This window comes from Equus caballus, chromosome 22, assembly GCF_041296265.1.
Source record: "Equus caballus isolate H_3958 breed thoroughbred chromosome 22, TB-T2T, whole genome shotgun sequence".
NCBI lineage: Eukaryota > Metazoa > Chordata > Mammalia > Perissodactyla > Equidae > Equus > Equus caballus.
In genome coordinates, this window is record NC_091705.1 from 33885311 (window position 1) to 34170876 (window position 285566).

General features: G+C 47.5%; 5 protein-coding genes, 2 long non-coding RNA genes and 1 pseudogene across 22 annotated transcripts; 4 read left to right on the top strand and 4 right to left on the bottom strand.

Moving 5' to 3' along the window:
• Positions 1-98411: 98411 nt before the first annotated feature.
• Positions 98412-100160, bottom strand: LOC138920266 (L-lactate dehydrogenase B chain pseudogene; annotated as a pseudogene).
• Positions 99841-106764, top strand: SRSF6 (serine and arginine rich splicing factor 6). Its single transcript, XM_023626595.2, has 6 exons — positions 99841-101108; positions 101335-101483; positions 102790-102914; positions 103061-103269; positions 103553-103636; positions 103739-106764. Exons 1-6 carry the CDS (start codon positions 101002-101004, stop codon positions 104097-104099), a joined length of 1035 nt encoding a protein of 344 aa, XP_023482363.1. The 5' UTR covers positions 99841-101001; the 3' UTR covers positions 104100-106764.
• A 12003-nt stretch (positions 106765-118767) lies between these two features.
• On the top strand, positions 118768-186898 carry LOC100070683 (L3MBTL1, histone methyl-lysine binding protein). 14 transcript variants are annotated; one of them, XM_070247565.1, is made up of 34 exons: positions 118768-118915; positions 124105-124264; positions 124893-125038; positions 125208-125434; positions 125907-126048; positions 126301-126451; positions 126609-126744; positions 127413-127497; positions 136242-136330; positions 136838-136942; positions 137883-138018; positions 138351-138442; positions 139551-139702; positions 140137-140213; positions 140805-140890; positions 141079-141189; positions 141682-141796; positions 142663-142762; positions 142944-143141; positions 143232-143281; positions 147761-147918; positions 148374-148436; positions 170247-170306; positions 170851-170900; positions 171445-171502; positions 171692-171775; positions 172725-172856; positions 174240-174352; positions 174659-174695; positions 175735-175821; positions 177966-178061; positions 179001-179156; positions 181189-181278; positions 184250-186898. In XM_070247565.1, the coding sequence occupies exons 3-34, from the start codon at positions 124903-124905 to the stop codon at positions 184412-184414; spliced, it is 3537 nt and encodes a 1178-aa protein (XP_070103666.1). In that variant the 5' UTR covers positions 118768-118915; positions 124105-124264; positions 124893-124902; the 3' UTR covers positions 184415-186898. The 14 variants fall into 14 exon arrangements, with proteins under 14 accessions (XP_070103666.1, XP_023482365.1, XP_070103667.1 ...); XM_023626597.2 differs by having other exon boundaries at positions 142944-143281; XM_070247566.1 differs by lacking the exon at positions 142944-143141.
• On the bottom strand, positions 120289-125313 carry LOC111770012 (uncharacterized). The gene is made up of 2 exons (XR_002802907.2): positions 125175-125313; positions 120289-120453 (listed from the first exon to the last, which is right to left on the bottom strand). It is a non-coding gene; the product is annotated as an uncharacterized lncRNA (long non-coding RNA).
• A 1252-nt stretch (positions 186899-188150) lies between the features above and the next one.
• Positions 188151-220534, top strand: IFT52 (intraflagellar transport 52). Of its 3 annotated transcripts, none has more exons than XM_001502899.6 (14): positions 188151-188560; positions 190689-190813; positions 191468-191555; positions 194752-194881; positions 195178-195253; positions 196355-196426; positions 199773-199899; positions 203302-203388; positions 204788-204856; positions 208845-208999; positions 214088-214175; positions 215148-215256; positions 217748-217893; positions 220262-220534. In XM_001502899.6, exons 1-14 carry the CDS (start codon positions 188540-188542, stop codon positions 220307-220309), a joined length of 1341 nt encoding a protein of 446 aa, XP_001502949.2. In that variant the 5' UTR covers positions 188151-188539; the 3' UTR covers positions 220310-220534. The 3 variants fall into 3 exon arrangements, with proteins under 3 accessions (XP_001502949.2, XP_070103676.1, XP_014590651.1); XM_070247575.1 differs by having other exon boundaries at positions 188372-188560; positions 200496-203388; XM_014735165.3 differs by lacking the exon at positions 203302-203388 and having other exon boundaries at positions 188390-188560.
• On the bottom strand, positions 207733-222644 carry LOC111770011 (uncharacterized). Its single transcript, XR_002802906.2, has 3 exons — positions 222308-222644; positions 209008-209066; positions 207733-208388 (listed from the first exon to the last, which is right to left on the bottom strand). It is a non-coding gene; the product is annotated as an uncharacterized lncRNA (long non-coding RNA).
• Positions 222645-228118: 5474 nt separating this feature from the next.
• Positions 228119-267447, top strand: MYBL2 (MYB proto-oncogene like 2). Its single transcript, XM_023626603.2, has 14 exons — positions 228119-228340; positions 231898-231991; positions 242074-242145; positions 243359-243451; positions 243689-243909; positions 246596-246758; positions 250390-250677; positions 253529-253942; positions 256111-256250; positions 261458-261557; positions 263032-263145; positions 264500-264604; positions 266130-266279; positions 266922-267447. The coding sequence occupies exons 1-14, from the start codon at positions 228321-228323 to the stop codon at positions 267048-267050; spliced, it is 2103 nt and encodes a 700-aa protein (XP_023482371.1). The 5' UTR covers positions 228119-228320; the 3' UTR covers positions 267051-267447.
• A 12368-nt stretch (positions 267448-279815) lies between these two features.
• On the bottom strand, positions 279816-280716 carry GTSF1L (gametocyte specific factor 1 like). Its single transcript, XM_005604638.4, has one exon. It carries the CDS (start codon positions 280391-280393, stop codon positions 279869-279871), a length of 525 nt encoding a protein of 174 aa, XP_005604695.2. The 5' UTR covers positions 280394-280716; the 3' UTR covers positions 279816-279868.
• Between the last annotated feature and the right edge of the window lie 4850 nt (positions 280717-285566).

Consider the following 285566-nt stretch of genomic DNA (forward strand, 5'->3'; position numbering starts at 1 on the left):
TGGGTAGCTGTAAATATAGGTAAAGCTCTTAGAAATCTTACAGGCACATGGTAAGTGCATGGTAAATGTGAGCAAATATTATTACTATTACTCCCACAAACACTCACTAGGTGAAGAAGACAGCAGCAGGACCTGGGAGGCCTAGGCAACGTGGACAGCTCTAACACTCCTCTGAAGACTCTGACTGTCCTGTATAGCCTCACGTATTGATATTCTCTACCCTGATTTCTCCCAATGATCCTGACACTGATGGCTCACGCGTCTAATCCCAAACATCATGTAACCCAAGTATGGATGCGGACCAGGTGGTCCAGTCTCAACACAGTGTTATATTGAAATAAACAGTCCAGCAACCAAAAATTAATTTAAAGTACTTCAAATATTTACTCAACCTCTCAAAGAGAGAAGCACCTTCTTGATATACAACAAACATCTTAAAAACTTCCCCTCTTGCTGCTGCTTTCAATATCCTATGCATAGCATTTGCCTTAAACTCTCTCTCTCCTTCACTCGCTCTCAACCTCCAGACCACGCAGCTTTTCTATTTCTCATCTGCGCCCAGTTCCCACAGTAGTTCTTCACTGGGTAGACCAGCTTAACCTTCTGGTGATTTTAGCACTTTGTCTCCATTTCATATTTTAACTGCATTCTGTACAATGAAGATGAGCTCAGGAGCTGACCAAATAAGCCAGAATTCTTCCCTGTAGAATCAGGGAGAATGCTAAAAATACTCATGTACAATTGTTGTCCCTGCTACACCAAGGTCTCTGATATCTCCATGCCTTTGCTAAAGCTATTTCCTCTGCCTACAATGCACCTCACTTCTTTTGGTTGGACTGGCATCTCTGATCTGAGAACTGGGAGTGAGGCTGGGATGGAGAAAGGGAGACAGAGGGCTGGAAATGTGAGATCTAGCTTAGGCAGTCTGACTCACCTCCGATGTGGTTGGGAAATGCCGAGCGTGTTCCCACGTAGACTGGGTGGCCACTGGCCTAGCTTGTGGTCTAGAGGACATAATGGCCAGCAAAGAGTTGGACTAACTGACCAGAAAAACTCAGATTCTGTGGCAATTAGGACAAAGGAACTCAATGAGGGATGAAAATACAGGTCAATGTTCAACCTAAATAGCCATAGCCACCAAATGCCAACCTCTGGTCTCTACAAGGTTAAAACTTCAGATATGGAAGGTAGTACAAAGTCCTCCAGACCAGTAGGTCCATGGCGGCTTCTCTGCATCCTTCTTCCACCCACTAACGTAGGGCTCGGAACCCCTAGACCAGACCTTTGAGAAAACACCTTAGGAATCTCACCTTGTACACAGCACTTTACAGCTTTCAACGGACTTTTACCTATGTCCTCACAACCTCATGAGACCAACAGGAGCAGAATCCCCGCTCTGACAGTAGCTCCATGGGACTTTGTGCATGTCACGTCCCCTCTCTGGGGCTCAGTTTCCTTACCTGCAAAATAGGAATGTGTTAGGATAAACTAAGCTACATAACAAACAAGCTCAAAATGGATGCCTTTACCATATAAAAATGTATTTCTTTCTCATAATAAACATCGAAAGTGAGCCTGTGGGGGGCTCTGCTCTACACGGACACTGCCATCTTGGAGCTACTCTGTCTAGAACATAGGACTCCATATTCACACGGCAAGGGAAGAACTAATTAGAATGGACTTTTAACTATCTCAGAAGTGACACACAGGACTCCCACCCATATTTTATTGGCCAGAAGCAATCAGCTGGCCCTGCCTAACTCCAAGGGAGGCAAGAGAACAAATGGAATACTTGGTGAGTACCATTGTCTCTGCCACAAGCTATAATAAGAATACCTCCCTTACTATAAGGATTAGATGGACAATTATATTTCAATATTCAAACCTCAGTAAAATGTTGATTGTGCAGCTTCTATCTGCCATGCCCTGTGCTTAGGGCCGAGAATACCATGGTGAACCTATCCTCATGGAGTTCATAGTCTAGTACATGAGGCAGACAAAAATCAGACAACGAGAGTGTAATGAAACACTGAGACAGACGCACTGAAAGAGAGATGCATGGTGACATAATAGGGAGCCTGGACTCATCGGGGGGCCCAAGAGGACTTCTCTAAGGAGCTCATTCTTAAGATCTGAAGGATGAGCAGGTATTAAGTAGATGAGAAGTTAAAGAGAAGGTGAAACAAAAAGCATTGATGGCAAAGGAAACAGTACGGACAAAGGCCCTGTGGCAGGAAGATCCCAGCATGTTTGAGGGACTGAGAAAAAGTCCAAGAGGCTCAAGTACTGAGACCAAATGGCAGCCTAGCATGAGAGCATCTTTGAGTTCAGTGGGGGCCAAAGCTTGAAGGCTGAGGTGACGATTTAATTGTCCTTTATCACCAGAGAAAACTGTTGTAACAGTTATCATGGTCATCATTCTCACTTTGCAGAAGTAGAACTTGATGCTCAGAGAGGCCAGGAGACCCATTTAGAGCTCCACAGCCATCACAGGAGGAGGCAGAATCTTGTTTCAAGCCCTAACCACTGTGTGACCATGCTCAAAAGCCTCAGAGCAATTCAAGACTAGAAACATTCTCCCCCATCATGAGAAAACCATTTCTTTCCTGTGGCATGTTCCGCCTCCCAGCCAGTGACGTGCACAGACTATAGCTCTTGCCTGGGTTAGGCCAGCCTCATGGGTTGGAGCTAAGACAAATTGAGGCCAAGAGCTGGGAAAGGAGTTTACAGAGACCCCAGGCACTTCCTTTCCATCTCAGCTGAGCCATTGTTTTACCATGTATCTTTGGGATAGTGATGTCCCCTTTCCAGCCCTCAGTTTCCCCATGTCTGAAATGAACCAGATGGTCTCTGAAGTCCTTTCTGGCAACAGGAGTCTGAGGTGTGTTTTCTGGCTGAGTAATGAAGGGGGAAGTGAGTAGACTCCAAACCAGTCTTTATCTGGAGAACCGCAATTTGCCAAACAAGAAAATCAAAGGGAAATTGCAAAGATGATGAGGGATGGACCTTTTTTAGGAACAACAACCTAATCACAAGTCACTGCCGGAGAAGAAATGTCACAAAAACCTTGATTTGCAGCTTTAGGGAGCGACGTGCCATGGGAGATAGGCAATTAACAACGTGAGAAGCTTCACGGAAACACAGATGAATCATGGAAGGCGGCGTCTGCGGGCTGGAAAGGATGCCAGGAGCATGTGATCAAAATCCCAGTCTGATCCATGAAGCCCTGGGGAGCTGCCCCACCTAGAAGTCAGTCTGCGTCTTCCTGGACCCCTCTTGTGATGGGGAGTTTCATACCCATTCCTCTTTCGGACAGTGGCCAGCAGTGCGTAGTACACAGCAAGAGCTCAACACACATTTTTGAATGAACGAATGAATGAGTGAATGAATGAATAGCTCTGATGCTGCTTCAAGAATTCTCCTGATACATTTACCCCTGGGTCCTAGTGATACTCTCTGGAGCACCCTTGGTCTTATGACTGCCTGTCTTAGGAAGGGATCCCCAAAAGCAGATCTGATTTTGGAGGTTCTTTTAGGAACCCCCAGCTGGGAAATGAGGAACTCAGTCAGGGGAAGGAAGGAAGCCAATTTGGGAGCATTAATGAGTGTGGTTCTACTGTGGGCGTTGCAGCCTAATCCCTCTGGGGAACCTCGGGGAGATGGTATAGAACTTTGCTGGCCCATATAACAGCCACCAGCCGCGCGGAGCCATTGAGGGCTTGAATGATGCTTAGTCCACATTGAGATGTAGAGTAAGTATAACATACACACCAGATTTTGAAGAGACTTCGTATAAAAAAAAAAGTAAAATATCTCACTAATGATTGTTATATTGATTACATATTGAAATGACAATATTTTTGATATATTGGGTTAAAATATAGTATTATAATTTATTTCACCTGTTTCTTTTTGCCTTAATTTGAAAGTATATATCTGGCTCACCTCTATGGCTAACATTGTACTTCTGTGGTTCAATGCTGGTAGAACAGACCTGCGAGTTATCCCACCCAAGGGGCGAGGAAGCTGGGGCTCTGCCCACCAATTTCCAAGCAGCATTGGTTGAGTCTTGCTCCCAGGGGTGTAAATTCCCCAGCATTGCAACCTGCCACATGCACCTGCAAGCTTCCGCAGCCAGAGAAAACCTTTAGGCCGAGCTTCGGGAACTTGCCATAGGAAGCCATCAGTGTGCTCAAGAGCGTCGAGTGTTGGGAATGTGGCAGACCACCAATAGCATCTCCTGCTCTGCCCAGAAATCTGATGACCACATTTGGGCCCTACCCTTATGGCCCAACCTCTCACCTCCAAACCAAACAGCCCAGTTTCTCTCATATATCTCATATGTCCTCATAAAACCTGCTCCCTGTCCCCTCAGCTTCTGAGTTGCCTTCTCTAAACATATGCCAGTTGGCCCTTGTCCTTTTCAGAGGATGTGGATTGAGATTTTCTATCATTCACAAGCCTCTTAGCCTTCCTGCATTGAGGACCCCTTTGAGATTTTGGTAACTTTATGGAATTCTTCCTCTGGAGAAAAAAAAAAGGCATGGTCACCATACTCACAAAATTTTGCATTGCACTTCCAAGGAGTTCACAACCCAGTGTCCAGACATCGATCCCTCCAAAGGTCCATGGGCCTGGGGATGAAAACCCCAGATGTGATGCTCGCCTGCCCGACTCCTCTTTTCCTCCACTACGTGTATTCAAAGCTCCCTTCCTGAGTCCTTTCAATTTTCTCACCAGAAGAGGACAGGAATTCCTACAGCTGTAGGTGGAGGCAGGCTCTCCCAGAGAGATCTGCAGACACCTGGGCGCTTGAGGCCCACCACCCCTACCCCACCGCCACTCTATCCCCAGTGATTCTCTGATTCCTGGTAAACAGTGAGTTTTGTGAAGATGAGCATTGCAGGCAACCAGCTATCAAGGGCCTCGGGGCACAGAATATTAAGGCCGGAAGACGCCGAGGCCATCAGTATATCTAAACCAGCAGTTTAGAGCTTACACATCACCTCATTTTGATCCTTGGGACAACTCAGTGAAGTAAACAAGCTGTGCTCTTGATTCTGCAGATAGAGAAGGTGAAGCTCAGAGGTGAAAGGTGTTTGTCCAAGAGTGTAAAGGGGGAAGCCAGGTCTTGAACCCATATCTTCTGGCTCCCAGTCCCGTGTCCCTTCATCTCCGTCAAGTTGCTCCCTGTGAGGAGACCACTAGCTGTCCACCCAAGTCCATTCTCCCTTTGTTCCACAGTTGTTGTGACTGCAACATGGCCATCTGGCTAGGTACTGCATTTCCCAGCTTCCCTGGAGGCAAGGGATGGCTATGTGCCCATTCCAGTGATGGAATATGAGTGAATGTGACATGTGCCATTTCTGTCTCACTTGTTTACAAAGAATTTATGGCCCTGACATCCCTGGATTTGCATACTTTTTCCCCTCCTACTGGCTGGGTGGAGATAACCAAAGTGACCTTGGGAGCCACATGAAGATGGCAGAGGCATCATCAGCCTGGATTCCTGAATAACTGCGTGGAGCAGAGCTACCTGCTGACCTAGAATGTCACCTCTGACTATTGCATGGGAGACAAACAACTTCTTTGTTCTTTAAACCATGTCATTTGGGGTCTTTTCTTTTTTTTTTAAAGATTTTATTTTCCCTTCTCCTCAAAGCCCCCCAGTACATAGTTGTATATTTATTTAGTTGTGGGTCCTTCTAGTTGTAGCATATGGGATGCCGCCTCAGCACGGCTTGATGAGTGGTATGTAGGTCCCTGCCTGGGATCCAAACTGGCAAAACCCTGGACCACCAAAGCAGAGCACGTGAACTTAACCACTCAGCCATGGGGCTGGCCCTTGGGGTCTTTTTTTTATAGCAGCTGTGCCTTTTATGTTAACTAATACACACCCCTAGGGAACATCAAGCCAAAGTCCCTTATTGCACAGAGTCAGTTCTCCCTCTTGCTCATTAAGTCATTTATTCACCTAGAAAGGAAGCATCTGAACTAGGGGGATGCTGGGCACACGAAGCGCCTTCAAGGAGAGAAGAGGAGGAGGACTTGTGGATTGCTGGCAGAGCTCACAAGGTGCTGAGCCTGGTACCCTAGATCAAAGGAAGGAGCAGAGAACGACCTCAGAGAGGAGAGCATGAAGGTACCCAGGCTTGACCCTGAATGGTGCCCTCCTACCCAGGGGAATTTGGTCTGAGCAACTCAAAGGTCTAATTGAATTAAACCGAGGCATCAGTTCCACTCTCCAGAGAGCCAGCCTAACGTGACAGCTGTCAGGCACAGCTGGGGAGAGTCTGTTTTAACCACCTCCTGTTTGCCTCATTGGTAAGGAAAGGATTCCTGCCCTAGGGTTATGGGGATGGCCTAATGCACAACACCCAACCCTGGATGGATACAATCGACAGCAGTTTGTTGATCGCATACACTCAGAGCCCGGGTGAGGAGGACGCTGCACGTCACACAAGGCCACAGAGACACTACTCCAGAACAGAGGGAACAACCAGGGGCTGTGGGAGGCAGGCCTTGTCGTATCAAGAGGGCGGGGTGACCCCTCGTTCCTGTGAGAGGATTGTTCGAACAATTCCCGGATCTGGTGGGGAACTGAAACCTGCTCCAAGAACTACACCCAGTCCCCTTGAGGAGGAGGGTTGTCTGACAAGGGGCCTCAGCTGTGGGAGCCGAGCGGGGACGGGCCCTTGCAGTTAGGCCATTCCAGGCCTCAGCTTCCCCAGATATCAAGGCAGCGCATCCAACTGCGTCTTAGTTTGAGGCCTTACACCACAGAACGCTGCCCAGGGATCACACCATCAGCAGCCATAGAATTCGTCTGGTCAGCAACACCAGCTCAGGCAGCCCCAACAGGCACAGGATCTCAGCTCAGAGGTTCCAGAATCTCAGAACCCAGCTCATTAACGCTCGATGCTGCCCAGGGTGGGCTCCGAGCTGAGCTTCAGCCTGAGAGGGGCAAGTGGCAGAGACATTTTGATACTTGCACATTCCTGACCCTCCCCCCTTGTAACTCACCCTGCCTCAGCTAGGTCAAAAATCCCCATGCCCAGCTGTTTGAATCCCTCACTTCCCTTCCTAGCTCCCACATTTGACACTGACATTAATACATCTGCCCTTTGTTCCTGTAAGAAAACAGGCTCTGTAACCAAGACAACTAGTGTTGGCCTATAGTACTGAACACAGAAGGCAGCTGGCTGTCGGTGGTAAGGGTCCATGCTGGGACCCTCCCTTCTAGACCCCTGCCTCCCATCCTTCTGTCTCGTTTGCTCCTGGGGCCCTAGCTCAGCCAGAGGGCTGTGTTTGCTCTCTGCACTGACCTTTCTCAGCTTCTATAATCAACTCCTGGCTTGAGATGCCATCCAGGCTGAACCCACAGAAAGAGATGAGCTTCACTCTGCTTTTAAGGTAGCTGGGGCATCCAGAGGACCCTGCATCCTGCAGAAGTGATCCCCATGAAGGCACGTGAGACCCTACATGGCTACTCTGCCAGGGTGGGAACTTCAAGCTGCCAAGGCTTGACAACCCACTTTGGCTCCATCCTTCCAGCTCCATTCTGGAGATCAGGCTCCATCCAGACCCTCAGGCCACTGTCCAGTGCAATGAGGAGTGATGTGTGGGAAGCATCACCTCATCTACTGGACCCCAAACATCTGGAAGCATCCTTAGCGCACGGCCAAATCCAGGTTGTTTACCAGAATGTCCCTGCCAGTAGCCTTTAAATCCACTTTCCATTAGAAATGAGAAGATGAGTCAGAGCGGCCACTTCGGGCACCCAGGGACAATAACCCCACAGTCCGGGGCAGGTCAAGAGAATCCACTAACAAGCCATTAAAATCAGGATTCAGTGTCCTGGAGAAGCAAGGGATGCTTCGAAAGCTCTGCCGTGAGTTACCCCGTGGGCAGCCTGCTGGGAACTTAAGTCATGTTTTTGCTTTTTGTTTCTTTCTGCTTCTGCCAGAAGTCACCTTCTGTATCTTTGCCCAGTGGGCGGTGGGGATCGTGTAGGGAGTGACTCCTCTGGAAAGGAGAGAAGGAAGACAGGCCAGTGGGGAGGTTCTGATGGCTAGGACCCTATGCTAGTTCTCTGGGGCCGCCACAGACTGAGGGCCTTCAACAGCAGAAATTTATTTTCTCACAGTTCTGGAGGCGAGAAGTCCAAGGTCAAGGTGTGGGCAGGGTTCGTTTCTTCTGAGGCCTCTCTCCTTGGCTTGTAGATGGCCGTCTTCTCCTGTGCAATCACAGGGCCTTCCCTCCACGTGTGTGCATCTCTGTGTCCCCATCTCTTCTTGTAATGACACCAGTCATATGGGATTAGCACCCCCCATATGACCTCATTTTATCCCAATTTCCTTTTTAAAGGCCCTGTCTCCAAATACAGTCACATTCTGAGGTACTGGGGGTTAGGACTTCAACACATAAATTTTGGGGGTGACACAAGTCAGCTCACAGTGACCCCTTCCATTTCAGAGAGGGTCAGCAAGCTCCGTGGGCCTCTAGGGCGGAGCTTTGCTTTCCAGGAGATCAACAAGCCCCGCCATAAGAGTAGAGAATCAGAAGAAGGGCTTCCGTGTGAGATGGCCTAACGGAGGATGGGGCAGCGCTCTGAGAAAGGGACTGGGTAGAGAGGAAGAGGAGGGGCATTGAGATGGAGGAAGGAGATCTGGTCACCAGGTTCTAACAGGGAAGTGAATACGTTCATCATGCCTAGGGAGGATGGACCAGCCGTAAAGCAGCTTACAAGATAATAGAGAACATTTAGCTTTAAGAAGAAGGAACAAGGGCTGACCTAGTGGCATAGCAGTTAAGTTCATGTGCTCTGCATCAGTGGCCTGTGGTTCGCTGGTTCAGATCCCGGGCGTGGACCTATACACAGCTTATCAAGCCATGCTGTGGCAGACGTCTCACATACACAATAGAGGAAGATAGGCACAGATGTTAGCTCAGGGCCAATCTTCCTCAGCAAAAAAAATGAGGATGAGGATTGGTGGTGGATGTTAGCTAGTCTTCCTCAAAAAAAAAAAAGAAGAAGAAGAAAAAGAAGGAACAGGATCTCTGAGTTTAGCTCCCTGCAGAAGGGTAATCAGTGTGCCCCAGAGGACAGAGCCAGGACCTGTGAGTATAAACCAAAGAAAGGCTTGTTTTAACCATAGGAAAATAAAAACGTTCTAGGCATTGAAATATTCAACCTCGGGTTAATCTGCTGTGACAGGTAGTGAGCTCCCTTCACTCAAAGTATTTCAAAGCTGGAAGATCATCAGGGTGAAGCTTTCCTGCAATTCTCAAATTCTGTGATGTATCAAAGAAGAGAGGTGGACTAAATAATTTAGCTCAAAGCCTGCCCTCGTGGTCCTTTAGTCTCTATAACACTTACCAGTGTCTCTCTTTCCAGACTAGATGAGTTGTAAGGAGAGCTGCTAATGACGCATAATTCTGGCATGGAATTCAAGACGTCCATCCAGACCGTCCAAGCTGTTTTATATTTACAGCAGCTGCTACTATAAATCAATGGATCTTCATAAACACACACACACACAATAGCAGAAGGATAGTTTATCTAAAAAGTGTAAAGGAAATTCTACACCCTGGTGAAAAACTAAGCTTTTTGGAAGGATTTGGCTCTGCATCTATTGGGTCAGGAATTCAACATTCTAGAAGGGTGTGGTAGGCAGAATAATGTTCTCCCCGCTCCCAAATGATGTCCACATCCTGAACCCCAGCACCTGTGAATATGGTTTTTTATTGAGGTGAAATTCACATCACATAAAATTCACCATTTTAAAGTGTGCCATTTGGTGGCATTTCGTGCATTCTCCATCTTGCGTTACCGCCTCCTCCATCTAGTTCCAGAACTGCTGTCATCCCAAAAGGAAGCCCCATACCCGTTAAGCAGTCGTTCCCCCTTCTTCCCTGTCCCCAGCCCCTGGCAACCACTAATCTACTTTCTTTCTGTCTCTATGGATTTACCTATTCTGGATATTTCACATAAACGGAATCACATGATAGGTGACCTTTTGCGTCGGGCTTCTTTTGCTTAGCATAACGTTTTTGAAGTTCATCCGTGTTGTAGCATGGGTCAGTACTTCATTCCTTTATAGGGCTGAATAATATTCCATTGTACTTAAATTTTTAATGAGATGCTTGTTGTCACTTTGCCCTAGGCTGTGCAATCATGAAGCTGGTCTTACTGGTATGCATGGGGTGTGGGAGTTGGTCACACTCAGTAGGACCATTCCCTGCCTCTTCTCTCTGCATGCACCCTCCACTATGCAGCCAAAATGACCTCCCTCCGGTGAAGCCTGATGATGCCATCTCCCTGCTTAACATCGGCCCGTGACTAGCACAGATCCACCCTCACTCCCTCCGTGTCTCAGCCGCTTGGCCACAGGCTTCAGCTCTCTGAAGGAGCCAGGCTCTGGTGACCCTCCATGCATTCATCCAGGCTCTCTCTCAGCCAGGAAGCCCCTCCCTCCACTGCCCCCACCTCCTCTCTCAAACTGATTTGAATACTGTACCTCTGAGATCCTAAGGTCCTCCTGCTCAAAAAGGAGGCGAAAGTGGTGGCAGGGCTTTGTGACTGGTGGTGACAAAGATGCAATTTGCTTCAAGGCTGACCTTCCAGGAAGACGGGCTGAGAAATTGATGAGTCCATTTAAGCTTTCACGCTGACACTTTTGGGGACCATAGAACTTACTTACGAGGGAACTTATGTAACCAATGAGATATAAATAAGCACATTAACGTATTCCTGCTACAGTCCAGCTTAATGGCCAAGAAACTAATTGTCAGAATTGGAGAGAGTCTGAAATAAATATGGCTGGAGTGGCACTTGCTATCACGTAAGGAACCTGGCCAAAGGAGTTGGAATAAACGCAGGGATGCTGAAAGGATGCTTCCAGACATCCAGTGGGCACTTTTTCATTTTGGTCATTACGTTTTCCACTTTCTCATATCGACCATCACTAAACAGTAGCCAGCATCACCTTGATTCTACTTCCTCCCAAAAGTAAGAAGGGTGAGTTGGTGGAGAGACACTGGAAACCCTGGGGTCCAGAGCTCACCTATCTGGCTTGTCCTCTGAGTGGCCAATGCCTCTATGGTCAAGGGCCTCTGACATCAGAACCTCAGCTGTGAACAGAGGAGTCCCAGGTCAGCATTTGTGGCTGGGCTCGCACTGTAGACTGGGTCCCCAGCTGTCAAAGCCAACACCTGCCCCCTCAGTCCTCCCCTTCTCCCTCATTTGGCCCTGGGTCACCACCTCCAAGGTCTTGCTCCGCTGGGGCGACCCTCTCCTATCTCAATCTCTCCCCCTCCACAGAGTCCTTCGTGCCACCCTTCAAATGTGCTCATCTCCCCATCTGGACAAAAGCCCCCTGCCTTGGCTCTGCCTCTCTCCCGAGACACTATCTCCTCTCACTCCTCCCACTTACCACCAAACGTCCATGTCTGCTGTCCAACCTTCCTCACCTCCCCACCGCCATCTCCCAGCCTCCAGCCTCATATCATACATCCTCCACAGAAACATCTTTCTGGAGCATAATGGAGCCCAACACCCCCTGCCTAAACCTTCTAACAGCCTTTTAACCCCCCAAAGGGAGGCCAAGGCTCAAGCTGGGCATGCAAGGACGGTCTTGGCCTGGCCCCCTCCCCCTCATCACTCATCTACCACTCACCCTGCACCTCCTTCCATCTATCCCTGGCCCCAGGCCTACTCACTCGCCCCCAAATATATCCCTCTCTCATTCATGACCCTCTCCCCTATTTCCTTCTTTCCACGTCCATGAGTCTTGGCTTCCCCATCTACAAAAGGATGGGTTTGGACCAGCTAATCCCTGAGGTTCCTCCCTCCTGGTTCTAAAAGAAAAATGCAGCACACACACCACTTAGCTTTTGTTCTGAGCGTCTAAGTGCTTTCCATGGAAAACTCAGGAACAGCCAGGGAGGATCCCAGCGGAAGCAGCGGGCATGTTCTCGCTCACACTTTTTTTTTCTCTCGCTACTTTCAATGTATTTCACCATCTCACAAACTAAAATAGCCTGGTTTGATTCCCTAAGGAAGAAACAGAAAGAAAGCTGAGAGTCAAATTAGTGTCCGCTCTCAGAAAATCAAAAGGAAAAATAAAGAGAAGAGAAAAAACAAAACAAAATATGAGAGACGTCAGACCCACAGATCCACCGGAGAACTTAGCTCCCCGTGGCTGGGGATCCAGATGGAGCCAGAGAGACAGGGGAAGTCGAGGCAGAAAGAAAGATTTGCCCAAGGTTCCCTATTGGGATGCTGTTCATGGGTATCATGAACCACATATTTTTTAGGCAACACTGACACATGTCAGTTTAGACATATAACCATTCCTTTCTCACTTGGTTATCAGTTAGGAGGCAGAGTTCATCTGCCAATGGGCAGGCTCATCCCCAAAAGGTAAAGTGTATGATTCTTCATATGTGGGGAAGTGGTCAGCTTGTCTTTTTCTCTTCTTTGGTCCTCAAAGCAGCACTGATTTATGTCTGGCCTTGTAGGGAAGAGGAAGAGGGATGGAGAAGTGTGTCTTGAGATCCCTAAGGACTGGGACCCCACGTGGCACCTCTGGGTAGTGGGCTAGCAGGGTGGGCAATGAGGAAAGGGACTTTCACTTCTGTACTTTTGTCACATCTTAATTATTTGATTCTTCATCAGTCAACACACCCTGTAGTTGGCTTGGGGGTTTTGTCTTTTTAATGTGCACAGGGATGATAGGAGAATTTTTGCTCCCCAGGTTGCTCAGGGAAACAAATCAACTGTGAAAGGCCGAATTACCCTGTTGGTCACCTCCAGCGTCTTAAGCCGTTGTCTATCACATGGTCTGCAAACTTCGACACACAAGCCAAACCCAGCCTGCCGTCTGATTTTGTAAGGCCCGCAAGCTTAGAACGCTTTTCAGATTTTAAAGCGATTTCTTTTAACCAAAAGAAGAAGACTAGTGACATGTGAAAATTATATGAAATTCAAATTTCAGCGTTCATAAATAAAGTTTTATTGCAACACAGCCATGCGCACCCATTTACATATTGCCAATGGCTGCTTTTGCACTGTATGGCCCGCAAAGCCAAAACTGTTTACTACACGGCCCTTCGCAGAGTTTGTCAATCCCAACTTTGCACTAGCACATCCTGTTGTCTTGAGCCTTAAAAAGTTAAGAATATATTAAAAACTGACATCTTAATCAAACATTTGTGGAAGCTTGAGTATATTCTCGAGGATCACTATCTGAAAATGTACTTAAGGAATTGGCAAATGTGGGTTTTTTTCTCGTTTTCTCTTTAAATTTTTCATTATGGGAAATTATAAACATATTCAACAGTACACAGAACTGTATAAAGAGCCCCATGTACCCGCCACCAGCTTCAACTATCAATTTACGGCCAATCTGGTTTCAACCATGCCCACCCCTTCCCTCTGCTGCATTATTTGGAAGCAAATCCTAAACAGCATACAATTTCATCTGTAAATATTTTTTAGCATACACTGTTTTAAAATAAAATTTTACAACCAGGGGAGACTGATGACAAGCTGTGTGTAATAAGGAGTTTGCTGCTAAACAGTCACAAGCCTGTAGGGTGGGGGGAGACACATGTTATAGCTGATTGAGAAACGCATGTCACTACCTCATCTTCCATCTGCATGGAACACTTGGTTGGGTGACGGTCACCAGCCATCGCCATAGGGAAGCCCCTCTCTCCTCCATTTATTGTGATCAAGGAAAAGAAGTTAGACAGAACAAGAAACAAGGAAAGGGTGCTGGTTACTGTAATTTAAGACTGGGAAGGATACAGACACACTTTCACCTTAATGAGTTTCCAAAACCTGTGTGAGTAGTGGCATAAGATTCACCCCGGCAGTGGGTGATGTCTGTCTGGTTTTTCTTTCTCTTTAATAGCCAGGGTCAGCGGGAAAAAAGGAGAAGCAAGCTACCCTCATGTATGCAGATCCCCTCTTTGGTCTTCCCCTGCTCTGCCACCCCAAGAGCCCAAAAGACAACCTCCCAATTCCCCTGCCCACGGGAGAAATAAGAAAGAGATAGCCATTTCAGAGGTCAGGGATGGAGGAGAGGGGACGACCTAAGAGGAGAGGCAGAGGTGTGAGAGGAGGAAGGAAGCTCCCTGGAGGTCAGAGCCAGCCAGCCGGTGCAGCCCGCGCGCATGGGGACAAGTTAGCTAGATGAGGGATGTCATGCTCTGATGCCCAGCTTTATTTGCCAGCTTGGCCCGGCTGTAGGACCCAGTTTATTCAGTCCAACACTGGTCTGGGTGTTGCAGCGGAGGTCTCTTGCAGATGTGGTTAACATCTGCACTCAGTTGACTTTAAGTAAAGGAGCTGTTCTCCAGGATGTGGGTGGGTCTCATCCAATCAGTCGAAGGGCCTTAAGAGCAAAACGGAGGTTTCCCTCAGCAAAAAAAAACTCTGCCTCAAGACAGCAGCATCAGCTCCTGCTTGACAGCTTCAGCCTGCCCTGCAGATCTCAGACTTGCCAGCCCCACAGGCACACGAGCCAGTTCCCTGAAATAAACTTGTGTGTATAAATATATAGATAAAGTCAGATAACTTTAGATATAGAGACAGAGAGGTATACGTAAAAACACAGATACAGAGACATAGATTATAGATAGAGATCCTGCAGTTCTGTTTCTCTGGAGAACCCTGACTGATACACATGCTTAATATTTCTACCCGCCCCCCGACTCTACACATCTGTGCTGATAATAATTCACAATAACCTCTAAAGTTTATGGAGTACTTACTCTGTCCCGGGCACTGTTTTGTGTGCTTTACCTATGTTAACTCACTTAATCCTCACAACAGCCCCAAGAGGGTAGGTACTGTTTTTGCTCCCCTTCTACAGATGAGGAAACTGAGGCACAGAGAGGTTCGGATCGCTGTGAGCCTGTAGCAATTTGCCAATGGGGCCTAGGAGCAAAGGCGAGGAAGACGTTTGTTCCTTCCTTGCAGGCTTCCCTGAGCCACAGAGCCCTGTTCACGCCACTCGAGGCAAGAAGACACCTCCTCAGAAAGAGGGTGGACCGGAAGAAACACACAGAAAGCCCAACAGATTGTGCTCAGTCTTTCTGGTTCTACCGTAGCAGCGTCAACAAAGCACAAGGTAATCTCAATAAATCATCTCATCACATGTCATGATGTCACAGTGAACATTTTAATACAGTAAATCTTTCCATCTTCTCATTCACACTTTCTCTCTGATTTTATCTTATTTATGTTGTGCTTGAGGAGCTACTAATCCAATCAAAGATACCTGAATCCAGCCGTGTCGCTGGGGCAGAGGGAGAGAGGAGATGCTGAAGACATTTCCAGAAGCAAGCGGATATTCCGTGATGCCAAAGGAACCTTTGCTGGAGGAACCACACCAGGCAGGGCCCTGAGAACCGGTGGTCTCTCACCAGCCTGTCATCCAGACTGTTTCTCAGCTCCAGCTCCAATCTGGAGACCCAGCCATGCCTGTGGCTGTATCCCAAGAAGTCTCTGCTGGGGCGGGGGGGATCCTTTTCCCCTTTCTCCCTTGAAAACATATTTGACTGCTCTGCGGTCCAAAGCCAAACAGCTTGACAATGTGCTGAGGTGCCCTGAAATGCAGGGAGCTGAGACACGGAGAGATTCAGCGGAAAGATGGCTGTAACCTGGCCAGCCACTGGGAAGAAGCCGCCGGGGGTCTCTGAATAACAGGGCCTGCCTGCTGGAGACCCTCTGGAATAACTTCTAGCTTTCCAGAAATTAGAAGAGCTGAACTCTTTGGGAGAGTAGAACCTTTTCTGAAGTGGAAGCCTCACACAGACATACGACGTTTTAGCTGGTGAGAAAAGCCCACAGTTTGGGGAAGCTGGGGGACCCCCACACAACGTGAGCCGAGGTGAACACTGGGAAGGAGCCCAACAAGCAAAGGGTTCTACTGTTTGAGAGCTCACATGTGGGAGTGAGCTTCCATGAGCTTTCTGTGCCTCCCCACTAAATCCTCACATCATCCCCAAGCCGGTAGGACCTAAGAATAGCCTGGGAAAAAAATGCCATCCTTCCCACTCCTGGACCACCCCCAAGCCCTCTCTTCAGCTCCCTAATTGCCTCTAACCTCTCCCCACCATCCGTTTCAACCATCCCCTCTCGTCCATTCCACCCAGGACCCCCCTTTGACTCTCTCAAGTAGCCCTCTGGCTGTGTCCCCATCAGTTATGCCAGACTACATCACAGAGGCCTGGTGGCAGGAGGCTGTCCCCATGGAACCGAGAGCTCCCTAAGGGGGAGCCCAACCCAGGGAAGCTCTGTCTGATGAGAGTCAGTCCCGTCTCACCAGTGACGCTCCCCCCCCCCTTCCTCTTCACCCTTCACCCTTCCCAACACTCACAGAGAGTTCATCCTATGCCAGGTCCTGCTCTGGATGCTGGAGAAACAGGAATGAATAAGACGGTCCTGGTCCACGCCCTTCTGGACAGTCCATTCCATTCCTTTGTTCACACGACAAATACTGATCGAGCACCTGCTGTGTGCCAGGCACTGTTCCAGGTGTTGGGGAGGCAGAAGGGAACAAACAGAACAAGAATCCTTGCCTCCATGGAGCTTACATTCTAAGTAGACACTAAATAAAACATTACACAGATTATTAACTACAAATGTGTAGCTGCAGCAACAGAAGAGTTGCAGATGTTAAGAAAGCTTACAACAGAAAAAAAATCTCACCTGGTCACCCCCTAGAACTGCACTAACTGAGCCCGCATCGAAGAAAAGGAATCAGCTAGGAGAAGGGCGGGGGTAAGGAGAAGCATTCCTGGCAGAGATTGCTGATACAGAAGAGAGGCTAATTCAGAACAGAAATAAGACCACTGTGAGGGAACATAGGAAGAGAAGCATCAGGCCATAAAGCTGAGGGACAGTCGACTATGGAGGGCCTTGTGATCAAGTATCTGAGTCTTTATCCCAAAAGTCACAGGGAGCCATAGAAGAGTTTAGAGCAGGGGAGAGACACCATCAGATATGTGTTTATAAAACATGACACTGGCGGCCAGGGAGAAAAAAAAAGACAGGGGGTCAGAGCGAAAGCAGAAAGGCAAATTAGGAGCTACAGCAGGAGTCCAGGGAGATGATGGAGGTTTCGGTTACAATGAAGGCTGTGAAGATGGAGAGAAAAGATGGACTGAGAGAAATTTGGGGGGTAGGCTCCATTGGAGAGGAGACTGACTGTATGAGTTTGCTAGGTCTGCCATAACAAAGTACCGTGGACTGGGTGGTTCAAACAACTGAAATCCATCATCTCACAGTTCTGGAGGCTGGAAGTCCAAAATCAAGATGGTGGCAGGGTTGGTTGCTTCTGAGACTGTGAGGAAAGGATCTGTTCCAGGCCTCTCAGCTTGCCTTGGCTTGTGATGGCTGTCTTATGTTCACGTGACTTTCTCCCTGCGTGCCTGTCTGTCTGTCTCCAAATGCCCCCTTCTTTATAAGGACACCAGTCATACTGGGTTAGGGCCCACCCTAAAGACCTCATTTTAACTGGATCACCTCTGTCAAGACCCTATCCCAAATAAGGCCACATTCTGAGGTACTGGGCTTAGGACTTCAACTTGAATTTTAGGAGAACACAATTCAGCCCACACCACTTTCTAAGAAAAGTTCGCTGGGGAGTCAGCAGAAGATTTAATGGACTTTTCCGTTTTTAGAGAGACTCCAGTTAAAGCAACTCCTCTTGCATCCCTTTCAACTGACTAGCCTCTGTCTGATGGTTTACTCATTTGAGGCGGCGCCTTACAGAGAGGACCACACGAGATTCCCAATTTTCAGTGATGAAAATCCAACTCCAACAGACATTCCTGCTGGATACTTGAGCCAGAGGAGGAACAGAAGGCCGGGGCTAGCTACAAAGCACAGGGCCAGCGAAATCCAAGGAGGGCCGTGGGGAAGTCTGAGAAGAAGCACAGTGGGTTGTCCATTTTCCTGCCCCTCTCCAAAAGCATCTGGAACTTTACCTACAATATTACTGTCTCCTCTCAGAGGTCCCCAAATCTGACTCACAATCTCTTGGGGTTCCTGTTAAAATACAGATTCCTAGGCCCCGGCCTTGAAGATTCTGGGGCAAGACCCCAGAATCGTATTTTTACCACATGCCCCAGGTGGCTCTGGTCTCCAGTGGCATTTGGAAGCTGCTGCTCCACAGGCCTTTTCTTCCTCTGGGCTTAGTGACAAACACTTGCTCAGGGCTCTGCGAAGCCCCACGGTTTTGATCTGGGGGGAACTGGCACAATTCCTAGCCTTTGATTATCCCAGTAAATTGTCTCAAGGCGGATTCTGATTTCCATTTCTATTCCTGCCTCTCAGTTCTGATTACTTCAGCAAGTGCTTTTCAATTGCCCCATTCTTTTCTTAAAGAAATGTCTCTAACATCAATTTTTAAAAATATATGTATCAGCTTTTTGCCATGTTCTGGAAGCTTTGTACATCCTAGCTCAGGGAGGGGTTTCAGAAAAGATTTTATTTTTCCTTCTTTTGATTCCTTTAAGTCAACAGCGACAGCCCTATATGACATCTTGATCCAATCTTTTTAGTGTAGGTGGAGATGGCCACTGATGAGTTACTCAAGTACCAATTTGATTGGCCCCTTGGTTCTCTCGATGCTGCTGGTTCTCTGCCCATGGACCTTCCACAGATGGAAGGCTGCCTAGGGCAAAACTTGCAACTCACCCCTTGGTCTGTGGGTGCAGGTGGGGCCAGTGTGCAGGGCAAACTGGAAGTCCCAAGGGGTTCATGCCCCCAGAAGGAGCCCTCAACCAATTGACAGACCAGGAATTGGCGGATAAATGCCCCAGCTTTTTTTTTCTCAATTGGGATAACTCCAAGGTATGTTTTACGGTGGGTCCCAGAGTTCCTCAGCTGAACAGAGCTCTGGCTGCCCACAGGGCTAACCTGCTTGATGACACACCACTTACTGGCTTCCTTCCCTTCCTTGTCTCACTTCCTCCATTCCTTAACAGGTGTTTCCTGGGATCCTTGGGACTTGAACTCAGATCCTTGTCTCAGCATCTCATCAAAGGGAACTCAAAGCAAGAGAGGCACTATTCTAGACTGTTCTTCTTGTGTTAGATCACAGCTCTTACTCAAGTACTCAAATCCAGCACTTTAGCATATTTTGAATTTTATTACAGGATATTTAAGGTGCAACATCATAGACTATAGATGGTCTTTTCTGGCCATGCTAAATCCAATCCTGTAATTCAATCTGAGTGTTCCACCAACTTTAGACCAAATTGGGCTTGAAGCTCTAATAAATTGTCAGCATCTGCAAACCTGTTTCAACCAAAAAAAAGCAAAAGAGTTTCTGGATGTAGGATTGTAAAATGGTGCAGCCACTTTGCAAAATAGTCTGGCAGTTCCTCCAAATGTTAAACATAGAGTTACCGCATGACGGCAGTTCCGTACCCGGGAGAACTGAAAACATACATCCGCACAAAAATTTGTACATGAATGTGCACAGCAGCGGGATTCAGAACAGCCGAAAAATGGAAACAACTCCAACATCCACCAACTCAACTGATAAATGGATAAACAACACGTGGTATGTCCAAACAACGGAATATCATTCATTCATAAAAGGAATGAAATATTAATGCATGCTACAACATGGATGAACCTTGAAAACGTTATGCTAAGTGAAAGAAGCCAGTTACAAAAAGCCACATGTTGCATGATTCCATTTTTATGAAGGATCCAGAAAAGGCAGAGTCACAAAGACAGAAAGTAAATTAGTGGTTGCCAGGGATGTATGAGGAGTGACTGCTAACAGGTATGGGGTTTCTTTGGGAGGTGATGAAAATGTTCTAAAATCAGATGGTGGTGATGGTTGCAGAGCAAGTCTGTGAACACACTGAAAACCGTTGGATTGTATTCTTTTACCCAGTGAATTTTGTTGTATGTGAATTATATCTCAATAAAGCTGTTCTTTAAGGGAAACAGTGTGTGAATGTGCATGTGTGTGTTTGTGTTTCTGAAGTCCCCTGTGAACCCATACCTCTAAGTGTTACACAACTTTTTAATTTTCCTGAAATAGCTTTTTTTGAGGGGGCGGGGGGGGGAGTCCATGGGTCTTCTTTTCTTTTGTATTTCAAATATCGAAAAACTGAAATATCTTCTTAAAGCCATGTTACGACCTCAGAAGATAGTGAAACTGAAAGTCTGGCTGTGGGTCTTGGCGATGGTAAAGCTGAATTCTGAGCAGAGGCTGGGCTTTGAGCATCAGCGGGCACAGCAGGAAGGATGTGAGCAGATCTGGCTCCGGATCCCAGTGCAGCCACCTGACAGTTCGGTGACCTCAGCAGGCTGTGTCTGGGTACAAGGTCTTAAAAACACTAAATGAGATACATCTGTATGAAAATCTGTCTCAGCCAGGCAGAAATAAGTCTTCTTCAAGCAACATTTGAGGGAGGTTTGCTCACAAGGCACCTGATTCTTGACAGCAATGGACCAGCTGGTTCAGATGTCCCTCTGTAACAAGCCAGAGGGACTCTTTAACCCAGGAACTCTTAAGGTCACAAAAGAATTTATTCAAAAGGACTGAGGTCATTCCCTGGGGTGAGGGCCGAACACAGTTCAGCCTGCAATTAATTTCAGCATCTACATTATCATTAACCAACTACAAAGGTCCTGAACAAAGTCTGTAAAGTCACGCCCATTTTACAGAAGAGAAATAGAGTATCATAGAAATCAAATGAGTGACTCCAGGTCACACAAGGAGAACTCAGTGTTGCTGGGGCTTGGACTCACGTCTCCAGCCATACGCCATGTATATAGGCAGAAGTCAGGCAGGGCCAGGGGTTGGGTGGGATCAGGCTAGAGAATTCAAGGGAGCAATGATGGGGAGAGAGCAAGGGCCCCATCCAGAGCAGCTTCCTACTCCAGGGAGGCAATGAGCATGACCATCTGAGATGACCCTTACAGGGAAGCCTAGAATGACCAACTGTTTAGATTGGGACCAAAGAGCTGGGTGCTTTCTTGTAGAATCTACACAATAGCCCTGTTCCGTGGAGATCACAAGGTAAGTGTGTGCAGATGAGGAAACAAGACTAGAAGAGGTGATTGACTCTCCCAAGCACACAGCTAGTACACTGGGGAGGCGGAATTCGAACCCAGGCCTAAACGACTCCAAGTCCTATGCTCTTTACCCCTTGGGACCCATTGGTTGACAACTCAAAATAGAAAGTTACCCTTAAATATCTTTTTGTTGAACTTAGATGTGGGTGGGAAGGACTGGAGCATGGCCCCAAAAGTAGTACTTACTCCTTAACTTGCAACTTACTTGTTTTTAGCTATAAAATGGAAGTAAAATCTATGCCATTGTGCTGCTGTGAGGAGTAATGAGTTGATTGACATAAAACACCTAGGGGTTGCCTGGCACACAGTAGGTAGTCTAAATGTTGACTCCTTTCTCTCAATAGGAAGGCTGGTGGTCCGAGGTCAACAGCGTGCTCCTCAGTGCAGATAAAAGGACAGAGAGGCACAGTTGTAGTGCACAGCATTACAAGATGGAGTGGGCAGGGCCTTGGGGGGCATCCAATCCTGTCCAATAGATGACAGCTTGAGACACTGAGGCTCAGAGAGAGGTAGCAACTTGCCCACGATCATCCAGCAAGACGGCATGGTCATTCAGAGAAAGTTATTCCATATTCCCAAGCTTTTCCCCTAAACACTGAAGAGCAAAAAGAATTTCTCCTCCAGTAATCCTTGATAACTCTTAATAAAGACATTTCTGTGGCATAAATGCTAAAATTGCCTAAACATGGCTAACTCTTGGATAATGCTGGTTAATCCCGGCTAATGTTTGACTCTCTAAAGCATCCTTTCCCATCAATAAACTTTTTTTGTGGGAAACTCTCATTTGCCTTGTGTTTCTTATGGAAATGTGATTTGTACATACATCCTCCCTGCATAAATATTTAGCTCATCATTGTGCAGCACAAATTCCCTGCAAATTAGGTGGAAATCAGCCTCAGCTGACAGAGCATCTATCCTCATCCAGGGGAAAATCATTATTATTTAGAACTTATTAAGGCCCGACAGTAAGTACTGGATGGACCGGGGAACTTCAATAAATATTGAATGCAAATGTAAGCCAAAAGCATGAGCTAAGATTACTCCTGTAATTCCTACCTGCCAGGAGGCAGCAAATGGTTGAGGAAAGAAAATGGGTTTAAACTTGGCTCTACCTGTTGCAAACTATATCAACAAGAGCAAATCACTGAGTCCTTCATCATGTACAAAATGGGTCTAACTATACCCATCACATAGGGTAGGAAGATTAGCCCTGAGCTAACATCCGCTGCCCATCCTCCTCTTTTTGCTGAGGAAGATTGGCCTTGAGCTAACATCTGTGCCCATCTTTCTCTGTTTTATATGTAGGATGCCTGCCATGGCATGGCTTGATAAGCAGTGTATAGATCCGCGCCTGGGATCCGAAATGGCAAACTCCAGGCCGCCAAAGAACAACGTGCAAACTTAATCACTACACCACCAGGCCGGCCTCATAGGGTATTATTTCAGAGATTACATGAGATAATATGTGCAAAGTACCCAGCACGAGGCCTGGCACATAGATGTTCAATAAATGATCATTTTTAGCAAACTAATGAACCCTAAGTGGGTGAGATTTGGAATCACTAGCTTATAGGTTGGTTACATTTTTATCCTACGCCCTGTACCATGAACATAATTTCCTCCACACTCAGTTCAGTTTTATTTGAAGGTTGCGGTTAATGCTTCAATGTGACACACAACTAAATAGAAGAAAATTTCTAGATAGCTTGGGATTAATATCTAGATGTTATACAAATTGCATTATTAGGCTTTGTAGACCATGCTGTCCATGTCCTATTCATACTCCTTGGATGTTTCATTGTGCCCCAGCAACTTCTGTCTGTCAGTTTCTGTATCTCTGTGCCTGAGGCTCTTCCAGGAACTGTGGAAAGCTGCCCTGCCAGCAGGTGGCAGACCAGATGTGCCAGGGAATGCACACTCCCAGGAGCTGCCCTCGATGCCCACACCCAAGGAGTAGGGCAGTTGGTATATAAATACCCCAGCTCCCTCACCTCTTGCATAAGGTTGTTCTGAGGCATGTATTTCCCCACAGGACTAAACTCCAGGCCACCATCACAGTTGCTGGCTCAGTAACACTCTTCATTGACTCCTGTCCTTCCTTCTCCCATTTGCCCACTTGTGTGATCTCCACCTCCCAAGGAAGTTCCTTCACTTGAATCTCGTTTCAGAGTCTGGGAGGGCTCTGAAGGAGCTCAGGACATCCACCCCAAAATATGCCACTTTGGTAAATTGATTCTTTTGTGCTGGAGGCACTTGAGAAACTACAGACACAGGGAGGGCTCACTGACCTCCCATATTCACCTAAAAACAGGCCATAAAATTTCCCATCAGAAAGATGCCCTCCCTGTACCTGGAAGAAAATATCCTTATCACCAGAAATTTTGGAGTGATGCTGAAATGGGTCTGTACAGACAAACTTACTAAAATAACTCTTATCTTCTGCTAGTTCCTCCTCCAATACATCTCCTAGTCATTTTGCCACAATTTACTGCCCCTAACCCAAATCCCCTTTCTTGTCATTTCTTCATGAATTTATCATTTCTTTGTCTGAAAGGTATAAAAGCTTTCTGCTCTGGTCACTTCTTCAGGTCTTCATTCCCTTGTGAAGGCCCCCATGTACATGTAAAAATGTGATAAAATGTATATGCTTTTCTCCTGTTATTCTGTCTCATGTAGGTTTCATTCTTAGGCCCAGCCTGAGCCCCTACGTGGATAGAGCAGAATTTCTCCTCCCCTACAACCTAAACTAAGTCACATATGTGCCAGGTTCTCAGTGCGGTGCCTGAAGCTCAGGATCAAACCAAGTGTGATGTGAGAATGAAAATAGCTCCCATTCCACGAAGGCTGGCCCTTCAGAGCTCCAACCCCATTCACCCAAGAGTGCAGTGGACAGCCACACTTGCTCTTTAATTCAATCAGGAAAAGTTATCTCCCCATCTGCCCCCCACACACATGTTCCTCCTGCACCTGGGAACAGCTTCATCATCTACTCATTCTCATCTACTCATTTGACTTCCTAAATCTCTCCTGGAATCAATCACTTCTCTCCATCCCGATAACCATTGATCCAAGCAAGACAGCCATCATCTCTGGCCCGGGCCATCACAGTAGCATCCCAGCTGTTGTCCCATATCCACCTTGGCTGCCCACAATCCTCTCTCTATAGAACAGCCAGAATAATTGTTCTTTTAAACTGCAAATAATAATAGCAACAATTAATACTTTGTGAATGCTTATTTTGTGCAAGGCGCTGCTCTGAACCCACGACTCCCCAGCTTAAATTCTTCCATTTCTTCCAGCTCCTTCTCTAGCTATTTTCCCTGCTGGACTGAATCCCAAAAGGCCTCTATTTGAACAATTGTATGGGACAGTTTTCTGCTTTTATTTTTCTGTGGAGAACAGATGTCAAAGATAAACACAGCCAGACACTAGTTAAAGCAATGAAAACAGGTTTTGTTCAGTGACTGCTGACAGTAGGGGAGCACTGAGCTCTATTCTGATTTGTGCAGAGGAGACCGGACATTTTAAAGGGAGGATGAGGGAGGGGTGGGAGGAATGGCCAGAGTTTGAGCAGAGCCAGAGAAGGGAAAAATTACAAAAAGTGGGAAGAGGGATTGGTCCATCTGAAACTCATCTGGGTTTGCTGACTGGAGCCTTTTGAAGTTAGGCTCCTACCCTCCCACAGAGCCTGGGAGACAGGGGCCCTATCTTCAGGCATTGGCTGGAACAAACAGTGAATTCTTTTGGCAGCCTTGAGCTTTCTCAGGCAGACACTTTAAGGAGGGCTGGGATCATCCTCCGGATGTGGCCCTGAGCTGTTATAAACCATGTTAGCGTTTGTTCCAATCTTTACAGGCTGAGGTTGAGGCGTAGTCGAGAAAGGGCTGAGAAGAGCCAGGCTAGAGTTTGGTGAAGGAGAGAATCGCTGTCACTGACTTAGAATGTGCATTAGTGTCAACTCCCCATCCTCACCCCAACTCCCCATCCCCACCCCAACTCCCCATCCTCACCCCAACTCCTCATCCTCACCCCAACTCCCCATCCCCACCCCAACTCCCCATCCTCACCCCAACTCCTCATCCTCACCCCAACTCCCCATCCCCACCCCAACTCCCCATCCTCACCCCAACTCCTCATCCTCACCCCAACTCCCCATGCCCACCCCAACTCCTCATCCCCACCCCAACTCTCCCTCCTCACCCAAACTCTCCATCCCCACCCCAACTCCCCATCCCCACCCCAACTCCCCATCCTTACCCCAACTCCCCCATCATCTTCCCAAGCCCTACTGGAAAGCCAAGCCATCTCCAACAGAAGGAAGCCTCCTCCGGGCTCTCACTGGGACACCTGGGGTGAGTATGAGATTAAGGATGGTTCCGTTTATCCCCTTTAATCCTCCGTAGGTTCTATAGAGCAAGAACTTACCCCCACCTCCTACAGGGCCTGGCGCAGGACCCAACACACAGTAGGTGCTCAATAAATGTTTGCTGAGTTAATTAATGAAGCCATCCAGTCTTAATCACAAATGTTTGGGATGCTTCCTTCAAACCGCCTTCCCCTAGGACCTGCGGTTGATTGGACAATTACTCCAGCGCTGGAACAAATCACCCTCAGGCGCTCAATAAAACTATTCAATGAACGCCGCTGACAAAGGAGCTGATTGCACTGCTTTGACCCTGAAAGTAATTACATGCGCCAGCATCCATCTGCCTATGGGGTGGCCTGGAAGGGGGTCCTCACCTCGATGCAGCTTTGTCTTCTAAATAAACTCAAAAGAGCATACTTGTCGTTTCCCCCAGGATCGTCGCGTGTTAGAAATCAAACAGAGAGCATGTAAGAGGTGTGATCTGCATGCGTAAGCACTCCCCAGGCTCCAGCAGCATTCCCTTGATCATCTCCATCTCAGACACCAAACACTGTGAGCCCCCAAACCCCTGGGAAGTCAGGAGGACAGCCTGGTCAAACGACTGTTCCCTCTGCCCTCAGCCCATCACTGTCACTTCCACACCTCAGCCACTACTGGCGCCACTACGTTCTTTCTCCCACATTGAAAAAGGAAGTCATCCTTGATGCTTCCATGTCTTCATCCATGCGTCCATTCATTCATTCTTTCCACGAGCACTTATCGAGCACCAATTAGAAGCAAGTGGCGCTGCGTTGATACTAATAAACAAGACAGACATGATCCCTGCCCTCATGGAGCTGACAGTCTAATAACAGGGGAATGGAGACTAACCAAATGGACATACAAATGTTCATTTTACAGTGAAAACACCTATTATCTGCTGGGTTCTTTGCCAGGCCCTGTAGGGGAGGAATGTAGCATAGGTGGGAGGTCACTGACCAAGACAGCTTTAACATTCCTCTCAGCTTGACTAAACTTTAGACAGTTTCTTCCTGACTATAGGCCCCTGAACTCCCTTTTCTAAGAGCATTTACTTTAGAAAATATGTACATTCATGCACCACATAATGACGTTTCGGTCAACAATGGGTCGCATATATGTCAGTGGTCCCATAAGATTAGTACCATATAGCCCAGGTGTGTAGTAGGCTATAACATCTAGGTTAGTGTAAGTGCGCTCTATGATGTTTGCACAGCAATAAAATCATCTAACAATGCATTTCTCAGAACATATCCTGCCATTAAGAGATGCATGACTGTAATTATAAATTATTTCTCTGCCTCTTTGAGACTTAAATCTTCTCCCAGCTTCTTGCCAGTTTTACAACCCAGAAATGTCTTTCTCAAAGACCTGGGAGCCATCCCTTTACTGATATAATCATCGGTAAAGATAGTGCCCTGTCTCGCAGGCTCTGCGGGAAGGTATGAGCCTAATTTTGAGAAGCACCAACAGCAAACACGGATGGCCTAACCGCGTAGACTGACGTCCTCCATGATTTTTCCGTTAGCTTACCCCAGAGCTTAAAAACCCGCCTGCCTTTTGTTTCAGTGGAGTTGAGTTAAATCTCTCTCCCCTGTTGCCATAGTCTTAAACAAAGTCTTCCCCGCCTGCTTCACTCGGTCCAGTGCAATTTTTTCTCAGCATCATAGAGAAATGAATAAAACATGGATCCTGCCCCCAGAGGATTTAAGATCTGATTAGGAAGACAAATTAAAACTTTCAAAACTCCAGTGATTGCTATGAAAGAAAAGCAGAGGAAGCGATGGGAGGATGTAACAAGAGAAACAAATTTAGATGAGCAGGACATCAAAGAAGAGCTCCCTGAGAAGCGATACTTAAGCTGGGACAAATGTTCTAGGCAGGGGGACGAGTACACATAAAGGCCTTTAGACCAAGTGTTTGGCTTTGGATATACATTAAGCCCCTGTCCCCACATCAACTTCTGTTATATTTGCACACGTGTCTCCTCTTTCACTTACCAAAGCACAGCTGTGACTGTGTGTGCCCTCAGCTCAATAACCTCCCAGGAACCCCGATGCCCCTGACTGAAGCCCATAGCTCTTGACCTCCTCAGCCTCAAGTCAAGACTGTGTTTCATCTGCCTCCTTTGACCTCTCCAACCACATGGAGAGAAAGTGTCTCCGTGAAACACAAGTCATGTGGAGTATGACAGGGGAGGGAGCCGCTTGCAGAGGGAACCAGAAGCCAACCTAGGAAGCATGAATGCAAGCGCTCACATAATTGAGAGTCAATTCATACTGTCAAAGTACTAATAGGAGAAAAACTATTCTTTCCCAGTGGAACAAAAATCCAGTTATTTTGCCCTATTCTGTGACACAAGGACCTTAAGCAATCAGGAAACACAAGATCAGTCTTCGGCGAGTTTATTTCCCAGGTAAAAGATGTGCCTGGCGCACGGCTGTCCCTGGGACCGCACTAGCCCTGGAGCCCTCTCTGTCCCCAACAGACACATCCCGACAGCTCCCGCAGCTCCTCTCGCTCTCCTCATGGGCAAGGAGTGTCAAGGTCACTCTTATGTCGGGATAGAAGTGGGATCTTGATGCTACTACATTTGGACACCCAAGAATGCCTAACTCTGCCTCCCTGCAGGATTCTTTGGGGAGCCCTCCTCAGAGAAGAGTCACCAAACAGGAAACGCCATGTTCTGCTGTGATGAGCTGGGCCCACACCCAGTCCACACAGCACAGAACTCCAAGGACCCGAGGCTGGAGCAGGACCAGTGGAGCTTCTGCCTCCCTTGAAGCTCCAGTGACAATAGGCTGGCAGGGAGGGCACGCCGGCCTGAGAGCTCTCCTCAGGAAGGAAGCAGTGATTTACACGCACAGCCCACTGCAGCCTTGCCCACAGCTCCCCACGGTTCAATCACCCTCTTGGACTGTGACTATCAGATGGTCACCCCCTCCTCCTCCCTGGGAAAGAACCTCTCCATCAACTCTGACCAGTCTTTTCCAGCTTTCTGGCCCTGAGCACAGGACTGTCTCAGTCTGACCTTCTTCCTGGGTCATGCTCTCCATCCAGGGCCAAGGCCTTTCTCTCTTCATCCCCGAAACACCCTCATTTCTTCACTACTAGTCCTGGCACCTGCTTATGCCTCTGAGCTCTGGGCAGGGACCCACACACTCAGCAACTTCCTTGTCTGGGTCAGGAGCTCCCTAAAGCAAGGCCTGCAGCCCAGAAACTCTCTTGGCCTTGACTCTTGCTTCTGTGATGAGCTCTATCTGCATCCTGTCAAGGGCAATGAGTTACCGTGGAGATAGGGGCAGGACTTTTTTTCTTTAATTCAATTAAGGCACATGCTGACTCTGATCCTTTCTCCACTATCTAAGGCAGCAGGTGCCTTTGCAATTACTTCCCCTCTGCTGAGGCTGCACGTCAGCCAGGGGTCTCCAGGTTGTGGAATCACAAGGGCAATGCGATGGGGGAAGGGGCAGGCCAGGGAGACAGGAGGACTGACCAGCAAGCACTGAGAGAAAGATCAGCCAGGAATGCAGCAGCACGAGGTGGCCCAGGGCAAACCACAGCTGGGAACCAGCTGAGATGTGACTTCCAGCTGCTTCCTAGGGCCTCAGAAGGGAGGGGCATGTCTTAATTTGGATTCCCCCAAAAGCAGATCTGGAGACAAGGGTTGGGTGCAGGAGTCTATTTGGGAGGTGATCCGATGAAGCACAGGGAAGGAGTGGGGGAGTACGAGGGAGCCAGGGCAGGCAGGAAAGGGTGCATTACTGAGCAGGTCCGTCATGGGTGGGCCAGGCTCAATCGCCCTTGGAACTCTCCAGGAGGCTATGTAGAGACACCTGAGAAGTGTCCCCCAATGATGAGGAAGCCAGGTGTTCATTCACTGGAGTGGATGAAGGGTAGCCCTCAAAACGATACGTCCATGTCCTAAGCCCTGGAACCTCTGAATGTCACCTTAATTGGAAAAGAGGTCATTGTCAATATAATTAAGGATCTTGAGATGAGATCATCCTAGATTACCCAGGTGGGACCTAAATCCAATGTCAAGTGTCCTCGTCATTATCAAGAGACACAAAGAGAGAAAAGGAAAAGGCATGTGAAGTCAGAGGCAGAGATTGGAGTGACGCAGCCACAGGCCAAGGAGCACCAGGAGCCACGAGAAGCTGCTTCCAACTTCCTCTTCATCTGGAAGGATTCTCCCCTGGAGCCTCCATTGGGATCACAGCCCTGCCGACACCTTGACTTCAGACTTCTGGCCTCAAGAACTTTGAGAGAAGAAATTTCTGTTGTTTGAAGCCACCCAGTTTGTGGTAATTTTTTACAGCAGCCACAAGACACCGATACATCCACCGACTCCCATCCTTTCTGGGTTAAGAGTTACTCCTGGGGTCAACCTCCCAACCTTCCCAGTCTGGGCTGCTAGGGGCTGAGCCACTACTCCTGCAGCCAGAGAAAGAGCTCAGGCAGAGAGACACCTGTGCTTTGGTAGGAAGGCATCATTGTGCACAGGATCTGCCCAGTGAAACTGCAGGTGACCTCTGAGAGAGAGGGGGCTGGGGAGGAGGAGGAAGACACAAACAGCACCTGCTACAGGATGGCTGGAATTAGATCAGGGCCACCTTCTGCTCCACCTGTGTTTTCCAAGGGGACCCCAATCAGGGAGCAGGCTCCCCCTTGGAATCAGACCTTCAGGTAGGAAGAGAAACTCACAAGGATGTACCAGCTGTGGGCCCACATGCACATCCCTTCACACACATCCTTTCAATGCCCCTGTGAGATATGCAGGATGTGGTGAGCAAAATAATGGCCCCGCAAAGACGTCCATGTTCTAATCTCCAGAACCTTCGAATATGTGACCTTACACGGCAAGAGGGACTTTGCAGATGTGACTAAGTTGAGGATTGTGCAATAAGATTATCCTGGATTGTCCAGGTGAGCCCAGTGTACTCACAAGGGTCCTTATAAATGAAAGAGGGAGGCAGGCGGGTGAGGGAGTCAGAATCAGAGAGATGAGGATGCTATCCTGCTGGCGTTGAAGATAGAGGAAGGGGCCACGAGCCAAAGAACACAGGCAGCCTCTAGAAACAGGAAAAGGCAAGAGAAGAGATTCTCCCCTGGAGCCTCCGGAAGGAACACAGCCTGGCTGACACCTCGATTTTAGCCCAGTGAGACCCATCTCAGACTCCTGACCTGCAGAACTGGAAGAGAATAAATGTGCACTGTTATGAGTCACTGAGTTGTGATCATTCGTTACAGCAGCCTAGTACAATAATACATTTATGGACTTGAAAAGAAAATGGAGAGTAGCTCATGGGCTGTGAGGAATGGAAGGGAAGCTTTTATCAGAAGCTTCTCTGGATTCCACAGGATGGCATTTCTGAGATATTAACGGATGTTTTATTTTCACTCCTCGAGGTTCACTCTTTTGCTTTCTCCACTTCCTTCTCCTACCCCAGTTCAGGCCACCAAGCCTCTGAGCTCATTGCCTGAGACAGGGCAGCTCACGGCCTGGGGGGAAGCAGAAACAGAGACACTGCCTGGTTTGGGTCTCCACAGGCCTGGGCCCTTGGGGACATAAACAAGATGTTTGAGAGGAGCCCAGCCAAGTGTCCTTCTCCACCTCACCGTCCATGATAATCTTCCCCCGCAACTGAGAAGAAGGAGAACTGGAGACATCCAATGGGAAAAGGGTCCTGCCCCGCAGACAGGCAGCAGCGGCCTGGAAAGGGAAGGCTGGGTGAGGCCAGGCAGGGGGCGCCCAGAACCCACACTGCCGGGCACCGCATGTGTGATGTGGTATTTAAGATACAAGTTGCCAGACTTTAGGGCAGATGCCAGGTGTCCTTGTGACTGTTGTCAGAGCTGGGGGCCAGATCAAACCCATGTGAGTGTAAGAAGGATTTCCCCCTGAAGGGCATAGGTGTCTCCGCCACCATCCCAGGGCAGGAAATAAAGGGGTCTTAGACTGGGCCACCAACAGCCTTCTCTCCCTCTAAGGCCAAGGCTGAGATTACAAGCCACATGGACGCCTGCAGGTGCCACCTGCTGGGGGCTGACCTGACCCTGCCCTGTGGGGCCAGGCAGAAGCTCCTTGGGATCTCCGAGGTGGCATTGGGTCTGTGAGGAGGACGGCTTCTCATGGTAACCTCAGCCCCTCCACCCCATCCAGGAAGCAAGGGGGAGTGGGCCCCAGGGAGCCAACAAGGGGGACTAGTGGTCATCATGACAAAGACATCCCTACCCCCAGAGCAGGCTTCTCCTGAGGGTCCCTAGCAGCCGTGCAGCCACAGCAAGAGAGTCCTGCCATACCCCTCCCACACACACAAGATGGCAGCAGAGAAGCCCCCTGAAACAGCTGAGGGGAACACTTTAGAGGGGCTTTATTACCAGCGGGAGGCCCAAAAAGGGCTAATCCCGAAACAGTTGAATTGTGGGCAGGGTGGGTGATTTCTTTTTGCAGCGCTGGAGAGAGGCTGCCAGGTTACATTTGTAATAAAACACTTTATGGGGAAGAAACAAAATGGGGGTAAATTTGAATGTAAGAATAAGCCATGTTTTAGAGCCTTGTATCATTAGCAGAATTAGATCAATTAAAAACATAAACAGGAATTTTAAGCCATCTCTCTCCAGCTCAACCTGCGCATTAAATGAGATATTGTGTAGAAAGGACCCATCAGAGCCAGTTATACGGTCAGTATAACTGCATAAGAGAGGACCATTTTTTAACACCTGTCCCCACTCGATGGCAAAATTATTTCCAATAATAATCATGGAATGATCAGTAATAATCTTTACTTTCCTGATTCATTCTTTAGTTTTAAAACCACTAACAATTATCAATTATAAAGGAGTAATTTCAGGGTTACATATATTACTCAGATTCAATAAAATATTTACTGTAGGAACTGAAATTTGCATTTACCAAACAAAAATGTTCCAGCTCCTCATACACGCCCCATTTCACCATTCTAAATTGTAAGCACAAATAAAAACTCCAAGTGGTCATAGAGAATGACAGAATTGAAGCCGCTCACATTAGAGTTCTTCATCATTTAATTACTGGGCTATCATTTCTGATCTTCCACAAGCCGTTTAAATGCAGGAATATGCATACCGCAGGCATCGGAGACGTGAACTGTGCCAAAAGCGAGCTTGAGTGATTCTAAATCATTAGGAACTTACCTCCAAAACGAACATGTGTAGCTGAGCCCATGTATGTAGAGGAATGACTGTATAACAGGGAATTCTTTGAATTAACGTCCATGTAAAATACAATATTTATTAAAGCATAAATGATTGAAATATGCTAATTTGAAGCTTACATGTATATTAAAACTCGACAGTAACCACAGTAATTTAGATCATAGATCAACTGAATATTTCGGGGTGAAGGAGAGTTTTATCATTGCTGTGGTTTAGAATTGCCTGTGTATCCTGATAATAAAAAACAGACTGGCTCCGTTGGTTTTGTCACTGTTTTTAAATTCTCTACAGATAATGCTCCCTATTACTGGCTGCAACCAGGGCAGGGCCCCATCCTCATAGGCTGCTAGTGACTTGGAACCCCTTCCATTCTTTGGGGGAAAATCATTCCTACTTCAAAAAGTGACAATAGTTCACATTTATTGAGTGTCTGCCATTGTTCAAAGAGCTTCATAGGTATTAACTCATTTAATTCTCAGGACAAGTCCACATTGGCAGTTACCGTCATCACTCCCATTCTACAGATGAGGATGCTGATGCACCTGGAGGCTGACATGCAGGTGGAGTACTTTATACCCTGAAGGTGCGATACAATTATTACCAGAGTTGGCAGTCATAATAGCGAAGATTTCATGTATTTGGTCACAACAGTGGACCAGAAATATCAGGAAGCAAAAGGAGGGTAGATGTTTATGAGGCTGTTAACAACTTGGACAAAACACCACAGCCAAACTCAACAGCGCCAACATTCTGTTACCAGAATGGAGCCTGTGGAGACAGCCAAATGGTGTGACCACGTTTCCCAGTGCCGGGCAGCCAGCTGCCAGAGCAGCGATTCAGCTCACAGTTGCAGCAACCGTGTGGCTGCAGAGAAATGGCCTCGGTGCTCCCCAGGCTCCTGGAAACCAGCAGCCCCCAGCCCTACCCCAGAGCCAAGTTACACAAGGAGTGCTGGCTCTGTAGCATATTCAGAGGAGAGACCTGTGAGAGGCAAGCGACCACACAGCTGCCCACACAGAGATGCCCACCGTGACCCATCGGCTAAGTATGGGGTGATCTGGAAAACCCATGAACCCCTCGATAGAGGCAGATAAAAAGAATAAAGCTGCTCTTTACAAAAGCACATTTAGGGAACACATGGGGTTTGGGCTGGATACTTCCATCTTTTCCCTTGTTGTCTTTGATTTATTTAATACATGGACCCTAAACCTACTCTTTTCTACCCACTAATGAGTAATGTGTAGTCACACAGTCACTTAGCTGGAATGGGGTGCACAGAGAGGATATCACAAAGGGGACCAGAGCTAGAGGCCCCAGGCTACCTACAGCTGACCCCCAGAGCATCTTGACGATCCTAGAAGAGATTCATCCTGGAAGGTCACGCAGGCCACTCTTCCATACAGGACTAGGATGCTTTCGGAGCATCTGCTTCCCGCATGCCTCCAAGGATAGGGCACTCATTGCTGCTTGAAACAGCTTGTGGAGGCATCTCAGACGGTGAGAAAAGGCAGACTATTGCCTGAGCACTCCATCCCGCCCCTGTCTCCATGTGCAAGCCACACCTGTGGCTGGGAAGGTCTTTCACAGACTGTCCTCAGTGAAGCACCATGCCACCCACCACAGGCATGTTAAATTAATCCCCCAGTCAAATTAATCCCCCTCTTCCATGTTGCCCAGCCCTTGTTTACAACATGCACAGCCGTCTGTGTTTCAGCCTACTTTATAGCTTACCGGTCTCCCCCATCTGACTGTGAGCTCTTTGAAGGCATAAATTGAGTTTTCTCCTTGATTCCTGACCCAAACAGATGCTTAAAAGTCTTTTTGTTAAAATGCAATTCTTTTCAACATCCACCAAGCTCTCTAGGCTCGCCCTCCCTCCCTCTCTCTCTCATCCTCTCTCTCTCTCTCTCTCTCACTCTCTCGGCCACATGCAGAAACCAGAGCCCTCACTTCTGTGCTAGACACATCCCACAGGGCATCAGTCACCTCTCCCCTCCCACACTCTCACCCCAAATGCAATTCCCAGCTTCACTCCACCCCTAGAGAAGGGAGCTCAAAGCAACGGCTCTGGGCTCTCAGGCCAGCATTCTAATCCAATACTCCGTGCCTGGTTCTCAAACTTGATCATGCATCAGAATCCTCTGGAAGGCTTGTTAAGGCACAGATGACTGGATCCCAACCTCAGAGTTTCTCATTCAGTGGATCTGGGGTGGGACTCAAGAGTTTGCACTTCTAACAAGTTCCCAGGCGATGCTGACGCTGCTGGTCCAGGGATCACACTTGGAGAACCATGCTAGCACAGTGCTTCACTGAGCACCATCCCTGAAGGACACTCCCAGCTACAGAAATGCCTTGCATTTGGGGACAGTAGAGGCATTGAGGGCTTGGGAAATTTCCTGCCTTTTCTCACCATCCAAGTCGTCCACAAGCTGTTTCAAGCAGCACTGAGCACCTTGGAGGCATGCAAGCAGAGGCTATGAGCTATATCACACACACAGCATCTCCACTCGTGCTTTATCTAACCTCTGTTGTATACCTCCAGCAACAAGATGCTCACTACTTGTCAAAGAACTACTTCAGTTATTTCTTATGTTGAGTGACTTGTCACCTCCTACCTAAGGTTGCCAAGTAACATATAGGATGCCTAGTTAAATTTGAATCTCAGATAAACAGTGGGTAATTTTTCAGTATAACTGTCTCATACAAGTATAGTTATCTTTATTTGCTAAATCTAGCAACCCTGCACGCCAACCATCAAGTCTCCAGGTGTGTGAGCCAAATTCCTACCAATCCTGAAGCAGCCAGGTGAGCTCAATCCAGGTGAATACTTCCTCTATTTCACAGAAACCGTTTAAGTCAAAGCCAAGAACAGACAGGGTCAGCCTCAGGAAATACACTTGGCCAAAGCTGCACCTGGAGCCCGGGGTTGTACAGCTGGTCCAGGGCTTGGCTGCTGTCAGGAGATGACCTTCCACCTTGGCTCCCTGGTGTGGGCCTCCTTGCCCTCAAAGCAGGTAGACCTTTATGCCAGAGCCTTACCAGATGTCAACCCCTGACATCCATCCACAACTGCACTGTAAATAAGTGTTAGCACCTAGACTACAATCTGCTTCTGCTGATTCCCATGCTGCAGACTTTTTACTAATTCGAGCATCATTTACTAGGAGGTGACCCCAGGATCCAACAGGTGCTGAGTGGTGGAGGAACCGTCCTGTGCAAGTCTTGTCATTTCAAGATTCCAAATACCATGGATCAGAAGAGTCCTACCCACGCTGTGATGTCCCCTTTAGAGACCATCGGCCCAACCATCTCAAAGAAGACCAGAGAGGGGAAGGGACTTGACCAAGCTCAAATTCAAGTGGACAGCAGAGCTGGATAAGAATCTAAGTCTGCTGACCTCACCTCAGACCTCATCCCACCTTACCACGGCCTCTTCCAACCAAAAGGAGCTACTGGTAAATTAAAATGGCAGAGGTGTACCATTTTTCTCCCATGGAACCAGCAACAGTAAAAAATTCTGACAATATCAAGCGTTGGAGAGGATGGGAAGAAAATTGTATTCTCCTTTGCTGCCAGTGGGAAAGTAAATCGTTACAGACTTTGGAGAGCAATTGGCAATACCTAGTAAAATTGAAAGTGCACGCACTGTGTGACATAATGACTCCACTCCTCACAACATGCCCCCAAAGAAACTCTCCCACACGCACCCAGTGAGATCCAGGGCTGGGATGCTTATTACAGCACTGTTTGTTACAGTGAAAAATTGGAAACAATCTAATTATGCGACAAGATGGAAACGAGAAACAAACGACGGCCTACCCACATGACAGATACCTCGCATCATCAGAATGAATGGATTAGAACTGAATTTATCAATAAGAATAGAGGTCAAAAGTGGTCTTATGTGAAAAAGCAAGGTATAAAGAGACCCAGAGCAAATATATGTAAATATTGAAATGCACTCCCACAAAACAATACCATGTACCTATTATTTATAATACATTATATGTGTACACGAAAATACAAAAATCTCAACGCAATTTATTTAAACAGACTTGCCCAGAAGGAAACACAGCTCTTCATGAGAGTCACGATAGTGGGTGATTCTGGGTGCTTCTGGGAAAGAGATAAACTTTCAAATTTGAGGGTGTTGATCGAAGAGTACTTGAACTCTGTAATGTTTTACCTCTTTTATTAAAAATACACTTGAAGTAAATACAAGATCTTCACGGTTATCGTCTCAGCAGTGCGCATGCCGATTCACTACTTTCGTATTTTGCTTGTGTTCTAACTTCTCAAAGGAAAATAAATCGGCTGTTCTGAGGTGTGCTCTCTGGGGTCCCCGGAGCCTACGTGACTGACCAAATGCGCATTTCTCAGATTTCAATAATTCATCACCCGAACACGGGCATGAGTGTGGGAGCGGCTCCATCCTTAAGGGAGTACAGAGGAACACCTCCGGTCCAGGCTAAATCCTCCCTCCCTGCATCCTGACTAGAGATGACCTTGGGTTTGAAGGAAAAGAGAAAGGGTTTAATGCACTGGACGCTTCTCCTAATCTACTTCAGAGAGATGGAAGGGAACTCACCTGGCTCAATAATTTATCAGAACCCAAGCCTATCAACCTTTATCAACCTATGACGGGATGAAGAACCCTCCACAGGCCTGGGCTGTGAGGCCAGCAACAACTCCCCATGACCACTCTTGGGTTGGTTTGAGGTGAGGGGCTCATCCCAGCTCCAGGATAGTAAGGGGGACATGATCCCCATGAACGAGAGGGATGAAACGCTAATGTGCACACAAATCGCATGGGGATCTTGTTAAAATGTAGATCCTGATCCAGTGGGTCTCTGGGGAGGGAAGACAGGGGTGAGGGGAGCACTGGAATGTTGCGTTTCTATCAAGATCCCAGGCGTTGTTGGTGGGGCTGTTCCACGGACCACACTGTGAGCAGTAGGTCTCTACAGTTCCCGCTGTCAATGGCCACTTGCCCCTTCTGCTTCATCATCCTACGTACAAATAAGAGCACGAGCATTAATGGTATGTGAGAGTATTGGGGTCAAGAGAACCAGGAACACCTAATCCTGCCTGTCGGGCTGAAGAGAGACGGCGTCTGGGGGACCTGGTTACACGCCATGGGTTCTGTGAAGCAGAGGAAGGGACCTAGGTTGCAGCACAAAGCTTGGCTGGGTAGCCAACTGTCCTAGTTTGCCTGGGCTGGGACAGAGGGGCTTCCAAGGACACAGGATTTTTGGTGCTAAAACCAGAAAAGTCCCAGGCAAATGAGAACGTTTTGGTCACCCTAACAGAACCCAGCTTGGAAGACCAATTTGTGGTGATAGAAATGAGAAAGTGGTTTTCTCCAGGAAGGGGAGAAGGTGGGAAATTGACTAGAAAGCAAAGCGGAGGAACTTTCTGGATTGATAGAAACGTTTTATATCTTGGTCAGAGAGGTGTGCAAAATTGTCAAAAACTCATTGAACTTAAGATTTGTGCATTTTATCATATGTAAGTTCTACCTCAGTAAAACGATCTAAAAGAAACAAAAGTGGCATGGTCCACCAACTCCCCCTAAAGCCTTGGCATCTTGCCTCCCATTTGCTGGCCCAGAAGAGGCAGCCCCCAGGAACCCACCCAACTGTGAGGAGGAAGAGCATGAGCAGCAGCTCCCGGGTGCACACCCCTTCCACACACAGAGGCTCCCCCACTAATGACCATGCCCCCTCCCTGGGACCCTGAATTTGCCCCATTTCCTTCTTTGGAGGAAGCACCTAGAAACGAGGAGGGCAGAGATGTGGACGACAGGTGAAGTTTTTCTTCTCCTCCCACAGAGGTCACCTTAAAATTTCAATGTGCCACCAAGAGGTTGTGTGCCCAAGGGAAGTGTCACCAAAGTCCTTCCTTGTTACTGTCTCCTTCCTGTCTTTCCAGTGCCCCTGCCCAAGCTTTGCCCCAGCCTCTCTCCCCTCTGGGCATCATCCAGCTCAAGTCCAAGTTAACTGTCTCTCCCCAGCTCTGCTTCCTCTGCACCCCCGGCCCCAGCCTTCTGCAAACAGTAGACCAGCGGCTTTCAAGCCCTAGCGCACAATACAATGACCTGGAGAGCTTGTTAAAGCAAGACAGCTAGGCCCCTCCCCCTGAGTTTCTGATTCTGTAGGGGTAAGGAGGACCAGAATCTGCATTTCTAACAAGTTCCCAGGTGATGTTGATGCTGCTGGTCCAGGGTCTGCACTTTGGGAACCATCGCGTCAGACTTTCAACAAATATTTGCTAACTGGATAAATAATCAGCAGTAGAAGGAGAGTCAGGCTGGGGCTCCCGTCGTGGTTCTGCAGCTCTCTCAGTGGGAGACACTTTCTAGGCAAAACTTTCTTCCTTTCTAATACTCCACTTACCCACTTGTAAAATAAGGCTAATAATACTGACCTCATAGGATTACACTGTGGATCCAATGAGATGACGTGTTCCTGAGAACGCTGTTGTGGCCTACCTCTGCCTGGACGCCCTCCTTGACCCCCTAAGTCCATGAGGATTTAGTTTTCTCTGGACTCCTTGAGCCATAACCACTCAAGGGACATTTACAGCAAACTGCCCTACATGGGAGGGTATACGCATTTCTTCCAGACATTTCTGTATTCAGACTTTGTGCAGCTTTCTAGGGCTGCAGAGATGGGGGAGACAGTTGTTCCGAGGCTGGTGGGGAGACAGATACGGAACGATGCATTTGACCCACACGTGGCCAGGGCAGGGACAGAGCACAGGGCAAGGCCTGACAAAATGACGCAGTGCCGGGTCACCAACTCTGCTGGAGAAGAGTGCAGAAGGCTTCCTCTTGGAGTGATGCGTGAGCCAAGGACTGAAGGATGAGCAGGAGTCTGCCCATCTCCCTCTTCCTTGAGTGGCCCATAAGCGGTTCAGCCCAGGGACTCGCCCTGACTCTCAGAGCACACATCCGTGTCAGAACAGAGACTCAGCAACGCGCCATCATTGGCTTCAGAGGCAGGGCCCCTGCAATGCCTCCAGGGAACAATGCTTGTCTGACGTGGCCTGAGAAACCAAAAGAGACCATTCAATAGACCCCCTGCTCTGATGAAACTGATGTTAAACAAACTGATAGGCAATCATTTCCTAAGTGCAAAGGGTGAATTCTCCAGTTAAAACAGAATCAAAGGGACAAAGGCTCCCCCATTCATGTCAACGTTTTGCCTCCAGCTCAGCCACCATCCGGCTACTCTCTGCTCCCACTCAGGTCACCCCAGGCCTTTAGGCCACAGTCATTGGCTCCTTGACGTCTGGGTCCCAGACAGCTCTTATGTTATTCCTACCTAAAAAAACTCCTGAACCCTCCTCCAGCACCCAGCTCCAGAAGGAAGCGGGAAGATGTGAGGGAAGGAGAATCTTTCCTGGAATAGGGTAGGCCACGTGACCAGAGGCCAGTTAATTCACCCAGTGGGTCTCAGCTTCCTCATCTGTGAATGAGGGTAAAAATCCCCACCCTCAAGAGTGTGGTGAAGACTAAAGGAGATCATATGAGAAAGAGTTGGGCTTCCAGAGGGACAAGCCCATGGTCCCTGCCCCTGGAGCCCTCATCCCGCAGGATGCGGGGGCAGAGGGAACCGTCTGTGAGCAATAGCACCGGCTCAGCAGGCCTCTCCTTCAGCTTCCATCTCTGCACTTTCGCCGCCCTTCTGCAGCAAGTAGAAGTGTGAAGACCCAAATCCTCTCGGCTGTTCTCTTGTGACTCAGCCTCGGGCAGGAAGCTGTGAAATATCACAGGCAGAGCCTGTTCTGGTGACATTTCAAATCAGGAGCATCTTCCCTTCCCCTCCCAGGCTGTGGCTGGTCAGCATCCACTGCTCAGAAACTTCATGGGGCCTTTCTGTCTCCTTTTCAAGAGTCCTTGTTTACTGTACTTCACATGGGGACAGCACTTTACGGCTTATAGAGCACTGTCACATGCCTAATCTTTTTTAGTCCTCCCAGCAACCCTGCCAAGGAGGAAACTAATGCTCAAAAAGGCCAGATCAGCTGCCCAAGATTACCCAGCATGTATGCAGCAGAGTCTGGATTTGAACCCAGGACCACCTGGCTCACAAGCCTCGATTTTTATACAAACTCATTCATGATGCAAACAGGGACAAGATAAGGCCATTGTTCCCCTCGCCCTTCCGACCTGTCCTCAGCACCGGAAAAGAGCTGGGCCAGACAGTGGACAAGGGCCTGGAACTCTCCAGCACCCACTCACCTGCCCACAGACGTGCAGTCCAGCTGGTGGGGCCAGGAGCCCAGAACACCCCACCCAGATCCCCCTCCTGGGGCAAGGCAGCTGGAAATCCTCTGGACAAGTACTCAACAGAGCCTGACATCAGAACCAGGGGCACCAATGGTATGGCCCCTCTGGTCACTGCCACTTCTGACACCTTCATCCCACCAGGTTCAGCCTCAGGGTTAATTAATACACAGGCCTGGATTTATATCCTAGTCCAACCTCCAGCATAAAGGAAACTGCTAAGGGGCCAAGAATTTAGCTGACCACACCTGTCCCTGCATCCATGGTCTCCCCCACGCTGCTCCTGGCTTTCTCTAGCCTGACCCACCTTCCGTCACTCCCTCCCTCCCAGATCTTCTCCAGTGCCTTCAGAAATCCCTCTTTCAAGTAAACAAACTCACCCCAAGCTTAACCACCTCACCAAATGCTCAGTAAGCACACAATCTGTCTCAGCTGAAGTTCTCTGTCCCCCAGAACCCCATTTTCCCTGCAGCCTCTCCAGCTCCCCCTCCCCCGACACACACACCTGAAAGTCCAAATCTGCTCCTCGCTGTCGCTCCAGGCCACAGCTTTCTCACCCCAGGTAAAGCTGTCTCTTGGAGCTCTCTTCCCCCCTCCTCATCGCCATTCTTCCTCCTGAAGCCCTTCCTCCTACTTCAGACTCAGTCCCCCCTCCACCCCAAGTCCGGCATTTCTAGGGCAGGGTTCCTCAACCTCAGCACTACTGACATTTGAGCTGGACAATTCTTTATTGTGGGGGCCATGCTGTGCATCGTAGGATGTGGCCTCCACCCACTAGACACCTGTAGCACATACCCCCAGCTGTAACAACCAAGAATGTCTCCAGATGTTGTCCAATGTCCTCCAGGAGGACAAAATCATCCCCAAGTGAGAATCACTGGTCTAGAGCAACATTAGCATTTGGACCCCAGGTCCAGTGCCCTTGACTGCTCCAGTTCCAGCGACATTCACTTCTCTCTGCTTCATCTCTCTCCCGGGACAGCCACCTGCCTTCCCCACTGCCCAGGGCCCCCCAGGAAGAAGGTGGAAGCCTGAGGACTGAATCCATCTGGACCAGCTCCAGGGGCCAAGCTTGAACCACCAGGATGCCTCCCCCGACCTGTAATTGAACTGTCATTTGTTGTGTAGGGGAGAAAGACATTTCCTCTACTCACTGTGGGTTCTTCTGGCTGGAGAACAACTTAAATTCACATGAGACAGAATAGCAGGAGAAAATTAAACAGAACTTTCTAACGTGTATACATGGGAGAGGCTCAGGCAAGCTGAGCAACTCGCCAAAATGGCTGAAGTCCCCACCTTAAATATCATCTTCAGCTAACGACAAAGGAGGATGTTGGGGGTGGGGGTGAGTCGATCATAGAAGATTACCACACAAGTACAGTAAACAAATGCAGATTTAAGTCCTTGCCTTTGGCATTGATTAAGAGTTTCTAGAGATAAAGTCATCCCCCCTTCTACCTGGTACAGAGAGGGAGACAACTTTACTGATGGAGATTTCCTTTACAATGTAAATGTTTCCCAACAAAGGGCAAGCAAACTCCGCTCCTCAGAGTTGCTTTTATTAAAAGTAACCAGCCCCAAACAATCCTCATGCCAAAGAGACATATCTTGGGGGGGACAATTCCAAGCCACCACAGTTGCTATTGCTTCCCTTTGCCCATTGTCTTCTCTGCCTCTTCCAGTGGGATACAAACTCCTTGAGAGCAGGAACTTAACTGTTTCTTCACTGTTCTGTCCCTTGCACTAGCAGAGTGCCTGACACAGAAAACATTTATGGAAGGACCGTGGGGAGGAAGAAAGGAAGGAAAAATTTTTAAGAGGAAAGAGGACACATCTGCAGAGGAGTGAGATATTGATCAGATGAAACAAGGAGCCAAACATAACAGCTGTGCCTTGAACGAATCTGTACCTAATACAAGGGATAATGCATCTCGATCTTCACTGACATGGAAATATCCCAAAAAAGCTAATTATACGCCCAAAGAAATATCTGAAAGAGTGCTCACCAAAAGGTTGAAGATTTTTATCTCTGAGTGGTGAGATTTCAGGGGGAGTTTTCCTCTCATTTATTTCAATTTCCTACAGTACAAATGTACTATCCTTCCAAGCAGAAAATTTTATAAATCCTGTTTTCAAAGACTGTATATTAAGATGAGAAAAGCCTTAGGATAAAATGTTATACAGAGAAGATGCTTACTATACACAAGATATAGCCCAATTAAAACAACTTTTAAATTTAATATGGAAAGTACTTAAAAAAAAAGATGAGGAGGAAATCTAATAGTGACTCTGAGGGGTGAGGTGGCAGAGAGAAAATCCCTTTATCATTTCTCCTTTACACATGTCTGTAGTGTCCAAATTCTCAAGAGCAGTGCTGTCGAATATGGTAGCAAGTAGCCACTGACACTTGAAATGTGTCATGTGTGATATGACTGAGGACTTGCATTTTTTATTTGAATTTATTAATTGAAATGTAAATTTAAACAGCCTCCCATGCCTCGTGGCTACTAGATTTTAGAGCAGAGCTTTAGCATGAGCCAATATTTTTATACTCAGAAAAAGAGCACTAGAGGTGATTTTTAAATTAATAAATAAAAACTCACAACAGAAAATGCAAAAGCTGCCCCCTACGTCTGGCCCTGCTCCAGCCCCACGCTGCGTTCGGCAGCTGTTTGTTATCAAATCTGAATGCCCCACCCCGACTTTCCTGGCAGATGGACTATTTGTGACACTTTTTAAAAAACGAAAGGATGATTTCTTCCCTTCTTCTTCAGTTTTTGAAAGTGAGGCAGAGTCAATGAACTCACACATATTCCAGAAACTGACTTCCCCAGACCTTAACAGAAGGTACTTAAGTGCACAGATGTTTGCTGGTTTTCAAAGGCGGCCTTGCTGCGTATGAAAAAACATTCTCCCTAATTTTTTGCTCAATTCGTTTTAAGTCGGTAATGAAATCTGTGAATCTGTGCTGCCTTTCTTCGGGAAAAATGGAATTTTGATCTCTTTTAAAAATCAGCACGCAACAGGATAATGGAGAAATCAGCCTCAATAGCACATTTCAGGTTCGTTTCAGAGCTGTAATATAAACATGATGATGTGGCGCTTCTGGGGTCTTGGAGATTTTTGCCACACGCACAGCAGCTCAGGTGGATTACTGCCTAATGCAAGCTTCTTTGGTAGATTTTCGTCAACAAATTGCATGTCTGCTTGTCTGAAATAAAATCATGAAGCTGTTGACGGTCTTTGCACAAAGACCGCTCCATTCTGTTTACCCGGGGGAAGAAGACTTTGTGCTAATCACCCCATTCTCCCCTCAAGTAAAGAGCTGAGGGAGGGACCGAAAACCCACATGAGTTGCACTCCTACAGCGTGCCAACCAGTCACACACGTAAGAGGTTTGAATAGCTCCTCATGGACCGGGAGCCAGAGGAGAGAACAGAGAGGGCACTGCACGGCCTTTGGCTTCACAAAAAAAATAATAATAAAATAAAACACTGAACAATTGTGTTATATTGAGCACCTTAACACATGCACTTTGTAGATTTTGCATGCAAAAATGCAAAACGGGGGGCTGGCCCGGTGGCGTAGTGGTTAAGTGCACAGGCTCTGCTTTGGATCGCAGATTTGGATCCCAGGCGCAGACCTAGCACCACTCATCGAGCCATGCTGTGGCGGCATCCCACATAAAACAGAGGAAGACTGGCACAGATGTTAGCTCAGCAACAATCTTCCTCAAGCAAAAAGAGGTAGATTGGCCACAGATGTTAGCTCAGGACCAATCTTCCTCACCAAAAAAAAAATGCAAAACAGACTAATGGAAAAAAAAAAGTTCCCCCAAATCTCACCACTCAGAGACAAAAATCAGCCACTGTTGGAGAGCCTTCTTCCTCATCTCTCCCTATTCCAGTGTTTCTCAAGTCAGGGCAATTTTATCCCCCACGGGACATGTGGCAATGTCTGGAGACATATTTGATTGTCACAACTGGGAGGGGGTGCTACTGGCATCTAGTGGGTAGAGGCCAGGGATGCTGCTAAACCTCCTACAGTGTACGGGGCAGCCCCCCACACAGAATCATCCAGCCTAAATGTCAGCAGTGACAGGCTGAGAAACTCAGCTGTACACATATGGATGTTCAACTCTGTGACAATTGCATTTTCGAGTTCTCACTAAGCCAGCTGTTTGTCATCCTGCAAGAACATGTATTGCTTGGCTGCTGTGGTCAAGCACTGCCCCTTCCCTCAAGAGGGGCTCATTTAATTTTTACCAGAACTCTGCAGGAGGAGGAAACATTACAGATTTTACGCTGGAGAGACTAAGGCTCAGAGAGGTGAAGTGTCTTGCCCAAGGTTGCAGAGCAGTTAGTCATGGTGCTGAGCCTCAAGTCCAAGTCTGAGGGATTCCAAACCCTGCCTTTCCCACTATATTCAGATTTGCTCTCCTTCACGCTAGGATCCAGTTTACAAAGGGCAATTAGGGACCTGGGAGTAAGACCCCTGAGTGGCCTTCCAGAACCTGAGGGAGGTGGGGCTTTGGTCTTCCACTTCATCATTCAAGTGATTCTGTTATTTAAATCCTCTCTATAGTCTAATTTATATTTTTGTCAATATGATCTAACAAGAATTAAAAGAATATTTTCAAGTTCATCATTAATTGTTTTTCTCGATTTCTTGCTGCATGTCCAACATTTTTTCTGTCTATATTTATAAGCTACACTACGTTCATAAACTGTTCCATCTTGGTTGTGGATTAACCCCTCCATCAATTTAAGTGACTTTCTCAGCCTCATTGAATAATGTCAACCCTGAATCCACCTTCCTCTGACAGTGGTACCATGACCCCTGCCTTCTCCCTGTGTGCATTTGGCTGGTGCATCCGCGACTATTCCGCCTTAATTATTCAATTTCAGGTGTGTGCTCTGAAGTGCCATATGGTTAGGTTTGGGTTGAATTTACCCAAACTGAGTCTTTTTTTTTTTTTTTTTTTTTTTTTTTGCTGAGGAAGATTAGCCCTGAGCTTACATCTGTGCCAATCTTCTTCCACTTTATATGTGGGTCACCGCCACACCATAGTTGATGAATGGTGTAGGTCTGTGCCCAGGATCCAAACCCATGAACCCTGGCTGCCAAAGCAGAGTGCACGAACTTAACCACTACACCACAGGGCTGGCCCCATGAGAGTCTATATGTACTTTCATAACAGATATCTTGATCTTAATTCCATTTTCTTGTTTTATAGTTTTTATGCTTTTATTCTATTTTCTGATTTTTCCTACCTTCTGCTAGTTTGGTAAACAGACCATTCCACTGGTGATTATTTTTATATCTTTAAATAACATGCTTTAACTTACATGTCTGAAGTTGTCAAATTCAGAAATTAAAAAGTAGCAGTTGGCTCCCTCTATGGAAGATAAGAAAATCCATCCCTCACTCTCCTCATCCCATCTTCTGATTTTCAGTGGTATGCTCTGGGTATTTGGTCTCAGTCTTTTACAGTAAAATTATGAAGTTATTTTGTTTTAAGAATGATAATAGCTACATTCTGTTTCATAATTTTTCCATGGTTATTTAATTTTATAAAGCACACACCATACAACCACTTTCCTTTCCAGGAATTCTAGATGCTCTTCTCTTGCGTTCTCTGTTTCAACTCCTCTTGGTTGATGGAAGCACATTTTCAGGCATTTCCTTCCCACTCCCTTCCCTCAGGAAGAATGTATGGATTACACAGGTCCTAAATCCATGCATATTTGAATCACATGTAAATATCCACTCTAGGCATAAAATTTTGGATGCCATCCTTTTTCCTTCAATTGTCTTCATCACTTCATTTTCTTCTGGAACCTAATGTCAGAATCGAAAAGCTGAGACCATATGATTTTTATTTTCTTGGAAGACAACCTGCTTCTTCTGCCTGAATTTTCATCAGAGTCTTTATCCTTGCAATGTAATAGTTTCATCAGAGTATATGTCTCACTATTAGTTTTTTTACCCCCATTAAATTTACTTGGTAACTCTTTTCGAGCTGAAAATACCTTTCTCCCTTCACCTTGGAAATCTTTTCTTCTCTTTCCTCTTTGCATATTGTCTCTGTTACATTTCTTCTAGTTCTTACTCTGCAACAGCACAAATTATTCCTACCTCAGTTCCAGGTTTCCTTCTTCTCCATATCTCAGTGTATCGGTCAGATCTGGTCAAGAGACAAAAAACACAGTTATTTTACAGAAATAATTTAATGTAAATAATTGGTATAAAAGCGTTAACTAGGTACTGAAAAGGCAAAAAGAGAACACTGAGATATTATAGAAGTAGTAACTGCAGGCAGCGACTACCACCTGAGGGCCGGAGAAACAAAATGAAGAAGTCAGTACAGTATTACCAGATGGTAAATTTTTATGTTACATGTATTTTAACACGATAAAGAAAACTAAGGGAAAAAACTCAGAAGCTTAGAGGAAGGGCTGCAAAGCTGAAAATCAGACCACTCTGCTGGACAGGCATCTCTGAGCTCACAGATGGGGCCTCTTGAGGCTGCCACCAAGCCTTACGGTTCCCATGTTCCAAGCTAAGCATTTAACACAAGGCCTGCAACAGTGACAGGTCCTACACAGAGCTACTTCTAGGCCAGTGACTCTCAGCCTTGGCTGCACGTTGAAATCACCCTGGGAATATTAAAAAGTACTGATACATGGATCCCATCCCTTGATCTGGGGTGCTGCCTCAGCACTGAGAGATTTAAAAGCTCCCCAGATGATTCTAATATGTAGCCAAGGTGAGGATGACTGGCCTAGAATTCTCTCTGTGGGATCCGGTACTACTCTGAGAATAAGGAAAAGATTTGCATTCACAGCCCTGGTTTTCTAGTATCACGATAATCTCCTAAGAAAGCTTTTTTAAACTGGTGATGCGCCTCCTCCCCCCCCCAGCGGTCCTGAGTTAATTCTTTTGAGTTGGGGTCAACATTGGGATATTTAAATCCTAGAGAGTTCTAATGTACAGCTGAGGTTTAGGCAGAGGAAAGACTCATAATGCATATTTCTCCCATCAGGAGGTTTCGATGAGACATCAGGAGGCAAAAATTTCTAACATGATGTCCGCGTCAAGAAGACCAGGCTGGTCGGAGAAGTCTGACAGTTAGATGACTTGAATAGGGAGCCTCTTCACTAAGAGATGTCGGAAGTGGAGATAAACTCAGAGGGCCACACAAACACATTCGTTTGCTTTACAGTGGAGAGGACAGCATTAGGAGAAAATTACATGAGTTGAAAAGATGTTTCGATTTCTTTTAATATAGCTGTCAGTTAGCTTTGGCCCTCATTGCCCTAGGGCAGTGGTCGCTGGACCAGCAGCATCAGCATCACCTGGTATCTTGTTAGAAATGCAAATTCTTGGGTCCCATCCCAGACCTATGGAATCAGAAACTCTGGAGATGGGACCTGGCCATCTCCTTTTTAACAAGCCTTCCAGGTGATTCTGATACTCACTCAAATTTGAGATCCACTTCCCAAAGCCATGACATCTGGAAAAGTCATACCAGAAAATAACAAAACACTAAAAGGCCTGTGTCTCCCTATGTCCCAGGAACCCCTTCAGTAGACAACTGTAGAGAGTAGCCCCGCTCCCTCTGGCAGACCAGCTGCATCACCATAGCAACACAGACGCTACTGGTAGGTCTCAGACATTCACCATGAGAAGATCTTTTCTTAATAAATTGAGGAATTTATAAGTAAAATCAGACTCCTGTGCCCTTTGTCCTTTCACCTGTCTGTGACAACTAGTACCATCTCTTTGCCTTTGCCTTTGGCATCCTGAGAACTTATTTTTGTCTAATTCCACTTTATCCTCTCAAATCAGTGCGAAGTCCTCCCAGATTTTGACAACAGATCATCTGATGGTCCTAGCTTTTGTCTACTGTTGTGAATTTTGTTCCTGTAACAATGCTTTCATTAATGCCTCTGATGTATTCGCTTTTTGGAGGGCCAATCACACTGTTGACGCCAATTGAGCTCAAAATAAGCTAAAGCCCCTGATTTATTTTCCACGAGGGATGCTAAGCCGTATCTCCATCTTGCATCTCAGCTGTTGGTATTTTGGACCCAGTATACAATCTCATAACATGTCATGAGATTTTAGCATGTCATTGTTTCTTGATTCAGTTGTGCCCTGGTGCCTGGGTGACCAACTGTCCTGGGTTGCCTGGGACTAAGGGGTTTCCCAGGAAACAGAACTTTCGGGACTAAAACAAGGAAACCCCCTAGGAGCAGTTTTCAACCAGTAGAAACGTGATCTGGTGGATAAACCAACAACCTTGCCCCTTGGCAGGTGTGACAGGCAGCCTCCAAGATGGCCTCCAATGATCCCAATTCCCGGTATTCATGCCCTTTGTGTGATTTCCTCCCCTTGAGGGTAGGCTGGACATACTGACCCATTCTAACACAATAAAAGTGATGAGATATCACTCTTGAGATTAGGTTACAAAAAGACTGAGACTTCCAACTTGCTGGCTTTCTCTCTCATTTTCTCCTTTGCTGGCTCTGAGAGAAGCCAGTTGCCATGTTGAGAGGTACCCTATAAACAGGTCCACACAGCAAGGAACTTATGTTTTTAGACAACTGTTATAAGGTTGAATTGTGTCCCCTGAAAAGATATGTTGAAATCCTAACTCCCAATACCCCAGAATGTGACTTTATTTGGAAATAGGGTCACTGCAGATATAATTAGTTAAGATGAGGTCATACTGCAGTAAGGTGGGCCCTTAATCCAATATGACTGGTGTCCTTATAAAAAGAGAAAGGACACAAAGGCACAGACACAAAAGGGGAGAATGACATGTGATGACAGAGGCAGAGACTGAACCACAGCAGCTGCAAACCAAGAAAAGCCATGGATTCCCAACCATCCCCAGAAGCATTACCGGGCTACCTTGAATATATCGTGATTTTTTTAACCCTCTTGGGGCCTTTGCACAAGCTATTCCCTCTAACTGATGTGTCTTCTCCATCATCCCCATTTTCCAGTTAATTCTCCAGTCTCCCCTAGGGTGACCAACCATCCAGGTTGGAATATGAATGAGGAGTTTTCTGGGACATGGAACTTTCAGTCTTAAAACCAGGAAAATCCCAGGCAACCTGGGCTGAGTTGGTCACCCTAGCTGGATGACATTTTTTCCACGACAACTGCTTAGAAACCAAGGACAACAGCCAAATATTGTCCCGAGGAAGGCTCTTGCCTATTCCACCCCTGCAGGTCCCTCTGCACTTTGTACCTCATCAGCTAGTCACTGAGAGCTACTGTTAATTAGCCATATATTTAGGCCAGAACTAATTGCAATAAATATTTTATTAATTTTCAAACAAAAGGTTGCCTTTAATTAACCAAGTGTGAAAAATTTGATTATGGTGGTTTGCACATATGCCCATAGTTACCATCGCCAATTAGCAAGCTCGTGCCCCAAAAGCCCTCATTAGCGCACGCATTTATAACATAGAAACAAAAACTAAAAGCTATGGTGTTGTGGCATCGTTTTTCAAAATTCCACCAAGGACGGGGAGGGAAATGGTACTATTCAGGCAGAATTGTAAAAGTAATCATTACACGTTACCACGTAAAACCCAACCACATTTTAAAGTGTTTGCCAAACGTGTGATCTCCTACAGGAGAAGTGCCTTGCATGGAAATGCCACCAGGTTTTGCATGTAGTTGGTGCATAATAAATGTTTGTTGACTAAAGTTGTTGAATGTTACAGCTACAAGATTCTAGGAAGTAATTCCTTGTGATCATAAGGCTCCGCAAAATGAAGTGACTTTGCCAGGATGGCACAGCTGTGAAGCAGAGCTAGGACCACAGCCTCATTTTAGAACAGGGTTTCTCAGCCTCGGCACCCCTGACCTTTGGGGTTGGAGAATTCTTTGTTGCAGTGGGCTGTCCTGGGCATTGTAGGATGTTTAGCATCCCTGGCCTCAACCCATTAGATGTTAATAGCAGCCCCCCACCCAATCATGACAATCAAAAATATCTCCAGACACTGCAAATGTGCCCTGGTGGACGTGAGGGTGGGAAGAGAAGGGGGACAGACTCGCCATCGTTTGAGAATCCCTGTACACGTAGACCTGTGGTTCTCAAAGTCTGATCCCCAGACCAGCAGCGTCAGCATCACTGGGAGCTTGTTAACAATGCAGATTTGGGGGGCCCCACTCTAGACCCATTGAATCAGAAACTCTGGGGGTGGGTCCCAGCAATAAGGCTTCCAGGTGGTTCTGAGGCACCTTCAAGTTTGAGAACCAGTGGTGTTGACTGTGTCTAACCCTCACAAGGTGAATGCTTTTGTCCCTATTTCAGAGACAGGGAAACTGATGCTCAGAGAGGCCACACGCCTTGCCCAAGTTCTGATTTGGGAACAGCACTGCTAGGACTTGAAACTAACTCAAGATGCTACCAGAGACCAGCTCTTTCTACTCCACCTTGTCTCCTTGCAGACAGGCAGCAGGGATGAGGGAAGCCTGCATGGGGACACAGCCTGTCTCTCCCAGACCATGAGCCCCACAAAGGCCAGGCCCCCAGCACCAGACCCCTTTGGGGTTGCTGTGGCCCTTTAGGGTCTGAGGTAATGAAGAGAAGTGTCCGAGCCTGGAGAGGCTTATTAAACCTGACCAGATGTACTAACGTCAAACTGAGCATCTTGGGAGCAAAAACCCTGGTGTCTCTGGACTCTCTTCCAAGTGATCATTCTGGGAACCTTCACCCCCACCCCCATGGTTACTACAGAAGCAGCCATTTCATATATTGTGACCTCCTCACCTGCCCACAGCTGGTTGGCTTGGAGAGGGTACTTGACCTAAGTTGAACTCTTCCCTGGGATTTTGGACTTCAGACAAAGTGAGAATTGAACTCATCGCTCTCTGGTGGTTGGAACTGTGATATTTCAAATCCTGGAACTATTGGCCTCCATTGTCGTTCTGCCACCCCTACCAGCATGTAAGTTTCTTTTACTTACAACCAAAGAGACCTAACTCAAACAAGCAAGACTTCAATAAGAAAGAGAAAGGCCCTTTCACCTCCATAACCAACCTAGAGGTGAGGGCAACATTGTTTATAACATTCAGGGGACAAGTGGGGAATGTCCCACTGCAACCCTCACCTGTAACTCAGACAAGTTCGTTCCGGGAAGTCCCCTCCCATCTTCTCCATGACCTGTGGCCTATGAAGATCATTCTGATCTTCCCTGAAAAACCAGAGCCATACCAGACCCCGGGGCCTCAAAAGTTCTTCTTGGATCTCCCCATCATGACCAGCAACAATACCTCAGATTGATAGCAAAATTTTACATAGGAAGGAGAAAGGGAGAATATTAGCAGCCAAAGGGACTGCAGGTTACTAAAGGATGGATACTGGTTCAGTAGATGAGGAAATGCAGGAGTTACGGAGAAATCAGAGGAGAACTATTTACTGGAACAGCTGTGAGTCCAGACCCTCCCTGCTTCAATGTGGAGCCCGTATTTACTCCCACGATATTCACCTTTGTATAGCCAACAACAAAAATTGTCTGGGGCAGACACAGCATCTATGCTTTTTGCTAGATGGAGGGAGGAAGAGAGGGATGAATGGATGGATGGACGGATGGATGGATGGACGGACAAACACTCAATGAGAGGCAGAATTAGGAGCACCTGGCTGAGGTGAGTGGCCAGGGCTTTTGGTTGATCCTGGCAACAGCTTTGGCTGGCAGATCTCTTAGGTGAGTGGGACAAGGGCCTGTGAAGGATGTAGACAAAATACTGACCAGGGAGACAAAATCCTGCCTTCCCACTGAACTGCAGTGTGACTCTGAGCCACATCCTTCACTTCTCTGATCCTGTTTCCTCATCCCCACAAATCTAGGGCTGTCCTAGCCCTCCCTCTCTCTGGTCCCTTCCATCTCCCAGATCCGAGGAAGCTTCATTGGGTTGGGGTGCCCTCAAACTGTTAAACAGTCATGTTCCAGGCCCTCTGCAGAGTGGGTCTCACCACCCATCTACCAGTCCTGTTTACAGAGCGACACCAGGACGGGTGGGCAGTTGGGAGGTCTCCAACTCCTCTGAGAACATCTCTGCAGATGCTTCTGAAAAGGGTGAGACGTGGGCCTTGTGGTGAGTGAGAAGTTTGGAGAGCTGCCACTCCGTCCTGCCTGTCCCCACGCTCCCCAGACAGGCACCATCCCCCGAATGCAAAGCACTGATAACTACCCAGGGGGATCTGGGTCCTTCCATGAGATGATGGGGACTCTGTCAGAGAAGGCACCCTCCCTACCCTGCCCAGGTGTCAAAAGATAAATTCCTGGAACCAGTGAGATGATGGTGATGATGATGGTGGTGGAAATGATGCAACCCTCCAGCCACCTTTAGGGGTATCCGTTTGTCCCAATTTACTCCACTTTTTGCTCCTCATTGTCCAGGGCACTGTCAAGTCTCTTTTACGAAGATGTTCCTCAGTCCCCAGAGACTTGGTTGATGCAAATGTACACAAGTGAGGAGCTCTCAACTCTATAGACCAAACTCCTCTTAAACCAAATCATTAACATTATTATTAACAAATCATTAACATTATTATTAGCAAATCATTAACAAATAATTTCCTTCCTTTGAGCCCTCACTATGTCCTAGGGGCTCTACCCGGCTTCTTTCCTTTCATTCTCATGACAGCTCTGTGCAGGAGGTAGTCTATCCCCAGTATCATACTGAGGAGTAAACTGAGGCTCAGAAAGGCTGTTACCTTGCCCAAGGCCACATAGTGACCAGGTGGCAGCACTGAGATGGGAATTTTGGTCTGTCCATGGCAGAGCTTGTGCCCTAACCCCCGGGATGCACTGCTCCCCAGCACAGTCCAGATCTTAAACCCAAAGGCTCTCCCACCCTGGACACACCAGCCCCACACTTGCCTGCCCTGTGGCTGCAGCCTCACTACACCATTTGGAGTTCCCCGTCTGGCCAGTGCTTCCACACTTCTGCTCACACTGTTGGCTCCCCCCAAAATGCTCCAGACTCTGCTCATGGGTCCCCTCCTCCGTGAAGATTTTCTGACCCTTCCATGTCCCCAAGGTGGAAAGAACCCATCTCTCCTTCATGCCCCCATTGACTCTGCAGGTGCGTCTGTCACAGGGAACATTTCCACCATTATTTCTGTGTTGATCTCAGTCCTCTGTCTTCCAGGTTTCTGGGAAATACAGTCTGTGCCTTATCCATTTCTGTTTGCCCAGGATCTAGCACAGATCTAGGCACACGGAAGCTCAGAGTAAACAGTGAATGAAGAACCGAGTGAACTGAAACTTCATCAGAAATCAATTTCAAGGGCCGGCCCCATGGTCAAGGGGTTAAGTTTGTGCGCTCCACTTCGGCGGCCAGGATGTCGCTGGTTCAGATCCCGGGCACAGACATGGCACCGCTCATCAGGCCGTACTTAGGCAGCATCCCACATCGCACAACCAGGAGGACCCACAACTAGAATATACAACTGTGTACTGGGGGGCTTTGAGGAGAAGGAGAAGAAGAAGAAAAAAAAGATTGGCAGCAGATGTCAGCTCAGGGTCAATCTTTAAAAAAAAAAAGAAGTTAGTGTTTAAAAAAAAGAAAAGAAATCAGTTTCAAGCTACCCAAGACAGCAAGTGCATGGAGCAGGGATGCTGGCGCACAGCATGGACTTGCTCATGAATGAAAGAACGAATGAATGATGAACACAGCTGAACATGAGCACACTTACTTCTCTTGACTCTTCCCAGGTTACCTAGAGGTTTGGTTTTAGATGTAATCTTAGGGTTTGAAAATGGAAACATCAGGTTCTTTCTGGTAAATTGATCACTAACTGTAAGATCTCTGTTATGGACTAAATGATTGTGTCTCCCCAAAATTCATATGTTGAAACCCCAATCCCAGTGTGATGGTATTTGGAGGTGGGGCTTTTAGGAGGTGATTAGGTCATGAGAGTGGAGCCCCCATAATGGGATTAGTGCCCTTATAAGAGGAGGCCAGATTGCTGGCTAGCTCTTTCTCCACCACGTGAGGATACAAGAAGAAAATGGCAATCTGCAAGCCAGAAGAGGGTCCGTGCCAGAACCCAACCATGCCGGCGCCCTCATCTCAGGATGCCAGCCTCCAGGACTGCAGGAAATAAATTTCTGTTGTTTAGAAGCCAATCAGTCTATGGCACTTTGTTATAGCACCCCGAATTGACTAAACAGTCTCAAAGTAACTTTTTAAAGTTTAAAGCATCCTTCTGAGACAACAGACCTTCAAAATGCAATAAGAAAATAAGCCCTCAATTCAAAACCTTGACAATAAAAGGGTATCAGTCACTCCACATTGCAAACAGCCTTGGCCGAATTCTGGAGGGCTCGTGAGATCCTCGAAACAAATGTTTAATATATCAAGGCCTTTTAGAGTTGGGTTCTCCCGGAAGCAGACGCTGAGACAAGGGTTCGAGGGCAAGTGGTTTATCTGGGAGATGTTGGGAGATGACCCCATGAAACACCAGCGCTGGAGGGTGGGGGTGGGGGTGGCTAGACAGGGAAGAGGTGAAAGCCAATTGATAACATGTTATCAGTCCAGCTAGCACTGTGGGCAACTGGAGCTCCATCCTCTTGGGGACTCTGGCAGACAGTGTAGACTCGCCTCCGAATTGACCCACCCAAGGCGAAAGGAGCTAGGTAATTATTCTCCAACTGCCATCTGCCAAGTCTGCTCCGGGGGTGCTAACTCCTCAGTATTTCCAGCCTGCCCTGCACCCAGGGCAGAGAGATGGCCCTCGAGTGGAGGGTGGCCGGTGTGCGTAGTGGGACACCCTCAGCATTTTCAGGACTGGGAGTGCCCAGTGGGTGTGAACGAGTCATTGACAGCGCCTGCTACAAAGCCCAAGGGAAAAGTGTGCGACAAAAACATTGGTCTTCAACTAACGAACTAATAGGTGTCAGCACCTGATGTAAACCAAGAAAGAAAGTGGGGGTCTGAGACAAAAGGAATCTCTGGGCAGAGGAGAAGCTAGACCCTTCCAGCTGCCTTCCAGCTCCTTCACTTCCAAGTGTGTACGTCTGAGTTTCACCTTCTCTCCCTCCCCAACCTGGAATCTATTTTCTTCTCCGTCTGAGTCTTTCTTCCTCTTCCCCCTCAGTATCCTCCACCCACCCCTGCCGTCCTTATTTTTCCCCGTCTCTTAAGAGCCCGTAACACAAAAGCGAAGCATCTTGCTTAATATTTGTTTACTTAAGAACAGTGGGTTTTATGTACACTGTTCTTAATTAAAATCTCAGCGAGTTCCTATTTGTGGATAGAGAGGCATTCTGCCCAAGAAAGGGGGCTTTAGAATCCTGGCACCTTCTTACCAACGCACCCCCAGCGCTTGGAAGGAACGCTTGAGATTCAGTCTTGCATTTGGGGCCCAGGAAGCTACCCACGTTCGCAGCAACGCCAATTATTGGCAATTTCACGGCGAGGGAGGTGGATTCCCTTCCAGACACGCCGTAGTGGCACTTCAGGAGTGGGGACTCGCTGCTTCATTCGTGTGGGTGGCCCAATGGATAAATGCTCCTGCAAAGCGTCACGCAGGGTATCCACAGTGAAGCAACTGGTCTCCAGCCAAACTGCAGTCTGGAGTAACTGCTCTCCCCTGTCCTTTTTGGGGCGTCCCTTCTAAATGGCTGAATCAAGAAAGAAAGCTTGTCACTGTCTTCCAGACTCTCCTCTCCCCCTCCAATTCATTCTCTACATGGCTTTCCTCAAGATCACCCAAATGTCACCTCCGCCAAGAAGCCCTCCCTGGCTGCCTCAAGCTGGCAGGCACCCTCTCCTCTGCGCTCCCTGAACTTGGGACCACCTGCTTTTGTGGCGTGCCCCAGACTGTGCTGTCTGCTCACGGGGCTGTGGGCCCATAGAGGACAGAGTCCTCATCCTGGTCAACTCATCTCACTGGCGGTTCAGCATAGAGTACAAACTTGGTAAGTGTTAGATGAATGAATTAAGGAAATGAACGCTGGGACTTATTCGAACCTCAGAGGAATCGGTAGGAACTCTCGGGCTGACGACCACCACTGAGAGATGCAAGGAAGCCAGAGGTCAGGCAGCCCAGCGTCTTTCACCCTGGGGTGGCTCTGGGCGCCAGGGCACTAAGCCTCTTCCACGCGGAACCAGGATGCTGTACTCCTGTTGATTTTACATATCGGGGTTCTGGAAATGGAGCACCTCTTCCTCAAAAAGCTAGAACACTATTATTCTACAGTTCCAACTGCTGCATTGTTTAGAGGGAGCTCAACTTACTCAAAGGAGGCTTGTCTGGGACCCAGGTTTACTGACTCCTGGACTCCTGGTCCAGTGCTCTCAGCTCAATACCACAGCCAAGCCCACCCAGAGATGTGGGTCTGCCTCCCAATGAGGGCCTTGCACCTGGAGGCCCAGCCAGAATGGACATCCGCTCAGCCCTGAGAGGGGAGTCTGGGGTGAAGAGATGGGGGACAGGCAGAAGTGGGGGTGTGGGAGCTGGAGCAAGTTCTCCAGGTGTGGGAGGAGGCCAGAAGAGATGGGATAGAGTCCCCAACACCAGGGTGGAGCTCAGGAGCCTAGACTGGGTTCAGTAGGACAGGGCGCAAGGCCAAGACAGGGCCATGCTCTGAGCCTAGGCAGGTGGAGGTGGGGGGGGGGGGGGGGGGGGTGCGGCTACAGCCCTGAGGGATGCAGGTCAGGAGCTGCCTGGAACACGCACTGGAAAGGGCAAATTCCCGCTTCATCCCGGTCTCCCTCCCCGCACCCCGCCCTGTATGCAAAAGCAGAATCCTGGCTTCTGGGAGGCTGGGGGGCTTCCCAGAGGCTCGGAGCCCGGGGCAGCAGCTGACAGAGAGGCGGCGGCGCCACCTCCTGGCGTCTTTGGGAAGTGCAGCTCACGCCCCGTCAACCAGGGGCCTCAGGTCGCCGTGAGGTGAGGGGTGAGGGGTGAGGGGTGAGGGGCCCGGTAGAGCAGAGCGGAGCAGCTATTTACTTTTCCTTTTTCTACCTGTTATCATGGAAAACGTCAATCGTATACAAAAGTAGCGAGCATTGTAGTCCTGAACTCCCAGATACCCATCACCTCGCTTCGCTGGATATTAGTTCATGGCTAATATGGCTTCCTCTTTATCCCCCACTGCTTCCGCCTTCCAAATTATTTCAGAGCAAACCCCAGGCATCGTATCGTTAGACCTCTAGATGTTTCCGTACGTCTCTCTAAAGTATTTCTACCGTGTAACCGCAATACCATTCTCTCACAAAAAATAGCGTAATTCCTTAATATCATCCAATATCCAATTGTCTCATGAATTCATAAATGTTTTTCTACAGTTTACTCATCTGAATCCTAATAAAGTCTGCATGTTGCAACTGGTTCAATGTCCTTTGAGTCTTTTTTAATCTATGGATCGCCCCTTCATTTTTGTTTGTTTGTTTGTTTTACTTGCAATTCGTTCCTTGAAAGAAACTGGTCGTTTGTCTTGACATTTCCCACAGTCTGGATTTTGTTGGTTTCCCCCTGTGGTATCATTTAAGGTGTTCCTCAGATTTTCTGAGTTGTAATTTCTGTCAGCTGGAGCTGAGTCTAGAGGTTTATTCAGATTCTGTTTTGATCCTTTGTCACGTCTGCTTCAGAGGGGCTGGTGTCTCTTCTTGTGATGCCAGCAATGGATGATGGTGACCCAGCTCAGTTATTTCATTGGGGAGTGCAAAACGCAGACATTCTAATTCCACCATTAGCTGTTTACTTTTAAATCCAAGATTCATTATTGATTCAGAATTCACTTCCCACAACAAAAACAGCCCCATAGGAGACAATCCTCTCTTGGACCCTGGGACAAGTGTTCTCCCTTTTCTGGAACTGGGTTATCCAACAAGGTAGCCACTCCCCACATGTGGTCTTGAACACCGAAAACTTTGAGATGTAACGTCCAAATTTGAGATGTAATGTACATGTAGAATATATTTCCAATTTCAAAGTCTTGGTATAAAAAAGTAATGTAAAATATCTCATTCATAATGTTTATATCATTTGCATGTTGAAATAATATTTTGAATAGATTTGGTTGAGCGAAATATATTATTAAAATTAATTTTACCTGTTTCTTTTTTGTTTTTGAATGTGGCTTCTAGAAAATTTTCAATGAAATACGCAGCTCACATTTGTGACTCACGTTCTGTTTCCGTTGGGCAGCACTGGTCTAGGATCAAGTTGTCTCAATGAATTCATTAGCTCTTCTTGAGCTCTACCTGTGTAGTGGGCACTGATCAGAGAATGCGGCTGTGCACACAATAGACAAAGCTCCAGCCCTCGTGGGGCTTACATTCTACAAGGAAGAGACATACAGTTAGCAGATCTTGAGTGTATCAAGTGGTGATAAAGCATTGGGGAGGGGAAGAGGTTAAGGAGGACCCCTCTGATCAGGAGACCTTTGATAGGAATCCAAGGGGGTAAAGAGTGATCTCCGTGCATATCTGGGGGAAGAAGTCCAGACAGACCTTCGGGGAGGGGGGAGATCTTGAAAAACCAATGTAAAGTCTTTGGTAGGATTTCCTCCTTCTTTTTTTTAAGTGAGATACAATTTATATATGGGAAAATTCACCTTTCTTAAGTACACAGTTCTGTGAATTTTGACAAATGTATTCAATCATGAAACCACCACCATAATCAAGACAGAATATCTCCATCATCCAAAAATATTTCTTGCCACTTTCTAGTCAACCTCTTCCTCCCACCCCAGCCCCTAATAACCACTTATCTGTTTTCTGTCCTTCTAATTTTGTCTTTTCAGGAAAGTCATCTAAATGGAAACATATAATATGTAGCCTTTTGAGTCTGGTTTCTTTCACTTAGTGTAATGCTTTGAAGAGTTATCCATATTGTTGCACTTATCGGTAATCTGTTCCTTTTTTTATTGCTGAGTAGTGTTCCATTGTATGAATGTGGCACAGTTTGTTTATTCATTCACCAGTTGATGGACAAGAGAAAAATTGAAATCAATAAAGGAGAAAAAGAGAAATAAAAGGAAAGTACAATAAATGGAAAATAGGAAGTAAGATAGCAAAAAAGAAGGCATTTATAACATATATAATTATTATAAATGACAGCATTTATAATAAAGATAAACGGGTTGAAGTCATTAATCAAAAGATAGAGAATCTAAGATTAGATGAGCAAAACAAGATACAGTAGTGTGCTATTTACAAGCGAACACTTAAGGCAAAAGGACATAGAGAGATTGAAGAAAAGGATTTTAAAAAGATATATCAGACAAATATGAACCAAAAGAAAGCTGTGGTGATCATCCTAGTATCTGAGAAAACATAATCCAATGAAACAATAGCGTCATAAGAAAGAACAGATTTTTAAGTAGCCACTCCTAAGCATGTATTTTCACTAAAAATATATCGCTTCAAAATGCGTTCAATTGTATGGAGGAAAAACAAGTCAACAATTGTCTTTGGAGAATTTACTTCGTCTCTCCTAGAAACTGATCAAGCAGACAAATATTTCAATCAGCGAGCTAATACACATACACAGAACTCTAAAGCTTACAACCAGCCAACTTTTTTTTCAAGCAAGGAACCTTTATCAAAATTGACCATTAAAATACACCAAGGTGAATTTCAAAAGATCAACATCAGTTAGGCTCTTCTCTAGCCATATGCAACAAAATCAACAAAAAGACAAATTCTCATATCTGGAAACTAACTAATATACTCCTGAGTAACCTAGGGACCAATGAAGAAATTATAAGAACTAAGCAACTAAGTACTACATGTCAAAATTTGAGAGAGTAGGCTAAAGCAATACCTGGAGGAAAATATATAGTTTGAAAAGTATTTATCTTTATGTTAAATGACCAGAAAGATTTAATGCTAACAAGCTAAATGTTTAATAAAGAAATTAGAAGAGAGCAAGAGAGACGATGGCATCTTGAACTATAGTAGTGGAGATGGAGAAAGATTTGGGATTTTTTTTGAAGACTGAATCAGTAGGATGGATGGATGAGTCTGGAACTCAGTGGAAAGGTCATAACTAGAAAAATAAATGTGGGAGTCATGAGCATACTGGTGGTATTAAAAGCCATAGTTAGTTAGAGAGCAAGTGCAGATAGAGAAGAGTACAGGGCCTCGGGGAGCTCCTCGGAGCCTCAATTCTGAGCCTAAACTAGTCAAATCTTGTTGGGGGTCCCAGGATATGTAGGGGCAGAGATTCTGCCTCAGATCAACAAAGCTCCCAGAGCCTGGTGCATAAACCAGAGCACCCAAGGAACGTAATTGTCTGGTAGACCAGACGTCGTCATCATCACCATCTTCTTCACCATCACCATCAGCAGCAGCAGCCATTCACTCATTTATTCCACGTCTCATGCAGATGGTATTCTTATCCCTGTCATACAAAATGGGAAATTGAGGTTCAGCGAGATTTAGTAATATCGTCCACAACAGCGGGAGGATTCTGTCCTAGACACTTCATTCCAGCACAAGGATGCTCACTGCCACATTGTTTACAACAGCAAAAAACTGAAACGATGAAGGTTGCCATCAGTAAGGGAGTGTCCCAACCATTATAGGTACGGCGGATGGACGGATACCATACAAGATCTATTCCAAACTTCAGTGATAGATGTGGCAGCAGGAGCCCTGCACAGGCAGTCCACCACTGGGGCTCAAGCCTTCCTCCACTGCAGGTGTGTGACCTCTGGCAGGTCACATCACTTCTCTGAGCCTCAGCTCCCTCATCTACTCATGGCGGGTGAGACTCCCTTTCCTAGTGACCCCACAGGTCTGCGGTGAGAGTCAAATAGAAGCAGATGTGAGAGCCTTCCATTCAGTTGACGGCTGTGCAAGCATGAGGGGTGATGGCTGCCGTTTCCAGAACTCCAAACAGGCCTGGCTCCACTCAGGTGACTCCTACAACTCTGGGAGGCCCAGTCCTGCTGGCAGTGTGACAGGGTCAGATTTCGAGACCCCCATGCCTCTCTATTTGCGCCCACACGAAGAGAATCACCCTTAGATCTGCGACCAGGACTTCCCGCCTTTGCCCCTACTGTAAACGGCCCTTCTCTGGCCTCCGGATGACCAGTGCTCCTCCCCACAGGGTGAGCCATCTGAAGGTCCAAGAGGATGTGCCCACCAGTAGCCCCTCCCCTTCCTAGAAGATGCTGCCCTCCTCAGGATCCCTGCCTAAGTGGTTCTGAGCCTGTTTCCGGGACCTGCACCATCCTTCTTTGGGCCCTTTCTCCTAAGGATGGACTGTCCTCAGTGTGTGCTCCTCTCTTCTCAAAGGGCCAAGAGAAGAGTATCTGCAGGCGGGTGAAGGAGGTGGAGAGGAATGGGAAATGCAGAGTGCAGCGACCATATGCACGTAGGGAAACCCTTGGTGCAGGACAAAGCTGAGGACAGGAAGAGAAGAGGATGAGGTCCAGGCCAGAGCCCCCATTTTTACACTTGCCCTCAACCTCTCAAATATTGGGGTTGCACACAAACATCATACCGCTGATCACACCCCTCCCCTTCCCCTGTGAGGCTGGTGATAAAACACAGGGAGCAAAAGCAATCATTGCTGGAGGCCTAATTATGGCGAGCAGCCTGGCAGTGCTGTATATAGACTCTGCTTTGGGGGAAATGTGCTGATTTATGCAGTTCCCAACATTTAAAGGTGGAGACCAGACTGTGGCTGAATCTGATCAGATCGTTCTCTGGGACAAATTGCAACCTGAGCTGCAGAGCAAAAGTTTGTAAAGGACTGTCTGTCCCTCCTTCCCCCTACCTGCTGCTGCCTTCCCCTTGGGCTCTCTGGTCATTCCTTCGGGTCAAAGGCCCAAGTTGGCCCCATGGGTATTGAAGCAGAAGCGAATAGTTACTGCATACCTGCTCTGTGCCAGGCTCTGGGGAAACTGAGGCATCTCAAACAAAGGCCTCCAGGAGCTCACAACCTGGTGAGCTCAAACAGACTCTCTCGGCATGAAGGCTGTCCAGCTATGGAAGATTGCAAAAATGGCACCGAATCCCCCTACATTCCACTTCTGCACCCTCTTGCTGTGTTACCTTGAATGCCCTCCCATTCTGACTCTGGGCTCATTCAGGTGACTTGTCTTGGCCAATAGGTGGATAGCAAACGTGATGCAAGCAAGGTCTGCAAAGCTCTCAGGTGGGGGCTTGTCCTCTTCTGCAGCTCTTGAAATCCACACGTGAAGAAATCTGGGCTAGCCTGCTGGAGGATGAGACACCACGGAACCCTGTGCAGAGAGCTCCCTGTCCATCATCTCAGACGTCCCACATGAGGCTGACAACCCTCCAGCACACTGCAGACCCATGAGTGAGACCAGCGTAGTCCAGCAGAACCACCCAGCTGAGCCCAGCCCAGATGGCCAGGCTACAGAATCGTGAGTTAAATAGACGGTCACTGTTTTCGGCCCTCCACAGCGAAGGAGAGGCCTGAGGCAGACCTACAAGGATGAGTGGGATTTACCAGGCAGACAATTGAGGAAAGGTAAACCAGGCAGAGGGAACAGCATGTGCAAAGGCATGTGGGCATGGAGAACTCTGCTTCCGGAGAATTATAAGGCTCCCAAGACGACTAGATCACAGGGCCTCTGTGGGGGGACAAGGCTGGCGAGTTAGGCAAGGGCCTTGCCACAGGATCTCAGTGCCCAATGTGGGAGTTTGGACTTTATCCAGAAATCAGTGGGGAGCCATGGGAGGAATCTGAGCAGGAGCGGGCCAAGGGGAGATGTGTATTTTGCCCACACAGAATGGGAAGGGGCAGCATGTGCTTCGTGCCCAAAATCAAACTTCTGTCAGTGGAGCCTCAATAAGCTTCCACGGCAGTTACATCCGTCCCGCCACACGTCATCTCCAGGACCCCCTCTCTGGATAAGGTGGGGTTTTGTACATCCTTCTATTATAGCTTAATCGCAATTCTTTTCCTACATGACAGGATTATTGAAAAACAGGTCCTGGAGCAAATTCACCTTTGTCCCTTCCCGACTCCAGCGCGGCACAAGGTCTGGGATAGAGTGGTAACTCATCAAATGTCTGCTGGGTGAACCAGCCTCTTTCCTGACACAGTAAGGCCTACTGGATGGGATGTACTGAGCAAGGCAGCCCAGGACCAAGCGTGTGGGCTCAGGAGCCAGACTGCTTGGGTTCAAGGCCCTATTTTCACCAGCTTCCCAAACTGTGTGCCAAGACGCCCCTGGGCTCGGCAGCAAATACACAGGGGCACCATGGGTTCTCTTGAATGTTCAAGAGAAACACAGCGATATCCACCGGCCACCGCTAACTGCAGCTCACGGTTGTCACAGTTTCAACATTAATTCGTGTTCAACGTTAATTTGTGTTACATTCCTTCTGCTGACTTCATTTCTGTGCAAAGCTGGGTTACAGTGATAAAAAACAAGTACCATGTGAAAATCGATGTAGAGAACAAGAAAGGAGGGTGGCAGTGGGCCATCTGAGTCTAAGTTTTGAGAAGTTGGGCAGTGCTCAACAGGCACACACATCCCATGACTACGTAATTCTGGTTATTTAAGATGAAATAATTTTTTCTTTCCATTTATGTGAGTTATTTTTCCAAATGACTGCTAAGCTGTTAGGACATAAATAATCATAAGTTGTTTGGAGCTAACTATTTAATAAACAAAGCTTCTAGGTGTTTCTTTTGGCCTTGGGACACTGAAAAAATTAGTGAGATACCAAGGGTACTGGGAACCGAGAAATTGTGGGAATCTCTGTTTCAGGCATTTTACTCCACCTCCCTGGGCCTCAGTTTTCCTAAGTATGTTGGGATTAGACTAATAGAAGGTTGTTGAGAGGATTAATGAAGATTTATGCAGTGTCTGGGGTAGCGCCTGGGACATAGTAACTGTTGTCACGTGTTGTTATTATCACACAGAGAGACCAAGTCTGTACCTGGCAAGATTATAGGGGAAATGTCTAAAACACAGCAGAGAGCCAGGCCTGATGGCCTAGTGGTTACAGTTCGGCACCCTCCGCTTTGGCAGCCCAGGTTTGGTTCCCAGGTGCAGAACCACACCACCCGTCTGTCAGTAGCCACACTGTGGTGGTGGCTCACACGGAAGAGCTAGAAGGACTTACAACTAGAATATGCAACTATATCCTGGGGATTTGGGGAGGAAAAAAAATAAAATAAAAACACAGCAGAGAACCATTTTGTAGCATCTCTTCTTTTATTGATAACATAACTGTCATATGCCGAGTGCTTTGACCTACATCACAAAGAGCAATGGACCGGGAGTCCCAAGGAGATGCATTCTAGCCACAGTTCAGCTCTGAAACCTCGAGCAAGGCACGCCCCTCCCTAAGCCTCAGTTGCCACATCTGGACGTGGGACGTGCCGTGGGGACCACGGAGCTGCGAGGGGGGAGTTCAGACTCTTCGGTAGCTGTGTCAACACCAACAGGGACCAGTCCACAGAAAGGAAAAGAAGGGAAAGCGCCTCCTGTACCGTAAACAGTGCAAACACCCGGAAGTGGCTGATTAATATTGACCAGTTGATACACTAATTACAAACCGTCTGTATCAGCTTGTTGCTGGGAGCTCCCCCCAGCTCCCGAGGTCACAATCGGAAAGAATGAGTCTCTCCGCTTAGTCTGAGACGAAGGTAATTAACAAGTCAGAGTTACAAAACCACAAGCTTCAAACTGCTTCAGCCCTTTCACAAAATCAGACCGGTCTCGGAACGTGTCTGAATAGTGAGGTTTTGCCAGCCGTATAATCAGTTCCGTATTCAATTCCTTAAATAGAGATTTGTTGATAAACCAACCTACTGTTTTAAAATACAGTTTTGTCTTCGAAAAATAATAATAAAGCTTTCCTTTTAAAAAGATCTCGGTTTTCATCAGATCCAATTTCTTTTGCCTTTTGCCTCTAGGGTTTCCAGGAATTCTAATTTTTTTTTCATGCTGAGTTATTCCTTTATCAGACAGTCATTGAAATCGACTTCATCCCCACAGAGGGGTGATTATGGACACAGAAAATGCATTCGCTCCTTTCACAAGGCTGGTGGCTGACAGAAGTGATTCTGCGGGGAGCTTCAATGGAAATGCTGCGTTTCATGAAACAAGCGCCGGGATGGTGATAAAACTGATTTGGACACGTTTTCCTAAATTTAAAAAAAAATGGAAATGGAAAAACGGTTTCTCTCAGACGAAGGGCTCTGCCTGCACATTCGAGGTCTAGCCCCCCCACCCACCAGCTGCCAGCTACTGAGAGGAGATGGGTGTCTCTGCCTGACCTCACCCCCTAGTCCCCAGGCCACCCACGTCTGTCTCCGAGTCTCGGGCAGAAAGCAGAGCTCCCCACGGTCCCCAGATCCTCCCTGTGGGCACACAGCACTTACACGTCGTGACCTAAGAATGTTTAGCCTCAACAAAACAAACGATTATCTTATTGGCTTTTAAAAAATCACCTTACCCCATTCTTAAGACTGACCCCAGGACCTCACAGACACCTCTGGCAGAAGGGAAGGCCTCCCCCCCCTTAGAGAGGTGGAGTCAGGACCAAGAGCATCCTTCCCACAAAGTTGCTACAGCCAGATGGCCCAGGTTCAAATCCTGACTCTGCCACTTAGTAGCTGTGTGACTATGAACAAGTCACTTAATCTCTCTGTGTTTTGCATTTCTTATCTGCCAAGGGGAAGTAATTGAGAATCAAATGACTTAAGATTTCTAAAGCACCTGGAATAGGCAGGCATACATTTTTTGATGAAAGCAAGCTCCTGCACACCTGCACCTCAGCATGGTTGATTTCCCCGGTGAGCTCACTGCTCGGTCTCGAACGTCTGGTCACTCCTGCCTTCCACTCCAGGCAAAAGTCTGTCAGGCCTTGACATGGCCCAACAACCCTCTGATTGGTCCTATGCTGTCCTCTTGCCTTCTCTGTGGAGACGTTCAGACCTGCCTCTCCCACCAAACCTCTGACCCTCACTCTCAGCCCATCTCTCCCTCTTCAGAGTGAAAATAATGTCATCTCATAACCCTATCAACCTCCTTCCATACTCCTCACTCTGTCCTGCTCCCAGACACATGCCTTCACTCCCTCAGCCTCCTTTCTGCCTGACTGGACAAGGTTCCACCACTTTGCGTCTGTGGCTGGTTCTTATCCCTGGTGGGGCCTGCCAGTGCAGTTGTGCAGGTTGTGCACTGCACAAGAGCACCTAGCCAAGGTGCCAGGAGGAACTGAAATCCAACCCATTTCTGCTTTGCAAGCCCTACACCCTGGCATGAGATGCCCAGACATATATGCCTTTTCTAATGCATCCACCCACAGTGGCTCATTTTTCAAATTTCAACAAAAGTATCTTATAGGAAAGTGGAAACCCTGGCCCCTGAGCTCAAACTTCAGACACCCTTGCTCTCTCAGAGCCCTTTCTTGCTCAGTCACTTCTTTTTTCTGTCATGAGGAAGATTGTCAGTGAGCTAACATCTGTACCAATCTTCCTCTATTTTTTATGTGGGACGTTGCTACAGCATGGCTTAATGAGCAGTGTGTAGGTCCATGCCCGGGATCTGAACCGGCCAACCCCAGGCCGCCACAGTAGAGTGCGTGAACTTAACCGTTATGCCCCTGGGCTGGCCCCTTGGCCGCCTCTTTATTAGCCTCTCTTTCTCTACCAGATTCTACCATCAGTCCAGAGCTGTCTGGGGCAGAGGACAGTTAAGGAAAGGAAAGTTAAGGAAAACTGGCCAACACTCGGGAATGAGGCAAAGAAATTGCTGTGTTCCTTCAGGGTTGAGTGTTGCCAAGCAGTGGTCCCATCCCCCATCATCTGATTCTCTAGGAACCATGCTGTTCAATGTGGTAGCCGTGAGCCGCACGTCCGAACCGAGATGCACTATAACTGCAAAACACAGACTGGATCTCAAGGACTTAGTAAGAAAAAAAGAGTGTCAGAGATTAATTAATCATCTCTATATTACATGTTGTATCAGTTTCCCAGGGCTGCCATAACAAAGTACCACAGTTGGGCAGCTTTAAACAATAGAAATTCACCGTCTCACAGTTTTGGAGACTAGAAGTGAAAAATCAAGGTGTCGGCAGACCCACGCTCCTCTGAAACCCACAGGGGAGAACCATTCCTTGCCTCTTCCTGGTATAGTGGGGGCCGACAATCGCTGGCATTCCTTGGTTTGCAGCTATGTCACTCCAGTCTCTGTCTCCGTCATCACATGGCATTCTCCGCTCTACTAAGGACATCGGTCATATGGAATTAATTGACTACTACTTCAGTATGATGTCATCTTAACTAACTCCATCAGCAAGGAAACTATTTCCAAGACAGGTCACATACTGAGTAGCAGGGGTTAGAACCTTAACATATCATTTGCAGGAGACACAATTCAACCCATAACACATGTTTAAATAATACTATTTTGAGTACTGGAGTTAAAGTAAATAACACAAGTAATTGCATATGTGGCTTGCTTTGGGGGCTCACGGTTCTATTTCTGTTGCACAGCATTTCTCCATGGGTGTACATTGCATCTACTATTGATTAGGTTACTTTACAACTCTGAAAGCATAGCTGTTACCCTAGAAAAACCAACAGTGACCAATGAACTTTATTCTGTAAAGAGATAAATGAAAAGATTATAACCCAAAGCTTACAGATTTCTCTTATACGTACTTTAGCAATCGTATTCCAACATTCTTCCTTTTAAGTGACTATAAATATTTCTGCCTCTCATACTTTTTTGAACTCTCCTTACCATCTTGCTGTTCCCTCATTAAGGAGTTAGTTAAATCTCTGACACATGCTCACTTTAGGGAAAGTGAAGTTTTCAGCATTTTGGAAATTATACTTTGACATGGGGATTCTGAAGACAATGGAGCCTGGATGGACTTCCTTTTCTTCCCATCCCCATTTGAGGCTGTTGCCTTTTCTCAGCGGGAGCTAGTTCCTGAAGAAATCACGACTGTGGGGCTCCCTCTCTCCTAGACAATCATTTTGTGAGTGGTGCAGAGGTTAGAGCCAAAAGTGGCACTCCAGGGAAAACCTGGGCTGTCAGGATCCATAGACCCTGCATGAACTGCTGAGCCTTCATGACCTTTAAAAGACCAGGAAGTTGCTGACATTGGCTGAGGTACCCACCCTCAAGTCTGGGAGAGTTCAAAGAGAACAGGGAGCAAAGAAGCCTCTTTTGGATGCGTTGGCATGGGACTGACCACATGAACCACAGGTCCCAGGACCGGAGACCCTTTCCCTCTGCCCGTCTTTAAGGATACTCAGCCAGATCTAAACCCCTAGGAGCAGACAGCAAAAGATAACAGCCCAAGAGAGGGACGTCAGAGGAGGATGAAGTAGGACAACCAGATGACGTGGTCACTAAATACAATTGCAGCTGGAGGAGACCAATTACCACCTGAATTTTAAAAATGGTAGCAGGCTATAAGAAGAGCCAAACCTATCACAAAAAGAACTTGGGAAGCTTAAAAACAAGACCTTCGAGCTTAAAAAAACAAAAAAACAAAAAAAACCTAGTCAATGAATTAAAGGAAAGGATGTCATTGTTGAGCCCTGAATCAGAAACCTGGGAGATCAAGTGTGAGAAACATCTTAAAGTTTAGAGAAGAAAGACAATGAGATAAAAGTCAGGAGGGAAAAGATAAAAGATTTAGAGGAAAGATCGAGGAATCCTAACAAGCGAAAAATAGAAGTTCCAGATGGAGATAAAATAAGAGTAGGAAGAGAGGCAATAATCAAACTCAGATCAGAAGAAAATCTCCCTGAACTGAGGAAAGATCTGAATAGCCTGTTCCGTCCACGGAGACAAAAGGACTGCCTGCCTAAGAAATTATTCACATGATAGGATGGAGGAAAGACTCTCAAGGATATGCAAGAACTCAAAAGTGAGCCAGCAGATAGAGGACAAGTTGTGTGAGCTACAAAATGGCTGCTGCCTCGCTTCTGCCCTTCAAATCTCCCACAAGAACCTCTCTTTTGTGGCCCACCCTAACGAGATGAATGTAGGTAAGGAAATTTGTGGAATGTACTTCAGCCTAGCCAAGTTCACACATTTCAAAGCCACCACAACCAGCTAAGGTTAAAAGAACTGAACAGATACAATTAGCCCCAACTTCTCTGGGAGGTTTCCAGTCAATGACTGGGCAAGGCAGTGTTGTAAGGGCTTAGCCATTTCTGGCAAATGGGGGATTCCTTTAATGGGCCATTGTTGCTTCAGAGCTCCCCATCAAGCTAGTAGAGACAGTATTAAGTATACATCATGATGTGATGGTTTCCCTTGCCCAGTCATGCTTCCTCCCCTACCTTTCACAGGTGTAACTTCCCAATAAATCTTTTGTACTGCTAATTCTGTCTCAGTATCTGCATCTCAGAAGTTCTATCCCGCATAAAATAATTTTAAAGCAGCTATTACAAATATGCTCAAGGACTTAAAAGAAAATATGCTTCAAATAAAAGAACAAATAGGAAATTTCAACAGATGAGCAGAAACTAGAGAAAACAACCAAGTGAACATTCTAGAACTAAAAATTACAATATCTGGGATTTTTTTTTAAGTTCACTGGATGGATTTAACAAGAGATGGAAGGTGACAGAATCAATAACTTGAAGGTAGTTAGAAGTCATCCAATCTGAAGAACAGGAAGAAAAAGACTAAAATAATTTTAACAAAACCTCAGTGATCTGTGGAACAATATCAAAAGGTTTAGCATACGTGAAGGTTGAGTCCCAGAAGGCAAGGAGAGAATGGACAAAAAAAAGTTTTTTGAAGATATAATGGCCAAAAATTTCCCATTTTGGTGAAAGTTATACATTTACAGATTCAAGAATCTCAACAAACCTCAAGCAGGAAAAAAATACAAAGAAAACCACCTACAGATACATTATAGCAAACTGAAAAGCAAGGACGAAGAAAACACCATGAAAGCAACCAGAGAAAAAGTACACATTGCATCCTGGGCAACAAGGATGTGCACAGCTTATGGTTTCATGTCTGAAATAACGGAGGGCAAAAGACAATAGACTAACATCTTTAGAGCAATAAAAGAAAAAATGTCAGTGCAGAATTCTAAATGCACTAAAATATACTTCAAAAATGAATTATTGCTGCATAAGAAATTACTATAAACTTAGTGGCTTTAAAACAACACACATTTATCATCTCACAGTGGATCAGAAATCAGAGGATGGCTCACCTGGATCCTCTGTCAGGCTACAACCAAGGTGTGGGCTAGTGCTCGGTTCTCATTTGGAAGCACAACTAACAACAAGGAATCCTCTTTCAAGCTCACTCAGCTTGGTGGCAGAATTCACTTCTTTGAGTCTGTAAGACTGAGCCCATCCTCAACAACTAGATGCTGCCTGCAATTTCTTGCCCTGGGGGCTCCTACTACTTCATGGCAGCTTGCTTTTTCAGAACCAACAAGTAAAAGAGAAACTCTAGAGTCAGCTAGCAACACAGAGTCTCTTATAACATAACATAATCATGGGAGCACCATTCCCTCACTTTTGCCATATTCTGTTGGTTAGAAGCAAGCCACAGGTTCCACTCACACTCAAGGGGAAAGATTATATAAAGGCAAGAATATCAGAAGATGGAGATCATTGGGAATCACCTCAGAGTCTGTTCACTACAATTAAGGGGAAATAAAAACATTTTCATATGAATGAGAATTCATTGCCAATAGACCCGGACTGCAAGGAATACTAAGTGAAGTTCATCAAGTGAAGGAAAATGACGTAGATAGAAACTCACATCTCCAAGAAGGAATGAAAATCCCTGGAAATGTGTAATATGTAGGTAAATACAAAATATTGTATCTTCTTAATTTCTAAGAAGAATGCATCAAACTATTTAAAGTAAAAGCCATAACATTAATTGTAAAGTTTATAACATATGCAGATATAACATATACAATAAGTATAGCATAAAAGTTGAGGGGGTAAATGGACCCATACGGTTGCAATTCTCTTAAATTTTATGTGAAATGGTAAAATATTAAGTCTAAGTAGAATGTGAGAAAAGTTAAGAACAAATAGTGTTATCACTAAGCAACCACTTTAAAAAACAAGAAGAGGTATAGCTGAAAAATTCAATTAATAAATTAAAATGGAGTTCTAAAAATTATTTATTTAACCCAAAAGAAGACAGAAAAGGGGGCCGGCCCGGTGGCGCAGCGGTTAAGTTCGCACGTTCCGCTTCTCGGCGGCCCGGGGTTCGCTGGTTCGGATCCCAGGTGCGGACATGGCACTGCTTGGCAGCCATGCTGTGGTAGGCGTCCCACATATAAAGTAGAGGAAGATGGGCACGGATGTTAGCTCAGAGCCAGGCTTCCTCAGCAAAAAGAGGAGGACTGGCAGTAGTTAGCTGAGGGCTAATCTTCCTCCAAAAAAAAAAAATAAAATAAAAAGACAGAAAAGGAAACAACAAGTGTTAGAGAGGATGTAGAGAGAAGGGAACCCTCATACACCGCTGGTGGGAGCGCAAACTGGTGCAACCACTATGGAAAGCAGTATGGAGTATCCTCAGAAAATTAAGAATAGATTTACCATATGATCCAGCTATCCCACTGCTGGGTATTTGTCCAAAGAACATGAAAACACAAATGCATAAAGATACATGCACCCCTATGTTCATTGCAGCATTATTCACAATAGCCAAGACTTGGAAGCAACCTAGGTGTCCATCAAGGGACGAATGGATAAAGAAGATGTGGTATTTATACACGATGGACTACTACTCAGCCATAAGAAATGATAAAATCCAGCCATTTGTGACAACGTGGATGGACCTTGAGGGTATTATGCTGAGTGAAATAAGTCAGAGGAGAAAGTCAAATACCGTACAATCTCACTCATAAGTAGAAGATAAAAACAATGACAAACAAACACATAGCAACGAAGAATGGATCGGTGGTTACCATAGGTGAAGGGGGTGAGAGGGCAAAAGGGGTGATGAGGCTCACATGTGAGGGGATGGACTATAATTAGTTTTTGGGTGGTGAACATGATGTAATCTATACAGAATTTGAAATATATTATGATGTACATCCAAAAGCTACATAATGTTATAACTGAATGTTACTGCAATTAAAAAGAAAGAAAGAAAGAAAAGGAAAAAAAAGAGGGAGAAAGTCAAATACCATATCATCTCACTCATATGTAGAAGATAAAAACAACAACAAACAAACACTTAGCAACAGAGATTGGATGGTGGTTACCATAGGGGAAGGGCGGAGGGAGGGCAAAGGGTGATTAGGCTCACATGTGTGGTGAATCATTAGAATTGGTTTTTGGGTGGTGAACATGATGTAAACTACACAGAATTTGAAATATATTATTATGTACACCTGAAAATTACATAATGTTAAAATCCAATGTTACTGCAATTAAAAATTAAAATTAAAAGAAAGAAGAAAGAAAAGGGAAAACAGAGAAACAAAATATATATATATGACAGACAAATAATAATAAATAGACCTATATCAAATCATATCCATAATTACATTATCTGTAAATGAGCTAAACACTCCAACTAAAAGGCAGAGAATGTCAAAATGGATTTAAAAAAAGAAGAAGAGTCCCCATTCTGACTACGAGGCACACTTTAAATATAAGGATACAGATAGGTGAAGGGAAATGGATGAGAAAATATACATCATACAACATACACTCAGTGCACAAGAAGGCTGGAAGGAGGGCTATGTTAATTTCAAACAAAGGAGACTTCAAGACAAAGAGTATTATTAGAGAGAAAAAGGGACATTTCATGATGGTAAAATGGTCTATTTTCATCAAGAAGACATAAAAATTAAAATTACACCTAATGATAGAGCTTCAAAATGCATGAAACAGAAATTGATAAAATCTAACACTCATCTCTCAGCAATTGATAGAGCAACTAGGTTTTTTAAATCAATAAAAATGTAGAAGACTTGAACAGTGCCATCTACCACCTTGATCTAGTTTCTATTTATAGAACACTATACCCAACAGGAGCAGAATATGCATTTTATTCAAATGCTCATGGTATCCATTCACCAATATAAACCATATCTTGGGCCGTAAAACAAGTCTCAATAAAATTAAATTGAAGTAATAGAGTGTATTTTCTGACCATGATGGAATTAAATTTAAAATCATAAGCAATTAGATATACAGAAAAAATAAATATGTGGATATTAAGCAACAAACTTATGAACAATTGTTGGATCAATGAAGTAATCACAAGGGAAATTTTTAAACATTTTTATATGAATAATGAAAATACAATATGTCAAAATTTGCAGGATGCAGCTAAAGTAGTGCTTGGAGGGATCTTTGTAATTTAAATATTTATGTTAGAAAATGAAATATATGTAAGATAAATGACCTAAGTTTCCTCCTTAAGAAGTTAGAAAAAGAAGAGCAAAGCAAACTCAAAATTAGTAGAAATGAGAATTATTTTAAAAAAGAGAAGGGATTCCGGCCCCATGGCCAAGTGGTTAAGTTCACACGCTGCACTTCAGTGGCCCAGGGCTCACCAGTTCAGATCCCAGGCACAGACCTACACACTGCTCACTAAGCCATGCTGTGGCAGTGTCCCACATAGAAGGACTAGAATGACCTACAACTAGGATATACAACTATGCACTGGGGCTTTGGGGAGAAAAAAAAAAGAGGAAGATTGGTAACAGATGTTAGCTCAGGGCCAATCTCACCAAAAAAAATGATTCTGGCAATGAAAGAGTACAAAAAAAAAGGAAGAGGAGGGCCAGCCCCAGCGGCTTAGTGGTTAAGTTTGAAGGGCTCCACTTTGGCAGCCCAGGTTCAGATCCCAGGTGCGCACCTGCACCACCTGTCTGTTAGCAGCCATGCTGTGGTGGGGGCTCACAGGAAAAAAAAAAGAAAAAAGAGGAAGATTGTCCACAGATTTATCTCAGGTCAAATCTTCCTCAGCAAAAAAAAAGAGAGAGAGAGAGAGAACAGAAATAAACAAAATAGAAAATAAACAGTAGAGGAATATTAACAAAGCCAAAAGCCAGTTCTTTGAAAAGATCAATGAAATTAATAAATCCCTAGCTTGATTGACCATGAGAAGAATAGAAAGATCACAAACTATCAATACTCCAGAAGTGAAAGAGGAGACAACCTTACAAATCCTACAGATATGGAAAGAATAAAAGAATATTATAAATAACTTTACACTACAAATTATTTAGACAATCTAGACAGAATAGACAAATTCCTTGAAAAACACAACTTACTAAAATTGATAGGAAATAAAATAGAAAATCTAAATAATCATAGATCTAATAAAAAATTGAATCCATAATTTAAAACCTTTCCACACACCCACACAAAAAAACCTGCCCGCAAAAAAAAACTTCATGTGATTTCACCAGCAAGTTTTATTAAGGAGGAATTAAATCCTATCTCAGGAAAATCAGAAAATGGAAAAGAATACTTCCCAATTCCTTTTATGAGACCAATATATCCCTGATGAAAAACATGAAAAAGAAATTAAAACAAAAAAATCCAGACCAATATCCTTTATGAACATAGACACAAAAATCCTTCACAAGTATTAGCAAATAGAACCCAAAACATACAAAAAGTAAAATGCATCATGACCAAATTGGGAATCCAAGCTCGGTTTAACTTATGCAAAGCCAATCAACGTAATCAACAGTATTAACAGACTAAAGAGAAAAATCAAATATTCATTCAAATAGATGCAGGAAAATCATTTGAAAAGATAAATCAACAGCCATTCATTAAAAAAGAAAAGAAAACTTTCAGCAAAGCAGAATTAAAGGAAACTTCAATCTAATTAATGCCATCTTCAAAAAACCTCAGTTGGCATCATACTTGATAGTTACTATTGGATAGTTAACTGTTCCCCCTAAGATTGAGGGAATATATGCAACACTGCACCAGAGGTCCTAGCCTGTGAAGGAAAGCAAGATAAAAGGTAAGAGGCAGATTGAAAAGGAAGATATAAAACTGTCTTTATTCACAGATGACATGATTGTCTACACAGAAAATCTTAAGGAATCTACAAAACATCTAATTAGCAAACTTGTAGATACAAGGACAATACACGAAAATCGATTGTGTTTTTATATTCTAGCAGTGAAAATAGAAAAACAATTTCATTTACTGGATTGTCAAAAAACGTGAAATACTAAGAAAAAAATTTAACAAAAGACATTACCTCTGCATTAAAAACCTCTGTTTTAACAACTTCTACATTAAAAACCACAAAACATTACTGAGAGAAATTAAAGATCTAAATAAATGGAGAAATATACCAAACTTATTGATTGGAATACTCAGTGTTTTTAAGATGTCAGTTGTCTATACACTCAATGCAATCTCAACCATAAACCAATCAGTCCATTTTGTAGAATTTGGCAAACTGATTCTAAAATTTATATAAAAATGCAAAGGACCTAGAAATATCCAAAGCAATCTTGAAAAAGGACAACTTTGGAGGACTAACACAACCTGACTTAAGACTTACTACAAAGCTACGGTAAGCAAGGCATTGGAGCATCAGGATAGACAGATGCATCAATGGAACAGAATAGGGAGCTCAGAAATACATCCTCACTTACAGGGTCAGTTGATTTTTGATGAAGATACCAAAGGAATCCAATGAAGAAAGGAAATGTTTTCAATAAATTTTTCTGGGACAACTATGGGTAGCCAATATGGAAAAAAGTGACCCTCGCCCCTTGCCTCCTCACACCATGTACAAAACTTAAATCAAGATGGACCACAGACCTGTTGGGGCCCTGCGCGGGCCACCCCAAAATACCCCACAATAGCATATTGATTATTTTGAATGAAAGTTACTTGAGAAGCAAAGAGGGCCTTCTGACCCTCCTGTCTCTGTTCCCCTGAAAGCAGGAAATAAGTTTCCCATGTGAGAGGTGCTCCCCTTGCATCCTTATCCCCAGAGCTGGGGGTTCCGGGCCGGGAAGTCTATATAAACGAACCTTACTCATTTGCTACCTTAAGCCTAAACTCTGCCTAAATTCCTCACTAATTACATATCTCAGACCTAAGTTTCTTTGTCCTATCTTTCCTCACAAATTTGTTTCTTTGTGTAAAATATACATATACTGCCTGCTTTGTTCACTCTCTGAGCATCATTTCCCTATGACCTCCAATACGTACATAATAAACTGAGTATTCTCCTGTTAATCTGGTCTTGTGTCAATTTTACTATTAGTCCAGCCAAAGATACAAGAAGGGTAGAAGGGGGGAATTTCCTCCTCCCCAACAGACCTAAACATTGAAGCTAAAACTACAAAACTTCTAGAAGAAAATGTAGGTGACTTTCTTCTCACATTAGAGACTAGACTCCTTCAGCAGGTTTTTTATGCAGGACTTAGAAAGCAATAACCATAAAAAAGTCATAAAAGAATAATCATAAAAGCAATAATCATAAAAGAAAAAAATTATAAATTAGACTTATAAAAATTTAAAATGTCTACTCATCAAAAGACACCTTTAAGAAAATGAATATGCAATTCTCAGGCTGGGAAAAAAATGCATAAAATGTATAGATGTGACAAATAGCCAGTATTCAGAGTATATATATTTTTTTAAATTCCTATGACTCAATAATTTTTTTAAATGCCTATTAAAAAATGGTGAAAGGTTTTTTTTCCAAAGATTAGCACCCAAGCTAACATCTGTTGCCAATCTTCTTTTTCTTTTTTTTCTTCTTCTTCTTCTCCTTCTTCTCCCCAAAGCCCCCCAGTACGTAGCTGTATATTCTAGCTGTGAGTGCCTCTGCCTGTGCTATGTGCGACGCCGCCTCAGCAGGGCCTGATGAGTGGTGCCATGTCCACACCCAGCGTCGGAACCAGTGAAACCCTGAGCCGCTGAAGCAGAGCGCTCGAACTTAACCACTCGGCCACGGGCCAGCCCCTACTGAAAGATTTTAGCAAACACTTCACAAGAGAAAATACATGCACATGAAAATATGATCAACGTCATTCGTCATCAGGAGAAAGTAAAGGGAAATCACAGGAGATACCTGGACCTATTTGCCAAAATGGCTGCATTGAAAGACTAACGACGTCAACCGACGTTAAGAATGTAGCATAACTTGAACTCACACCTTGTTGAGGGGAGTGTGTATGGTACAATAACTTTGGAAAAATATCTCTCAGTGTCTTACGAAGCTAAATACACACTACCTATGAGCAGCAATCTCACTCCTAGGAGTTTACTCAAGAGAAAGGAAAGCGTATATCTATTACAAAAAAACTGTGCACGAATGTTCACAGCAGCATTATTCATAATAATCAAAAGTTGAAACCAGCTCGGGAGAATGGACAAACACACTGGGATATATTCATAAAATTGAATACTACTGAGCAATGAAAAAGTACAAACAACAATATAAATAAATCTCAAAAATATTATGCAGAGTCAAAGAAGCCTTACTAAAAAAAAATTTATACTGTACGATTTCATTTACATGAAATTCTAGAACATGCAAAACTAATATAGCATGAAAAATCAGAACAGTGTTTTTTACTGAGGGGTGGAGCTGAATTGACTCGGGAGGGACACAGGAGAACTTCCTGGGGCTGATGGTGGCGTTCCATAAGTTAATTGGGATTTGGGATACATAGGTGTACGTAATCGTCAGAACTTGATGAAAGGTACACAAGATTTGTGCAATTCACTGCATATAAGTTACATCTGAAAAAATCTGTAAACAAATACTAAAGTAAATGCTATGCATGCTAAAGTGATTAGTGGTGGAGTGGAGTGATGTCTACAACTTTGAAATGTGCCAAAGGTAAGAGGAATTGATAAATGAAAAGAGGAATGAGTAGATGATAGATAGGCAACTACAGCAAAAGATTCATTGTAAATATAGGTGATGGGTATATCAGTGTTAGATGTATAATTCAATTTTTCTATATATTTGAAATTTTCTATAATAAAATTTCAGCAAAAAAAAACACTCTTCAACCCAGCAATTTCACTCCTGGAAATCTATCCCATAGAGATAAAAGTCCTAGTCTACTAGAACATATATATGAGAATGGTTATTGTGGTGTTGTTCCTAGTGACCAAGAACTGGAAGCAAAGTGAATATCCATCGGGAGTTCACCTGAATAAAACGTGGCACAGCCATGCACATTACGTGGATTGAAAGGAACAAATCAGAGCTCCTCCAGATAGTTGAAAGGAATTTCACTGAGGTATTGCTGAGGGGAGGAGCAAGTGTGAATATGATCCTGTTTTTATAAAACAATCACACATACACACACCCTGTAGGGGATTGTATATGTAAAGAGAAAAATATGAGAACATCTATTAAGTTATTAACACAGCTTATGGGGAAGGGCTAAGACAAGGGATTGAGTGCTGATGTGGTGTTGGGGGGCAAATCCTAATAAAAGCAGCAAGTATATCATCCCATTCAAGATAAAGTTTCTATACATTGCAATGTGTGGTACCTGGAAAGATGCATAGAAGGCTGGGCACCAAAATGTTAATAATGGTCATCCCACGGTAGCATTCAAGGTGACTCTTATTTCCTTCTTTTTATTAGGAGGAAGTAAGGAAGAAAAGGAGAGGGGTGGGGGGAAAGGAGTTGTCCACAGTTTCTATATCCTCACCTCCCATTCACTCCTCGACCCTCTCCAACCCCTACTTTTGCCAAGTCCTTATTTTATTTGACCTCTCCCCACATTTCACATTGTTGATCCTGTCTCCTTGAAATACTCTTTTTCATCACCTTCCATAACACCCCACTCCTTCCTCTCTGGCCATCACCTTTCAGTCAACTTTGTGAAATCATCTTCCTCTTTCCATCCTTCCCACCCTCCTCCTCTGGATTTTGTCCTCAGACCTTTCCCTTTCTCAATTTAATTACCATCTATGTGCTAATGTCTCCCAAACATCCTTCTTGAACTCCGACCAGACATCTCTGTTTGGATGTCCAACAGGTTCATCAGACTCAGCATGGCCAAAACTGACCTCATCATCTTTCCCCCCAAACCTACTGCTTCTCCTCCTGAAGTCCAGTCTCAGGAAACTGCAGACATCACTGCCCACCCAGGTGCTCAAGCCACAGCTTGGGTATCCTTTCTCTCTCACCCTCACATCCAATCAATCACCAAGTGCTATTGATTCAGTATCCTGGTCTCTACCAAATCCATCCTATTGTCTGCCCCTTCACTACCACTACCTTGGTTTGGGCACCATATTTCTCTTCTAAATGACTAAATCAGCCCATTAACTCATCTTTCTATCCACTGCTTCCCACTCACTCCCCATAGAAGCCAGAGAGATCTTTCTAAACTACAAATCTGACCACATCAATTCTCTGCTTAAAACTCTTTGAGGGTTTCCCATTGCTCTTAAGACCAAGAACAAACTCTTACTTAGGATATATTGCTTTAAGGAGATGCTCAGTCTCCCCCAACACACATCACCTCCAGTCCCTTGCCTCTATCTTCACCCCATACCTAAGGAGGGAGAATACTGTGTGGGCCAGCTCAAGGCCTCGGGCAGTAAGATAGTATATGGGACAGATTGAAGAGCTCAGCACTTGGCAGAGGTGAGGATGTCTGCCCCTCCTCAGAAAACTACTTGCCAGGTGGCTGAAGAAATAGGAAGAAGGAGGCTGCTTCTCCTAGCACGACAGCTTGTCCTCTCACTCGTCCCTTTGACTCTGTCACTCTCAAGAAGTTGGAGATTGGGCTGGTTAGAGGCTACTGACCACAGGGAAGAAAAGCCTGGAGTGAGGATGAAGCCCACTTTTCTTTAGCTTTAGGGAGAAGGTTCGGCTCTGGCCTTCTTAACGTCCTCCATTTTAATTCCTGACACCTCAGTATGGGAGCTCGGGACCGAGCCCAGAGGGCTCCTTTGCTAGTGACCATCCTCTACACATACACCGCACAGCCTGGGCACAATCACTGCTTAATTAAATCTCATTAACGGGGCATACAGTACACCTTTCCCCTCAGCTCCCGAGCCAGAAGACGAGCCTCAATAGGCTGAAAAAAACTGAAGAGAGGAGAAGGGAGGGTGTGAGGCTGCAGGCTGGTCAGATGGGTCTCCTCCTCTCAGAAGTACCCCATAAAGTGGCAGTGCTGCCTTTGGGGTCCACCTGTGTCTTTAAGTGCTGGCCCTGCATGTCACTCACTGTGTGACCTTGGTCTCAGTCTCCTCAAGGGTGAAGACAAGGAGACACACCGTGAGCCTGGTGGAGGGCGGTGGGGAGTACAGGACCTTGTGTACTCAGGGCTCTGGAGGCTGATGCGCGCTTTCCAGAAGGGTCCCAACTGGAAGGCTTACTGAAGAACACTGGCTGACTCTCTTTCTTCAGTAACTTCCACATTTACATATAAATTGCCACCTAATGGCTCTGCCCTCTTTTATCTCAGCTCCAGGTTCTAATGAGCTGGAAAAACGGTCCTGTGCCAAGGAATAATGAAGCTTCCAGGCTGAGGACAGTGTGGTTCTCCCCTCACTGTGCCACCGGGAAGGCAAGGAGGGAGGAGGCGGGCAACACGATGCCCCCACCCCACTGGGACCCATGTCCCAACGTCCCAAAGGAAAGGGGAAAAAAAAAACATTTTTGTAACAGTTTGAAACATGGTGGAAAATCAAGCATGAAAACTATGTGAAATCCACTACACAATTTGTGAAAAGTGAGTCATAATTCTATTTGTTCTGCCTTGGTGTACATGTCGCAAATTTTTCACCCAGACAGAAACTAAAAATAAAGATGAACCAGGAGCGCCATCTGGGGTGAGATCTGTCACTATCTCTGCCACTCAAATTCAGAGATCTCTGCAGACACGTGGAGACGGGGAGACGTGTTATTAAGCCTCTCCCCCCAACACACACACACACACACACACACACACACCCCACTGGGTGCCAGGCCTCTCTTAAAGCACTTTAACTACATTGTTATATTTAATTTCCACAACCCATGAGGTTCAGACTCCCACTTAGAGATTGAGGAAATGAAGACCCGCCCCGCTGAGTAACCAGCAGGCTGGGGATTCAAGTTCAGGTCTGTCTGATTCTAAGGCCCAGGTTCGCTGACACTTTACCGCCCACCAAATGTGTCCACCAGAGCAGAGGTTCTTAACTGAGGTCCATGGATGGAACTCAGGGGGTGTGTGGATGAAAAAAATACATCTTTATTTTCTCCTACTTCTAACTGAAGTTTAGCGTTTCCTTCAGTTCTGAATGTGGGCAACAAACCAGGACCTGTGACTTTGTCACCAATAGAAATCACGGATATTTTCATATCGTATTACTGTTGTTGCTGATATCTCAAAATGCCATGGATGTTCATCGTTCTTTGAAAATGTCAGTAGTTATTACACCCATCACAAGATCTTGTCATTTAATGTGTTAATAAAGGTGGTACCATTTAATGTGGTAGCCAGGTGGTTCCTGAAAATAAAGCTCTGCTGTGTAGCATCTGCCAATTCCCGTGGTGTAAATACTCCTACCGTTGCCAGTTTCAAGGTGGGCTATGTTTAACAACTGATTTGCAAATTTCCTGAAACTTTTATGTCAGTCCTTGGAAGCAGGGACCAGATGGCTCCCGCTCACCATCAGCACAGGATTGGATTTTCCTGGGCCTGCCTGCCTCCCTCCCTATATGCACCTCTCTTTCCTGAAACTCCTTGTGGCCTTTGGTATAATGATGTTAATAAGGACAATAATAGATTTTAAATATATATATATTAAATCTTTACTCTATGCCGGGCATAATAATAAGCACTTGACATGACCTACATCATTTAACCTACCAAGGATCCTGTAAGGTAGATATTGTTGGAGTGGTTCTCAATGGGGGGGTGTGGGGAGGCATGTGATTTTACCCCTTGGGGACATTTGGCAATGTCTAGAGACATCTTTGATTGTCATAACTGGGTTTGCTACTGGCATCTAGTGGATAGATGCTGCTAAACATCCTCCAATGCACAGGACACACATGCCGCTCAACAAAGAACTATCTAGCCCCAAATGTCAATAGTGCTCAGGTTGAGAAATCCTGTATTTCTGTTAGTCCCATTTTAGCGATGGGAAAACTGCAGCCCATAGAGATTAATCTGCCCGAGTTCACAGAGCTATCACATGGTAAGTTCTCAGTGAAGACTAGTTCCCACTCCTTGACTTCCCCTCACCAGATGTAGGGAGAAGAGCTTACTAGGAAGAAAGCAGCCAGCTGGGGTTCATTTTGGCGATGCATGTCTCAAGGAGCCTCAGGCATTACACCCTGGAGGGTCCAACCCCTGCTGCCTTTAAAGAGGGAGAGGGAGACTTGGCCCCAGAAATGATTCCAAGTTGGGTCAACCAGATGGCCCATCAGGCTGCCTGCAAAATTCATTTAAGATAATAAAATGGCAAGGGGAAGTGAGGATCACCCCTCTACAAAGATTTATTAAGCACCTACTGTGTGCCAGCACTACCTAGATGCAGGAGATAGCACAGGGAACAAAACAAAAATGGCTCTTACCCTCGTAGAGTGGGCAATCTGGTGGAGGGGACAGAAAAGCATATTTAAAGATGGGTTAAGGGGCTGGCCACATGGCCAAGTGGTTAAGTTTGCGCACTGTTCTTTGGCAGCCCAGGGTTTCGCCGGTTCGGATCCTAGGCGCGGACATGGCACCACTCTGGCCATGCTGAGGCAGCATCCCACAGCACAACCAGAGGCACCCACAACTAGAATATACAACTATGTGCTGGGGGACTTTGGGGAGAAGAAGAAGGAAAAAGTAAAAATATATATGCAAAAAAAAAAAAGAAGATTGACAACAGTTGTTAGCTCAGGTGCCAATCTTTTAAAAAAAAAAAAAGGGTTAAAATAATCAAAATAGTTGCTGTGAAAGAAGCAAGTGAGGTACCGTGATAAGTAATTTTAGGGGGATTTTCTCTAGATAGAGTAGTCAGGGAAGACTTCCCTGAAGAGGTGACTCGTGCACTGAAGGATGAGAAGCCAGCCATGGGAAGAGAGCGGGAAGGAGCACCAACAGAGGGACTAGAAGGGCAGGTGACGGGGCTCTGAGGAAGGAAAGAGGCTGATGTGTTCTGGTCATCAAAAGGAGGTCATGGTGACTGGGGCACAGAGGACAGAGGGGAGACAAAATTCAAGACCTGAGAGTCAAGAGATCAACAGGGGCAATTCCACACTGGGCTTTGTAGGACTACGTCCCCCCCGCTCAGAATAGGTATGACACAAAGTAAGACCCGGGCTATGAGGGCTGGACAGTGCATAGACCTGGCGGGGAGGAGGTTGGAGGAGGGACTGTAGGTACCTAGATGGACTTCTGTCCTCTCTCCTGCTCCCCTACCCACCTCCCTTAACCCAACACCTCTGCAGACCCGAGATTCCCAGACGCCAGGACTCAGGACTCAAAACACAGGAATCTGTGTGAGTGTGTGTATGTGTACAATAATGATGATGATCAAATAATCATATGGTATCGGGGAAATCTTCAGCTCCAAGGTCAATCATAGCACTGGAGAACCAACACGCCTGGCTCTTTGCTGAGAAAGTTGCATTAACAATGAGTCAGCCCGCTCATGCCCAATCACTGCACTGTTCAACAGCAGCGGGGTGGCCTGGTACTGGGGGCTGGGTTAGCCTTGTTGAGCAGGTTAACAAGTCCAGGACTAAGCTCTGTTTCCAGAAGCCAAGAATTCTGGAACAGGGAAGCTCAACCCAGAGAGCAGGGGATGGCAGGAGGTTGAGGAGGTGGAGAAGTGGAGAAGGACAGGAGGAAACAGACACCAGGGGAGCGCTCGGTCAGTGCCAGCTGCTGTGGGAAGCTTCGCTGTACACCCACTATCTCGTTTAACCCTTCTAACAACCCATGCAGGGGGCACTATCGTCCCCATTTTACACTCAGGGACTTTAGACCCAGGCAGGTCTGGGATTAGAATCCTGGTCTCCCTTTTTTTCACTGAAATGCCCACCCAAAGTTTGGATTTCACCACCAGTGATTCAAGGAGATTCTGTATCCACTCAGAACTTAAATAAGTTAGCAAAGGAGCCATCTGTATGCCCAAGACAAATATGGCCCTGACGTGGGAGGTGATGCTAAACAGGAGAACTTGCGGGAACTCTCCAGAAATAGTGAATGCCCAGGAGGTCAGCAAAGGTATTGGGAACTGGGGACCCACTTGACTACGTAAAGGAGATAATTTTTTGAAACTATCAGACGCGTCCATCTATTTTGCATCCCTATGAATCACGATGCTCTGTGTCCCTTCACCCCACCACACCCTCCCCTTGAATCAAGGACATTTATTACTGTAAGAGGAGTGCAGACACCCCCTGAAATAAAGAGGTCATAGTTTGACTTTGAGTCTGTCTAGAGACAGTAGTTAAAACCTGGCCTTGGGAGGGGGAAAAAAGAGAAAGTTTCTTAATTCCAGAACTTTCCCTTTACATATCAAGGGCCATGCTTGGAGGTTTGAGTCTGGAGTTTATTACAAGCAGTTGTAAGAGGGGGTTTAGGAAATGAGGTCAGGAAAGTGCCCACCCCACTACAAGAAGGTCATCTCTTCCAGGCCTGGAGGTGGAACCAAGGAAGTAGAGAGACGCAGAGAGACTATAAATAAGAGAAAGACATTTCTCAGGTCTCAGGAACCCAGTGCCCCAATTTCCCTCAGCCTCGGACACAAAGTGGGAGAGTAAGAAAATAGCAATCCAAGTAGGTGAGGGGATAAAGAAAGATCAGAGCGGATTTTGCTTCCCTGAGGCTCCAAGAGGAGTCTGTGCCTCGGGTTACCCCCCAAGCCCACTCGGAGCAGCCAAGATGGTGGAGAACTGGCAGCAGACTTGGGGTATTTTTTAGGATTTAGTCACAAAAAAAGAGCCTCTGTAAGAACTATGGGAGTAAGGTATCTCATAGTGGAAGGAGAACTTACATGGATGTGGGAGGACTTGAGGAAGGGAAGGAAGGAAGAAGGCCAGAGAAACAGCCAGTAGTGTGCGTGCTAGAAGCACTGATGAGAGTGGACACGTCAGAGCTTGTAGGGAAATCCAAGAAGGTATTCCTGTCTGCCAAGAAGACCATGAATGGGGACCTCTCTCTTGGAAGAGTCATGGCAATGAGATGGAGAAAAGAGGACAGACTTGAGAGATGCTTGGAGGTAGGCCCGAAAGATCAGTGACAGCACAGCTGGGGAGGGGGAGGGAAGGAGGGGAGCCATGGGGACCCCAGACTTCTGGCTTGAGCAGCTGATGGACTGAGTGCAATCTACCAAGATGGCGGAAGATGGGGAGAGAGGAGCAGAGCGAGGACTAGGGTGGGACTAGTGCGGTACTTGCCTCGGGCACCAAATACACGGGCATGCCAAAAAATTCAGTAATCAAGATAAATAATGTGTTAATGCAATAGTATTTTTAAAACGAAGAATGAATGCCAAAAAAAGATCCATGATGAACATAATCAGTGTCACTGATTTTTCCTTTCGCCTCAGGCTTCAATATGGCTTGGCTTGGCACTGTTACTGATTCTCTCTTGATTTAAAATTCCGATAGTTTGTTCATCGTGAATTTTATGCATTCACTTTTTTTAAAATATTGCATTAAAATATTGTTGGATTGCTGTGGTTTTTAGTGCCCCCTTAAATGTTGCACCTGGCACCAGGGCTTTACTCACCTCACCCTCGTCCCCGGGGAGAAGGTCCGGAGAGAGAAGGTTAACTAAGATTCAGTTCTGGATATACACAGAGGTTAAGTGAGATCGCAGATCTTAAGTGCCTGGACCAGAGTAGGCCTTCAGTACATGTTGCAGCGGACTCAGTGGGTACCTTGCTCAAATCCCCCAGGCCTTACCATTTCAGGGCATGCCAGCTACCAACACCTGCATCTCCTGCCTGAGGACTATCTTGGCCACCAAGTGAGACAGGCTGGAAGTGCTGGGTAATTAACACCCCTGCAGCAGCCCTCAACCAGTGATCTACAGGAGTCAGCGTATAAATACCCCAGCTCCCTCACCCTCGGATGGGGCAATTTCAGATGTATGTGTTACACTGCTTCCCAGATCCCCAGGTGAGACTAAGCTCCATCACCCACAGAGTAACTGGCTTGATGATACACCTCTAAACTCTGTCCCTTCCCCACCTCCCTTCCTTACCCTCCTTCTGGTATTTCCCAGGATCACCTCCCAAGTAAACTTCATGTACTCGAATCTTTTTCTCAGCGCCTGCTTCTAGAGCAACTAAACCAAGATACATGTGTGTCCCTCCTTCCCTTACTCCTCTGTGGAAATGTGGAATGTTCCACACACAGTTGGAAGTCTGAGCGTGCCCTTGAAGGAGAGGCCCCTGACTCTTGGACTCTCCTGGGAAGGAAGTCAGTAAGAGGTTAATTGTCAGCCAGCTCTGGGAGGCCTGGATCTGAAATAAGCTCAGCTGTGTTGCTGTAATCTGTGCACCTTGAGTTGAAAAATAATTGGCAGACACCTTTCCTGGCCGTTAATTCTTTACAGCCAACATTGAGCCCTTCGGGCAAAAACTGATTGTCTGCAGTTACTGCCAGCCTGGCCCTGAATTCAGAACAGGAAGCAGGACTCCCGCCTCACTCTCTTAGGGACAGCCACCCCTCTCCCCTAGCGCCATCCCCCTTCCACCCTCAGTACCCAAGATGGGCCAGAGGAGGCTGTTTGCACAGACTGCAGGAGACAAGAAATGGTCCTCAGTCCAGAGCAACTAAGGGTTGAAGGCCATGGGTTAAAAATCACGGAAGGTGGAGCCTTTATTCATGCTTTCTAGAAAATATTTTTTCAGCATCCACTCTTCTTCCCACAATCTCCATTAACACTTGCCACAACCTTACGCAGTAGGTATTATTATTACTATGCCCGTTTTACAGGCAAAGAGGCTCAGAGAGGGAAGTGTCTCAGCTTAGGTCACAGACTCTCCATGACCAAACAGTACTTAGCCTTCTCTGAACTCTCCGCCAACCAGGCTCTGACTTTGGGGCTTCCATGTGTGTCTCTGCTAATACATACGATTGTAGCAAGAATCCCACTAAGATGGTTTAGCCAGAATCCCCACCCCTGGTATCTGATCATCCTCAATATCTGATCAAGCCCCCATCATCCCCCAGGTGATATCTGATCACCCTGACCTACATTGAGCAAGGATCCTGTTAGGTTGATTTAAGCAGAATTCTCTCTTATTCCCAATATTTCCCCTTAGTCAATTTCCACCCACTGACCACCCACTTGCCGCTCTTTAGCTATAAATTACACTTTTCCTTGTTGTATGTGGAGTTGCGCTCAATCTTCTCCCCTCCTGCAAAACCCCATTGCAGTCGTCCTGTACGTATCTTGATAGGTCCCCTGAATAGTCTGCCTTATCATTATTTAACAAGCGTTACGAACAATTTTTTCTTTAACACAGGTTACGTGGAGAATAAGTCAATCTGGACCCAGGTCTGTTTGACTCCAAAGGCCATTCTCTTCCCTATCTCATGCTGTTTTTCTTCCTTTAGTAAACATTTCCTGACCACCTACTACATGCCAGGCCCCATGCTGAGCCCAAAGGAGGACACAAGGATGGGTAAGAAACATTTCTTCCTTCTAAGAGGGAGAAATAAAATCCTCCCCATCCTGCCCATTCTCTACCCCAGGGGTCAGCACCTGTTTTTATAACATTTACCTATAGCCTGAGGGGCTTCAGCATTACGAGGCCAGATTTGAGTAGGTGCAACAGAGACCATCTGGCCCACAAAGTCAAAGTATTGACTGCCTGGCCCTTTGCAGAAACAGTTTGCCAACCGCTGGTCTACACCATGCCAGGCACTGAAGACTCACCATCTCATTTACCTCTCAGCTCCGCTCTGTGGGGATCATCCTATTATTACGTCCATTTTACAGCTGAGGAACAAGGCTCAGAGGCGTGAGATGACTTGGCACCCTGCTGGAAAGGCGTAAAGTTGGATAACTCTTTGAGATGGCCCTCCACAGCTCCAAGACACACCCAAAATGTTGGTGGCCAAAGTTTTGAAACATTGACATTCACACTTGAAACAGCCCACAGTCCCTGCCAGGAGTGGGCCACGGGGCCACTAGACATCTGCCAGGCTGATCTTAGAGCTGAAGTCAGTCTGGTCCCCAACCCCTTAGGGGTGTTTTTCTATAGCAGGCATCAAAAGGTCTTTCACGTGGTAAACAGGCATTCCTGTGCTAATCTGCAATCTGAGGAAGGGTCCTTATTTTCTCTCAGCTTTCTTGTTGGACCTTTGTGGGAAGGGCGGAGCAACAGACAACCACAGGGGCTGGCATGTCAAGCAGGAGCTGGTGAAGGCAGGGTAGATGATGGGGGCACCTGCTGGAGTGGTCCAGGCCCATTCACCAGAAGCCAGGCATCCATACACTCTGATCAGGGAAGATACCATCAAAACAGAATTGCAAGGGGAGACGAGCCGACATGCCTGTGGCAGATGCTGAGCTGCTCCCGTGGTCTCAACACTCACCTCCACCAGTCCAAGTCAGCTTGCTGGAACACCAGCACCTCTCTGCCCCAGGGCTTGATTTCTGACTGTGGGAGACACTCCACACCCCAGATGAGCAGGAAGTGCCAGAGAGTGAATGCTCCTGGAATCAGCGCTCAACCAACACAGCCCCCTGGTTGATGTACAAATGCCCCAGCTTCCTCACCCCTCCATTGGGAGACGGCCATTTTCACTGCATCTGAGGTGGGCTCTGCACTGACTCCCAGAGTCCCCAGAGGAATTAAGTTCCAGTTGCCCACCATTGTCATCAATCTAATAATATACCCTTTACTGGCTTTCTTCCCTTCCCTGTCCCATACCTTCTCTCTCCTAGTGATGTTCCCTGGGATCACCTCCCAAATAAACTACTTGCACTTGCATCCCATCTCAGGCCCTGTTTCCAAACCAAGGAATCCAAACCAAGACCAGACCAAGAGCGCCACATGCCATCTCACCTGATCTCCACCACAGCCCTGGGAGCCAGGATCATCCCCATTTTTCAGAGGTGGAGACTGAGGACCTCATAGAGTTGAAGCAACCAGAATCCCAACCTGTCAGGGATCAGAAAGGGCCACATGCTCAGGAAAGGTTCCTGGGGAGAGGGGATTTGAGCCTGTCTTCTTGACCACAGAGTGAAACTGGCCCAGACCCAGGCTGAGCCCCACCCTTACTGGAGGAGCTCTGCTCCATCTCCAGCTCCCACCTCCCAAGTGGCCATTCCTTGGGAATCCTCCATCAGTGAAACAGCTGGAATAGGATTAGAGACTGCTTCTAGTATCAGCCTGTCATAAAAAATGGAGAACTAAGAGTTCTTAGCTTGTAACAAGTCCATAAAAATGATATTCATGGCTACATTGAGGGTAAAAAATGGCGTACATGAAATCCACACTTATTAAATAATAATAACCAATATTTATGTGATGCCTACTATGTATAGGCAATGTCCTAAATGCTTTACAATAATATGACTTTTAAAAATTCTGACACAGCTCTTCCAGACAAGTACTATCACTTTTTCTGTTTTACAGACAAGGAAACTGAGGCACAGAGAGTAGGCAAAATTTGTCTAAGGTCACACAGGTAGCAGATGATAGAGCTGGAAACAGAATCCAAGCAATCTGGCTCCAGAGATAGGTTCTTAATCTTTGTTAAAAGATAAACTGAGGCATACTAAAATTTTGAGTTTACTTGAGCAAAAATTGATTCAAATCATGTAGGGACACACCAGGAGTGGTTAGGCACAGCAATGGCTTCTCATTGGCTGAGCTGTGGCATTTCTCATTGGCTGAGCTGCAGTGTCTCTCATTGGCTGAGCTGTGGCGTTTCTCATTGGCTGAGCTGCAGTGTCTCTCATTGGCTGAGCTGTGGCATTTCTCATTGGCTGAGCTGCAGTGTCTCTCATTGGCTGGGCTGTGGCATTTTTCATTGGCTGGGCTGTTGCTGGGTGGGGAAAGAAATCTCCCTTCAGTAGCAAAGTAGTTTTACTTCCTGTCCAAGATACAAGCTGTTAGTCTCTTCCTGTTTGGTGTAATTGATGAGGTGTGATGGGGATGAGAGTGCCCCCTACAGGCCTTCCTGACTCCAATTTAGTTAAGGTTTCTTTTATTAATTTCCACAGTTTCGATTTCTTAACCTTGAGGCATTTACAGGCTTAGGTTTTGGTTTGCTCACATAGGCCACCATAGCATCAGAGCCACTTCAGTCTGAGGACCTTCTTGTTGAATTAACTTAACACCCTCTTTACCACACTCAGCCTGTAGCTGAAAGCGAGGTTCTCCTGGTGGACCGTGAGAGTGAGACACTGTGGGTCACAGCACCTCCTTCGTGCCTGGAGGGTCAGGTTTCATTTTTGGTCAGATGAGTAGGAAGTTTAGCTATGGGGGCGATGGACGGGAGGCTTAACCAAGGCTCTCCGGGAAGAAAAAAGATGGCCCAAAGCTCTTGATGGTCTTGGTTTTGTTGGTTTTTTAAATCTTTTTTACTAGTATAATTTACATACAGTAAAATTCACCCATTTTGAGTACGCAGTTCAATGAGTTTCAGTAAATGTATACGTTTGTGTAAACACCATCACAATCATGATATGGAACGTGTCCCTCACTCTGGAAGGTTCCTTCCTGCCTCTTTGTAGTCAGTCCTCTCCTCCAACCATCAGCCTCTGCAACACTAATCTGTTTTCCGTTCCCTTAGGTCTTCCTCTTCTAGAACATCAGATAAATGGACTCACCTTGCTTGTAGCTTTTCGGGTCAGGCTCCTTCCACTTAGTACAATGCACTGGCATCCATATTGTTGTATGTTGTTCCTTTTTATTGCTGAGCAGTATTCCATTTTTTGAATATGCCGCCTTTTGTTTATCCATTCACCTGCGATGGACATTTAGGCTGTTCCCAGTTTGGGGCCATTATGGAGAGAGCTGCTCTGAACGTTCCTGTACAAGATTTTCCTGGTTTATGCCAAGTTTTTCATTAATTTATTTTTAATTACCAAGTAATACATGAATATATTCGTTCTCTTATCAAAACAACACAGAAGCAGGGTAAAAAGCTCCCTTGGACCTTGCACTGGCAATGCTTCCCAAACTTTAACCTGCACACACATCCTCCTGGGAATCAGCTTAAAATGCCCATTATGATTCAGTAGGGGTGGGGTGGAGCCTGAAATTCTGCATGTCTAACCAGTTCTGAGGGGATGCTGACGGGGGGAGGAGAGGTCCACAGACCATGCTCTGAGTAGTGAGGCCCCAGGCCGGTATTTCTCAAACCACGGTCACCTGACCCTCTGCTTCACAGTCACGCAGAAGGATGTTGAACATGCAGATTCCCAGGCGCTGCCCCACACCCAGTGACTCCAACTCTGAGGGATGGGGCCCACATATCTTCGTGTTTAAATGGTGCTTGCCAACATCTGAGGACCGCTGCTCTCTGGAGGGCCTGACTGGGTCTGTCTTGTCCCTGGTTATGTCCCCTGAGTCTAGCACAGTGCCTGGGCCATGCAAGGTACCAAAAAAAGACTTTCCCTCACTCTGCTGGAGGTGGGTTCTGCACCCTGGGCACACCCTGGGATGCTGCCTGCATGTTGCCATTCTGCTCGGCTTCTCGGTCCTGTGATATTAGAGGGCCACCATTTGACGCAGCTTTTGCTGCCAGAATAAGAGCTGTAGTGATAAACATGAGCACTTACAGGCATTCAGGAATATGCTTCAGCTTAAATTTGTCCAAATAACAGCATATGGAACTAATGATGCAAAATGTCTGTGAGCCACAGCTCAGTGCCAGGTGGAAGAACAGAAACCAACATGCTCCAGCTTTGGGGGACGTCTGGGAGGGGCCCAGCATTGCCTCTCAAGGGACTCTGACAGGCTTGGAGACCACAGTACTCCCTGAAGCATGCTGGGGTTCTGCAGTAATCGTCTTCAGATTTTGTACATGGCCTCATGCTCTTCACCTGACACAGGGCCAACTAAGATTTTCCTCATCAGCACTTCTGTCTCCCAGCTGCCCCAGGAATTGGAGCAATGATCCTGAGCCGACCTGCCAATAACACTGGATTTCCATTCTGCTGCCCAGCTTGCTTCCATTCTCAAGACAAACATTGTTTGCCACAGTGGGCTAGACCAGGAGCTTCTCCATCGCAGTTTGGTTCCACGCAGCAAAAGAGGTAGGGCTGAGTGAGAAATTAGACAGCAGCCACCACCAGCTATGCCAACAGCAGCCACAGCTCTTAACTGGCCTGGAGGATAATGGGGCCACAGAAGCAACAGGCATGTCCAGAGAAGTCCAGGGAGCGAGATCAGCTCTGAGGGCCACACCCGAGGAGGGCCACACCTGAAGAGGGCCACAGATGAGAGGTCAGCAGCCAGGATGATGAACGCACTTGAAAGCAGACCCCAGGAGGGATGTCTGGGGGACTGTGGACACTTAGCCAAGAGAGAGGACATGGACAGAGGGTCTGTGTGCTGCCCCCAAACATCTGAAAGGCCTACATGTGGGAAACGGATGTGGTTATTTGAACAGCCTCAGGGGCACAACCAGGACCAGTGGGTAGACAATTCGAGGCAGCAATTTTTTACTTTCTATACAGAATTTACTCACAGTGAGAGATGTCCAAGAATGGATGTGGCTGGCTGATTCAGTAGTGAACTCTCCATCAGGGGAGGTGTTCAAGTGACGGCCAGAAAACCTCTGGGTGAATTAGGGCTTGACAGTTAGAAGATTTGGATTCAGGGACCTTCAAAGACCTTCTATTTCTCAGCTTCGTTCAGCAAGGATGAGACAACCGGTGGAATTTGTCTACCGCTGTAATCACACTAATAGCCACCAGGTGGCGACAGAGCCGCATCTTCCCAGCCACGGAGCGGTTCCGAGCCTATAGAAACCTAATTGGAAACCAAAACCAAAAAAAAAAACACCCCCAAAACAATCATAAACAACTGTTTCAGACAAGTCGACGTTCGTGGGCAAAGACTATGAATCAAGTCCTCAGTGGAGCTTTAGTCCCCAGCACGACCCGGAGGGCTCCAGGTCAAGTAAGTTAAAATATTTTTAAGAGAGATTTAATACCCTTTTTACTTTCCCGTTGAAGTACAACACATATACAGCAAAGTGCACAAGTCGTAAGTGTACAGCTCAACGAATTCTCACAAACAGAGCACACTCGCGTAGCTAGCGCCCAGCTCAAGAAACAAAACATGACCAGAGCTCCAGAAGACCCCTTTCCAGTCACTCTGCCCCCAAGCCTGACTTCTAATACCATGGACCACTTTTGCTTGTTTTTTGGTTTTACATCCATGGAATCATACAGTGTGGATCCTTTGTGTCTTGCCTGGATAGTCACATCGTTGTGAGATCATTGATTTTGAAGTGTATCATTGTAGTCCACGCTCTTTGCTGTGTATTGTGTGGTGTGAATAAACCACAACCGATGTGTCCATTCAGCTGACGTGCATCTGAGTGGTTTCCAGTTTGGAGGCTACTACACATAATGCTGCCATGAATTTCCAGCACACTGAGAGCATTTGCACACATTTCTGTTGGGTGTGGAATTGCTGGGTCATCGGGTGGATGCTAGCAGCTTTTATCTCAAGCAGACAGCTTTAGTAGATGCTACCACACGGTTCACAGTTTTCCAAAGTGACTGTGCCAGTTTACACTCCCACTGACAATGGAGGAAAATTCCGGTGGCTCCAGAGCCACACCAGACTCCTCTGTCTGGATGAGGTTTGGTAGAGGAAGGGGGGGATCTGCAGCGAGCATGCCCGCACCCCTTGGAGTGCTCAGAGGGTCTGAGTATCTGGGCAGCCCGCGTGGGTGGGCACGAGCCAGAAGGAGGAGGATTCCATCCCGCCAGCACATCCTCTTGAGCCCTTCAGCACACTGAGATCTGCTGAATGGAGACCCTCACCTCTCATGCTCTGAACAATTACCAGATGACCCTGCCTTCCCTGAGTGCTTACTGTGTGCCTGGTGCTTTCCTCAGTGCTGGGAATATAACAGAAAACAGTCAGACAACATCCCTGCTCTAATGAAGTTTGTCTTCTAGGCAGGTGGGGGAGACAGTATACAAATGTATGTCAAGTGATGAAAGTTCTATAAAGAAAAATGAAACAGGGAAGGAGATATGGAACACAGGGAGCGAGGCTATTGTACAATGGGTGGTTACAGCGAGATCTCACCTTGCACCTGTTAGAACGGCTGTTATCAAAAAGACAAGAGACAAGTGTGGGCGAGGATGTGGAGAAAAGGGAACCCTCGGGCATTGATGGCAGGAATGCAAACTGGTGCAGCCACTATGGAAAACAGTGTGGAGGTTCCTCAAGAAATAAAAAACAGACCTATCATGAGATCCAGCAATCCCACTTCCAGGTATTTATCCAAAGGAAATGCAAGCACTATCTCAAAGAGGTATCTGTACTCCCATGTTCACTGCAGCTTTATTCACAATAGCCAAGACAGGGAAATAACTTATGTGTCCATCAACGGAAAAATGGATAAAGAAAATGCAGTGTGCGTATATATTATTCAGCCATAAAAAAGAAGGAAATCTCGCCTTTTGCAACAACACAGCTAGACCTCGAGGGCATTATGCCGAGTGAAATAAGTCAGACAGAGAAAGACAAATACTGTATGTTCTCACTTACATACAGAATCTTAAAAAGCTGAACTCACAGAAACAGAGTAGAATAGTGGTTGCCAGGGGATAGGGATTCGGGGAAATGGGGAGATATTGGTCAAAGGGTACAAACTCCCAGCTGTAAGATGAATATCTTCTGGGGATCTAATGTATATAGCATGGTGACCATAATTAATGATACTGTATTAACAACTCAAAAGTTGTTAAGAGAGTACATCTTAAATGTTACTACCACACACACACAAAAAAGGGTTATTATGTGATGGGATGGAGGTAACTACCCTCATTGTGGTAATCATTTTGCATTATATACATGTATCTCTAGATAATCATCACATTGTACACTTTAAACTTGCATATGTGATATGTCCATAATATCTCCATAAAGCTTGGAAAAATAAAATAAAATGAGGGGTCAGAGGAGTAATAAGGTAACCTTGAGCAGAAACCAGAAGTGACAGAATAGACCATAGGAAAACAGAGTTCCAGATACAGGGAGAGGTTCAGTGCAAAGACCCTGTGGTGGGTATGAGTTTGGTACATTTGAAGCACAATAAGAAGGTGGGAGAAGGAGGGGTGAGGAATGCAAGGAGAGAGTTGGTGGGGACACAATTGTGTAGGATCTACCCCCACTGATGTTCAAAGACAACCACAAACCCAACCCAATACACACATATACAGTCACATGATGTGTGACAACATTTGGGTCAGCAATGGACCACATATACGACGGTGGCCCCATAAGATTAGTACTAGATGGCCTAGGTGTGTAGTAGGCTATATCATCTAGGTTTGTATAAGTACACTCTACGATGTTCACATAGCATCGAAACCACCTAACAACGCATGTCTCAGAGTGTATCTCCATTGTTAAGTGATGCGTGACCATACCGTGTACTCACATGAAGCACTGGGGCTTGGAGGTTTGGGGTGCTTGCTGTTTACAAAAATGGCATCATGCGTATATTAAAACTGGCCTTTCTCACTTACCATAACACAGGCATTTTTACAAGTCAATAACATAGATTAGGGGTAGGCAAACTTTTTCTGCAAAGAGCCAGTTAACAAACATTTTAGGCTTTGCAGGCTGGGCAGTCGCTGTTGCAACTACTCAACCCCACTGATGTGGCTTGAGTCCTGCAGAGACAACAGGTAAGTGAGTGGGCGTGGCCATGTTCCGATAGAACTTTCTTTACAAAACAGGTGACAGGCCAGATTCGGCCTGGGGCCTGCAGACTCCGACACACAGCTCCAGTGTTATATTTCCAATGCCAAGAGCAGCGGCTGGCACACAGTAGGCACACAATAAATATTTGTTAAATGAATGAATCTAACTTATTCTTTTTAATAGTCGTGGAGTATTCCATTGCAAGAACAGCAACCTGGAGCCTATAGTTTTACAAATTGGTCCTCTTGTTTGTCAAATCGATTTCTAGGAGTGAGGTGGTTGGGTCAAAGGCTCGTGAACTTTGTTTGTCAATGGACCACTGCCTCCTTGAAACCCTTTCCTCTCTTGGCATCTCTGACACCATACGTTCTTAGTTTCTTTCCCTCTTCCTTAGCCACTCCTTCCCAGTCTCCTTTCCTGCTAAATTTCAGAGTCTCTGGGGCAGGCAGAATAACACTTCCTCCCATAGATATCCACATCCCAATCCTCAGAATCTGCTAAGATGTTACCTTACATGGCAAAAGGGACTTTGCAGATGTGATTAAGTCAAGGCTCTTGAGATGGGGAGATGATTCTGGATTATCCAGGTGGGCCCAATGTAATCACAAGGGTCCTTATAAGAGGGAGGCAGGAGACTCAGCATCAGAGAAAGGAGATGTGACAGAAGCAGGGGTCAGAGTGATTGGATGTAAGAAGGTCTCAACCAAAGTTAATGGCTTTGAAGATGGAGGAAGGGGCCACAAGCCGAAGAATGCAGACAGTCTCTAGAAGCTGGAAAATGAAAGGGAATGGACCCTCCTCTAGAGCCTCCAGAAGGAACATAGCCCTGTGGACGCTGATTTCAACCCAGTGAGCCACTTGACTTCAGAACTATGAAATAATAAATTGGCACTGCTTTAAGCCACTCGGTAGAATTTGTTACAGCAGCCATAGGAATTACATACAGGGATTAATAGAGTCCCCCGGAGTGCAGTTCTGAATTTTCTTCTCCTCTCCATCTAAATTTACTCTTTTGGAGTTTTCATCTAGTTTGTGACAAACTCACAAATTTCTATCTCTGGTCCACTCTGTGTACTTTTTCCACTTGATACTAACAGATTTTATTTGTTCCTAAATTCTTAACCCAAGTACTTTAGGAGGCATGTGCTTGGATCCTGTGGGCCCAAATTCATGTACTCAGTAAGAAAAAAAATTGCATATTCACAGCTAATCATACTCTAATCATTACATTTCCTCGGCATGTTGCTGAGATAATACCAGATATTTAAACAGTTCAGTATACCCTCCCTCTTCTTGAGTGGTGAAACCTCGTTATCCTTCCACTTCTGCTTAAAAACTCTGGTTAATCCTTGAACACTTAGAACACGAGAGAAGCCATTCACAGCATCATACATCCCCTCGTTGTCAAAAGCAATACATCAGGGGACAATTCTGTGCCTCAGCAGACATGTGTCAACCTGTGAAGACACTTTTTGACTGTCACAACTGCGGGGAGGGAAACGGCTACTGGCATCTAGTGGGTAGATGCCAACCAGGGATGCCGCAAAACACCCTACAGTCCACAGGACAGGTCCCACGACAAAGCACCATCTGGCCCCAAAGGTCAATAATGCTGCGGTTGAGAGATGCTGTCTAGATGAATCCTGTACAGATGTTTTTCAATAAGGGTTTGAATTCGCTCGGCCACATTTAAGCCCATATCCCAGTTGGAATGCACTTGTAGTGTGATGGCCTGCGAGCCTCTTCCAATCATCAGATTCACATTCATTTCAAACTCTGCCACTGACAATTTCCATTTTGGAATTCCGTTTCTGGAGCGACCCCTGATATATTCACTACACTCCATGTAAACATACCTGAGTCGCCATGTTCTTCCAAAACCCATTCAAGATGACAGCTTCTGGAATGCTAAATTTTTCAGACATAAGACAGCAAAACCTATCAGAATCCAGTTTACACCCACTTCGAATCACATGGTGCTTGGGAAATTCTTTTGGTTTCCAGCTAACATATATAAGAATATCCACTGGATTGAAATCCACAACTGTGCACTCTAGACTGTCCTTTACAATCTGAATAATTACGAATTCGAAGTTATTAACTCTCCTCTGGATCAGATTGAAGCAACTCTCCCTTTCTTGCTGACAGACTCCTGCAGTTACCTCCACAATTTTAGAATGAGCAGTGGATCACTCACAATTTCTGCCACAATTGTAGGTGTCTACAGAAACGCGCTCTCATACCGTACACCCATCATTTCTCCTTTGAGTTGTTCTTACAAGACATCACCAGAGGTGAGTTAGATTATCAGCAAGACTCCACAGAATACTGATGGCCCAACACTCTTTTCAATAATTATATTTGAGACTGGTTACTCTTCTGTAGTCGATGCTATTGGGCTTTTTTGCTAAGAGTAACCATTGGGCTCTGGGGAAACAGAGGTGAGAGGAAGTGGAGGACGATATCAGCTGCACCTTCCTCTTTGGGCAAATGAGTTGTGAGGAGAGAGGAGGCAACACGCCACTCCCTATATGCATCTGTTAATAAGTACTACCCTATTACCCTCCCAAAAGGAATGTTCAGTCCCACCAACACCCTATGAGTGCCCTTTCTTGGTTCACCTCTTGCCAATAACGAATTTGAACAAATTCTTAAATATTGACAACTTGATGAGTAAAAAAAATGTTATCACACTGTTGAATTCTCCTTTCCCTAATCACTATATTCCACGATTTTTTAAAAGAGATCTACCAAAAAATAATAAAATAAAAATAAAAAAAGATCTACCAATATATTTGATTTATCTAACTTTAAGCACAGACAGTATAGCCTCTACCACTAGATGCCAGTATTAACACTCGTCCTCTCCCAGTCGCGACAACCAACAAGCCTCCAGACTTTGCCAAATGTCCTCTGAGAGGCAAAATCGCCCCCCCTCAACGAGAAGTTGAAGAATATCAAGGTTGCACAGCTCAGGAGGAGCCGGAAGGCGTATACGGAAATATCTCAACAGCCAGTGTTACCTCAGTGATACCCCTCCCTGTCTTAGGTTCTGTGACACCAGGCTCTTTTCGCCACCTCTCTAGTCACTCCTTCCCAGTCTCCTTTTCCGTACTTAGGTTTCAGGGTACTCCAAGGTCTTCTGCTCTCCACTTAAACTTACTCCTTTGGGGTTTTCATCTACTTCTCCAGCTTTAAATGGCTCTCTAGTGACAAAGTCAAAAATGTGTATTTCTGCCACATAGACAAGGTGCTTTCCAAACACTGAGGGAAGAGATGGCATTCGGTCAACGGACTCTCCACATGGAGGAGAAAAGAGCGCACCTCTGTAGGAGGGCTGCCAGGTCTTGCTCAACCTTCCCGGGCCAGAGGCCTGAGCCATGCTTCCTTTATGAGCACCGACAGGGCGCGTGGGATTGCCATGCACACACCAGTCTACAGGCGACTCCAGCTGCCAGTGCTCCAAGAAAGACCCACGAAGGGAAAGCGGGACGTGCAGGCAGGCGGTGAAGGTTGATGATGGCGTGAGACCGCGAGGGACACAAGCCAGCAGGGCTGTGCGCTCGCAGCGCGATGGCAGCCGGGTCACCAGGACCTCCGAGCGCAAACCTTGGATTCCGCGAAATGGGCTAGTCAACTGGGCCCCCTACCCCTCCGCCGCCGGCGCGGGCAGAGTGTGAGCCGATTGGTGGAGGAAATTCGCAGTTTAATCTTAAGAGACCAATCAGAGACCACGCAGATCTATTATGACAACCTCGAGAACCAATGAAAAGCGAGGGTTCTCCTAGCCGGCCTCCCAAGCGCCAGTCCCTGAGACCACGCAAAGGAAGTTTTCTAGAAGGTACAAATTAGACGACAAGGCCGCGGAGGAACGACGGTATAGACATTCACAAAGATGAGCGGAGCAAAGTTCTGGGAGCGAGTAAAACTGCATCTCCCTGAAACCCGGCGGGCGGTGGACCTGCAAGCGACCCTCCAGCCCAGGGCTCCAGCGCGGGAGGCTACGTGCTGCGCGCTGACGTCACGCGTCGGGCCCCGCCCCCGGCCGCCCGCCCTTATAGGGTAGCCCTGGCGCGCGCGCACCATTGTGTGGCTGGACTCGGCCGCCGCTGCGGTGTGAGGCGCGTGTTCCGGCTTCCGCCGTCCCCGCACCCGCACCGCGGCTCCTGCCCTGTGGTCAGCCGTTCGGCAGCCAGCCCTCGGGCCCCCCGCCCGCCACGGACATGCCGCGCGTCTACATAGGACGCCTTAGCTACAACGTCCGGGAGAAGGACATTCAGCGCTTTTTCAGTGGCTATGGCCGTCTCCTCGAAATAGATCTCAAAAATGGGTGAGTCGGGCCTGTGCGCCCACGTCGGCCTGCAGCGTCCCGGGCCTGGCGGCGGCAAGCCCCACCGGAGGGAAGAGGCGGCCAAGGCCGCGGCGCCGCGTGGCAGGGCCTCCAAGATGGCGTCGGCGCGGGGCCGCGGGAGCGCGCGGGGGGCGGCGGGAGCGCGTGCGTGCGCGCCGCCGGCCTAACGACGCGCCGCCTGTCCCGGCCGTCGCGCCGCCCCCAGGTACGGCTTCGTGGAGTTCGAGGACTCCCGCGACGCCGACGACGCCGTTTACGAGCTGAACGGCAAGGAGCTCTGCGGCGAGCGCGTGATCGTGGAGCACGCCCGCGGCCCGCGCCGGGACCGCGACGGCTACAGCTACGGAAGCCGCAGTGAGTCCTGCCCCCGCGCGCTCCGCGTCCTTGGGACCCTGCGGGGCGGGCGCAGGCACGGGGGACGGGACGGGGCGGGGCGGGGTGGGGCCTCCCGGCCCGGGCAGGCGCGGGGGCCGGGGTCGTTTGACTCGGGGGCGCCCGGGCTCCGCTGCTTTCACGCCTGCCCGGGTAGCCACGGGACGCCGGAGCGCGGGGATCGGGCCGTGGGTTTTGCCTAGCCAGGGTTCGGGTGTTGGGGGGGTTTGCTAAGCTGGGAGGGGGTGGCTGCGTTGGGCCCCTGTCAGCACTGTCGTGGGCCCTGCCCGCGGAGGAAGTGAGGGATGACTGTATCGTTTATCTCCCTTGCTTACCTGTCAGTGCGTTAGCTAGAACTGGGAATGTCTTAGCGTAGTAGTTTGGGGGCAGGCGGGGTGGGGGTGGCGTGGGGGCGGGGAAAGGGGAGGAGATTTAAGTTAGAGTCTTAGAGTTATTAAAATTGACGGGGGCCAAACGAAATGCTATTTTGAACTACTGTGGCCTTGCACCACAAAGTAGATCTGTAAAAGCTTTATGCTGTACTTGAACTAGTTGGGGCATGTTATTGGGAGGAGGTGGGGGGATTTTTGGTTATGTTAAATGTTTGATGTTGAAATTGTTGCATGTTGAATTCAAACTTTTTAACAAGTCCTTGATGTTTCAATTTGAAAGTGACCAATGGGGCTGAGGCTGTGTCCACTGAGGCTAAGATGACTGCCTTTCCTGATTGGCCTTGGCTTTTCCATACATTGTGTGACCCTTGCCCTATGACCCTTTGGCTGACCTTACCGGAAGCCATGACGACAGCAGCCTTTTGCCATTAGACGCAGGGTGATGGTGAGGATTCCAAGGGTTAGACAAAACTGGTTAATCTGAACTAGGTGACTGTTACCTTGCGTGTTTTGTGGCCAAACCACCACCAAAAACCTCACACTGTGATGTAAGTACTTAGTGTAACTAGTAAACATTTTTGTAAAATGTAGAAATGCATGTAATCAGTTAAGTTTTATATTTTACAATGTTCTGTAAAATAAAACTTAGCGAGGTAAATTGAATAAAGGAGCAGTCACTTTCTAACAGATTGTAGGAGAAGTTTAGTTGGATTTAGTCTATTTGACTTGCCTTTAATTTAATTTATGGCAAATCACAACTGTATCGAAGGTTTAGCAATATAATAGCAAAGTCCTACTCCAGTAAATAAAAGTTGATATGTTTGTACTAACTTTTCAAGAACGTTATGCATTCCTATCATTACAAAGCATCTAATTATTTTCTTCGTGTGATAAAGGTGGTGGAGGTGGATACAGCAGTCGGAGAACCTCTGGCAGAGACAAATATGGACCACCTGTTCGTACAGAATTCAGACTTATTGTAGAAAATCTTTCTAGTCGTTGCAGTTGGCAGGATTTAAAGGTATGTGCACTATAAGATAAAAATGATATGATTGATACTTAAAAGGTAGGCTCTTGTTTTGCTTTTTTGTTTCTGAGAATCAGGTAGAGTGTGTAGATCTTTTTTCTTTAGATTTCTGGGTCTGATAAGACTTGTTGCTCTTTTAGGATTTCATGAGACAGGCAGGTGAAGTAACCTATGCGGATGCTCACAAAGAACGCACAAATGAAGGCGTAATTGAGTTTCGGTCCTACTCTGACATGAAGCGTGCTTTGGATAAACTGGATGGTACGGAAATAAATGGCAGAAATATTAGGCTCATTGAAGATAAACCACGAACGAGCCATAGGCGATCTTACTCTGGAAGCAGATCAAGGTAAGTTGTTGAATTATACGGATAGGAGAGGAAACAGTATCTTCCAAGAGCAAAGAAAAATTCAGATGGAAATGTTTCAATTAATGCTTAATTGAAATTAGGTCAGGTCTTAGTTTCTTTTTGGTTGTGCATCATTGGGTTCTTTTCCAGATGTTTTGATAGCAGGTTTAATTTGTGAACAATTACATTTTTTTGTTGGTTTGTGTATTGTTTTTCATAAGTTGTACAAATACTCATGTTGTAATGACTTGAGATTAAAATTTTTTTGTGTTTCTTGTTGTAGGTCACGGTCTAGAAGAAGGTCACGAAGTAGGAGTCGCAGAAGCAGCCGCAGTAGATCTCGAAGTATCTCAAAAAGTCGCTCCCGGTAAATGACGTGCCTTAGATGTTTTCTTGTAGTATACTTCTTTATGTAATACTTGTGTGTTTTGACAAGCTATTGAAAAAAAATCTGGCTTTTCTTGTCCAGATCCAGGTCTCGGAGCAAAGGTCGATCACGTTCTCGATCAAAAGGCAGGAAATCTAGATCAAAAAGCAAATCTAAGCCCAAGTCTGGGGGCTCCCGTTCGCGCTCTCGGAGCAGATCTAAGGATGAGTATGAGAAGTCTCGAAGCAGGTCTCGTTCTCGATCTCGTTCCCCCAAAGAAAATGGAAAAGGTGATATAAAGTCAAAATCTAGATCAAGGAGCCAGTCTCGCTCCAATTCACCCGTACCTGCTCCACCCTCAAAGGCTCGTTCTGTGTCCCCTCCACCAAAAAGAGCTTCAAGATCCCGTTCTAGATCTCGTTCAAAGTCAAGGTCACGGTCCAGATCGAGTTCCAGAGATTAACCCAGAACTCTCAGTTCTTTGCACACTATTACAGAACATTTTCCTACTTGCTTAGGCAGTTACTCTTCCACGTTTATACTTGGCCTCTTCTGCAGGAGGAGTCTCCTGAAAACAGGGGCGCACAGAAATTTGATTTGTGGCCAAATTTGATGAAAAAGATGAGGTTCTAAAGAAATGGTGGCATGAAGTCAAAGACCCTCTCCCTTCTTTGTAGAATTAAGATAACTTTGATTTTATAGCTTTTGAGCTAAAATAACTTTTGTAAAGATTAAGCTCATTTAGATTTTTTTTTTTTTTTTTTTAAGTATTTCAGCAGGATCTGCTGCAGGGGTTTTGTTTATTTGTTTATTTGTTTGCTTACTTTAAATTAACTGTTTCAAGCTTTGAATACTTAAGGCTTTAGAGGGAGAACTCAATCTTCAATTATGTTGGCTTTTTATAAAGCTTGAGTTATGTAAGATTTCAATAAAAGTTTGCTACCAAGATGATTGCCTTATTGAGTAGGTCACTATTAAATTCCTTTATATACTGAAAATCTGCTGTTTGTGGAAGCAGTATAAGTTCTCCTTATGTGTAAAACAAGGCAGGCCTCAGACCAGCAATAAATTACTCAGTTTGGATAATATTTTGTGCTGTTCATCAAATTTGCCAAAGTTATATCTGTTCCTTTAACAAGTTAAGTTAAAAATAAAAGATTTTGTAGTCAATCTGTTATACAATTTTGCCTAAATTGCTAGATTTTAAATAGTGAAACTTTTTTCAAATTTAAATTTGATTGAACTCTTCAAGAAATAGTTCCTAATACTGGGGATCTAGTTTAGCTTGGTAATCCCAGTTTCTGGAAGTGATTGCTGTAATTAGTGTTTTGTTAGAGTATGGTTCCATGGTCTTTAATGTTTGCTATGTAAAAATGGAAGTAGTCTTTCTTTGATCAGAAATTTTGTGGTTTTTTGTTCAAAATGGAAAAGAAATACTATGTTTTCTGTTAGAAGATCATTATATTTAACATAAAGGCACTTAACCTCATTTGGTAAAATCAGTGGCCAGTTAAAGTAAAATTCCATCCAACAGTCAATCCCATTTGTAGTTGATGGGGCTATGTCATAATTGGTTAGGTCATCCTTGTAAACCTGACAGTATGTGGTTGGTTTGAAAAAAATTTAAATGGATAAACCCTAAACTTTTTGTACTTTAACATGAATGAAGTGTAATGAATACTGTGGAAACCAAATTATACTTCAGATTAGTGGGAGTTACTCATTTGCCAATTAGTCCATACATCCATAAGCCCTAATTAGTTGAGATTGCAGTTTGAGAAATGTTACCTTCTCTCTCTTTGTTCAGATAGTTTTAAATAAAGTAGTTCCATTTACAAGTACTCATTAACCTTTGAAATCAAGATGTAGGTTATTTTGGCTCAGCTTTAACATCTTCCTTTGAGCTGTCACTATGTAAGGTGTCAAGGGCTGGTTTGTGCTAGGGCATGGTGGTACACTGCTCATTGTGCCACATATGTGGCTAGAAAGCATAATCTAGAGTTGGTTTGTAGGTTCAAATAATCCAGAAGGCATCTCTAGTAAAATGAGGCTGTGTAGAAAAATTGAGTCAAAGATATGGCTGTCAAAATCACAGGAGAAGCTGGGAGTCCTTGGTAATGAGTAGAAAGACGTTAAGAAATTTCTTAGCTTCCTGTTAGAAACTCCTAGAGCCTAATCTTGGAAATATAGTGCCCCAAAAGGTTGGTGTGTCTTTCGTGACGTTATTTACTTTGATACTTTTTTTTTTAATTTGAATGTTTCTAAGAAATGGGTGGGGTTTTTTTCCCAATATAAACTTAAGACTTTTGAGAGAATAAACTGGTGTCTGGAACTGTGGTTCATTATTTTGCATATTTTAGAACAGAAGTTAATGACTTCCATGAAGAGGCAAGCCTCCACTGCTTTTCAAAATTGATATTTAAGGACAGAGTTAGTTTGGGAATTGGCTTTGACCAAAGTTCTCTTGTTTTCAGGGAAAGAACAAAAGCTTTTACAACCACAGCCTTTTAAAAGGAAGGAGGGGGCAATATTACAGTGAATTTGGCTTTCTAAAAGAACGCAGCATGCATCAATTGGGCTTTATTGTGTTAATGTTACATGGCAAGGTAAAAGGCGGGTTTGTCTACCTTGCTAGCAGCCCTGGTAGTGGGTAATTGTGTAGGTAAATGCCTGTACCTAATTTTCTAGGAATAGCAATTACCAGCTTACTAAAAACCTAGTCCTATTCCATACCTGCAGACCTATGTCACTGGATATGCCAAACCATTTTATAACACTGGCCCATTTGAGAACAGAATCGACTAATAAAATGTTTCGTTCCTTGCTAACTTAGAAGTGGAATCTGAGTCTCTACAGCATGCCACATGTCCGTCTGTGGCTAGATGGAGTACTAAGCTGACAGAGAGCAAAGGAGAAGTGAGCGATACCTTGATTCCCTTTCCTTGAGCTGATAGTGTTTATTGGCGTGCCGTAGTGCCTTTATGGCCAGTTTGGGTCCTACCTGCTCCTGTGACTTAGCTCTGCCCCTCCAGCATTGTTACCACCTTTCATCTTGATATCTTCTTTCTCCCGCTTTGTTAACCTATTTTATGCTTTTATCTCCTCAATAAAGTGCTTACAGAGGGAAAGGCTTGTTTTGAATTTATTGTGTATTCCCACTTAGTGCCAGATATTTGGCAATTGGGTTTTTGAATTGGAGTTGCCATTGGTCAGCCATTCCTGACTTGACTGTGAGAAAAAGGTCTTGTTTCTGGTTCTTCAGAAACCTGAGTTTAGACCAACATAAGTAGATGTTTATCTTGGGCAAATCATTATCCCTTGTGTTTCAGTGTCGCTCGTGAAATGATAATATAGGGTAAACTTTCATGAATTGTGAATGTTAAAGGTTAATATATGAAAAGTACTTAGAGCAGATAAATGCTATCTGCTGTTATGAAGGATTAAGCATATTAAATCTTTTTTATATTGCGCTGCTTTATTTTCACTTAAAATTTACCTGATTTTATCTTGTGGTGGTTTGAACATTTTCCGTGATAATGTTCAGATAAACTAGGAAGCTTTAATCGTCTTTTCCCGAGTCCTTAACTTGATTTCCTTAATTTAGACTTGGAGCAATTTAGGCCTAGGAACCATCACATTTTTTATTATTTACCTTGCTTTCCGAAGGCACTGTTTTCTGACTTCATCCGGTTTCTGTGGTTGCACACAATTTCAGTGCTGTGGCAGTGGAATGTTCTGATTTACTTTTTTATTACAAAAGTAGTATATATTGGAATATCATATAAAGTCTCTCTCCCTTAGAGCCTGCTTACTAAGGTTTCACTATTAACCATATCTGCATCTGCCCTGACTTAACACCTGTGCCCTTCAGTAAGCTGTTCGTACCATGAGTAGTGTTCTGCAGCTTGTTTCTACTTAAAATATGCTGATACAAAGATGTACTTTGAATGGCTGACTACTATATTACTGAAGGGTGTATAGTTACATTTTTTTCAGTACCAGCTTTTTTTAAGTAATCTTTTGGCTTATTACGTAACAACGTGAATGAAAATTACTTTCAATATTCAAATATCATACAACGAAAATACCTATGTTAGAGCTCCTACACAGTTTAGCACGTAGTAATTGGTTTACACATGAAATTTTGAGCTTTTTGAGGCAGTGACCACATGTTGAACAGGATGCACCTGTTTTGTATCCCTAATGCCATGCATCCTTACGTTCACTAATAGGATGAGGATGCAGTTGAGTAATTGGTCTTCTACATCCTAAATAGCTTGTTAGATTTGCCTGGCTATCATATAGCAACCCCACGGATGGGCCCCCAGTATAGTACTTAATAAAGTGACTAACTTTTTGCATTTCTTTGAATAGAAAGGAATCATAGTTCAAAAACCAGAAGATAGATTAAAAAGGGTAATACAGTGAATTCCACCTTTGACCCCTTGAGGAAACCAGGATTACTAGTTATGCATCCTTATGGAGATGCAAATCTAGAACAAATCTTCTGCAGGTAGTTTCATCGGAGTTCATTTGAATTTTACAAAGGAAAGTGGTATTGAGTATTATAGCTTACACTAGGAAGCTCTTGTTGGTACTTAAATTTATAGTATTCACTGTTAACATCTGTATGTCAACACCCAATTTTGAGATTATTTCTAGGGAATTCATTACGTTATTAACATGAGGATTTATAACCAGAGGTAGGCTTTAAATCCTGGTTCAGTTCCTAACAGCCCTAAAGCATTAAAACACAGTGCCTGTTTCAGCTACTCGATTCCTCTTAGTGAAAAGCACTCAAGAAGTTAGGTTAAAGAAGGCTCAAAAAGAATGACTAGATTTTTTTTTATAATTGATAAAATTTCAAACTTAGGGAAAACTTGGTAGTACAAAAAACTATCCTCTTCCCATTCACCAATTATATTTTGTTTCATTTTTTTAATGGTGTTTTCCCCAAAACATTTGAAAGTAAGTTAGACATCTTGCTGGTTTTGGGGGGTTTTTGTGGGTTTTTTTTCCTCTTCCCAAATCCCCCCAGTACATAGTTGTCTATTCTAGTTGCGAGTGCCTCTGGTTATGCTATGTGGATCACCACCTCAACACGGCCTGATGAGCAGTGCTATGTCCACGCCCAGAGTCCAAACCTGCGAAAGCCTGAGCCGCCAAAGCAGTGAGCGCAAGCTTAACCACTCGGCCGCAGGGCCAGCCCCCGTCTTGCTGTTTTATCACTAAAAACGTGTGTATCCTAGGAACAGAGATGTGGTCTTATATAACTATAACATCTGATTATCAAAACCAGGAAATTTGCATTGATAGAGTACTGTTGTCTGATCCACAGTCCATGTTTACATTTCATCAGCCGGCCCCGTGGCCAAGGTGGTTAAAGTTTGCTTGCTCTGCCTTGGCGGCCCAGGGTTTCACTGGTTCGAATCCTGGCCACGGACATGGCACTGCTCATCAGGCCATGTTGGGGCAGCGTCCCACATGCCACAACTAGAAAGGACCTACAACTAAAACAAGAAAAATCTACATTTCATCAGTTGTCCTATCATGTTCTTTATTTTTCCATTCATCCAGGATCAGTTGCTGCATTTTGTTGTCATTGCTCTTTGATCTTTGATCTGGAGCAGGTCCTCAGCCTTTTTCTTGACCATGTCATTTTCAAATAGCAAAGGACAGGTATTTTATAGGATTTCCCTCAATTTGTGTTTGATATCTCCTCATGCTGGCATTTTTGGCGGTAATATCACAAGAATGAGACTCTCCTCGATGCATCATTTCTAGTGGCACGTTGTAATAGTAATCTGGATCACAATAAAGTCACTTTTTCCCTTTGTAATCAGTAATTTGGGGGATAACTAGAGTCTGTTAAATACCCAGTTCTTTATTAAACCATCACCCACTGTTAACATTTATTGTTGATTTTCTCACTTCTATTCAGTGGTATTCTACTGTAAGGAAGTGCTTTCTGTGGGAGGGTAGACTGTTGTAAAGGTAAGGTCAAAAGAAAGGGTTTTGTTTTTAGGAGGGGAGGGAGCTGGCCATTTTGGAGTTTGAGAAAGCTGCTGAGGGAGAGCTTTGATGGCAGTCAGACTGTACACCATTACCACTGAAAGTAGGGCGATTCCCCTACCCCGGGGCTAAAGAGGAAGTGAGAAGCAACTTTTACGTAGATGAGAGGAATATGCAATAGAAAGTAAGCTATGTCCTCGTCTATAAAATAGTGCCTTGTGATATTGTTGTGGGGAGTAAATGCTATTAACAAAGCGCTTGGCACATCACTTGTTATAGTAGCTGCCTTTATTAAAACATTCTCTAAGTAGAATAGTCAAACCGTAATATTCTTCTGGCCAATTGAGAAAAAGGAAGGCAAAGCAGAATTGCTGAATATGGTGCCCAGCTATTAGAGTAATATCTACTACTCTTAGTTTCTCATCATTCGTGACCAGCCTTGAGTGTACTATTTAAATACATTGCTGTTTTATTATGCTAAATTTCAAACACTAGCTAGAGAATAGTATGGTGAACCACCCATGTACTCATCCAGCTTTAACAATGTCTATGTGCCTATCCACTTTGTTTTCCAGATAACTATGAAAGAAATTCTAGACATTTCAGCTCAAGATATTTCAATGTATACCTCTGAAAAACATGTTGTGTCCTTAATCTATAGAGTCTCCTTTTTTTTCCGTTGTGATGTATTTGTTGAGGTTAACTGTTGAGTAGTTGCCTAGTCTTGATTTTGCTGATTGCATTCTCATGGTGTCATTTAGTGTGGTGTTCTGTCCCCTGCATTTCCTGTAAATTGATAGATGTAGAGCAATGGTTCTCAAAGTGTGGCTCCTGGGCCAATAGCATCAGCATCTCATGGGACCTTGTTAGAAGTGCATTTTCTCAAATCCCATCCCAGACTCACTGAGTCAGAAACAGTAAGTGGAGCCCAGCCATAGGTGTGTGTGTGTTTGTTTATTGGTGAGGAAAATGGCCCTGAGCTAACATCTGTGCCAGCCTTCTTCTGTTTTGTATTTGGGACACCACCATAGTGTGGCTTGACGAGTAGTGTGTAGGTCCATGCCCAGGATCCAAACCTGCGAACCCTGGGCCACTGAAGCTGAGTGCTCAAACTTAACCACTATGCCACTAGGCCAACCCCAGCCCTAGATCTTTTAAGAAGCCTTCCAGGTGATTCTGGCGCATGCTAAAATTTGAGACCCATTGTTCTAGAGGCTCTATCAGATTGCAGTTCTTTTTTTTTTTTTTTTTTTTTGATCATCTTGGCAGCCATTGGTGATTTTGCCTAGATCCATTAAACCATGAACCCATGATTGTAAACATTTTTTTCATTCTATTGCAGTTCTCCTTATTGATGTTGCCTTAGTCTGTCTTTGGTCACTGGGAGTCAAAGTGCCTCCTGAGTTCTTTTCAAACAACCCTAATAATCTTACCAGCTTCCTTGCTTTCTGGTATGGTGAGACATCCAGGCTCATCTTTCTAGTCCCAGACCTAGAATCAGCCATTTTTCCAACAAGCCATAGTTATTTTTATTTGGAAATGATATTTAGCAACCACAGTCTGGGCCCTTGGGGTGTTCATTGCAACTAGTTTGGTCTCTCTCAGGCCATACAGATCATGTTATTTTCTGCTCCTGCGAAGGTCCTCTCCAAGTTAAACATCCCCTCAACCCTGCTTGCAGCAGTTCTGAATCCCCTGACTCTCTCAGTTGTCTTCCTGTACTGTGATTTGAACTTTGGCCTCCTTGCCCTAATAGATGCTCAGCTGACTTCTGGACCAATTCTTGTATAGGAATGAGGAAACTCTCTTCAGTACCCTGCAGAATTTCTTCTGCACCTTCAGAGGGTTTAAAGCAGATAATGTGTCATTTTGATGGTGGGTAGTAGGAGTCGAAGAAAGGAATTCAGAGTCTGAATTTGTGTGATTCTAGAGTACACAACAGCATTATCATTGATTGGAATGAACAAATAAGATCTTAAATTATAGCTTTCACCCAACTTTGCTATACATGACATTGCCCTGCGGACCCAGCAGGAGCTAAAGCCCAGTTAGCTGTGGCTGTGATTGTAATAAGATGATTAGTGCTCAGAGGTTTTTTAGGAAGTCTGAAGAGTGTAACACCCTGAGTCACCATGGTGCCGGCCCACATTCAATAAACACTTATTAAAGGCCTTACCAGATGTGTGGTAGATGAAATTACTATCAGGAATTTTATTTATATATATATATGTCTTTTTCCCCTCCTATATATTCTCATTCCCCCTCTGAGTGGAATACTGTTGTCCCTTGGTTTTGGCCAGTGGAATCTTAGCAGGCATGACATGTTTGGTGGGATTAATCTATGTCATCAAGGTCAGGTCACAACAGTATTCTGAAGACCAATTGTTTCTTCAGTTTTCCCTTAACAAATACGATAGCTATCTTGCATTTGGCTCTCCCCCTGCCTGTTCTGAGCCCCAGGAAGCCAACCTCTGTTGACTCCATCCACATACTCCTTTGTCCTCTGGTTTCTAATTGGGTTCAGCCATTAGGAAAAAGCAGTAGGACAAGGGAGGGAGGGAGGAGATTGAGGTAGGAGTATTTATTCCCACAGCTTCCCTTCCTGCAGAGATAAGGTTGGCTGTGGCTCCCAACTGAAGGGTGTAGTGTCTGCTCCAGCACCCAGCCCACACCTTTATAAATAGACCCTTCATTCTCTTCAGATTTACTCAGTTGGAGTGTGCCATTTGTTTCCTTTCCTGACCCTAACAGATAGCAAGTAAATTAAGCAATAAGTATATATTTCATATTTCAAAGGAGTATAAAACATTATACTTAATGTAGATTAAGGAAAGTTATAAAAGTTCGCTGTTTTTCCATTCACTACTGAAAGCCAGAAGGTTCCTGAATTAACAAGTGCACCAAAGAAATTTATTGTTATCTTCCAGTAGATTAGCTTTTCTAGGAGAGATACCACTAAATTGCTCATCCCTATATCTGGCTGACACCATCCAAATGCCTAGGTTGTTCCAGAAAGCCAGTTATGTTCCTTGAGAGGAAGAAAAAGGGAGAGTAGAAGGTAACTTTCCAGCAACCTCATTCCAAACCACTGATTACAGGATACAAAGTGCAGTAGAATGAATGCGTATGTTTCCCCAAAATTAGGTTGAAACCTAATCCCCAAAGTGATGATATTTGGAGGTGGGTCCTTTGGGAGGTGATTAAGTCAGGAGGCTGGAACCCTCAGAAGTGGAATTAGTGTCCTAATAAAAGAACCCAGAGAGCTCCCGTTCCCCTTTCTCCATGTGAGGACACAGCAAGAAGATGGCCGTCTGAGCCAGGAAGCAGGCCCTCCCTAGACACCGTATCTGCTGGCACCTTGGTCTTGGACTTCCCATCCTCCAGAACCGTGAGAAAAATTCTGTTGTTATAAGCCACCCAGTCCATGGTATTGTGTCAGAGCAGTTCAGATGCACTAAGACATGAAGGTACCTGATGAAGGAGAAGATTGCCTGGAGCAGACAGAGCCAGAGCAAAGTAAGATAAAGACTTGTACAGAGGCTTCAGGTTCTGAGGTCACCTTAAGTGGTGTTTGTCTCCACTTGACAAGGTAATTCTTCGGGGAGAAAATCCTTGGTACTGGGAAATAAAACACGCTTTGTCATACTTCTGGGAGAGGATATACAACCTTAGATATCTAGTTTTTTAATTTGTGTACCATAGCACAATAGCAATAGTAAAAATATTCTTTCTGCACCTACTCTGTGCCGGGCACTGTTCTAAGCACTGGAGATTGAGTGGTGAGTATGACTCACAATGTCTCTGTCCAACCTATGACAAAGTGCCACTTCCTTGAACGTGCTCCAAAATCACCTAACAAACCATATTTGCCATTTCTAATACACTTTGCTAGGATATCCTACCTCCTGTTAACCCAGGATTTCCATGTTTCTGTAAGTCCTCAACAAGAACCTCTCGGATGTGCTCTAATCCTGAGTAACTTGCCTGCATTGCCTCCTGGAAGCCCAAGGTCTCTGCAGAGATGGTGGAAGTGTGTCAGGTAGAGCAGAGGCAGCGGCAAAGATAGGTGAGAGGGTCGGGTCCTAGCTTGGCTGTGTACTAGCTTGTGAGGCCTTAACCGAGGCTGGTGACCTTGGAACTTCAGTTTTCATCCCTCAAATGGAGCTGCCTTTTTCAGAGGGCCGCTGAGGATTAAAACTGCAAAGCACATGGCTTTGTAGAACTGGACTCTGTCCCTGGGTCCTGATGCCAAGGCACGGTTTGACTTTTCCAGGATCCTTAGCAGAATTCCCTGTTCAAATTCTTTAAAAACTTGAAACTGATTTTTTAAAATAGAGCTCTTTTGGAGCTTCTTCAAGGCAAATGAAAACAGGATTGAACAAAAAAACAACCCACTAACTGGGAAAAAATATTTGCAAGTCATATATCTGACAAAGGCTTAATATCCATAATATATAAAGAATTCTCACAACTCAACAACAAAACATCAAACAACCCAATCAAAAAATGGGCTGGAGACATGAACAGACATTTCTCCAAAGAAGATATACTGACGGCCAACAGGCACATGAAAAGATGCTCCTCATCGCTGATCATCAGGGAAATGCAAATCAAAACTACACTAAGATATCCCCTTACACCTGTTAGAATGACAAAAATATCTAAAACTAATAGCAACAAATGTTGGAGAGGTTGCGGAGAAAAAGGAACCCTCATACACTGCTGGTGGGAATGCAAACTGGTGCAGCCACTATGAAAACAGTATGGAGATTCCTCAAAAAATTAAAAATAGAACTACCATACGATCCAGCCATCCCACTACTGGGTATTTATCCAAAGAGCTTGAAGTCAGCAATCCCAAAAGTCCTATGCACCCCAATGTTTATTGCAGCATTGTTTACAATAGCCAAGACATGGAAGCAACCTAAGTGTCCAGCAACAGACGAATGGATAAAGAAGATGTGGTACATATATACAATGGAATACTACTCAGCTGCAAAACAGAACAAAATCATTCCATTTGCAATAACATGGATGGACCTTGAGAGAATTATGTTAAGTGAAATAAGCCAGCGAGAGAAGGATAATCTGTGTATGACTCCACTCATATGAGGAATTTAAAATTATGGACTAAGAACAGTTTAGGGGATACCAGGGGAAAGGTGGGGTGGGGGGTGGGCACAAAGGGGGAAGTGGTGCACCTACAACATGACTGACAAACATTAATGTACAACTGAAATTTCACAAGATTGTAACCTATCAATAACTCAATAAAAAATAAATAAATAAAATAGAGCTCTTTTGGTTGAAGTAGAGGAATTCCCCGGAATCCTCTCCCCAAACACCAGCCACCTTTTTCTCCAATCATTCACTCCTTTTTCCCAAATTATGTCCCTAGAGATGTACTGTGAAAATTCTCTTCTCTTTTTGTTTTTTCCTCCCCAAAGCCCCAGCATGTAGTTGTGTATCCTAGTTGTAAGCCATTCTAGTTCTATGTGGGATGCCACCACAGCATGACGTAACGAGCAGTGTGTAGGTCCGTGCCCAGGATCTGAAGCAGTCAACCCTGGGCTGCAGAAGCAGAGCACGTGAACTTAACCACTTGGCCACAGGGCTGTCACCTGTCACAAGCTTCTAAACCACATGCTTCAGAAACATCCTGACCTGATACTTTCCAAACACTGCCTGCTTCTGTTTTGGCAATTGCTGTGCATACTTTCCCAAAATGGATCATTTGAATGGATTTACCTCTCCAGGTTGCCATCTAGAACCTGGGGTTATAGACCAACCTCCCCAATACCTGCCCAGACTCTTTGCTTATTCTGAAAGAACTTGTTTTAATTTTTTGTGTCCCGTGTTCTTTGGATCTCCGTAGTAACTTTTTTAAATGAGTAGTTAGTTTTAATGTGTATATATGAATCACTTCCATCAGCATATCTCAGCACACAGTAACACTATGAAGATAACTGTGAATGAGGGCACTTTATAAGAGGATTAGTTACTTGGCCAATGTTATTGTTAGTTTATATGGTGGGAAGAATAATGGTTCCCCCAAAAGATGTCCACATCCTACTTCCTGGAATCTACGAATATGTTATGTTATATGGCAAGGGGGAATTCCGTTGCAGGTGGAATTAAGTTTGCTGATCAGCTGACTTTAAAATAGGGAGATTATCCTGATTATTTGGGCAGGCCCAATGTAGTCACAAGGGTCCTTAAAAGATGAAAATAGAAGGCAAAAGAGAATCACAGTGGTGTGACATGAGAAAAACTTGACTGGCCATTGCTGGCTTTGATGATGGAGGAAGGGGCCACATGCCGCGGAAGGTGGGCAGCCTCTAGAAACTGGAAAAAGACAAGAAAATGAATGTTCCCCTAAAGCTCCCAGAAGAGAACACAGCTCTGCTGACGCCTGGAGACCCAGGGAGACCCATTTTGGACGTCTGACCTCCAGGACTGCAAGATAATAAATTTGTGGGGGGTTTTTAACCAGTAGCTCCCTAGTACCATGTTCAGCATTGATAGAAAACTAATAAAGCTTGATCAAGTGATTCTTTTTCATTGGGTTCCTCAGCTTCATCATAAGACATGAAGTCTATCATGTTGCGAACAAGGTTCAGATATTTCACAGGGTGGAGTAAGGGAAATAGCTGAGGCTCTGGCCATCACTGAGACAAATTTTCCTAGTGGTCACAGACACGTTTTTTCACAAACAAAATTCACAACAATAAATTCCCAAAGTCAAATATAAATTTTGTGAGTCTCTGATGTTCTCAATAGCACACACCCATGCCCAGGGGGAAGCAGGACCTGAAGCTAATCATATTTGGAAACTTGTGCATCCCCTACCTTTCCCACCATGGGGCTCACAAGTATTTAGTCTGGGGGTGGGGAGTATCCAGTCTTTATCCAGGGGTTTCAGTTCCAATTTGCAGTATCACATGGACCCCAGATCCCATCTCCTGTCATTATGTGTGGGATGAAACCCAAGTCACTAGCAAGTGGTTCCTGTCTATAGCCAATAACCACCTGCAGGGCAGGAGACGTCAGCCCAGCCCCTTGTTGCTCAGCTTCACTGTTTCTGGCTCCTGCTGATTTCCACTTCTTGCTAGTTCAGCCGTGAATTTATTTTCCTTCCTCCTTTGCTTGCTTCCTTCCACGTTCTTGTAATATTTTATCCAGGGTTTTGGCGTGTTTGTGCTAGAAAGGGCTCCCAATTAGCAAAGTCTGCCATGTCACTGGAACCATAAGTATTTTTACACTTACATAAAGGGCACGTCCTGATGATTTTCCTAATATACATGGATTGCTCCAATGTTGAATTAAAATCTGTAGGAACAGAAAGTTCTGGCTGCTTACAAACAGCTTTCTCAGTGCTTCTATTCATCAACATTTCAAAAGTTTGGGTCCACTCTTGGGTAGGGAGTCAACCTGGGGAAAACACCGGAGGCTATTAACTTGTTGAAGAGGAGGCTGTCACTGGAGGGAAGGACGACTAGTTCACCTGCTCCTGTGAGCTATATAAGAGGCGGAACCTTCCCCAAATCACATCAACTTGGGAGAGTCTCTCCATTCCTGAAGGTGTTCAAGCAAGCCCACCATAGGTATTGAGACCACCAAAATACTGTGAATGAGCAGAAAAATAATGTCTCAGCAACTCAAGTCGCTGTTAGTTGTTCTTTCCTGCATCCTACTAGCTCAGATTCCACTTGTCTGTCTTAATCACTACCTAGAAGATACATTTGTTAGAGAAGCCATGGTGTTTGTGTAGTTTCACCACTTTCTTTTAATCTGAATACCTAAAATCTTTTGGAGTCTAAAACAAGTACAGTCTGGGTAGACAAGAAATGAGCGGATGGTTGTGTGTGTATTGGTGTGTATAAAGAGACTTCCATTGTTATGGCAACCAGCATCCTCAACTGATGCAATCTTATTCCCAATAATACAAGATGTGATTAAAAATTGCCATTGCAGCAAGGAAGGAAAACGTAATGCGTTGACGTGGCAACCGGAATAGTTAAAGTCTGCATAAATTTAAACCTGATGATCACAACAATTTGGGGAATTTGCCTATGCGTAACTAGAGACCCTTTTCACATCTGAACTGGAAGTCAGGAGCGTGGAGCTCTGACCTGTGGCCATGACCTTAGGCCAAATGGACCGCAATGTCCTTTTCTGTAAAATGAAGGATTACATTAAATCATTGGTGTGAGAGAAGGGCCCCGTCTCTGGGCTGTACCAAGTGTTGCCCTGTTTTCGTCTGCGTGCAATAAATCATTAGTCAGTGAACAGATATGTATTGAGCACCCACTCAGTGTCCAGCTCTGGGCTAGGTGCTAGGGATACAAAAACGAATGTTTCCTTCCCTCTTGGAGCTTGCAGTCTCAACTTGTCCAATTATACAAATCTACACGAAGTTACAGATGTGGTATGTGTAAGAAAGAGAAGTATTTTGTGCTACAAGAACCAATAACAGGGAGATGTCACTAGTGAGATAAACCAAGGAAACGGAAGCACAGAGAAGCGGTGACTTGCTCAAGGCAACACCACAACAGGAACCGTTACTGAAAACAGAGACCATGAAGTAATAGTCTTTACAAATGGAGAAAGAGAGGACCAGGAGAATAAAGTGATGTGTCCTAGGTTACACCATCAGTCAATGGCAGTGGGCTCATCCAAACGCAGGTGCGGCTGATGTCTCCCTTTAGGCCAGGCAGGGCCAGGATCAGAGCTCACGCCGCGCGGGCCTCCTTTCTTCTGGTCGCTAGGCCCTTCACCCCTCCTGAGGCAGTTTTCTGACTCTCCTTGTCTCTTCTTCTCCAAGTTGGGGGGCAGGCGCGGTGAGAAGGCGTTGGACAGCGCAGCGACCCGGCCGGGGTGCGTGCAGGAGTCTTTTGTCACTGACCACTCAGCTTGGAGGCCCACCAGGCTCTCACTTGGGCTTGGTGGTCCCCCAGCCCCGCTGCGCGCTGCTGGCTGTGATGCAGGGGATAGTAAGCAGGAAGAATCTCTAGCCGCCTCGCCCGCGCAGCAATCCGACCCCAGAGGGAGGGGACATTAGGCCCACGCGGCCGGGGCCTCGCAGGAAAGCAAGAGGGCGCGGGCGCCTCTGGACCCACGGGCCCGCGTCCCCCAAACCTGCTCGGCGCGCAGTCAGCGCCCGGCATCCTGCAGGGAGGCGGGCCCGCCCCCCTGTGCGCGCAGGCGCGCGCTGCGCTGGGCTCGGACCGCAGCTCGGCGCCGGGAGGGCGCGCGCTGGCCTTGCAGGTAGGCATCCCGCCGGCTGTTGGGCTGGGACCCCGGGGTGCGGAGGCGCCGCCCCAACGGGTCCAGCCCGGCACGAAGAGTCCTCGGGTCTGCGGCCCCGCTGCGTCGCTCCTTCCGAGCGCCTCCGGCGGGGGGCGCGGGCTGGGGAGGAGGTTGGGGAGAGCCGAGTGGAAGGGGTCTGGGAGGAGTGCGGAGGGGCCCGGCGGGTGCGGGGCTGCAGGGCGAGGCGGGCGCATCCACCGTGCTGCTGCTGGCCGCGATCGGGAGGGTGGGGAGGGAGGAGGCTTTGATTTTAGAAAAATGCAGTCAATTAAGAGTTTTTCGTTAATGGAAAAGAGGGTGTAGACGGTGGTTTTCTTAAGAAATGGGTCATTTGGCAAACTTTCTCTTTTCTACCATTAATTTCCGATTTTTATAATGGAAAATTGGATTATTATTGTTTTTTGTAAAAGGAAAGAATAAAAAGAATTCCGCCATTTTGGCGTTTTAAAAAGTAACCGTTCTGCGGGGCTGACGGATCCGTGGCCGCCCCGCCCGCCGCCGTCTATACTAGTCCGGGGAGGATTCGGGAGGCGGGCGGCGGGTCCCGACCCTTGAACTGGCTTTCTCCGCCTCCCGGGTTTCCGCGGCACCTGCGGCGGGGGGCGGCGCCGAGGCCCCAAGTTTGTGGCGCTCAGTCTCTCTGGGGCTCCGAGGGCGTTTTGGGAGTATCGGGGGTGTCTGTCTGGGACGCTAGCTCCCCACCCCCAACACCTAGAACGAGGGCATTTATTGAGCGTCTGTTGTATACGAGGTCTTGAAGGGCAAAGGCTGGGGGGAACCTTGGCCGACAGACCAAGAGATCATAAACACGGGCACATTCATTCAATAAATATTTATTGAGCATCTGCTATGTGCCAAACAGCGCTCCGTGCTGAGGATCCAAGGATCGTTTTAGGTCAGGTTCCCCGGAAACAGACTCAGAGGGAGATGTGAGTGTAGGTGTATTGGAGTGCCCTTGAGGGTATCACCTGCAGGGGAGTGAAGACCGCAGGGTGGTTGGGCAGAGGAAGAAGTTGAACTGCTCATGTAGTCTCAAAGGAGCCCTCAGCCTGTCCCCAGGGAAGCTCTGGAACCGAGATGGCCCAGGAGAGACATCCCAAATTGAGGCAAGGGGGCGGCGCCTTTATACCCCGTATCGACTAGTCAACAGATGGCTGCTTCCAGGAGAGGGCACTTGGGCGAGGCAGCTCCTCTGGCTGAGGGCAATTCGGAGAGAGGCTGACAGCTGAGGACTGCCAATGACAACCTTCACAGTGGCCGGGACCTCCCACTTTATCCCCTCCTCCCCCAGCCTCTGAGCAGCACAGAAGGAGAAAATAGTAGTGTTCTAGCCTAAGGCAAGAATGGTAAGCCATTTATGGCTTTCAGTACCATTTATTTCTTCTCCATATGTTATTGACCACTCTTTACTCCCAGCTCGCTGATTCATTCATTCCATGACTGTCAGTGCAATATCTGGATCAGGCTCTTGCATGCCAGGTGCTCTGTTCTGGTCCCTGGAGGAGAAAGACATAGATCGTGGTGGAGTGGAGCACACTAGAGGGAGTAATTAACTTTGTTTTGAGAGTGGATTCTAGGAAGACTTCATAGAGTAGGTGTCACTGAAGCTGGATCTTGAAGGATGATTAAAAATTTTCCAGATATATGGGATGTGGAAAGGTACCAAGAAGACAGAACAGAATGTGTAGAGGCCACAGAACTGGCGTTCTGAAGGTGTGACCAGGCTGCAGGGGTAGGTGTGGATGGGTTCCTTGCACCCGGCTCAGGCTTGGGTGCTATCTCAGGCTGGTCATGCTGCCATGTGGACCTAATGGGACAATGCTTATGAAAATGCTGTGTGAGCTACAAATATGGTAGGTAGTAGTGGTAGAGGAGGGGTGAATTCAAATCCAGAGAAGGCAGTTCCCGGCCTAAGGAAAGAACACAGAAAGAGTAGGTGCTGCTAGCCTGGAGCCCACAACCACACGTGATGGGTCCCGACATCACAGGCGCACGGGATCCTCTCCCCTCCTACACATTCAAGGATTTGTCTTCTACAATTATTTTTTTTTCTCCTGCACTGTCAGTTTCTTCCTCTCTGTAAGCTCATCTTCATCAGCTACAAACATGTTGTGGCACCTCCTATTTAAAAAAAACCACCAAAAAAACCCTTCCTTGAGACCACATCAACTCTCCAAGTACCCTCCCCCGTTTCCACGCTCTCCTTCACATCACAGCTCCTGGAAAGAGCTGGTCATCCCGTTGTTTCCACTCTGCTTTCTCCTATTCTCTCTCCTACAAGGACCAACCCTTCTTGTCAGTCTCGCCACCAGAATGTAGACTCCATGGCAGAGGTTTTTGTCTGTGTTGTTCACTGACAAATCCAGATATTCTAGAACAGTGCCTGGCACCTCGTAAGTGCTCAATAAATATTGGACTAATTGATGATTTCTCTCTAGAACCCACTCCGGTAGGTTTTTGTGCCCACAGCTCTTCTGAAATGGCTCTTGTCAAGGTTTTTGATGACCTCTTTATTGCTAAAATGGTCGACACTCAGTCCTCATGTGACTGGATGTGTCAGTGGCGTTTAACACCGTTGAGCTGTCCCATCTTCCTGAAAACTTTCCCCCTGTGCCCTCCAGAAGCCCAGACTCTTCTGGATCCCCTCTCACCTCATTGCAGTCTCCTTCTAAGTCTCTTTTGTTCGATCTTCTTCCTCTTCCCAACCTATCAATTTCGGTGAGCTCCAAGGCTCCCCCCATTTCTTTATACTCAAGACCATCTCTACAGGATGGTTTTCAAATTTGTATCTCCAGCCTCAACCTTATCTCTTATTTCTAGAACATAAGCTTCATAAGAGCACTCAGTCTTATATGAGATGGTACTCCCAGAGCACAAATGGTGCTGACACCAAGTTGGCCCTCCAGTGTATGCGGAACAAAGGGCAGCACACCGGAACAGAAGGGTGGTCCTCTCAGCCACTCTTCCTGGACAGACCGGAAACCGGGGAGAGGTTTCGAAACAGAATGGAATTCTTTCAGGAGTGCCCACATTCACTCTTAATGACTGTCAGGGTTTTAAACAAAAGTATTGACTCTGTTTAAAAGAACTAAAAATGGTGCAAGTACTTCAGCTGTGCAAAGCAATATAATTGGAATTGAAATGCAGGGAATTCTATTTTATAATTTAAAAAAAAAGGGAAAACAAACCTTGGTTTGCATGCTGCCTTAATTAATCAGGTTATATTTCTCATCTTTGCCTGCTTGAGTATACACTCTATAATGTAGAGGATGGACCCTGTGTTTTAGGGAAGAAAAGCTGGAAAATAAGTGAATGCGCAAGAACAGCAGGAGGGAGGGCGGGAGAGACAGCACCCATTGCAAGCAAGTGGTTTACATGTTCTTGGCCAGAAGCTACCAAGCTCCCTGGAATTTCTGTTAAAAGGGAGTGGATTGGTAGATATTTGAAAGTGCTGGTATCAAGACTTTACATATTTTTTTATTTATTCTTCACCAAAGCCCTATGAGGTAGATGCCATTACCAGGCTCATTTTACACATGCAGAAACTGAGGCTCAGAGAGGGTAAGCCACTCACTCAGAGTCACAGGTATTAAGTGGTGGAGCTGAGATTCAAACTGTCTTAACTCTGTCTTAAGCCTAGGTCCACCTTCTTTCCCTTAACCTGTATGCCAGAAGCCATTGTCAAGTACTGCTAACACCTTAAACAACCAAGTGTCAATCACTCATACAGTGCTTTTTTTATTATTATTATTATTTAAGACCTTTATTAACAGGTGCTTGCAGTTTGTTGACTTTTTTGAAAAAATCAAGTTGTAAACTTTTATTACAAATTAAAAATGAGGTTCTTAAAAATCTCAACTTGACCAGATATGAAACAATTTAAAAACCTTTAAAAGTGTATTGAGAAAAAACAGGCTTTTTTAAAAAAAAAAACAAAACACGTTTGTCATTACCAAAAAGAGACACTCTTACGGTGCTTTTTATTAACAAGTTGAAATTACTGAAATCCAACACAAATACTTACTGAGCACCTACTGTGTGCCAGGCACCACTCTAAGTGCTGGGGATAGAGCAGTGTACAAAACAGATAAAGGCTGCGCCCTCATGGAACTTACATTTATGTGGGGACGACTGATCAAACACAAATAAATGAAGATCACTATTGATTATAATGAAGGACATGAAGGAAATGAACACAGTATTGAGATAAGCAGTAGTGGGACGGGGTGAGGGGTGTGCTACTTTAAATTGAATGCTCAGGAAAGACCTCTTCTGAGGAGGTGACCCCTGAGCTGAGGCTTGGAGGATGGGAAGGAGGCAGCCAAGCAGAGAGCTTGGGGAAGAGCATTCCAGGAGGAAGGAACAGCAATGGCAAAGGCTCTGAGGTGGAGACATTTAGTGAAGCAATAGAAGGAAACCAGAGTTTGTGGAGGGTGGAGAACAAGGGGAAGAGTGGTGAGGGATGATGTCAGAGAGGAAGACTTAGGCCAGATTCTATAGGGTAAAGCACTTCGATTTTATTCTAAGGGCAATGGGGAGCCATTGAAGGATTTTAGGTAGAGAAATTATGCGATTCGGTTTACATTTTTAATGCTTTCTCTTACTGGAGAATAGACTATAGAGAGCAAGAGAAGAAGGATCTTGAGATGGCTTAGAAAGCAATTTCTGAAGTCCAGGGAAAACTGATGGTGGTTGGGGCTAGCATGGTGGCAATGAGATGGAGAGAAGTGGTCAGACTTTGAGATGTATTTTGGAGGTAGAGTCGACAGGCCAATTATAGTATATATAAAGTTGTGCTGTGCAGTACAATAACTATGGCCACTGTGGCTGTTTAAATTTAATTTGAAGTAAATAAGATTTAAAATTACGTTTCGCAGTCACACTAGCCACATTTCTAGTGCTCAGGAACTACATGTGGCTAGCAGCTACTGTGCTGGCTGGTGTAGGTATAGGACATTTCCGTCATCATAGAAACTTCTACTGGACAGTGCTGGTAAGGCATCTAGGACAGAGGCCAACACACTTTAGGAGTTAAGTAATAATAGATATTAAGTATATTTGTTATGGCACTAGGTCTTTTTTTTCATATATTTACCTGTTCAACCAACTCTTTATTAAATGCTTTTACCGCCCTTGCTTTATTACAGGAAAATCAGGCACTGCCTGGGTTCTCTGGGCACTCCCTCTTTGCTCTTCAAATGCATGCAGTTGTTCAACAGATGTTGCTGTGCTTGAGGTTGGAGGGAGTGGTGATCAGGAAAGATCACCTCCCAGGAAGATGAACCTGTATGAGTGAAGGAGAACCTGGTACTCGAGGGCTCTGAATCCCCAGAGGGAGAAGGGGTCAAAAAAGAGCGGGGGGCCGGCCCCATGGCCGAGTGGTTAAGTTTGCGTGCTCCGCTTCAGTGGCCCAGGGTTTCGCCAGTTCGGATCCTGGGTGCGGACATGGCACCATTCATCAGGCCATGCTGAGGCGGTGTCCCACATGCCAGAGCCAGAAGGACCTACAACTAGAATATACAACTATGTACTGGGGTGCTTTAAGGAGAAGAAGAAGGAAAAAAAAAAAAAGATTGGCAACAGTTGTTAGCTCAGGTGCTCAGCTTTAAAAAAAAAAAAAGAGGGGTGTTTGGCCTTGGCCTGAGGTGTGTCATGAGGACAGCTGGCCAGACAGAACTTGGCCTGAGACATACTCCCCAGAGTCAGTTCTGTATGTCACAGTTTACAAAGCACCCTCACACTTGCTCATCTTAAGGAAACTGGGGAGGTGCAGGGCCTGCGTGACCTGGTTAGAGCTAGTGGCCAGACCGGATGCTGGTCTCCTAAGACACCCTACTCTGCTCAGGCCTGAGGGTTTTCTCTGAGGACGGGCAGCTCCTCCTCAAAGAAGCCGCCTCCCTCCCTGATGGCCCTGATGGCTCTGCTCCGCTTGTAGGCCTACCAGGATGGAGGGGCATGCTGAAATGGAGATGCTGAGGACACTGAAGGGGCCCTCCTCAGGGGAGGTCAGCGTGCACCTGGTGGCCAGAGACAGCCCAGGTTCAGGCCCTCACCTGCCCGCTACTGCCTTCATCATCCCAGGTGGGCCAAGCGAGGGGTCTGGGAGGAGGAGCAGCCCCCATACCTGCCCAAGCAGGTGTGGACCCTAGGGAGGAGATGATACTTTTCACCTGCCCACACCTGCATGGCAGGGTCGGGGCAGGGCCACCAGGCTCACCTGTGTCCTGTCTGTCCGTGTATCTGTTCGCAGCCAGCACGGCCACCCTTGGCCTGTCCAGCAGTGCCCTGGATGTGTCCTGCTTTCCGCGGGAGCCGATCCATGTGGGCGCCCCAGAGCGAGTGGCCGACAGCGTACCTGTCACTGCCACGGTTCTGCCGCAGTTAAGCGCCGGCCCGGCGGCCAGCTCCAGCGCCAGCACAGTGCGGCTCCTGGAGTGGACCGAGGCCGCGGCCCCGCCCCCTGGGAGCGGCCTGCGGGTCAGTGTCTGTGGGGATTGGCGGGGCCCCGCGAGCCGCAGCTGTGGGGCGGGGCCTGCGGGCTCGGAGGCGGGGCCTGAGGCGGAAGGGGGGGGAAGCTGGCGAGATGGAGGACTCTGGGGGTGGGGCTTTGAGTGAGAAACTAGGGGCGTGGCTTGGAGCGAAGCGCTCTGAGGACAAGGGCATGTGGGGACCTAGGGGCGTGGTTTGTGGGGAATGGGACCTGGGGGCGTGGCTTGGAGAGGGACGCCCTGGGATGGGGCTTTAGGGACGTGGCTTGCAGTGAGGCGCCCTGGAGCCCAGGCCCGCGGGAGTCTGAGGGCGTGGCTTGAGGTGGGCACCCAGGGGCGGGGTCTTGCTGGCTGCTGGGGGCGTGGCCTGGAGTAAGGCGGCAGGAGGGAAACAGTGTCGACGGGGAGTGGTTCAAGGGCTGGCAGGGGAGTCGCGGTCCTCAGACCCTCCCGCGCTCCAGTTCCGGATCAGCGAGTACGCGCCGCTGAACATGGTGGGAGCGGAGCAGCCCCCGAGCCCCGAGCTGCGGCAGGAAGGCGTGGCCGAGTACGAAAATGGCGAGGCCCCAGCAGGAGGTGGCGATGCGGGCACCCACCAGCCTGGTAAGAGCCCCAGGCCGCGGGCCGAATCCTTGAGCCGGTGGGGCGAGGCCTGAGCTCCCGGTGGAGCCTTGGTAGGGGGGCGTGGCCCGGGTTCTGCAGGTGCGCCCAGGGGTTGGTCCTCAGGTGGAGAAGGACCTGACGAGGTGTGACCAAGGTGAGGCCGGGCCTGAGGGGACGTGGGCTCCAGGGTGGGCGGAACCTGGGTGTAGCTGTGATGGGGTGGGACGTCTCAGGCCCTTTTGGCCCCCACAGCGGACCTCCCCCAGGACCCTCCAGAAGATCCCCCTCAGGACCCCCCAGAGGATGATGGCACCTGTCAGTGCCAGGCTTGCGGGCCTCAACCAGGCACCGGTCCAGATGCTGGTTCCTCCAGTGATGGCTGCCCCCCGCTGTACCAGGAGCGGTAAGGGGGCGGGGGGCGAGGAGGGGAGGGTGGTGGAGGGAGGCAGCCCTACTTGCTCTGCATTCAGGCCCCAAAGCTCCATTCCTGTTCAGGACTTAGGACAGGGGCTGGGGGGGTGCAGGGCGGGTGTTCTTTCCTCAGGCTGCCCCTCCCTCAGGTCAGTCATAGTGGAGAACTCCTCAGGCCAGAACTCCTCCTGTGCCAGCACTTCTGAGCTCCTCAAACCCATGAAGAAGAGGAAGCACAGGGAATACCAGAGCCCATCAGAGGAGGAGTCCGAGCCAGAGGCCATGGTAGGAAGAGGGCAGGGGGAGGGAAGGGGGAGGCTGGAGGCTGTACCCCAATTCCCACTATCTCCTCCATTAATCCAGGTCTTGGGGCTGGGCCAGAGAAGACACATAATAACTCATATTTTGGAGTCCCATCCAGAGTCAGGTCCTGTACTTGATTGGAGGAAAATGGATGAATCACCCTCCTGCTTTTCTGGAGCTCCCATCTCGGTCTAGTGTCAGGGCTAAGTCACATTCACATGAACTGACACCCGAGTAGATGTGCAGGCAGGCAGGAAGCTCCGCCACGGGAGCCCAGTCACTAGGCCAGAGGCCAGGGAGCAGAGGCCTCTAGTTGCAGAGAAGCTGGAAGAGACAGAGCATGAAAGTTCCAGTGAGCAGGTAAAATCAGCACAGAGCAGATATTTGTGTCCTCAGTTTCCCCACCTGGGAAAGAGGAGAACTGTAGTCAAGCTGTGTAACTAGGCGGCATAGGCTCATGTGAGTCTGTGACCAAGCGGTAGAGAGTTGTCTGCTGGGGCTATGTTCCTGCTGGTGGCCTAGAAGAAATTCCACCTGCTTGGGGCAGAACACCATGTGGCCAGAGAGCCAAGCAGGGGCCAGGAATAGGGGCTGGGGCTTCACCCCAAGCCACGAGGACAGGAAGCTGGGATCAGGCTTGCCTTCCACAGGAGAAGCAAGAAGAAGGAAAAGATCCAGAGGGACAGCCCACCGCCAGCACCCCAGAAAGTGAGGAGTGGAGCAGCAGCCAGCCTGGTATGGTGGCCTGGGTATATATATTCTTGTGATGTGTGTACACACCTTTGGAGGGGTGAGGCTGGGAGTGTGAGTTATGGTTGTGATGGTGTGTGGTACCTATATAGATGAGCGTGCGTTAGTGTGTTTGTATAAGAGGACGAGAGAGAGACAAGGTTTCTGGTTTGTGCATTAGTGTATGTGTGTTCTTGGGGGTTACAGCATGTGTGTGTTTATCCTCTATTATCCAGTTGTGAGTAGGCCTCACTGCCAGGCTCAGTATCCCAAGACTTGAGCAACCTTTAGTAGCACCACATGGCATTGCTTCCCTTTGGTGCTGTGAACAAGTTCTTACTGGTCATTAATCTGACCCTGGGCCGCCATTCTGACCCTTTGGTTTGTTCCATTTTCTAAGAAAAATGGGACAAAGATCATTGATAGTCAGCTTTGGTCCTCAGGTCTTCTTCGTTATCATCTCCACATTCCCCTGTGATAACAGTCAACTGGAGCTAAGTAGCTTTACCACACTTGTAATCACCTAGATACTGTGTAGCACTTTGTTTAATGTCTGTCTACCTCCCTCAAAACAATCTGTTTTATTAATCATTGTATGCCTGGTGCTTAGTCTTATCACACACGGAGACTGATGTGGAGTAAACTCTCAATAAATGTTTGTTCAGTAGAGGAATGGATGAGTTGTATGTTGGTGGTTCCTCTTGGACCATGGCTCAGTTGCATGAGTCACTGTCTTTCTTGTCCTAGAGAGAGCCAGAGGGTGAGCCCAGTTCTTGGGATATCATTCTGCCTTGATGGATCCAGTGCCAGCCAGAGGAGCCCAATCTGTGTCCAGGGCTCAAAACCCTATAGTGCCTGTTCCCCCTTCCGCCCAGTACAGCCAAACCAGATTTCCACTCTCACCCAAAGCTGTCACATTCAAAGACAAAGGCTTAGCTCTCAATAGCTTATGACCTCTTAAGACTTACGCAGAGGAAGGAAATGGTGTCTAACTACTGTTGACTCAACTGCTCTGTCTTACTTAGATTCATAAATCAGCATGCTCTGGCTGGGTCCTGTTGACCAGTACAAAGTTGTCTTTTGATTCATAGCACTCACCCTCTCAACTGTGAACATTGGTATAGCATTGGTTTCTGGATGTTTTCCCCCTTCTGCCTTTTTCTCTTTTTTCAAGAGAAGAAACTCTATCAGTAGACAAGAGTTTGCATTTATGGCTAAAAATTTTCCATTCATTTTCTGGGTCTTTTGGCAGAAAAGTCTGGGGTTAGGGATGGGGGTGGCAGGGTTGCTTGAGTGTCCTGTGTGTGTGTGGAGAATCTGTTTTAGCTACACTCTTTGGCAGTTTGATGGCCAGCTATTGGGTTCATATTCTACACACCTGATATATCTGGTCCTGATGCAGTGTTCCAGTAGTTTAAGAGTTAGAACCACATAACTCATGTACATACTCAGGCCTTCTCTCTCATATATCTCCTTCACCTTTTCAACAGCTATTTGTGTGAAAGATCATTTTCTAACACACCATTGCAAAAGTCTTTACAATTTGTTTAGTCATGAATAGCTATTCTGAGAATTTTAACAGTTACTGATGTTCTCATGTCATCTCTCATTCTGCCCACATCCAGATCAAGTATCTACAGTGGCACTCTTCAGGATCAACATGGTACAGCCTTTTCAGATTCAGAGCAATCCTACAAGCATCCTGTTCTGTTTCCTTATAGTTACCTTAGACATACATGTTTGCCCATTTTTAATTGGGTTATCTTCTTACTTATCTTAATTATTACTTATTAATTCTTTATATATTCTAGATACAAGTCCTTTGTCAGATGTATATATTACAAATATTTTCTCCCAGTCTGTGGCTTGCTTTTTTTCCCTAAATGATGTCTTTTGAGGAGCTGAAAGTTTTCATTTTGCTGATGTCCAATTTATAAACTTTACAGTTAGTGTCGTTTTGAAACAGCTTTATTGAGATATAATTCACGTACCATACAATTCTCCCATTTGAAGTGTACAGCTCACTGGTTTTTAGTCTATCCACGCAGTTGTATAACTATCACCACAATCAATTTTAGAACATTTTCATGACTCCAAAAAGAAACCCTGTGCCCGTTAGCTGTCATCTCCCCAAACTACCAATTCCCCTCCAGCCCTAGGCAACCACCGATCTACTTTCCATGTATATGGATTTGCCTATTTTGGACATTTCATATAAATGGGCTCATATAATACATGGTCCTTTATGACTGACTTCTTTCACTTAGTACAGTGTGTTCAGGTTTTATCCATGTTGTAGCACACATCAGTACTTCATCCTTTTTTATTGCTGAGTAATATTTCATTGTGAGGATATATCACATTTTCTTTATCAGTTGATGAATATGTGGGTTGCTTCCATTTGGGGACTATGAATGATGCTGATATGAACATTTGTGAACACGTTTTTGTGTGGATGGAAGTTTTCATCTTTCTTGTGTATATGCCTAGGACTGGAATTGCTGGGTCATAAGGTAACTCTATGTTTAGCCTTTTAAGGAACTGCTAGATTGTTTTCCAAAGTGACTGCGCCATTTTATGTTCCCAGCAGCAGTGTATGAGGGTTCCAGTTTATCCACCTCCTCCAACGCTTGTTATTATCTGTTGTGTTTTTTTTATGCTTTTTGGGGGGGTAAGTGAGAAAGATTGGCCCTGAGATAGCATCCATTGCCAATCTTCCTCTTTTCTTTTTTCCTCCCCAAAGCCCCAGTACATAGTTGTATATGCTAGTTGTAAGTCCTTCTAGTTCTTCAATGTGGGATGCACCACAGCATGGCTTGATGAGTGGTGTGTATGTCTGTGCCCAGCATCCGAACCAGCGAACTCTGGGCTGCCGAAGCGGAGTGCACAAACTTAACCACTGTGCCACCAGGCTGGCCCCTGTCTTTTTTATCATAGCCACCCCAGTGGGTCTGAAGTGGTATTTTATTGTGGTTTTGATTTGTGTTTCCCTGATGGCTACTGATGCTGAGCATCTGTTCATGTGCTTATTGGCAATTTGCATATTTTCTTTGGAGAAACATCTATTCAGATCCTTGCCATTTTCTAATTGGGTATAGGAAACATTTTATATTGAAATACAAAGAGTGCTATACAGAGTTGGGGAACAAATTGAGAATATGAATGTGTGATTCAGTATAAAACATTGATCAGTTATAAGGGTCCCTTCTTAACTGAGGTCCCTAATCTAAATTCACATGCAAAATTCTGTGAATTGTTCATTGTTCTCGGGAGATGGTCCATGACTTTTATTTGATTTTCAAAAGGGTCTATTTATACTTCTTAGAAACCTTAATGGCTTTAATAGCTCTCACTGGGTAAACAATAGACCATAGCATTATGGAGCCCAGCCTCTTCAGTTTGGTGTTCCCAGGCATAGATCCCTATAAGGCACATGCTGAACACAAGTACCAGGCTCTTGATTAAATTTTCTGTGTCTTAAAATTAACTGATTATGAGTTGGCTAACCATGCTCTATAAGAAGTAGGTAAATACAGAGATGTATCTGTAGCAAATTTAAGACAAAAAGACCCAGCACATGGTGGCACCCTGATGACTGCTTGTAATCAGTTGTTCTTGGACCTTGGCATTCTATTCTTCTCTGTACATTTTCTGTCTGTCCTTTGTAGACCTTTGTAGCCAGAACTCTAGCCTGGCTAGAACCATTAGTTCGTGAATTGTCTCAACTGAAATGACTGAAACCATGCTGAAGAAGCTTCCTGAGAGAGTGAGCAGAAAGAGGGAAAATGAGAGGGAAGTACTGTATTAATTTCTAGGGATCCAGCATTGAGGAGCAGGGTTGGGGTCAGGGAAAGAAGAAACAGTGATGGAAATAGAAGAGGAGGAAGATAGAGCTAAGAGAGTGAAGCAAGAAGGAAATGCTGAGATGGAATGGGTGGTTGGGAGCACACAGACATTGAGAGAGTTGAGGAATGAGAAAAGGTCATTGGATTGTGGCCCTGGTGACTCAAGAGAGCAATTTCACTAGTGCATACAGGTAGGCATGAGGCTAGGTGATGCAGAAGATAATCCGTCAAAAGGATGTAAAGTTCTTCGTAATATCCCCTTACGTTTTTAAAGTCTGCAGGATATGTAGTGATAGCCCCCTTTTTTATTTCTCTTATTATTACATGTGGCTTCTTTCTTTGTTTCTTTTTTTCCCCAGCCTTAGTGAGATATAATTGTCCTATAACATCGTGTAAGTTTAAGGGGTACAATATGTTGATTTGATGTACTTATATATATATTTTTTTTTTGAGGAAGATTAGCCCTGAGCTAACTACTGCCAATCTTCTTCTTGTTTTTGCTGAGGAAGACTGGCCCTGAGCTAGCGTCCATGCCCATCTTCCTCTATTTTATACGTGGGACACCTACCACAGCACGGCTTTTTGCCAAGTGGTGCCATGTTCGCACCTGGGATCCGAACCCGCAAACCCTGGGCTGAGAAGCAGAATGTGCAAACTTAACCACTGTGCCACCTGGCCGGCCCCTCATGTACTTATATATTGCGAAATGATTACACCATACAATAACCTGCATTATGTCACATAATTACCATTTCTTTTTTGTGGTGAGAACATTTAAGATTTACTCTGTTAGCAACTTTCAAGTTTATAATATAGTATTATTGACTAAAATCACTATGCTGTCCATTAGATCCCCAGCACTTATTCTTCTCGTAACTGGAAGTTTGTATTCTTTGACCAATATCTCCCCTTTTCCCCCACCCCTTCTTTTTGTTTCTTAATCAGTCTTGCCAGAGCCTTATTAATTTTATTTGTCTTGTCTTTTTTATTTCCTTTCTTTGATTTTCTTTGGGTTTACTTTACTCCTATTTTTCTAACTTCATGAGACAGATTAATTTTAATTTTCAGATTTAATTAATTTCCGCCTTCCTTCTTTTCTAATATGTTCGTTTAAGGCTATCATTTCCCTCTAAACACTGCTTTGGCTGCATCCCACAGTTTTTGATGTATAGTATTTCCATTATTGTTCTTTTATTCACCAAACACTAAGTGCCTACTGTGTACCAGGCACTGGGCTAAGAGTTTAGAGTAAGCAAAACACAATACCAGCCCTTAAAGAGCTCATAATCTCATTGCAGAGAGAGAGAGAGGTGTAAACAGGTAGTTATTATGTAATAGTGTAATAAGTATTTAATTTAAGGTCTGTAGGTTCAAAAGACTGTCACAGAACAAACTCTGCCTCGTGTAGTCAAGGAAGACTTCATGGGATATGTGGGGTGACATTCCATCCATCCATCCATCCGTGCATCCATCCATCCCTCTAGTCATTCATTTAGTAAACATTTGTTGAGCACGTGTTCTGGATAAAACCCTATGCTAGGTGCCAGAGCTGTGGCTGGGTCCTGAAGGATGAAAGAAAGATAGGATGGGATAGGGTAGCGTAAGATCTTTGAGGCAGAGGGATCAACGTGTGCAAAGGCAGAGAAGCACACAGGGGCATGGAGATGTGTGATGAGGCTAGCGTGTATGCTGTGGAAAGATGTCTGGATTTTTGTCTTTTGGTCAGAACTCAGAAGCCATTGTGGACCTTAAAGCAAAGAAATAACAAACCAGTTTTTATTTTAGAGATATTCTGGCAATAGACTGGATCTGAGGCAGAGAGATCAGTTCAGTGGCTCTTGGACTGGCTCAAAGAAAGAAGGACAGTGACTGTGGAGAGGTGGAGACAGATTCAAGAGATACCCAGGAGAGGGAGTAAACAGGACTCCGACTAAAGGATCCTGGGAAGTAAAAAGAGAGACATAAAAGATCCCTTCCGAGTTTTTGGTTTGTGTGACTGGCTGAATGGATGGTGGTGCCATGGACTCGGGTAGAGAATACCAAAAGGGGCACAGACTTTGGCAGAGAAGTTACAAAATTTAGCTTTCAACAGCCTGAGCTTGCTGAAGGAAGTGCTAGGCTAAGGAAGCATGTAGCCCAAGGAAGCAGAAATAAGCAAAGGAGCATTTCTGGATGGCAAGAGAGGATCAGTGCCACAGCTAGCCTGTGTGGTGCCTTTGCACAAATTGTGAAATCGTACCCCTTCTGAGCAGACCAATTAGAAAAAGGCAACCTTTCTTCATAGTAGACTCAGCCTTGCAAGGACCCCACACTGGATTTCAACCCTCATTCATGCTCTTGGCTGGGCATCTGTGTACAGTGCACAAGCTGCACTACCATCCACAGGAGCTTTGGGACTTACTTGGGGTTGGGGATGTGCCTAAAGGCTCAGCCCCTTGTTCACCCTGGAAAAAGCAGGGAAACTGAAGGAGGCTGGAGGCTTGGTCAGGGAGGGAATCTCGTTATTACTAAAAGGTTTAGTGGTCAGGTCTGTCTCCAGTGGATGACATTAATCTCTTTTCTTATCTGTGAAAAGGATTGCTAGAGCCCTACCTATCACCTCAAGACATTGTGAGGATTAAAAGATATCATGTATGTGAAGTCTCTAAGATATCCCTGACCTCCGGTTTCTGGTACCAGCCATGGCACACAGGAGGTACCAATTAATGGTAAAAGGAATGGTTAAGGTAAAAGAATGTGGTGTGTGATGGTGAACTGTAAAGACTGTATATTTCGTATGTGGTATGACCAGTGAGAACTCCAGATAATGAAGGCCCAGGGAGGGAAGTGGCAGGGATGGGCGATGGGAAGGTAAGGGATGGCAAAGGAAGAGGTCAGCGGGCTCTGCTGTGGCATGGGGGGTCTTAGAGCTTAGCCATGTTGGAGTATGGCTAAAGGGAGATGATCTTGGAGTTAAGAGTCAAGGAGAGGCAGGGGCCCGGCCCGGTGGCGCAGCGGTTAAGTGCGCACATTCCACTTCTCAGCGGCCCAGGGTTTGCCAGTTCGGATCCCGGGTGCAGACATGGCACTGCTTGGCACACCATGCATCCCACGTATAGAGTAGAGGAAGATGGGAACGGATGTTAGCTCAGGGCCAGGCTTCCTCAGCAAAAAAAGAGGAGGACTGGCAGTAGTTAGCTCAGGGCTAGTCTTCCTCAAGAAAAAAAAAAAAAAAAGAGTCAAGGAGAGGCAGAGGTGCCTGAGATGAGAAATCTGACAAGTAGCTTATGTTATGGTTTGGGAAGAGTGAGGCAAAAAGAAGAATGCCATCTAGGCAGAAAGAGATGGGTATTGGGAAGGGCTTGTAATAGTAGTGATGATTTGGAAAAAGTAAAGCAGTAGTATGCAGGATGATGTGGAATTCCAGTGCAAGATACAGCAAGATGATGCTCACCCTGGCATCCTGAAGCCTACTCTCTCTCTCTCCCTTCCCCTGCTCAGTGAGTCTGAATGAAGACTGAGTGGAAGAACTGAGGGTTTCTTGAGGGAACATAGTAGGTGATTTGTTCTAAGGGACAATCCGGGTTTCACTCAGCACAAAGGACAGCAGGAAGAGATGTGCTCTAGGTCGGTGTGTCGGCATGGGTCTCAGAGAGTTTGGTGGCTTGGTTGATCAGTTGATGAAGGAAATACTTACTTTGACCCAACTGGGTCAGACGTTTGGGATCTCAAGGTTCAGTACAGTGACGGGGGCATTTTGGCAGCTGCTAGACAGACGCTTATAGCCACTTAGGTTCCAACTAAAGAAAAAAGCTTCTTCCTGAGTAACAAATCACTCCAAACCCGAATATTGGGGGCAGTAGGCAAGTGAGCCAGAGCAAGGCAGAGCTAGAATCCAGATCAGACTTCGTGGAGACCTAGGGAGGACCAGTAACACGAGTCCAGCGCTTTGTATTTCATAAGGATCTGTTACTCACAGCATCTTACTCCTCATAATGACCCTCTGTGGTAGGTGAAGTTACCTGCATTTTACAGAAAACAAAACTGAGACATAGGAGTTCCTAGAAGAAGCTGGACGTGTTTACCCAAGGGATATGAATTGACTTTTCCAAGTTGTCACCTCTTTAATTGTCTGTGGCCTTTGGTTGAAGGCAGCTCAGGCTGACCTTATGGGACTACCTTACATGTCACCAGCTATTCTAGCCTTTAAGGAGTGTTTCTTCTCTGTGCTGGAGGCCAGGACTCCATCTCAGGCTAAATTGAAGGTCCCGCAGGGGAATCCATCGCCCCCTCCCCAGGACCCGGACAACTGAGGGCTGTAGGCCCTGACGACCGTGTGTGCGTGTGCATGTCTGGGAGGGCTGTGCAATCAATCTCTACTCTGTGGGCTCACCACACACACAATGTGCATTTGTGTTTCTGGGTGTCCCTGTAAGTCTTCAGAAGAAAAGTCAAAAAAAGAGAATTTCTTCTTTCTACGTGTCCTCTCTTCTCTGTTTCTGCTTCTTTTCCCATTTTCTCTCTCATTTCTCGTTCTCCTCTTCTTTCCCTGTGAGCTTAGGTGGTGCTGTGATTAAGTCCTCTCGCTCAGGACTTGTCACTCAGCTCTGCCAGAGGACAGGGTCCCTCTGAGGCTGACGCTTCATAACCTCAGTTAGTTGCTGCATAATCCAGAGTTCTGCTGACAGCCGCTTGGAGTTGGGGTAGGGACAGACAGAACTGGTGTAGCCTCACCTGAGACTGGGTCTCACCTGAGGTCTGCCCCCCTGCCTCTGGCACCATCATGGCTGAGTGGGACCAGAGAGCAGCATGTGACCACAAACAAAGGTTTGTTGTGAAGGTTAGGGTAGAGCTGAGTCAGGAGAAACTGAGGAAATGGTGCTTCAGCAGCAGCCTGGGGTCAGCCCGTCTGTCTCCTGTCCACAGCATCAGGGGAGAAGAAGGAAGGCTGGTCATGGGAGTCCTACCTCGAGGAGCAGAAGGCCATCACTGCCCCTGTCAGCCTCTTCCAGGACGTGAGTGGGACAATTTCCACCTAGGAAAACCTTGTGTTCCCAGTCGAGGGACTCACGACCAAACTCAGGGCTTCTGGTGTTTTCTGTGTCTAACATCCCTTAAAGGACTGGCAGAATGGAAGCGGGAGAGACAGCTTAGGAGCCTGGAGTCGAAAAGGGCTCACCATAAGGGGCTTCCAGGGTGGGAAGAAATAGGGACATGGGACCCAGGCTCACCCATCACTGGGCCTGCAGACTTTTGAATTCTATTCAATTCTATACACTGATCTTTCTGTGGCTTGGGTGAGAGAGAGCCCCTAAGTCCAGCCCTGACTCACCCCACATCTTTTAAGGGACTTGAGATCTAGTTTCTCCCCTTCTGGATCCCTGCACTAAAGACCCCCGAATAATAACCCCCTTGGTAGTACCAGGCGGGTGGGGCCTAAAGGCAGCTCCTTCACCCCAAGCCCACCAGGCAAGGATAAGGCTGGATGGAAGCTGGGTCCTCTCCAATCTGTGCGTTGACAGTACCAGACGGTCACCCATAATAAGAATGGCTTCAGACTGGGCATGAAGTTGGAAGGCATCGACCCTCAGCACCCCTCCATGTACTTCATCCTCAGCGTGGCCGAGGTGAGCTGAGGCCTGCACCACCGTCCTGATGATGTCTGTCAGGATAGATTGATGGGCCTGCCAGGGGCACGGAGGGCCTGGACTCAGATGAGAGAGACAGTGCCCTGCCCCCAGCACACAATCTAGTAGGGGATTAAGGTAGGACACATAGAAAGCTAAAAAATGAACAAAAATCAGATGAAGTGTGAGGGGTGGTGATGGTACTGAGTGGGCGTATACTTCAGTCTGAGGGGACCTGAGGAAGAGAGATCCCAAGGGCAGGGATGTTGGCATGAGTCCTACAAGGAAGGTCCTTGTCCTCTTGGAGCTCACAGTTGTGTGGGAATCAGCCAGATAAAGACATCAGCGACATGCCACAGGGGTGGCGACAGACGTGAGCAGAGAGGCACCGACAGAGCAGGAGAAGCCTCGTAGAGGAAGGGCCTCCTTTGCTGAGTCTTGAGAGATGAGTTTGGAATGAGTAGGGTGTTCCAGGCAGAAGAAGAAAAGTGGGCAGAGGCTCTGGGGTGTGGACCAGGCTGCATGTCCAAGAAGCTGCTGTCAGCTCAGTGAGGCCAGAGCAGAGTGCATGAGTGGGCACAGTGGGAGGAGATGGCAGAAGGAAAGGTCACTGGGGCCCTAAGCAGGCCTGAGCCTTGGTAGGTGCCCTCCGGGTTCTGTCCAGGGCTTGAAAGGGTAGGAGGTGTCAGAGAATCTCCCTGTCTTGCACCCAGAACTCAGGGCTCGTGAGTACATGAACTGTCTTCATCGCAGGATGGGAGAGCGTGGGGCAAATTTCATGATGGCAGGGAACCTGGGAGCAGAGAGGTGGGGTGGGGAACCTGCTAGCGTCAGTGACATCAGAGCCCCTCAGACCCCCAGGCTGGGCCAGGAGAGGTGAGGGAAAGGGAGCGGCGTCTGCTGGCATTGCAGTGCCCGTGATTCCCCCTCACGGGGCCAGGTGTGTGGCTACCGCCTGCGTCTGCACTTTGATGGGTATTCCGAGTGCCATGACTTCTGGATCAATGCCAACTCCCCTGACATTCACCCCGCTGGCTGGTTTGAGAAGACTGGGCACAAGCTGCAGCCCCCCAAAGGTAAGGCCCAGCTGGGTTGGTCAGGGTGAGGCAGGGAGCCCTCAGACTTTCCTCCTCTTCCCTGTGGTCCCCCCTACCCTGTTCCCCATTGCACACCAGCCTCTCTTCATCGCATTCCTGCTGTGACTGGGCCCCAAGGCTTCTGCTTTGCCCGTGCCCTTTGAATGTCCACTCAGGTTGTGTCCTGCTGTGCCATGGGATCCCTGGGCAGGTTCTTGAGGGTTGTGGGGTCCTCAGGCCTGCTTGACTCTGCTGCTTCAGTGTGGGGTGCCCTCACCAGGGCCCAGCCTCTGTCTGCACGGTGCTCTGTTCGTCCCCCCCGAGGGGCCTAGGTTACAAGGAGGAGGAGTTCAGCTGGAGCCAGTACCTGCGCAGCACAAGAGCTCAGGCTGCCCCCAAGCACCTGTTTGTGAGCCAGAGCCATGTGAGTGCCCCTGAGCCAGAGTGGACACCCACCCCCTAGGACGGAGTCACTGCAGCCAGCCCAGGGTATCTGCTCATCAGAGGAGAGCCATCCACTGGTGCTCTCAGCCTTGTTCTGGTTTCTCACACCAAATGGGAGGGGCACGCTGGGCAGGCCAAGGGCCAGAGGGGGAAGCTGATTACAGATTCTCCCCCGGTTCCCTCCCTCCTGCCTACTGCAGAAATCCTCCCCTCTGCACATTCCCTCGGAGCCCCGGCCCTCCATCCCAGCCTGGGCCTGGAGAGGTCCCTGCTCTTGCTTCTTGCTTTGGTCTGCTCAGTGGTTTTTGGTGTAAGGTCCAAGCTTCTATTCTGCGAGCTGCTTTTTCCTTCCTTCTCCCCAACATTGAGCCTCTCCCATTGAGTCCCAACAACTCACTTGAACAACTCTCTGTTCAAGGCAACTGGCAGCTTTATCCGGCAGCTAAAGTATCTCCTAATCCCAAGCAAAAGGTCTGAGGGATGTAGGGAACCCCCAGGAGAAATATCACCATGTCAAAAATCCAGGCCCCCCGTGGGCCAGGGGCTCCGCCGTGCTGTTCGGGAAGGAGCATTACTCCCCACACCCCCAGTCAGGCCCTGAGACCATACTTACAGGTTCTCAGGTAACTGGTGGGGTTCTACCCACAATGGTGACAGGGAATACAGACTTTTAAGTCAAACTGTTTAAACCTTGGCCCCACCATTGACTAGCATTGTGGTCCTGGTCAAGTTACTTAACTCGTAAAATGATGGTGGATGGTGACCCCTGTCTCACAGGGTGGGGGAGGCTTGTGCTCAGCCTGGCACACTCGTTGGGTGAATGCGTAGCCCCCTGCCAGTCGCTCACCTTCTGCCACAGTGAGGCTTCCTCTGAGTGCATCTTGGGGGCCAGGAGTTCCTGAGTGGCCTGTGGCTTATGATTCTGTCCTGGAGGGACCCTCTTTCCCAGCCTGTTTCTTCTGCCCTCCCCCCCATCTATCCCCCCAAGCTTGACTCCTGGGGAACCGACTGCTTCCTTTGCCAGTGGGTTCTGGGCCAGCACTAGCCGGTCTGGGCCTGGCCGTGGCAGCCCCTCTTCTTGCCCCCAGAGTCCCCCACCCCTGGGCTTCCAGGTGGGCATGAAGCTGGAGGCTGTTGACCGCATGAACCCATCCCTCGTCTGTGTGGCCAGTGTGACCGATGTGGTGGACAGCCGCTTCCTGGTGCACTTTGACAACTGGGACGATACTTACGACTACTGGTAGTGGGAGGGCCCAGACTTGGCCTGGGGGGTGAGGGGAGGGCAGAAGGCAGGGCGAGGGGTGGGGGGCCAGTGCTTTCAAACCTCAGGCACCATGGCCCCAGCCCAGTCCTGACTTCAGATTTTCTCCAGGGTGTAATTGTCCTCTGGATTTGATCTATATCATAAGAAACACAATGCAGTGTTAAATGTTTTATCTGAAAATACCAAAGTTAAGACGAGCAAACTCCTGTGTTCATGATTTTCCCTTAGATGTTATGGTGGTATTAGAGTTTTCAGTTAATGCTGCAGTTTTCTGACTTTCTCCTCGGCCTTCTGTGTAGCTCTCACTAGGAAGTAGGATGAGAGTGGGCCCTGAAGCCGTGCTGTCATAGGACGGCAGGCTCAGGGCCTCAGAGATTCACCTGGGACAGTGAAGTATTCTTGGGTTGCAGGTGTGATCCCAGCAGCCCCTACATCCACCCAGTGGGCTGGTGCCAGAAGCAAGGAAAGCCCCTCACCCCTCCACAAGGTGACCCTGCAGTCTGAGCAAACGCCCCTTCCTGGGCCTGGCCCCATATCCCTCTCCCCTGATCCCTTACCAGGACCTCATTAGCTGGGTCTTTAGGGTCAGGATGAGGGGGCAGATGTACCCTGGAGCCTCATCTCTGCCGGGAGTTTAGAACCCTTTGATTTTAGGAGAGGCCTGTCAACCCCTGACTCCACTGAGGTTCAAGGGAAGAAAGTTAGATGGCCCCTCAGCAAGGGAGCAGGGGTCCAGAGTGACGGAAGGGTCCTTCCCTTAGGGAGCATTAGGCTGGCCTGTGGACAGTAGAGGTGCAGATGTGGCTGGGCTGGAGCTGGAGCAATAGGGCCCAGTAGAGGGTGGGAACCAGGGTTCCCAGGCAGCCCTGTGAATGTGAGGTGGTGACATGCTTGTTTCTGATTAGCACCCCTCTGCCTCCTGCCTCAGGAGCCCCCTCCAAGGAGCTGGCTGTGGTGATGGGGGGGAGATGGTACTCCAAGGGCCTCGCTCCCTTCTGTGCTCCTGGTCCTGCTTGGGAGCAGAGAGCACCCCCTGTGTGCCTGGGTGCCTAGACAGTGCTCTCCTGCTCTCCTCCAGACTACCCAGACCCTGATAGCTTCTGCTGGGAGAAATATCTGGAAGAAACTGGGGCCTCTGCCGTGCCCGCCTGGGCCTTCAAGGTGGTGAGTCGGCTCTCCCTGCTCCCAGAGCAGAGCTCAGTAAGGCATGGAACCCTTGGCCAGCCAGAATGGGACCCTGGCCTCCCCCTTTGGCAGACCACAATTTCCCAGGCACAGCACTAGGGCTCCCTTCTTGGGGCCTCAGCTCTGCTGAGGTGGGCCTGGGCCTGAAGGCTGCTGTCCCCCTGCAGCGCCCCCCGCACAGTTTCCTGGTCAACATGAAGCTGGAGGCCGTGGACCGCAGGAACCCAGCTCTGATTCGTGTGGCCAGCGTGGAGGATGTGGAGGACCATAGGATAAAGGTAGTTCCAGGACCCTCAGGCTGGGGGAGTGGACAGGCCAATTGGGCAGGACTTCTGTGCACTGGTTAGAGGTCAAGGGCATGGCCTGAGCCAGACATAAGGCAGGCCGCACATTGTGGGGAAGAGAGCTCTAAACTTGAGGCCGAAGATCTTGGATCTCATTTTAGCCTCATCTGGGACTTACCTTTGCAGGCTTGGCAAGTCTTTTCCCTTCGCTGAGCTTTAACCTTCTCATCTGTAAAATGGGCCTAATAAGACTTGTCCTACCCACAGATTGATGGGAGAAGCCAGTAACTTAATGAGTGAAGCCCTTGGAAAATGTGGCAGCCAAGATGGATTGCGTGGGGTTGGCCCCTTGGTTCTTCCAATCCAGAATCTTGCTTCTGACAGGCCCTAGGGATGGGGAGAGCCCCTGGAGCCTGGAGGACCTCCCGGCTCATCTGGGCCCCTTCCACGAGGAACACCTGACCTCCACGGACCTTTTCTTCCCAGCTCCACTTTGATGGCTGGAGTCATGCCTATGACTTCTGGATTGACGCTGACCACCCAGACATCCACCCGGCGGGCTGGTGCTCAAAGACAGGGCATCCCCTGCAGCCTCCTCTCCGTGTGTACCGCTAGGACCCTCTGACCCTTTCCCTCTGCTGTCCCACCCTGCCCCCCAGCTCTGACAACTTCCCTCCTATAGGTTGCCCTGGGGGCTCTGACCATCATGCCCAGGTCTGATGCTGCAGGCTCCCGTGCTCACAGTGAGCTCTGGGACCCCCATCCTCCCTCTCTGCCACACTAGGCAGTGCTTCTGGCTTCCCCACTTGTTGGGTTTGGGGTATTGAGGTGTGAGGGGGCAAGGTCACCTGGGAGCATGTGCTTAGAAGGTGGTTATACACCTGGCAGTTCTCTCAGCGTCTAGCAGAGCCACACAGAGCAGGCATTGGGTTTGCTAAGGAGATGCTGGCTCCCTTCAATAAAACTCTGTCCCCTACGCAGGCAGGGGTTAGAGGTCAGGTCACTGGACTGCTCGGCCCTAGTTCTCACCCCCAGGATCCCCCCTTATTTCCCTGCTGCCACCACATCTGTCTCACAGTCGATTATTCTCCAAGCGTGAGCAGAGCCTAAAAAGTTACCAGAATCTTGGGGACGGACACAGGGAAACAGAGAGAATAGCATGAATCTGCCTGATGTGGCTTCTAAGGTATAGCTGTGCCCCCACCAGCTCTGAGTGGAGCTCCTCCCCTAGGGTTCTCCTCTCTGAGACAGAGGGCATGGCCTGCTATCTCAACGAAGTGTGTGAGAGCCAAGCCCTCATTCCCCAGAGAGGGGCAGAGAGCCAGCAGCAGGCAATGGCGTCAGCCTGGCTCAGGGCCCTGAATCAGGGGCACTAGTTCCTAGTGCTGACCTTCCTGGGGAGACTCCCCTCCCTCCCTCCCTCCCCACCCCAGGACCCTATGCTGACTCTTCCTCCTGCTCCTCCAGGACCGAGAGAGCCCAGCTCTGCCTCCGCTGGGGACTGTCCTCCTCTCAGCTGTCAGCGCCTGCCGCACACCAGGACCTCCAAATACAGCTTTCACCACCGGTGAGCGGAGGGCTCCTGCTAAGAGGCCTCGGGCATTGTTCAGAGAGGGTCTGTTTTCCACCTGCTGTGTGCGCCCAGCTGAGCAGGGCTCACCGAGACGCTCTCCCAGTGGAGCTAGGGCTGGGAAGGGCTGAGTAGGAACCAGTGGATTCAGCCTAACTGAAGCCGCCTCCTTCTCCAGGAAGTGCCCCACTCCTGGTTGTGACGGCTCTGGCCACGTCACAGGCAAGTTCACAGCTCACCATTGCCTCTCGGGCTGCCCACTGGCCGAGAGGAACCAGAGCCGGCTGAAGGCGGAGCTGTCCGACTCGGAGGCCTCGGCCCGTAAGAGGAACCTCTCAGGCTTCTCCCTAAGGAAGAAGCCTCGCCATCATGGCCGGTGCGGAGGGCAAGGGTGCAGGGCCTCGTGTCCTCCTGGGCCAGGCCAGGCACTGAGTCCCTGCCACGGACCTGGTCCCTCTCTCTCCAGGATTGGACGCCCTCCAAAGTATCAGAAGATCCCGCAGGAAGATTTCCCGAGTGAGTCCCAGGTCACCTCCTGCCCTCCACAAAGTGTTTACCATGAGTGCTTAGTAATTGTTGGTGGGGTGAGTCGCCGGAGGGCCTGGAGGGGGAGAAGCTGGAAGGAAGGCTGAGATACGTGGGGAGCATAGAGCAGTGGCAGAGCACGGGATGGAGCCTGGAGTGACCTTAGGTTCCAGCCCCATTTCACCCACAGCCTTTCTGTGAGTCTGCGGGAAAGGCACAGAGCCTCTCTGGGCCTCTGGTTTTCTACCGTGGGCAGGATGATGCTCCCGGCTCTGCTATTCTCAATTCTAGGCTTCCTGGGAGGGAGAGATTGCTGTCACTTTCTAGCTGTGTGACCTTGAGCAACTCACGTAACGTCTCTGAGCCTCAGTCTCCTCCTTTGAAAACATGAATAATGCTTGCCTTTCAGGTGTCAACTATGTAAAGTAATAGTGCCTTCTACTACCATTTACTGAGTACCTACTATGGGCAAGGCACTGTATATGAAAAGCACATCCACTCTGGCTGACTCCCACAAGCACCCTGCAATGTGGATACCGTGCTCTCCTTCTAGAGAAGGGGAATGGGAGGCTCAGAGAGTGAAGTCACTTGCCCAAGGTCATTTGCCTTGTAAGGGCAGAGCTGGGGTTTAAACTTGGGTCTGACTTCTCCTGCCACGTGCTGCTGGTTTAATAGACAGAAAGCACCTAGCCCAAATGTCAGTCCACTTCTCGACCCCTTCCTGTGAGTCAGCTCGGCTGCCATGACAGAGCACCACAGATCGAGGGGCTGAAACAACAGAAATTTATTTTCTCGCGCTTTGGAGGCTGAAAGTCCAAATCAAAGTGTCAGCAGATTTGGTCTCTCCCTCCTCCTTGGCTTGCAGATGGCCATCTTCTCGCCGTATCCTCACCTGGTCTTTCCTCTGTGTGCGTGCGCCCCTGGTGTCTCTGTGTCCAGATTCCCTCCTATAAAGATGTCAGTCAGACTGGCTTAGGGCGCACCCTGGTGGCATCGGTTTACCTTAACCACCCCTTTAAAACCACCCTTTAAAGGTAACGCAGTCACCTTGTGAGGTGCTGTGAATTTGGAAGGACACAGTTCAGCCCATAGCGTGCTCCAATGGGAGGGACAAGGTGACTGAGCCCTCCACTGGGTGACAGGTTCATCTTACGTCTTCAGCCATCAGCACAGGGCCTGAGACACAGCAGGGATGCTGAGAATCTTGCTTCAGGTGAGCTGAATGCACATCATTCTAAGGTGAGAAGAGACCTTGAGAAATCACCTGGTTCATTGCAGTTTCTGGGCAGGACCCAAGCTAGTCCAGTTCTTCAGGAACAACCTCTGTAGCCTGGGCAGTATAGACCACACGAGTAAAAGGACAGTCCTGAAGTCAGACTGCCTTTCACAGGCTGTGAGACCTTGGACAGGTACGCCACCTCTCTGAGCCTCAGCTTCCTCGTCTGTAAAACACTGATGATAACAGTGTCAATCTTAAACGGGGATGGGAGGCTTAAAGGCGGGGTCCGTATAAAGTGCCCAATAACCTGTGGGAGTTGTTATTAGTCCTGATCTCTTGCCTCACTCCTTCTTGCTGCTCTTCTGTACTCTTCCCTTGTGGTGGAAACAGAGGGCAGTTCCACAGCCTCAGGCCTGAGTGAGGAGGGTCTTGGCCAGCCTCCGGGCCCTCAGAGGGAGGACTTCAGGGGACGGTAATGCAGTGGGCGCCACTTCTGTCCACCCGTGGTCCACCTGGTCAGCTTCCATTGCGGGGCCACAGTTCTGACCACCAGAGGGTGCTTGCCTATTGTGTTCATTCCAGAATTACCCTGAGAACTGGGAAGTTGTCTTTCCAGAGGCTGAGGCTGTGACCCAGAGAGGGCTCACCCAAGGCCACCAGTCACTTCAGGGGCAGAGCAGGAGACAGAGCCCAGGTCTCTGACCTCTGTGCAGGGCTCCCCTGCTCTCCCAGCTGGCTCCCACACAGAGGGGACACTGGTTGCTCTGGATTTTGTTCCAGAAGAGACTCCCCACACATCCATGGGTAGACCTCCTCAGATGGGCTCTGGGGTTTGTTGGTACACAGCTCTGTGGGGAAGGCTGCCTGGAGACAACAGGACTCCAGTGTGCCTGCCCTGCTCACGGGGCTCTTCAGCCCATGAGTGTTTGTAAAAACAAGAGGAAACCACAGAGATTTCCATACCCAACCAGTTCATTTACAGATGGGGAAACTGAGACCCGTATTAAGTTCCTTGCCTGGGATTAAAGAGCAAATTAGTAAGGCACTGACCCCACCTCCAGATTCTGAGTCCACTGTATGTTTTCACTGTGCTGTGCATTTTTTCCCTGTGGCTCTCCCAGCTTTTCCATAGTGCTGGTCCAGCAAATGTTTGTAACTTCCGATAATAGCAGTGCTATAGACTGAATATTTGTGTCACCTCAGAATTCGTATGTTGAGGGGGCTGGCCTGGTGGCGCAGTGGTTAAGTGAGCGCCTTCCGCTTTGGCAGCCTGGGGTTCACCGGTTCAGATCCCGGATGGGGACATGGCACTGCTCAGCAAGCCATGCTGTGGTAGGCATCCCACATATAAAGTAGAGGAAGATGGGCACAGATGTTAGCTCAGGGCCAGTCTTCCTCAGCAAAAAGAGGAGGATTGGCAGCAGTTAGCTCAGGGCAAATCTTCCTCCAAAAAAAAAAGCATTCATATGTTGAAACCTAATCCCCAGTGTGATGGTGTTTGGAGGTGGGGCCTTTGGGAGGTGGTTATGTCATGAGGGCGGGGCCCTCATGAATGGGATCCGTGCCCTCATAAAAGAGGCTCCTGAGAGCTCCATCACGCCTTTGGCCGCGTGAGGACACAGCGAGAAAATGGCCGTCTGTGAACCAGGAAGTGGACCTTCAGCAGACACAGAATCTGCAGGCGCCTTGATCTCGGACTTCCCAGCCTCCAGAACCGTGAGAATAAATTTCTGTTGTTTATAAACCAAAAAAAAAAAAAGAACAAGAGGAACTGTTTCTGACCCACAGCTGAGTGATTGGCAGTCGGATGAGACACTGTGACTGCCTGTGGGCGCTCCTGTCCTGGGTTCCGGGGAAGAAAGATAAGGAGCAGGCTCCCCACAGACTTGGCGTTGTCCCCTAGTCCCTCACCAGGTACATAGAGCCAGAAACAGAGCGTCATAGAGAGGCACCTGGGAGGACAGGGGGCCAAACTCACGGCCAGATAGGTAAAGTGCTTGTGGTGGGGACTGTCTTGGGAGATCTGGATGCACCCCAAATGGATGCTGAGAGAGCTGGCTGCGCTGGGCGGAGGTAGCAGGCTCCTTGGTGGTGCTGAAGTGGAGCTTTCGGAGTGTGAGAGGAGCCCGGGTTTGGGAGGATGAGCAGAGAGGGCAGCAGGCAGGCAGAGCAACAGAAGAACAGTCCGTGAGGCTGGGAATGCCATCTGAGAGGCTCTGAGGGCAATGGCGAGGTGCCGAGGAGTCAGGGTGAGAGGCTGAAGCTAAGGGGAGAGAGGGAAGGACAATCCGTGATGAGCAGGGGAGGGCCTGTGAGAAGAGGGCAGCGGACCGCTGCATCCACACGTCTCGAATTAGCACCCAGTGAAGAGGAAAGAGCCAGCTCTCCTGGACTACCCATGGGACAGTGACCACGTGGCCCAAAGCCAGCCAAGGCTGGCAAGGTGGGTGGGGCAAGGTTTGTCAGAGCCGCCAGAAGTAGGTGAAGTCCAAGTCGGGGAGCGCCAGTCCTGGCCACGGAGAAGGCGAGCAGAGCAGCGTCACTCATCAGCTCGTACAGCAGCCTTGAGGCTGGAGGTCAGGAGCCAGGGATTCCAAGAACACATCAGGAAGCAAAGTGACAGGCAATATGGAGTTGGCGGGTGGGTCATGGATCACTTTCTAGGGACCAAAGTAGGCAGGGTGCCGGTATGCAGGTAGCGAACCAGACCAGGCTGGGGAACAAGGGAAAGGAATGGAGCTTGAGGCAGTGGCAGTGGCTAGAGAAGTGGGCTTCAGACTGGGCAGGGTGATTCTGTTTGAGAATCAGAATCACCCTGGCTCTGCGAGAGTTGTTTGGGTCCCAAAAGGTCATAGGAAAAGGAGAACAAACAAAATGGGCTTCTGATGTCAGAGCTGAGCTTGCTTGGATGTTGGGGGCCATTTTGATGCAAGGTATCTAAAGAATGGTGTTTTCGAGGATGCTGCAGGATCTCCAAGAGAGCATCCTTATAGGGCCCAGGGTGATGCAGCCTCAGAGAGACAGCGGTAGGGTCATTCCAAACAGCTGACCTGAGAGTCCTTAAAGTGAGGAACCAGCTTTACCAGAGGGAGTGAGCACGGGGTGAGGAGTCAGACCTACATCACCCTCTTGGCTCTGCAAGGCTATCAGCAGGGGGCCAAGGTCCTCCCGAGCGGTATGGGTATGAGCGGGCTTCTGGGACCACATTAGTGCTCAGCATTGGCCTGCCAGCCTCTGCCTCTGCTTTCTAGCACTGACTACCGATGTCATGCACCAGTCCCTCTTCATGTCGGCCCTGTCGGCCCACCCTGACCGTTCACTCTCAGTGTGCTGGGAGCAGCACTGCAAGCTCCTGCCAGGAGTGGCGGGCATCTCGGCCTCCGCAGTCACCAAGTGGACCATCGATGAGGTGAGGTGCAAGGCCCCTCCCCCTCCCTCCTCCCCTACTTTACCCTCTCATCACGCCCTGACAGGAGGGCTCAGGAAAGGCCCTCCCCAAGCAGAGCCCAACGCTGCTCCTGACACTACCTCCTGCTCACCCCTCTGCTCCATGGTCCCTCCCAGCTGCCCAGCGGGGCTGACTAAGAGCCTGTCTGATGGGCCCATCCTAGTGGATAGGGAGAGAGACATGCTGCTAGTCCAGCTGGAGATCCAGCAGGAGAGACAGGCTTCAGCCCTGGACCTCAAGAGCAAGGGACTTCACCTTGCACACCCAACAGCACAGAGACAGAAGGATTCTCTTGGGCTGATAAGAAAAAGCAACCCTGTCGTAGCCTAGAAGCCACCGTGGCCATGTAGACCCACCTCTCCTCTACACTCCCAAGCCCCTGTCCCCTTGGCAACATGTCTTTTTTGGTTTCCAAGGTCTTCAGCTTCGTTCAGACCTTGACAGGTTGTGAGGACCAAGCACAACTCTTCAAAGATGAGGTAAGGTGCAAGTGCAGAGTGGGGACAGAAGGGTCACTGTCAGAGATGGCAGGAAGCAGTGCCATCATCAGCACTGCCACCAGCTAGGGAGGGCTCTCTGTCGTCCCACCTGGATGAGACTAGTCATAGTGACCCACGTCTCTGGGAAAAATCTGGTATAGACCGAGGCCCATTTTGCAAACCCTCTGCGTTCAGACCATCCTCAAGAAGGAGAAGGCATTGTGAAGACAGGACTCCATTCACCCCTCTCCTCTCTGCCCAGACTTTTGTTTTCCAAACTTAGCTTCAACAGTACAGTCAATAAATTTAAAGTGTATTTTGAATGGCATGGATATTGCCATTTACTGCAAGGATCCTCACATACACTTAAAATCAAGACCCAAGAGCTTACCAAAGATAAGAAGCCGGAGTTGTAGATAAAAGAACCCTCACTTTAGAGACAGTTTGGTTTTGAATCCTAGTTCCGCCCAATTTGAGCTCTTTACTCTCTCTGAGTCTACATCTTCTTATCTGTAAAATGGAGATAAAATGAGTGTAATGATGGCTACCTTGCAGGACCATTGTGAGCATTAGAAATGAGGAATAGGCCGTTGTTCCAGAATGTCTGGCATAATTATGTCACTAGCATAGATATTACTATATAGCAATACTATAGAGTAATATATGAACCATGTCACTATACCAGAAGGCCTAATACAATGAGGGCTCAGTCAATACAATGGACAACTATTGTGTCGTTGTCCTTAAATAAAGAACTTTGTTATGACCCTCCTAATTTGTAGAGTTTGAAACTGGAAGGGATCTTTGAGCTTGTTTAGGTCTTCCTTACAAAGAGTCCACACATCTCCCTTCACCCAGGAAAGTCTAGTCTCGTTCCCGCCCAGGTCAGGTGCCCATAAGAAAGGACTTTGCTCCTCTTTCCCTGGAAGAATCTCTTTATCCAGGCCCAACACAGCCAGGTTCTTTGTCGGATCCTTGTGTGGTAGAGCTCCCAAACTCCTCCCCATTCTGGGTGCTTGCCTTCTGGGTTGGTAAAAGATTACCATGATATGTGTGTTCAGAGCTGTACCCCATGTTTCAGATGCCCTCTGACCAACACAGAACACACTAGGCTGTGGCTGCCCTAGATGTTTTTAGTTTTTGCTTTTAAAAAGACTATTTTTTGTAAAGCAGTTTTAGATTCACAGCAAAACTAAGAGGAAGGTACAAAGATTTTTCCATATAGCCCCCTGCCCCAACACATGCACAGCCTCCCTGTTTATCAGCATCACTCACCAGAGTGGTACATTTGTTACAGTTGATGAACCGACACCTAGATATTTTTTAATGAAGATAAAATTTACATGGGGTGAAATGCATATGTCTTGAAAATACAATTCCACAAGTTTTGTGAAATGTATACACTCTGAACCTGATACTTCAATGAAGATATCAAACATCTCCATCATACCAGAAAGTTCTTTCTTGGCCCTTTCATGAGTCCTCACCGTCATAGGCAACCACTGTTCTGATTTCTAGCGCCAAAGATTAGTTTTATCTGTCCTTGAACTTCATGTACATGGAATCATATGGTGCGTACTCTTCTGTGTCTGTCTCCTTCCACTCAGTGCAGCGTTTTTGAGGGTCATCCATGTTACTGTGTACACCAGTACTTTGTTCGTTTCTGTTGCTGAGTAGTGCTCCATTTTATGAATATCGCACAGTTTTCCTGTTAATGGACGTTTGGGTGGTTTTCTCTTCCCCTAGATTTGAGCCCTATATTTTTGTTAGCAAAACTTCAGTTTATACTTGCTTTATTATAGCCAAATCACACCAGTTTGGGGTTTATGAAAGTCCACAAGTGCCTTTTATATCAATTATCCATTATAGTCTAACCAAATTTTCCAGTGTGTTACTTGTACCACTGGCTTTTAAAAAATTAACCTAATGTAAAACTTTGCGTTTTTCCCTATTAAATGTTACCTTGTTGGTTTCATAGTCTCATTGTTTTAAATCTTGATTCTATCATCTCTGATACCAATAAGCCTGTCCAGCCTCATACAACTTGTACAGTTGATAACTAAGCCTTCTGTGTCCTCAACCAAGTATTCACCACGCATGTTTAATGAGCCGGAGCAGAACCATGTGGCGCCCATTAGGGATCGTCCTTTAGGTGACGTCAGGTCATAAAACAATGCTGTTTGAGTGCAGTTGTTCAGCCAGCTGCAGACCTACCCAAGGGTTGTAGTCTCTGGCATTCTCCACTTGTTGGGAGAAGGACTGTCTCTCCTAGGAACATCTGCGTATCTCAGTTCAGCATTGTCTGTGATAGAAAAAAGCAACCACCAAAAGTGGGGAAGGTGTGCTGGCGGGCCCCCAGCATCCCATAGAGACTCAGAGTCGAGCAGCACCTTTGTGGGGGCTGAGGATCGCTTTCTCCAGGATCTGGTCCACCTCATCAATTTCTCCAGGGAGGACCATGCTCCAGGGAGTGGGCTCTCCCTGGCTGAACTGATGCATTCCAGGCAGTCAGAGACATGGGTCAAGATTCTCTCCAGCCGAGACACAGACCAGTCCTTAGAGCGATGCTTCATGAGTTAGAGCAAAGTGGGTAGATGGTCTTACAGGTAGTCTGCTCAGTCTGGTAGTCAGCACTGACGGTCTTAAGGAAAGTCTGCCCAGTCCTCTCTTAGTCACCTTTATTGTAGCTCTTGTGTATTTTTTAATTTATTCAGCAAATAATTAATTGATGTTGACTGTGTGTCTGGCCCAGCATAAGGTAATGAGGACGCAGAAGTTCCTCCTCTCAAGGCTCCCTGTGTAGGGGAGACAGAATTGTAAATTGCTGCTTCTGGTAGAGTGTGGTAAGGGCTCTGAGAGAGGTGTGTGCCAGGTATCATGGGAGGACGGGGAGAGGCTGGCAAGCTCTGTTGACAGTGCAGCTGGGTAAACACTGGCGACCTCCTGCCCCCTGGATGTCCCTTTTTCTTGGGTTCCTTGTGGACCGTGTCTTTCTGTTGTGGCAGCGTAGAAGCCTCCTCAATCAAGTTTTGACAGTATTGATTCGGTTTTAGCTCAGCCTGTGTTAAACATTCCATGTGTGGCTCTCTAAGGATCTAATCGGGTTACCTCAATTGGGAAATTCCCTGGTCCTATCCATAGCACTGTGGGCTATTGCTTAGGGTAGGTTATTGCATTTGGCTCATCTTATCCATTTTTCTGTTGATTTCCTCTACCTTTAAGGTCAGAACATGACCTTTTTCCTGATTTTATGGCCCAAAACTCCCCATACACACCAGCACACATACAATATCTTGATGCTCTGAAATAGTCTCATTGTCTCCTTACTTAGTCCCAAATTGCTAGACCACAAACCCCAGTCTTGGCTTCGAAGAACCTAGAATCTGGTCCTTGGCAGTTACCTGGTGAGAAATGTCCAGGTCATGCACAAGAACCACACCAATGGGTTTTCTGAATAATAATAAATGAGTTTTTGTAAAAATCCATGCTGCATATTTAACTATGTCTGGGGTTCCTTTTCTTCATATTCTGAACTTTAGGATGTCAAGGCCACTTAGGGCTGCTGGTTCCAGCTCTTCCTGGACCAGGCTCTGTGATTCAGTGGAACCACTGAGAGGGGACCTCCGAGTCTAACTGGCCCAGGGTGTCTGGAATTGGGTGTTTATGCACTGACACATCTGCCTGAGCTCAGCCAAGAGGGCTCTGTAGGTCTAAGGTACTTGTCTCCCAGGACGGCCACATGGCCGATGGGTCCCCCACACAATTTTTGGCATCTGGGGCTCTTTTCCCATCAGGGAGGCACTGGAGAGACAGTGGAATGCTGGACTCTGTGGGAACTGCTCCCCCCTTGATCTCCTTGTCCGAGGTGCCGTCTGCATGGACAAGATGGGGACGTGGACTTACTCACTGAACCCAGATGCTAGACCTGGGAGGCCCATTTGCACTTGACGGGTCTTCTTAGGGTATTTGAACGGAAGTATAACTCTGATAATCTCATCAGGAACTTTTAGCTATTAGGCTTTTGTTTTCTTTCTTTGTTTTTAGAAGGTGTTTAGCCATCAGAAGTGCCAGCTTTCAGAGCTTCTTTGGTTAGTGACTAGTGAAGGACCAGGAAGCTGTTTTCTCAGAGCTGCTGGAAGGACAGATGTGGGGTTCATTGCCCCAACCCAGTTTAACCTATAAGGTTGCCAGCCTCTCTGAGAGGCATCCTGCCCGTTGCCACCCCTCAGAGACCCCTTTGTTCACCTTTTCAGTGTTTACTGAGCACCTGCCATATAGCAGGTGAGTGGCCATCTGGCGCTCCTGGAAGACAAGTGAGCGAACCCATACAGTTCCGTGGAGTCTGTTGAACTCTGCTCCAGGCAGAGTGGAAGGAGTGGGCAGCTCCGGACGTTGGGAGAAGCATTGGGCTTCAGCTGGCCGACGGAGAGAAGGGCTGCCGAGCAGGGGTGAAACAGGGCACAGAGGTCCAAGGCAGAAAACAGCCAGTGATTCGGGGAGGATCTGTAGTTCAGTCTGTGGAGCTGGATGTGGGGAGGCTCATAGGCAGGGCCAGGCTTCGGGGGCATCACCCCCTGAGCGGCAGGAATCACATGCATGGGAGCCCCTCTCCATCGTTCACAGTGGTCAAGAGCAAACGCTCTGGAATCACAGCTCCAGCACTTAAAAGCCAGCTGGATCTTGGACAAATTCCTTAGCCTTTCTGCCTCAGTTTCCCTATCTGTAAAATGAAGGTAACACTGGTACTGCTTCAAGGGGTGTTGTGAGGATTAAGTGAGTTAATATATAAAAAGTGTTCTGAGAACAGTGCCAGGCACACAAGAAACACCGTAGAAGTGTTTTATTTGCCATGATTCTTAAGGATTCGGCATAGGAAGGATGGTGCCGCCTCAAAAAAGGGGTCCCGGTACCCAGAGGAGGAGCCTCTTCAGGCTAAATGGTGGGACCAGGTCCACATGGTCCTTCTGCCCAAGCGCTCCCCAGCCCAGCCGAGCCCACCCCTCTGAGAAACAACTCCCTGTTTGCTCACCACCCCCCAACCCCCGACCCCATCCCTAGCCCCACACAACCCCCTCCCTGGCTCTCTTCATCTCATTCCCTCCTCCACAGCTGGCTTCCCTCCCTGTCCATACCCAGATACCTACCCCCTGGAATTAGCAATTATCAGCAGTTTCCATGTTTGCATCACCTATTTTTAGATGAAGTAATTTTAAGCAAATAATGTACATCATGGCGTTTCATGCTGAATACTTTAGCATGCATCTCTAAAAACTAAAGTCTTTCTCTGCATAACCACCCCATTGTTATCCCACCTAACAACTTGACAGTGACGCCTTCATATCACCTAATACCCTGGCTGTATTCAGGTTTCCCTGGTTGTGCCCAGAATATCCTTTGCAGGTGGTGTTTTTGACCCAGGATCCAAACAAGGTCCACATGCTTGGTTTGGGTTATTGTAGCTCTTCTAGAATAGTCCCCTCTCTTTTTTTTTCTTTCTTTTTTTCATAACATTGAAAAAACTCTTGCAGAATGTGCCCTTCTGGATTCATCTCATTGCTTCCTTGTGGTGTTGCTTAACTTGTTCCACTATCCCCTGTATTTCCTCTAAACTGGAAGTTAGATCCAGAGGCTTAGTTAGATTCAGATTAAATCTCTCTCTCTCTTTCTCTGTCTTCCTCCCTCTCTTCTTCCCCACCCCCTTTCTCTTGCTCTCTCACAAGAGTAGCTCACAGGTAACACTGTGCACCTCATACTGCACCACATCAGAATGCCCACAGTGTCTACTTGTCTCCTGTTGTCAGGGCTAAGATTGACCGGTGGGTTCCTTAGGGGACAGCAAGAGCAGATTTTTTGAAGCCGCTGTCAGTGAGGACTCAGAAGACGTTATGTAAATACACACTGAAATCCAGACCAGTCAGCAGAAAGAGACAAAGAGTGTGCGTGTGTGAACATGGGGGAGCCAGTAGATGTCTTTCTTTCCTTCTCTGTCCCCATGGCTGTCTTCCTTTTTTCCTTTCTCCCACCCTTCTCCTTTCTCCTTTTCCTTCCTCCTCCTGTCCCTTCCTCCTTCCCTTCCCCGTATATCCTTCACTCCAATTTTCTTTCTCCCCTCCCCACTCCCATGCACATCCTCCCTATCCTTCACTCCTTCCCCATGACCCTCCACTTTCTCCGCTTTCCGCCTCCCTCCCCCAACCCCTCAGATGATTGACGGCGAGGCCTTCCTTTTGCTGACACAGGCGGACATTGTGAAGATCATGAGCGTCAAGCTGGGCCCAGCCTTGAAGATCTATAACGCCATTCTCATGTTCAAAAATGCCGATGACACCTTAAAGTGACTGGCTCCGGGCTGGGCCCTCCTCCAGCCCAGGTGGGCCTCTGTCTGCAGCTGATGCTTCCTTCCCAACTTGAGTTCCTCATATCCCACCTGTACCCCACCACCATCTCTATCTTACCAGGGGTGGTCCTTCTTTCCGGGGCTGCTTCCTACAAGGTACGTGGGAGCAGACGGGCCCTGGGGGAGATGGAGTCCTAGCTGCCTGGTCCTGGAGCTCATCTACCACCAGGCACAGTGGTGAGGGTGTGACTGGGCTGGAGGAGCTTTACTGGTGGAGTAGGTTGAAGGGGCCCTGCCTATGGCAGCCCCACATCTCCAGCTGACTTGTTTTATCACTCTTTGGGTCTTTTTCTTAGCAGTTAAGAACAGTCTGGTAGAACGGGAGTTCTCTGATCTGAGGCCCTTTTCTCTTCGGCATCTCTCTGTGCTTTCCTTTCCTTGTCTCCTTTCCTCCTACCAGGAAGTAACCCTGCTGCAAAAGTATTTACTCAAAAACACCTCCTCCCTTTTCTGTCTGCTGGTTTTGCTGCCCTCATTCTGCTGCCTGGTTTCCTGGGCAGTGTCCCCAGCCATGGCCCAGCCAGACCCCACTGGCTCTTCCTCCTTAGATGGGTGAGCCTCAGAAACATGTTTTCATAGGATCCACTGGGAGTCTCTGACTGCCTTTCTCCCTTTTGCCCAGAATTGGGGGATTCTGAGCCGAGATGCCTTCTTAAACGTGCCTGGTTCTGGACCACGTGGCATGTTAGTGTGCCATGCCAAGTCCTATTTCCAGCACAGTGGGTGTTTAGAGCCTGTTTTACCTCTGCGGCAGAGGTTAAGGTTCCACAGGTGTTCCCCATACACCCTTCCTGTGTTGGGTGTTGGGAAGAAGCAGCCTGGCCAGCTAGGTAGCTGTGGCCAGCCCAAAGGTACATCAGACAATCTGGGGTCTTTGGCCAGAGCGGCAGCTCCAGCAGGCATGGTGGCTCCCAAAGCTGGGCATAGAATCCTTTTCTGCAGCCATGGATCTCAGCCAAGATGCTGCCGTGGGGTGAGGGCCCCGTGCCTGCCAGGCCTCCTGCCGGAGGCAGGTAGCACTCTGTCTAGCATACACACGCCGTGACATCACATTCTACCTGTCCCGTGAATGTCTTGCTCTTGAGGAGTCTTACAAAGCCCACTTGAAGTTGAGAGTTGGGAAGGTGAATTCTTCTATCTTTGAGTTCTCTGTGTCACTTAAACCTTTCTCACCACTCGCAGTCTGTCTTACACTGCCAGCTGGGAGCCTCCTGGGGCTCTGGGACTTCGACCTTTCTGTCCAAGTGAGCACCCAGCCTCCACTGAGCCACTGCCACACCTGCCTCCCAACCTGGAGGGGGTGGGGTCAGAGGCCCCACATGGAGGTAAGGAGCAACTGCCAAGCTCCAGTGGCCACAGGTGCTGAGATGGGTCTGCAGGGTGTGGAGCCAGGGGGACCTTTCTCTCGGTCATGTGATGTGTGTGTGTGCGTGTGTGTGTAGGGCACTCTCAGAAGTGTTTGACAGGGTGCAGATGTGAAACTTGGTATTGGGAAAATGTCAAGGGCTATAATTAAATATGAAGCTTTGTCTTTCCTGTAGAGGTGGGAACCCCAAAGCTCTGTTGATTCTTGCTCCAGCCCAGTTGGAGACCCTCGCTCACATGGGTGCAGACAGCTTTGCCAGGGCAGCCGTTCGGCCGCCTGAGCTGAACTCCCACAGGGCTTCAGATGTTCCTTTCCTTTCCACCCTTAGCAGCAGCTCTGAGCACAACCTTCCTGAGAGGAAGCCGAGCGGGCCGTACCTCTGGCTGGGGCTTGGGTTTACAGAGGTTGCGATGGTGCCCCCCTGGCCAAGAGTAATGAGGAGCAGGTCTGAGCCCCTCTATCTTGGTTGCTTGGGTGGTGGCAAAACTCACCAGCTCCTTGGCCTTGGCCACTCCTCTCTGAAACTGGCGAGAGATGCTCACGGGCTTTGTGGTATGAGGAGGAGGCAGCTAGTATACATAGCTGTGCTGTGGGACCTCACCACTTCTAAGAGGCGGGCCTGGTACAGCTTCGCCATGTGGATCTGCCAACCGCACTCCTAGTGCTTGCCTACGGGAAAGTCAGGATGGACTAAGGGTCTTGGAGAAAAGGACCCCCAGGCCTGCGAACTTTGAGGCCTCAGCACTTTCTGTGCCAATGTCAAACTCTCTGGAAAGAAACCAAATCATAAAAAAGGAGAAAGAAATCTGCCTTCTCTCTGCCCCACTGCCCCTTCACCCTCATCCTGTCCCCAAATGGGATCATTGCATCTTGACTGGGAGCTCAGTGAGGGGATGGAGTTGGCGCTGATGCCCAGTGCCATGTGCCCTCTGCCCTGCTCTCCAGCAGCAGGCACCACACACGCTGGGCCCACAGCCTCACCCAGCGCTTGCCCAGCCCTGGCCTAGGGCCATGAGGACATTTCTGTTTAATTTTTGAAGCAGAGAGTATGATCCCAGAGTTTGAAAATGAAGCCTGTTTGCACTTTCATTCACATGCACTTTGGTGGAGTAACGTTTTTGTACTTGCCTCGTGTGTGTGTGTGTGCGTGTGTGTGCACACATGTATGTTCTTTAAGAGACTTCTCTGGTTTAAGATAAAGTGACTCTTGAAGGAGAATGTTACAAACAAAATGTGGTGTGTTTGTCAATGTATTGAAACAACATAAATAAACTTGAACAACTGAATAATATGCAGTCAGAGTGCATTTCTATTTTGAAGGTAAAACATCCAGAAAACACAAAAGGAATATCAAATGGTGCCAGTACTGAAGAGAATAAAGCATTCTTCTTGCTGTTAGGGGTCCTAAATAACCTGATTTTTATTCTATTTTAAAGATAAGAAACAGTGAATAAAGATAAATCGATATGCTGGTCTACATTGAGAAACAGAAACAATGGGAATCCCCAGAGAACAGTGTGAAAAGGGCCTGATCCTTGACAGTTTATAAGTGGTCAAGGCAGAAAATTCAACAAAGCCTCCAGTTTTTAAAATAACTTTAAACTTTCAGGTGGGGAAATGTCAAGCTGAATGGTTAGAATTTGTTAAGGTTGCCAGAGACGGTGTGAACAGATGAGAAAGTGGCCAAAATGCCATGTTCAGTCACATCAGCCCCTTTCATGTCAATATCCTTAATTCCTTTGCCCTGCTGCTCTTCCAGACTACTTGGCTAGAAGAAAACCAACCACAGAGCTGTCCAAGAGCCCATCATCTCCACATCTTGACCAGGAACTTATCTGATTGAGCAGATTGGTGCTGTGGTTGACTGATGGTCTCTGGTGGCTTCAATGTGAACCCTCAAAACTCTCCAGGAAGTGGCTGGGTCTTTTGGGGGTTCGCTATGACTTCACTTACCATGCTCCACAAACCTCCTACCCCATTGCCTTCCCTGTTGTCTCAATAGACGTCCTCACCGTCTATGTCACAGAGAAAATGGAAGTCATCAGAAGGGATACCCCCACCTTCCTGCCATGTCATCTGCCAGTCTCCTATCCCCCCCCCCCATCCATCCTTCCTCTTTCCTGCCTATCACAGTGGAAGAGTTGATCCTTCCACTTGTCAGAAGCTAATCCTCTACCCACTACGCTGCTATAAAGGAAAAAGAAAGATAGAGAAACAAGAAAGGGCTTCAGAAATTTAAAATGTGATTGCAGAGATAAAATAGTTCAACACAAGAGTTGAAAGATAAAGTTGAGGGTATTGCCAAGAAAGTAATCTAAGAGGCAAAGATGAAAAATAGAAATGAACAAGAAAATTAGAGGCCTAGCTGGAGGTCCAATATTCACCTAATAGGAATGCCAATAAGAGAGAACAGAAAAAAAAAAAAACTATATAAAATCTTTTGAAAAAGGAAATTTCACAGAGAGGAGAGACAGTAGTCTCCAAAGTGAAAGGTCGCATGGAAAGCCCAAGACAATGAATGTAAAAGAAATGACACCAAGCTACATTATTGTGAGATGTCAGACTAATGAGATCAAGGAGATCTAAGCTTCCGGAGGGAAGAGAACAGCTCTCATCCAAAGGAACACGAGTCACTATAGCATTGAACTTCCCAGTAGCAATGCTGGAAGCAAGAGAGTGGAGCAGTGTCCAAAGGAAACTTATTTCCACCCTAGAATTCTGTACTCAGCCAAGCTGTCAATCAAATGTGAAGGCAGAACATTTTCAAACATACAAGGTCCAACTTCCACCTCCTGTGCACCTTTCCTCAGGAAGCTACTAGAGGACGTGCTCCATCAAAATGAAAGGGGAGGAGGGCCGGCCCCGTGGCCAAGTGCTTAAGTTCGCACGCTCTGCTTCAGCAGCCCAGGGTTTCACTGGTTCAGAACCTGGGCACGGACCTAGCACTGCTCATCAGGCCATGCTGAGGCAGCGTCCCACATAGCAGAACTAGAAGGACCTACAACCAGAATATACAACTATGTACTGGGGGCCTTTGCGGAGAAGAGGAAGAAAAAGAAAATGAAAGAGTAAATCAAAAAAGAGGAAGATCCCAGGAACGGAAGGGTAGTTCAACATAAGAAAATCAGTCTATGTAATATACCACCTTACTAGGATGAGGGAGGCAAAAACACACGATCCTCTTAATTGAGGCAGAAAAGGCATTTGACAAAATCCAACACCCTTTCACAATAAAAACAGAAAATTTGGAATAGAAGGGAACTTCCTGAAGATGATGAAGGGCATGTACAAAAAATAAAACCCAAAAAAACAAATACCTAGCATCATACTCAATGGCAAAAGACTGAAAGCTTTCTCCCTAAGATAAGGAACAAGACAGGGAAGCCCACTTTCACCCCTGCTGTTCAATATTGTACTGGAAGTTCTAGCCAGAACAGTTAGATAAGAAAAAGAAATAAAAGGCACCCAACTTGGACAGAAAGAAGTGAAACTCTCTGTTCGTAGATGTCGTGAACTTGTATATAGTCGACCCTCCATATCCACAAGTTCCTCATCTGTAGATTGAACCAACCGTGAATCAAAGGCCTACAATGGTTGCATCTGCACAGAACACATATAGACTTTTTTTCTTATCGTTTGTCCCTAAACAATACAGTATAACGACTACTTATGTAGCATTTACTTTGTCTCAAGTATCATAAGTAATCTAGAGATGACAAAATATATGGGAGGATATGCATAGGTTATGAGCAAATACTGCACCATTTTATATGAGACGTGAGCATCCACTCATTTTGGTATCTGCAGGGATCCTGGAGCCAAATCCTGGCAGGTACCAAGGGACAACTCTATGAAAAACCCACAAGAAAGTTGCTAGAACTAATAAACAAATTAAACAAAGTTGCAGGATATAAAATCAACACACAAAAATCACTTGTGTTTCTATACACCTGCAGCAAATAATCCAAAAAGAAAGCACTCCCATTTACGATAGCTTCTAAAAGAAGAAAATACCTAGGAATAGACTCAAACAAGGACATGAAAGCCTCAAATACTGAGAACTACAAAACATTGCTGAAAGCATTAAAGACCTAAATAAGTGGAAAGACGTCTGTGTTCATGGCTAGGAAAACTTAACAGTGTTAAGATGTCAATACTACCCAAAGTGACCTGCAGATTAAGTGCAAACCCATCAAAATTCCAGTGGCCTTCTTTGCAGGAATGGAAAAGCTAATTCTCATATTCATATGGAATTGCAAGGGGCCCCCAAAAGCCAAAGCGATGTTGAAAAAGAACAAAGTTGGAAGACTCAGACTTCCTGACTTCAAAACTTAATACAAAGATAAAGTAGTGAAAATAGTGTGATACTGGCATAAGGACAGACATAAAGACCAATTGAATAGAATTGAGAATACAGAAGTAAACCCATACGTCTATGCCCAGTTGATTTTTGATGACAGTGTCAAGTCCATTTGACTGAAGAGAACAGTGTCTTCAACAAACGGTGCTGGGACAGTTGGATTGTGAAAAAAACGAAGTTGGATGCTTACCTTACGTCATATACAAAAATGAACCCAAAATGGATCAATGACCTAAATATAACAGCTAAAACCATAAAACTCTTAGAAGAAAACATAGAAGTAAATCTTTATGACCTTTGAATTGACAGTGGATTATAGGCGTGACATCAAAAGCACAAGCAACAAAAGAAAAAATAGGTAAGTTGAACTTCATCCAAATGAAAAACTTTTGTGCATCAAAGGACGTTACCAAGAAAGTGAAAAGATAACCTACAGAATGGGAGAAAATATTTGCAAATTGTGTATCTGATGAGGGTTTAATATCCAGAAAATATAAAGAACTCCTAAAACAAAATGACAACCCAAGTGAAAAAATGGGCAGAGGACTTGATGAGACATTTCTCCAAAGAAGATATACAAATGGCTAAAAAAACACATGAAAAGATGTTCAACATCATTAGTCATTAGAGAAATGCAAATCAACCACAATGAGATACCACTTCATACCCACTGAGATGGCCATAATCAGCAACAACAAAAAAAGGAAAATAATAATTGTTGGCAGGGATGTGGAGAAATTGCTGGTGGGAATGTAAAATGGTGTGGCCACTGTGGAAAATAGTTTGGCTGTTTGACATAAAAGGACAAATATTGTCTGATTCCACTTATATGAAGTATCTAGAGTAGGCAAATCATAGAAACAGAAACTAGATTAGAGGTTACCAGGGGTTGGGGTAAAGGGGGAATGAGGAGTTATTGCTTAATGGCTATAGAGTTTCTCTTTGAGATGATGAAAAAATTTTGGAAATAGATAATGATGATGGTTGCATAACATTGTGAGTATACTTAATGCCACTGAATTGTCCACTTAAAAATGGTTAAAATGGCAACTTTTATGTTGTGTGGATTTAACCACAATTTAAAAAAATTTTTTAAAGAAGAGGAAAACATAGGATCCAGGAAACAAAACATTGAATGAGGAGACAAAGGGAATTTCCAGAGTGATGGGAAAGGAAAGGCCAAGTTGACAACTGAGCAACTGTCCAGGTGAGAACAGAGGGATGAATGGCTTCCAGGAATTATGAAAAATAAAGAAACAAAGAAATCAAACTGAAACCTACATGTATTATTGTATTACGAGGATACTTTCAGTTCTGTCAGAGAGTTTAAGAGAGAATTATATATGTGCGTGTGTGTACATGCATTCAATATTTCAAGCCATCAACTGAGGCAATTATGAATTAACTTTAGGAAAAGCAGAAGTGTGTGTTTGGATGGCCGAGATCTAAATATTCATGTTCTGTAGTAGGAAGGAAGCTACTGGATAGTATTTAAAACTGAAAGATGGAGAAATAGCAGTATAATCATGCTATCAAGACACATGGAGGTAAATACCAAAGGAAGCAGCTTAAAAAGGTGAGGCATGGGACAAGGAACTGATCATTATCCACCTCATCGTCCTATTTGATTTTTAAAATTTTGTACATTTATCACTTTCTAAAAATCTTTTTTCCAAAAGAAAACTGGGGGCCCATCTCTGACCGATGTGTGAACTCTGCGCCCAGCCCATGTGGGTAACAGGTTTTTCTGTACTGACCTCATGGCCATTACTCCCTCTACCTATGGATGAATCGACAGGTATGAGAGGGTGTATACAGGTGGGGGTAGTGCTGGGGGAGGGTGGCCAGACCAGGCACAGAAAAGTGGCAAGGGGAATGTCAAGGGGGAGGGAATATGCATGGTGGTGGGTTCTGATGGGTTCAGTCTCTTGTTTCCCTTTGTCATCCCTGAGAACGTCTTTGACCTTCATGCCCACACAACATAATCCAGCCGCCTGAGAGAGAAGAGACTGGGAGGGTGGAAGGGAAAAGAAGAGGGAAGCGGAAGGAAGATTGGGGAGAGATTCGTATCTGCAGAAGGCTCATGTATCTGCAGGGGACTCACGGCAGGAATGGCCTTGGCTATTTTCTGCAACATCATTGAGGGGAAAGGGCAAGTTTAAGCGCTGCTGATAGCCAAGTCAGTTGGTACAGCTTTTTACAGTAGTTTGGTGGATAGGTTACAATTAACCCAGCACTCCCACTTGCAGGAGTTTATCAGACAGAAGGACTAGCACAAGGCCACAGGGAATTAACACAAAGATGTTCCCTACAGCCTTGTTAGGATTTTTGTGAAATCGCTACGTAGCAGCCTAAATATCCATCAGCAAAGGGACGGCGAGTAGGGACCAGGGATAGGGAAATTAATCCCACATTTTACAATGTGATCAGATTTAAAAAAAAAAAACATTGACTCTCTATATGCTGACATGGAAAGAAGTGTGAGAAAAAAAGTGAATTGCTGAACAATATGTATAATATGGCCCATTTTTCTGGGGAAAAAGTGTAAGATATGTAGGTTTGGGTTGACACAGAAGTCTGGACGGATAGTCACCGTTTAGTTCACAGCAGGTACCTCTAGAAATGAGATTGAAGATGGGTTGGAGGAGAAGCTTCCGCTTTTTATTCCACATTCTTCCCTATGTTGGAATTCTTCGGTACAGTCCATGCAATACCATTATGTGGGTTTTTTTAAAACCGGCTTTCAGAGTACAAAGGAGGAGGAGTTGGGCGGAGCAGAAGCAGCTACAGCCCTGGGAAGGTGCGGGATCTGGGGCTCTGCCCTGATTTGCTGGCACTTAGGTCGGCTGCACCCCTCTTTGGGCGGGGACCAGATGCTGAAATGTGGTTGCTGGAGGTGGGGATGGGGCGTGCGGGGCTCCTCCAGAGCCCAGTAGAGCAGCCAGTTTTTAAAGCACTGGAGTGACTGGGAAGTTGACATTTTAATGAAGAGGCAATGGAGGAAGCAGCGTGGCAGCTGGACTCTGAGTTGCCTACAGAGGAGCGGTCACTAGGCAGAGCTTTTCTCATCTGTCCAGCAGACCAGGCCCTTCCCCTGCCCTGAGTTAGAATCCTCGGTCTAGACAGCTTCAGGTCAACGGGGAGAAAGCCTGCCTTCCATGCGAGCTGGGGAGAGCGGAGTCCTGGTTCCTGAGCCTGAGGTCTCTGAAGGGCAGAATGAGGCATGGGTCTCAGCTCAGCCATGGTTCTCCTCCCAGGATGGCACAAGGGCAGTGCCAGAGCGGGCGAGCTCTGGGCAGCAGGCTTTGGCTCAACTCAAGAGAGTGCCAGTAGTGTCAGGCAGTGAGGCTGGCGTAGGACGCACACCATCATCACAAATTCACACGAGGCTCCGGGAGCTGAAGTTACTTGCCCAAGGTCACACAACTTAAGTTGTGCAGCAGCTTTTAAAAGTTCAGAGAGTCCCCAGGGCAGGGTCCTTGGAGGAGCCAGTGGGTGCAGCCAGCATTGTGACTCAGGTCCAGCGGTTAATTAATAACCGGAAGGCCCTGCAGCCAGCTCCCAGCCTGCTCCCAGCCGGCAGGGCTGGGAGGTTGAGCTGGTTCAGGAGCCCCAGCGAGTGGGTGACAGGTCACTCCTGACTGGGAAAGTTGTTCCAGCAAGTCAGGATTGGGTTTCAGGTCAGAGGGACCATGCGGAGAGACAGGAGGGCAGAGCTGTGCTCGGGGCTGCTCTCCAGGACCTGAGCTGGGACCCAGAGTATTCAGGTGAGAGGCTCAACCACGAGCAGGACAACTGCCTGCGGTCCTGTTGGTCTGCCCAGTTGACTAACTAGTTACCTAGCTAACTTCCTTCCTCACTACCTATTTACTTCCTTTCCTTCCTAACACCCTCCTTCCTAATTCCTTTCCTTCCTTTTTTCTGCCTAACTCTTCTCTCCCTCCCTCCCTTCCTTCTTTCGTAATTTCCTTTCTTCCTAACTTCTTTCCCTCTCCCTTCCTCCTTTCCTTCCTTCTCTCTCAACTAACTCTTTGCCTTCTCAGCTGCCTAATTTTCTTCCTTCGTAATAACCAATCTATATCCTCACTTCTTTACCACTAATTTCCACCCTTCCTTTTCTGAATTCCTAACTTCTTCCCGAAATGCCAGGCCAAGGGCTTTGGCTCAGGCTGCCTGGGTTCAAATCCCGGTTATGTCATTTACTAGCTGTGTGTCTTGATCAAGTCACTTCACCTCTCCATGCCTCAGTTTCTTCGTCTTTAAAACAGTCATGATGATAGTTCCTAACCCATGGCATTGTGGGAACAAAATAAGACCAAGCTGGCCCTTGGCGTGTGCTGTCATTGGGAGGTCATTGGTATGTCCTGGCAGGCAGGCGTGTAAATGAATAGACGACAGTAGACTGAAGACAAGTGCAACAACAGAAGCAGGTGCACAGAAGGGGGCAAGAGTCGTGGGATCAGGAGGTGGTCTGGCAAGGCTTCCAGGAAAGGCAGATGGGGACAAATGAAAAGGTTAGCCAAGCAGACCAGACTGGTCGGGAGAGTGTTCCAAGGAGAGGGAACTCTGTGACCGCTCCCCCCCAACCCCGATTCAGCAGGTCCAGGGAAATGTGAGCAGGTCCATGTAGTGATGGGGCAGAGGGATGCAAGTCTAGGCTAGGGCAAGTTAGGGGGAGGGACAGGCTTGCGGGCCCATGGAGGGGCTTGGACCACCCATAGGGAGTTCAAAGGGGTCTCCATAGGCCTGAAGAGTCAGGAGAAGGTATTGATGCCCAGTGTCTGGCTAGAAAAACAGAAGACAGTAGTGGAGGAGAGAAAGGAGACAGGAGCAGAGAGCTGCTCTGGTGGGGGGGTCACAGTCAAGGTGATGGGGGCAGGTGATGTTGGGCAAAGGGCGTGCCAAAGTTCCCACCAGGACTTAGTACCTAAGTATTAAGTGAACAGCAACACCATGAGAAGTTTCACACAATGGTACAAGGATGAAAAATAACCTAACCCGCTGTCGCCTTGGGTCATGGCCCTCTAGCCATTTTTTGTGGCTATACACAAATGTACATGTGCGTGCATGTATTGTTTTTTTCTTTACAAAGATGGTATCCCTGGTCCACCTACCATTTTGAGACCTGCTTTTTTGCTTGGCACTGTATCACATATGTGTTCCCATTTCGATTTACATAGGTTTGTATATAGTTTTTTTGTTGTTGTTGGGTAATTTTCCATTTTATATGTGTGTAATTTGTCTTATCAATTCATTCCTTGATTCGTTAGTCAAATAGGTAGTGAGCACTGACTGCATCCTAGGCTGTTTTCTAGGTGCTGGGCATTCGACAGTGAACAAGAAAAGTCTTTGTCCTCAAGGAATTGGTGTTCTGTTTGAGATAGAAAATAAACAGAGTTGCATGATAAGGTGTCAAGGAGTGCTGTGTTATGAAGTAAAACATAAAGTAGAAAAAGTGGATAGGGAATGAGCGGGACTGGTTTTGTAGACTGACCAACCATCCTGGTTTGCCCAGAACTGCACTGGTTTTAGCACTGAAAGTCCCACATCCCTGGAAACCCCTGACAAACCAGGACAATCAGTCACCAGTAATCGGAAAAGGCCTCTCTGAGAGGTGACATTTGGGCAGAGACCTCTGCGATGTTAGTGGAAGCCAGCCATGCAGATGTCTGAGGGAAGAGCATTCTGGGCAGAGGGAAAAGAAAGTGCAAAGGGCAGGAGGCAGGGGGCACTCTTTGTGTTCGAGGGAGAGTGAGAAAGCCAGAGCATCTGGAGTGCAGTGAGAGGGAGATGGAGATAAGAGCCAGGTTGTATGGAATCTCCTAGACCATAGTGAAGACTTTGGACTTTTGATCCTAAGTTTGATGGGAAGCCGCTGGAGTTTTTGAGCAACAAAGTCACCTGATCTGATTCACATTTTAAAAGAGTCACTCTGGCTTTTGGTGGAGAAGGGTTGTAGTGGGTAAAGATAGAAATAGAGAGACAGTAGGGAAGCCACTACAATAATCCTTTCAGGTGACGGTGGAGGCTCAGGCGGCGTGGCTGCAGCAGTGGTGGCAAGCCCCAGTGGTTTCTGGATATATTGTCAAGGTAGAGTCCAATGGGAGTTCATGGTGCAAGTTTTGTAGAATGAATTCCAAGTCGCTGGCTTCAACTTTCGAGTAGGTGGTAGTGCCGTTGCTGAGACGGAAGGCTGAGGGAGGAGGAGGCTGGGCAGAGTGGAAGGAAGGGGAATCAACACGTTTGTTTTGGAAATGGTAAGAGTGAGGAGCCTGCAGACATCTAACTAGTGAAGTGTTAAGGAAGCAGTTAGATATATAAATCCAGAGTTCAGGAGAGAAGCAGAACTAGAATGAAGTTTGGGGATCATGGAGTATAGTTGGTACTTAAAGCTGTTAAATTGAGATCAGCCAGGGAAAGCTTTAGATAAAGGTCCACGGGCTGAGCCCTGGGGCAGGCCGGTGTTTAAGGGTGAAAAGAGGAGGGGGATCCAGCAGAAGAGATGGAGAAAGAGCAGTCAGTGTGGTAGAAGGAAAGCCAGGAGCTCCTGAAGCCAAGTGGGAAAAGGGGGCCAAATCCTCAGAGAAGCTGAGTGAGATGAGGACAAAGCGTGCGTCACTGGCTCTGGCACACGGAAGGCCACTGTTTTGGTGGTGCGTTGGGATGAAAGCCACTTTGGAATGGGTTCAAGAAAGAAAAGGAGGAGTGGAGACTGAGTCCAGACAACTCTTTCAAGGAGTTTCACTGAAACAGGAAACAGAGCAATGGGACAACATCTGGAGAGGAATGTAAGGTCAAGAGAGAAAGCTGCTACTGCCAGCGGGTATTCTGAAGTGCCCTGTGGTGGGACATTAGGTTATTATTAATATTGTCACTATTATTTTCCTGATTTAAGCAGTGCTGCTGAATGAAGGCCCCATCAGGGTCCTGTGATTGAAAAGAAACGTCCTTGTTCTGGATATGTTTTGTCAACACAACATCCTGCCCATCTGTGTATTGGTTCAACATATCTATTTTGTTGAGAGATGGAAGGATCTGATATTGTTCACTTGGGTTTTCCTTGGCCGACACCCCTGGGTCTCCAGCACTTGAGAGCCCACAGAGAACCCCCGAGGCCCCTGGGCTCAGGTCCCTCCCTGTCCAACCCCCGCGGCCCCAGCCCCATGGATCCCTCTACTGTGGTGAATTGCTGAGGTCTGGGTGTGGCACATGGTAGGCTCACAGTAAGTTCCAGAAGGGCAGGGGCTGTGTGGGGCCCTGTCAACTCCTTCATTCCCCAGAACCCCCCTCACGAGCTTCAGGGGAGAGGAAGGGATCCCGTGAGTGCCTAATTATCGCACCAGGCAGCAAGGTCTTCATGAGCCTGGGTGCCAGCTGGGACCCTTTTCCTGTCTCTCACACAGCCAGAGAGCTGTGGGACAACCAGCCTTCCCTGGAGACAGCAGGCCAGAGCCTGGAGGGCCAGCAGGGACAGGCTCACAGGACCAAGCAGTCAAAGACCGCGGCCAGCCGGGCTAAGCCAGACCAGGGCTCTGAGACATCTACAGGCTCTTGGGGGCAAAGTGCTCTCAGCTGCCATGGCCGAGGTCTCTGGAACCTCATCTCCAGCCCCAGATGGGCTGCACTAGTCTTGGTTATGCCCTGTGGAGCATGTCGTCTTACCGACAGGCCCCTACACATACACACACACACACACACACAGAAATTTACGGATGTGTGCCAATATGAACACAGATACACAATGACCTCTATATACACATGTGGTTACACTGTTACACACATATTAACAGACGACCATGCTCATCTGCAGACACACATGTAGACACCCACACACAGACTCACACACATACACACAACACGTTAACAGATGGAAAGATACACACTGACATGTCAACACACTACAGAGACTCACTGAGGCGCATCTGTGCACACGCAAAGTGAGAGCCCGGTCACAGATGCAGAGACACATGGACGAAATCATAACACGGCCACACGGATGCACACCAAGAAGCAGAGCACGCACAGTCATCTACACACAGACGTACACTCTCACACGAATACTTTGATGGACAGGACACATTGACACCAGACACCAGACAGACACACTGAAGCACACCAATACATGAGACGCCTGCACACGCACACCACGCACACAGCCTGACCCGCACATTCACACATTCTAACAAGCCCCAAGCATATCCAGGGCCCTCCCGCAGCTGTTGCCCAGCCCCTTCCACCCACCCCCCAGGGGGAGGCGACGTCCCCAAGGGAACAGAGGTCTCTGGTCCCTCTTAAGCTCTGCTGGATCCCACGTGACATCAGCAGCCCCCTTGCTGCCGCCGGGAGCTCTGAGCTGGGTGCTGGGGCCGGGCCGGCACCAGGCACAGACACTTCGGCCCTTGTTGGGAGAACAGAGAGAGGCTCTCTTATCCACTGGCCGTCCTCCGGCTCCAACTGCTGGTTCTGTCAGTGGCCTCTCCTCAGGCTGGGCAGGTATGTGGGGCCAGGGATGCCAGGGCCTGGCAGAGGGGCCTTCAGGGTCAGCCTAGGAGCAGGAGTGGCAGCCTTGTGGGCTGTCTTCAGGAGCACAGACCACGGGGCACTGGCTGGGGCCAGGCTGCACTCCTTCTTGGGGCAGTCCTGCAGCTGGCTCCCTCAGGGCTCCACAGGGCTGGGCCTCTCAGAGCAGGCTGGGCTGGGGGATTCCTCCCTTTGCTTGTGGTCACTTTCTCAGCTGTGGTGGTACTTCCAGGAGCCCCCTGGTAAAGATGGGTGGTCTCTACCCAAAAAGGCCAGGCTGCAGCCCAGGCCCCATGAAACGCCAAGGCTGTGGTCTTGGGATGCACAGTACCCGGCAGCCCCCACAAGCAACTGGGCTCTCAGATGAGGTCTTGGCTCTTGGACTTGACCTTCCAAGCAGCGGTGGGGCTGTGGGGCCCTGGGTACCCTGAGCCTGGGGCTGGACACACCAGCCTCCCCAACCCTGCAGGGCGGGGGCAGGGAAGACACTATGCTCCTGGCCGCATAGACCAGTTGGTCTGTTTATTCTCAAATAGACTCTGGCCTGTCTTGGGTCTCTCCGTGGCTCTGACCCAAGGCCCCCAGAGCATCTGCGCTTCCAGGGGCATTAGGTGGAAGTCCTTGTGGCAGGGAGATAATAGCACAGAGCCCAGCCTGGGGCTGCCCACCGGAATTCGGGGTTGGAGCATGCCTGTCTAGGAGCCTGGGGAGCTCAGCCTGCCCCTCACAAGCTGTGTGAACCTAGGTAAGTCCCTTTGTAGGCGTTAGGCTCCCCACCTGTGAAATGAGGGGGGAAGGGTTCAGACTTCATCCTTTGCAGGGTCCTTCCAGCCCTGGCCATCCTGGACTTCCAGAGCTGCCCTGGCTCCAGGATCATGCCCTGGCTGCCCCCAGTGCTTAAAATGACTCAGCCTGGGAGGGGCCACCTCTGACTGTCCTCCCTCTCTTCCTGCTGAGATGTTTGATGAGAGGGCTGGGTCCTGGGGATATCAGTTCTTGTCCCATGCAGGGGTTGCTCGTCTCAGGTAGGAGACTCTCAGGCTGTGGCTGGTACACCGGGTTAGAGGTTAGGGAGGGGAGGAGAGGGCAGTGGTGCCCGAAGCCCTAGACAGTGACGCGAACTCCCCAACAACAGCTCTTCATGCCTGCTCCTCCTTGTGCCCCCAGAGCCCACCTGATCACTGTTACAGAATGGACTCTAGCCCGGCGGGGACCCCCAGTCCGCAGGTGAGTGGGTCTTGGTTCCCCCACCCACCACCAGGGGGCTCACTTCCTCCCACCGCTAAGGAAGGCTGTGGAAGCACTGGCCAGCTTGGTGGGCAGCCCAAGACCAGGACTGGGGGGCCAGCGGGGTCACTGTGAGCTCACAGAGGTGGGCCATTTTTAGGGTAAATAGAGAAGAGCCTTGGGCAAGGGCCTCAAGAAGTAAATGGGGTGGAAAAATCATGGGATTGGCTCTGAGAACCCCTGGATTCTAAAGCCAGTGGGGCTGCCTGTAGGTCCTTGGACAGCTCCTCTCTGGGCCTCGGTTTCCTCACCCTCACAATTGGCACAAGAGCCGGCTGCCTCCCAAGTCTATTGTGAGAGGCAGGTGAGATGGTGGATCGGTAGGTGGTTGGGTAGAGGGGTGGGAAGAAGGAAGGAAGGCAGGCAGGCAGGAAGATAGGCTAATAGAGATCTTGGAGAAGGGAGCAGGGCCTGGGACAGGAGAAAGGGAGGGGTCAAGGAGTAGGGACCTGATCTTAATCACTCTTTCTGTAAATGTCTTTAGCCCTCAAGGGCCAATGGGAACATCAACCTGGGGCCTTCAGCCAACCCAAAGTGAGTTCTTGTCTCTCAAGCAGCTTTCCTCCCCGACTCCCTTCATACCTGGCTCCCCTCATACCTGGCTCCCCTTGCCTTGACAACAAAATCCAAGTTCTCTGGTCTAGCTTCAAGACCCTCTGCCATCTGGGCCCAGGACCATCCCTAAGCTTTATCGCCCACTAATTCTCCAGCCTTTTCCGGTGCTGAGCCCTGTGTTTGGAATGTCCCCAAAATCTGAGTTGTTAGCATCTCCCTGCACCCTTCAGGCCCATGTCAGGCATTGGGGTGAGATCCCTCTCCTTCTGTGAGTCATGACTGTTTTTCTCCCAAACTTGCCTGTTGTTTACTCAACCATGAGATCCCCAGGGGCGGGGGCTGGCCTTACAAGCGCCCTCTTGGCTGAGAGAACGTGGCATTCTTCAGCAGCCAGGTGGCGTGGCTCTTAGAGAACTCCTTGGAGCCCCCAGCTTCAAAGTTAAAAAGAAGCCTGGGCTTGAACTCAGGCACCAGGGTTCCCAGGCTCACAAATACTGACCCATGTTCTTCTCTCTTCCCCCAGTGCCCGGCCCACCGACTTCGACTTCCTCAAAGTCATTGGCAAAGGGAACTATGGGAAGGTGAGTGACATATGAGGGTGGGTGGTCTCCCCTTCTCCGGCCTCCTCCACCCCTTGTCTGTCACTTGCATGTTCAAGAGGGAGCTCACAACCTGCAGAGTCATGGACACAGGGCTGGGGCTGGGGGCTGTCGAGAAAGCCAAAGCCCCGAGGAGTCACCTGCAGGCCTTGCGTTTGTGCGTCTGCTCAGGTCCTCCTGGCCAAGCGCAAGTCTGATGGGACATTCTACGCAGTGAAGGTGCTGCAGAAAAAGTCCATCTTAAAGAAGAAAGAGGTACCAGAGCTTGGGCACAGGCATTTCCTCTCCTGCTTCTCGAGCCCCAGCCTAGGGTAGTTTCCCAAGATGGGTCCCGACTCTGAGGGGGCTGGGTGCAGAGGGGGTCACAACAGGCAGCCAGCCATGTGGTGCCCAGGATGCTGACCCTTCTCAAGGAAGGCAGGCCAACCGCCTCACCCACAGAGCCCTCGGGGGGACCCCGTCCCGGCCTTCTGCTTCCCCTGGGAAATTCAGGGCTCCGTAGTGGACAAGTCCTCTGCCCTGTCTAGGTGCCAGCCCCCCATCTGTGCAATATGGGGTCACACTGTACACTCTCCGAAGGCCCTTCGAGCCAGAGCCATCCTGGAGTTCTAGATGCTTCAGCTGACTTGAGTCTTTTTAACACCAGCCCCAAGAGGAGGGTAGAGCGGGCCCTGAGTGAGGGCGGAATCCCAAGCCAGAGGACTCAGATGAGGCGCTAACGTGAACAGGGACGTCGTGGGAGTGGGAAGGGGAGGTCTTTGCGAAGGAGGTAGCCTTGCAGCAGGCCTTGAAGGTGGGATTCCTTGGCCTGAAAGAGGGGTCGAGGCAGGGGAAGCGGCATGAAAAAGGCACGAATGTGGACAGTGCACAGCCTCTTTCCTCAGAGATTCTCCTTGATTCATTTATGCAGTGTTTGCATGCTTTGCTGTCACCTTGGAGCGGTGGTGGCAGGGATTTCTGATCCAGGGCTGGAGCTATACCCACATGGACTGGCCAGGGATGAGGCTAACCATGAAGAGCCCTGAATGCTAGGCAAGGAACCTGGGCCTGGCTTTGAGGGCAATAAGGAGCCATAGTGGGTGTTTGAGCAGGAGCGTGAGAAGGTCCTGGGCAGGGCAGCCCCCACCAGGGAGGCCATGTGGGCTGAGCCGGGGTAACGGGCTGCAGTGGGCTGTGACGTGGGCCGCGGTCTGTGACTCCGCAGCAGAGCCACATCATGGCAGAGCGCAGCGTGCTTCTGAAGAATGTGCGGCACCCTTTCCTCGTGGGCCTGCGCTACTCCTTCCAGACGCCTGAGAAGCTCTACTTTGTGCTGGACTATGTCAACGGGGGAGAGGTGAGTGGGCCAGCAGGGAGGCTCCCCATGGCCAACTCTTAGCTGGGAGCTACCCATCCCACATGCCCACTGTGCCCCAGGCTCTGGAATCATCCCACCACATCCTTACAACAGACCCATTTGTAGCTGAAGAAACCGAGGCTCAGGAGGTACTCACTGGCTCAAGGCCACCCAGCCTGGACTTGACAGAGCCAGGATTTGAACGCAGGTCTGACGCCTAGCCTTGATCGTTTCTTGACTTCCCCAGGCAAAGCTGCCCAGCCTCACTTCAGTGCACCTGGGAAAGGCTGATGTTACAGGAGCTCTGTGGTTGAGATTTCCAATGCCCCCCATTTCACACCATAGGCCGCTGGGTGGGGGTGACTGGTCACTGTGGTAAACCTGATGCCCACTGAGGCCACCTGATGCCCAAGAAGCACAGCTGGGATATGCTGGGCTCCCTCCTGGACTTTACTCTGTCTCTCTGGGCAAGATCGTAAATATTTGGTGGGCCCCCCTGCCCAGTGGACCCAGACTTAACCTGTGTGACCTCATGACTTTTGACCTGATGCCAAGAGAGGAGTTTTTGTCGTGTATCCCTAAGTCCCCTGGTAGAGGTAAAGGGCTTTCCATGCCAGAAAAATAGACCAAAGCAATTGGCCCATAGGCAGACCTAACCTGGGCTCAGTTTGACAGCCATAATGATCTTATTGCCCGAGTTGGAGAAAAAACACCTCTTTGAAACACCTAGGTTCAAACGGCAGCTCTGCCACTTCTGAGCTACGTGACTTTGGGCAGGTCACCTGACTGCTCTGACCCCTCCCAGCTTCCTCTTACGTGAAACTAGCTTCTATTTGATACCTTGAAGTTAGTCTTGAGGATGAAACAAGCTAAGAGAGGTGAAAGGGTCTGGCTTGGAGCCCAGAACTCAGTAGGTGCTCAGTCCATGCTAATTAGTCTCTCCCACGGACCCTTTGGACACTCACAACTGTTCTATGGGGTGGGGGCCAGTGTGACCTTTATTTTTTTCTTTGGGGAAGATTAACCCTGAGCTAACATCCACCGTCAATTCTCCTCTTCTTTTGCTGAGGAAGACTGGCCCTGAGCTAGCATCCGTGCCCATCTTCCTCTACTTTATATGTGGGATGCCTGCCACAGCATGGCTTGATGAGCGGTGCGTAGGTCCGCACCCGGGATCTGAACCAGTGAACTCCAGGCCACCAAAGCAGAGCATGAGAACTTAACCTCTGCGCCACCAGGCTGGCCCCAGTGTGACCTTTTTCATCTGAGTACATTGCAGCTCAGAGAGGGGGTGATTTGGCCAGCTGTCTCCCCACTCCCCCACCGCACTCTAGGAGCTGGAGTTCCCCGGGAAACCCTCTCACCCACCTCCTGCCCCTCCAGCTCTTCTTCCACCTGCAGCGGGAGCGCCGGTTCCTGGAGCCCCGGGCCCGGTTCTATGCTGCCGAGGTGGCCAGTGCCATCGGCTACCTGCACTCCCTCAACATCATTTACAGGTGAGGCCTGCCTGTGGCGCAGGGCTAGGCCTGGCCCTTCTGCCCCAACAGCCAGGCGTTGTGTGGACCCCTATATCTTAATGAAATCCTGGTGAACCAGGTCCTTTATCTGAGGCAGAGGGGCCCACAGGGTGGGTGGGATGGGAGCCTCTTCCTTTCTAGGATCAGGTGCCCATCCTCCTTGGGCTCTCCCTCTGCATCTCCATGAGCCTCTGTGAATAGTGGTCCTGCCAGGAGCCCGGGTCCCCAACTCTCCTCACTAAGTGGCTGAGACCCTAAGGAGTTCTTTTCTCTTGTTTTCTTCAGGGACCTGAAACCAGAGAACATCCTCTTGGACTGCCAGGTTAGGATGTGTGTGTTTGTGTGCGTGCATAGCTGCACATGTATGCTGTGTACTCACGTGTGTGTGTGCATCAACATGCATGGATTGTACATACATACATATGGGTAGTGATGCATTCAAATATGTGTGTGCATGTGTACCTATGCGTGTGTACAAGCGCGTATACATGCACCATGTATTCATGTATACATATGTGTGTGTGTGTGTGTGTGTGTGTATAGAAGGTCTGTGGGGGGTGGGGGTGGAGCCAGGTGGAGGCTCATGGGTTTTGTAGTCCCTCAGTCTTCGACCAGGTTCCCTGGAAACAGACACTGAGATGGAGCATTGGGTGCAGAAGGTTTATTGGGGAACACTTTCAAGAGATCCACCTTTAAGGGGATCAGGAGGCAGGACTGGGCAGAGGACAAAGATTGCCTGCATTGTGGTGACAAGTGAGGCCTTGGCTGGCCTCACATGGGTGGAGAGGGCCCGAGCTGGGATGGCTCTTTAGAACTGTTCCAAATTGAGGCAAGGAGGCTGGGTGCTTGTGCCCCTACATCAGCCAGTCATTAGATGGGGATTGCCCCTTGAGGGGGCATAACTGTGGGTGAGGGCAATGCCCCAGCATGGGGGGATGGGCATGACAGCCCCTAAAGAGGGGCTCTGAGCAGAGCCCAACAGTATCCACTCACTCTACGACCTTACCATTCACCCTCCTGCCCAGCTGCCACAAGGTATGGTTGCTTTCTGGGTCAAGGGGGCTGCTGCCACCAGGCCCCTCCAGCAAGGACATTCTGGAGCTGCCACTGATGTAGGGTGTGGCTCTGGGTCAGTGATGAGCCCGCGAGCAGACAGTGGAATGCCATCCCCCACCTGGCCCCCTGTGCTGCTCCTGGCATTCAGTCTAGAAGCCCTGGGTCTCTGAGTGGGGCCTCTAACCTGTGCCAAGGGCATCAGACCCCACAGCCACTGCCCTGCAGTGTGGCCTCTGGGCTTTGGGGTTAAGCCTGGCAGTCCCTTTATCATAAACAACCCTCCTGCCCCGCCCCCTCCTCTTCAGGGACACGTGGTGCTGACGGATTTTGGCCTCTGCAAGGAGGGTGTAGAGCCCGAGGAGACCACGTCCACGTTCTGTGGCACCCCTGAGGTAAGGTCAGCCTCCTAGGAGAGGTCAAGCCATGCCTGGTTGATATACCACAGCTCCTCCTTAGAGCCAACAGGTTACCCGTGAGGGGGCTCACTCCTTCCACCTAGCACTTCCCCTGAGCTGGCTGTGCACTCAGCCTTGGTTTCCTCATCTGTGTAATGGGGCCACCAGCTCTAGGGGCTTCTGGGACCCGGCCAGCTGCTGGTGAAGCTCTGCGGCCGTGTTGTCCAATAGGTAGAGAAACAGAAATGCAAACCACACATGCACTTTAAAATTTTCCAGCAGCCACGTTTTAAAAGTAAAAAGAAACAGGTGAAACTACCTTAATAATATATTTCATTGAAACAATATATACAAAATGTTATCATTTCAACATGAAATCATTATAAAATTGTTGAGATCGTTTATTCTTTTTTTCTAACTAAGTCTTTGAAATCCAGTGTATATTTTACACTTACAGTTCATCTCAGCTCAGTTCAGCCACAGTTCAAGTGTTCGGTGGCCACATGTGGCTAGTGGCTACAGCGCTGCCCCACAGGGTGAAGTCCATGTGCAACAGGAGGGCCTGGCCTGACAGTTACGATCAGGGCTTGCAAGTGGAAAACATTGCTCCACCGCCCTCTTCCAGCCACCAGGAGCCTGGAGGGTTAAAGTTTGTGAGTCTCAGCAGTAATTCACATGTCTGTCCCTCCTGCCAAGGCCTCCCAGTGTCCTTGGGGCTAAAACCTTTCCTCAGACTCCCACCAGTGTTGACCCTTGGACCTTGGACCCGAAGGGGTTTCCAGTGGCTTGGACAGATGTGCGGGTGGGGGCAGGGGGCTGAGGCTGAAGGACTGGGAAGCTCCTCCTGGCCTGGCATGGATCAGGACCTGAGCTGCTCTATGTTTCTCCATATGCCTGGAAATCTGGGTCTCAGATCTCAGCTGAGCCTCCTCAGTTTAGTTTCCGGGTAGCCGATGGGCAGATGACCTCTCAGAGCAGGAGCCATTGCCTGTGTTTGTGTACGGGAGGGTGTCCGCCGGACGGAGCTGGCCTCCCAAAGCCTGACAGCACAGCCATCCCTTCCTTGGACACTGCCAGGGGCGGGCAGCAGGGGATATGGCACCCTGGCTCCTGTGGGAGACGTGTGGCCCCAACACGTCATCTCTTCCATAACTCAGCCACTGCCAGGGTGCCAGGGAGCACAAATAAGAGTAAGCACATTTGCTCCCATTGTTTAAGGGCCTAGGCATATATGATATTCCACATATATTAGCACATATCCTTGAAACAGCCCCCGGGGAGGGATTCTGCGTCCCCATTTTGTGCATGAAGAAGCAGTGTTCTGGGAGGTTAAATGACCTGCCTGCGACCACACAGCAAGTAGGGCTCAGGTCTGTGTGACTCCCCGCCCTTCCCCAGACCCACACAATCTCTCAAAGTGGCTTTGTTTGTTGCTCAGACCCCTTTCCTCAGTGGCAGAGACACCAGGCTAAGAGGTCACCAAGCTCTTGGGTTTGGCAGAAGGCACAGCTCTGCCTCGGGTCCTCTCCTGTGCAAGGCACAGACACACGGCAGCATTCGTGTGTCAATAGGAACTCAAGTGTCGCCTCCTCTCTCCTGACTCCTCTCCATGCCTCCGTTACTAAGGTTTCCAGTACCAGTATGTGCCCCATTTCCTTACACTTTACCTGTTACCGTCTCCGCACTGCACTGGGAGGACTCCCAGGGCTTTCCTATGCCCGGGACACAGACTGGATGCTTTTGTGCAAATTAGAAAAAGGCACCCCCGCTGGGCAGGCTAATTAGAAAAAGTTATCCCTTTAAACACAAATAAAGTTGCCAGATATAGCCCTGTACTAGAGTAATGGCTTGGTGAGAGGATCACAGCCAGCACCCTTTACCCCTTTGGCTGGCCTTTTGTGTGGTGTACGATATATACAACCATACAGGGCCATCCTGCCTGATCTATGTCCCCCGCACATTGGCCAGGGGCCCTGGACAAAGCAGGCCTTTGGTGAATGGATGCTGAATGAACACATGCATAGCCAAGTGAATATCACAGCAGGATCAACCCCTGAGTATCTTTGCCTCCAAGTGCCTTGTCTACAAATAGGGAAACTGAGGCTGAGGGTCTTTCAGATAAGTGTGTTTCCCCTCAACAGTACTTGGCTCCAGAAGTGCTTCGTAAAGAGCCTTACGATCGGGCAGTGGACTGGTGGTGCTTGGGGGCAGTTCTCTACGAGATGCTGCATGGCCTGGTGAGTGGGGTAGCTGTCTGCAAGGGACACGTGCCTTTGGGGGGAGATGGGGGCTGATCTCTCCCTTGTGTGGTCTGCTCAGGCTCTGCTCAGGGAACTGAACAAGCCCTCTGTCCACTTGAAGCTAAAAGAGATGATGCCACAGTGAATACAAGGACTATGTATATTTTTTCAGTAATATTAGTCCAGCACTCTACTGTTTACAACACATGTTTTTGCCTTTGGTACCTCAAAACAGCCTTTGGAGGCCAGCACTACAGGAAAGGAAGTCGTTATTTTACTTAGAGGGAAACTGAGGCCCAGAAAGGTCACAGTGCTGGTAGGTTGCTGAACCAGCCCCCAGCCCAATCCCACACTTAGATGGAGGCAAGTGTGGACTCGCCACAGGCCAGGCTTTACTCCGGGGTGGCTTTGCCAACATCGCTTGGTGGATAGGAAGAAACAGGCTCTGTGGAGTCAGGAGAAGGAAGAGCTGGCAGAGGACGCGGGAAGGGAGCATCAGGAGACAGAAGTGGACTCTGGATACGGTTTGGGGCCTGGCTCTCTTCCTAGCTATGTGGCTTAATCTCTCTGAGCCTTGTTTTCTCATTGAAAAATTACAACCTGTCTCAGAGGATGGTTGTGAGGCTGGGATGAAATGATGACGGGGAAAGTGTTAACTTTGGTGCACAAGCAGGATTAAGAGAGATGGGATTGGGGGTGCTCCTGGGAGGTCCGCACCCCTCACGCTGGTGGGGAGAGACTTCCAGCCTTCCCAGCAGCCCTCTCCGCTGTGCTGGAAGTCCGAGGTCTCTGTCTCACTCCAATCTGCCACGTGAGGCACTGCACGAGACGGGTCTGGCTGAATCTTTCCAGCACCCAGCTTTGCTCCAAGTCTCCCTGAGACCTGTGCCCACCATAGCATGAATGATCCCCTGGCTTCTCTCCCTCTCTCACCAGCCGCCCTTCTACAGCCGAGATGTGTCCCAGATGTATGAGAACATTCTGCACCAGCCGCTCCAGATCCCTGGGGGCCGGACGGTGGCCGCCTGCGACCTCCTGCAAGCTCTTCTCCACAAGGACCAGAGGCAGCGGCTGGGCTCCAAAGCAGACTTTGTAGGTGACCTGCTGGTGGAGCACTGGCCCCTCGTGGGGCCCTCAGCTTCCTGCAGAGGCAGCTCAGAAGCGCAGTGACACGCATCCAGCTTTCCTCTAAAACCAGGCACTGCTAATTCATTCATTTAGAAACTCACAGGTGCTGCTGCTGCTAGTTAACTTCCTTCTGTCTAGTTCTACTATTCAAGCAGTATTGACTGAGCACCTGCCGTGTGCCGGGCATTGAGATAGGAGCTAGGGAATCAATAGACTGGGTCTCTGACCTTATTAGGTTTATTGGGGGAAGGCGGACAACAAACAAATATATACAATTATTAGAGAGTGTGACAAGTGTCAGGAAAGAAATGAACAATGAGCTGAGATAGACAATAAGGGGAGGGGGTGAATTCACACTGGTCTGGTCAGGGAGATGCTCTCTGAGAAGGTGACAATTAAGCTGAGCCCTGAAGGATGAGAAAGAGCCACTGCAGCGAGCTGGCAGAGGCATACTGGACGCAGGGCACAGCAGGTGCAAAAGTCCTGGGGTGGGAACAAGAAGGAGAGTGGTATGCTTTAGGGTATTTTGAGCATGGAAGAAGCAAGACCCAATCTAAGTTTTAAGAAATTCTTCTGGCTTCTGTGCAGAGAGTGGACTGGGCTTGTTTTTCACAAATATCACAGATTTCACAAATATGAGCACTTCCTCCTTGCCAGTGTCCAGGCTGGGCAGGCAGGATATAAAGATAAATAATTCACAGTCCATTCCCTTAACAAATTCCTGGTATGTTTTTTATTAAAGTAGCTTTAAAAATAATCTTACATTCTCTACTCAACAGAAGATAATTTGGATTTATAAAAAGAAGAACACAGTACCTTTTTTCCTGGAAGTTTGTTTTCTCTTCCAGCATAGTGGTTGAGATGCATGGATGATAGAGATGGTAGAGACAGATTACCTTGGTTCAGGATCCCTTCTCCTCCACTTCCTAGTCCCAGGACCTTGGGCAAATTGCTTAACCTCTCAGTTTCCTCACCTGTAATAATAGCATCTAGCTCATAGCTTATGAAGATCGAATGAATTAACATATGCAAAGCACTTAGGCCAGTGCCTGGCACATAGTGAGTGCCTTTTAAATGCTGGTGCCACTTGCAGATCTTGTGAAGTGTAATAACATTAGGGCATTTGCCTACCCATGCCTGGCCTGCTGACAGAACAGGGCTTTCATGAAGACTGGTCCCCTTCTTCCCAGGGGAAATTTGCAACTTAAAAAACATGGATGATTTTTTAAATAAGGTATACATACGCACAGATCAAAATTCAAAGGATATTCAGAACAAGTCCCACGAGTCACCCAGTTCCTTAGTTTAGAGGCAACCAGTCTTAACAGTTTCTTGGGTATTCTTCTGAAGACATTTTGGATCTTGCTTTTTAACAAGATCTGATAGGGGGTTTCTGAGAGAGGGAGCCAGAGAATCATTCTTGGAGAAACACAGATAGAGGGAGCGTCCTGCTGGGACAGGAGGAAGTTGGTGCCAATATTGGTTTTGATTAGGAAAGAAGTGGTGACTCGTGCCCAGGGCTGAGTCCTAAATTCTGGGTCTCCGGGAAACTGCAGCTTTTCTTGGGGTATTATTTCTCAAACCTTCCTCAGTGAGTTGACTTGGTCTATTTCTCCGGTTTGCATTCTAGAAGAGTCAAGATGCACTGAGGCAGAATAGCGGGGAGAGGACCCCAAGATGCCCTGGGACCCCTGGGGGCAGGTTCACTGACATACCCCCAAAGCCAAACATGGTGCTGGCACAGAGCAGGTGCTCAGTAAATAGATGTAGAACAAATACATGCCATGGGGGAGAAGGGCTTGGGTGCTGGATGATGGCAAAAGGGAGACGCCTGGCTGCAGACGCCCCTTTGTCCAGGAAATCAGCTGAACTGCAAGTTGCTTTCCTAGTAAAGGTTTTAGGGCTTGCCAGCCAGTTCCCGGTAGACTCGGAGCGCCTGGCCTTGTGGGAGTGCCTGTGGGGAGGGCTACTTCTGATCAGTACCGTCTTCCTGCAGCTGGAGATAAAGACCCATGTTTTCTTCAGCCCCATAAACTGGGATGACTTGTACCACAAGAGGCTGACTCCACCCTTCAACCCAAATGTGGTAAGAGGTCACCAGATCCTAGATTCTGGATTCCCAGGGCTGGTGGGAGTTGGAGGGTCTCTGGACCAACTCTCTATCTACAGAAGGGGAAACCGAGGGTCCAAGAGGCTCAATGATTTGTCCAAGGCCACACAGTAAGTTAGAGGCAGAACTGGGTCTAGAACCCAGAAGTCCCGACTGCTCATTCAGCGCTGCATGACGAACCCAGCTGCCACTCCTTAATTTTTAGCACCAACAACCCTCCTTGCAGAGCCCAATATAGTCTTTAAAGTGCTCTGTGTCATGTAGCACCCCCAGAGCCAAGCCTTGTAAAGATTATTTTTTTCTATGTTTAGCTTTTTTCCTGATAATAAAAATGACATGTATTCATTGCAGAAAGTGTGTAAAACAGAAGTTTAAAGCAGCAGGGAAAAAAAGCTTATTATCTCACTATCCAAGAGAGACCACCACTGGCATGTTTCCTTCCAGTCTTTTTTCTATGTGTTTTTTACACAGGTCATACTTTATATAGAGAGATATTGTCTCCTCCTGTTTTTTTTTTTTAGCTAAAAACCATGTTATTATTTCCCCAAGTCATATAAAACTTTATAAGTATCATTTTAAGTGGCCGGATAATATTTCAACCCTATGTTGGTAACATAATTTATTCGACCATGTTCCTAATGGTGAACTCTAGGTTATTATCAAGTTTCCTTTATCAGAACTGATGAACATCTTTAAGTGTGTATCTTTGCCCAGAGTTCTGATTATTTCCTTAAGATGGATTCCAGATGGGGAATTACCAGGTCAAACAACGTGAACGTTTTTAGGTTCTTGATTCAACTGCCTTCACTGTGTGTTAGGGAGCACAGACCACTTCCTGCCAGCAGCATCTGCTGGAGAATTCTCATCTTATTCTCTGCAGCATATGAGGTCGTTGCTGTTTTTTACTTTGCGAATTCATTAAGTAAAAAAATGGGGGGCCAGCCCCGTGGCCGAGTGGTTAAGTTTACACGCTCCGCTTTGGCAGCCCAGGTTTTCGCTGGTTTGGATCCTGGTCTTGGACATGGCACTGCTCACCAAGCCATGCTAAGGTGGCGTCCCACATAGCACAACCAGAAGGACCTACAACTAGAATATACAACTATGTACTAGGGGGCTTTGGGAGAAGAAGAAGGAAAAAAAAAAGATCGGCAACACATGTTAGCCCAAGTGTCAATCTTTTAAAAAAAATGGCCTCTTGTATTGTTTTAGTTTATATTTCTTAGATTTATGGTGAAGGAGGTTAGTTTGTTGGTGTTAATTAGCCGTGGTAGTATGAGTGAAAGGAGCCCCATCTGAGGTGGGCGTGGGACATTCTCTCGGTCACCTGTGAAGTGTCAAACCCCCTCCATCCAAGTAGTCTGCACACATCCCTAAACACGGCCAATGTTAACTCACTGTTTACATTTTTCCTCTGGTGAATTACCTGTTCATGAACGTGTCTTTGAGCACCAGATTCTTGACAACATTTGTCAGATAGGATACACTCAGTCTGGGCACCTGAAAAGTTTCTTCATCTGGGGATTTAAAAAAGACCCTGAGGATAATATTGAACATACACCCTGGAGATGGATTGATATAAAAAATACTAGCCAGGGAGGTAATAGAATGCAATGCTGGGCCTTTGGAGTGAGACCTACTGGGGGTGCATTCCTGGGTCTGTTGCCTACAACTTGGGAGGCCTTGAATAAATTTCTGTGGCATCAATGTCTTCATTTATTTTAAAAAAACAACCCACAGACAACACCTGCCTAGTCTAACAAACATAGCTAATGAGGGCCAGCACCGGGAGTCACATTCTGGTCTCGGAACTCTGAGCCCTGGGCTGGGACCACTGTGCCCTGTAACCTTTTTGAGAAGCTGGAAACCATGGTCTGGTGCCACAGCCTAAGGCTTGCCTATCAGAACAGATCTTCAGACCCTTCCACTTGCTCATCTTCAGAAAACCCATGTGGCCCAGCCTTCTCCACAGACTGTGCCGCTTCCGCGAGAGGCGTATCAGTTAGCTCTTGTTGCATAACAAGCCACCCCCAAACTAGGTGGCTTAAAACACTATTTTTCATTCCAATTCTATGGGCTGGCTGGGTGGTTTTTTTGGGTGAGGCCAGCGGGTCTCTGCTGGGCTCTCTGATGTCAGTGGTCAGCTAGCAGGTCAGCTGGCAGTGGATGACCTAGAATTGCCTCACTCACAGACTGGCAGGTGGCCAGCCGCTGGGGCAACTGGAGTTTCCTTCACGAGGCCTCTCATACTCCAGCAGGCTAGCCTGGGCTTGTTCACGCGGTGGCCTGAGGGTTCCGAGTGCAGCAGGAGAGAACACCCCCCACTGTGTGGTTTTCAAGCCTCTGCTTGCATCACATTTGGTAACGTCCCGTTGGCCCATGGAAGTCCCATGGTTAATCCATATTAAACGGATGGCGAAATAGACTCCACCTCTGGATGGGAAATGGAGAATTTGTCACCATTTTTGTAGTCTCCCACACAGGCCTTCCCCCAAGCCTGGTCACTCTGTACCATATTACCCCATTTTACCTTCCTCATAAGACTTATCAACACTCAAAATTGTCTATTTGTGTATACATTTATTATCCATTCTCCTATCCCCTGCATAGTATAAGCTCCATGAAAGCAGAGGCCCACTCTAGTTTCTTCTCCTATATTCCTAGTGCCATGAACTGTGCCTGGTAGGCAGTTAGTCAGTGTATGTTGTCTAGACTTGTCTGAGGGTTGATAGCAGACAGGCAGGGTATGAGGGGGTTAGAGGAATTGGGATGTGGTTAGTGGATCTCATAGAATAAAATGAGTAATGTGAATGCATGGGTGAGTGACAGTTAAGTAAAGGTGTCCATGAGGCACTCAGAGCGAAGGCCTAAAATCCCTCTTAGGGCTTGTGGGTTCCTTCGGCAGCTCGGACCGCAGTGTTCCCTTCTCATGGATGGCTTATATTCACAGGCAGGACCTGCTGACTTGAAACACTTTGACCCAGAGTTCACCCAGGAAGCTGTGTCAACGTCCATCGGCTGCACTCCCGATACGATGGCCAGTAGCTCTGGGGCCTCAAGCGCATTCCTGGGATTTTCCTATGCACCAGAGGATGATGCCATCTTGGATTGCTAGAAGAGAAGCACCTGTGAAACCAGTGAAGACAGCTGGTATCCATAAGGAATTACCTTCAGCCGCTAGTAACAGAGACTCAAAGTAACAATGGCTTACATAAGTTTATTTTTTACCAGCACATAAAAGAAGACTGTGTTAGTGGTCCATGGCTGGTACAACAGGTTATCAGATACTCAGAGGCTTTGTGTATTTCTACTCTGCCATCCTTGGCAAATGGCTTTCAATAGTAGGATTGCTACATTATCTCAAGTTGGTTACTAGAGCTCTAGCCATTGCTTCTGTGTCCTGGGCAAGGAAAAGTGAGGAAAGGAGGAAAAGCAAAAGGGCACCTTTACAGAGCTCCCCCAGAAGCCCCACCTTTGTGGGGGCTTGACTTCTCCTTCCATCTCACTAGCCACCCATCCTACTGTATGGAGGCTGGGATGTGTCGTATTAGCTGGGCACATTACTACCCCTGATAACACAGGGATTCCAACACTAAGGGAGAAAGGGAAAACATGGGGTAGACAACCAGCACCTCTTTCCCAGAGGGCCTCTTGGTGTTTGGATTTTGATCCCCATGTGTAAAGTGACAGAGATGTGACAAGCCTATAGGGTATCCCCAACATCCTCACTTTTCTGTCGATGGTTTCTATGTTCTTTGTTGTGGGTGGTACTGGACTTTTGTTATTAGGTTTGTCTGCCTGGCATCTGAACCCCATCCTATATGCAGGGACTCTCCTACTTTATGAGCCTTGATGAGGGGCAATAACTATCTCCCCTTAGAGTGGAGCTGAAAATGCTAGATACTGCTTTCCCAGCCTCCCCTGCAGCTAGGGCCAGGCATATGGCCTAGGGATACACCTGCACCAGATGTTGACTCAACGGAGGGACTGGAAGCTCTCTTTCATGTTGTAGCTGTGGTAACAATACCCACAAAACCGAGCTCCTGGTATAGAAGTGTTGACTATGCAAATTGCAGCAATTGGTATTCAGTGGCGGCAGCAGTAGCTTCCTCATCAGATCTGTGCCGTGTGTCATTCCTGTCATCCCTGGGAAGCCTTGAACCTCACTCTCTAGCTTTCCTCATGATTTTGAGAGTTTCTGATCCTTTTCACATACTCCTTTTTTGCTGAAGTGGCCAAAGCCAGCTTCAGAAACCTGCCTATGCTGATCCAGTTTCTGTGCCAGACTCTTTCAAGTCTATTATCAATTTTCAGCCAAACAACCCCAAGGGAACTATTACATCCCCTTTTCACAGGGTCAGAGAAGTTGTTCCTTGCTTGAAGGTAGATCCTGACTCTCCCAGCCTCCCCTGCAGCTAGGGCCAGGGATGCAGCTTTGCCAGATGTTGAGTCAAGAGAGGAACTGGGAGTGCTGTCTCATGTGGCAGCTGTGAAACTATTACTGTCCACTTTTTACAGGGTCAGAGAAGTTGCTTCTTGCCTGAAGGTCACATAGCTAATAAAGGCCAGAGCTGGGAACTGGAGCCACAGAAGCTCTCACGTGTAACCTTTGTGGTCTGCCCCTCACTCTGGCCATTAGGTCCAAGCAGAATGACTGTCAAAATCTCTAATGAGAGCCAAGTCAGGAATTGGTTGGAACAAGCTAGGTGGTGGGAAATGGGGTCTTCCAGAGGAGACATTCAACTGGACGCTCATGGTCTGAGCCTGGCTGCTATGTTCGTGCTGTCCTCCACCCCACATGCACCTGTGTGATTGGCAGCTCTGAGGCCATGGGGAGCCCAGGCCTTGGACAGGGCTGGAGGCTGGTGCAGGCTTGGTGACCAGAGCCCTCGGGCCACCTATGGAGCTCCATGTGTTCAAAATTAGTCATTTCTAAAAGTGATTCCGACTGGACAGAATATGAGCACGTAACATCCCACGAATTCAGGACACCCTACACTTGTAGGATGGATCATGCTGCCTTATGTCAGGGAAAAGTGGCTTCTTTTTCACAAACCTGTGGTTCATCACCTACTTCAAGGTGGTCTTATTAGCTTTTTGGTTAGTGGACAAGAGGGGATGTTTCTTAACATCACTATGTGCTGGTGATTTTAATGCCTTTTCCTCTTAACTCAGCCCCACTCTTTCCTTCCATCTTTGTTCACCCAGCCCCTGCCCCAGGAATTATAGGGGCTGAAGCTGGAAGACCATGGAAAACACACCAATGGCAGACACTGACCTACTAGAGATCGAAGCTGGGTCAGGAAGAGCTACTCTTACCCTTTGACATGTGCTGGGAACTGTGCAAGAAACACTCTGATTTGATTTCTATCTTAATAGTGTCTGTTAATTGACAAATGTGGAACATGATGAGGGAGAGGCAAAAATTCCCCCAACTTCCCAAAGCAAAAAGCAAGACAGTGTAATTGTCAGAAACACGATAGCATTGTCGAAAGCACACAATCTGCTACGGATCATGAAACACAAAGGGGTTCTATCTGTTCTAAAACTGTAAGACCACAAAACTTTTACCAGGATAGAAAATAAAAATGAAGAAAAATGATGCTATTGAATTGCTCACACTATGCCTCTATTTACTGAGCACGTTCTGAATTTTATATGCATTATCTACAATGCTCACAGTAAGCCAGCATTTGGAAATTATTAACCTCACTTTACAGATAAGTAACATTCCCTCAGAGGTATTAAGCAACTTGCCCAAGGTCACCCAGCTGGTACAACGCACAGCCAGGAACTGAACTTGGTGGCAGCTGATTCGAGAACGCTTGCCCTTTCTACAACCTCCAACAGTGGGAGAAGTGCTCTGGGCAGGTACTCGTGGTCTTCTAGCAAACACTGACTGCACATCAGGCAGAAGGATCCCAAGACCGGTCCCAACCCTCAGGTGGCACGGCCTACTCTCTCTCCAGTGGGACTGCATCACTGCCATTGTTATCCCTAACTGCAGACTGTACTCATCCAGCTTTGCTCCCAAATACAGCCTCCCCACAATTATCCTCTTCCCCACTTTTTAACTTTGCAGTGACAGTAGTTGTGATAAAGCAACAAGAGTTGTGTGTGTGTTTTGAGATCCTAAAACCCCCACTACTATACATGTTGAAGATCCTAACAAACATAAACGTAAGCCAAGACTGTCAGAAGTCTCTGCTCTCCCGGGTTTGAGCCAGCGAGGCGGCAGCATTGCACACAAGTCCGCACTCTCTCAGGGCAGGCACGGAGCGCTCCCCTGGGAGACGGGTAGCCTGTTTGCAGTTACCGAAGCCTCGTTTCCCATTTTCATGGCGATGGCAGGGCAACCTGTACGTGTCGATGGCTATTTCGCATAAGCAGTTCCTTCTGCCAGGAACGCCCTTTCCCAGCCTTTGCCTTAGTGAAATACCACTCCTTTCACATCTCTGCTCCTTGGGGCGCCTTTCTGTCCAGCTCCTGCCCCTCACAGCTCTCTTCACAAAGTTTATATTTTTACCTTTTTTGTAGGATGTGGCCAGGTACTGACTGCCTGCCTAGGGACGCCTAAAGGGCGGGTTCAGCGGCATCTCCTGGGCCTGGCGCTGTGGCTCTCAGAGATGCGGGGCTAATCAAAGAGAACTCTTATTGCCATCCTCACCACTAACCCTGCCACCCTCCGGGGAAGTCTTCTCGGCCTCCCAAGGAGGCGAAACGCTCCTACATCACACATCAAGCCGCAACTCCCCAAGCCTGATGGTCTGATCCCGGGCCTGGGTCACAGCGGCGAAGCCCCGCCCTGCCCCGTCCCGGCCCTGGCGCTCTGCGCCTGCGCTCACGGGATCGAGGCTGGGACGTCCCCCCACCCCGCCGGAAGCCCTCACTATTCTCCTCACTCGGGGTGGAGCCAAGTTTGGACCTTTGGGACCTACCATTTTTATCTATCTATAATAATACCTAAAATTAAAGGAGAAAGTGAAATGGGTTTATGTTTGGCCTAAGGTAACCCACGTTCTGTTTGGATCTACCCCCAGCCAATCTAATGGTACTGTCCTGCATTGGCCCCGCCCACCACACCTGTCGCTCTAGGCGCAATGGCGACTTCCCGTTCTGTCGTCATCACGTCGGCTAGATCCCCGCCCTGATCCCCGCCTTCCTAGCGCGCCGCTTCGTCTCCACCGTTGCTAAGCGGCCTTGGATACCTGGCAGGGATGCTGGGAGGTGTCAGGTGAAGATGGTGGTCGCTGGGCTTCAGGTAAGAAGGGCTCCGACGCTGAAGGGCCAGCCGGGGCGTTGAGGCATCCAGGAAGCTGGCAAGGGCCTCGCCGGACTGTCCTCGGGGCCTCGGGGCCAGTCTTAGGGGAAAATCGAGGTCCGCTGGGGTAAAGTAAGCCGGCGGCGCAGATGCAGGCCCGGATCCTCGACCTCGGACGCGGCTCGAATCTCCGTCGCCTCCGGCTGGGAGATTTTTGGTCGTCCTGCTAAGTATGAAAGAGTCCTGGACGAGGAATCATAACATCTTACTTTCATCCCCTTTTGCTAGGTATCTTGCTGTTAGGAATCTGCCTTATGGCAAAAATAATTAATAGCAAAAGCAGAAATGTGTAAATTTCAGTAGTATCTATGTTGGCAAAAAATTGAAATGATGCCCATGAAGGCATTGGTCGAGTTCATTATGGTATAACCATGCGATAGATCATGTAACCACTAACCTAATCAAGAAGACATTTCTCTCAGAAAACTGGAGAAAGCAGAATATGATATTGCATGTACACATTGTGAAAACAAGCATGCACGTGGATGGAATTGAGCGTGAAAAGATAGCTGTGGTGGGATCATGGGTGATTTTTTAACATGACACAATGATTTTAAAGTTCAACTGGTGGAATAAATATATGAGACTAGCCAGGAAAATTCTAAAAATTAATGATAATAAGGGGGATTAGCTCTTCAACACCACCAGATACTGTAACATATTATAAAGCTATAGTAATTAAAATAGTATGGAACTGAACAGAAACCTATAGGCAGATAGAATATAAGAGAATTCAGAGTAAGATCCAATTTGTAGGGATTTTTTATGTAGTCAAGGTGGTATTTCCAGTTAGCATTGAAAAGATGTATTGGTGTCACGCGACTTTCTAGTAATTTAAAAAGAACAATAACAAAGTTCATTTTGAGCACCAAAATAAATTCCAAATGGACCAAATTTTAAATGTTAAAAAAATAACATCACAAAAGTACTGGAAGAAAGCATTGCAGGATATGTTTATAATCTTGGCATGGCAAAAACTCTTCTAAATATGTTATGCCATCCAGAAGCCAGAAAGCAAAAGATTAATGCTTTTAACTCTATAATTTAAAAATTTTTGTATGGTCTGCAGAATTCACTCAAACCAAACAAGCCACCAGAAGTTAAATCTAAAGACAAACAAACTTATGGAAGTATTTGTTTAATGATCAATTAGAAAAATTATAAACCCAGTAAAAAAATTATTAGAGCATATGAACAAGAAAATCAGAAGAAATATAAATGGCCAATGTACACAGTGAAATGTGGCCATCCCACTAATTTCAAAGTGCAAATTAAAACAATAATGAGAGGGGTTTTTATCCTATCTTATTAGCAAAGATGAAAATGATCGGAAATAGATAGGATTTTGTAGAAACAGAAATGTATTAGTGTTAGTGGAAGTAACAATTTTTGGGAGGGCAATTTGGAAGTAATTTACTTCGTTATTTAACAGGTAGGAATTTATTTTACACATATGCCAGGTGCACAAAAACATGTTCAAGGGTGGTGTTTGTAGCACTGTTTTCCTAGCAAAAATTTGGGGAAAAACACAGGTGTCAATCAGTATATGCCTAGTTAAATAAATTATGGTACATCCGTTAAATGGAATATTGAGCAGGAGTTTAAAAAAAATCTGGTAGATCCAAATGTACTGACATGGAAAGATGTGAAAGATACAAGGTTAAGTGAAAATAGTGTGTTGTAGAATAGTGCATGTGGTAAGATCCTATTTCCTAAATAAAACTATAAGTTAACGTATGTATAGAAAGAATCTAGAAGACTATATCCTACGCTTAATAGTAGTTAGCAGTAAGGAATCAGGTTGGAAACATGGTCTCCCACAAGGGTAGGTGATGGCCAGAGCAAGAGACAAGGCCAGAGCCGGGGTTACCGGCTTTAGGTTTCTGCATCTGTGATCATTCATTTCACTCTCAACCTTTGAGAATTATAGGGATTTCATAGCTAGATTGCAGCTGTATACCCTTTCTTGATAAATTAGAAGAAGTAGACTATTTATTCCTTTTGGGGTCTCTCTTTGGGAGTATTGTTTATTGTTTCCCTTTTTCTGATCCCTTCTTCTTTCCGTAAGGTAACCATGGAGAAAGAGCCTCGGAGCACCATTCTTTTCAATGCATACAAAAAGGAAGTGTTTACCACCAACAATGGCTATAAATCCATGCAGAAAAGACTTCGGAGTAATTGGAAGATTCAGAGGTGACCGTCTATGGTTTTCCCTTCTAAGTGATAATAATAACCTACTGGTAACACTGAAAAGTCTTTGTTTTCTTATGTGAGATAGATTGTTTAGGTGGGAGGAGCTCAATTTAAGATCGTTCAGAAGTAGATTATTAAAACATCTCTTTTGAAAAGTGGCAGTTGGCATATTATTAAGTTGTCCCCCAAATCACAAATCAAAAGTTGTTCTAATTATACACACACAACTTTTTAAGAGATTAGAGGCTTTCTCCATATTTTAACTTGGGTTAATGCTTCAGTTTAGGGAAAGGAAAAATGAGAATATCTCTCTGTCTTTGTGGGTGTGTGTGGTTTTTCTTAAGGGGTAAAGATGGGTAACCATACCAGCTAATGGCAGAGCTGACTGAATTAGTGGTTGGAGGCCTCTGTGCTCCAGCATGGTTTACCTTGTACAGCCTGGCTTGTAAGGAGCTCTTGAGCAGAGGCCGATGATTCTGGGGCAGGCCTGTAGAAGGGATGCTCAGTTTGGGAGAAAGGCTGGACCAGGACGTCTAAATCCCTTCATTGCTGGGCCTCTGCAGCCTCTGCTTCCATACAGTCTGGCGGCTAAAGTAATTCACAAATTGGTTTCAATTATGGATCTGACACTTGTTTTTAAAATCATATTTCTAGCTTAAAAGATGAAATCACCTCTGAGAAGCTAATTGGGGTGAAACTGTGGATTACAGCCGGGCCAAGGGAAAAGTTTACTGCAGCTGAGGTAAGAAATATCCCTAAAGAAGAAATGTCTTGAGATAGTTAGGAGCATGGACTCTGAAATGCTGGGTTTAAATTCGTCTTCACCACTTACTGTGTGGCCTTAAGGTAACCGCTCCGCCTCTCTCTTCATTATGGAGTAGTTGTGATGATTCACTGAGATACTGTGTGTCAAGTGCCAGACACAGTGCAGGCTATTTAAATATGAGCCATACTTCTTCGCCATATTTTTGCTTTGAAAATAGCAAAATGCCACTTAAAATTAAGCTCATTTTTATTTTATTTCATGAAATAGACAAAGAGTGATAAATGTAAAACCCAGAACATAAATAGCAAGCGTTGGCAAAGATGTAGAGAAATCGGCGCCCTTGTGCACTGTGGTGGGAATGTAAAATGGTACAGCCACTGTGGAAAATGGTATGGCGGTTCCTCAAAAAATTAAACATAGAATTATCTGGGACCGGCTCTGTGGCCTAGTCGTTAAGTTCTGCGTGCTCTGCTTCGGCAGCCCAGGTTCCGTTGCCAGGTGCAGACCTATTCCGCTCATTGGCAGCCATGCTGTGGCAGGCGACCCACATATAACATAGAGGAAGATTGGCACAGAGGTTAGCTCAGGGACAATCTTCCTCACCAAAGAAAAGACAGAAAGAAAGAATAAAGGTTAAAATGGAAAATTTTATGTTATGTGTATTTTACCACAATTAAAAAACAAAAAACCCAGAATAAAGCAAGAACCTTTCTCACAGAAACTTGGAAGTGCCTTGATGTTCGGGGAGGTCTGTGGGGAGTAGGGAGGTCAAGGCAGGGCGGGAGCAGTGTGGTCCTTAGACTGAGGCAGTCCAAGGTGTCGTGCTCTTAGTTTGGGTGAGGCCATGAGGAGGAGGTCCACAGGGAGGAGGACCACGGGGAGGAGGGGCACGGGAGCATTTCTGTTGTCCTTTTTCTTTCAACCTTCTCATCTGGGAAGGGCATGCAGATAGCCGTAACTGTTTGATGAGGTGAACTGAGAGAAGGAGCAGGAATTACTATTGAAGATGTGGAGGTGACCAGCTACCCCTACCGGGTGAGACACTCAGGGAGATGTAGCCTGCAAAGGAATATTTTATTACTTGTTGGGCTTTGGCTTCACACTCCACTATGGTTTCTCCCCGCTGATGTCCCTTCTCCACTTAGGGAAGCAAAGAGAGAGGTGACCAGGTCTTTGTCAAGGATCAAGCAGCCTCAGGAAAGCAAGAGCGTCCAGAGAGAGGCTCAGAGACCAGCGCCTGGCCCTTTCCCAAGAGGGGATGCGTGCCAGGCCAATCCTTACTCAAAGCTCTCAGGGATGGAAGGCAGAGACTTCCAAAAGATGGGAGTCCTTTGAGAGGCAGATTTAGTTCCAGAGAACTAAATTAGCCTAATAAAGTGTCCTCTCACTAGACCGGTCCCTGGCACCAAGCCTTCCCTTTAGAGGTGGAGTGAGGTAGGAAGGAAAGGGAGAAAAGTTTTTAGCTTCTTTCTAAAAACCAATATCCATTTGCATTTTTCTTTTTCTACTGGGCTGATCCTCTGGTGAGCAGAGGCCTTCCTCCAGGGCAGAGATCACTGCTTCCCTGGTCATTGCTGCTGGCCTTCTAGGACTAGTAAAGGGGTCAGCCCACCCCTCAAGGACTATATGATCCCTCTTTGATGTTGTCCTCCAGAAACTTGCGTGACAGAAGAGACATCATATGCCTGATATTAGATGCTAGAATCCAGCCAGACACTCTCCTGAATTTGTCGTGTTGCCCTGTTTCCCTTGATGACATTGGCTCATCACACTTGCTTGGTGGTATTCCGTCACCTCCCGTTGACCCTGACCATGCTTTCCAATTCCATCAGACCACCGTCCACCTATATTATAAATACCACCTTTATTACCCTGAATTGAAAAGCATAGATAATATAACCCACTACCATTAAAAAAAAAGTCAATGTCCTAACTAATGTAAAGAACTTAAAGGAAGATGATTTATAAAATAATATATATGCTTCAAAGTGTAAATGTTTAGCAGATACACACTGGAAGAATATGTGTATTTCAGTTTGTTAGTACTTGAACGTACATACACTAGAACACTTTTTTATTTAACATTTTGAAAAAAGGCTAAGTAACTATATAGAATCACCATGAACAGGACAGTCCATTGTGCAGAGTCCAGGATCTGTGAAGTTATGTCTTACTCAGGAGCAAGCCCTCTTGATGGTGTCAATGATTGCACTCTGTTTTTTATATTTAGGGGGGTGGAGAAGAGAAGGAAATCCAGGGAGTGCAAGAGCAAGAGGGGCCACGCTGTAGCAGCACTGGTCCATGCTGGACCAGTGGTTTCCAAAGTGGGGCGCCAGAAGGAAATTGTGTTTGTTATTCATATCTTTGTTATCCTTAAAAAATTTCCTCTTGGGGAGTATGTTTTATAATTATGTAAATACGTACTGTATATGCATATTAGAGTGCGTGTTCAATTTTTTTCTGATGGGATGTTTAAACAGAGTTGACTGGCTCTTGGTCTAGACCACCCTCCCCAGGTTTTGTCAGGCTGGCTCAACAAGATCAGTCCTAGATTTTTCTCCCCGCCCCAGCTGTGTGAAAGCAGAAGCGAGCTTCCCAAGAGAGAAGCAGACAACATGCGTTTCTCACTATGGCTGCATCGGTCAGTGACTTGAACAGAGCTCCTCCCTGGGGTGGTGGGAAATGCCTTTATCCCAATATCCATGGCTGGCAGTGAGGAGAAGGTGTGGTCTCGATCAGCAGTTGTCAGCCAGGGGTGATTTTGCTCCCTCCTCCCCTGGGGACATTTGGCGATGTCTGGGGAGGTTTTTGGTTTTCAGGAGAGGGTAGGTACAACAGGCATCGAGTTGGTAAAGACCAGGGATGCTGCTGATTGGAGGAGACCTGTGAGCAGCCTTTAGCTGGTAGTTGTCTGCTCTTGGTTTGCTGTCCAGATAGTCAACTTGGAAAATGTCAGTTCAGCTAGAGTAATTTGGAGCTTTAAGCTTGAAGCTTTATGCTTGGGAATTTTACAGAGAGAGTAGATTTTGTGTTATCTTCTATACATTTATATTTAAGTGCCTTATAGATTTGAAGTGTTTATTTTTCAGCTACTTATGGTCTTATTTATTTATAGTATTTTGGACAAAAGTCTTTTGGGTATATTCATAGATTGTTTTTGTCCTTTGTGTAGTTTGAAGTCCTGAAGAAATACCTTGATGGCGGTGGAGATATCCTTGTGATGCTCGGAGAGGGTGGGGAATCCAGATTTGACACCAATATTAACTTTCTCCTAGAAGAATATGGAATCATGGTTAACAATGGTAATTATTATTATTTCCTATTTTAATAGAGGCAGTAATTTCCTGTTTACTATTCATATTGTAGCTCTCTGGGCCTAACCGTACACTGGAAACAGCCCTGGGCTGTAGGGTGCGTGGTCAGCATCCTGGCCCCACTGGCAGTCTGACCCTTCTGGGCCCAGGCTTCTTCCACTTATAAAATGAGAGGAATTAGAGCAGAGTTCCAGGGTTCCGTTCGGGTCAAAGTTTTATGTGTCTGTAATATCAAACTTATTTCTGTTATCTAAAATACACCTTCCTCTCTTTTTCCCTTAAAGATGCTGTGGTTAGAAATGTATATTATAAGTATTTCCATCCTAAAGAAGCTCTAGTTTCCAATGGAGTCTTGAACAGGTAAGCGTGTTCAAAGCAGAAATGTCTTTTTAAATGATTCATCTTTCCTACGTGAATCTTCCTCGTCTCCTCTCACCCATTCTTTTCCCTGGCCCTTCTTCTTTTCTCACCTTTTTGTTTTATTTCGTTATAATTTATTTTATTATATTACTCCTCATCTATCAAGTTATATTCCTCTCTCATCTTTTGAAATCTTACTCCACATTCACTTTTTTGTCAGTCAGAATACATTTAGTAGCAAACAACAGAAAACCCTATTCAAATGGGATTAAACAATCAAGAGACTTTCTTGATTCATGTGATTGAAAAGCCCAGAAAAAGGTCAGGCCTTGGATATAGATTGATGAAAGGATTCAGGATATCATCAGGGCTCCAGTTCCATTTCTTTGCAGTTCTCTTCGTTCTGCCCTCCTCTGTGCATGGGCTGAATAGTTTTAACAGTTCCCCTATTCATACTGCAGGCCGCATCGTCTGGGTGGGAGAGCATGCCGTAGTCCCAGCATTCCCAGCAAGAGTAGTCCTGAGGTTTGCCCTGTTTGAGCTGGCCTAGGCCACATACCCATCCCGAACCGATCACTGTAGCAGAGGGCATGGAATGCCCTGATGGCATAGCTAGGTCATACTCTCTCCCCTGGAGCCTTGGGATGAGGTCAGTTTTTTCTGATGCACTGGATCCTAAAACATAATTGGGGGCTTTGGGGAAATGGGAAATGAATGCATGAGGGGGCAACATCAGGTGCCCTCTGTGAACTTTTCCCTATAGTCACAATGATTGATTCCACACTTGAACTTGCTAGATGCCCGGCACTCCGCTGGGTCTGACGATGCAGAGTCTAGGACGCGGGACTAGAATGTGGGTCTAGTGCATGGACCCTTCCCTTAGGACTCGAGAAAGAGGAACTGGTCACTGTTTTCATGTTAACTTTTGCAGGCTTCCCAAAAGAGGAGTACGTGTGGGGGTGTACCTTTATTTAATTTTTCAGAATTGTATCTTGAACAAGTGTGCAGAGTCCTTGCATCTGGTTCATACTTACTGTTAATGAATGGAGTCTGAAATTCCTAAATTTTCTCGTTTACTAGATTTCAATTCTTTTCTTCAAGGGAAATTAGCCGAGCTGCAGGGAAGGCCGTGCCTGGAATCATTGATGAGGAGAGCAGTGGAAACAATGCCCAGTGAGTGTGTTTTCCGAGGCCACCTGAGGAGGATGTGTTTGTCATTTTGAAGAGTTTTTTTTTCAACATGAAGAGTTTTCATTTTGATTCAAAAGTAATTCTCACCAAAAAGCCAATTTGAACAGTTCAAAAGGAAGAAAGTAGAAGTCCTCTGCTGTAAATCCATGCCCCTTTCCCAAAGATAATCAGTCTTAACAATATAATATTTAGATTTCTAGATTTTTTCCATATATAAATATATAGGTAGGTAATGACTAGACAAAACTTGATGTTTCTGAATTTATCTAACCAATCTCCTATTATTGAACCTTTAGGTAGTTTATAATATTTTGCTTTAATAATACCAGCTAATGTTTACTGAGCACTTATTATGTGACAGGCATGTATTACCTCCTTTAATCCTCACAACAGTCCTGTGAGCTGATAGACAAGATAACAGGGAGGTTAATTACCCAAGCTCATTTGACTAAGTGTCAGAACTTAGTTTCAAATCTGGACAGTCTGCTCCAGGGCCTGTACTCTTAACTTCCGCCCCATGCTGTTACTGTGAACACCTTTATATTTGTCATTATAAATAACAAAGCACAAAGTGAACATCTTTGTGTGTACAGTTTTTGTGCGCTTATGCTAATGTTTCGGTAAGCTAGATGCGAACATTGGAATTTCTGGGTCGAAGGTCTTGGGTTGATGCATTGCCGAATGTGGTACATCGCCAGTGGCCTTCCGGGCAGTTTGTAGCACTTACAGTCCCTGTGAACTCACCCCTTTTCCTCTCTTGCCAGCATGGAGTGTTCTAGTGAAAATGATGCCTCTTTATTTTAAATTGCATTTCTTTGATTATTGTTGAGTGGGATGGCCTCTAAAGTCTACTGGCTGATTGTATTTCTTCCATGAATTTCCTATTCACAGCTTTGTGCCCATTTTTCTGTTGCTGGTTTGTCTTTTCTTATTCATTTATAGACCTCCATGTGTTGCAAATATTTTTCCCAGTTTACCTTTGTACTTTGGGGTATTTTGCCCCATAGAAGTTGAACATTTTTATTTGGTTAAAGCATATGACAAAGCTCTAATAATTAAAATAATGTGGTACTAATGCAGAAATAGTAAAAAGTAAATAAAAATTAGACTCAGACTCAAAATATATGTGGAAGGTGGGGGTTATTAGTTTATAGTAAAAGTGACCTTTTTTTTTTGAGGAAGATTAGCCCTGAGCTAACTGCTGCCAATCCTCCTCTTTTTGCTGAGGAAGCCTGGCCCTGAGCTAACATCCATGCCCATCTTCCTCTACTTTATATGTGGGACGCCTACCACAGCATGGTGTGCCAAGCGGTGCCATGTCCACACCCAGGATCTGAACCGGTAAACCCTGGGCTGTTGAAGCAGAACATGTGCACTTAACTGCTGTGCCACCAGCTTGGCCCCTAAAAGTGACATTTTAAATTATCGGGAAATAGATGGCATAGTTTTGGCTATTTGGAAAAACATTTCCATTTTCAGACCATACCCCAAAATATATTTCAGGTGGATTAAAACTTTAAATATTAAAAATGAAACCATAGGGGCCAGCCCTGTGGCTGAGTGGTTAAGTTCGTCCACTCTGTTTCGGCGGCCCAGGGTTTCGCTGGTTCGGATCCTGGGCGCAGACGTAGCACTGCTCATAGGGCCATGTTGAGGCAGCATCCCACATACCACAACCAGAGGCACTCACAACTAGAATATACAACTATGTACTGGGGGGCTTTGGGGAGAAGAAGAAGAAAAAAAAAAAGATGGCAACAGATGTTAGCTCAGGTGCCAATCTTTGAAAAAAAAAAATGAAACCATAAAAGTACTGAAAGAAAACATAGGTCAATATTTATAATCTTAGAGTAGGGAAGAGCTTTCTTAGTATGAAACCAAGGTGAAGTCATAAAGGGGAAAAATGTGTGGCAACTTATAGAATTAACAGTTTTGACATTCAAGAATCACAGTCTAATTCTCGAGCTTTGTGTCAGCTCATCCAGTTGATGTAGGTAAAAGAACTGTGGGGTTAGAAGTTTCAGATTTCCTGTCTTGCTTGCAGGGTAACCCAGGATGGAGTAACTCTTAGCTTCTGTTTCTCTGTGTAATGGGGACAATGTTAGTCTTACAAAGTTGCTGGGAAACTCCAGTGAGGTCACACTGGTGACAGTGCTTATACCTTATAAGCTATAAGGCATAGTGACTTACCTGCTGTCGCGTCGTGACCTCGTCGGTAATTGTACCGAAGGGCAAATGGCCGGTTATTTGTTTCCTGGGTCATCCGGAAGCAGCACGGCTCCTCAGTAGGCTCTGAGACATGGATAAGTGATCCTGCCTCTTGCTTTGAAATATTTTGTCCTCTTGGAGCCTCACAGCCTCATTTAGCCTTGTGTTTTACTGTGTCCCTTTTCCCCTCTCTCTACTGTAGCCACATTCCCAGACTTTTCACCCAGCTCGTCTTACTCGTTCACACATGATCTGTAAAAGGGGTAGATGAAACTTTACTGAAGGGATGAGGAAAACTGATTCGGGAAGGAAATAATTTTAAACTTAAGCTGAAAACAATTTTCTCATGGTCTAAGGGAAAAGGGAAATTAAAATCTTTTTATGGGATTCCTTATGGGCCCTCCCCCACCTCCTCCCACCCCATGTTTCTAACTTTGTGCTCTAGTTTTAAGATTCCTGGTTCTCTCCATTCTGAGAGCGCTTCCTTCAGACAACCACCTTTGCAGAGCTCCAGCTTTCTTTCAGTAAAACGATAACCCCTCCTGCATGGGTTGGCCTCACCCCAGGATCTGCACCCCACCCTGACCCGCTCCATCCCACACCCTTTCCAGGTGCCCCAAGTCAAACAGATACTCTCCGTCTTCCTTAGGACAGTGGAGGGTGGAGGAGGGGCTCAGGGCAGCCCAGTGTGGGGTGAGTGCACGCCTCTGTTCATGTAAACTCTCAGCTGCTAACACACCCTCCCAGTGACGGGTGGTGATTCTTAGAGACGGCACCCGTCAGACCTCTGAGGAGGAGGAAGATGTTTACCTGTCATATGGAGCGGGCTCAATATGGCTCTAGCTCAGTTCAGAGAGGCCCCCTCTCCCCCACCCCTTCCCCACAGGGGCTAATTTAGTTCTTCCAGTTAGAATCATTTACACTTTCTGTTAATTTATATTCATATTTCTTAAAAATCTTTATTAAACTTATAGCTAGAGTTACACCAATTTTCGAGTTAAGAAACCAAAGCTTAAGGAAATTTTGTTTGATGATGAATTGCTCAAGAAACACTGAGATTGTGTTCAAAAATATTTTATTCATTTTTTTTTAATTTGAATGTTTCTTTAATTTCTTACAGGGCTCTCACCTTTGTCTATCCTTTTGGTGCCACGTTGAGCGTCATGAAACCAGCAGTGGCTATTCTGTCCACAGGCTCTGTCTGTTTCCCACTTAACAGACCCATTCTGGCTTTCTATCACTCGAAGGTACAGCCTTTCCTAGATATGGGTGGATATGTTGTTCTTATTATTGAAATAGTAAAAACTACTGTTTTCGGAGGGGTTTCATATATTTTCTCATTGGCCTTCACAACAGTCCTGCAAAGTAATATTTCAGTTATGTACATTTTACTTATGAGGAAACAATGGATTGTCCAGTAATTGATGGAGTCAAGATCTAAACCTAGCTCTTCTCATTCTAAATCCAAAGCTTTTCCACTACAGCATGAGGCTACATGAGCAATGAGGATTATAACTTTTTTTTTCTTGGTGAGGAAGATTGTCCCTGAGCTAACATCGGTGCCAGTCTTCCTCTATTTTGTATGTGGGACGCCACCACAGCATGGCTTGATGAGGAGTGTGTAGGTCTGCACCCAGGATCCAAACCCACGAACCCCAGGCCGCCAAAGTGGAGCATGTGAACTTAACCACTATGCCACCAGGCCGGCCCCTGGATTATAACTCTTAAATAACTTTTCATCCGGGCTATGACTGCGGGCTGTCCCCTCAGTCAGTCCATTCAGGGAAAGGTCGAGTTAACAAACCACACCCAACTGCATGGAATCACGCTGCTGTTATTTTAGTTTATTTCAGGAAAACACGTCAGAAGACTGCTTGTCCAGTTCTCATCCTGGAGACTCCGCAAATGTGGGAACAGATGGTCCCAGAGGACACAGCTCTCATCATTATGACCCCATTTTTCCTCTGCCTTTTAATTCATGTTTTGCTGTACTTGCCTTCATCTGACCACCGAGACAGAGTTCACCAGCTGACCTCGCCGATTTTCTCCAGAGACCTAGATGTCCCCGGTTCCTCACAATTCTATTTTTCTTTGTGGGACCTGGGTCTTATCTTTCCCTGCCATATTTAAAAGCTCTGACCTCATTTTATTAGGAAGTAAATAAATGTCTGTGCTGTGTTTGAAAGATGATTATTTAGACAAAATTCCTATAGCTATTATGGCAGGTAGCCTCTCCCTAACAGCTGGAAATACTGCTTTAAAATTGGTGTAAAGTTTTATTAAATGATTCTGAGTGCGGAAATAATTAGTTACATAAACCGTCAGTTTATAGCACAAAAGTAATGAGATATTCTTTTTAGGGGCCTCTGGTAGTTTAATACTAAAACTATAATTATTTGATTTGTGCACACAAATTTTACCTGGCTTAATCAGTGGGTTTTTATGGAGCATCTGTTGGGTTCAAAATTCTGTGCTAAGTGTGACGATTTGTTTAGAACTTATGAGATTATCATCTGCCGATTGCCTAGCCATTTAAAGCCTATTTTCTCCTCCTTACAGGCTTTTACCCTGCCTTATATAATCTTTCAGACAGGTTGTTGCCCGTCACTCGTAAGTTTGTGAGATGAGCCAGAGATCCCAGAGAGGGGGCCACTCTCCATCCTTTTGGAAGCTGTAATCAGAGCCAGGCTAGCCCTGGGGGATTCTGCCTCCTTGCAGGCCCATTGCCTTCATTGAGGTTATCACGAACCTTTCCAGGTCTTTGGTTTACCAGGATAGACTCGTTAATATCGAAGGAGCAAATCAGGCCTTGAGTAGACATACTCTTGTTTAATTGGAACAAATTATAGACAAATGCTGAAAAAGGAGCTGAAAACAATGGTAGAATGTCTGTCAGGACAGAGTGAAAGGTTAATGGAAGATCTATAATCTATTTGAAATAAATCAAGTAAGGAAAAGAAGATTGAAGAAAAGAAAATATAAGCCTAACTGTGAGTGTAGTGAGAAGGAAAAGTCCTTCACTCCTCCTGTATTTACTCACATCGGTGGATTCAAGTCGGACTCAGTCCATTCAGTCACTTCTCCGTTCTTCCTGTAGAATTCCACTAAATTCACTTCGTGTTCTCAGTAACTGATCTATTTTTAATGGTTATGGTGTAGTAATAGTATTATTTTCACATGAAAGCAATTGCATAACATGGTACAAATCAAAGTTTGCTTTGCAGATTTTGTTTTATTTATGGGAATTGTGTGTGTGTCTGTTGACGTCTCTGGCTTTGGTGTAATTCTTTCCTAGTGCCATTATAACTGTGCCTGTTCCCTGTATGTGATGTTGATAGGAAAACTGATTGCATTTTGTATTTTTAATATTGTACTGTTTTTCTCGCTACAAAAGTAATCCATGCTCATTGTAGAAAAATTGAAAAATAACAGATGAAGGCGGAAGAAAGAATGCCTCCCATTGCACTGCTCTGAGGCCACCCAGACTGGCGTTTCGATCATTTTGCCTACTTTTCCTTGTGCCCCATTTTTGTTTGTTTGCCTCGCAGGCTTTAAACTAGGATAGAAGTGCAGTTTATGGTGTACTTTTTTATTAGCCTAATGTTATGACAGAAGCATTTTCCCATGTTACTGAAAACCCTTTCTAATATATGATTTAACAACCGGGGGAGGTTCCGTTATTCTTAACCATTTTTCTGTGGTTGAACAGTTGGATTTACTTCTAGCTTTCTGTGGTTATGACTATAAAATTGCGCACAGAGCTTCTCTGTATTTCAGACGGCTTTGTTGCGTGTGTTGACAGTTTCAGCAACAGTATGTGAAAGAACTTATTTCACTGAAACCTGACCAACACTGTTAGTAGTCATTCTTTCTATTTATTAATCTGATAGGCAAAAATATTTTGTTTTGATTAGTTTAAAATTATTAATATTGAAAATTTTTCTTATTAACCAGTTATATCTTTTGTGAATTTTTTTTCTTTTTTTTTGAGGAAAATTAGCCCTGAGCTAACTGCTGCCAATCCTCCTCTTTTTGCTGAGGAAGACTGGCCCTGAGCTAACATCCATGCCCATCTTCCTCTACTTTATACATGGATGCGCCCGCCACAGCATGACATGCCAAGCGGTGCCATGTCCACACCTGAGATCTGAACCGGTGAACCCCGGGCTGCCAAAGCAGAACGTACGAACTTAACTGCTGCACCACCGGTCCGGCCCCTCTTTTGTGAATTTTTCATGCTCATGGCTTAGTTTTCCATTTGGATCTTTAAGTTCAATACTATTTTTTGGTACTCATAAATGTCTTTAATTTTCTCCAGATTATTTTTGGATTTATCTTGTTTTCCCTTCAAGGTTATGATCTTCATTTATAAGACAATTAATAATAGGAAAATGCTGTAGAACCAGTTCATAGTGCTTTTTGTGACAGTCAAATAGAAGAATACATACACGTCTAAAATCAGAGGCAGGTTAGAATGTAGTTATTATCATAGTTGGTATTTCTAGACCATTAAAATCCTGAGGAGAACTGGCCCTTGTTAGAATAGTAGACAGCTGCTCCCATGAGTGATGATAAGTGTTTGGAGACTAGGATGATGCATGCAGTGAGTTGGGGATCAGAGTATCTGATCAGAACTTTGTCATCGACAGAGCCAAGGTGGGAAGCTGGCAGTGCTTGGCTCATGCCACATGTTTAGTGATCAATATTTGGATAAAGAAGAAAACAGCAAAATCATGGTAAGCGTTTCTCTTTTATCGTATTAATGTATAATGTGTAAGCATGATTTTCATGTCATTTAAAAAAATACTGCCAGGTTCATCTATTCATTTAAAACCAGCTATTCAGAGCCCATTATATGCCAGGCACTGAGAGTACAAAGCTGAGTCAGGCAATGTCTACACTGAGAGAGAGAGTGAGAGACAGAGAAGTAAACCTAGAAGGATGTGGCGAGCATTTCTAAGCCAGCTTGAGGTGGGAGCTGACCCTGGAGGAGTGGTGAGGAGCAAGCCCAGCCAGGGCCTCCGGGCAAAGCCCAAGAGCTTGAAGTTTCTGCAGAAATCCATGGCGAGCCCTTGTAGGGTGTTCAGCTGCCTTGGACACAGTCAGAGCTGTGTTGTAGAAAGACACTCTGTAGGTGTACAGGAGGTGGAAAGGAGGAGGCAGCCTGGAGCCAGTCAGGAGGCTGGTAGGGTCAGCCAGGCAAGAGGGGAGGAGGACGGAATGAAGGCAGTGGAGGTGTGGATGAGGGGAGGGCTGGCCCACAGGGGTGGCCTTTAGGAGGGGTTATGTATAGAACTGGTCACGGACTGATGTGGAGAATGGGGTAAAGGAATTGCAATTGCTTGTCAGAATAGTGCAGAGGAGGGGCTGGCCCTCTGGCCAAGTGGTTAAATTTGCGCACTGTGCTTCAGCTGCCCAGGGTTTTGCAGGTTCAGATCCTGGGCATGGACCTAGCACCGCTCATCAAGCCACGCTGAGGCGGCGTCCCACATGCCACAACTAGAAGGACCCACAACTAAAAATATATACAACTATGTACCTGGGGGCTTTGGGGAGAAGAAGGAAAAAGAAAATCTTTAAAAAAAAAAAAAGAATAGTGCAGAGGAAATCTTTTGGGTAAGGATCGCCAGGCCGTGCATGCAGAGCTGGACGCGAGTGTGATCCAGTGAATCACTTGCCGGGGAAGAAGCCCCCACTGGGCTTTCTCATAACTGTTGTGCTGGGAGATTGCTTCAGCTCTTGTTTCTGTGGCATCCACATGAAGTTCCAATGTCTCTAGACACATTCTCTGGGGATCTAGGTATATTCCACTTTTAAGACTGTCATCAGCACATTAAATAGGGATTGCTTTGGGACTGTGAACAAGTTTTAATAAATTTTGGCTTGTGGTTAGAGGTTAGAATGCTCTAAAATAAATGACAAATTTCTCATAGTAAAAGTGGCATTAGGGTGAGGAAAGATTTTAAGTTTTCATATGATTTCACCAAGAGACGGGTGGCTACCCTTCTTCAAATCACTGGTTTAATCTTTTTCCCCTTACGTTTTTTTCTTGGTTGATTTAATTCTCTAGTTCTGCCCCTCAGCTTTCTCAAATAACCAAGTGTCTAATTCTGTGTTTATTTTTTTTAAATCCAGGATGTTGTTTTCCAGTGGCTCACGACAGGAGACATCCACCTAAACCAGATTGATGCTGAGGACCCAGAGGTAGGAGGCTGGGAATCACTGAAACATTTTTAGATAAAGAATGGGTCCAGGGACCGGCCCCGTGGCTGAGTGGTTAGGTGCATACACTCTGCTTTGGCAGCCCAGGGTTTTGCCGGTTCGGATCCTGGGCGCGGACATGGCACCACTCATCAGGCCATGCTGAGGCAGCATCCCACATAGCACAACCAGAAGGACCTACAACTAGAATATACAACTACATACTGGGGAGCTTTGGGGAAAAGAAGAAAACAAAAAGATTGGCAACAGATGTTAGCGCAGGTACCAATCTAAAAAAAAAAGAGTGTGTCCAGCTTCTCAGCACCACTTGAACAGTTCCAAAGGAATATCTAGCTCTCGCTTTATCATAAGACAGATGGAAAGAAGTGATGCTTTTTTTTTTTTTTAAAGATTTTGGTTTTTTCCTTCTTCTCCCCAAAGCCCCCCGGTACATAGTTGTATATGCTTCGTTGTGGGTCCTTCTAGTTGTGGCATGTGGGACACTGCCTCAGCGTGGTTTGATGAGCAGTGCCATGTCCGTGCCCAGGATTCGAACCAACGAAACACTGGGCCGCCTGCAGCGGAGCGCGCGAACTTAACCACTCGGCCACGGGGCCAGCCCCTCTTTAAGACTTTTTTTTTTAACTTTTGTATTTATTATATATCAGGCACTATATAGCATATACTTCCATGTAAATCATCTTATTTCATCCTTACAACAGCCCTGTGAGGTAGATGGTCTTATTCCCATCTTTTTTTTTTTTTTTTTTTTTAAAGATTTTATTTTTCCTCTTTCTCCCCAAAGCCCCCTGGCACATAGTTGTATACTTTGAGTTGTGGGTTCTTCCACCTGTGGCATGTGGGATTCTACCCCAGCATGGCCCAATGAGTGGTGCCATGTCCACACCCAGGATCTGAACAGGCGAAACCCGGGGCCACCGCAGCGGAGTGCAAACTTAACCACTTGGCCATGGGTCCAGCCCCTGATCTTATAGATGAGGAAACTGAAATTCTGTAAGATTGCAGTGTGCTCAAATAGCAAGCAGGCACAGAGCTGGGATCCAAACCCAGGTCTCCTGAATCAAAGTCTGCTCATTCTGCAATTGCTTCTGTGTTTCTTTCTTTCTTTCTTTTTTCAGGAAGGTTGGCCCTGAGCTGACATCTGTTGCCAATCCTCCTTTTTTTTTTGCTTGAGGAAGTTTGGCCCTGAGCTAATATCTGTGCCAGTCTTCCTCTACTTTGTATGTGGGATGCTGCTATGGTGTGGCTGATGAGTGGTGTGTAGGTCTGCACCCGGGATCCAAACCTGCACACCTGGGCCACTGAAGTGGAGCACATGGAACTTTAACAACTCAGCTACTGGGCTGGCCCCACTTCTGTGTTTCTTAAACTCTGAAATGTCAGGGAAATTATTTCCTGGCATTGGGTAGCAGGAGGTGGGCCAGAGGCAATCAGAAAGGTGGTCCACCGAGCGCTTCCTCTCTGCTGAGGATGTGGCCTCCCAGGGGCTGATTTGGGTTAGGAAAGAGGACAGCCACATGTCTAAAACATTCCCTTATATGGAAACATTAAGTTTATGGATCTTTTGCCTAAATTCCTCCTGAAAAGTGATGTAAGCCCCCAAAATAAAAGACTTGGAGTACATCCAGGAATTCGCTCTTCACGCCTCACAGGAGCCAAGTCTGAGGGGACGGCGTGTTTGGCAGCTGCCAATCCTAGTTAGAGTGTCGTGGGTCGAGAGAGCAGCACTAAGCAGTGCTGCGTCTGCTCCTGTTCTGTGTGGCCACCTTGCTCCTGCTAAGTTTCTGTCCTTCCTGTTTTCTAGCTGAGCAAACTGAAGTAAGTAAATTCTTCAAGGCACCTACTTAGATTAATACCTGGCCAAGCCATTACTAATGCCTACATCAGGCTGATGCTGGAGCCTGCACCTTTTCTTCTGCTCTTGTTCACTGCCCACCACCCATGACACTGGACTGTTCAGAAGGGAAGCATCAGTAGAAAACCAGAGGAAGATAGAGTTGTGAAGGCCATTCTCTAAAACCGCGCAGTCTCGTACATCTTCTAGGGGTGCGACCTGGGGAAATACGTCCTTTGTGTTGTGAGGCTTTGGAAAGTGAAACACTAGATCCAGTAGCATTGCAAAGTAAGAAATTCTGAAGGCCAGAACTTCCTGACTATGATTTCAGATCAAATCTTTTTATATCCGAGTGGGTTTCAAACCCAGACGAGCTCAGTTTTAAATGATTATTTAATAAAATGGTGGCTCAATAAAGAGCTAAAGGAATTTACATAAGTTTTAACCTCAAAATCTGCTAGGGTCGTGAAAACCAGTGGTCTTGGGAGCACTGTTATGTTTCTATCTGAGTACCTAAGGCCGTGATGGCTTTCTGAACTGGGATTTTCCAGCCGGCCTCTGTGCAGAGAGGAGTCCGCCTCAGGCCCTTTGGATTGCTGGGCCATTAATGATCTCTGTGCTGTGTTCTCAGTGTGTGTCCTGGCAGTTGGCGCCCTTGTTATTGCTGTCACCTTCAGCCCACTGTCCTGTTAGAGGGTTGAAGCCACAAAAACAGCCAAATGTTGTCCGGAAGGACAGTTGTTTGTCTATGCTCTTCCCTTGTCTCTTGTTAAAAAAAAGTTTGAGGATTGCGGGAGTTTTTGACCCTTGAGATATAAAAAAAGTGAGCCTGTTTGTCTTGACTTCTTATTTCTGGAATGCTCGGGCATGTCTCTTCAAGCGCTGGCTCTAGAAAATGTAGAACAGTATGTTGCAGGTGACTTCAGAAGACCAGTTTTTAAACTATTATCCAGTTGGCCTTGTTAGAAGTCAAGGCTGAATGCAGTTCAAAGGGCAATTAGGAATAAATTTCTTGTTGCCAGCCTGCATTTATTTAAATTTATTTTTTGAATAGGTAATACATTCACACAGTTGGGAATTCAAAAGCATGCACAATGAGCGTGCCTTCCTTCTGTCTTTGCCCCCTCCCCAGTGACCACAGTCTTAGCGGTTTCTCTGTGTTCTTGCAGAGATATTTTATACATATATAAGCAAATATGTGTGTGTGTACTCTCCTTCCCCCTTGTTTTACACAAGTGGTACTACATACACACTGGATATACACTGTCCAGCACCTTACTTTTTAAAACTACCAATAGGTCTTGGAGATTTTCCCATATTTATACAGAAAGAGCTTTCTTTTGTTTGTTTTTTTGAAAACTGTATTTTCCATTGTTTGTACTGCAGTATATTCGACCAGTCTCCTAGTGGCAGACATAGAGGTTTTCCTGGGTTTTTGCTATTATACCACACAGCCCGTGTCATCATTAAGGGCTCTCAGCAGTGCTGGAGGTGTGTCCTTCATTAGGTGAGAAGGGCCACGATCTAGTGTCCAAGTGGAGGGGTTGTCTGTGCTGGGGTCACAGGTGTTTTGTACACATAACAGGAGAGAAAGCAGTGCGTGGCCCAGATGCTGGTGGGTGGATAGATGTTGTAGTGGGAGCTTGTGGACTTTCTTTTATGATTGCTTCTCTTTTCTCACTGAAATAGAAAATAAGGTCATCAGCTAAAATTAAGAAAGGGATAATTGTTTGGGATGTTTGAAGTGACAAAAGGAAAGTATTCCCTAGGAGAGTGGGAAAGTGAATGAACTAGAGTAAAACAGTTGATTGCTGAGCACTCAGATCAGTGATCATAAATTAGAAGGGGACCAGTCAGCACAGCTGTGTGTTTCTCCAGCTGTATTCAGCTGTGTGAGTCCTGGCGTGAGTAATTGGAGAGTTGCATTTAGCCAGCATTGGAGTTTAGCCAAGTGACTTTTGTTCCTCTTACCACATAAAGTGGCTTATTTGAGGTTTAGTTGTCAGTGATCATGAACAGTGAAATCTCTTGGCAAGAGAATATAAATATTACAGATTTAGACCTGAGACGTTGGAGACTAGAGAGATTAAATTCTTGCTCCTGGTCTGCTGAAAGGAACCCTCTTGTGGCTTTCAGATTTCTGACTACATGATGCTGCCCGACACAGCCACCCTGTCAGAGCGGCTTCGAGTGTGTCTCCAGGAGGGCGATGAGAACCCACGGGACTTCACCACCCTCTTCGACCTGTCCATTTACCAGCTGGATACCACCTCCCTCCCCAAGGTCATCAAGTCAGTACCTGTGGCTCTCTGAGCTGCACTGCACTCCGTTCTGAGCATTTGGTTTGAAAACATGAGCCTGGGGACGAGAGGTAGAGTCATGGCAAACGTGGTTTGCAAAACGTTCTCAGATCTATGAAGAGATCGACAAAGACAGCTGGGATATTGCCGGAGTGGGGGGGGGGGGGGTAGGGGTGGGGGGGGGGTGTTGATGCAGATGAAAATGCCAGCATCATTAGCCCCAGCTGTGTTCCAGGCTCTGTATCAGGCATTCAGGGTGACCAGCTTACTCCCGTTTGCCCGCGACTTTCCTGGTTTTAGCACAGAGTCCCAGGTCCCAGGAACCCCTCAGTAAACCGAGGTGGTTGGTCACCCTGTAGGCACTCCACGCTGTTACTTCACTTAATACTTTCAGTCAGCCTGAGTTACCTGCCTTGTTTCCAGATGAGGAAACTGAGGTTTAAAGAGGCTAAGCTATTCTCCCAAGGTGGGAGCAGGGATTAAAGCCAGGCCTGAATGACTTTCAAGCCAGGGCTTTACCCTGTTTTCTTGCCCGTTTCTTGTTGTTGTTTGCCATCCCTGATGTCACAGACAGGGACTAACATTTCTCAGCATCTTTGGCCTGGCGTGGGATCTACATCTGGATGAACCAAAGGCTGAGGGTGGAGCTACAGATGACTGTCTAACTTCCTAGCCCTATACTTATGTTCAAGTTCAACGAAGACTTCCAGAGCTCTGTGTCAGGCACTATGCCTGAAGTTTATGGTTTTATGGAGAGGACAGACAAAAGCTGTGATGCAAGGTTATTATATTAATGTTGAATGGAAAATAGAACTAGAGGCCATGGGCACAATGAAGAAAGGGAATTTGATTCTGGCTGAGGTGAGCAGGTAAGACTCTATGAAAAAGGGGCCCACTTAGCCAGGCATTAACTATTTCAGCCAACATTTCTTGGGGGCCTCGTGTCTGTTTGGCACTGGGCTGGGTGTCGCACTTTAAGGGGTGAGGATTTCAGGAGGCAGGCGGGGATGCTGGGAGGGAGCATTCTGCAGTGATGTAGCTTATGTGAGCAAAGCCCTAGACATTCACATGTGCAGGCGTGCCCAGCCAAGGAAGGTTATTCCTAATTGCCATTTGCACTGCACTTAGCCTTGACTTCTAAGAAGGCCAACTTGGGGGCTGGCCCAGTGGTGCAGGGGTTAAGTTTGCACGTTCCACTTCTCGGTGGCCCAGGGTTCGTCAGTTCAGATCCTGGGTGCAGACATGGCACTGCTTGGCAAGCCATCCTGTGGTAGGCTTCCCACATATAAAGTAGAGGAAGATGGGCGCGGATGTTAGCTCAGGGCCAGGCTTTCTCAGCAGAAAAAGAGGAAGACTGGCAGTAGTTAGCTCAGGGCTAATCTTCCTCAAAAAAAAAAAAAATGCCAACTTGGGGCTGGCCCCGTGGCCGAGTGGTTAAGTTCGTGCGCTCCGCTGCAGGCGGCCCAGTGTTTCATTGGTTCGAATCCTGGGCGCGGACATGGCACTGCTCATCAAAACCACGCTGAGGCAGCGTCCCACATACCACAACTAGAAGAATCCACAACGAAGAATATACAACTATGTACCGGGGGGGCTTTGGGGAGAAAAAGGAAATAATAAAATCTTTAAAAAAAAAAAAGAAAAATGCCAACTTGGTTGTTTAAAAATTGATCCTCTTAAGTCACCTGCAACATACTGTTCTACGTTCTCCAGCACCAGCACTTGAGGAGATACGCCTGCACATTACAGAAGGAAGAAGTCAAGACAACAGCCTGATTGCGGCTGGCCCTGTGGCCAAGTGGTTAAGTTCGCGTGCTCCGCTGCGGCGGCCCAGTGTTTCATCGGTTCGAATCCTGGGCGCGAACATGGCACCACTCATCAAGCCATGCTGAGGTGGCATCTCACATGCCACAACTAGAAGGACCCACAACTAAGAATATACAGCTATATGCTGGGGGGCTTTGAGGAGAAAAAGGAAAAAAAAAAATCTTTAAAAAAAAAGACAACAGCCTGAGGCTCAGGGCAAGGGTCTAATTCAAAAATGAGGTCCTAGTAAAGACCTCTAGAGGAGGGACTTGATTGACTGTGTAATCCAGAGTCAACCAAAACAATTTCTTGCAGCAGTTTGTACAATTAATTGGAATAAAGAAAAAGTAGAAGTGAAGAAAGCCAGTCAGGAGGTGGTTGCAGCAGGTCAGGAGGGTTGAAAGGTGGAGTTAGGAAGAGTAGTAGTGTGCTTTCAAGAGATGTTTGGGAAGAAAGAATCACAAGACATGGGCCCTGGAAGGCTGTGATGGAGATGTCTGAGAGACGGATTACTCCTTGGGGATCTGAGCAACCGGTGATGCTGTTAACTGGCACAAAGCACGCAGGAAGAGGAGAGAAGTGAGTTCTGTTCCCGGCCCTCCCAATCTAAAGTGGCTGAGAGGTTTCCCTGTGAAGAGATGCAGGTGGAACCAGTGTAGACATGAAGGGGTCCAGATAAGGCAGTGAGGGAAGCTGTGGGAAGGGCAGGTGACACCCAGGGACAGAAGTAGAGTGGGAATTGAGCTCACACCAGGACCTCACAGCTGCCATTGCTTGAGAGGTAGGAGAAGAAGAGGCCCTGTGATAAGCTGGGGAAAAGCAGCTGGAGGGGCAGGATGGGGCCTGTGGGCAGCAGTGTCCCCGGACGCCAAGGGAGGAGGAAATGACACGGAAGCAAGGGGTCCAGAGATGGGCCCCGGGGCTCCTCCTCTGCAGTTCAGGGCTTTTCTCAGAGTAACAAAAGATACATCAGGCTGCTCCCCAAGCCGGCTGAGGTCCAACCACCTTCTGCCGTTTTGGCCTGCTGCTCTCTCGATGTGGTTTAGACCAGGCCACTGTGACGGCTCTGCAGTGTTGACCAGGGACTGACTGGAACTGTCTGCTATTTTAGAGTCAGCAGAGTCTTCAGTGGCTATTCTGGGGGCTTGGATGGCTCTTTTCATTGTATTTGTCTCTCGTACCACAGCAAAGGGCAGTAGTTACGGGCTGACGGTTTCTAGAGGTGCTCTTGGGTATTTTTATTTGCCAGTAACATCTTTTCAAGGCAAGTTCTCTTTTTTGAGTAAAATTCAGTTAGTCTTTAAATATTTGTGTGATCTATAGCGTGCTGCTCTGAAGTAACTTCATTTGCTGTCTGGTATTTATCGATGCCTGTGGGTGGGAGGTAGAGACACACAGTGTGGGGTCCCTGCCCTGAGATCATGGTCTGGTGGTTTGGGGATCGAGACACAGGATGATGAAAATGCAGGGTCAGAGGTCAGGCCAGAGTATTCTGGAAACACACAGCTTAGCTCCATTGCACAGATTTGTGTTGAGCGTTGGCATTTACTCTTCCCTTTTTCCTGTAAAGGACAGCTTTCTCAATTAGGTTTTCTTGGGTTTAAGATTAGTTTCTCCACTCATCCCACACCCCCATTAAGTACATATTGGCTCCTAGTAGGAGCAAGATGTGGCCAGGTGGTGAGCTGAGTGGAGAAAGGGAAGACAGTGGAATTTGTTTTATTATTAACACAAGGCTTGAGCACACTCAGCTCTGTCTGGGGACAGAGAACAGAACAGGCCTGCCTAGGCTGACCGAGGCCTGGGCTCGGCGGCTGGGTTCTGTGTGAGTGTGCAGGTGGTGGGACCTTGAGCTTAGAACTGCCCCTAATGACATTCTGCCTTCTCGGTAGACCGAGTCATGGAGCTTCTCAGGGGAGGGACTGGCCAGGTCTGAGTTCTGATCTTGCCTTTGTCGCTTCTCAACCACGTGACCTTGGGAAGCTGCTTCATCTCTCACCTGTTTCCTTGTCCCTAAGAGATTATTCCCACTGTCCACGGTTGTTTTGAGGATTAAATGAAATAAGTTTAAGTGCCCAGCACAGGGTCAGGTACAACACATCACATGCCGTAGGTGCTCAGTGAAAGTTATTTCTCTTCCCTCCATGGGGATATTCTGCTCATTCCTAGGGAAGCGTCTCCTTAAACCCCTGGGACTTGTGGAGGAGGTGACAGCAATAAACTCAGCTAATCACCTTTCTGCAGTCACAGACCTCTCCTCATACATAGAAGCAGGAATGAACTTTGTCCACACCTGTTGGCATTTGCTTGTTTAGCTTAATTTTGAAAGGCCAAAATGTGTATATGATTTAAATTGGGTGAGTATATTTTAATCTGCCTCATTCCCAGAGGCGTTCACCCAGCTTACAAAATTATGTACGATGCAAAAGAATAAAATAAATGAATGAGAGAATGGAGCCAAAGGGGAAGCCACAATCTAAAAATAACCCAAGGGTAAGACCAGCACTTACCTCTGTAAACTCATTTTGGCCACTCTCCCTCCACTGGAGCCTGCTGCTCTGTGAAAATGCCTAGCACTCTTTTCTCTGTTCTCCTTGCTCTTGCCTCTGCATGGGACTCTGCCTCCCCTCCTCCCTCCACTTCTCTGACCAGCTGCATTCTCTGCCCCCTCCCTGTCTATCCCTCTCTCCTGATTTGCTTTTCTTTGTGATGCTTATTAATACCTGGCAGCTTGGGTTTGTTTATTGTGTGTCTCTCCTCCACTGGAATGTAAGTTCCACAAAGGCCTGCCTTGGTCTCTTTTTTTCATTGTTGCTGTACTCCTGGTGTATAAACCTGCCTGGTACATAGTCAATTTTCAGTAAACAATTTTTGAGTGAATGAGCACTCAGAAGTGCATATTATACAGATCTGTACAGTTGCCAGAAGGAGAAGCAGACTTCAGGTTTGACACCTGTCTTCTGATGGTGAAAACAAATAAGGAAACACAGTGAGTTACAAGATTCAGTGTCCATTGGGTAAGAACAAAAAGCCTATTTAGGAGAAGCCTGATTAGAAACTTGAAAGAAATTTCCCTCTCAGTTCTCCATAGTCATGCCGTACGATACGGTAGATTCCTGGAAGGATCATTACATTCCACGTAACAACGCGTTCTGGGTGTTTTCTGCAGCAGCGCTGAACCTCCTGACTCGATGGAGAAGAGCAGTGTGTGCGGTCAGACGTGCTCTGCCGCAGCCTCATCTTGCTCTCTGCTTTTCTGTCTTATTAACACAGGGCTCATGAACAGCTAAATGTGAAACATGAACCTCTCCAGCTTATCCAACCTCAGTTTGAGACGCCGCTGCCAGCCCTTCAGCCAGCGGTGAGTAGGTGTGCTTCGGGGTCCCCGCTGCAGAACGCCCCCTGTGGCCCTTCCCTCACCAGCTGGGCCCCTCACTTGGATCCCTCCATATGCCATTGGTGGCACTCCTCATGGAGTTACATTTCTCTGGCTCTAAACATGCACAGAGACCAAATCTACTAATATTCTATAGGGACTTCCATTTGGTGTAGTTCCCAACTGAGAAATCAAGGGTGTGACTTTTCTGTTAAACATCTCCCACCTTGTTGGGTTGGAGTGTATATATGAGAATTCTGGTTAAAAAGGAGGAACAGCATTGTACTGCAGCTTTCCAAGTAGCAGGCACTCAGAAGCATAGCACAGTTCTAACAGCGGGGGGATAGCCATGTGTGTATAGGTTATTTTTCAACATTCCAGTCCAGCATTAACTCAACTTCCTTCAAAATTGTCTTATCCCACCACATTAGGGAATGTTAGGAGCCAGCTGGCTTCATCTTGGTAGCTTCAAATTGGCCATGGTGGAAGTATTTACATCACAGAAAATGACAAATGCTACAGATTAAGCTTTTTGTTATGTTTTGAGAGCTGACAGTTAAACATTTATCCGCACACCACTGGTTCATACCTGCAAATTCTGGCTCCAAGTTCAGCACTTTCTACACTAATCTACATCTGCTTCCCCAGTTTCTGTCCCTAAAGAACTCATGATTAAATGAAAAACAAGTTGTACAAATAAGCCTAATAAGCCCCAAGCTTTGTGTCCTTGCATGAGTTAATGGGCACTGGTATTTCAGCTTGGTCAGTGTAGTTAGAGCTGGTTCTGCTTGGTTTACAGTGGGCTAGTCGTGGTGCCTGATATGGTCTAGTGGGTTAGGGCGTTTGGGTGCTTCCTCCAAGGAAGCGCTGAGTTGGCCTCCCGTTTCCCTTATGTCTCAGCACCGTCAGTTACAGCTTTGGATATGCTCTTTCATGAAAGACCTTATTTCCTTTTAGGTTTTCCCTCCTAGTTTCAGAGAATTACCACCTCCTCCACTGGAGCTGTTTGACTTAGATGAGACGTTCTCCTCTGAGAAGGCACGGCTTGCTCAGATTACCAATAAGTGTAAGTTTTGCCAAATTTTTGTTTCTTTTGTTGAGTTTTATTTAACTGTAAACTTTTGAGATTTGCCATGAGAGAAAGCTTAGAGTTTGTTTAGGGAGAACAAAATATGAACAGGAGTATAAAATCACAGTTCTTGTTTATTTCCTATAAAGGATGTTCATTGTTTCTCTTGAGGCCAGTTAGCCTAGTGAGTTAAAATATGATGCTAAGCAGAAGCCAAGGTCTCAGCTTTAATCCCTGTAGGTCTTTAGTTCTGACCTATTGAGTGACTGCAGGATGAATTCTGATCCTGGCTGCCATTTAGCAAATCTGGATCATTGGTCATAGGAGCAGTTAAATAAGAAAATTTAGTCAGGGCCAAAGAATTATAGAGACTTCAAAATTGGAAGGGATCCTAGTGAGAGTCAAGTGTGCCCCCCACGACATGTGGATGAGGAAATGAGGCCCCAAGCCACAGCTGCATGGTGAGCGGTACTCCTGGCTCTTGGCCCAGTGCTCCTCCTGACATGCACTGCCTCCAGCACAGCAAATGGGCCTGTACACATGTGCTCAGAGGCATAAAATTACCATTCTTTTAGAGGCAGTGACCCCACTCCTGGAAATCCAATCTAAGAAGATAAATGAAGGTACACAGATGACTACTACATTATTTATTTTAAAAATAAAATACAATTGGGAATAGCCTTAGTGTTTATTAGCAGGGGAATGGTAGTAAATTGTGCCATATTCAACTGATGGAACAACATGTAGTCATTATAAAGGTTAACAAAGGCCAAGGAGTGACACTGATAGAATTTAAGTGAGAATCCTAAAGGAAGCAAGCAGATATAAAACTGCACGTACAGTGGGATCCCAACTATGTGAACATCTGTATGTGCCCAAAGACCAGAAAGGAGTATGCAAAAATGAAAAGAGTTCAGTGTATGGGGTCAGCCCCATGGCCGAGCGGTTAAGTTCACACGCTCTGCTTAGGTGGCCCAGGGTTTCACTGGTTCGGATCCTGGGCGGGACATGGCACTGCTCATCAAGCCATGCTGAGGTGGCATCCCACATAACACAGCCAGAGGGACCCACAACTAAAAATATACAACTATGTACTGGGGGGCTTTGGGGAAGAAAAAAGTAAAAATAAAATCTTAAAAAAAAAAAAGAGTTCAGTGTAAAACACCTTTACTGCGTCTCTGTTCTGTGCCAGGCACTGTGGTAGGTGCTGGGCAATCAAAAATGAGCAGGACAGAGTGATTAGTCCAGTAGGAATAATAGACCTGTGAAGGATCAGTTGCTTTTCTAGCAATTTATCCTACAGAAATCCTTGTAGAAATGCAAAACAAAAAAGATACAGCTATAGAGATATTAATTGTAGCATTTGAAAAATAGGCAGCAGTCTAATGGGCCATCAGTAGGGGGACTGGTTAAAAATATATAAAATAAAGTGGAATATTATCAATCTGTTGAAAGATACAGAGCATAAGCTTTGAGATGGAATTTCCATTTTATATCATTAAATGATGAAGGCAACTTACAGAACTATTATAGTGTGATGCCATTTTTTACACATATGTAAATATGTAGGCATACGTGGCAGTAATTACCCTAGGTAGAATTGCGGGGGATAGAGCTAGGGCGAGAGATTTTTGCAGCTGTATCGTTTGAATATTTTAATTAAAAACTTACATTTCTATCATAACTTTAGAAACTCAGAGGGAAAAAAAGAAATTACAGTATAGTGTAAGACGGGCAGTAATGGCTATCCATCCTCGATATAGGGCTGCTGGGGATACCTTCACAGGGATATGTTGTTGGTGGAATTATGGGTGATTTTTTTCTTTCATATATATATATATATTTTTTTAAAGCTTTTATTTTTTCCTTTTTCTCCCCAAAGCCCCCCGGTACATATCTGTATATTCTTAGTTGTGGGTCCTTCTAGTTGTGGCATGTGGAACGCCGCCTCAGCATGGTCTGATGAGCAGTGCCATGTCCGCGCCCAGGATTCGAACTGACAAAACACTGGGCCGCCTGCAGCGGAGCACGCGAACTTAATCACTTGGCCAGGGGGCCAGCCCCTGGGTGATTTTTTTCTTAATTTCCTGTCCTATAATATTGCTCTAATAAATATTATTTAACATAGCCGTATGCCCTTCTTATAGTGGTCCTCACTGCATTCAGAGAATGGTAATTTGATCTCCTACTGGATGCTCCTGTTCTTTGCATTGTAGGAATGCTGGATCTGGGAATAGGAAAGCCAGAACCAGTCCAGCTTTATTCTAATTAGGAATGTCACCCTTTTGTCCTAATTTATAAAAGCAGCACATCAGAGATCTCTACAGTTTGTCACTGTTTAAGTCCTTTGGTCACATTACCCTAGGAAGAGGTGAGTGGTCTTGAGAGATGTAGGAACCTGACGGGAGGGATTCCTAAACCACAGTAAGTCTGTACTTGGGGAAGGGCAGAAGTCAAGGGTTAATCTAACTGCCCCAACTGTACTTAGGTACTGAAGAAGACCTGGAATTCTACGTCAGGAAGTGTGGTGACATTCTCGGAGTAACCAATAAACTCCCAAAGGACCAACAAGATGCCAAACATATCCTCGAGCACATCTTCTTCCAAGTGGTGGAGTTCAAGAAACTGAACCAGGTACAGAGCACAGAAGGCTCAATAAAGCGGGAGCCCTTCAAGTGGTGGGATCATCCATAAACCAGACTTCTCGTGTTTTATGTCATTCATTCATTCTGCAAGTAATTTGTTAAGTATCTGCTAGGTGAACAAAACAGACAAAGATCCCTGCACTTATGGAACTTACATTCTAGCTGGAGAAGGCAGACAGTAAACATAATATATAAGTAAATCACACAGTCTGCCGGAAGATGTTAAGCAAGTAGAGCAGGGTAAGAGGGATCAAGTGTGCTGACTGTGGCAGCATGAAACAGGGTGGTCAGGGTAGGCCTCACTACAAAGCTGATATTAGAGCAAAGACCTGAAGGTGCTGAGGGATTTAGCCATGTAAACAGCTGGGGGACGAGTGTCCCAGGCAGAGGGAAGGCCTGTGCAAAGTCCCTGAGGCTGGGCTCTGCCTGGCATGTTTGAGGAACAGGAGTGCCAGTGTGGCTGGAGAGAATGGAGCAAAGGATAGAGCAGTGGGACATGAGATCAGCACCATATATTAGCGATCATTTTTCTGGGGCCTGCCCAGTGGCGCAGCAGTTAAGTTCACACATTCTGCTTTGGCCGCATGGGGTTTGCCAGTTTGGATCCCGGGTGTGGACCTATGCACTGCTTGTCAAGTCATGCTGTGGCAGGCATCCCACATATAAAGTAGAGGAAGATGGGCATGGATGTTAGCTCAGGACCAGTCTTCCTCAGCAAAAAAGAGGAGGATTGGCAGCAGATGTTAGCTCTGGGTTAATCTTTCTCAAAAAAAAAAAAAGAAAAAAGAAATCATTTTTCTCTGGACTGAGGACCAAGAACTTTAAAATTTTGCCTGGCCTTTGGTTTTTCTGTTCCTTGACAGGATTTCTAAAATTAAATGCCCCATCACTGTTGGTAAATGGGCATTCATGTGTTACTGATGGGAGAATAAATTGGTTCCACTTTTCTGGAGATATTTTTTATAATGTTATTCAAAAGCCCTAAAAATGTATATACCTTTGACCCAGCAATTCTAATCCTCAGAATCTGTCTTAATAATATCCTGAATGTATGTAAATTTACCAACCAGGATGCTCAGTGCAGCATTGTTTTTAACAGAAGGAAAATCTTCATCAGTAGAGAACTGGTTAAATATCTAGGGTGTATCCATAAGATGAAAGATGTTTTAGAAGAGGGGCCAGCCCGGTGGCATAGTGGTTAAGTTTGCACACTCCACTTTGGTAGCCCGGGGTTCATGGGTTCAGATCCCAGGCATGGACCTACAACCACTCATCAAGCCATGCTGTGGTGGCATCCCACATACAAAATAGAGGAAGATTGGCACAGATGTTAGCTCAGGGCTAATCTTCCTCATCAAAAAAAAAAAAAAGTTTTAGAAGAATATTTAAGGACTCAGGAAGGCATTCATGATACGGTAAATGGGGGTGGGAGGCCTATAAAACAGATAAAGAGAGATTGTCTTTTTTTTTTTTTCTTCCTGAGGAAGATTAGCCCTGAGCTAACTACTGCCAATCTTCCTCTTTTTGCTGAGGCAGACTGGCCCTGAGCTAACATCCATGCCCATCTTCCTCTACTTTATATGTGGGACACCTACCACAGCATGGCTTTTGCCAAACGGTGCCATGTCCGCACCCGGGATCTGAACTGGTGATCCCCAGGCCGCCAATAAGCAGAACATGCGAACTTAACCGCTGTGCTACCGGGCTGGCCCCCTCCGTTTTTCATATATTATGGAATTAGGATTTTAGATGCTGAGTGGAAAGACCAGTTAGGGTGTGTCTACTGCCACGGGGCTGGCTCTGCTGGGTACTCATACTGAATGCCTCATATGTGCCAGGCATGGTGTAGATGTCGGGGCTATGGCAGTGAACAAGATAAATGCAGTCCTTGTTGTCTCTCTCAGCTCCATGCAGTGGGGGAGACAGGAGCATATGGGAAATTACAGTGCTCGGAGATAAGTGCCATGAAGGGAACCCAGAGGCGAGGCATTGATATAGCTGCTTAGCACTGAAATGTGGGCTGGGGGCTTAGGTAGATTCCTGACAGTACCTACCCTGGTGGCAAGGGAGGGACAGGCCCCCAAGGCCAAGGTAAGAAGCCTGGTATGGTCTTCACATCAGTGCCTCCAACTGCATTTGCTCCCTACTCATGGTGGGTGGTGCATAGTGGTCAAAAGCATGCTGTCTACTAGTGAAAACTTGATCCTTGGGCTGGATTCAACCTTACCGCCAGAGGTTACCTATGTGTCCCAATTAGTGATAATTCAGAATCTCTAATCAGAGTCCAAAACCCTAAAGAGTTCACATTTCAGGCTTTGTACTGAAATACTAAAATTCTGTCTTATTCCCTCATCCAGGAACATGATGTTGATACAAGTGAAACGGCATTCCAGAATAATTTCTGAGGACCATGCCTCTTGAAGCATTTTCTGCCTCCTTATTCTCTCTTTGTAAACTATTTTTTAATTGTTCCCCATTGCTTATCAAAATTTTCTATACACTCTTTCCTCTGTGAGCTCTGGAAGGCCTATGCATCTTGTGTAGTGCCCAGATAGGTACAACATTTCTAACTTACAAGATCTTTATGTAAGATACATTCCATTTTTTAAAATTAAATCTGATTGAATCTACTTTTATAATTTATGAAATGGTCTTTCATTGAAGTCTTTTCTTTCGACTCCTGTTCTGGATTTGAATTTCTTTTATCAAAGATAAATAACTCTCAAGCTTGTTGTGAATACTGTACAGTTCTTGGACTAGTTCAAAAGGATACAAAACAAACAACCCGCACCGTCTGTCTGCCCCACCATACCTGATGAAAAAGATAAAATCCTAAACACACACCTTCCTCACATAGATTACTCACCCCTTCATCTCCCAGCTGCTTACAGGACACAACCATCTGGAGGCTTTACTTTGTCACACTTTGTCCCCCTCCTCTGAGCTCCTAAAGCACTCAAGTCTAATATAATGCAGGGCAAAATGTGATCATCTGTCCCAAGGACAACGGGAGAGACTACCTGCTTGAATGGGGCAGCTGATGTGGAAATGCACAGCAGTGTACTAAATACACTGGGTACCAGCTTTGGGGAACCCTGAAAGAGAGAAGATTGCAGAGCCACTGCCAGTGTGTAAGGGATGTGGCACAACGGAAAAGCTTAGCTGGTGGGTTCTATAAAGATGGGAACTGCGGAAGGAAGGCCATTTCGGGAGGGAGTGTGGTACCCAAGAGGAAGTAACAAGGATGTGGACTAAGGTGCTGTTATAGGAAAGGTGGCATTTTGAAATAGGTTTGGTCTGGAGGTTGAAGGTCAGATTGGCAAGATTTTGAGCCTGATTGCCTGGGACAGTGGTGGAGCTATTAGAAGGTGGGGATTCTGAAGGGTGAGCTGTTTTGGGTGAACATAAGAATCCAATTGAGATGATGGCCATTCATACAAGTGGAAATAACCAGTAAATAGCTGGAAATCCCTGAGGCTTAGAAAATATGTCCAGTCTCAAAATCTGATTTGTTCACATAGAAATTGATAATTGGGGGCTGGCCTCAGTGGCCAAGTGGTTAAGAAGTTTGCGTGCTCCACTTCGGCGGCCCAGGGTTTCACTGGTTTGGATCCTGGGCGCAGACATGGCACCGCTTGTCAGGCCATGCTGAGGTGGCATCCCACATGCCAACTAGAAGGACCCACAACTAAGAATATACAACTATGTACCGGGGGGCTTTGGAGAGAAAAAGGAAAAAAAAAATCTTAAAAAAAATAGTGAAAGTACCAGTCCTAGCAGATAACAGCATAAAAATAACTTGGAGATTCTATTTGTTGAATTCAAATACATCTCTGATGGGAGAACCTTTAGTATCCAAATGAAGAGGAGATAACATTAGAAAAGGGAGATACCAGTCAGCGAGAAAACGTCTGTCCTCTCCCCAAGAGCAAGGAGGAAAGTTTGTGGCATCTTAGTTTCATAGATCTGCTTTGTGGCTTTTGCTAAGTTACTTCTTATTTGTAAAACAAAATAAAGGTGTTCAAATTCTGTTCCCTAAAAGGTGCTAGAGCGCCACAAATGCCTTAATTAAATTTAATTTTTAAAAAGTTTTAATTAAAAATTTAACTAGATAATACCTGAGCACGAACTTAAGAATACTGAAGAGGAAGAATTTCACCCTCTTCAGCCATTCAGCTGCCCTTTCTGCAACCAACGTTAGCAACTTCTTCCGCTGCCTTCAAGACGCAGGAAGAAATATATACTCTAAAAAGAGTAACAAATCTTGCTCATACCAAGTTTTAACAGGAAGCCTACTAATGTTTCATCCTAGGGCTGCGCTCTTGCCACTCACAATCTAATCGCGGAGAGAATTAACCTCGCAAGAGTCGCAAACGGTGACAAGTAGCATGAAGGACACTTGCCGTGTTAGGAGCTTGTCCGGGGCTGTTGACCCGCACGGGGGGTCAAGGACGGCTGGAGGCAAACGGGGGTCAACAGGGCCCTTAATGTCGGAGGCCGGCGACGGACTCGCCCCGCTCCCTCTCATCCCCTGGGCCTTCTTTTCATCCGTCCTCCGCACGACCCCAAACAGCAGGCGCCGGGGTACACCTCCAGGGGCGATGACTCCGAAGGCGCGGGGCTGACCCGAGCGGCCGGCGAGGAAGCAGCGCCGGGCCAGACTGCCAGGGCACCACAACCCAGCAGCCGAGATCCCAGCGACCCCCAAGCGCAGGCGCCCCCGGTGACGTCGGGCGGCGCGACTCCCGCCATGCCTCGCGCGGCGCTAGAGCCGGGGCGCGCGCCCCAAAGTGGGCGCTGTGTGTCTGCAGGCTCGGGCCCCGCGGTCAGAGTACTTGGGGCCCTTGGCCTCGGTTTACACGGGTTGCGCCTCGAAACAGGTCACGTCACTTGCTTCGGGTTACCGCGGGCAGCGAGAGACTGCCAGGTAGATTCCAAAGACCGATTTTCTCTCTCCGTCTTCACAGAGGAGGGTGATGATTCCGTCAAGCGCGGCCTTGGGGCCTGGCCGGCCTGTGCAGTCGCTTCCCACTGGCTTAGGGACGAGGTTTTGGCGTTTATCGGCGGGTCCCTCCGTGACTTTTTGCCCGAACTCCCTAACCCGCGAGTCCTTCCCGGCTTGATTGCTGAACTGCAAGTGGCCACGTTACAAGAGGAAGAACTAAGTGTTTGCAAAAGCTGGTGCCCCAGAAAGCCCAGAGTGGAGCTTAGGGGTGTGGGCTAGACGTGGTGTATGTATATGGTAACCCAGGGTCCCGGCACTCATCTCAGAGCCTCATCTCCCTCATCAGGAACACAAGAGATTTGGATTAGATGGTTTCCAGGAGACCAAATTCTCACCCTTTGCAACTGCATAATTGAGGGCACAGCCGGGGCTGACATGAGCGCCAAGAAGCCCAGGCGAGATTGATTGCCCTGTCCTGTGATCAGTGACCTCACACTTCTCCCAGTGATTGAAGTGGGATCCCTAAAGTCACACAAATGGAACATAACCATCACTCCCTAAAACTTCCTTGTGTCTCTTTGTAATCCCTTTTTCACAACCAGTGTTACTTTAGATTGGTTCTGTCGCTATAGATTGGTTTGCAATTTCCAGACTTGTGTATGAATGGGATTATACAGTATGTACTCTTTGCCTTCTTTCAACATAATTTAGAGATTCGTATTGTGTCAATGTCTTTTTTATGGCTGAGTAGTATTCCACTGTATGGAAAAATTTGTTTTATATCTACAATTTCTTCATCCAGTCTCCTGTTGATGGATGTTTGGGTTGTTTCCAGTTTGGGCCATTACAAATAAAGCTATGTAAAAATCTCTGTATGGACATATGCATTCATTTTTATTGGAATGGCTGGGTCATATGGTAGATGTATATGTTAAATTTTTAAGAAACTACTGAACTGTTTCCCAAAGTGGTTGTACAATTTTACATTCCCACCAGGAGTATTTGAGAATTCTGATTGCTCCCCATCTTCACCAGCATTTGATACGATTAGTCTTTTTAATTTTAGCTGTACTAATAGGTGTGTAAATCTCGTGGTTTTAATTTGCATTTCTTTAATGAGATGATATTGAGCTTCTTTTCATGTGCTTTTGCTACTGAATATATTTTGAAGGTAGAGTTTGAGAGTAGAGCCTATAGAATTTGCAGAAGGATCAGATAAGTGATGAGAGAGAAGAGTCAAGAATGACATCAACTCTGGTCAATCCTTGAGTACTTCCTAATATTCCTTCTCCCTGACATGCACTGGCTATTCCCTCTGCCTGAACCACCGTTCCCCACATTGGCCACCTTGCAAAGTCCTAAATCACCAGCTCTGAAGAGCCTTCAGTGACCCTGTTGGTTGGTTGCTTGGGCACACACAACCCCTGCTGTTTATCTTCACCTGTGCTGAGCTAATTTTCTGTTCACTCCTTGTCTCCTGTATCAACTGATGAGCTTCTGGAGATTATGGATGGTTGGATCATCTCATTATGACTAGCCCCAGGCTATAACCCAGCTTCAATCATTTCAGCATATTTTCACAAATAGTACTCTCCAAATTTACATTTCAAATTATAGGTGCTTTGCTTCAAGCTACTAGTCCACTAGTTGTGTGATCATGGTAACATAACATCTTTGTGCCTCAGTTTTCTTATCTTTTGAGTGAGGGTCTTATTGGTACCTGCCTCACATACTGATGAGCGTTAAATGCAAAATGAATGTAAAACTCTTAGTATGGTGCCTGGCACATGGTGTCTACCCTAGTAAAAGCTAGCTATTATTATTTTTTGATCTGAATGCTTTGCAGATCCTTTTCTAGAAATCAAAGTTAGGTGCTTTGCAAAGAGTTATTCATAAAATCTCAATCTTCTGAGAAGTGGGTGGGGAAATTTCTCTGTAGAGGTCTGATTCCTTGAAACAGGTAATTGAATTGCTTTCCCTGCAATTGTAGGTGTTGTAGAAAATGTTCTATTTCCAGTCCTGGTCCTCGAACTCTCATGCCTGTGGCCACTTACATGCTGCCATGACTCTGTCTTCTACAGTGATGCCCTTGGAGGTGTGGCAGAAGTGTCTGAAAAACATTCCTTTGTTTCAAAATCTCTTTCGATGTCTCATATCTTACAAGACACAATTCAAACTCTAGCATTCTAAGTCTTTTCACTTCTGGTCTGTGCCTTCCTAACTCTCCAGCCAAAATGTTAGCTTTATAACATTTAATTTCTTCAATTAAAAAATGTATAAGGGGGCTGGCCTGGTGGCGCAGCAGTTAAGTGCGCACATTCCGTTTCGGCAGCCCGGGGTTCGCCAGTTCGGATCCCGGGTGCAGACATGGCACCGCTTGGAAAAAGCCAATGCTGTGGTAGGTGTCCCATGTATAAAGTAGAGGAAGATGGGCATGGGTGTTAGCTCAGGGCCAGTCTTCCTCAGCAAAAAGAGGAGGATTGGCAGTAGTTAGCTTAGGGCTGATCTTCCTCAAAAAAAAAAAAAAAATGTATAAAACCCCTTCTGTGAGTATCTACAAGGAGCCTAACATTATGGTAAAGATCTGAAGGTAAAAATGTGAATGCGGGGCTGTCCCTGTTCTTTAGAGAGCAATAAACTTGTCGGTGGGGTAAGTATGGTAGGAGGACAAGGAGGATAAGGAAAGTGCTCAGTAGGTAGAGGGGAGGACGCCAAACAGAAGGGGTCCTGTGAGTCTACTTGTCATTTACTTGTCATCAATCAGTGTTTGTTTTATGTTGGGCCCTGAGCATTTAATAAGTAGATTTGATCCCATCTTTCTAAGTCAGGGGCAAACTCTGACTCTGGAGCCTGGGGAGGGGCAGATTGTGGAATGACCAAATGACTGGAGCCTTCCTGTCTGAGGAGGGCATGTCCAGGAAGTTACCCAGTAGGGTGCAGACTGTATGTTATCACTCCTGGGCCCAGGGACCACTCCCAGGTGTGGCGGCACCCAGGACACTTGGAATCCTCTCCCTAGGGGGCATCTGTTGGTATGATGATAACTGGAAAAGACACTTGTGGAGATTACAAGATTCCATCTGGCACCAGGGTAACCCCCTGCTCCCTGACTCAAAGCACTCACTCCAGGCTTCCTAGGCTCCACCGTATTGGTCACCTGGCCCCCGTCCCAGATTCCAAGCCGACTCTCCAGCTGCTCCCTCTTCCCTTGGGCAAATACCTTGCTGGAGCTCCCAGGTCCTGTCTCTGTCCTGAAATGGGACTAATAATCCAGGTGAGAGTGTGTGCTGTGTGCAGAGCAGCTTCCTGGACCTCAAAGGACAAGCATGAGAGCGGGTGAAGAATCACAATAATAATAATAACTAAAAGTAATATCGTACTTATTATGTGCCAGGGATTGTTCTCAGTGGTTGACACAGATTAAGTTACTTAATCCTACAACCACTCTACAAAGTAGGTACCAGTGCAGTGATTAAGAGCATAGACTCTAGAACTAGACAGACCAGGTTTGAATCCCTGCTTTGCCATTTACAGTACTAGCCATGTGACCTGGGGGAGGCCTGTGTCTCAGTTTCCCCATCTGCCAAAGAGGATAATACTAACATTACCTCATAGGGTTGTTATGAGAATTAAATGAAATAAAATTTATAAAGCATACAGAACAGTGGCTGGTACATAGTAAAAACTAAATTTTTGAGAATCTCATTTTTACAGATGAGGAAACTAAGGCACAGAGTAATTTGTGTAAGATCACACAACTAGTAAATGATGGAGCTGGGATTCAGACTCCAGGAAGTCTGGCTACAGAGGCTGCACTCTTTTTTTTCTTCTTCTTCTCCCCAAAGCCCCCCTAGTACATAGTTGTATATTCTAGTTGTAGGTCCTTCTGGTTGTGCTATGTCGGATGCTGCCTCAGCATGGCCTGATGAGCAGTGCCCTGTCCCCGCCCAGGATCCGAACTGGCAAAACCCGGGCCACTGAAGCAGACCATCGGAAACTAACCACTCCACCACGGGGCAACCTCCTGCACTCTTAAATACTACACCCTAGCAATGAACAGGGAATGTCCACATGAATTCCTTTATGAAGGAAGTAGGTAGGGGAAGGCTTGAATTGATTGATGGGGAAGCTTCTATCACTTAAGATGTCAGTATTCCTTCTGCTGTGCTAAATGAAGTTTGCAACAGCTGGCTGGACTGTCCCAGGTGGCCAGCAGCTTCTGGAAGATGGATCTAAAGCACAAGCAGAGGGTAAGGGGCTGAAGTTCTGCCAGGTCTCCCCAGGCTCTCGTCTCATGGTTCATTTACCTTGTCTCAGCACTCCGCCCTGGGAGCCCTGTGTGGCATGATACTGCGGAGGTACTTGGTAAATGGGAGCTTAAAATGGAGAATCCTTGCTAAGTCTCTTGCAGTTTGTTTAAGCACATGGCAAACGGAATTCAACTCAAGTTGAATTCTGGACCCTGGGAATACTGCGGTGAATTGAGGGGCCAGTTGGACCTCAGCATGCCCAAAGTTCGAAGGAAGAAACGCACAGTTAACAAGCAGATTGTGGGCAGTAGACCCCAGGGATAAGTAGGAGTTAGTCAGGAGGGAGGGGCGGGAAGTGTTCCTGCCCAGATAATGGCCCAGCAAAGGCAAGGAGGCTAGCAAGTTCCCTTTGGCTAGGGGCAGGGTGGTGATAGGGCAGGATTGTATCAACCTGATTATGGAGTCTTTTACCCTGAGGGAGAGGTGGGCGGTTTTAAGACTGCATAGGCAAGATCAGTTTTGCATTATATAAGCCTCACTCGGGTTGCCACGAGTGGAGCTGAGGAGCCGGAGCCATTGAATTCGAGGCTGCAGAGGAAGCAGGGAGATGGTAGGGGTGAGGGGCCGATTTAGGGTGGGGGCTGTAGGGACGGAGGAGCGGCTTGGACTAGCGCTGGGGGTTTTGCACAGTCGGTTTCCCCGGCCTGACTCTCCATCCTTGCACCTCACTGCCTTTCCTCAGCCTTTGCTGTGTGGGCTGCTCCTGCGCCGCCCCGGATCCACACTGAGCCTGGACCAGGCCTCAGTCACCTGGCGGCCCGTTCGGAGTCGCATCTCGCAAGGCGCCACCGCACCTCTTGGGCTCCCTGCCCTCCGCCTGCAGGGCTCTCGGCCGGTACAGCCCCGGCGCGCCCGCAGGCCCCGCCCCTCCTCACAGGCCCCGCCCTCCCCTCAGGCCCCGCCCCGCGCAGCCCGCCCGCCCGCGCGCCAGGCCCGGGCGGCGCCGACGCGCTTGGCGGGAGATAGAAAAGTGCTTCTGTGCGCGCCGGCGGCGGCTGCAGTTCCTGCGAGCGGCGGCGGGACCTGAGGACACGCTGACGCCTCCCAGCGCGGCCCCGGGGCCCGGAGCGGCCGGAACAGCCCGCGCCCTGACCCCGGCCCGGCTCCCGCTCCGGGCTCAGCCGACGGGCGGGCGAGCGCGGCGCGGCCCGGGCCGGGGGGATGTCTCGGCGGACGCGCGGGTGAGCGTGGCGGGGGGCTGAGGGCCCCTCCCCCTCCGCAGACCCCATCCCCCTCCACCCTGATTCCCGCTCCCACCCCCCTCAAGCCGTGGCCCCTCCGAAGGGGCGGGGGCCAGGGTTCTGGGGGAAATGCTGCGCCCTGGGTCGCCCGAGGCAGGGGGCGCGCGCGAAGCCGGGGGGCTCCTGAGGGTCCCTCGCTTCCCTCCCCGGGCCTGCTGGACCTCGGAGCCGGGGCGAGCGGGTCTCCTGGGACCCGGGCCAAGCCCTGCATGATGTCATTTTGTCTCCCGCCTAATTGCAGGGTGGGGGTGGGATGGCGGTGTCAACTGGTAGGGCCTTTACCGGGGACGGAGGCGACCCCTGAAGAGGGAAAATGATTCTCCAAGTCACAGTGAGCGGGAGGCCAAAGCCTGGAAGACACTTGTCGTTCAAGCTTATTTGGGTTCAGATTTGCCGATTCTCAACGTTTGGGGAAGCCCAGAGGGCCCCAAACGCTCTCCCTTGGCCTGGGAAATGTGCCGTGGGGGAGGGGGCACTTTGTCCCCCACCACCTGGCTTCCGGGCCCCAGCTCGGTTTAGTTTCAGAGACCTGTCTTCCTGTTCCACGTGAGGAGTTTTGGGGCAGCTGGGGTCGGAGGTGAGGGGAAGAGAAACTGATGTGTGTCAAGACCACTCTGTGCCAGCAGCCCCTGGGGCCAAGGCAGGAACTGTGGTCTCCATTTTACTTACTCCCCCAGAGAAAAAGTGGCTGAGTGGAGCCCCGACGCGGCTCTGTGGGCTCCAGGTCCCAGTCTTACGCCTGCGCTCCTGGCGCCTGAGTTCTGGGCTTCTCAGCCAGCTTGGGAGTCAGGGAAGACAAAGGGGTCCTGCCCTGACCCCTCCCTGGACTCAGACAGTCCCACAGCCCTCTGCAGGTGGTGTTTGCCTTCTCAGGCCGAGGGTGCAGACCCGAGAGGCCTTCCCCAGAGCTCCTCTCAGCAAGGAGGCGTCTGAGCCCTGCGCAGTGGCCAGGGTGCCTGGCACAGGGTCTGTCTTCCTCAGGTCACCATTTCCCAGGGCAGCTCCAGTTCCCGGGAGTTTTCCGGTTAGGCACTTGTCAGACGCTCTCCTGACTTTTGGTTCCGGAAGTATCACTCCAGGAAATGATAAAAGCCCCAGACAACCCCCAGGTCCTCTGCCACTTCTCCCATGGGGCTCACTGGAGGAACCCCCTCCCAGGTGAGGGGTGGGTTCTGCACCCTGGCACCCCACAGCTCTCAGCTCCATTCTTGGCCGCTTGCTATGACTCTCCTTGGCATCAGTGCCCCACTTCCCGCTCAGCTTCTGACTCACCCCACCTGGAGCAGAGCCCAGCACACTGAAGGGCGTAGAAAGGGTGTGTGGGACCTACATGTGGTGGCCACCACTGACTTGGCCTCTGCTTTTTCAGCTGGGATTATGAGGTGAAGACTTGAAGGTGCAGGTTTGGAGCCTGGCTCTGCGGACTTCGCAAGTGGCATAAGCCCTGTGAGCCTCAGTTTCCACATCCATTAAATGGGGATGACGGGAGTGCCTGTGAAGTGCACGGTCAGCACCATGTTGGTGATAGAAGTATATTATCTCACAGAATTCTCCCAGCTGTCCGAGTTGCTTCCCCATTAAAAAGCACCAGAGAGTGTACACACAGACACCTGTTCATCCTTGAAGGAACATTTGCTCAGGTTCGATTAGAAGCTGGGTGCTGGAGAACCAAGTGTGGTTTCTGTCAGAAAGGAGTCTGGGGCAGCTGATTTTAAAACCAGCTTCATTCTGTTAATTAGTGTCTTGTAGATTTCTTGCCTCCTACTTTACCGCGGTGGAGGACCCCTTGAATTGGCTCGGGAGTGACAGCACAAGGCTGAATTCCAGCTCCTTCTGTGACTGATGTGTTGCTGGGTTTAGATGCCATACCTTCCTTTCCTACTTCTAAAAAATTTACTTTAATTAGCATTTTTTGACTAATAGGCAGCAGCTTTGCACATTCGTTCATTCATTCATTTGTGTATCCAGTCATTCCCTGAGCAAACATTTCTTAAGGCCTTTTGGTGCGCGGGTCCCCACACCCCCCGCCGCAATCCAGGGAGAGGTGGAGGTGGAGCTGACCTGTTGATGATGTCAAGGAGACAGGCACTTGCAGCCTAAGGGCGTACATTCTGAGGCAGGAGGATTTCCAAGGTGTCGTGGGGGCGTAGGAGTGGCTCTGGGAAGATGCTGAGTTCTGGGGAAGGGGAAAGTGTGGACACGAAAGGAAGCCCTCTTCCTTCTTTTGGCACCCAGCCTGTGCTGGCCTTGCTTGTTTGGAGATGTGCGGGCTTTTCCCACTTACATATACCTGCCTTAGGAGTACCTGACAGGTGACCTGCTGCAGGCCCCACCACATGGAGTTGGGAGGTTACTAACCTTGTGTGAGCCCCTGACATCCCTGGAGATGGATAGTGTGATCTCCATTTTTGTAACCATTAAACGTGATAAATAGGAAGATTTTGGAGCAACTTGGAAAATTGCCTATTAGATAATTTAAAACATCCAGAATTCAAAGCTGCTTCTACCCTGCTTGTATTCCATAAACTATGTCTGTGTGTGGGGAAGGATTGAGAAGGGGATGTGCAAAACTGGACACAGTTACTGAGATAATGTATTTAAAATAACTAATATTTCTTAAAATCCTGGTGCTTGATGATTACATACATCATTAGCTTTAATCCTCAAAATATCCATGCAAGTTTAAAAAGTTTTGTTATTAAAAATATTAAATGGGTGTCTGGTTTTGAATATTATAACATTCTTGATGAAATCTTAACCTCTTTTTTTCTTGTAGCTTTTGAAATCATTAGGTTGTTCCTGAAAATAAGAGAATAAAATGAAAAAATTAAATTGAAAAAATTAAAAAGAATGTGGAGGGGGCCGGCCCCATCGCCGAGCGGTTGGGTTCACGCCCTCTGCTTCGGTGGCCCAGGGTTTCGGGGTTTGAATCCTGGCCACAGACATGGCACTGCTCATCAGGCCACGCTGAGGCAGGCATCCTACATGCCACACTGGAAGGACCCACAACTAAAAATACACAACTATGTCCTGGGGGGCTTTGGGGAAAAAAAGGAAAAATAAAATCTTTAAAAAAAAAAATGTGGAAGTACTTCTGGTTTTAAAAGCAGAAAGAGGGGCCGGCCCGGTGGCACAGTGGTTAAGTGTGCACGTTCTGCTTCTTGGCCTCCCAGGGTTTGCCAGTTCGGGTGTGGGTGTGGACATGGCACCGCTTGGCAAATGCCATGCTGTGGTAGCCATCCCACGTATAAAGTAGAGGAAGATGGGCATGGATGTTAGCTCAGGGCCAGTCTTCCTCAGCAAAAAGAGGAGGATTGGCAGTAGTTAGCTCAGGGCTAAACTTCCTCAAAAAAAAAAAAAAAAGCAGAAAGAGTAAAAGCCTGCCTCCCCTACCTTTTCCCTAGAGGTGACTGGCCACTGCCCACACTGTCCATCTGTCATGTAGCAAAGACGTGTGGAGGCTCATGTACTTGACCTTTAACTTGCTCCTCTTGCAGTGAGGAGCTGGATGAGCTGCATTACCAGGACACGGATTCAGACGTGCCGGAGCAGAGGGACAGCAAGTGTAAGGTCAAGTGGACCCACGAGGAGGTAAGTGACACTGAGGGGCAATTCAAGGGGGGTGGGATGGCCTGAAAACTGAGCCTGGGATGTGTCTGCCTGATACCCTGACATGTGGGAGGAAGAGGAGCAGCTGGTGAAAGAAGTGGATGGGTCCTCTGGTTCTCCCCGATGATACCTCTTCTCAGAGCATCCTTGGAGAGTTTCAGTATTGATGTCTTTTTGGGGCATGTGTCCCTCAAACCTCAGGGCCAGCAATTGCTGTTGTCTCCTGGGAGCTGTTGTGTTCTGTATTGTGGACATTAATTGTGCCTCTTGTCCTTTAACTGCTAGGAGGTTTAGCCAAATCTGCAACCCCCTCTTTATTACTGTTTTTTTTTTTTAAATATTTTCTTTTCCTTTTTTTAAGATTGGCCCTGAGCTAACATCTCTTGCCAATCTTCTTCTTTTTTTCTCCCCAAAGCCTTCCCAGCCTACAGTTGTACATTCTAGTTGTAGGTCCTTCTGGTTCTGCTACGTGGGACGCTGCCTCAGCATGGCCTGATGAGCGGTGCCGTGTCCGCACCTGGGACCTGAACCAGCAAAACCCTGGGCCACCGAAGCAGAGCGCGCAAACTTAACCCCTCAGCCACGGGGCCGGCCCCTATTACTATTTTTTAAGATTAACTTTATTGTCTCTCATGACATCAAGCTCTGAATTGATTTTCTTTTCATTCTTTAATCAAGTTCAGGGAAATATTTACGTACACTCAAATACACCTTTCAAAGTGAACAGTTCCAGCGGTTTTGACAAATGTGTATGCTCATGTAAGCACAACCCTGACTGTCCCAAAAAGTCCCCTTTGTGGTCCATCTTCCCCAGCTCCAGACAACTGCTGATCTAATGTCTCTCTGAGTTTGGTTTTGCCTGTTCTTGAATGTCTCATAAATGAAATCACACAACTATACTCTTCTATCAGCCTTCTTTTGCTCAGCATAAAGTTGCGTGATTCAGTAATTTGTTCGTCTTTTTTTGTTGCTGAACAGTATTGTGTTAGAGTCTGTTTCACTTGTTGATGGACTTTTGGGCCGTTTCTAGTTTTTGGTGATTGTGGCTATGAAGATTCTTGCCTAAGTCTTTTTTGAGGATTATGTTTTCATTTCTCTATGGGGATACTGAGATATGGTCATGGGGTAGGTGTCTGCTTAGTTTTATAGAAACTGCTGGACCTCTTTCTAAATTGGTTGTACCATTTTAGACTCCTACTGGCCTTATCTTTTTGTTCTGCTTCTGTTTTCCTGGATGTGTTTAGTTTTAGGTCTTTTTTTCCTTTAACTTACATGAGTTGTGAAACCCGCTTAAATTGTAGAATATGTTTCTTCAGCGGAGTGCTAAGCAAGCCTTTGCTGTTCATCCCACTGTGGATCAGGGACTATGCTGGGCTCTTGTGGTCTTAGAAGAATAAACAAGATTCCTACCCCAGAGCAGCTCTCTACCTGAGATGGAGAGATAAGCCCCTGCGCAGGCAGGCCCGTGGATGTGCTGGCATTAGCCAGCAGGATTCATGTCTCTCTCTGTGTGCTCACCATCATATCTCTACTCTTGCACTAAGGCTCCTAGCACGGAGGAGGCGCTGTAATAGTTGAAATACCTTTAGAGGGAGAGGTTACTGTTGTCCGAAGAGATTAGGGAAAGTTTCAAGGATCAGGATTTGGAAATTCAGCAGTCAGGGAAGTGTGCAAAATGGTGGGCAAGGCAGAATAGGGGATGGGTGGGGAAAAGCAAGGAGAGGGGCCTGGTTTGGCTGGAGGGAAATGGACAAAAAGATCAATTGGGGCACATCCTAGAAGGCCTTGAGTGTCTGGCTGAGGAGTGTAGCATGTATTTAGTTAGCAGGGCGGAGCCATTGAAGGTTTTTAAAGCAGAGGAGTGACATGAATATAGCTGGGCTTCAGGGGAGCTAGTCTGCTGTGTGTAGGGTGGATAAGAGATTGGGGGGCAGCCTGGGATCAGTACCAAGGGAGTGGAGGGCGCTATACCAGGCAGGAAGATGGCTGTGGAGACACTGGCAGAGCGAGATGGAGTTGACAGGTGGAGGAGGCCCACGGGGTTCAGGAGGAGCTGGAGATGAAACAGCAAAGTGGCCATGCCACTTGTCGGGATGGACATAGGGAAGATGGGAGGAAGGCAGGTGGTGGCCTGGCCAGGTCGAGTGCCAGGGGAGGGCAGCGTGTCCGGGGCTGGCTGTGTGGGTGTGGGCTGTGGGACTTTGCCCAGCTGGTGTGTGTGTGTGTGTGGTAAGAAAAAAACCAGATAATATTAAATTTACTATTGTAACCATTTTTAAGTGTGCAGTTTGTGTTAAGTATATTCACATTGTTGTGCAACAGATCTCTAGAACTTTCTCATCTTGCAAAACTGAATCTCTATATCCACTAAACATCAATTCCTCATCTCCCCTTCTAGCCCTTGGCAACCACCTTTCTACTTTCTGTTTCTGTGATTTTGACGACTTTAAGTATTTCATATGAGTGGAATCATACAGTATTTGTCCTTTAGTGACTGGCTTATTTCACTTAGCATAATTCCTCGTGGTTTGTCCATGTTGTAGCATGTGACAGAATTTCCTTTTTTTTTTTTATCGAGTTCATAATAGTTTGTGTCATTGTGAAATTTGAGTTGTGTATTATTTGTCTGTCACCACGTAAGTGCTCCCCGCTGTGGCCACCCGCGGCCTGCCTTCCCCTGGTAACCACTGAACTGTTTTCTTTGTCCATGTGTTTGTTTATGTTCCACATGTGAGTGAAATCATATGGTGTTTGTCTTTCTCAGTCTGGCTTATTTCGCTTAGCATAATTCCCTCCAGGTCCTTCCATGTTGTTCCAAATGGGATGATTTTGTCCTTTTTTGTGGCTGAGTAGTATTCCATTGTATATATACACCACATCTTCTTTATTCAGTCATCAGAGGATGGGATCTTGGATTGCTTACATGTCTTGGCTGTTGTGAATAGTGCTGCGGTGAACATAGGGGTGCATATGTTACTTTGGATTATTGATTTCAAGTTGTTTGGGTAGATACCCAGTAGTGAGATAGCTGGGTCATGTGGTAGTTCTATTTTTAGTTTTTTGAGGAATCTCCATACTGTTTTCCATAGTGGCTGCACGAGTTTGCATTCCCACCAGCAGTGTACGAGGGTTCCCTTCTCTCTACCCCCTCTCCAGCATTTGTTATTTTTAGTCTTAGTGATTATAGCCATTTTAACAGGCATAAGGTGGTATCTTAGTATAGTTTTGATTTTCATTTCCCTGATGATTTGTGATGTTGAACGTCTTTTCATGTGTTTATTGGCCGTCTGTATATCTTCTCTGGAAAAATGTCTGTTCAAATCCTCTGCCCATTTTTTGATGGGGCTGTTTTTTTTGGTGTTGTTGAATTGTATGAGTCCTTATATATTATGGAGGTTAACCCCTTGTTGGATATATGATTTGCAAATATTTTCTCCCAATGGGTGGGTTGTCTTTTTGTTTTGATCCTAGTTTCTTTTGCCTTGCAGAAGCTCTTTAGTCTGATGAAGTCCCACTTGTTATTTTTTCTTTTGTTCCCCTTGTCTAAGAAGACATGGTATCTGAAAAGGTCCTTTTAAGTTCGATGTCAAAAAGTGTACTACGTATATTATCTTCCAGGAGTTATATGGTTTCAGGTCTTATCTTCAAGTCTTTGATCCATTTTGAGTTTATTTTTTTGTATGGCATGAGATAACGGTCTACTTTCATTCTTTTGCATGTGGCTGTCCAGTTTCCCCAACACCATTTAGTGAAGAGACTATCTTTTCTCCATTCTGTGTTCTTGGCACCTTTGTTGAAGGTTAGCTGTGTGTAGATGTGTGGTTTTATTTCAGGGCTTTCAGTTCTGTTCCATTGATCTGTGTGCCTGTTTTTGTACCAGTACCATGCTGTTTTTTTTTTTTTTTAAGATTTTATTTTTCCTTTTTCTCCCAAAGCTCCCCCAGTATACAGCTGTGTATTTTTAGTTGTGGGTCCTTCTAGTTGTGTCTTGTGGGATGCCACCTCACCATGGCTTGATGAGCGGTGCCATGTCTGCGCCCAGGATTTGAACCAGCGAAACCCTGGGCCGCCAAAGCAGAGCATGCGAATTTAACCACTCAGCCACAGGGCCAGCCCCAGACCATGCTGTTTTGATTACTATGGCTTTGTAGTACATTTTGAAGTCAAGGATTGTGATGCCTCCAGCTTTGTTCTTTTGTCTCAGAATTACTTTAGCAATCTGGGGTCTTTGGTTGCCACATACGAATTTTAGGATTCTTTGTTCTATTTCTGTGAAGAATGTCATTGGGATTCTGATTGGGATTGCATTGAATCTGTAGATTGCTTTGGGTAGTATGGACATTTTAACTATGTTTATTCTTCTAATCCATGTGCATGGAATCTCTTTCCACCTCTTTATGTCATCATCAATTTCTTTCAATAATGTCTTAGAGTTTTCATTGTATAAGTCCTTCACCTCCTTAGTTAAATTTATTCCTAGATATTTTATTCTTTTTGTTGAGATTGTAAATGGAATTGTATTCTGGAGTTCTCTTTCTGTTAGTTTGTTATTAGAGTATAGGAATGCAACTGATTTTTGTAAGTTGATTTTGTACCCTGCAACTTTACTGTAGTTGTTAATTATTTCTAAAAGTTTTCCGATGGATTCTTTAGGGTTTTCTACATATAAGATAATGTTGTCTCCAAACAGCGAGAGTTTCACTTCTTCACTCCCTATTTGGATTCCTTTTATTCCTTTCTCTTGCCTAATTCCTCTGGCCAAAACCTCTAGTACTATGTTGAATAAGAGTGGTGGTAGTGGGCATCCTTGTCTTGTTCCAGTTCTCAGAGGGATGGCATTTAGTTTTTCCCCATTGAGTATGATGTTAGCTGTAGGTTTGTCATATATGGCCTTTATTATGTTGAAGTAACTTCCTTGTATCCCCATTTTAAGAGTTTTTATCATAAATGGCTGTTGGATCTTGTCAAATGCTTTCTCTGCATCTATTGAGATGATAATGTGGTTTTTATTCCTCATTTTGTTAATGTGTATCACATTGATTAATTTGCGGATTTTGAACCATCCCTGTGTCCCTGGTATAAATACTACTTGATTGTGACATGATTTTTTTTTTTTTAAGATTTTATTTTATTTTTCCTTTTTCTCCCCAAAGCTCCCCGGTACGTAGTTGTATATTTTTAGTTGTAGGTCCCTCTATTTGTGGCATGTGGGACGCCACCTCAGCGTGGCTTGATGAGCTGTGCCATGTCCATGCCCAGGATCCGAACCAGAGAAATTCTGGGCCGCCGAAGCAGAGTGTGCGAACTTAACCGCTCGGCCACGGGGCCGACCCTGATCTTTTTGATGTATTGCTGTATTCAGGTTGCCAATATTTTGTTGAGGATTTTTGCATCTATGTTCATCAGTGATATTGGCCTGTAGTTTTCCTTTATTGTGTTGTCCTTGTCAGGCTTTGGTATCAGAGTGATGTTGGCCTCATAGAATGTCTTAGGAAGCATTTCATCTTCCTTAGTTTTTTGGAATAGCTTGAGAAGAATAGGTATTAAATCCTCTCAGAAAGTTTGGTAGAACTCTCCAGGGAAGCTGTCTGGTCCTGGGCTTTTATTATTCTTTGAGATGCTTTTGATTACTGTTTCAATCTCTTTACTTGTGATTGGTCTATTCAGATTATCTATTTTTTCTTGATTCAGCTTTGGGAGGTTGTTAAGAGTCTAAGAATTTATCCATTTCCTCTAGATTGTCCGTTTTGTTGGCGTATAGCTTTTCATAGTATTCTCTTATAATCCTTTGTACTTCTGTGGTATCCATTGTTATTTCTCGTCTTTCATTTCTAATTTTATTTATCTGAGCTTTCTGTCCTTTTTTCTTTGTAAGTCTGGTTGGGGGTTTGTCAATTTTGTTTATCTTCTCAAATAACCAGCTCTTTGTTTCATTGATCCTTTCTGCTGCCCTTTTTTGTTTCAATAACATTCATTTCTGCTCTGATTTTTATTATTTCTTTCCTTCTGACGTTGGGCTTTGTTTGTTCTTCTTTTTCTAATTCAGTTAGATGTAGTTTGAGATGGCTTATTTGGGATTTTTCTTGTTTGTTAAGGTTAGCCTGTTTTGCAATGAATTTCCCTCTTAATACGGCTTTTGCTGCATCCCATGTGAGTTAGTATGGTGTGTTTTCATTTTCATCTGTCTCCAGAGATTTTTTGATTTCTCCTTTAATTTTTTCAATGATCCATTGGTTTTTCAATATTGGTTAGCCTCCACAACTTTGTCCCTTTCTCAGCCTTTTTCATATAATTAATTTCTAGCTTCGTAGCATTGTGATCAGAAAAGATGCTTGTTATTATTTCAGTCTTCTTAAATTTATTGAGGCTTGCCTTGTTTCCCAACATATGGTCTGTCCTTGAGAATGTTCCGTGCGCACTTGAGAAGAATATGTATTCTGCTGTTTTTGGATGAAGTGATCTATATATGTCTATTGAGTCCAACTGATCTAGCTTTTCATTTAATTCCACTTTTTCCTTGTTGATTTTCTGTCTGGATGAGCTATCCATTGATGCGAGTGGAGTGTTGAGGTACCCTACTATTAATTGTGTTATTATTAATGTCTTCTTTTAGGTTTGTTAATAGTTGCTTATGTACTTTGGTGCCCCTGTGTTGGGTGCATAGATATTTATAGTGTTGTCTTCTTGGTGGACTGTCCCTTTGATCACTATGTACTGCCCCTCTTTGTCTCTCTTTACCTGTCTTATCTTGCAATCTACTTTGTCTGATATAAGTATTGCAACCCCTGCTTTCTTTTGTTTACCATTAGCTTGGAGTATCGTCTTCCTCCCCTTCACTCTGAGCCTGTGTTTGTCATTGGAGCTGAGATGTGTTTCCTGGATGCCGCATATTGTTGGGTCTTGTTCTTTATACCGTCTCCACATTCTGTGTCTTGTTATTGGAGAATTCAATCCGTTTACGTTCAGGGTGATTATCGCTATACGAAGGCTTAATGCTGCCATTTTATCACTCGTTTTCTGGTTCTCCTGCATTTCCTTTGTTTAGTGTCCTGTGTATTTTGGTCTACCAGTTGAGTTATGTAGTTTTTTATGTTGTGTTTCTTTGTTTTCTCCTTACTTATTATTTGTGTCTTTGTTCTGCTTTTTTGTTTAGTGGTTACCATGAGGTTTGTATTCATAATCTTGTAGACAAGATAGTCCATTTTCTGATGCCCTCTTATTTCCTTAGTCTAAACCGATTCAGTCCCTTTCCTCCTCCCCTCGTAAGTTGTTCTTGTCACATCTTATTCCATGTTATGTTGTGAGTTTGTGGTTAAAATGACAAGATTATCTTTGTTTTTGGTGTTTTCCTTTATCTTCAGTGCTACGTTTGAGTATTTACTAACCTGTTCTGATGTATAGCTGCAATTTTCTGACTTTGTCTACCTATTTATCACCTTACTCTGTGCTTTGTAACCTCTTTCTCCCCTTTTTTTTTTGTGAGTATGAAGGCCTTCCTGAGGATTTCTTGTGTGACTGTGGGGTTTTGTGGCTACGAGCTCCCTTAGCTTTTGTTTATCTTGGAAAGCTTTTATTTCTCCCTCATATCTGAAGGATATTTTTGCTGGATAGAATATTCTTGGCTGAAAGTTTTTGTCCTTCAAAGATTTGAATATGTCATTCCAGTCTCTCCTAGCCTATAAGGTTTCTGCAGAGAAATCTGCTGAAAGCCTGATGTATGTTATTTTCTTCTGCCTTGCTACCCTTAGTATTTTTTCTTTGTCATTTACTTTTGCCAGTTTCACTACTATATGCCTTGCAGTAGATGTTTTTACATTGACATATTTAGGAGATCTGTTAGTCTCTTCCATGTGGATTTCCATCTCCTTCCCTAGATTTGGGAAGTTCTCTGCTATTATTTCTTTGAACAAGCTTTCTGCTCCATTCTCCTTCTCTTCTCCTTCTTGAATACTATAATTTTTATATTGCATTTCCTAATTGATTCGGATATTTCGTGGAGACTTTCTTCGTTTCTTTTTAGCCTTAGTTCTCTCTCCTCTATCTGGAGTGTTTCAACATGTCTACCCTCAATTATGCTGATTCATTCTTCTGTGATGTCTGCTCAGGTGTTCAGGGAATCCATATTTTGTTTGATCTCTTCCATTGTGTCTTTCATCTCTAATATTTCTGATTGATTCTTCTTCATAGTTTCAATCTTCTTTTATGAAGTAGCTCCTGAACTTGTTGAATTGTTTCTCTACATTCTCTTTTAACTTGTTGAATTTTCTGACAGCTATTTTTAATTCTCTGTCATTTAGATTATGTGTTTTTGTGTCCTCAGGACTGATTTCTGTGTACTTGTCATTTTCTCTCTGGTCTGGAGATTTAATATAATTTTCGATACTACTAGAGGGCATGGCTCTGTTTTTGCACATAGTGGTATTATTTGATTGCAGTTACTGCCTGTTGCCACTGGGTGGGGGTCAAGAGCTGCATATTCTGAGCCCTCTGTGGTCCACCAGGATGCCAGGCGCTGGAGCTGGCGTTGGGTGGGTGGGAGGGGGTGCACTTTCTTCTGCATGCTCTTGGGGTTTTCTTGCTCTGCCCTTGCTGTCTGCTGTCAGGGTTGGCTTGATGAGGTCACCCCCACAGTAGCTTTCACCCCAGTAGAGGGGTTCCCTCTAGGCTGCAAGGGCCCTCGTGGATCTTTGACGTTCCTGCGAATGAATGTCCCCTCCCCACTTCCTTCCCTCTCTGAGGCCTCCCACGGTCCCAGATCCTAGTCTTTTGGGGAGGGAATGAAGTTTTCTCTTAGCCCCGTTCCACCTCCTCCAAGGGGGGCTCCAGCCTCTCTGCCCCCTGTCATATGGCTGTGTGGGTCTCTCGGATGTCTTTTGTGTTGTGTTTGGATGTCCTCTGTTGGACTATGGATGTCTTTTTCGTTGTGTGGTGGAGGGGAGGGATTACTGGGAAAGCTCTCTCCGCAGTGATGCTGACGTCACCTCCTAGACTGAGAATTTCCTCCTGTTTTAAGGCTGAATAATATTCCATTGTATGGATATGCCACATTTTCTTTATCTTCATATGTTAAGTGAAAAAAATCAATTTGACTGAGGAATACCTTACCTACAATCAACTACAACCATTTAAAGGACAGTTTGATGAGTTTCAACTGATGTTTTGCGGTTGAACCATGAGCACCTTCACATTATAGAATGTCACCCCCCCAAACATTCCTTGCTCCCCTTTGCTATCCATCTCTCCCTCTCTCCACCCCTGACCTCAGACAACCACTGACTACCTTTCTGTCCCTGTAGCTTAGTTAACATCGTCTAGAATTGGATACGTGTAGAATCACGCAGTGTGTACCCCTTTCTGCCTGACTCCTTTCGTGCATCATGGTGATGCTGAGATTTCGTGTTCTTGCCTGAATCAGTAGTTCGTTTTCAGGAGAATGTTTTAACCGATACTGTTTTGCCTTCTAACTACTCTTGATTATTCTGCCCAGGTCTCTCCATCTCCCTGCTGAGTCACTGGCCTCTCTGGTCTGGGTGCCTGTAATGGCATCCTTTTGTCCATCCTGCCCTCTTAAGCCCCTTTTCTTGCAGCTACCAAAGTGAACTTCACAACAAGCATTCAGACCATGACCATCCACTGCCTGAATGCGTCAGTGGCTTTGCATGACCCAAAGGCCTGAATCAGTCCTGCATGTGGTCTGGCCCCTTGCATCCCTCTCTCACTTGCTTCCTGCATTCAGCTACCTCAGACTTCCTTTGAGCCCATCCCTTGGTCTCCCTGAATAGACAGTCACTATATACCTCTCCGTACCCCCGGCCTGGGGTGGCTTTACTTTTGTTTGTGGGAGCCTTTGCTTAGCATCTCCCTCCCTTTAGACCACAAGTCCCCTGAGGTTGGGGCAGCTCTGTGGCTGCCCGCTGCTGTGTCTGTAGTGCCCAGCTCGTAGTAGCTGCTCATTCCATGACTGAATGGATGAATGAGGCTGTTCCTCTTGGGGAAGGCTCTGTCGGGAACAGCTGCTTTCTGCACATGTGTGAGCAAGCCCTCTGTCTTTCTGGTATTGGCAGGATGAGCAGCTGAGGACTCTGGTGAGGCAGTTCGGACAGCAAGACTGGAAGTTCCTGGCCAGCCACTTTCCTGTGAGTGCAGCCCCTCTGCGGCCCCCTTCCCAGGGTCAAGTGTTCTTGGTGACCAGACAGTGTGCCTAGGACAGACCTTCTGCCGTGGAGAAAAAAAGGGAGTTCCTTACCAAGCCCCCCAGCTCACCCAAACAGAACCAAACAACCTCCCTAAGCCCTTTCTTCCCAAACTGGAATTGGAGGCACCCTGACGTAAGCATCTCCACCCAGCAGCCTTGGCATGCCTGGTGGTCTTCAGCCTCTCTGACATTTGCAGCGTGTGATCAGTGACATGTGCATGTCTTCCTGCAAGTCAGGAGCGAATTGCTGCTCAGTGTCTCAACAGTGAGACTGGAACTGGGGAGACAATGCTCTTGGCAGGCTTTGTGGTGAGGCCCCCGCAGAGCTAGCTGGTGTCACCACATTCAGCATGTGGAGCCTCCTGTGGTGCGGGTCCCCTCAGATCCCCACTCCCAGGACTGCAGGTGTCTGGCAGGAGGCAATGTCGCAGGAGCTGCTGTCTGGCTTATTTCCTGGGTCACTCAGGCAGCTCCGTGACCAAGTCCCCAGACTCCTTCTGCCCATCCTCTTCTCCCCTCCTTTCACGTGATCTGAAACCTTTAGGGAAATGATATTTTCCCAGAAGCAAGCAAGGATCCCTCACATACCCCACAAGCTTTTTAGGTTTTTTGGGGGGGATTTTTATTTTGAGGAAGATTAGCCCTGAGCTACCATCTGCTGCCAATCCTCCTCTTATTGCTGAGGAAGACTGGCCCTGAGCTAACATCCGTGCCCATCTTCCTCTATTGTATATGTGGGTGCTGGCCACAGCATGGCTTGACAAGTGGTATGTAGGTCCACACCTGGGATCTGAACCTGCAAACCCTGGGCTACCAAAACGGAACGTGCAAACTTAACTGCTGCTCCACGGGCCGGCCCCCTCACAAGCTTTTACAGGGGTTTAAAGGCTCATGATGGCAGCTCCTTGTGTTAGGGTGGCAGCAAGTGGCTTCCCTGGGCAGAGTTCTGAGTTTGCCCAGTTCCATCCACGCCCTCTTATAGCAAAGGGAGACCACACGTGTTCTGGCATGTGGGCATGTAGTGAGTGGTGGGTGTAGGGAACAAGACAGACGCCCATCTGAGGTGAGCCTGGCCACGGTCCCCTGAGCCCAGCACTCGACAAGGGTCCAAGGCCACCATCCCAGGAGTTGGCACGGTCCTCTTCTTCCCCCAGAACCGCACTGACCAGCAGTGCCAGTACCGGTGGCTGAGGGTCTTGAATCCAGACCTCGTCAAGGGGCCATGGACCAAAGAGGAAGACCAAAAGGTGACTAGTGGGTCAAGGCCTCGCACACAGTGGGCCTTCACCCACCCCAGCAAGTCAAGGGACTGTGTGGTTGCCCTTGGGGTTGGCAGGGGGGCCAAGCTGAGCATGGGTGTGTGTCACCCCGCAGGTTGGGCAGTCCCTTCTCAGGGCCATGGTGAGGCTCCCACGGAGTGATGGTGCTGTGGGGGGGTGAGGGAGGGGCGCATCCCGCTGGCTTCACAGAGGCTTTTCTGCAAGGTCATCGAGCTGGTGAAGAAGTACGGCACGAAGCAGTGGACGCTGATCGCCAAGCACCTGAAGGGCCGGCTGGGGAAGCAGTGCCGTGAGCGCTGGCACAACCACCTCAACCCTGAGGTGAAGAAGTCCTGCTGGACCGAGGAGGAGGACCGCATCATCTGTGAGGCCCACAAGGTGCTGGGCAACCGCTGGGCCGAGATCGCCAAGATGCTGCCGGGGCGGTGAGTGCCTCCTGGGGCTGGGGTGGAGCCGGCAGGCCCTGTTCCCAGGAGGTCGGGTCGTCTGTGGGCCTTGCGGGGGGTGCTCCAGGAGTCAGATTTCTCAGAGTTGTTCACTTTTCCCGGAGATGATGAATCCTTTAGATTCTTGCCTGGGCCTGGCTGTGGGGAGTTCTGGAGCAGGGCAGGAGAAGGGGCCTCCCATTTAGTGCTGGTTTTCATCTGGTCCCCGTTTCAGCTCTGTGCACCATCCCTGCCCTCTGCTGCTGTGGCCAGCGTTGCCTGGTCATTTGTTCTAGAAAATAAATCTCTTCCCTCCTGCCTACAAGGTCAGGGCCAGTATCTGCACCTTTTCACCCTACTCCTAGCTGCGCCTGGTCCCTCCAAGCCCTGAGCCTCTTGATGTTCTGTGGGGAGCTTTGGGAAGACTTGGCTCCATTCTTGCCAGACTCCTAGTCTCCTAAGTGGCTTCTTGCTCCCCTAACTTCTTTTTTTTTTTTTCTGCTTTTTCTCCCCAAATTCCCCTGGTATGTAGTTGTATATTTTTTAGTTGTGGCATGTGGGACGCAGCCTCAGCGTCGCCTGATGAGTGGTGTCACGTCTGCGCCCAGGATCCGAACCGGCTAAACCCTGGGCTGCTGAAGCGGAACACGCGAACTTAACCACTCGGCCACGAGGCCGGCTCCAGCTCCCCTAACTTCTTTCCATCTTGTGGAAACTTAGAAAAATCTCTTATTTGCTGCTGTCTTCTACCCTGTTCTCCTTGTCTCTTATACTGTTTTATTTTTAATCCTTTCTTTGTCATGGCAGTGCAGTCCTTGGAGGGAGAGGAGATAAAACGCCAGAGGGTGTTTTTCCCCTGAAGTCTAGAATGGTCTCTTTTCAAAACTCAAACCTGAATGTGTTACCCTTTCGGCACTTCTAACGTTTGGGTTAAAAGGCCTCTTTCCCCATGTGGCCTGCGTGGCCTGGCGCACGCCACCAGCCTTCCTCGACTCACCGTCTGCCTGCTCACCTGTTGAACTTCAGCTGCTCCGCCCTCCTCTCAGTGCCTTACACGTGCTGAGCTCTTCTCAAACACGCCCTTGTGTCCCTCTGTCGTCCCAGGACACCCTCTGCCCGCGCCCATCGTGTAGCCAACATGTTCTCATCCTGCAGTTCTTGGTGGGGTGTGATTTCCTCAGAGAAGGTTTCTCTGTCCTTTCAGACCACAGTTGGTCCCCGGCAACCTCCTCATAGTGCCCCGAGCCCTGCCTGGTCAGCGCCGTCCTGACGGCTGCAGTGGGAGCGATCGCAGATACCCACCCTCCTCTTAGCCTCCTGCTCAGTCAAGCTGGTAGTCTCTGGTCACAGTCCAAGGGAAAGGCACTCTGCGTGGAGCCCCAGGGAAGGAAGTGCCTGTTGGCACTCGTACACTACTGTAGTACCACGTACCACACTGAAGTACAGTCACGTGCTGCTTCCTCCTGTGCTGCTACACGCTTCTGTAGTACTGTACCGCTCTCTGCTTCATATTGCTCTACTACATATGCTGCTTTTTTTTTTTGAGGAAGATTAGCCCTGAGCTAACTGCTGCCAATCCTCTTTTTGCTGAGGAAGACTGGCCCTGAGCTAACATCCATGCCCATCTTCCTCCACTTTATATGTGGGACGCCTACCACGGCATGGCTTGCCAAGCAGTGCCATGTCCGCACCCGGGATCTGAACCGATGAACCCCGGGCCGCCGAGAATCAGAACATGTGAACTTAACTGCTGTGCCACCGGGCTGGCCCCTGCTATATGCTTCTGTAGTACTGTACTGCTCTCTACCTCTATACTCCTCTACCAGCGTATGCTACTTACTACTCTACTGCTGTATGTTTCTGTAGTACTTACTTCTCTATACTTCTATACCACTCTGCTGCCATGTCCTGCTTCCTACTCTACTGCTGTACACTTCTGTAGTACTATAATACTCTATACTTCCCTAGTATCTTATACTTCTACACACTGTATATTTCTATGCTTCTCTGGAATGCTACTTCATACTGCTGTGGCCTTCTCTCCTACCCACTCCTTCCGTACTGCAGTACCAATCTGCTCCTGTCCTCCTGTGCTTCCTTGAACTTCTGTACTGCTCTGCGGTTCCGTGGTATTGTGCTGCTCTGTGCTTTGTACTACTACACGTGTCTCCTCGTCTAATCTTCAGTGAGTGGTGGAGTATGAAGCGGTCTTCTGCTTCTCCAGATAAAGAAACCAAGGCTCAGAGTGGACAGTCGTGGACCCTCTGTGTCATCTAGCTCTGCCCTCTGTGGTGGTTTTTCAGTCTTCAGAGATGCATGGGGCTTATGTTCAAGGTCACCGTGAGCCTCAGGATGGGGGTCAGCAGCCAGCGGTTTGCTCATGGTTTCTACAAATGCAGAGTGAGCAGGGGAGGGAATGAGAGTTCCACAAACATTTCAGTTTTATGATTTTTGCCGTAAGCTGAATAAAACCTTTGCTTATTTTACAGAGGTGAGTGGAAATGCTCTATAAATCATTAAGGGCTAGAAACGTGCAGCTTCATCTTACAGCTAAGAGACCTTAGAGTTCATTGATTTGAACCCTTATTTACAGAAGTGGGGACTTAGTTCAGGGGGGTCAGTGGCATGCCCAGTGGCACACAGGCTGTAGGGCTGGGGTTCAGTGGTCCGCTCTTGGCCCCTGCAGGACAGACAATGCTGTGAAGAATCACTGGAACTCCACCATCAAGAGGAAGGTGGACACGGGAGGCTTCCTGAGCGAGACCAAGGACTGCAAGCCCCCCGTGTACTTGCTGGTGGAGCTCGAGGACAAGGACGGCCGTCAGCGTGCCCACCCTGCAGAGGGCCAGGTGGGATGGCTGCCCGAGGCGCCTCGGCCACTGGGCGTGGCTCCGGGTTGGTTTGTTGGGTCGCATGTTTATCCGACACCATCTCGTTTACATCTGTTCTTCTCATTTCACCTTTTCCTCAGCTGTTCGTTAGTTCCTGCCACAGGGTCTCCGTGTGGGCCATGTGTCTCACCAGGCCCTGTCCTTGTCACACGCTTCTGAGGACGAGATGCAGGGGTCCTCAGCCTCCTTCTGTCCTTGTCAACAGCTCCTTCCTACCTGTTGCTCTTTCTAGGCTTTTCATACTAAAAGCATATTTGCAATAAACAAATCAGGTTTACTGAGGTATAGTTCACATATAGGAAAATTCGTTGTGTTTAGTGTACAGTTCCTAAGATATGACAAAAACACACTGTCATGTAACGACCATTACAATCAAAATACAGAGCAGGGGCCAGCATGGTGGCACAGCAGTTAAGTTCGCATGTTCCGTTTTGGCAGCCCGGGGTTCTCCGATTTGGATCCCGGGTGCGGACATGGCACCGCTTGGCAAGCCATGCTGTGGTAGGTGTCCCACATATAAAGTAGAGGAAGATGGGCACGGATGTTAGCTCAGGGCCAGTCTTCCAAAACAAAAACAAAAAAAAGATACAGAACGTTGCCATCACCCACTAAGTTCCCTGTGCCCCTTTTCATCAGCCTTTTTCCCACCCTTACCCCCTGGTACCCCTCATCTGTTTTCTGTGTCTATAATCTTATATGATTTGCTGGAAAATCATACTGTGTTACATTTGCAGTTGTGAAAATGAAACCAATGTGCAGATGTTAACATCTCCCATCCCACACCCCAGAGTAAACTTCTCATTGGTATTTTTAAGCTATATCTAATGATTTATTCATAAAATAAATAAAGATTTGAAGCATACGTGTCAAAGTGTAAGATTTGACAGTGCTGGGTATGTGGTAGGTAACACACTTCTACACTGTCAGCTACAAAACAGAAACCGGTTTAAGAGGCACAGCGTTTATTTGGGATCAAAGAATTGCAGTTCAAGGAGCACAGATTCAGGTAGAAACCCAAACTAGTGTCGTGATTACAGGAGAGGGGCTGAGTGTTTATGGGAAAAGGGAGGGAGAGGAGCAAGGTTGTATTAAAGAAGAGTGTGTTGATGCTAGACTAGGGAACGCTGGGTTTGTACTTCATTGATTGGTTAGCCATTCAGTCATCGGCAAAGTCCGGTTTCGTCAGTCCTTACAAACAGGATATTCTTGTCCCTGCTGACTTCTTGGAATGTTGGTGGTTCAGTTTAGTTTGGAAGATAAAGAAAACAAGCCGTGCAAGGCAATTCCTCTGAAATGGCTGCTCTGGCTCTGTTTTAATATGGCTCCAGTCATGTCGTCTTTCACAACCGTTTCTCAATATTTTCTGTAATTGTGAACCATTTAATAATTTTTTTAATGCTCCCCCTTCCCCTTTCTTACTGGCTAGATGCAACTTGTTCACTGCTCCAGTTCTGCAGTGCTCAGCTGGAGCTTATAGAATGTCCTTGCCTCTCTTTCTTGATTTTTCAAGTCTGGAGTGCTGGCCATGCTGGGCCAGGATGAGCCCCAGATCACAACCCTGAGCACAGGAGGTCAGGTCAGCAGGTCAGCGTGTGTTACTGTGTCCTCCATACTCATTCCTCTCCAGCGTCAATTTAATGGTTCTGTTGTGTTGTTTAATTAAGCTCATATCCAATTTTTTGTTATTAGAAACAAAACTTTAATGATTGTCCTTGTGGCTCAGTCACCGCTTATTTGCTCAATTATTTCTTGAGAAATTCCTAGAGATGGATAGATAATTCTTGAAAAACTCTTAATCGATCTTGTTAGATTGCCTGCCAGAGAAGGTTTGCCTGTTAATGTGTGTTTGGGACCACCTCCTATTTTCCCCGCTCACTGGTCAGTGCTTGCAATTATAAGTTTTTTCCCTGTGCTTCAAAAGTAACACATGATCACTGTAAAGAGGGAAAACTTTACAGAATTGAACAGTGCAGAGGGCAGAGCTCACTAATCTCAGCTTCCCCAGAGAACCAATATATCGTTTCCAACATTTGTTACTGAGGGTAATAAGCTTAAAATGGGATTTTGTTATATCTCACCATCTTACGTCTCTTTTTCTATTAGATCTTTCCATGTTGTTATATGTATACAGATGTTTACCTCATTCTTGAGTCTGTCGTATCTGATCATCTTGTCCATGTTGTTGTGTGTATCGGTGCTTTGTTCCTTTTTATGGCTGAGTGATACTGTATGGATGTGCCACAGTGTTTCTGTTAACGAGCTGAGGGACGTTGTGTCCAGCTAGTGTTTGCAAATGAAGCTGCTGTAAACATCTATGTGCCGGTTTTTGTGTGAATGTAAGTTTTCCTTTCTTTTGGGTAAATATCTAGGAGAGGGATTGCTGAGTCATATGGTAAGTGTATACCAAGCTTTATAAGAAAGTGCCAAACTGTTTTTCAAAGTGGCTGTTTTCCAAACTGGGATTCCCATGTTGGTAGCTATTAAATAGTGTTTGTGGCATTCTTCCCCGCCCTTCTGTTATAGCAGTTACACGTTTTAATCAAATCTGTTCTTATGTCCTTTTCGTCCTTTGCTTTATCACAAACCGTATCCATCGTGTCACTTGACAACGATACCAATAACAGCCCCTGTTTAGATTGGATGCTTTTCACATCATTGCCGATCTGTGTAATGTCCCTGCATGGTAAGCGTTAGTGTCCTCGTTTCACAGGCAAGGAAATTGACCCTCAGACGGTCAAACAGCTTGCCCAAGGTCAGCTGGTCAGTGGCAAAGCTCCGTCTGAATCCAGAGCCCAAGTCCTCTCCCTGATTCCATTGTGCCCCCATTGACACGGGACCCAGCTAACCACATGTGCCATCTCCAAGGCCACGCTGGGGTCTGTCGGGTTAAAGTGTCAAGCTTGTTTCCCAGGTTCTGCTAAAAGAGCTATTGCCATGAACCCTTTTCCTCTATTCCTTTTGGTCTTTCACAAAATTAGTAAACGCTCATTTTTCAAATTTGCGTTTTGAAATGTTAAGCATACAGAAAAGTTGCAAGAATAGAACAAAGAACTCCTATATAGCCTTTACTGGATTCATTAGTTTTTAACGTTTGCCAGATTTACTTTATCTTTCTCTCTATATACACGTATCACTCATTATCTGAGCCATTTGAGAGTCAGTTACATACATGGTGCCTCTTTATCCCTTAATGTTTCACTGCGTGTTTCTTAAGAGGAAGGGCGTAACCTTACATAACCACAGTACAGTTATGTCCAATCCAAGGAATTTAACACCGATTTGAGACTTTTCTGTTATCTACAGTCCATATTCCGTTTTTTTCCTGCCCACAGTCCAATCCAGGATTAGACGTTGCATTTCATTGTCATATCTCTTTCGACTTCTTGCCTCTGGAATGCTTCATCAGCCTTTCTTACTCTATTGTGATATTGATATTTTTAGAAGTGTAAGGTAAGGCCAGTTATTTCATATACTGTCTCTCGATTTGGGTTCATCTGAGTTTCCTTAGGTTGTGCGTTTTTAGCTGGAATACTGCACAGTCTAGAGCTCAGAACAGAAAGTCCCAGCGGTGTGCCTTTGTGTCCACCAGGGAGGTCTCGTGGCCGGCTGGCCCCCGGCGCCCCCCGCCATGAAGGAGGAGGAGAGCAGCGAGGAGGAGGCCGTGGCAGCCGCCCCTTCCAAGGAGCAGGACCCTGTCCCTGCAGAGCTGGACGAAGTGCGAACGCCAGAGCCCTTGGAGGACTCCCCCAAGCGTGACGACCAGGAGGGCTCCCCACCGGAAATCAGCCTGCCCTACAAGTGGGTGGTGGAGGCCGCAAACCTCCTCATCCCTGCCGTGGGGGCCAGCCTCTCCGAAGCCCTGGACTTGATCGAGTCGGTAATGTTGGTCATGGTACTTCCGGGTGGGCCTGGAGCACCCCCAGTGTAGTGCTCCCAAGGGCAGGCCTCCTTCCAGTCCCGCTCACGTTTACTGAGCCGATGCTGAGTACCTGGCCTGGGGACACCGAGATAGTTGCCATGTAGTCTCTGCCCTAAGGGAGCTCCTGGCTCATGCTGTACAGTTCAGGGTGGGGTGGGAGGGCTCCCCAGAGGAGGTGGCACTGCCCTGATTCCTCAGAGATGACGAGGGGAAGGTGTCTGATTGATAACACAGGACGGGGAACGTGGGATTTGTGGCACCAGAGATGGTTGGGTGTCCCTGAGAGGGGCCTGGGGCTGGAGTGGTGGGTGGGTTCTGATTGCTCAGGGGGAGCAGCCCCCAAGGCTGCGCTGGATTGTGCCCCTTGGGAGAAAGCTTGGTGGGAGGAAGCACCTCTTGGTGTGACGTCTCCGGCTCCCCGCTTTGTCAGCCAGGCCTGCAGTGTGGAGGGCGTTTCAGCAGGTGATGGGTAGCAGGCCTGGCAACCAGGGGCAGGGGAGCTCAGTGGGAGGTGCCCTGCCTTCACCAGCATTCTTGGGCTTCCCCTTGTTTACTAAGAGTAATGATGCTGTTTATTGAACATCTGCTAAATGCTAGGCTCTGAGCTTAATGTACAGTCCACACAATATCCTGTGAGGTGTATCCTTTCTCTGTGTTGTAGATAAGACTGAGGATCAGAGAGATCAAGTAGTGTACCCAAGGTCACACAGCGAGTAAGCTTGGTGGCCTTGACCATTGTGCTGTGCTCCCACTGTCCTGCCCAATGAAAGACTGGATGGTGCAGTCTCCAGGGGACCATCTGCTGAGTCCCTCTGACTCTGGGCCTCACCTCTTGTGCCCAGCGGCTGGGACTAGACCCAGCTGCAGGGTCCGTCTGTGGAGTCCCCTCCACTGCAGAGAATTTCAGAGTAGCTAGAGAGCAGGTCTGCTGTGTTCATCAGTCTCCCAGGCTACCGGCTGCAGTCCCTGCTTTGGGCTTTAAGGGGAGTGTTAGATGAGAGTTGGGCCCACTTGGCGCCTGGCACTGTTGGCGTTTCACGGCCTTACCTCCCTTCATCCTCAGACTGTCCCGTATCCTTCTCCACTCACTAGGCACAGAGAAGAGGAGAGGGGAACTCACTTCTATTGAGCACCCACTGGCTGCCAGGCCCAATGCTTAGTTAGTAATTACATCTAACCTTTGAGCGCCTGCTATGTGCCAGGCTCGTTACTTGCTACGTACATACACACTCTCTGTTAGTTCTGTAGTAGCCCTGTGAAGTAGGTGGTGGACCCATCACTAATGAGGGAATTCCAAGCTCAGAGAGGTTAGGAGACTTACCCAACATCACACAGCCAGGGCTAGGAGTCAGGCGTTGCTGTCTGGGTCTAAGTTTGAGCCCTTTCCATGATGACCTTCAGTGGCTGATGGAGTTACAGCATTTGCGGAAATACCGCTGCCTGTCCCTCCCTGCAGCCCTGCAGGCGGACCTTGTAGGATGTGCTTCTGGTCTGTTAGACGCCGTCCGTTCTGGGGCCTCCCCGAGGTAGGGGTTTGCTGCTGGGAGTGTGGGCCTGAGTCAGCACTGCCCTGAGCGGGCCTCCACTCTAGGAATGAGCTGCCCCAGGCTTCTGCAGGTCCTGAGGACCACACCAGGCTCGAGGTCTGCTCACCTCCAAGGACCAAAGCAGAAGCTTCTGTCTCCAGAAACCTTTCTGCTGGGTTGTAATTTACTGGGCAGAGGTGGGAAGACCTGGGTTTGCCTCTTAGAATGGCTCTTAGAAACGCAGTGACCTCGGGCAGATTGTGCCCTCTCTGGCCTGGGTTTCTTGGTGTGAAAGGAGAAGAGTAATGCTTCCCTGGTGGGATCGTTGGGGGATTGGAAACAACTCAAGTGAAGCGCCAGGGAGGCACCTGTGATTGACAGGCTCGTGGAGCACAAGTTGCATCCTCTCTCCGGGAATGTGACTGTGCAAATCAGGACCCCTAAACCTCTTCACAGCCTTGGGGCCACAACTTCCACTGCTACTAATCTATATTAAGGAAATAACTAAAAATGCAGGGGAAGATGTATATCCAGGATAGTCATAAAGATGTTACTGTTAATTTTTTAAAATGAGAGGAAAAACCTAAATGTCCAGCAGAAGGGGAATGAATAGTTAAGTAACTGATATATTCATGTGAGGGAATATTTTGCAGTCATAAAAATTATGTTATAAAAGTTGAAAATTTCTCATCATAATAACAACTAATGTTAATAGTAAACATTTAACTCATAGGTAATAGAATTAGGTAGTATTGTTATTATAATAATAATTTTAAATGGAGAAAAGAGCAGCCTATAGAAACAGTTTGTACTAAGGTTAAAAACATGTAAAATCCTAGATTTTAGGGGCATGTGTAAGTGGTAAAGAAATGCGTGAGGATGAGAAATAGTGACTTCAGGCACTGGTCGCCTGCCCTGGCAGAGGATGTGAGCCGGGAGGCGGACACGGGGTTTTAGTGATTTATTTAAGCTTATTGATGGGTATCTGAGTTTTCTTTGTATTTTTCTTTGTGCTTTTTGTATATATTATAGATCGCTTAGAACATTTTTTAAAATAACGGAGCAAGCAGCCCCATGTACAATATGCCTTCAGTTATGTTTACAAATACACAGACGTAGAAGAATCCTTGAGGAAATGCGGGAAAATGTTAATGAGGCTTGCTCCTGGGCTGTGGGGTTGTACTTGACACCCGTGTATTTCCCTTTAATGAATGAGTCCTGTTGCATCAACTGGTAGAGAAGCAGAGTAATTGCACTTATTCCTAACCCTCCTCTCCGGGCAGGACCCTGACGCTTGGTGTGACCTGAGTAAATTTGACCTCCCCGAGGAGTCGTCCACAGAGGGCAGCCTCACCACCAGTCCAGTGCAGCCCCAACCGTCACAGCAGCAGCAGGCCCCGCCAGCCCGCCAGCCTGCTGCCCCGGGGCCCAGCGTGACTGAGTACCGCCTGGACGGCCACACCATCTCGGACCTGAGCCGGAGCAGCCGGGGCGAGCTGATCCCCATCTCCCCCAGCACTGAAGTGGGGGGCTCGGGCATCGGCACGCCGCCCTCGGTGCTCAAGCGGCAGAAGAAGAGGCGTGTCGCCCTGTCCCCCGTCACGGAGAACAGCGCCAGCCTGTCCTTCCTGGACTCCTGCAACAGCCTCACCCCCAAGAGCACACCTGTCAAGACCTTGCCCTTCTCGCCCTCCCAGGTGTGTGGACCCCACCTGCTCACTGGGTTCGGTTTACAGATTCCCAGTGCCCAGTACAGGGCCTGACATGCAGGCGCACGCCATTCAACCAGGACGTGTTGAGAATCTGCTGTGAGGGTCCCTGTGCTAAGTGCTGGGACATGGGGGTGAGCAGAAATAGGCCTGGCCCTTCCCTCATAGAGCTTACACTCTGGTTGGAAGACAATTGATAAAAACAGACCCAAATAAACATGATAAATGGAACGAAGGAGGCTACAGTACTGTGAGTGCATCTGGTCTCGGGGTGGGTGTCATCCAGGAAGGCTTCCATGAGGAGGAGGAATTGGTTGTGCTGGGGTGCTAACCAGGCAGAGAAGAGAAGGGACTCAGTATTTGTTAAAAGAATCAATTTATCGAGCACCTATTTCATACCAGATTTGCCAGCACTGGGGAGCAAAGGTGAAGATGACAGCCCTGCCCTTGAAGAGGATAGCTAGTGTTGGGGACAGGCTGTAATGAATTGATCGGAATGTGGTGTGGAAGGTGCTACGGTCATAGCGATGACTAAGTCGTTGAGAGCTCATTGTGTTCTGGGAACTGCTTCCCGGGCTCTAAGATACACAGCGTTAGGGGAGGGCCGGGGAGGGGTCCTGTCTCTCCTAGAGGTCAGGGGAGGCACTCAGAGGCTTCCTGGAGAGTGGTGTCTGAGCTGGGTTTTGTCGATCCATCGGCTTAAACAAAGGCACAGAGTTGGGAGAGCAGTGTGTGTGGTGTAAAGTCCAGAGCTAGGGGTGACAGGTGGGGGCAGGAGGGGGTTGGGAGATGGGGACAGGGGCCTCAGAGGGCCTTAGGTATGACGGAGGGGTATGTACTGCTCTGGGGGCTGTAGGGGGATGGGGATGATAGGGCTATGAGAGGATGGACTCGGGGGTGGACGAGACGCAGGTCCTAGAGTTCCATGTCCCCAAACAGGAAGGAGAGGCAGAGGATTTGGGCCTTGTTGGGTCTGCTCCCTTCTGTGAGCATGTGGGAGAGAACAAGGCCCAGAGGTGGCACATGTTACACCACCATCTGCTGTGGAAGGATTGAGGCCCAGCCCACGTATTGGGTGTGATTGGTGTCTCCGAGAGAGTCCCCGAGATAGTTTGCTCTGGCTGCTGGAACAGAGTACTGCAGACTGGGGGCTTACACCCCAGAAATGGATTTTCTTACCATTCTGGAGGCTGAAATCGAGGTGTAGGCAGGATTGGCTTCCTCTGAGGCCTCTCTCTGGCTGGTAGATGGTTGTCTCCTCCCTGTCTTCACATGGTCTTCCCTCTGTGTGTGTCTGTGTCCTAATTTCTTTTCCCTTATCATCTCTTACCTTTTTCTCTTATAATCTTCCAAGGACATCAGCCATATTGGATTAGGCCTTACCCACATGACCTCGTTTTGCCTTCTGAAGCCTCTTTAAAGGCCCTGTCTCCAAATGTAGTCACAGTCTTAGGTACTGGGAGTTAAGGGTTCAGCATGTGAATTGGGGGAGATACAGTTCCGTCCGTGGCAGGCCCCGAGTGAGGGCTGCTGACTAGAGAAGAGGGGAGCCTGAGCTGCCCGGACAACAGCCCAGGATGACGGGCCACGGTGGCCACCCTGCTTCAGGGACCCCGCTTAGGGCAGGGGCCCTGAGTGCTGCTGGTGGCCTTGAGGGCAGAGAGGCCAGGGAGGTGGTGCTTTGGGCATGGCTCAGATCTGGGTTTGAGTCCTCCTGGCACTGTGAAAAGTGCACGACACGCTTGGTGAGAAGTGCTTAGCCCTGGCGAGAGGAGACACTCTCTAAACGTTAACGTCACCACTGCCATCGTCACCTGTCCTTCACGGGTCGCTTAAGATCTGTTCCTATTTCTTCTGAAAAGGAGCTGCTCTCACACAGTCAACTGTCTTTGACCTAACTGCACACTGAGCAGCAAAGAGGGGTGGGCGATGGACCTCCCGCCACCTGGCAAAAGCAAGGATTGGGGGCAGTGACAAGCCCAGGGGTCTACGTGCTTCTTCTCGGTGGGTTCCTGTCCAGCTGTCTTGCTCTTTATTCTCTGATGGGAGGAGTCCTCCCAGGTCAGGAGGGCACTTGTCAGGGGAGGGGCTCCAGGGTGTCTCCCACCCCCACAGGTTGTTAGTTTGTCATTTCCTTTCTCTTTTTTCCCTGGCAGTTTCTGAACTTCTGGAACAAACAGGACACACTGGAGCTGGAGAGCCCCTCGCTGACATCCACCCCCGTGTGCAGCCAGAAGGTGGTGGTCACCACGCCCCTGCACCGGGATAAGACACCCCTGCACCAGAAACACGCCGCGTGAGTGTGCCGCCCGCTGCCCGCCCACCCCCTCCCCCAGCGGTGGATGGCCTGGAGGCCTGGGGGCCCAGGATCGCTGTGGAGGGGCCGCTGCGGAAAAGCAGAGACTGTTTTCCTTCTGGCCACCACATCTCTTGCTTTTTGTCAATATAATCTGGTGCCTCACCTTTGTTCTTCCTCATTTTCGTTTTTCACTTGGATGGTTTTCTCATCTCAGGAACGAAGAGAGACCAGATTGTCACAAAAAACTTAGTCTCCATCTTTTATGAGTTTCAAGTGCAAACCCACTGTGTTTGAGTAGCCTGATGTGAAGGAGGAAAGTGCCCCCGGCCCCTCCCCGCCCCACCCCGGTCTCTGGCGCACAGGCTTTCACCTTCTGAAGCCCCTACAGTTTGCTTACCCACCTGCTTTGTTGGACGGGCTTTCACAACAAGTTTACTTCCTTCTGTCAGCCTGACTCTGAGTTCCAGGTAGAGAGAGCTGTGTAACTGTGCTTCTGCTTATGACATTTGCTGCAGGAGAAGCGTCGCTGTTTATTATTTCGCGAGTAAGTTACGAGATTCAGGAATCAGTTCAGGATTTTAACCCTTGTAATGATACATAATTTCGGAAAGGATTCATGTCTCCCTTGGTCAGAAATGAGTCTCAGCAGTCGACCTAAAGTTTAGCTTAGGTACATTTCCTGAGAAATGGTTCTCCTTTCAAGCCAGAATCCTAGGACTTGAGTGTAAGCCCTTGATCAGATAGGCTGGCACCACAAAAGGAACAGATTGTTCTTTCCCCTGCTCCTTCTCCTCCATGTTCATAACCTGCTGTTGCTCCGGCTTCTCTGTTCTCTTCCAACAAAGAAGCATGTCCGTCCTCTTCACCCCGCTGTGGATCCGTGTCTCTGTCTGGTAGATCCTTCTGTCTGAAGGCCGTCCTTTACATTATTGGTACTGTGGGCCTGCTGGGGATGAGCTCTTTCAGCTTTTGTGTAGCTGGAAAGTTGACTTAATTTGGGGAAGATATTTTTTGCCGAGTATGGAATTCTAGGTTGACAGGTGTTTTCAGCTTTAAAGGGGTTGCTCTCCTGCCTTCTGGCTTGTACAGTTTTATCATCGGTTTGGAACAATTTGGTTATGATGTGTTGTAATGTGTTTTTCTTGATGTTTCTTGTGCTTGGTGTTCATTGAGCTTCTTGGATCTCTGGGTTTATAGTTTTCTCCAAATTTAGAAACATTTCAACTGTTATTTCTCCAAATGTATTCTCTGGGCCCTCCACCCCCAGCCCTCTTCAGCGACTCCACAATTACACATATATTAGGCCCCTTGAGGTTCCCACGGCTTACTGATGTTATGCTTATTTTTCTCGTTCTTTTTTCTCTCTCTGTTTCATTTTGGATAGTTCCTGTTGCGGTGTCTTCAGGTGTGCTCATCTTTTTCTCTGCCACGTCTAGTCTTCCGATAATCCCCTCCAGTGCATTTTTGGTTTTGGGCCTTGTAGTTTCCATCTTTAGATGTTCAAGTAGATCTTTTAAAATTCCCTCCCTGTCTCTACGTCACTTCTTAAGCATATGAAATACACCGACGATAACTTTTTATTTCCTTTCTGCTGGTTTTAGCTTGTGTATCAGTTCTGGGTCAATTTCAGTTGATGGACTTTTCTTTCTGCTTCTTTGTAAGCCTGGTAATATCTCTTTGGATGCCAGACGCTGTGAATTTTACCTTGTTGTGAACTGTGTATTTTTGTATTTCTACAAATTTTTTAGAGCTTTGTTCTGGGATGCAGTTATATTACTTAGAAATAGTTTGATCCTGGGACCAGCCCTGTGGCTGAGTGGTTAGGTTTACACATTTCGCTTTGGCAGCCCAGGGGTCACCACTTCAGATCCTGGGTGTGGACCTACACACTGCTCATCAAGCCATGCTGTGGCAGCATCCCACATAGAAGAACTAGAATGACCTACAACTAGGATAACTATGTGCTGGGGCTTTGGGGAGGAATAAAAAAGAGGAAGATTGGCGACAGATGCTAGCTCAGGGCCAATCTTCCACACCAAAAAAAGAGAAATAGTTTGATCCTTTTGGGTCTTGCTTTTAAGATTTATTAGGTGGGACCAGAGCAGCGGTTGGTTCAGGATCCTCCAGTCTCTGCCCACTGCTTGTGAGTGATGAGGATTTCCAGTCTGACTGGTGGGAAGGAGCGCTTTTTCCAGCCCTGGTGGGTGTTGACTACTCTGCTGGATGAGCTTTTTGGATGGTTCTTCCCTGGTCTCTGGTAGTCTCCTTATATGGTGTGTGCACAGATCAGCACCCGGGTTAACACTCAAGGAGGTCCCTCTGCCATCTCTGGTGTGTACCTCGCTTGTCTCTGGTGATACTGTGTCTTGTGAACTCGCTTGCCGTCGCCTCTTGAGCTCCAGGCCTGCCGGGCTCCAGCTGTGCCCCTTCCTGTGCTGTTCCTTGAGTCTCAGTGCAGCTGCTCTCCTCATTCGTCTGCCTTCTCAGGGCTCGCTCCATCTTTGCCTCATGTCCAGTGTCTTTCATCATTTCACGTCGTGTGTTGTTTCCTCATTGTTTCAGGCAGGAGGGTGAATCTGGCCCTTGATGTTCGATTTTGACCAGAAGTGCAGATCTTTTAAATCCAGATCATTGCCACAAAAGATGTTTTTGGTTTTCTTATTTTCCCTTTCAAAATTTCTTTTTGACATTTGCAAGACATAATAGGCAATGGTATTTGGACTTAATTCTGAATTTTTCTGTCTCCTTCACCACTGATTTTAGATCCCACCTTCCCCACTTTATTTTTGCCTGCAGAGGTCATGCTTGACTGGAAGGGACAGCTTCCTAACAGTCCGTAGATGGTGTTTCAGAGGGAGACGGACACCACAGAGGGATTATACGGTCTACAGGCCTGGGGAGCACAGAGCAAGGGCGAGGGGTTTCTAACTTAGGTAGGAGGTCGGGATGGCGCCTCAGAGAGGGAGAGTCGTGCAGGGTTCTGAGGAAAGGAATCCAGGCAGAGGGAACTGCAAAGCAAAGGCTGCCAGGTAGCAACGTGCTGTTTGAGTTTAATGAACAAAAGTAAGGCTGCTGAGTTTGCAGTGAGTTGGGTGTGGGGAAGGACAGTAGGAGAGGGGACAGGGGCCGCATGGGTCAGCGGGGACACAGGGCCGGGTTGAGCTGTGTAACAAACACCCCTAAGACTTTTGTGGTTCCCGAAAGCAAACTTTGCCTTGTTTTAAAATTCAGGAATTGTCTGCGTTTGATGGAGTGCTTTTTCGAGTTCTTTTCGGAAGGGAGGGGTGAGGCCTGTCCCTCCTGAGGTCTGGGCTGTCGTCTGTTGTTCAACCACAGAGGCTGGACGTGGAACTCTGGAGGGAGGATGCCTGTGGCCCAAACCATGGCCTCGGCTTCGTTTATGGCGTTTATGTCATGGAGAATTCCGATACCTGTCCTGCTCTTATTCCTTTGTCCCAAATCTTTTTTTTCTCCTTGGATCCTTGTAGGTTTTTTATTATTATTATTATTTTTAGTTATTCCTGAGATTTGCCAGGCTGTATGTTCGTATGCTATGTCTTTATTAACTTTTTTCCTCCGGTTTTCATTTCAAACTCAAGGCTCAAACTTTGAGCTGGGAAAATGTACTGTTATTTCTTTAATTATTGTTTCGCTGGTGTCTGCTCCTTTCCTCCCACCTTAGACGTTGCTTCCTACACAGACGCCTCTCTTTTTCCTCCTCTTATTCCTGTTCATCGTCTTAAACCATTTCCTTTGAACTCTGCAAGAATGTCAGGGATTGTCTTCTGATTCACCAACTTGGTTTTCTGCGTTTTCCCACCTGCCGAGTCCTCTGGCTCACAGAATTGCATTTTTTTCATCTCTAAGCCCACTTCTGTGTTCGTTTTTCAAGTCGGCTCCCTTCATCTTCTAACACGCGTGTTGCTCTCAGTTCTTGCTGACACCGTGAATTAGAGAGGTGCTGGAGCTTTCTCATTTGTTGCAGAAGCTCAGTGTCCCATAGAGATGTTTGGTCCCAAGGCCCAGATTCATCCCCTTGAGCAACTGTAAGGTGTTTGCATCTGACCGGTGCTTCTCATCCTTGCAGAGGGGTCTCTGTGCCCCGTGCCTTGCAGGGGGTCTCCTGTGTGGGAGAGAGCAAGGATTTGGGAAGAGACCCTGTGGATCCCTGTCTAATCTCTCAGTCCCGAGGAAGGAAGAAAAGAATGGTTTTACTTGTCCTAGCTTTTTATCTGCCTGTGGAATGTCTGGCAGGCTGAGGGAAGTGGCTGGAGGGGTGGCCCAGGCCGCGTGTCTGGGAGTTGGCCTCTGCACCCGAGTTCCTGACCACCTGGCGTGTTTCTCAGGAACCCCCAGTGAGGCTTTGGGAGCCGCTGTGGCGGTGCCTCTAGCTGGATGAGGCCACGCTGACCTCGTGCAGGTGGGGTCTGGCACCTGCCATCAGAGCCAGAGTTTGCTACCACCAGCTGGCCCGGCCTGTACCTGCAGCCCTGGCTCTCCGGTGTGAGGCGCCTCTTGTGTCCCTTCCCCAGCAGGCTTTTCCATCGCAGGCAGAAATCACGCGTTGGTGGGGCCACATCTGATAGAAGCTCTTAGTATTTCTGCTTGTGGACCAGACCCTTCCCAGGTTTCTCTCTGGCAAAGCTTTCCCTCCACAGTTCTCTCCCCACTCTGGTCGCTTTGAGGAGACTTGGGATGAGGGTAAGTTAAGCACGTGCACTGGCCTCGCCATCTCGCACCTGATGGCAGCCCTGCCTTTCCTCAGTGACGCTGCTGCCATGTGCCCTCCAGGTCTTCAGGTCTTCCTGGCTTCCTGCCGTCCTGCCCTGCCCCCTCTCTCTGGGCCTGCAGTGTGCCACAGGCCTTCCTTGTCTTACGGGAAGTCCTAATACAGACCATTGACTGAGCAGCATCCTCAGCCATCCTTTCACCTGCCTGGGTCTCCAGGATCCTCTTAGACTATGTCCTGTTCTTTCCTGTTTCTGAGGATGGCCCTTCTCCCAAGACCCTCCCCTGATTAAGCCCCTTGGGGATGGGAGGGGGGTGTGAGCGGGAGGGGAGGAGAGTGTTGCCGGGGTTTCCTCCCTCCCTCTGAGGCCAGAGGTCCAGGTGGAGGGGAGGTGGGGGCCGCAGGCAGCCTGCAGCTGAGCGGCTGACGTCTGCCCCCCACCTCGCTGCTAAGCCTCCCCCTCTGGCCCCGGCAGGTTTGTAACCCCAGATCAGAAGTACTCCATGGACAATGCTCCCCACACGCCGACCCCCTTCAAGAATGCCCTGGAGAAGTACGGACCACTAAAGCCCCTGGTAGGTGGGGTGGCCAGGTGGGTCTGCACAGTGGGGTCCCCTGGGTTCCTCCAGCCGTTTATAGTTCACAGGCCCTCTCCCTCTGAGGTCGCATTGGATTCTTCTCACAGTCCTGAGAAGTTGCGGACATCCTAATTGTGTAAATGGGGAAACCGAGGCAGAGTCACTCATCGGCTCCTCAGACGGTCCCCAAGCACCTACAGTGTGCCAGGTAGCCACTGGCTGGGACTGGAGACAGTGGCACCAGGTGAAGCTGAGCGTGGGCTGCTGGAGACTGGCACTAAACACATGAATGCACACGTAGCGAGTACTTTCAGCACGTCGTCAGTGCTGGGCAGAAGGTGGGCAGGTGTTGGAATGGAGGAGGACCTGCCCGGTGCCGTGGCTAATTTGAGGGGTGGCGTGTGGCTCCTCGAACTGAAGCCTTTTGCTTAACTGCCAATTCTTTACAAAACACTGGAAAGCCACTCATGGGTGGGCTGAGCGGGCTGGTGAGGACGTACCCTCTCAGCGGTGTGCAGACCGCCCTGCTCCCCCTCCTCCCAGACCATGAGACCATCATGCTTTCCCCAATGAGAAAAGAAAGAGGTGACACCGGGGCTTTCTGAGACAGGCAGTTACTTTAGAAACCAGTCGAAGGTGAGAGAAGGGCAGGTCATAGAGGAGCGTTTGCCGTGTGAACAAAGCCTGCGGAGTGCTCCCCTCACCTCCTCCCCTCTATGTGGGGTCCTCGTGTGAAGGCCAGAGCCAGCGGGGCTGTGGTCTCCCGAGTCCTGAGACGGAGCTGACTGAGTCGATGGGCCCAGGCGAGGCGCTAGTTAGCATGCCCTGTCCTTTCCAAGCGGAGATTCGGCTCCGAAACCTGCAGGCTCTCCAGACGGGGTGAGAGGGCAAAGCTGACCTTGGCAACTGTAGTTAAAGCATGTGGGGGCTTTTAGAGTGACTTCTTAGTGTCCCTGCACCTACACCTGCTACTGCTCGGTAGCTCCCTCCCTCCCCTGGTCTCTGCTGCCTGAGGCCAGAAAGGTCACCTGGAGTCCCCAGGCCCGAGAAAGGGAAATGGAACCAAGTGTCCCCATTAGTGCAGAGCAAAGGGGTGAGGAGTGTGTGCGTTGAATGTGTCCAGGTCCTAACTGCACAGCTGTGTGACCTTGGCCCAGGCTCTTGCTCTCTCTGAGCGTCCGTGTCTACCCTGAGGAAGCTGACAGCTGTTGCGCACGGTTGTGTGAGGGTGCTGTGGGGACACTCCTAGTCCACAGCAGCCCACAGTGAGTCGAGGTCAGTGTCCACTTGTCCAGGACGGAACCATTAATGGTCGTGAACGATGTGTATGAAGCCAGTGTCCTGGGACTAGGCCCCCTTCCTGCATGGCCTGGGACGGCCGAAGCGTGGTGGGGTCTGTCCTGCCTTCCCCACGAGCAGGCCCTGCCCCATAGCCGGGTGCGGAGCCTCACGTGGGCTGCCCTGCCCCCAGCCCCAGACCCCACACCTGGAGGAGGACCTGAAGGAGGTGCTACGCTCCGAGGCCGGCCTTGAGCTCATCGTCGAGGACGAAGTGAGGCCGGAGAAGCAGAAGAGGAAGGCTGGGGTGAGTGGCTGGGCGGGTGGGAGAGCGCCTGGCCACCAGCCTTGGCACCGTGGGCAGGGGAGGGTGGAGCCATGGCAGGGTGAAGAGAGACAGTGGGACGGGGGGTGGGTCTGGGGACAGCTGATGGAAATGAGGTGCTGGGGAAAGTGGAGCTGTGGCCCCATGCCCTTTGCTCCCCTGAGTGGTTAATGATGAAACCGACTAAGGTAAGGCCCTGGGGCCTGGGACCACCCCATCCCTGCCCCTGCTTTTGGACTGGTCCCTTAGTTATTAAGCATTGTGTTTGGACCCTTCTGAAGTGGGCTGTGGGCTGGATGGGGTGGATAGAGCAGTGGTTCAGACCCTGATGTGGTTGTTCCCTCCTCGAGTCCAGTGGATGGAGACAGACACTAGACAGACACTGGTTGCTTTCCATATGCTTGGCATTAAGGGAGTAGAAAGGGTCACAAAGAGAGGATTCCGAGGGAAATCCTACAGATGGAGCCAGTTGGGTGTGTGGGCCGCGTGAACCAGGTGGGGGACAGTTGGCTTAGGAGAGCAGGCAGGGGCCCCCCAGGCCAGCCCAGAAGCCTCTCTCCCGCTGCACTGCGTGTGTTGTTTCCTGATAGCAGGACAGACTCTGGGGACCCCTTTGTCTGTGTGCCCCTTTTCTCCTAGATGGTCTCCTCTGCAGAGAGGTGGGAAGATGGGAACGTGGCAGGCGGAGGTTGTAGGGGCAGGGACCCACTGGGCTGGGCCCCGGGGTGTGTAGGTAGAGAGATGGTGACTCAGGCCCTCCCTGGCCTCCTTCGTGTTGGATGGTGGTTCTGAGCAGGGGCAGCACTTTCTGGGGCACACCGCCGGGTTAGGGGCTGAGTGCTAGACCCAGAGCCCCTCCCTGCTATTGGGGCTGACGCCTCACCTGCTTATAGGAGGCGCATCGGTGGGCCAGGCACACCTGTGATGGGCCTGTGTCCTGTGGGCTTCTGTGTCTCTGAGTTACTCGCGCATGGGTGGGTGTTTCAGGTGTAACTTGGATGATTCTCTGCTGGGCCTGTCTGGGGGGATGGTAGAGACTTGGGGGCTGTGCTTGGTCCATTCAGGGATGAGGAGTGGGTCTCTGGGTGGAGGCTGGCATTTGTGTTCTCACTCCAGTCACAGCATCTGGCAGGGCAGTCTACCCTGGGCGCAGGGTCTGCCATGCGGCCGGAGTCTCCTGGTCCCCCACCCACCCCCCACCCCCCCCCTTGCTCGAAGGCAGCGGGGCCCGGTCTGTGACCAGGGCAGCTAGGGCTGGCTTCGTCAAGGTGCTGATAGGGACCCATGGGAGTCCCGAACGCCTGCCCTAACCGCCTCCTGCCTCCCCAACCCTCAGCTGCGGCGGAGCCCCATCAAGAAGGTCCGCAAGTCTCTGGCCCTTGACATCGTGGACGAGGATGTGAAGCTGGTGGTGTCCACGCTGCCCAAGGCTCTGTCCTTGGTAAGGGGTCCGAGGGAGAAGCCGCGCACTCAGCCAGTCCTCCCAGAGCTGCCGAGGGCTCTTCTGCCCCTGGAACCCTGTAGCTGTGGAGAGGGCCCTGGAGGTGGAGTGGTCCGGTGGTTGTCAGAGGCTTCAGGGTGCTGGGCCAGCAGGGAGGGGGCTGATGGGGGCGGTCGGGCTGGGCCAGCAGGGAGGGAGCTGATGGGGGCTGTCGGGCTGGGCCAGCAGGGAGGGAGCTGATGGGGGCGGTCGGGCTGGGCCAGCAGGGAGGGAGCTGATGGGGGCAGTCGGGCTGGGCAGGGAGGGAGCTGATGGGGGCGGTCGGGCTGGGCAGGGAGGGAGCTGATGGGGGCCGTCGGGCTGGGCAGGGAGGGAGCTGATGGGGGCCGTCGGGCTGGGCAGGGAGGGGGCTGATGGGGGCGGTCGGGCTGGGCAGGGAGGGAGCTGATGGGGGGGTCGGGCTGGGCAGCCCCCGGCTTCTATCAGGGCAGCCCAGCTCCTGTTTTTCACAGAAGGTTTATTTGGCAAGAGTTGCATTGCTAGAATATGTTTGAAAACCCTGGATCCCGGTCCCCAGCACCTTCCCTTGTGTCCTGCTCATGGGGGTGACCCCAGAGATGGTCTCGAGGCACGTCACCCTGGGCTGGGTGCTGTCTGCTGCCCAGGCCGACCTCAGGAAGGCTGCTGCTGCCTGCCCAGGACGTGGGTCCCAGAAACCAGGCCATGCTGTTGATCCCTTGCAGCTGACGATGGCCAGCCCGTCTTGCCCTGGCGCCCAGTGGGAGGCCGTGAGAGGCGTGGTGTGGGGGTCACAGGACAGAGAGTTGCCTGATTAGGCCTTGCAAGTACGGCTGCTGCACCCGTAGTCTATGCAGAGAAGCCTCACTCTGGCCAGCGATCCCCCTGGGCCGAGACTTAGCCAGACTTGGGGCTGGGGCCACCTCGGGCACATGAAATAATTACCAAGAAGAAAAAATGGTCCGGCAAGCCGTTCAGAGCACAGGCTTTGGAGTAGGGTGGGCCTGGCCTGAGTGCGGACACCAGCACCTGCTCCCTCGGCTCTCTGAGGCCCCTGAGCCTGAGGTTCCTGCCTGTCAGAAGGGCATCGAGCCCAGCAGACTAGAGGGTGAAGGCCGAGCAGAGCGGGGAGCCTGGGGAGGCCTGAGGGCTGTTGTGCCGCTCCACGTGTTGGCTGGTCGGGGCAGGCGTCTCTGACTGCCCATGGATGTTGCTGGTACCTGGAGAAACTAGAGTAGCTTGGGCTCCAGGGGAGGAACCAGCTTCGTGTGAAAGGAACCAGCATCACTGGGCATTTTAGGTGCCAGGCTTTGAAGCAGGCACTTTAGAGAAGTTTTCTTACTTAATCTTTAAATGAAAGAGGGGCTGAGGCTTAGCAAAGTTAACGTTCTACCCAAGATCTCGACAGCCGGGAGGTGGTGGGGCCGGGATGTGGCTGAGGTGTTTTCTCCTTCCCACTAAGAGCTTGTGGCAAAAAGCTGAGTCTTTCACCTGGTTTTGATTTCAGCCGACAAATGTCCCATCAAGCTCCTCCAGCCTCATCCTGTCAGGCATCAAAGAGGACAACAGCCTGCTCAACCAGGGCTTCCTGCAGGCCAAGCCCGAGAAGCCAGTGCCCGCCCTGAAGCCCAGAAGCCACTTTCCAGCACCCGCCCCTGTGAGTGCTAGCCACACATGTGGCATCACCCTTGGGGGCTTGCTCTGCTGCTCTTCTCACCTCAGGGCCTTTGCACAGGCTGCTGCCTCTGCCTGAATGCTCTTCTGTGGCTCTGTTTGCTCCAGATCTCAGTCCAAACACCACTCCCTCAGGGAACCCACCTACTGGGGAGCCACCCTCCCCACCCCCAATACTTATGACACAGTCTTACTTGTAATCAGGTCACTGTCTCTATTTGGTGGCTTAGCACATGTCTGTCCTTGAGGGCAGGGGCTGCCCTTGGCTGTCCAGATCTCAGCATCTGTATGTATGAACTCCTCGCCCCTCCTCCTCACCAGCCTGTGTGGCTGCAGCTTTTCCTCACGTGGAGACTGGTGCCACACGGAGAGCATGGAGGGTAGCCATGTTGTCTGGCTCATCCTCCTTGCTTTACAGCTGAGGAAGCCCTGAGATGGGAATGACTTCCCCAGGGCCACCGGGAAGGTGGAGAGAGCACAAAAAGACTTGGGGCTTCTAGAGGGAGGGAGGGAGAGAGAGAGAGGGTCATAAAAATGCCCCCCACCCCTCCCCGGCCAGGCTTGCCAGGGTTCGCTGGGAGCATGCTGTCCTTGCCTGGAACATAACCCTCTTACCTCCTCCCAGATGACCAGCGCCTGGAAGACGGTGGCCTGCGGGGGGACCAGGGACCAGCTCTTCATGCAGGAGAAAGCCCGGCAGCTCCTGGGCCGCTTGAAGCCCAGCCACACATCGCGGACCCTCATCTTGTCTTGAGGGGCTTGGTGGTCACGAGCCCATTCTCATGTTTACAGGGGGCTGGGGGACCAAGGGGGTCAGTGAATTTGCGACTCACACTCAGGTGACCGCCTGCAGCGAGCCTTCTGCCGCCAGCCCCTCCCCAGACTGCTCAGGTGGAGACAGCAGGGCCACCCCTGCCCTGTCTCCAAGTCCGGCTGCGGGCGGTTCCTGGTGCTAACAGAACAAAGTCCCACCCTGGGCCTGCTCAGTGCTCTCCCCAGTGCCGCAGGCAGCCCCATTAGCTTCTCCCATGCCTTGGGCAGGCCTGGCCCCATCTCAGACCCCTGCTTAGGACGGGGGACGTGGCCAGCGTGCTCCTCCCCTCAACCTGTTGGTGCATCTTCTTGAAAGAATAAAATTACCTTTCTCTTTCTGCTGTTCTGGCATCCACCCTTCTCCTGGGCCCTGCTCATGCTTCCCTGGCAACTGTCCTTGGGGCCCCCAGGGCTGTGGGGACCTTTGCTCTCATCTTCACAGTGCAGCCTTGTCTGCACAGCCCAGGCCTGGGGACTGTGAACCCTTATACACTAGAGGGCCCAGTGTTCTGAGAGCCGTTTCTCATCTCTGCACCCAGTGGGCGTCTGCAAAATCCCGAGGACTCTTGCCTGTGGGGTGGGGGTGAGAGAAGTTGTGCATCAGAACTTGGCCTTTGCCACTGATGGCTGACCTGGCCTGTGATGAGCCCAGCCTCCAGGTCAGACTGGTAAACAAGGAGTGACCAGCACCTAGGCAGAACCTGCTTGCCACAGTGGCCCTCACTCCCCAAGGCCATGGTGGCAGTGACAACCGGGGCTGTGTCCCTGGTCATGGCCCAGTGGGCGGACCGTCGTCCTTGGCTGGTAGCTGGGAAGAGTCATTGGGGATTGAAGGGGGGCAGGCGCCGGTTCTGAGAAGGTCTAGATGTGGGAGTGAGGTTTTCAGCAGTGGGGCTCATGGGATGGGGCGTGTGGCCATCCCTGGGGGCTGAGGTCTCAGTTCACTGCAAGGCGGCACCCACCTGGGGAAGGACCATACCTAGACCCTGCTCAGTGCCTCTGGCTCCCAAGGGAGACTTGGGGCAGGTCCTCTTGCCTGTGGGCCCCCATCCTCTAAAGAGAAAGAGTGGGAGTTAGGACCCCAGGGTTCAAGTCTGACCCAGACACACCCCTGCCTTGCCGAGCTTGCACATGGGCTCCTGTCACTCAGCATGCAGAACCCTCCCCAGGTGGCCCCTGTCCAGTCACACATCATTGTGCCTGGTTTGAGCCTGGCTGTGTCCTGGTTCCTGCTCTTGAGAGCTGAAGTGGAGATGGGACACTGCCTCCTGCAGCCCGTGTGGCCCGTGTGGCCGAGACGGATGCTCCAGCCTGTTCCGTGGAGGGGCCATGCCTGCCTCACACTCCTGTCCCTTTGCTGATTTTTTGGTCTGGACTCCCCTCACTCCAAACTCCTTCCCCTGGTGACCTACGGGGCTCTCAGCATTAATGGGCAACCCCTGTCCTGCAGTGAGAGTGGGGCCCGGGGTCCCTTCATCCCTGGGGTTCCCACTACAGCTCAGTCTGTAGAACACCCAGATCACACTTGGATGCAGCGTGCCTTGGGACCGCCTGCCCACCAAGTCTCCCACCCTGGGGCTGATCAGAGGCTCGTGGGGTGGAACCTGGAAATGGGGATTTTAACAACGACCTGTGGGAGATTCACAGGTGGGTGGATGGTAGCTACACTGGACAAACTGGCCTACAACACGCCAGAGGCTGTTCGCCTCGTGCCCCTGCTCCCCGTGGTCTTGCCCACCTATTCTCGGGGTTCATCCTGCACCTCTTCCCTGTCCGCCGAGGGAGGTGGCCGCGGCGGCCGCAGACTTCTGAGCTCTGCACTGGAGCTGTCCTCTGCCTCTTGCATTAAATAAACACATGGAGGTTTCCTCTGGCAGCCGCCCCTCCTCACCCATGCGCCAGGCATGGTTCTTATGCTGAGGATGCAACAGTGAAAAAAAACCCCCAAACAACCTTATTCCTAGGGAGCTTAGATTCTAGAGAGGGCAGACGAACTATAAACAAAACTATGCAAACGTGCCAGAGGTCGTGGGACTTTGAAGAAAGATACAGCAGGGGGATAAAAGCAAGGGGGCCAGGCAGAGTGCTAAGAGGAGGAGAGAGGTTTGAGTGAGAAGGTTGGACACAGCCCCTGGCCACCATGGGGACCAGGAGGGACAGCCTGCCTGGGAAGGGGGCACTGGGTGCACTGCGTCAGTGCCGAGGGCCCACTGTTTCTTGAGCACAAGTTTTGGGGCACACAGCCTGTGGGTGGCCTGGAGAACTTGGCCATCTGGGTTCATCCAGGGCCCGGTGTTGGCTGGGCCAGTGTGAAGAGCAAGAGGGAGTTAGCCAGCGAGCTTCTGAGTTCAGGGAGTACAGGAGAGGGAGGGCTGGGAACCCCTGGGAGATGAGAGTAGGAGGGAAACGCATGCTTCAGTCAGGATGGCAGAGGGTGAGTGTTCTGGCAAGGTCCTGATGGTGGCTTGGCCTTTGGTGGCTGGAGGTGAAGGTGAGCAGGTCAGAGGCATAGAGGCTGCAGGAGATTATTCGTTTAATGGCCCTAGTGAATCGCTGTTCTCTGCAGCCACACCCTTGAGTAGGTCACATGGCCGTGACTTACTTTGCCCAACGGAATTGCACAATTACCACGCGAGGCACTGTGAGGGAGCCTGCTGGAGGAGACGAGAGTTCCCCATTTTCCCAGCTGAGTCTTCAGACCCTGTCCTGAGCCATCCAGCCTCACCCAATCTAATCCAGTCCAGAAGGACTGCCCAGCTGACCACAGACTCATGAGAAATAATGAATCAGTATTGTTTTAAGCCAGTACGTTTTGGGATGGTTTGTAACTGATAGAAATGCTGTCATGGGGAACGGGGACTGTGGGTACTTGGGGGTCCAGGATGAATTGGTCAGGTGTCCTGGTCCTCCGTGAGGAAAGGGCGGGGACTAGGGGCAGGGGGAGGCCACAGCCGATGGTTGAAACCTAGGTTGGACCAACACAGGGTGGAGGAACGGCCTGGCCGTGAGCAGATCGCCTCCCAGTTGTGAAGAACCCTGCGTGGATGGGAGAATGGCATTCTCACTTTGAGGAAGCTGTAGGGGATTGGGAGCGGGCCAGCCCCCTGGTGAGGGTTTGGGAGGTGAAGACGTTCAGTGAAGCTGTGGGCACATATGTTTAGGTACGGGGTGTTTGTTTATAATGTTTGAGATATGCAGTAAAACATTTATTTGCATTTTTATATCTCCCTTTTAATAAGGGGAATTGTTTTCCAAGATGGTTTTATTAGATATTTGTCTATTTTTTTAACTTATAAAAGCCTTACACGAAATTCAGATGATGTCGAAGTGCATAGATCAGAAAGGAGAAGTTGCCTCTCGTCCACCCTGTTTTCCTCGGAGGGAAGCCCTGCTAATCCTAACACAGTGCTTCTCCAGCTCTGATCTGCACATGGATTACTAGGGATCCTCCTAAAGTGCAGGCTCTGACCCGGGAGGTTCTCAGCTGAGGCTTGAGATGCTGCACCTCTAACAGGTTTCCAGGTGATGCTGAGTTGGGGACAGCACTTTGAGTGGCAGGGAGATAACTGATGTGTTCATTCGCTTGGGGTAAAAAACATAAGGTCCCATATTTTTTATTAATCAAATTCAAAGTTTGGAGATTTTAGGGCTGTTGTTATCTTTTCTTCTTCCTGGGTTTCCATGGCACCTCCTAGAGCCTCACTCACTCCAAGTCAGTCCCGGCAGATTCAGGGCAATTTGGCCATGTGGTTTCCATGGTGATAGTCCCCTCCACCTGCCCCCGCCTCCCAGGAGCCTCAGGCCCAGCTGCAATTACACATGTGTTGTACTGGTTGCTTGTATGACCCTCCCCACTTGCATGTAACCTCTGAGGGAGCTGGGGCAACACCATCATGTTCTCTGCTTTATCTCCAGCACCTGATCAGTGCCTGGCCCACAGAGGGTGCTCAACAAATATTTCTTGAATGAACAGTGAAAACCAAGCAAGATCATCCATCCTCTGTTTCTGTTTTTTTTTATTTTGAGGACGATTAGCCCTGAGCTAACAGCCGCTGCCCATCCCCCTTTTTTGGCTGAGGAAGACTGGCCCCGAGCTAACATCCATGCCCATCTTCCTCCACATTATATGTGGGATGCCCGCCACAGTATGTCTTGCCAAGCAGTGCCATGTCTGCACCCGGGATCTGAACTGGCGAACCCTGGCTGCCGAAGCAGAACGTGCGAACTTAACTGCTGCGCCACTGGGCCGGCCCTGATCAGCCATCCTCTGGCCATTGTTCAGCATTCCTGAGCTAAGAATCTCCATGTTAGACTGATGTGGGCTCAGCAAGCCAAGGAGTTGACAGAAAAATTTCTTGGACTCTCAAGTTCTGGCAGTCATGCTCTTTTATTCAGAGAATAGCATGGAATAGCATGGGGACAGGACCCGTGGACAGTAAGAGCTGCAATGGGTTGAGGGCAGGGCTAAATTTATAAGGCATAGGTATGTGAGTTATTTCTTTACAAGACAAAGGAAAGATTATGTTAAAAAAAAGTCATTAAAATGGTATCAGTTCATGTGGGGTCTGGTTATCGGGTGGTCCTATAACTTTAGATAAGAATCAGATCGGATCAGGTCGAGATGTCCTATGCTTCCTGGAGGATGATATAGATCGGTATGTAGGGCAGGATGCCTTGGACTTCTCTCCTCGGGGCAGGGGCAGCCTTGATTCTCATCAAGACCACTCAAGGTGGGGTCGCTCTCTTGACAAGGCCAAGGGGAGACCTGGCTTTCTGCTGTGTGGCCACAGGGCCTGACCAAAAATTGTCCATGGTCTGAGAGTTGTACGTGTGTCTCAGGAGGTGGAATCTCCCACTTCTTCCACTCCAGCCACCCAGACACAACCCCTTCAAGAGCCTGGAGGCCTCTTCCCAGAGTCATGCCCCACCCCCTCCCATATGCAGGACGCCCTGTGCCAGAACATGTTCTCCATCGACACTTACCTGTCCTGGGGTGCCCGGGGACACAGTGACTGAAGGTCTGATTCGCAGTCTCTCTCATGACAGACAATCCCAGATCTCTCCTCCATGCCAGACTCAGTTGTTTATGGGTTTTTTAAAAAAATTGCAGTAAAAATACGTAACATAAAGTTTACCGTCTTAACCTCTTGTGTGTAGTTCACTAGCGTAAACTATATTCACATTGTCATGCAACAGATCTCTGTCATTTTTTCACCTTGAAAAATTGAAATTCTGTACCCATTAAATAGCAACTCCCCATTTCCCCCTCCTCCTAGTTCTTGGCAACCACTACTTTCTATTTCTGTGAATTTGACTGCTCTAGGAACCTCATATAAACGGAATCATACAGTATTTGTCTTTTTGTAATGGCTTTTTTAACTTAGCATACTATCCTCCTTTTTAAGGCTGAATACTATTCCATTGTCTGTACAGACCACACTTTACTCATCCATCATCAGTTGACGGACTCTAGGGTTGCTCTCACCTCTCATCTGCTGTGAACAGAGCTGCTGTGAACATGGGCGTGCAAATATCTTCGCAATCTTGCTTTCAGTCCTTTTGGATACATACCCAGGAGTGGGATTGATGGATCGTATGGTAATCCTATCTTTAATTTTAGTTGTTTACGTTTTGTTTCAATTAGATTCCTGGTATTTTCGAGAAACCTCTATTCTGGGTTATTAAAGCCTTTGCAATGATGGTGTGACTCTGTCGCCACCTGGTGGCCATTGATGTGTTCGCAGCAGCGGGGAAAGTGGCCCAGATTTGTTGAAGGTCTTGGAAGGTCCTTTAGAAATATTTTTCTGTTTCCCAGGCCCCCTCTTCAGCAGTCCCGTCATGCTGTTGTCTGGCCGTTCTTCAAACACCTCCACTGATGGGGAGAGGTGACTCTATTGCTCGGCATCCAGCTCCATGGATGGACAGCAGTTGTGAAAAAAAAGATTCTTTACCCAGAGAGAAAATTCTCCCCTTGTCATATCTGACACCAAAGGAAGGACCAGGGTGCGTGGGAAGCTGGTTTGTGGGGACATCGGGGTCCTAGAACAGGTAGCTGACAGGCCAGGGTTAGCTTGGGCGTCTGATTGCCTGAACTCGCCGCTTTCTCGGCTGCCTTGAGCGTGAATCAGTTCTGTGTTCCAGCTGTTTCCAGAGATCACCGAGCCTCTGATTTAGTGATGATAGTGATTTAACTCTCTCTCAGATGGATTTCATGTTTCCGCCCTTGGCCACACATGTTTGAAATTAAAGCTGAGTTTTGATATGAACTGAGAACCAAACTTTTCACTGATACAGACCGGCGGTCCCAGCTGGTCAGGATGAAGGTATTTTACTTATATATTAACTAGGGCTAAGCCGTAGGTATTTAGGTTAAAGTACGTAACGAATGGGACAGTCTGATAGCGCAGGGGCAGAGCCTGAGTTTCAAACGCCCTCCAGAAAGGTCAGTTGGGAGGAGGTCTGTCTCCTCTCTGAGACAGTCCTGGCACCGTGTCCAGAGAGCTGCCCAGGCCTGAGCCCAGTGGACGCTCAGTAAGCGTTGCGTCTGCCGTGAAGCGATGTGATTGAGAGAGAAGCCCGGGGCAGCCAGGACCAGAGGGGTGGGGAAGGCTTTGTCATTTTTAACTGTTGATTTCCAGCTTAATTCGCCTGTAGTCAGGAAACATAGCCTGTGTGGCTTCACGTCTTTGAAATTTGTTGAGACTTGCCTTACGGTCGGGCATAGGATCGATTTTGAAAATGTTCCTTGTGCATCTGAAAAGAGTGTGTCCCATTTTTGTTACATGCTAATCCTCTTGTCCAAGTACCCAACATCTTGGTTTTTCTGTCTGCTTCTTTTTGTGGACCTAGATTAGCCAAGCCCCAAATGACACGTGATAAGAATGTTTTTTAAGCCACTGAATGTTGGGGTGGTTTGTTACTCAGCATTGATGTGGCAGTAACTAGCTGATACAGAAGGTAGACTCATGTCCACCAAAAAGCCCTGAGGAAAAGGAGCCATGCACCGGGCTTAGCAGGGTGGGGGAGGGACTTAGAAGACTTGGAACTTTGCTAGAAACGAGTGGGATGAAGGAGTGGGGGATCCAGAGCCATTGTGACTGTGCCCGTGTCTTGGTTGTCCTCCGGGACTCGGGGCAAGCTTTCCGTGCCTCCCCTGCAGCCGTGGATAAAGCTCTGACTTGGGCTCAGACAGTCCTGGGTGTGAATCCCAGCCTGGCTGTTACAGCTTGTGACTCTTTCCTGCTCCGAGCCCTGGCCTCCTCGGCTACAGAGTGGGAGAACCCGGAACCTTTCAGAGTTGCTGAAGGGGTTGGAGAGAACACTGGCACCCCCTCGGGGCTCAGAAAATATGGCTCTTAGGATGTTATTGCCAAATGCCTTCTCGTTCCTTTCTCACGCACAAGAAACCCTGCAAAGGAGAAGTTCATGTGCTTGTTTCAGTTGACTGCTCTGAGCGGAAGTTACTAGAAAGTGGTCAAGTCAGGACTCGAGCCCAGTCTTGGACTTGAAGGCTGGCGCTTTAGTGGTGCCCTGTTCCATGTAATCGTCTGTTTCGTACTTACCAGCCTGGGAAGGGGGGTCGTGCAGTAGATAAAGCAGATGCGTTAGGTACAGGGTCAGTCTTTAAAGACTTTCCGTGGAGTTCAACGTACAGGAAACCACACAAACCCCAAGTGGACAGCTGGATGAATTTTCACAAAGAACACACTCGCGTAATCAGCACGCAGATCAAGAAATACAAGACGACGAGCACCCTGTAAACCCCGTCCCCCAACCAAGGGTAAACACCACCCTGACTTCAAACACCATAGATTTGTTTTGCCTTTTTTAAACATCGTGTAAACTGAATTTCACATTATGTGAGATTTACCCATGTTGACTTGGGTAGTTAGTTTGCTGCTTCTCACGACTGTATAGTATTCCATTGTCTGACTTTTCCATAATTTACCTACTCTCCTGAAGAACACGTGGAGCGTTTCTGGATTGGCTATTACAAATAGTGCGTTATGGGGCCAGCCTGGTGGTAGTGTGGTTGGGTTTGCGTGCTCCACTTCAGTGGCCTGGGGTTCACAGATTTGGATCCCGGATGCGGACCTACAAACCGCTCATCAAGCCATGCTGTGGCGCTGTCCCACATACAGAGTGGAGGAAGATTGGCATAGATATTAGCTTGGTGATAGTCTTCCTCAAACAAAGAGAGGAAGATTGGCAACACATGTTAGCTCAGGGCCAATCTTCCTCACCAACAAAAAAGCAGATAGTGTGTTATGAATAGCTTGTCCTCATCTTTTGGCAAACTCCTGTGCACACTTCTGGTTTATAGATATCTGGGAGTGGAATTGTGGGGATGGGCTCCATTTCACTGGGCCACTTGCCGCTTGCTAGCTTTGTGAACCGAGGCAATTTATTTAGCTTCTCTGAGACTCACTTTTCGTATCTGTGTATTGGAAATAAAAATACACAGTGCAGCGGCCAGGACGTAATAAAATAACGTCTGCAGGGCAGCCTCCTGGCCCAGTGTAGCTCCCCTTTCTCTCCTCCTGCCTCGGCCATGCCGCAGCTCTCTCTGCCGTAAGTCGTGGATTTTCTGCTAGGTTCCCCCTTTGCCAGGAATCCTCCCCATGAACTTGGAAAGCTTGCCCGCTCTCCAGTGCCGGTGGGGGTGCCCTTCCCTGGTCCATTGTCTGCTTTCCTTTGTGAGTCAATCACTGGCACCCAGTCCAGCATTCACTTGCTGTGGTCACTGTCACTGCTAACAAGTGTCTTTATGATGGTCCCTGTAGGAGTGTGGCTGGGACAGGCCCCGCAGAGGCAAGGAACAAGGGCTGAGGAGGAGAGGGAACAGGCGGCTGAGATCCAGCTCAGGAACTTAGAATGGACGTTCCTCCTCTCTTGCCTGGTCTTACCCCCAAGATCTCCTGGCAGGAGTTTTTCTTAAGCCCTTTATTTCCTTATGCTTCCTGAAACACCTTGAGTCAGGCTGGGAGGCTGCGAGTGCTCCAAGTGGGGAACCTACCCACAGGGGGCTCTGTCAAAATAGAGCTGCCCTCTGTCTCTATGTAATGGCAGCCTGGAGCCTTGTGTGAAGGAGGATTCTGAAAGTACTATAATTGATTAGTTATGTCTGCTATATGCACAGGAGGTGGTAGTGGTGGCACATCTTTCACGTATTTACTATCTCTGGCTTAAAGGTATTGGTTAGTATTAATTAGAATGGACATGCATTTGATTTAGAAAGATAAATGGAATTTTTTTTAATAGGTGAGTTAAATGTTTTCATTTATATGATTATTGATATATTTGGATTGATTTCTATCATTTAATTGTGTTTTCTCTTTACTATTCCTTTTTCCTCTTTTTCTTTGTTAAAAAATATTTCTGGGGGCCAGGCCGGTGGCACAGTGGTTAAGTTCACACGTTCTGCTTCTCGGTGGCCTGGGGTTCGCCAGTTCGGATCCCGGGTGCAGACGTGGCACTGCTTGGCATGCCATGCTGTGGCAGGTGTTCCATGTATAAAGTAGAGGAAGATGGGCACGGATGTCAGCTCAGGGCCAGTCTTCCTCAGGGAAAAGAGGAGGGCTGGCAGTAGTTAGCTCAGGGCTAGTCTTCCTCAAAAAAAAAATTCTGTTGTTTTAGAGGCTATTTAAAATTTTTGATATACATTTTTGTTATTTGATGTTTCTATCCCCCTGAACAATGCCCTCCCCTAGCCTATTTTTATCTAGTTTTATCATTTTGAATTCAAAATTGATGATTTTCTAAGTTGATTAAATTTGTTTACATATCTTATACATTTACTTATTTATCATTGTTTCTCTTACTCCACTCTATATTTTTTTGCTGAATGCTGCCACCCCTGTTGCCACTACTAGCAGTGAGCGTTGAGGGCTTCCCGCGTCTTAGACAGCGTCTTAATCATCCTTCTTGTGTTAAATCGCTCAGTCCTCCACGCCATCCTGAGTTTATGGTGCCTACTTTGTGGATGAGGAAACAGGACCACAGCGAGGTTAGGGAGCTGCCTGAGGGCCAGCAGCCAATAGGCGGGGGCGTGGGGCTTCAGTCCCAGCAATGCATCTTAAGAGTCCATCCTTGTATCCATCTTGCTGCTCCTTGCTCTGTGTGTGTTTATTTCATTTTTTTCATTTTGAGATCATTTTAGATTTACAGGAAACTTGCAAAAATGGTACAAAGAGTTCCTCTATGCCCCCTACCCGACTTCCGCTAATGTTAACATTTTACAAGACCATGGTACGTTGAGCAAAACAAAGGAATTCACATTGGTAAAATCCTATTAACTGAACTGCAGACTTTATTTGAATTTTACCAGTTTTTCCACTGATGAAAATATTAAGAACATTAAGAGTTTTTCACATATTGAGGTATACGAAGAAGCCATTCTGGTTTAACCCTGATTCAGCCTAAAACTTGTTTTTCCCAGAGCAGCCTGACTTATGGCCCACCAAACATGCTTTGTGCATGTTTCGAACATCTTCCCAAAGCAAAGAACACACTCTTTAAAGACAGAGATGAATGTCTCCCTTTCTCTGATGCCAATACCAGCACTTCTTTGAAAACAAGATTTTCTTCCCAGAGAACCAAGGTCAGCTGTGTATGTGCTAAACTGCAGCAAAACGTATCCTTGTGATTTGGGGGGAAAGATTGTATTCCTGCCATGCTTGATGTATGTTCTTTGTTCTGAAATGGTGTATAAGCACGCTGTAACCCATGCTTCCTCAGAGTGCTTTCTTCCCTGGTGGAGAGAGCACTTCCGGGCTAGTCCTCAGCATTGGCTCAATATCACTCTATGTTTCTTATCTATAGATTGGTTATTGCTTATTTGCATCGACACCACTAACGTCTTTTTCTGTTCCAGGATCCAATCCAGGGTACCACATTGCATTTAGCATATATATTAAACTATTTTTACTATGGAAGATTTCAAATTTATATAAAAATAGAGACAACAGTAAGATAAATTTATATGAAAGTAGAGAATAGTAAAATTTATCCTTCACTCAGCTTCAACAATGATTAACTCATGACCAATTTGTTTCCTTCATACCCCAAACCAAATTCCTTTTTTCTTTATCCTGGTCCTGTTGACCTGCAGTTTACAGATATGCACCCTATGCATCATTTCTTATTTCCTCTGCTTCCTGTATGAAATTCTCTAGTCCATGTACTTTATTTATCATGGAGTTTCTGAGGCCAACACCCAGAACTTCTTTTTTTTTCCGAGAAGAAATCCTTAATACTTTGTAGAAACAGTTGAAGGGGCCAGGAAGTTATGATTACTTAAAAAAACAACAGTTAAGATTTCTTCCTGAAAAATGTGTATTTTAATTTTTGACCAGATAATGCATTCGCGTGTGTTCACATATAAAAAAGCCTATCATCCCTGCCTGCAGTTGCCTTGTTCTCTTCCCAGGAGGCAGCTGACGTGAGTTTCTGGTGAAGAGATTGGCAGGACTTTTCTGTAGCGATTAGAGAGTAAATATTTTGGGCTTTGTGGACATACCCCTGTCTAGAGTGACCTTGGAGAGGAAATTTATGCAAACACAAGCACAGACCTATACACGTCCTTTCCCACAACTCTACAAAAATGGTGGCATCATATAGAGAGTGTTCCAGACTTCTATCTGTTAACCCAGAGGTTGGCAAACTATGGCCAAATTCAGCCCGTCACTGGTTTCTGTAAGTAGTTTTATTGGAACCTATGTTCATTTGAGCCAGCTGTGGTCTAATGGTTAAGATTGGCGCTCTCACCACCATGGTCTGGGTTCGTGTTCTGGTCAGGGAACCACAGCACCCATCTGCCATTTGTCATACTGTCGCGGCTGTGTGTTGCTGTGAAGCTGAAAGCTCTGCCAACGGGATTTCAGATACAAGCAGGGTCACCCATGGTGGACAGGTTTCAGGGGAGCTTCCAGACTAAGACAGACTAGGAGGAAGGACCTGGCCACCCACTTCCAAAAGAATTGGCCATGAAAACCCTATGAATAGTGCGGGGCATTGTCTGAAACAGCGCCGGAAGGTGGGAGGATGGCACCAAAAGACCAGGCAGGGTCCCACTCTGCTGGACGCAAGGTTGCCACAAGTCAGAATCAACTCATTGGCACTAACAACAAACGTTCATTTGTCTACACAGTGTCTGTGGCTGCTTCCGTTCTACCAAGGCAGAACTGAATAGTTGTGACAGAGACTATACAGCTCACAAAAAAAACCTCAAATATTTTTTCTCTGGCCCTTTAGAGAAAAGTTCGCTGGTCCCTGAGTTAAAAACACATCTTAGCCTTTCCCTGTCAGTACAGAAAGAGCTTTACTCTTTTTCATGGCAGCATACTATTTCCTAGTATGGCCGCATCGTGCTTCATTTAATCAAGCTCCCCTAATGGATACGTAGGTCATTTCTGACCTTTTGCTGCTACAAATAATGCTGCAGTGAATAACCTTATGTTTACCTCATTTTCCACATGTGTGAATATATTTACAGGATGAATTCCTAGAAGTGGAATGGCTCCATTGAAGCAAATGCACTGATCATTTTTAAAGCTATGGTCAAATTGCCCTCCATGGAGGTTTATCAACTTATATTCTCACAAATGTTACGAAAGTGCCCGTTTGGCCCCACCTTTGCCAGCAGAATCTCTTAAGCCTTTTGATCTTTACCAATCTCCTTCGGTGGAAAAAAAAAAGCATTCCAGTGAAGTTCACTTTCCGTGCCTTTTATTCTGGTGAGTTGCGTCTCCTTTCACGTGTTTAAGAGGCACACATCTTCTTTCTGCTGCCTGTGGTTTGCTCTCTGGGTCTGAGGGTCTTTTGGGGGCTGGTCAGGGATGGGGGATGGTCCTCTCTCTCTGACTCTCTTGCGTCGCTCTCACAAACAAGCTTTTGGGGAACAAAAGTCTTAAGGATGAACATGGGGTGGCAGTTAGGGCCATCGACATTCCAGACCTCAGCGTTGGGGAGCCCATTCCAGACCTCAGCGTTGGGGAGCCAGGGGGACACCGGAGGGGCACTTCCATTCTGCTCTGAACTCAGAAGGCTAACTTTGAGAGGGCTCGAGCTGTCCTCCTCTGCTGTGCTCCTGTTGACAGAGGCAGCCTCGTGCTCCTCCAGCTTCTTGATGGGGACCACGTGGCAGGCATTGTATTTGCAGCTGGCCATCTTTTTGGCTTTCTTGGGATTCTTTCTCCTGCATGATGCCAGGTGGTACTGAAATCTGCTGAGCGGGATTCGGTGGTGAGGGTTGTAAGGGCAAACTTCCAAGGCTTCTGGCTCCATGAGAAATTGTTCTTGAAGCAGAATGGTCACTGCCAAGAGTCAAAACAAAATGCCCCTCTTGGAAAAGGCCCTTGGTGGGAATAATGGAGATTTTCTCTGCCCCAGCGTTGGCCTTGTACGCACAGGTCTTATCAGCTCACGTTTCCTGTTCTCTGGGACCACGAGTAGTGGATTAGAAAAAGGACAAGGAGCTGTCAGGAGCAGCTGCACAGAGAACAGAGTTATCAAACGGCACGTGAGACAGAAGAACTATGTAAAGCAGATGCAAGAGCCAAAACCCCAAACTGCCCTGCCTGGAAGGTGAAGAAGGTATGTACGTGCCAGCCCTGTGTGACTCTGCAAGTTATGCTGTGTGATGTCATGGTCACAATGGGCAGCGTGAGTCCTCAGGAACAGGCTACTTGTTGTCCACCACTTTCAAGGGGTGGGGCACTTTGGGGACAGCTGTCATGCAAAATTGTTTGTGGCATGTCTGTGACCATTTAACTGTCTTTAAACTCACCTGTTTAATATAATCCCCCATGTATTTGGGTTTAAATCTGCCATCTTATTATGTGCTTCTTGACTTATTCTTCGGTTTATTTGTTTCTTCTTTCTTCTCTTCTTTTAAACAGACAGTTTTAAAAAATCTTTCCATTTCCCCCACTATTTTGTAAGTTATACATTCTCTAATCGTTTAGTGGTTACTGTACAAATTAAAACCTTCATAGATAACTTACCAAGGTTTAAAGTTAATAAAAGTTTCACCCCCTTCCTGGATATTATGGACTTCTTCATTTACTCCCCCCTTGACTTATTACGTTATTGTTCCCTGTATTTTAAGCCTAATTTTTAAAAACTTGACAAGACAGTATTGCTGTTGTCCTTTTACATCGTCAAAGCTTGTGTGCACTCTTCCTCCTGTTCACTCCTCTCTGTTTTTGCACCTCAGACCCACCGTGTGGGATCCCTTTGTGTCTGCTGGAAGTTTATCTTCTAGAATTTCCTCTTGACAAACACTTTTGGTTTTGTTTGTCTGAAAATGTCTTTATTTCATCCTCCTTCTTGAAAGATATTTCGCTGAGTATAGTGGTGTTATTTTCTTTCTTAACATTGAAGCTGAGTTCAGTTTCTTCCAGCTTCCACTCTCTGCTTGAGAATTCAGAATTCCATCGTTACCTAACTTCTTACGAAGGTAATCTATTTCTTTTCCTATGTCTGTTTTAAATGATTTTTCTTTATCTTTTATTTTTCTATAGTTTCATTGTCATGTTGACCTGTGGGTTTCTTTTTATTTATTTGTTAGACCTCTGGAATCTGTGGATTATTGTCTTTCATTAGTTTTGGAAAATGCTCAGCCATTCTCTCTTCAAATATCGCTTCTACTTATTCTCTCACGTCCACTGGAATGATAAATGTCACTTCCACTGACATTTCAATGTCCAAAGCAAGTGTCTTGGCCACATCTAACTTCAAGAGTCAAGGAGGTACACGTGCTCAGAAGGAGGAAAACGGAAACTTTGTCAAGAGTCCTAAGAACTCCTCCAGTCTGTCCTTCTTATCACCAGTGTTTGTTCCCTTTTTCTCCATGTGCACAGAGTGTACTCCTTCCTACCCAAGGGAGAAAACCCAGAGTCCCAGCTCAGAGTGGGGGATAAACAGCTTGATCAGGGCTCATTTGGGGCTTCTTGGGTCCTGGCAGGACCTTTCTCTAGACTAGTGGGAATTCTAGTACCTCCAACCAAGTTGCCCCCTGTGAGGAATGAGAGGGCCACGGAGTCACGCTCACTGTACCCTGACCCATGCACCCCAGAGATATCTCCTGGCATACTTTACTAGGAAGGTGTCCTTGGTAAATCGTAACTTCCGTATCATTGATTTGACAGTGTCCATTTTCTCTGAGCCTGTAACCCAGTATTGAGGGAACTATGACATTGACCCTACTGGGAGTTAACAGGTGGCTCAGCATCTGCTCTTACAAACCCCTAAAGCCTGTCATGGTGTTTGTTGACAACACTGACAATGCTTTTGCTTTTTAAATTCTCAGTCCTACAGCCTTTTTCGCATGTGTGACCAGGAGTGGCCCAAGCTCGAGTAATTTAGGCATTTGTAAGGCTGTGAATGGAGATGATAATGAAAGCACTTCATCTGTCATTGAAATCGACATAATAAAGGACAGGGCATTAGCTATTGCAGGTTTCTTTGTGGCTAAGCACCCATTAGTGCCGCAAGCCACCATTTAGCCCATTAGGGAGAGAGGGAAGGCCAGGGTTGTTAATGCTTCTAATGGATGTCTTGAATGGTCCTCAAGCCTGCAGCCTTCCCTCAGCATCCACTCTGAGCCTGGGACCTGACAGGATGCTCACCATGGCAACACAAGGGAAGAGACGGATATAGATGCACCTGTCTGGGTGGCACTTCTCAGGCCCGTCTGCATGTATATGACCAGTAATGCAAGCGAGGTCAGATATGCTTTCTGCTCACTCCTGTTCCACACTGATCATCTTGAGAGATGCTGCCAACAGATGGTAATGAGAGCTTGGAGAGGAGAAGGTCACAGAGCATGCAGAAACAAAGTTTTCTGAAAATGAAAAATCATATGTCCTGGCCAGCCAAGTCGGCAATGATCATTATGGGGTGGTATGGAGCAGTGGAAGGATTAGAGTTGCTACGAGTCTGAAACTTTCAAGCTTGGAGAGACTTCTGATGACACCAAGGCCAGCTTCTCTCCCAGAGCCAGCTCTCCTCTGGTCATATAGTGATGGGGAGCTCCTACCTCCCCAGAGAGTTCCGTTGTTAGGTTTCATCCACTGAACTAAGCTGACCTGCCTCTTCATGGCCTTTAGCAGTTAGTGTTAACTTGGTGACCTCGGCCCCAGGAACATCCTCTGGGATATCCCAAGCATGTCAAACTCACGCCCTGCGTACGTGGCATTGGAGTAGGGGTGTCCACTCCATTCCTGGCTCCTTGTGTGTCCCTGCATGTCCAGCAGACTGGTGTGGACAGCCCAGCCAGCCCCTCTGAGCCCTTGAGCTCTGGCCCAGGGCTTCTCCATGCTGCCCTTTCTGGGCCGTTCCTTGTTCAAGGCTGCTCTGGTCTCAGGCCATCTGGGCTCCTGCTAGTTCTTTCGATTCGAGGGCCTTATTTTGAAAACCCTCAGCGTAATGCTGTGCATCACTTCTCAAACTAACATGCGCACAAATCACCTGGGATCTTGTTAAGATGCCAGACTGGGGTTATCTTTGTCAGGTGTATGTGTCACAGCTGCGCTGGACTTGTAAAATGAATCGGAAAGCATCCTATCCTTTTCTGTTTTCTGGACAGTTTAAACAGCCTAGAAACGTTCTTTGAAAGTTTGAAAGAGCTTGTTTGCTGAACTCTCTGACTCATATTTGTTTGGGAAATCATTCTGTCAGTTTCCAAGTTAGTTCTGTGGTTTTCTGCTTCTCTTGGCAATTTCTATTTTTCTACAAAAGTATGCTGTTACAGACTGAATTGTGCCCCCCTAGAATCCACATGCTGAAGCTCCAACCCACTGTGACTGCATTTGGAGATAGGACCTTCAAAGAAGTAATTAAGTTAAAGGAGGTCATGAGGGTGGGGCCCTCATCCAAATGGACAGGTGTCCTTATAAGTTGAGGAAGAGACGCCAGGGATCTATCTCTCTCCCCAGGAGTACAGAGGACAGGCCACGTGAGGACACAGAGAGAAGGCAGCTGTCTGCAAACCAGGAAGAGAATTCTCACCAGAAACCCTGCCAGCACCTTGATCTTGGCCTTACAGCCTCCAGAATTGTGAGAAAATGACTTCTGTTGGGTAAGCCAGCCAGTCCGTGATTTCTTGTTACGGCAGCTGGAGCAGACGAGAATACATGCATTCTCTACTGAACACTCCAAGCTAACCAGCACACATCTGTATTTGCTGTTCTCTTTAATTTGAAAACTCTCCTCTGCATCTTTAGCTAAATTTCCCTTCCTTTTCTAATTTCTTTTTTATTTAAAGATTGGCACCTTAGCTAAAATCTGTTGCCAATCTTTTTTTTATTTTCTTCTTCTTCTTCCCAAAGCCCCCCAGTACATAGCTGTATATTCCAGCTGTGAGTGCCTCTGATTGCGGCATGTGGGACACCACCTCAGTGTGGCCTGATGAGCGGTGCCATGTCCACACCCGGGATCTGAACCGGTGAAACCCCGGGCCGCCGAAGCAGAGCCCACGAACTTAACCACTCGGCCACGGGGCTGGCCTATCTAATTTTTTTGGATTCTCTCCCTCACTTGCTCGCTGTCCCTCCCTTCATCAGACTCTTACAAGTCTAGATATCTTACAGCTATTTGTAAGTAGCCGAGTCTTATATTTATCAATTCTGGTTTTTGTTTTCTATTTCATTAACTTTTACCTTTACTTTTCCTTCTCTCCCTAGGTTTGTCTCGGTCTTGTTTTCTGGCTTCGTGAGTTGGATGCCTCGTTTACTTTCGGTCTTCCTTGCTTAATGACAAAAACACTTACAGCCACAGGGCGTGTGTGGTTACATTCCAAGGGTTTTGCTCTGTGGAATTCCAATTGCCATTATGTTCTCCGTGGCCTATAATTGCTGTTTCATTCCCTTCTTTGACTTGAATTATTTAGAAATAAATTTCCGAGTGATTTAAATTTTTTTTGGTTAGCCGTTTGTTTTCAATTTCTGTTTTTATTGGATTGTGGTCAGATAACGTGGCCTGAAAGACTATATTGCTCATTAGGACCTCTGAGGTTTGCTTTGTGGCCTAGAATGTCATCCGTTTCAGTTGTTTCCTTAGAGATGTTTGAATTAAATGTTTTATCTGTCTGTATGTGTTTATCGATTGGAGCTTACCTTTTTGAGCTGACATTCCTTGGAATGCGGGTCCTACACGTCACTCTGGGAGCTGGCACAATGCCTCCCTCTCCTGAGGATTCAGCCGGGGTCCAGTGTGTCCGCCAGCACGGACCCAGGGAGTCCCAAGGTAGAACAGCCCGCATCCCTTTGCTCAGTCAATATTTCCTGAGTGCTGACTTTTCTCCTTAACATCTGATCCTGCCTCAAGCAGCTAGTTTTCCAAGGACCGTATTTCAGAAAAACTCTGTTTTAAGGTTTTCTCTTCTTTTTTTTTGAGGCACAACCATTGATGAAGAATCATAGTCATCATTCCTCAGGTCTGGCCCCTCCCTCTGAAA

Excerpts from the sequence above, each read along its gene's own strand:
- SRSF6 (XM_023626595.2), top strand. The coding sequence starts at position 101,002 with ATGCCGCGCGTCTACATAGGACGCCTTAGCTACAACGTCCGGGAGAAG. Across the intron at positions 101,484-102,789 it reads CTACAGCTACGGAAGCCGCA|GTGGTGGAGGTGGATACAGC; the intron begins GTGAGTCCTGCC and ends CGTGTGATAAAG. Across the intron at positions 103,270-103,552 it reads TACTCTGGAAGCAGATCAAG|GTCACGGTCTAGAAGAAGGT; the intron begins GTAAGTTGTTGA and ends TTCTTGTTGTAG.
- LOC100070683 (XM_023626597.2), top strand. The coding sequence starts at position 124,903 with ATGGAGGGGCATGCTGAAATGGAGATGCTGAGGACACTGAAGGGGCCC. Across the intron at positions 126,745-127,412 it reads AGTCCGAGCCAGAGGCCATG|GAGAAGCAAGAAGAAGGAAA; the intron begins GTAGGAAGAGGG and ends TGCCTTCCACAG. Across the intron at positions 140,891-141,078 it reads CCGCCTGGGCCTTCAAGGTG|CGCCCCCCGCACAGTTTCCT; the intron begins GTGAGTCGGCTC and ends GTCCCCCTGCAG.
- IFT52 (XM_001502899.6), top strand. The coding sequence starts at position 188,540 with ATGGTGGTCGCTGGGCTTCAG. Across the intron at positions 204,857-208,844 it reads TTGATGCTGAGGACCCAGAG|ATTTCTGACTACATGATGCT; the intron begins GTAGGAGGCTGG and ends TGTGGCTTTCAG. Across the intron at positions 214,176-215,147 it reads TGCCAGCCCTTCAGCCAGCG|GTTTTCCCTCCTAGTTTCAG; the intron begins GTGAGTAGGTGT and ends ATTTCCTTTTAG.
- MYBL2 (XM_023626603.2), top strand. The coding sequence starts at position 228,321 with ATGTCTCGGCGGACGCGCGG. Across the intron at positions 228,341-231,897 it reads ATGTCTCGGCGGACGCGCGG|TGAGGAGCTGGATGAGCTGC; the intron begins GTGAGCGTGGCG and ends CTCCTCTTGCAG. Across the intron at positions 250,678-253,528 it reads CCCTGGACTTGATCGAGTCG|GACCCTGACGCTTGGTGTGA; the intron begins GTAATGTTGGTC and ends CTCTCCGGGCAG.
- GTSF1L (XM_005604638.4), bottom strand. The coding sequence starts at position 280,393 with ATGGAGCCAGAAGCCTTGGAAGTTTGCCCTTACAACCCTCACCACCGA.